The 287,221-nt window shown below is 40.8% G+C and overlaps 15 protein-coding genes across 23 annotated transcripts; 10 read left to right on the top strand and 5 right to left on the bottom strand.

Annotated features, from left to right (window-relative positions):
• Positions 1 to 33,194: 33,194 nt before the first annotated feature.
• Positions 33,195 to 35,767, bottom strand: LOC146683106 (uncharacterized). The gene is made up of 4 exons (XM_085446004.1): positions 35,631 to 35,767; positions 34,556 to 34,704; positions 33,696 to 33,860; positions 33,195 to 33,618 (listed from the first exon to the last, which is right to left on the bottom strand). The coding sequence occupies exons 2-4, from the start codon at positions 34,610 to 34,612 to the stop codon at positions 33,451 to 33,453; spliced, it is 390 nt and encodes a 129-aa protein (XP_085302130.1). The 5' UTR covers positions 34,613 to 34,704; positions 35,631 to 35,767; the 3' UTR covers positions 33,195 to 33,450.
• A 58,069-nt stretch (positions 35,768 to 93,836) lies between these two features.
• On the top strand, positions 93,837 to 128,425 carry pard6gb (par-6 family cell polarity regulator gamma b). Its single transcript, XM_085445631.1, has 3 exons — positions 93,837 to 94,172; positions 100,640 to 100,862; positions 126,844 to 128,425. The coding sequence occupies exons 1-3, from the start codon at positions 94,101 to 94,103 to the stop codon at positions 127,905 to 127,907; spliced, it is 1,359 nt and encodes a 452-aa protein (XP_085301757.1). The 5' UTR covers positions 93,837 to 94,100; the 3' UTR covers positions 127,908 to 128,425.
• A 3,950-nt stretch (positions 128,426 to 132,375) lies between these two features.
• Positions 132,376 to 138,355, top strand: bloc1s4 (biogenesis of lysosomal organelles complex-1, subunit 4, cappuccino). The gene is made up of 5 exons (XM_085446042.1): positions 132,376 to 132,813; positions 134,471 to 134,542; positions 134,639 to 134,740; positions 136,253 to 136,387; positions 137,325 to 138,355. The coding sequence occupies exons 1-5, from the start codon at positions 132,472 to 132,474 to the stop codon at positions 137,421 to 137,423; spliced, it is 750 nt and encodes a 249-aa protein (XP_085302168.1). The 5' UTR covers positions 132,376 to 132,471; the 3' UTR covers positions 137,424 to 138,355.
• A 127-nt stretch (positions 138,356 to 138,482) lies between these two features.
• On the top strand, positions 138,483 to 141,537 carry LOC146683103 (nuclear transport factor 2-like). The gene is made up of 5 exons (XM_085446043.1): positions 138,483 to 138,598; positions 139,927 to 140,047; positions 140,139 to 140,210; positions 140,380 to 140,478; positions 141,262 to 141,537. Exons 2-5 carry the CDS (start codon positions 139,943 to 139,945, stop codon positions 141,376 to 141,378), a joined length of 393 nt encoding a protein of 130 aa, XP_085302169.1. The 5' UTR covers positions 138,483 to 138,598; positions 139,927 to 139,942; the 3' UTR covers positions 141,379 to 141,537.
• A 199-nt stretch (positions 141,538 to 141,736) lies between these two features.
• Positions 141,737 to 147,109, top strand: rrm2b (ribonucleotide reductase M2 b). Its single transcript, XM_085446282.1, has 9 exons — positions 141,737 to 141,891; positions 142,446 to 142,610; positions 142,799 to 142,915; positions 143,215 to 143,348; positions 144,470 to 144,564; positions 144,687 to 144,820; positions 145,782 to 145,886; positions 146,315 to 146,428; positions 146,527 to 147,109. The coding sequence occupies exons 1-9, from the start codon at positions 141,859 to 141,861 to the stop codon at positions 146,677 to 146,679; spliced, it is 1,050 nt and encodes a 349-aa protein (XP_085302408.1). The 5' UTR covers positions 141,737 to 141,858; the 3' UTR covers positions 146,680 to 147,109.
• Positions 147,110 to 148,477: 1,368 nt separating this feature from the next.
• mtdha (metadherin a) lies at positions 148,478 to 157,073 on the top strand. 2 transcript variants are annotated; one of them, XM_085446202.1, is made up of 12 exons: positions 148,478 to 148,983; positions 149,864 to 149,962; positions 150,216 to 150,327; positions 150,554 to 150,715; positions 150,974 to 151,036; positions 151,262 to 151,435; positions 152,359 to 152,436; positions 152,822 to 152,893; positions 152,988 to 153,115; positions 153,218 to 153,328; positions 153,413 to 153,512; positions 154,406 to 157,073. In XM_085446202.1, the coding sequence occupies exons 1-12, from the start codon at positions 148,609 to 148,611 to the stop codon at positions 154,471 to 154,473; spliced, it is 1,542 nt and encodes a 513-aa protein (XP_085302328.1). In that variant the 5' UTR covers positions 148,478 to 148,608; the 3' UTR covers positions 154,474 to 157,073. The 2 variants fall into 2 exon arrangements, with proteins under 2 accessions (XP_085302328.1, XP_085302327.1); XM_085446201.1 differs by having other exon boundaries at positions 148,503 to 148,983; positions 152,353 to 152,436.
• A 3,980-nt stretch (positions 157,074 to 161,053) lies between these two features.
• laptm4b (lysosomal protein transmembrane 4 beta) lies at positions 161,054 to 175,692 on the top strand. Its single transcript, XM_085446124.1, has 7 exons — positions 161,054 to 161,346; positions 162,644 to 162,761; positions 167,430 to 167,503; positions 167,598 to 167,720; positions 167,964 to 168,062; positions 169,686 to 169,781; positions 172,897 to 175,692. Exons 1-7 carry the CDS (start codon positions 161,254 to 161,256, stop codon positions 172,969 to 172,971), a joined length of 678 nt encoding a protein of 225 aa, XP_085302250.1. The 5' UTR covers positions 161,054 to 161,253; the 3' UTR covers positions 172,972 to 175,692.
• A 4,487-nt stretch (positions 175,693 to 180,179) lies between these two features.
• On the bottom strand, positions 180,180 to 183,124 carry rpl30 (ribosomal protein L30). The gene is made up of 5 exons (XM_085445465.1): positions 183,107 to 183,124; positions 182,942 to 182,990; positions 182,339 to 182,484; positions 181,056 to 181,186; positions 180,180 to 180,271 (listed from the first exon to the last, which is right to left on the bottom strand). Exons 2-5 carry the CDS (start codon positions 182,960 to 182,962, stop codon positions 180,219 to 180,221), a joined length of 351 nt encoding a protein of 116 aa, XP_085301591.1. The 5' UTR covers positions 182,963 to 182,990; positions 183,107 to 183,124; the 3' UTR covers positions 180,180 to 180,218.
• On the top strand, positions 182,980 to 191,833 carry LOC146683098 (uncharacterized). 3 transcript variants are annotated; one of them, XM_085445464.1, is made up of 5 exons: positions 182,980 to 183,031; positions 184,661 to 184,757; positions 187,461 to 187,736; positions 191,092 to 191,145; positions 191,244 to 191,833. In XM_085445464.1, exons 2-5 carry the CDS (start codon positions 184,667 to 184,669, stop codon positions 191,255 to 191,257), a joined length of 435 nt encoding a protein of 144 aa, XP_085301590.1. In that variant the 5' UTR covers positions 182,980 to 183,031; positions 184,661 to 184,666; the 3' UTR covers positions 191,258 to 191,833. The 3 variants fall into 3 exon arrangements, with proteins under 3 accessions (XP_085301590.1, XP_085301589.1, XP_085301588.1); XM_085445463.1 differs by lacking the exon at positions 182,980 to 183,031 and adding an exon at positions 184,376 to 184,533; XM_085445462.1 differs by lacking the exon at positions 182,980 to 183,031 and having other exon boundaries at positions 184,376 to 184,757.
• A 565-nt stretch (positions 191,834 to 192,398) lies between these two features.
• On the bottom strand, positions 192,399 to 231,476 carry rida (reactive intermediate imine deaminase A). 5 transcript variants are annotated; one of them, XM_085445460.1, is made up of 6 exons: positions 231,282 to 231,476; positions 230,466 to 230,571; positions 230,310 to 230,364; positions 230,154 to 230,222; positions 193,494 to 193,549; positions 192,399 to 192,575 (listed from the first exon to the last, which is right to left on the bottom strand). In XM_085445460.1, the coding sequence occupies exons 1-6, from the start codon at positions 231,344 to 231,346 to the stop codon at positions 192,489 to 192,491; spliced, it is 438 nt and encodes a 145-aa protein (XP_085301586.1). In that variant the 5' UTR covers positions 231,347 to 231,476; the 3' UTR covers positions 192,399 to 192,488. The 5 variants fall into 5 exon arrangements, with proteins under 5 accessions (XP_085301586.1, XP_085301582.1, XP_085301585.1 ...); XM_085445456.1 differs by lacking the exon at positions 231,282 to 231,476 and adding an exon at positions 231,056 to 231,208; XM_085445459.1 differs by lacking the exons at positions 192,399 to 192,575; positions 193,494 to 193,549; positions 231,282 to 231,476 and adding exons at positions 204,225 to 204,630; positions 205,133 to 205,188; positions 231,056 to 231,208.
• On the top strand, positions 212,871 to 214,962 carry LOC146683097 (uncharacterized). The gene has a single exon (XM_085445454.1). It carries the CDS (start codon positions 213,042 to 213,044, stop codon positions 214,551 to 214,553), a length of 1,512 nt encoding a protein of 503 aa, XP_085301580.1. The 5' UTR covers positions 212,871 to 213,041; the 3' UTR covers positions 214,554 to 214,962.
• Positions 231,477 to 232,014: 538 nt separating the features above from the next.
• Positions 232,015 to 240,200, bottom strand: stk3 (serine/threonine kinase 3 (STE20 homolog, yeast)). Its single transcript, XM_085445455.1, has 11 exons — positions 239,877 to 240,200; positions 237,454 to 237,534; positions 237,200 to 237,328; positions 236,646 to 236,760; positions 236,163 to 236,327; positions 235,851 to 236,018; positions 235,618 to 235,755; positions 235,164 to 235,289; positions 234,869 to 235,070; positions 234,593 to 234,783; positions 232,015 to 234,464 (listed from the first exon to the last, which is right to left on the bottom strand). Exons 1-11 carry the CDS (start codon positions 239,897 to 239,899, stop codon positions 234,306 to 234,308), a joined length of 1,497 nt encoding a protein of 498 aa, XP_085301581.1. The 5' UTR covers positions 239,900 to 240,200; the 3' UTR covers positions 232,015 to 234,305.
• A 69-nt stretch (positions 240,201 to 240,269) lies between these two features.
• polr2k (RNA polymerase II, I and III subunit K) lies at positions 240,270 to 242,640 on the top strand. The gene is made up of 4 exons (XM_085445466.1): positions 240,270 to 240,353; positions 240,555 to 240,623; positions 241,875 to 241,967; positions 242,150 to 242,640. The coding sequence occupies exons 2-4, from the start codon at positions 240,563 to 240,565 to the stop codon at positions 242,170 to 242,172; spliced, it is 177 nt and encodes a 58-aa protein (XP_085301592.1). The 5' UTR covers positions 240,270 to 240,353; positions 240,555 to 240,562; the 3' UTR covers positions 242,173 to 242,640.
• Positions 242,641 to 244,969: 2,329 nt separating this feature from the next.
• spag1a (sperm associated antigen 1a) lies at positions 244,970 to 256,653 on the top strand. Of its 2 annotated transcripts, XM_085447036.1 has the most exons (8): positions 244,970 to 245,407; positions 246,506 to 246,605; positions 247,677 to 247,829; positions 248,017 to 248,174; positions 252,068 to 252,209; positions 252,978 to 253,104; positions 253,215 to 253,352; positions 254,487 to 256,653. In XM_085447036.1, the coding sequence occupies exons 1-8, from the start codon at positions 245,053 to 245,055 to the stop codon at positions 254,490 to 254,492; spliced, it is 1,179 nt and encodes a 392-aa protein (XP_085303162.1). In that variant the 5' UTR covers positions 244,970 to 245,052; the 3' UTR covers positions 254,493 to 256,653. The 2 variants fall into 2 exon arrangements, with proteins under 2 accessions (XP_085303162.1, XP_085303161.1); XM_085447035.1 differs by lacking the exon at positions 254,487 to 256,653 and having other exon boundaries at positions 253,215 to 254,480.
• A 59-nt stretch (positions 256,654 to 256,712) lies between these two features.
• On the bottom strand, positions 256,713 to 284,803 carry rnf19a (ring finger protein 19A, RBR E3 ubiquitin protein ligase). Its single transcript, XM_085447034.1, has 10 exons — positions 284,574 to 284,803; positions 266,430 to 267,306; positions 262,944 to 263,152; positions 262,645 to 262,789; positions 262,354 to 262,516; positions 261,950 to 262,064; positions 261,617 to 261,775; positions 260,634 to 260,853; positions 259,888 to 260,031; positions 256,713 to 259,763 (listed from the first exon to the last, which is right to left on the bottom strand). The coding sequence occupies exons 2-10, from the start codon at positions 267,035 to 267,037 to the stop codon at positions 258,977 to 258,979; spliced, it is 2,550 nt and encodes an 849-aa protein (XP_085303160.1). The 5' UTR covers positions 267,038 to 267,306; positions 284,574 to 284,803; the 3' UTR covers positions 256,713 to 258,976.
• Positions 284,804 to 287,221: the final 2,418 nt, after the last annotated feature.

Below are 287,221 nucleotides of genomic sequence, written 5' to 3'. Positions count from 1 at the left end.
TTAAGCTAGATTTTAAATGTCACTATGCATCAAATCTGTGAATTTAATCATGATTAGCTCTCTATTTGTCGAAAGTATTTAGCTATTTTATCAGCACCTTTTTATTCGTTTTCACCCTTTTAAGAAATGTGGACAGGAAATCTGCCTTTACTTTGTTTTGTATGAAAAAATTTAAGTTATATTTATGGGAAACAGGCCATCATTCCTTATTCTTAAGCTAAATAAATATCATAAAAATCCATACTATGTTAAGGATCATTAAAGAAACATGCCTCACATTCACAAATAATAAAATCACAGTTTCAGAGTACAAAAATAAAAGATAGTAATGTTCCTTACATCTTTAAGTAGTGATAAAACTTTTAAAAAGAGTGTTAAAAATGTAAATACCAACAACACAATTAAAAACGTTTGATTTTTATACTGTTGAGATACCACTAGCCCTACATATTTATTCATTATGCTTCCATTTTAAGATTAAAAGGAAAATTCAATTTTAAAATACATCATAACTGCAACCAACTCGACATCATATTAATACAAAGCTCAAAGCTCTTCAAAGGAACACAGAAGCCCAACATAAATGTAAAAATACAAATCACCCTTCCACTCCAGAGTTAGTTTGCTTTAGTTTAATAAAGATGTGGTAATATGATTGCTCTGCGTTTGCAGTAAGCAGGTAATTTCTTTCATGACTCTCTAAGAGAAAAGTATCAATAACAGAAAGTGAAAGATTAAGACACATAATTACATCTTCATAGTTGCTCGAGAAATCCAAAATGCAGATAAATGGTGTAACATGTCAAAGACCCCACACAGAGTTTACTAGTGGGAATTATAAGAAGTTCAAACAAACTCTTTCTGAGTCGCTCTTCTCCAGCAGACTGAAACAGGCCTGGTATATTAACACTGCACAGCAGCGGTGAGCCTAAGGAGTTGCTAATTACAGTGTTTCTCTTCACCGCAGACTAAATCGAGACTTGGTGGGTAACCTAACTCGATGCCACCGCTTAACCTTCATCTGACCTCCCCGCAGCCAGCGACAAAAGTTTCTCTGTATTTGAATGCAAATCTAAGGACCACCAGATTATCGTGTATCCAAAACACTCGTGCAAGCAGCAGCCTTCACTGAAATTAACTTCTAAGATTCCATCTTCTGTGCTAAAATAGCCAACCTTGGGTTTATATAGGAAATATAGTCAGAATACAACCAGTTGCCAAGTGAGTCAAGTCCTTTTGCACAGTGACATAGACGAGTTGCACTTACTAGACTAAAATACTCAGCAACGATGTGCCAATCTCTCTCAGAGGGACTGCTGTCAGTCTAAGCTGTAAGTCTAACAGGAAACAGAGATCGTTTGCTTCCAAAGTAAAAGCTGTGGCTTACTGCTGCAGCCGCCATGCTTGAAGGCAAGTATTCTCTGTTTTCAGTTGTATCAAACGTTTTACTGTTTCGCTACAACTGGGGAGTAGTTCATGTTTGCAGATCCTTTAGCGTGACGGCAAGTTAATTTCACTGACCAACAATTTTCATCATAGTTTCCTTTTTTCCCCTGATGAGAAGAAGACAATAACTAGATAAATGCTAATGCACTAGGACAAAAATTAGGATGAAATATACTGACACTTTTGTCAACAAATAAAAATGAGATGGAAATATTCTAATTGAGATCCAATTAGAAGAAATGAAAACACAACAAAATGTCCTTGGAAGAGAAGAGCAGACATTTGATGTCAAGGAAAATCAGAAGCTTGTAATATTTAGTCAACTAAAGCCTATAACTAAGAATTTAGATGCCCAAACTAAGACAAACTGAAACTAAAGATAATTTTAGTTAAGAGACTAAAACTAAATCCAACTAAGTCAAAAATCTGCAATTTCCTCGTACATGTACAATGACAATAAACGTCTGTTCTACTCTATTCTAAAATTAACACTGCTGCTAGCGAGCAAAGCAATCCCAAGGAGTGTTTCAGCACCGCACGCCTCTATGCAGCTGATTTCACCCAGCAACTTCATTGTGGGAATACATACTTTTCCCTAGCGACATGTGGTTACCAGGGAGTTATTGACCAGGCTCTAGGACCGTGTGAACGAGGGCCTGCTCGTCTGTCATTGGAGTGTGCTGTGAACCAAAACTACACAGAGAGGAGATTCCAGCTGGATTATCCGGAGAGTGTTTTAAAACATTTACTATAGTTACGTGTTCTTAAAAAGCTCCAAACTCAGCGTCTCGATTTGTCTTCATAATGTATGGCTGTCAACGCTTCACAGCCCTCTGAAAAAGACACCAGAGAGGCTTGCCCTTAACTCTGGGCTTTCTAAAAAAGAGGCATTAGTCCATGTTTGGGAATGAAGAATACGTGTGTTTGTTTGCACACAATGCCCCAGGGCTCCAGGTGTGCTCACCCATCTGCCATTTACATCCCTTCAGGTAGAACAGAGCAGAGTGAAGGCAGTCAAGATGTCCAAAGATCAAGTTACACTTCTCTCTCTCTGTTCCTCATCACTCACGCAAAAACACAGCACACACATAACAGAGCGTGCAGGAGGTCCATGATCCATGAAATGGGGAGTAAGGGCTTGAGGCCAGAGTGATGGCTGTGGAGAGGAAGGGAGTGGCATGATTGATGAGAGAGATCAGGAAGTTATGCAGTTAGTGTTACAGGTAACCGCGGGGATGTGGGCGGAGATACGGCTGCGGCGTACAATGAGTTTATTAAATGACACAGAGGGAAACAAAAAGAGACGCTCACGCGGTGGAGAAAGGGGAAATGAGAGTAGAATATCAAGCAGTTTATGGAGTTTGCAGGCAGACGCTGGTGAGAACTGAAGTGAAGAGTGAAGGGTGGAGTGACAGAAACAGAGGAAGCACATGACTGGATGAGACCCATCTGTGGCCGTGGTAACTGAAGCTTCTCACGGAGGCATAAAACTTGAACGGATGCTAAACAGGACGGCAAAGCTGAGCACTGGTTTTATCTTTTGCTGACGTTTGCATGAAAGTTTGATATTTTTACATCTCAAAGTGTAGATAACCAACTTGTAGTCTATTTAGAGACACAGATAGTGGAGATAATTGGATTTTGACTTTTCCCCTTGCATCAAAAGTTGATTTTTTCTAAAGTGGGTTTTGTAAAAAAAAAGAAAAAAACACTAAAAGAATCAAAAGAGAATATTAGAAAGGAGATGAAAACCAATTAACAAAAGGAAGGTCGAGGTAGTGGAGGGGTTCTTGTGTAAATTTGACCTTACTATAAACATTTAATTTTCCAAGACCACAATTTCCTGTTTTCCCAGGCGATTAGAGTGAAGTGTAAGCCTGAGGGAGTCAGGCCACGGTCGTGTTTCCTCCTGCTCTTTAAAGGGGCTGAAAGAAATAAGCTGATGAAGGCCAAACTGCTCTGAGCTGTGCTGAGCCAAAACTTAAATATGTCTGTGCTGATGAAATCATCAGGGCCACATTGTTTCACTTATCTCCCTCCGTGGGTTTCTCAGTGTGTGAGTGTGTTGCATAGCTGTTGTGTGCAAGTTGGCATCATGTCACATGAGTTATTTCCTGTATGCATCATTAAAGAATCTACAGCAGCAAATGTGTTATACCTGCTTGGAAATAATGGGGATGACCTGCAGGAGTAAATGTCCAGCTTTACTGAGGACGGAGGATTATACATGCTTTTCCATCTCATCATGTTGTCATGGTGATGTAACCTTTACTGAACCAACTCAAATCACTGCTGACATATATTTAGCAAATACCAAAAATGTTGATATTGAATGTATCGGTGTGACTTTTCCTTGCAGGAATTTATATTGTTCCAACAGAAATAAAACTGATCCTGTAGCACTGAGGTGCTCAAGTCACATTATTGAGTTAGGGTAAAGATTAGATTTGGTTTAATCTAGCAAATGTCCACTGCAAGTCGAAAAACAATATGTTCATTTAACTGAAACCATATTTCTTCTCTATTTAGCACATTTGTTGCAGATATCCAACCACTGGATTGAAATCCAGTCACACACACAGGCTTAAAGAAGGAGTCCATGCCAAATATTTACTAAAAAAAAGACAAAGAAAGCAAATGTCAAGAGAGCCTGTGACATGTAGGCCAGTTTATATAAGCTGGAAGACCCAGGTGATGACCCTCGCTAATGACCCTTTCATGTCAGCCAATTGTCAGTGAGAGCAGGTCAAGACCACCTACATAACAGTGGCAGAGGTGTCACAATAGTCATGCACCCAGCCTTCACCTCAACCATCTCCTGGGAAGAAGGATGCAGTTCATAAATGCGATGCCTCATTTATTCAGAATTATGAACATATCTTTGAGCATTACGCAGCCAGACATACTGCACCCAAACACTCCGGGCAGAGGGATTTAGTAGTATGGAAATGAAACTGTGGTGTGGCATAAAGGAAATAAGTCTTCTCTGTGTCATTTAGTTTGTGCTTGTTGCTGTCGCCCTTGCAAATGGCGCCTCATGCCAAAAGTAAATGCTCTGCACTCTTTTCAGCCAGGTTGAAAACATAAACACAAACACAAAGTGTTTGTTCTTTTTAGTTCAGATTACAAGCAGGGAGGTACAACAACATCTTGAAAAGATACGGCTTTCTGGAGAAAATTGAGAAAAAAATTTCCTTTTTAGACCTTGTCTATTCATATCCTGGCACTAAAGCTTGTCCACGAGAAGACTGCAGTAAGTCTGGTGCCCCTTAAGCACCAGTGGTTACAGGAATATGATGACTACACAGCTGGTGGGCACCATGACCAATCCAGTGATTATAAACTCAGCTTCATACACTCACTCATTTCAGTGCTGTTGCTCTCATAAATATTGCCAGTAGGTAGCCTCCAACGACTATTGTGCCTACACAGGGCTTAAAGTGGGCCAGACTGGCATTCTGGCACCTTCAGTTAACGAACATCTAAATCTGATTGGGAGATTTATGCACATTACTGTTGAATAAGTGATGCGTTCATGGTGCAAATGTAAATAAAGCATCTAGCTGGTGCCATAGCACATGGGCAGATTAAAACGTGCCAGGTAATTTCAAATGCAAAACATGTGTCTCACCCCTAACTGGTTACGGTAGATGGCTGCCCTTCCATGAGCCTGGTTCTGCTGGAGGTTTCTTCCTGTTAAAGGGGAGTTTTTCCTTCCCACTGTCGCCGAGCGCTTGCATTAAAATTGCTACTTACATTATACTTTCTGTGAGTTGGAAATGGCTCAAGCCCCCAATCACCACCACTTTAACCCCCAGTCATACAGCGTGCTGAACAGAAGTTATTGAAGAGTGTTTCCACTTTAAAAAATGCACTAAAAGAATTTTTTAAATAGCTTTGGGCTATGAGATGTGAGTTTGAGATCCATCTTTTAGGGGTTCATTTTCTTCTGTTTACTTTTGTCTTTAATCACAGTTTCCGTTTATGCTCTCAGGCTTGGGCATGAACTACTTGGCGAGGGTTAGGAAAAACTAATAGTTTGAGTGTTAAAAACACTCTTTGTCTTTCACTACTTTAAAAACAAAGCTAACCGAATGTTTTGAAGTTCACTTTTCTTAGTTGAGGTGAAGAAACACAGCTTCCAACAGCTGCTAGAAGCCTGCTCTACAATATGTGTGACTTTCTGATCAACTCTGATAAGAAATGATGATAACTGCTTACTGAGACTGCTAGTAGTTGCAGGAGGACTCTTGATGTATGCGGCAGTGATAACAACTGATAGGGACCACTCAGTGCAAATGATAACCTTTAAGAAAGGTGACCTGCCAGTGGACCAAGTCAGCACAAACTCCCAGTCTCACAGAGGCTTGATTTCAATTTTATGTCTGATTCAAGTGGCTCCAAAATGACCAATAATAATCTAAATGAAGGGGTTTGCATTAGACAGCTAGAATATAATGGGATAGTGTAGCTATAAAAGCACTAAGTATTTGAGCAACTGCATTTAGCTCAGCATTTATCTTTAATTAAAGAGAAAAAGTACATGTCAACAGGTTAATTTATTGACTCTAATATGCTACGAGAAAGTTTCAATAAACCAAAAGCGCTGAATGAGACATTACTCACCTTTTACTACAAGAAAACAAAGGGACTTGACAATAAACCGAGCTCTGAACCAGACATAATTGCCATTCTGACATAATGAATTTTCCCCTTTTCTTCTCCATTCACACAGAACTAAATTCATCTTCCACGTCTGTAGGCGACATCTGGCATCCAGAATAGGCTCACACCTGATACTGTGGGATCGCAAGCAAACCAACCCACAAGATGAGTCACCTCTGACTAAATCGTACAGTTCTTTTCTAGTTGTTTTAACCCGACGAATGTGTCACTCTTCTCCTCTCTGAGGCTTTTCAGCAGCTACAATATGCTGTCAGGACGACATAATGGGACGTCGGAAGAGGAAACTTTAGTCACCGTGTCTATCGGAGATGAGCCTCGATGAGTATTTTCTGATCCAATTTACAGTAATAACTCACCACTTGGTAAAGGCAGCAAATGATGGTACGCTATCTCTGTCTGGGTTTTAATATCAGCATTTCTTGCCTAGATAAAAGGACATTTGGAAGTCCTCAGAGACTCCCTTATCTGATCTGTGCCTTTATTGGAGTTTCTCTGCTACCTCCCTGCCTCGTTTTGCTCCTCTTTATCTCTGTCATTTCATCTGCCTCCCTCTTTTCTCTCTATCTCTGTCTTTTCTTCTGCAGGGCTTGTGCTTACTATCTCTGAAACAGCTTCTTTTATTTCTTCTCTCACTCTATTTGATCCGTTTGATCCATTTGTCTTTTGTGGACTGTGTTTTAGTTTGTTTCTGACTTTTGGGATCTGCGATTTCTCAGTCATGTTTTGTGGGCTCTACTCTAATTTCTACTTCTCCAAAGCAGAAATGAGAAAGAGAACAGAAAGGGAAAAGAGAAAAAAGGGGAGACAAAGTGAAAGCAGAACTGTGAGGTTGCCTCGAAAGAGTGTGCCATGTTGCCCCCTTCACCTCCCTCTTCTCCCCTTCTGTCTCTCCCTTCGAGCCTTATCCCTCCTCCCACTTTTTTTTTTTGCTTCCCTGGTGTTTATTGCCACTGGTGTGTATTTGTATGCCTGTGCACGTGCACTATAGTTCCTTTGTGTGTGTGTGTGAGCATGCGAATCCATGCACAAGGGAAAACCCTGAAAGTTGGCCCCCTGACAAGTGACCCCCTTCTCCTCCTAAACTCCCCGTGGCAGAAACCATCAAGAAAAGCAGACAGTGCTGCACACACACAAAAAAAGGAGAAAAAAGAACAGGAGATGAAGAACCGAGTGGAGAAAGAGAGCAGGGAAGGAGGACAAGGCCAGCTGTAAGCAGCACAATGCGAACGAGGGCTTGGCAGAGGCTCAAAGCTGCTCCGTACGAGTGCCTCTAACTAACCCCCTGCCTGCACTCCCCCACCCTTCCCTGACAAATTAAAAGCGTTTGGTGCTGTAAAGCACGGGGGTGAGAGGGAGGGAAGAAAGAGGAGGAGAAAAGAGAGGTGGAGGGAGACAAGGCAGAGGATGGGATAGGGAGAGGGGACATGGGAAGGATTAGGAATTAATGTGTTTCTGCACTGGCTTAATCCTAATGATTACACCAAAATAAATACAACTCGGGTCTACTTTTTTTTTTCTTAAGCTTTCTATTTGATGCTGGTGACAGATGCTGGGGGCAAAGGTGGTAAGAGCGAGCTTCCAATCAGAGTGGATCTGTTTTGTTTAGTTTTTTCTTTTTTCCAAATTCTTCCCAAAACGATGTAACTGAAGAAATACAATGGAATAAGGAGATTGGATCGGAAAGGAGTCGAAGAGCAAATAAAAAAATAGAAATGCGTGAGTGACATGAAGGATATAAAAACAGCGGGCATATTGAGAAATGGAGGCTTATGAGCCAAACCTATACAGACTTACACACTCACACCTGCAAGAGTCACGCCAAGCTGCTCGCACAGGAGGAAGCCTCGAGTTAAATGAGCCGCAGATGAACCCAACCCCAACCTAGCATTCAAGTTGAGAACACCCCGTCCATCTTCCAACTTCTAACCATAAAACATAAAAACACAGCATTTTCAGAGAGGAAGCCATTGGTCTTCTTAATGGCATTCCACATTTGGAGCTCGTCCTTCGCTGTCAATACTTACACATCCCTCAAAAAACACACGTGCTTCCATCTGCGGGACATCTTTCTGAATCTTCAGCTCCACTTTCACTGTCCCACAGCAGCAGCAGCAGCTGTGGCTGTGAAAACAGCGAGTATGTTTTAGAGAAACCGAAGCCACCGAGGTGCTGAATGTTATGTGTTACTGATAGTTAAACTTTGTCTGAAGACTTAACCAAACCGGGGTTTCATATGGTTGAATGAAAGTAATGTATTATTTGGTTATCTTTACTCTACATATAAGTGCAGTTCAATTCTCAATCTTATTCAAGATCGATTGCGAGATTTTTGATTTGATCGTAGCTGACTACATTTTAGCTGTCTGGGTTTGAGTGTTCGGATGAGATATGATCAATCAGGTATGACTCTGACAAGGGTGTGCACTGAGCACTATATCTGGTATACAAGTGCATCGGGCTGTCGTGGCATTAGCCGGGAGCTTGTTTATTAGCGATTTTTTACCTTGAGAATGCTGAGTGTGTCTGGGGTTTGTAAGAGCTGAAAATAGGTCACTGGAACACGACATCCAGTCCTCGCGCGTTCCAACTCCACCCATCCCTTCCCTACTCTCATGGCCTTCTCTTTGCCCGCGTGTGAAAGGGAATACCCTGTCCCAGCAACACAGCCTCGCATTCCTCTATAGCAGATGATGAGTTGGAGGGCCCCCGTCCCACCATCGGCACAAACCCTGCTGAGTCTGCAGCCTGTGGTTCAGCTGCCTCTGGTTTTACCTGAGGAAAATCCCACTTTCCCACTCGACAGCTACGGCTCCAAAGTCAACACACATTCCAGGCAACATCTCGTTGCCTAAATCTTCGTCTTTTAAGTTGCACTTGCTGAAATCCTTGCAAAAAAAACAACTAAGCTCCATCTCCACACATCGTCATGATCTATTAGTCAGCAGTGCTATGTTTAGACCGTGCTTGTCATTCACTGCAGGAAGGCTGTCTGCTACTGTTCTGGAAATGCACAGTCCTATAGAAGATAGTCAGAGATTAACAGCTGAGATTGCCTCAACTCAACACAGCAAGAGAGGAATAAAAGCTGCACCACTGCTCAGACCTAATACTTGACACACAGAGCAATCATTGACATATGCGCAGCACGTCTGTGGCTGTAACAGGAAATCTGAGGGAATTATCAGTTTTTTCCAATAACTCAGTTTACACAGCTTTAAACGTGTGTCTGTGCGCAGCTACTTTAGTAATAGATGTAGACCGATGTTACGCTTCATGTAAGCGAGCGTTTTCACATTTTCCAAAATGGTTGCGAAGCTGTAAAATCTCAGTTGTCGTTCCTTCTTCAGTTGGCAAACAAATGATTAGCGCACACTGACAACATGCATATTCGCTCGAATGGTTATATTATTATTGTGACTGTCGTAGCTTGATACTCCACAGCAGGTTAAAGCTTCAGTCTGCTGCTAGAGACAGTCTGTAATCATAATTATTTTGTTTTCTTTGGAAGCTGAACACACATTTAAAGCTGTTTTCAGTGATATCTTGCTTTAATTTTGTTGTCAGCGGGTAGCATTGTCAGCATGAATCATCGTAGCAGCGTCATGTAAGGACTTTCTATTATCTCTTTTCTTACTCAGACGACTCGAGATCTGGGCTTTTAAAAAATCATATGGATCTTTGATTAAATCGTGCTTATATAAACTATAAAAAATCTCTGTTATGTTGCAGTAAAGCATTAGTAGCAGTCAACACCAAACTGACAGTGTACCAATGTAATCTACATTGCAGATTATAGTGCTTTCTGTGCTGCTTGGTTGATTTTAAAATGTTTTAAAATACAGAAGATCTATATCTAATCGCACAGCAAGCGACTAAAGTAACCATCGCACTTAAACATTAACATTCCCATTAGCCATGTCCTCTCCTGCACTTACCTTTTAATTTCTTTACACTGGCTGGGTGCCAGATGAGGTACTGGGACTTGATGCGGTATCATTTTTCAATTTAAGCAACAGACTTAACCAAAAATACTGTAATAATTTCATTCAGTTTTATTTGTATAGAACCAAATCACAGCCATGATCACGTGAAGGAGCTTCATATTACAAGACCCAGCAGTGTAAGAGGGAAAACCCCAACAATCAGATAATCCACTTTGCATGTGGTGACAGTGGGAAGGAAAAACTCCCTTTTAACAGGAAGAAACCTCCAGCAGAACCAGGCTCAGGGAGGGACGGCCATCTGCCGTGACAGGACAAAAGACATGCTATGGAAGAGAGCCAGAGATTGATAACAAGTGATGATTCAATGCAGAGAGGTCTGTTAACACATGAATGTCTGTCTCCTGAACCCAATCTGGGAGCTGGGTCCACAGCAGAGGACTTCTGATAGCTCGAGGCTCGGCCTTCAGTTCTATTTTTGGAGGCAAAAGTAAGCCTGCAGGCTAAAAGCGATGTGCTCTATTGGGATAATATGAGGTCTGTAAGATCTGATATTTTTTACTGGGGGTATCAAAAATAAGTAAAATGAATAATAAATACGTATAGTATTAGTACAGTTACTTAAACCTTTACAATGATAGAAAGGGAAGTGTCAGGGGCCCGGCTCACTTAAGATCAAAGTTGGCTGCATGTGGCTCATGATGTAAATGAGTTTGACATTCCTGTCTTTTACCATGAGACTGTACAGCAGCTTGCAGTTAAGGTTAACATACCTTATTCAACTGTTTTAAAAAACAAAACAGTGAAAACGTTTTTGTTTTTTAAACTTTTTTAAAAAACTTTTTTGTTTTCATAGAAATTTGAGTCTTTGGACGTGTCAAAATCTGTTAATTCCAAAACATCCACCTTTCTTTGGGATCCTTGAAACATGACAGCAAATCCCTATCAGTTGACATTAAAATGATTGATCAAACAGCTGTCAGCTGTTTTGATGACACTTACTCTTGTCATAAAGTTAATAATTGCCCAGAAAGAAAAAAATGTTTTCTCCCAGTGTTCCACATTCAAACCTTGACCACGCGTCTTCCTCTTTATCTCCCAACATCCTCGTCCCTCTCTTCACTGTTCGCGATGTAATGAGTAAAAAAAAAAATGCCAGAAAATTCCTCATCCATCTTTTGTGCCACGAAGTGCGGAATTTGCAGGTTGCCCGAGGACACATCCATTCATTAAGTCCCCACACTCCAAAGGAGGAATTGGACCGTGGGTTCCCAAGTGCATCACCATGTCACCTTGAACAAATCCAGATGATTAAGTGACAAGCACTCCCACGTGAGCCCGTTTTATTTCCCAGGAAACCCCAGCACTTCCCCTCCCATCCAATTTTCAGGATGCAAATCTTGAAATGTTGCGCTATGAAAAAGAAAAGACAAGGAAAAAAACATGCTGTCTCCCTCTCACCATCTTCCTTTCCCCTGCCATGTAAGCAGTACTAATTGCCTTTCATAATTAGGCTGGTGACAATAATTGTTGAACTGATAAAACCGAGTGCTCTGTGTGTGTGTGTGCATGCTTGGTAAAATCACGTAACCCAGCTCTTCCACATTCTTTCCCTTATGCCTCCTGATAAAGTGGGTCATCAGTAAAACACCCCACATTGCACATGCATACATTTCTATGCATAGATCTTGGCAAGTTTTCACATTGCTGTTTCTGTCCTGCCCTACACCGTTTACTCTCTATGTGCTCTAGAAGAAGAGCGACGGGAAGTGCGGACTTTTACTTGAAAAAATACATCTCGAACAATGGCGCCTCTGCAACCTCAGACACAGAAGCCGGCATGTAAATTTGGGGAAAGCAAGACATGGAAGAGTTTTAATTAGCCCGGTTAAGTAGGGGCTCACGAAGCCGCCGGGGCTCACCAGGGGGATTACGACAGATTTATTTAGCCAAGGCTGCAGGAGACGCTGCGATATGATATACTCCAACAACAATAGCTCTGTAATCACACTCCTACCCCAGAACTCCTGCTAATCTATTCCCGTGTCTCGAAACGAGCTCTCATTTTATTCCCTCTCATCTAGAAGTCAAGAGTTTAGTTTTTTTTTCCTCCTTCCCCCCTTCCTCTCCTTCTTTCCTCCCTCCCCTCCTCTCTCCTGCGCTCAACCCTTGTGGGCAATTTAGTGAGGCACTCAGACATGCTAACACAATCAACAATCAGGTCGTTTGCTCTCTCTAATAGGCACTCTGGTTTTCAGTAAAAGAAGCCATATTGTTTATTTGATTGTGTTCACCAGGGGGAGAGACCGCTGGGGAAGTATTTGTTACACGTTGAAGGCGGAGGTGGGACTGTACCGGCAAAGCATTGTTGCCTTTGTTTTGGAAAGACTACTACAGGATGTCTGAACACTGAGGCACAATGCAATGCAAAGCATAAAAAAAGAAAAAAGGTTGGTCAGTTCAAAGCTCAGCATTCAGAGCTCGGTGTCATTTCGAGGTGCTTGTGGAGTAGTGTGGCTAAAGAGAAAGTAGCTTTTTTTAAACCTTCGGGCTGAATTACTGGCTTTTATTCAGATGTTAAGTTGTTAAAGGAAATTTTCAAAGGCCTGGCTACACTGTACTACCTTTGATGTGATGCTGTATTCCTTGCATGGAAACCAGCGTTTAAGTTTTGATGTGGTGACAAAAACTGTAATTTGCTTCCAGGCTACTAGGAAGTGGGAACTTCTTTACAACTTATTTTACTATATGTAAAGGTATAACAGCATTGAAAATACAAATGCATGAGTTTGTCCTTGCACATTGTGGCCTAGATGGAAGATCTTCTCACAAAAGCAGCCTGTGAGGGAATTTGACAAGCCTGTTGTTTTCTTTTCAGGTTTTTGACATGTTGTCACCTGTCCAAATACCCATCAAAACCATATGGGACCACACACACACATACACACAAACGGGAGAAGAAGATATATACACGTAACACCTGTTTCTATTCCGCATGGGTAGAGCACTCGCAAAAGCCAAACGAGACATGTTGTTTATCCTGAAAGGCTTTAGAAGACCAGGACATGCACATGCTTAATGCTCAGTGAAGAAAAACTCTTTTCAGTCATCAAAAGAAAATGATTATTCCATCTGAAATCATTTATATTCGTCTTTATTGATTATTTCTTTGACCTTCATGACTTTATATTTTGCTTCCAAGGAGCCAGACTTTCCTGTAATTTTTTTGAAAGTTGTCTTGAGCACTAGTGCTCAAGACTTTCTGAAATAAAATATCTACAGCAAACGAACAGTATCTGAAAATAATGTTCTTAAGGACTAGGAGCAAAGGCCTTACACAGGACCCCAGAGATGCACCTTAATTTGATCCATCTACTGGAAAGGAAACAAGAGGAAAAGGCTGAGGTTTGCCAAATTACACAAGAACTGGACTGAAAATCAGCTGCAATAACTCATGCGGAGTGATGAATCCAAATTTGAAATGTTTGGTTCATATTATTGTCAATATAATACATGAGGTCAGGAGAGAGCTACAACAGTGAGTGTCTGCAGCCATCTATAAAACACAGTGGTGCCTTGGCGTTTATCTATCAAAACTGATGAACACAGAAAAGTGCCATTGGGTTTTGAGCCAGGATGCAAAACCGATGCCAGTATGGTAGAAGGTTTTCTGGATAGAAATTGGCCTTGCCAGAACTGTACCTCAACAATACTGAAGCAGTGTGAGATAACCAAGAACAGAAAGACAGCCAACATCTTTGAATGTCCTTCAAGAAGCCTGGAGAACTATTCCTGAAGACTACTTAAAGAAATTACATGAAAGCTTGCCTAAGAGAGTTCAGGCTGTGTTAAAGAATAAAGGTGACCATACCAAATATTAACTTTCAAGCTTGTTCGAATTGTACACTCTATTTTCCTTAAATACTTTATTTCATATTTGGTCATGTTTCAAAAAGAATTGCTACACCAGTTTCCCATGTTCTGAGAAAATATCAAGAAATGAGTGATTTTTAAAGATTTTCAGTAAAAAGTTTTTTCACAGTACATGGAAAGCCAGTACTTAACAGAGTAAGAATCCATGACAATAGACATGGCACTCATCACATAAACAATGGTGAACAGTGGGTTGCAAATCAACCATCAGGAATGAACCTTGACTTCATGGTCTGCCAAAACTAATGCTATGCTCAACTTTTGCTCTGCCGAAACAGATTTATATGTAATGACCAGATTCAGGAAAGTAATGCATACTTTTTGGCATTTTTGTCATAGAGGAAATCTGAACTAAGAAGTAAATTGACACACATCTTGAAAAATTCTCCAATTAGTCACAGTTTAACACATATTTGAAAACCACCAAAAGCTGTGTAATTTATCAAGCAGAAGTCAGGTGTTGGTGGACGGGAAAAATACAAATCTGCTTGTGCTTCAAGCATGCAAGTTGGACGCGTTTTGACTGCTTGCAAAGTGAAACGCTTTGAAAAAAACAATGACTGACCAAATGTGTTTAGTTCAGCCTCGCTTGTCCAATACAGTCACGTCCATTAAGAATAAACATGAAGATCGAATGACATTCTTGCCCAGTGACTCTCCGTCCAAGTAACAGTGAAATTACTTGAAAAAAAAATCATTTGAGACAGTGTTTAAAACACTGTGTTCTTCCATGCAAACATATATGTGAATGGTAGGCCACAACACAGACTTGCTCCTGGGGCAGAATAGTGATGCTGTGACTGCAGCGGACCTCCCTGGGATCAAAACGAGTCAGGACCGGCTGCAAAGGGAAACATAAGCTCAAAGTAAACAGGAGACAGACAAGGGGTGGGGATGGCTACAATTTAACAATTACCAACTTCACAGTAATTGTGTGCTCTTTGTTCTTTTGTCTGTGTGTGTGTGTGTGTGTGTGTGTGTGTGTGTGTGTGTGTAGGCTGCCTACATGTGACTGTGTGTGATGATGATTCAGCTCGTGGTTACAACCTCTGCATCACCGTCCCACGTTAGTGATTAGAGCTCTTTTATTAGAGAAAATGCGTGCGCGCGTGTGTGACTGTTGTGTGGTAATCCAGTCAGCGAGTCTCAGAATCAATGAAATTCAGGAAAAGAGAGTGGGAAATAGGAAGTGATGACAGTAGGTGAGAAACGTGGTGGCCTCTCTGCCCTCATGACTCCTTCTGATTCAGGCAACGTTGGCAATGTCAGTAGGAAAAATGTGATCGTGGGCAGACTGGTCCTTAAAAAACACCCCTCCACATGCTCTCATGCCTCATTTCACACCTTGCCAAGAAAAAAAAAGGAAGAAAAAAAAAGCTTTTTTTCCTTTTAACATGATAAATTATGTGACAGCTGCATATACTGGAGCACTTTCTTGATCCAAACAACTCATTCTAGCCACAGCTGCGTATGCATACGCTGCATTTTTGTTCTTTCTTTGGCTTGAAAAGCATGCGCTGAGGTGATTCATCAAGATGATATACCTATGGGGGAAATGCGGGTTTTATTACTTAAAAACTTCACTCAAAAACATTACTTTTAAAGGTTGCATCTCATAAGAGCTTCCGTTTTCTTTAGTAAACATCATAGATCAAGGCTAGCTTTTGGCTATTTGCTGGGAACCGAGGAGGAAGCGAGGCGGGGGGTTATATTTGACATGTCAGGGAGGAAAAAAGTAAACCTTAACAGACTGAAGGTACTCAGAGGAAAACTTACAAATTAGCCTCCGCTGAGGATTCTGACGTGCCTTACCCGAAAATGAAAGGCCACAACAATTATCATGAACCTCCCCGTCCCAGCTCAGCCGTCTGCCAAGCCGAGCTTGAACTTGAGGGGGAGCGCGCGTTTGCTCACGGTGTTTGCCTTCTCCCTTTTCTTATTAATTAACACCTCAGTTACTCGGGTTGTCCTCAGAGGGAGTCTGCGTCTTTTTTTCTCTCACTCTCTCCTGGAAGATCGTCACACCTGTTCAGTCGGCAGGTGTTCAAGTCATCTCTGCTGAGATGGAAAAAAAAAATTAAAAAGGGGGGGAGGGGAGAAAATTCCAGAAACAGGACCCGCTGGAATGTGAGACTGGAGTGATTTGAGCAGAAATGTTGGGAATGCGTTAAATGCAAATACACACACATGCACAAGTGTGGCTTAATTTGCTGGGTTTCGCACACTCTGATCACTTTGATTTGGGCCTTAAATTCAGCCTCTCGCTATTATTATTTTTAACTTCTATTTATATATTTTTTTCCTCTTCGTCTAAATGAGGCAACAAAACAAGTCAGCGCTGTTGTCAGGTACATTAGCTATTCAGTTATTCTGTTTTTTCTCCCATCGCAGAATGCTTGAGTGTCTACATTTGAATATCGACCAGGGCTGTCACACAGCTTTCAGGTGAGCGCAGAAGCAGAAATATACAACCCAATAACAGTCCTTGGCAGCTGCCGTATTTTTTCTTTTGTTTTCTTTTTTTCCCCTCCAAACTGGATACGAATGCATATTTTGCACCGTTAACTCTCGCACTGTATCGTTTCCCGTCAAAGGACTTGTATTGTGTTCATTAATCTAACCCACCTGACAGTTATTTGGTCCAAATTGGATTTGCCGGTGTTGGTTTTGATCGCGCCCATATTGGGAATGATTTGAAAGCATTTCAGCTTCTCCTGAATCCATAATGAATTTATTGCACCTTTTACGGAAAGAATTTGGTTGCTTTAATAATCTGTCTACAGTCATATGCTGCCGAGAAGAGTGACACAGATGCCTTTCTCGATTATATTTCACATCAGATTTCTCTTTCTTTTCTTTTGTCTCCTCTCACTCTGTCCCCAAGTCTATCCCTCTCTATATCCTTAATCCTGTAAAACATCTTTCCCTCATCTCTCTTCTGGCATATCCTCCTCCCTCTCCCAATTAGACATATGAAATCATCCTTGGCGTATCAATTGGTGACTTTTACACCCATTAATTTGCCATAATTATTTCATTTCAGATTGATCTGACTGTGCTATCGCAGATGGCGTGCGCGGTGAAACTCTGTTCCCTCTGCAGATCAAAAGGAGTCATTTTAATTGGAGGCTTTTCAACGCTAATTGTTCTCTCTGTTGTAAATCAGTGTCTCTTAGTCTCCCCAGGTCTTTGTTAGCAAATTGTCTTGGCGGTTTCCTCGTTTCATCTCGGATCGAGTGTTACAGCCTCGACTGTGTGATTGACTGCAGTGATTGTGATGTGCAATCAGAGAATTTGGGGATTTGCTCCCATGGCATGCAAAGTCATTTGAGCAGCAGGTTTTTTCTTTATAGGAAATTATAAATGTATTAGAGACATATGGAGATGTTATAGACAGCTGTGATGACAGTTTTTGTTAGTTCAAAAAGCCTGAAACTGATTTTTTTCTTAGTAAACTGTGTTACTTGACACTTCTACATGCTGCTTTGTACTTTAAGTCACGGAGAAGCCTTTAGCTTTATTGTCCACAGCTCTGGCCAACAAAAAAAGCACCTGCCTTTGAATGTCCATCAGTGGTCCATTAACTCATGTCTGGGGGAAGCAGACTCTTTAAACTGACCAGTGCGTAGCTGGCTGAAAGCCTCCCTTCTACCAGCCCCGTTGACGTATGGAGATAAATGGACTCCAGCTTGCATTGTCCTGCTGACGCGCTCGCATTCAGTTTCATTGGTCTTCGTGACAGGCCCAATGGTGGGGAGATGCAAATGAGACAGAGCATTCAGAAGAGGGGGGCTCTGCTTATTTCCATTTTGATTATTCATCGCCTTTGCTCTGCCATACTTTGTAGCTGCTGTTTGCAAGTTCCTGTTTGCCGTTCACAAAAATATTCCCTTATGTCCTGAAGGTGTTTTTAAGCAAAAATTTGAGTGAAGCAAACTGTTCGTGTTTGTGTCTTGCATGAATGATTTCTGACCTGCGACCTTCCCTTGAGAAGGGAGTGGGAGAGCTTTTCTTGGGTTTGGGATTAGGTTGGGGTCGGGGTGGAGGGATGGGGTGGGGTTGGATGACCGCTAGGCTGAAGGCAGGAAATGTAAGCCGATACACATCAGGCCCTCATTTAGATCTGAAGCAGCAATTTCTCATGCATGACGGCAATAAGAACTCTACACTTCATATACACTTGGTAAGGCCACGCCGGCTAGATCATTAAAGCGGGAGTAATCCTCGAGTGTGAGACTTGATCCTGAAAAACACTTGTAAAAATCCATCACTTCAGTACAGCTGTTCAGGCGTACATTTGCTCTTTGGTCTGCGTTCACGCCAACTTTGCACCAATGCACGAATGTGTGAACAAGTACAGGTGTGTAACTGCATGTGCCTGTGTCTGGCAATGTAAAAGACTTCTCAGCTCTAATGTGTTATTAGGAGAGAGTGTAGTTTTGTTTTTTTTTTCTCTTGGAAATCCCAGTTGGCCGGCTGGTATTTTTGTTACAACAAGAGCTCAAATCAGTGAAATCTAATAGTTTCTCTCTCCCGGAGGAGTATTGAGCGGGACTCAACAGATTAAGACCTGTTGATGGATGGCAGCTTAAACTATAGAGCCATTACACCCCCAGCTCCTCAGAATAAGCGCCCCATAATGATACCAGTGAAATGAAGCAAGAAAAAAGATGAAGGAAGCAGTTGTAGCAGTGGGCTTGACAACTTGACTTTTGTCGTTGAGTTTTATCTCTTTTAGAGTCAAAATTTTAACCTATCTTACTTTTTACATTGTATTAAGGCTTTTTTTTTTTCTTTTAGGTGCTTGGCCACGTTCACAAACAGGTAGATGCCAAAACAAGCAGCTACATCTGCACTGGTTCACCTCACCTAATTGTGCGGTTGCTAGGGAAACATGCATGTTATTAGACCAGTTGGCAAGTGGGTGCTGGAGGTTACTGGTTTTCACAGGGGGAAATATTAGTTGCAAAGAGGGAGCTGCACAAATTCCCCCTTTGTGACTGCTTTAGTTGCTAGCAGATTGCCGCGGTTGCTTGTAGTTTGTATGGGAGATAGTGACTTGTCTGCAAACACTCACCAACTACTACCAGAGCGGTGGGAAAATTTGAAAAGTGTGATGTCGTCTGGAAGCAAACGTTTGTCTTAAAAGTAAAAGTTATCGCTTATTGAGGCAACAACATGCTTCGAAAGGTATAACCTTTACTTTGAAGTTTCTTTTCACAGTCTCACTGCTGCTTGGAAAGTAGTTGACGAGTATTTACAGCCTAGTTGGCATTTTCCATGCAACTAAGGGTAACCATGGCAATCTGCTAACAACCAAAGCATTCACAAGGGGGTTTTCAGCACAGCACCATATACCTACCACACCTAGTCTCAAGCAACCATCCACAAACTGTCCAGAATAAACATTTTTGCTTTGGACTGTTGGTCAGATAGTCTCTGACCAGTCTCTAGGTCTGTGTGACTGGGGCCTAACTCAATACCTCACTCTCTCATCCAAGTACAGTCACTTCTAAACTAAACAGAACTAAGTTTTAGCTGAACTCATTCTCAGAATCAGAATCGCATATACTTGGCCAATAAACGTGATTCTGAGACCTCAAACTGAGAATTCAAAGAACATCCAACCATCCTTCATCCATCTCGTATATACGGTATATGGATAAAAGCAGCTTCCAAGAACTACCCAGAGGATTATCCAGATATGCAGCTCTGGCTTTGAAAAGCGCTGTAGAAAGCAATCCACTTCCTTATCCCCACATCCTATTATCAAAAGATGCAATTTATTCATACTTGGACTAAATGAGGACAATACGTATAGGGTTAGCTTAGTAGAGAGTGGCACAGCGATCCAGTGGTTAACACTATTGCTTCACAGCAAGAGACAGTAGCTCCTGGTGTGCTGGGGCTTTTCGCCTGTGTAGGTTGCCTCCAGGCGCCCTGGTTTCCACAGACCTACAGTGGGGAAAAAAAGTATTTAGTCAGCCACCGATTGTGCAAGTTCCCCCACCTAAAATGATGACAGAGGTCAGTAATTTGCACCAGAGGTACACTTCAACTGTGAGAGACAGAATGTGAAAAAAAAAAAAAAAAAAAAATCCATGAATCCACATGGTAGGATTTGTAAAGAATTTATTCGTAAATCAGGGTGGAAAATAAGTATTTGGTCAATAACAAAAATACAACTCAATACTTTGTAACATAACCTTTGTTGGCAATAACAGAGGTCAAACGTTTACTATAGGTCTTTACCAGGTTTGCACACACAGTAGCTGGTATTTTGGCCCATTCCTCCATGCAGATCTTCTCGAGAGCAGTGATGTTTTGGGGCTGTCGCCGAGCAACACAGACTTTCAACTCCCGCCACAGATTTTCTATGGGGTTGAGGTCTGGAGACTGGCTAGGCCACTCCAGGACTTTCAAATGCTTCTTACGGAGCCACTCCTTTGTTGCCCGGGCGGTGTGTTTTGGATCATTGTCATGTTGGAAGACCCAGCCTCGTTTCATCTTCAAAGTTCTCACTGATGGAAGGAGGTTTTGGCTCAAAATCTCACGATACATGGCCCCATTCATTCTGTCCTTAACACGGATCAGTCGTCCTGTCCCCTTGGCAGAAAAACAGCCCCATAGCATGATGTTTCCACCCCCATGCTTCACAGTAGGTATGGTGTTCTTGGGATGCAACTCAGTATTCTTCTTCCTCCAAACACGACGAGTTGAGTTTATACCAAAAAGTTCTACTTTGGTTTCATCTGACCACATGACATTCTCCCAATCCTCTGCTCTATCATCCATGTGCTCTCTGGCAAACTTCAGACGGGCCTGGACATGCACTGGCTTCAGCAGCGGAACACGTCTGGCACTGCGGGATTTGATTCCCTGCCGTTGTAGTGTGTTACTGATGGTGACCTTTGTTACTTTGGTCCCAGCTCTCTGCAGGTCATTCACCAGGTCCCCCCGTGTGGTTCTGGGATCTTTGCTCACCGTTCTCATGATCATTTTGACCCCACGGGATGAGATCTTGCGTGGAGCCCCAGATCGAGGGAGATTATCAGTGGTCTTGTATGTCTTCCATTTTCTGATGATTGCTCCCACAGTTGATTTTTTCACACCAAGCTGCTTGCCTATTGTAGATTCACTCTTCCCAGTCTGGTGCAGGTCTACAATACTTTTCCTGGTGTCCTTCGAAAGCTCTTTGGTCTTGGCCATGGCGGAGTTTGGAGTCTGACTGTTTGAGGCTGTGGACAGGTGTCTTTTATACAGATGATGAGTTCAAACAGGTGCCATTCATACAGGTAACGAGTGGGGGACAGAAAAGCTTCTTACAGAAGACGTTACAGGTCTGTGAGAGCCAGAGATTTTCCATGTTTGAGGTGACCAAATACTTATTTTCCACCCTAATTTACGAATAAATTCTTTACAAATCCTACCATGTGAATTCATGGATTTTTTTTTCACATTCTGTTTCTCACAGTTGAAGTGTACCTCTGGTGCAAATTACTGACCTCTGTCATCATTTTAAGTGGGGGAACTTGCACAATCGGTGGCTGACTAAATACTTTTTTTCCCCACTGTAAAACATACAACTTAGGTGATTCTAGGTGTGGATGTGAGTGTGTGTGGTGTCTGTCTGTGTTAGCCCCTGTGACGGACCTGTCTAGGGTGTAAGTATCAGCCTGGCTCTAGCCCTCTCATTGAGAGAGAATCGGACACACGCAGACACACAAACTCCCCCTCAGCAGTTTTCTTACTTACCCCCTACGGTGGACACTACTTGTGCTTAGAAGGTATTCTCCCTATATGGGTGGACCTCTTTCACTTAAACAGCATTCATCAATCCAGGCCTGGTCTGTTGCTATAGAATGTGTAAGCACTCAAATATCGACCGACTGAAATGTAGAAACACTTGGTTCTGCCAGCAGAATGACAGAGCAAAGATGAAGTAGATGCGGTGTGTGTGTGTGTGTGTCAAAGCTCATGAGATATTCCCCAGCCCACAGTCATTATCCTGACACAGCATGGACTGTATTTTTTATCAGCCTGTGAATGGTGCAAGTTTCATGGAGGCACGTCACAGGAAAACACGAGTCAATGATAATGCCATACATGGAAGCCAATTGACCTTCTTTGACTCTACATCAAAGGCTACATTGACTCTTGTAAATTATTTCACATCTGGCCGAGCTTTCCTTCAACAGCCAGCTATAAAGACATCGATTTTCAACAGTCAGCAGTGGATAAAGGGAGACAGAGTAAAAGAGAGACAGATTTGTTAAAAAAGAACTGACTTCATATGAAATTTAATAGACCAGAATAAAAGGCACCAATTCTTAGGGGGAAACAAATGAAAGAGTACATTTTTAATGACTTTAATTTAATTTGCATATAAGCAAAAAAAATAAAAACCCAAAACTTCAGGGTTTCATTTGGAGACCAAAGATGGAGTTTCTGTTGCCACTTTTGTGGAGGAAAGCTCTGAAAAATCTCCTTAAATGGTTTGGAGTAGAAGCACCATCTTCAGAAGCCTGCTTCTATGTTTTGGCTTCAACCATCTGTAGCAAATGCCAAGATGTATAGATGAGAGGCCTTGTCCAAGTGCCATGCCAATGCCCTAAATGGTTAAGTGCCCCAAGTGCCATGCTGCCTGGCACTGGGACAACTGGCTCACTGAGGTGCCCCCCCCCCCCCCCCCCCCTCCCCGAATTACATTACTGTCAGTGAGAAATAGGACGAACGCTTTTCATTTAAATTAATGCTTTCTTTTTGACAGAATACACGGGAGAGCTTGTGTTATAGTGATCCTCATAAATCTGGGCAGGGCCTACTGTGCCAGAGTTAGGTTTCCCAAAATGTCAACAAAAAGGGAGAATATATGTTTTTTTTAACTACTAATCAAATATAGCTCTGAAATTTATATTCATATCACTGTTTTATCACCAGTTTATGAGGTAATGGTAGTGAAAGGAAGAGTCTAATGAGAAAATTATATCAAATTGTGTTGCAGCTGTTTTGAAACCTACTTTGATGTGATTTAAAATTAACAAACTGTGGTTCTTTTTATTATACTCTCTTATTTCTTCAGTCAGTATAGAATAACCCTTAGAGAAGGAAATGTCAGAAGGGGGAAGAAAAGGCTGAAAAATGGTGGGAAAATACAGTCTGAGGTAGTTTAATAAATGTCTTCTCAGTTTGTACATTATTATTGTCTTTCTGAGTTTATGCCACAGCACAGTGACAGTGGCAAACACAAAAACTAATAACAACAGCTTCAGTTTGAGTCACCAGTGTATTAAATTTATTCACTATAGTGTCATATAGACACATTTAGATGTAGGAAATACATTTTCAGTACAGCAAATGCAGTAAAGAGGAAAGTAGAGCTCCTGAGCGACCGACTTACAGAGTTGTTCAGACATCCATACCAGGCAGACTGGAAACTGAGCCTCCTTCAGGCTTTTTACCTCGCATGTGAAGTTACTCACTGACAGGTGGAGGGAAGGTAGTGACAACTCCATGTGTAGCAGAGGAGACAGGTGTCTATTTAAATTCTCTACATGCCAACAATGGGAGCTAACAATGACAGGAAAAGGTACCATGCAAAAGTCTTGAGCCAGGCCTCATTTCTTTGTATTTCCTTAAGAAAATGAGAAACAGGTACATCATTTATTGACATATATATTTACACAGATATGAATACAGTGTATAAGGCAAAAACAGAACCAATATCTAAAGCTCTTCTTTAGATGTTTGCTACCTTTTGTTCTGCCTTATGTTGATGATCCCACACTGTTTCAATAATGTTGAGGTCTGGGCTCTGGGGAGGCCAATACATGACTGGTGTTCCACTGTCTGTTTTTCTTTTCAAGTCTGCTATTACGGCACTGAGTGTTTGGGATCACTGTCATGCTGAAAAATGAGGTTGTTTACAATCAGATGCTTTCCAGATGGTGGATCAAAATCTGATGTCACTTTTCTGTCTTCATAATTCCATCAATTTTGACAAGATAGCCAACACCACTAACTTAAAGCCTTTTTGACCTCCTCAATACATGCTGATGACAATTTAGACCAAATATACAATTTATTATTGGTTCTTTGCCAAGTTGTCTGTTATGTGTAGACTGGTTCATCCCTTGAATGAGGTGCCTTTTTTATGCTTAAATCATTCATAGGTCAATGTTAGCTCCTGTTAACACAGACAACAAAACATTCCTCTAAAAATGGTCGGGTACAAGGAATGAAAAAGCCACCAATGTCCAAAGGAAAACCTTGAAAGATCTTCAGAAAGCCTGAAGAACTATTGCTTATATTATATTAGAAAAACCCACAAGAAAGCCTGGCACCTTGGAAGCAAAATATAAAGAAGATTAGTTTAAGACTTTTGCAGAGTAGTGTAAATATAAGCCAGTCTACGCTGGGTCAAAATTCTGACAAGATAGCAATAAAATTAATTTAGCAAAGATAGGTCTGTAACCACTACATTTTGATGCCCTCATTAGCAAGGCTACCTTACATGAGGTGGGATAGAAGTTGCTTTCCTCTATGTCCTCTCTACAGAGGCAGAGGCTCACAGATGGCCTGTCGCGCATCATTAGGCCTATGAAGCCTCGGCTGCTAGCTTAGCTAAATCAGTGCAGTCCACTCCAGCCCACAGCTGGACCCAGGAGTGTGTGCACGACTGTGCGTGTGCACGACTGTGTGTGCATGTGTGCGCATATGTGCGTGTGTATAATCCACAGGTGCAGAGGCCTCCTCCTGACGGAAAAGAGAGCATTAGCCCAAGGCTATGGAGGCAGGGAGAGAGGCAGAGAAAGGGGCAGGGCAAGGCTGTTTCAGATGCAAATGGCTTGCCCTGTTCCTCACAAAAAACTTTCTCCAGTGGCACAGCTTGTAAAATATAGCACCCTGTGGCTTCATTCAAAGAGATACACCCACTAACCAGGGGCTGCAGAACCACATGGCCCTCTGAAACCACTCAGCCATAACATAGAGAAAAGTAAGCTCTTTTTCAGCTATACCAAGAGTGAATACACTGAAGCCTATTAGGTGAGCAATTGAGATTCATGAAATGTTTTTAAAGACAAAAAATTAAACTCTCTTTGCTGGGAATTTTTAAAAAATGATTTTTTTTGAACACCTGTAAGCGTTGGTATCTGGGGGGATAAAAGTCGAAACAACTATGAACAAAAACTGAAGTGGGTGAAATGAAGTAGTTAAAAAACAAAAAGTAGTAAAGTGATGAGTGAAAAAAGTAACTAATCGTTTAATACCTAATGGGAGTCAGTGCAATGCAAATAGCTATAATGTATCATCTCCTGGCAAAGAGTAAGTGCTGGCAGGATTTTAAACACCTCCTGATAATTTAGGAGATGTTGACTGCAGCACATGTTTGATTAATAATGAGAGATTGGAGATCATTACGGATTTAAGCAACAGCACTTTATTTTCATAATAAGTGGGCAACAAACTACATAATCATGAAAAATAATTAGCAATTCAAGAAGATACATAATCTCAGTTGCAGTACTTCTCCCTTAGCTAATGTGCTATTTTTCATTGTGTGATCCGGGGGTCTAAGTGTTAAAGCATTTCCATTCAAACTTGTTTTGGTTGCTTGCATTGAAATCAGGACCGTGTTTTAATTACCGTTCAGAGAAAAATCGCAGTTTCCCTAATGATCATCTAATATATTCCTCACTTCCCAAGCTTGCAAACATGACTTTAACTGCATGCTTTGTATGTTCAGATCTTGTATCGTTACTCACCCACCAGTGCAACTTCTTCGTAACATTTAGCACTCAGTAGGACGCCCGAGGAGTGTTTATACATCTGCTATGGCTATCACAGCAGCCTGATTGCCAGCAGCCTTTTTTGGAAACTGCCTTTGTTTTTAAGACTCCCTCGACATGCCACTCACCGATACATAAACTAAAGGAAACTGTTATCCTAAGCGTGACTTTGATGCCGTTAACATGCACAAAGATGGCTTTGTGAGCATGCACTGAACAAATACCTTTTGTTTGATGCATCCTGTCAGTGATATCATGGCATGATATCATGTGATAATCTAACGAGAACTTTTACTTTTTAAAAATATATTTATCTTATGGACCTTTATTTTGATATCAAAGTGGAGAGAAGACAGGAAAGCTGGGGAAAAGACCAGTGGGGAGACATTTAGTAAATTGCCTCAAGGCAGATTCAAATTCTGGCCTTTGCATTAGCCTTACAGAAAATGGACTGTGTGTTCAGCCCTATGAGCAAATTTTTTGCTGCCCTCAAACTTTCTACACTGTTAACCTTAAAAAATAAATAATAAAGAACATCTTATTGCAATGCAATAATCTCTTTGTATGGGTGTGCATGGACCCATTCAAGGATACACATTTTATGCCAGCAGCAGCCTAAACACTTAGTTCAGTCAAATTATATTCATTTAATGTCAAATCACAATAACAGTTGCCTCAAGGTGCTTTAGGTAAAGACCCTACAATAATACAGAGAAAACCCCATCTTTTAGATGACTCCCTACGAGCAAGCACTTGGCAACAGTGGGAAGGAAAAACTCCCTTTTAACAAGAAGAGAGAGCAGCAACCTGCCCTGATTGGTTGGGGCTGAGGAGAGGGAGACAGGAAAAAAAAGACACACTGTGGAAGAGGGCCAGAGATTAATAATAACTAATGATTAAATCCAGAGTGGTGTATAAACACATAGAGAGTGAAAAGAGGTGAGTGAAGAAGAAACACCCAGTGCATCATCGGAAGCCTAAATCTATTCCAGCATAACTAAAGGTATACTCAGGGTCACCTGATCCAGCCACAACTATAAGCTTTATCAAAAAAGAAAGTTTTAAGCCCAATTTTAAAAGTAAACAAGGTGTCTGTCTTGTAAATCCAAAATGGGAATTTGTTTCACAGAAGAGAGGCTCAAAAGCTGAAGGTTCTGCCTCCCATTCTACTTTTAAATACCCTCAGGTCAGTGCTCCTCAGTAGTATGCATAAACTGCACAAAAACAGCTCAACTTACAGAACCAAGAGTTCAATGCGATGACCTGCCTCCAAATCATTCATCGAGCATCACTGAGGAGGTCCCATCAAGGAACCCGCAAGACCCAAAGGATCTGCTGCCATCATCCTGGTGCACTGATATATAAATATAAAAGTCTGATATGCCATACACAGATTAAAGAAATGTTTTTACTATTTGGGGAGATTTATGCAGAGGCACAGTGAATTGTCTGGAAGAGTAGTCTGAGGGCTGAAGGTCAGCGACTGGTGAGTTGTGCACTGAGGAGATGGCATTTTATTAAATGACAAATGAAGAAGGGGACTGGCTCTGCCATCTTACTGCAGAGCAAAGGGCTCTGCGTTTTATGAGTGCTTTTTTTAAAATGCAGCATACAGATAAGTCAGCAACACACTTAAATCTCAGAGCTCTTCAGGTTTGTTTTTGAAAAATCTATGTGTATGTAATCAATATTAAAACCATCTTTGTCAGGAGTTTGTTCACACTGTAAGTTGTCCAAACAATGCAGCCTGCTTACTCTGATTACCTGGATTCATATGTCTGGATCCAGGCATGCAGTCTGCTTACTGTAAACACCTTACCCACGCATAGTAGAAGAAAGGAGGGAAAGGTATAAAGAACAAATGTTTGTGAAACATTATTTTAATCAAACTGACATGGATTTAATTAGCAATGGCCAAGAGCTTGATCCCTCCAATTAGATACCTGCAGCAGGCTACATAGTGGGTATTTGTCTAACAACTCATGTCAACCATCTAAGTGTTTGACCTTTAAAGTGCACCTGTCTTTAATGAGCCTCTAATTAAGACTCCCGTTAGGATCAGAGAGCTTGCAATTAATAACTCCTTAAATACAGATACAAATACAGATAACGATTCAGGTCTCTGGTGGAAAATGGAGGCACTCCGCACGGAAAGTGGGAGGCAAAATGTCATCTAACAATTATATAAAACAGAAGCAGAACCATGTGAGCAATTTAGAAACTAGGTCTTACATGAACTGTCACTGCTGGAGAAATCATTAAAAAAAAAAAACATAAAAAATGGCTGAAATGACCCGACTTTTTTTATCTGCCATGGGGATTGTGATTAATATGTAAACCACTCCTTGAGGTTAATCGAATGCGTAAATGCTTAAACACAGGTATTTAAGTTAAATGCTACTTCTTTAAAAGTGCTATGTAACCCTTCTTTTTTAATTGACAATGTGTTAACTGATCGTACCATAACTAACAAAAAAAAAGAGTACCATACTTACTAGTCTCCCTTCACCAGCATGTGGACTGATTTATAAGGACACATATGAAATTTGGCAGCAAAATCCATAGGATGTTACATTTACGGTCTTTTCTGAGTACCCCACATCACTGCCTCTCTTTGGCTCTACAGTGATAGCAGTTAGCAAGATTAGCTAAAGTTAGCTTGCTAGTACCCTGTCACACAGGCCTAGAGACCAGTCAAAGACCATCTGGAGACAACCAGCTGCGAGGTAAAAATGTGTATTGTCTGATTGGTTGCCAAATAAATGAAGGTTGATTGCAGTCACTGTGAAATCAATTGCTAAAGCCCCAGTCAAGCATGTTGTTAAGGAAAAATATGTATTCACAAACTGAAGTCACCAGGTTAAATTGATTGCAAACAAGTATATTGTACTGAGCTGATAATTGTTTTGATTGATTACAGATTGCCACACTCACACACAGTTTGCATGGAAGGTGCTGACTTGTACGCAAACATTTGCTAAGTACTCTCCGAGTGATAGCAAAACAGTGAAAAGTGCAACGCAAACCATAGATGGAAATCTTTCACCTTCAAAGCAAAAGTTGTGATTTTAAAACACATTGTAGCGGTGAGGTCCAGCTTGTACTTTAAGGGTCAATAGTGTGTGCTACTAGCTAGTAATCTACAAGCAACTAAGGCAATCATAAGGAGGTTTTTTGCCACTGGGTCGTATACCCCTTTGTGACCATTTTCACCGCCTGACAGCAACCTCCATCAGCCACTCACTTTTTGGCGACTACACATTTTCTCTTGTGGCTGTTACCAGATGGTCGCCAACCTGCCTCTAGGTCTGTGTAGTTGAGGCTTGACCAAAAGAGTCCGCTAAACAACATTTAGAAGTATTTTCTTTAGTGCTAGGAAATAAACATCAGCAGTTTCATGCTTGATTAAGCCATGTCAGCAGGGATAGGCTGCCCTGGGAATTCCGGACATCCTGCATGAATGTCCATCCAACCAGTTTCTTAACTGCTTATAAGAAAGTGGTTGGATAGAAACTCATGCAGTGTAGTTACATCTGGTTGGCTAACTTACCTACCTAACCTGTGCTTTCCTGCCTAATCATATCTTAGTGGAAAGGTTGTTTCAATAAAGAGAGTTCATTTAAAGGAATTGAACATGATTTATTAGTTAAAAAAGGCGATTAGACTGATGAGGCTGCATAGCAGAGCTATGAGTCCAACAGTGGTAGGAAGTATTACAGGACCCCTGGAACCTAGATGTCAATGGTGGCAGGGACGAAGCAGGTGGAGATGTGGATGAGGATCTCTATCTGGCCAGGATGAGGCAGAGATGGGATGGAGATGGGCCGGACAAATGAGATTCTAAAAGGCACAATAACAGCTATGAGATTTAAAGCACAGAGAGAGAGAGAGAGAGTGGTTGGCTTTCAGAAGATGGACAACAGAATGATTGGGCTAACATGAGACATGTTCAATGTTGACACATCATGTAAGAGTCCAAACAAAGATGTACCAACAGCCAGCTACCTGTAACATCCGAGCAACACTGAACCTGAGATGATGGATAGTGATGCTGTTTCCACGTGGAATAGAAGTGTGGTCAGACTATTTCAAACACATCACTGCAGTGAAAGAATTAAAGACACGTCTTTGTTTTTTAACCCACACTTCACTGGTATCTTATTTGATTACCAAATGTTGTGAACACTGTCACACAACGTCTTCTCCACGTACACACCCTAGTTTTACTGAAGTCTGTTTTTTTTATTTAAGTCACGTAAATTTATGTACATCAAAACATCTCTTACATGTTGCATTTTACATGTGGTTAAGTGCAACATGACTCTTACAGCTGCTGGCCTCTCAGTCTCTGTATATCATGCATGAATTCATTATGCAGCATGACAGTGCAGGATTGTATATCTTGCTGTTTCGCCCAGTCCCAGCTTGTCCTGACAGCGCGTGCAAACATGAGAAAGATGACTGCAGTTTATTTAACATCAGGTCTGTAGTCAAGCATGAATTTCAGGCTGGGAGAACACACTTTTTTTCTTGGGGAGAAAATGCAGTCCTAACTTTTCTGTTCGTGTGCTCACTGAACTTCTTCTGGGCTTCTTCACCTGCACATCGCTTTAAGAACAGCAAAGAGATTATATAATGGTCAGATAGAGGAACAACTGATTCAGCAGCACAAATATATTAGTTAATCATTTAATGTGGACAATCATTCAATTTGACTTCTCTTTTCCTCACATTTAGAATCCATGTATGCTGGGCTTTTTGTCCCAGCAGTCTTATCCTTCTCAGTTCTTCCCAACAGGAATAAGCTATTTGTTAAGGAAAGCAGGTTATGTTAATGTGCACCAAGGTCAAGATTCAAAATGTCTTTAAGGATTGTTTGTTTGTTTTCTTACCTTCAACTCACTGTTGATGCAAATTAAGCAAATTAAAGGAAATATGACTATTACACTTACTTGGTCTCCTCTTGATAAAGTGTCCAAAATGAAATGACTGCAGCTAAACGATTTGGCTGAACTAATTTGAAGGATTTGGTAACATCTAGCTGATCTGTTGCCATCCAGAGGTGGTGGCGGTGTAGTCTACTTTTAGAGCAGATGGGGTTTTTTAAATGGCCACAGACTTGGACATGGGCAAAGCACTGCCACGTAAACAGGAGATGAGGAGGAATGGTGATCAGAATCATGTCTGGAGTACCATTTGATAGCATCATCAAGGGTGTCCACATTTTTATTACTGATGGTTAAATATCTTAAAGAGGGAGTGGGTGGCTGTGTATGCATATTTGTGTATATGTTTATAGTATTGTGTCTGGCCTAGCTTGTTTCTTTAAGCCTGAATGCCTGTATGCATCTTGCTATCTGATATTGACTGTTTGTGAGGCTCACTGACCTTTGCCTGGATAAGCCAAAGTCTCCATCCGTCCAAACACTGGGTCAAACATTGATATTTTCTTCCTATGCATGACTAGAAAAATCTGCACAACAAAGTCCTCTTCCCAGCCATACCAATCGAAAACAGAATAAGTTTTGTTCTCCCCCTAGTCATTAACAGATAAAGCCCCTCTTTCTTGCCCTTTAATCAAACGAGCAATGGCTTGACATGGCTGGTTAGCTCCTCGATAGAGTGCTCATTGTGCCCGCATTGAAAAGAGCTATAGAAGGCTTGTCTGCGAGCAAATCATGGGATCACTGGATGTGCATTCCTCCCTCCCTCCCCCATCCCGGCCTCCCTCGCTCCATCTCTCGTCTCCTTCTTTTTTTTTTTTTTCAAGTCATCGTGTAGAAGAGCGGTGTATTTATTGCTCATTTGCATTCAGGCATACACTGTGGGCGTAGATTGCCAAGGACAAATTGACTGCTAAAAACAAGTTAGCGAGAAGAACGAAAAGTTGTTTGTGGAGCTTTTTTCAGGCTAACACGGTTTGGTCACCCTCACACATGTAAAACAAGCCAAATTTGCCCGTCTTTTTTTAAAGGCATTCCTTTATAAGGCTTTGTGTTCAGTCACCCTCAGCTTTAGGTTGCATGGCTGCCCTGCTCTCCTCACACACTTCCCCCCCAACAGGATCGAGAACAATGGGTTGCAAGGCGAAGGCCCTTCGTGCTTGCTGTCTAGTTTGTGATGGACCCTCAGGGGCAGGGACTCCTGAGTATTGTACTTTGTCCTTTTTCTTTTTTTTCTCTCCTTTTTTAAAGCTTCTCCGGAGGCAGATGTGCTCAGTTCAATTCAGACACAGCTGCAGATGAAGAGGAGCAATATTGGTCGGGCAAAGCCCAGCAAGATGGAGCGAGTATGAGGACCTGGGGGGGGTGAAGACAGCTTGTGAAGGAAGTAAGAAAAAACAGATGAGAGAAACAATTGAAAACCAAGTGAGTTAGAGGCAAAAATAAGACAGATGTAAGACGCAGAACAAAGAAACTCAGGTGAGAGTGCATTAAGGTGAGCGAATAAAAGAGATGGAATATGTGAGAAGGAAAAAGAGAGACGTGGGGACTGAGGCAGAGAACGATGAAGAGCTGTGAGGTGGATCGGAGAGCACTTTTTTCCATGCTGCATGTAAGAAAAGAAGACGGTTGAGAAACAAGGTATTGTGGTTTCCCTGATCTAAATATAAGCATGTGGTCGAACCCACTAACTGCTGTGTGCCTCTATAAAGTTTTTTTTTTTTTTTGGTTTTTGTTTTTGGACCACACACAAACTATCGAAAACACTGCATTTAATTATAAACCAATAAAATTTAGTCAGGCTGTTTTTCCTACCTGCCTCTCTGTCTATTTTCACTTATGATGAAGTAACTCTGGCAAATTTATGCTGCACTACACTCAGAAAAATAAAGGTGCCAACTGGAACCAAAAGTGGTTCTTTAGACTGACGCCATAGAAGAACCTTTTTTGGTGCCACAAAGAACCTTTCAAACAATGGTTCTTTGAAGAACCATTTCTTTCAGTGGTTCATTGAAGAACCTTTAAAGGTGCCCCAAAGAACCATTTCTTGATGGTTCTTTGGGGCACCTTTAAAGGTTTTTCAAAGAACCTTTTTAAAAATGGTTCTTTAAAGAACCATTTTTAAAAAGGTCCTTCAAATGGTTCTTTAAAAGAACCATTTTAAAGAACCTTTTTTCAGTGGTTCTTTAAAAAACCATTTTAAATCTTTCAAAATAAAATGCATCATAAATTGAATTTGAGCAGGGTAAAATAAATACGAGCACAGCATAGACATATATTAATGGTTTATTGTCATTTTGTAGTATACCAAAAGACAAAAAGGCATTTTAACCCTCAGCACAACATCACTACTAATACATGTCACATATTAGTGTTTTAAACAGTAATAATTAAATATATTTGCTATACTATAAATAAATATATATAAATACTATAGCTACAGATAACACAACAAATAACACATGTATTGTTTAATTAATAAAACATCAGAAAGTGATAAAACACATTAGAAATAGCTTCATAACAGACCAATAAATCAACACATTTTCATCAGCAGATGTTTGCATGTTCAGTAAAAACATTTCAACAACAAGTTTATGATTAAAATGATCAATGAACTTCAGCCTTACGCTCTGTAATGTACGTTTCATGTTGTACTCATGGCCCTTTGTTAGTCCAGTTTAGGACAATGTCTCTGACGTATGTATCATATCAAATATATGTCATATCAAAACAAGCCCACACCTGCAGTTGTTTCAGTTTTTCACTGGTGTTTCCTGTCAGCTGGTCAACCTCACTCAGGCAGACATCCATATCAGCCAACCAAACAACAAGTTCCTCCCTTTGTGCTTCAAATCCCTCCCACTCTGAGACAAGGAGCTGAAAGAGAGAGAAAAGAGTCAATTATAAAGAAGAGAGAAAAGTGAAACCCTCCTCAGAAGGTCTGACTCACATACCTGCAGTTGACCTGTGATGGACTTCAGTTTGGCGTTCACGTCATCCCTCGTCGACGCCAACAGCCGAGTCTGCAGGGTGCCCTGGAAGAGCTGAGTTAATGTTCGACTCCTCCTGGTCAGGCTCTCCAGCTGGATGAGCCGAGGTCTCCCCTCTCGCTGCTGCCTCTGAACACACAAACACAAATTGCATCTGAAGCAGGAGGTGCAGATTTTTTTTGCTATTCTTTTCTAAATCCAGGCTAGATCACGTGGAGGTATTTGGAAAACTGTTTTGGCCAGTGGACGACTGTTGTCTTGCAGAAAGTCAAATCAAATGTATGCGATACACAATCAATTCACAAGAACACATAAAAAATAAGTCCAGTTCTTGCCTGATTTCAACTGAAATCTGCAAAACAGGGTGACAGAAGTAAAACGAGTGCACAAAGCCTCACTTTGTACAAGCCTGCTATTACAGTTCTCCTCTATGCAGACGACTTTCCTGTTTTCAAGGCACAACTTGGATCTGCTGTACGAATCTTATGGATACACACTAAATGAAACAATAGTGTGCATGACTCCAGATCTTGATCCCTCATCCTAATATGGTCCCAACATAGCAACAGCAATAAAGCAAATGTTGAGGCTTCAAAATACAAAGTCCATAAACTAATGGCTGACATGGGTTTTATCATAAGGGTGATAAATATACAGATTTCAGTCTGTCTTAGAGATTTGATGTTCATTTACCTGCAGATGCACTATACGTGCCTGCTCCATGGTTTTTCACAACATTTTGCACATCACTATTTAATACAGGAAGTAGGTGAACTAAAACAAGTCATCTTTCTTTGTGAGAGGACCATACTAATGAAACAAACCTCAATGACATCATAGGGATCCCTAAAGATGCTCCTGCTGCTTCTCTTCCTCCTCATCCTAAGCTTCCTTCTCCTTGTCCTCGCCTTCCATCCAATTGTAACTCAACCTAATTGTTTTTCTCCCCCTCCTCTTCCTCATTTTGTTGGAGCTGTGAACACAATTAATGTGAATCTGGATTAATTTGTGCAAACAAGAAAAATCTACAGCTTTTTGGTCAGAGGTGCTCTTGTGATTTAAGCCGGGTAGAGTAGATTTATGTGTTGATGCTACCTGCTTCAGCTCTGGCTGCTGAGTGATATTTACACCCTGGCTGGATTACAAACTTTAACCATGTGCTGAACTTTGGCCCAGCGCTGATACCTCTTGTTAGTATAACGACCTCTTCTTGGCTTGTATGTATGATTTATGATGGTGGATAAATGAAATATACAAAAAAATTAACTATATTACAAAAGAACATCTATCTTGGAAACATCAAATGACCGGAGCATAACTTGTCAACTAGTCCGAAACTAAGTTATGCAGGAACAGTCAAAGACACACCTTCTCATGTCACATTTCTATTCATTTCTATATAATTTGATTAGACAATAAAGAGTTACTGTATCTAATCTAATTATTCATTCAAAACACTCATGCATAGCTGTATTTTATACAGCTCTTACAGAATTCAAAGTACAGGTTCATGTGAGTATTTAATGTACAGCTCAGATCTACAGAATTTCAGAGTTTCTAGAGCAGACACAGAGCTCACGTCACAACAGGCTTCAGGCGCCATTTTAGTGACTTTAACAATATATTAAATTTTAATTTCGGTCTAGCTGACATTAGGTTATGTACGCAGCACGCAATTGAACCACATATTTTAGAAGCCAAAGGTTCAAATTAGCTGGGAGCAGCTTCACTTAATTATAACAGTGGTTTTGTTAGGAAAACAGTTGGATACTAAATTGCGCTGACCTCAACGGCTAACGTATCTAGCTAATCGCTACTGTTAGCACAACATTAACAGCAAGCTACAATGACGAGTAACAACAACAAAACAGTAATAAGGTTTTAATGAAAATGTTTTACCTTTTCTAACAGTCCCAGAATCCACAGCTTCAAAGTCTAGCAGGTACTGAAGACTGTTATCCGTTTCGCTGTCACCGTCCGTGAGTTTTTTTCCCGAAAGGTCAAGGCCCGCCGCTCGCACACTCTGTCTGCGCATGCGCATCCCAACGACTGACCCCCTCCGTACGCTCCCGGGAGGTTATAGTATGACGTGTTCTGACGTCACTCTCTCTCCCTGTCATTTATTTGGCTCGAAACACACATTAACAAATTGCTCAGTGATGAACAACTACTCAGATCATTTACCTAAGCAGTGCTTTGTCAAAACGAAGTGTGTGTTCATTACACTGACATTCTGTTCTGCAATTGTTATTCACTTGTATTTTATAATTTGACTTTACAATAATATTGTAACGTTTACAATAACTAGTATTATCATTATGCTATATTTTCAAAATTGTCGCATGCCGCTTTTCCCTGGGCTGGGGTGTAACAATATAATAATCTCAAAAGTAATGCCTTGGAGTAGAAAATAGTAATGCTTTATTAAAATTTAAAACTAAAGTACAGTATTTGAATGTGTGTATTGTGTCTACTGTTTGCAAATATTTCTAACTTTTATTTGAATATTCAGTTTCCTACCATCTTCTCTTAAAGGGTAATTGCCAGGTATCCCGCCCTCCCCCTTCGCACACACATGCACACAAAGAAAATACACAGTATAATTCACAGCCTCGTTATAGTGAATAAATATTTATGCCATTTACACCATCAAACTTAGATTGCTAAGGATGAAGAACCCTTTGCTCTTTAAAGAACCATTTGTAATAGCTGAAGAACCATCCACAAAATAAAAAGGTTCTTTGACGTATTATGGTTCTTTAAAGAACCATGAAGACATCTGAAGAACCATTTAAGAACCATAATTTTTCTGAGTGTATAATAATCAATGTATAAGTAAAGACTTGTTTGTAAAAGTTATATGTAGCCATACAACAACATTAAAATTAAAATGTAGCAAAACAGGACTGAGATGACTCCTAGTGAGGCCAGAGACATTTACATTACATTTCTCTGATTCCTTATTTAACATCATTTGTATGTTTTGTTCATTAAATGATCCCCCTCCTCATGAAGACTTTTGTTGTTGTTGTTGTTCCCTGTAAACAACAGCTAATGAAGTTTTTGGCTGATGTTCTGTCAGTGCTCTTGCCACTTGGGAGAAATCCTAGTATTTTTCCATAAACATGGAAATAAGATGCTGAACAAGTGTTGGAGTATAATTGTGAATATGTGGTCATGTGCATGTATATGTGTTTGTGTGTGTGTTTTGCTTTCTCTCCAACAGCCAAAAATAGAACAGGGAAGAAGCACAACTTCCCTGCTTGCTGGCTTTTTACCCGTTTGTAGAAAGGCCTCATCGGCCTGCAACATTCTGCAACAGTAAAACTAGTGTTTCCCCTCGTCTGCACCCCTGCCATTTCAGTTTGTGTGCGTCTATTTTCAGCATTGTTTTCTTGAAGATTTCTTCTTTTTTCTCTCTCTCTCTCTCTTCAGACCACGATGATGGAGCCTGCCGCGCTACAGGACAACTTGACTGAACTTTTCAGAAACGTCGCAAATCTCACACAAACCCCGCGACTTCAAAGTTGCATCTGAACAGTTTCAGATTGCTATCTGCCTCAGGCACAGAAAAACAAGTTTTGAAGTAAAAGTGGATATCCGGCTTTAACTGTCGGAGCCCACATGCCAGACAAACATAAGTATTTTAGACCATGTGCAGGCTTTATCATATTGGCATGAACATGGGGTTTATCATTTGATCACCCCCCCCCCCCCTTTTTTTTTTTTTAATCTTCCTGTAATAGTTCTTCTGTCTTGTGTGACCTTTCTACCTAAGTCACATAGGGAGAAAACATTCAAAATCTCACTCTGCGTATGAACATAAGGGTTAAAGGGGCAATCGTTGCCTTGTAGCAATACAGTTTCAGCGCAGCTGTCGACGGCTCGCCTTTCTGTGCACGAAGAAACTTGCACCTGGTCCATTAGATGTGGGGTTATTATAGCAGCACGCACATACATGATGCCGTTCACCTAAAAAGCCACAAGAGCTGGTAAGGAAGTTATTAACCAACATTCCTCACATGTATTTTGATAAAACCATGTAGCTGGGGAAGGGAAAGTGTTGAAGTGGCTATCCGAGCTTATTTAAGGGCTCCCCATTCTCTAACAGAAAACATCTGGAGCCGTTTCTGCACATCATCTGTGCAGCTTCGGCTGCGTGCGAAGTTCCGTTCAGTTCTGTGAAGTTTTGGAAAAGTCATCTCCAGCAGCGCAAAGTGTTTCTTTCTATAAATGTCAGCCAAACGGATTGACTTGCTTTGTTTAAGTACGATTTTTTTGTTTTTTCTTTCCTGTGTTTTAACTTTTGAGTGTCTGGTACTTGTCAGCAATTTCACACAAGCATGCAAACCACCTATCAGCGTGCTTTTTCCCCTTCCTTGCATTTGCACCTCTGATTGCAGCAGGATTCTCATGCACAGTTCAAGCTCCACTCACTTTACAAAAAAGCCACTGCACACCATATAAGTCTTATTAAAAGCGATTACATTCATTGTATACATACCAGCTGTGGCTGTCAAGCTGCTCTGATTATTTAATTGTTATGTACACTGCTGGAAAGATAACGCACCGGCAAGGTAATTGAAATGTTATCCCAATCTTATCTGCGATGATTACTTAAACACTACATTTCTAATGCATGTTGAATTAGGCAATTACATGCGTTTAACGAGAGCTGGTGAGTGAGAGTGAGTGAAGGGGTGGGGGGAGGGGGGGGGGGGAGAAGAATTACCAGACAATGAAATAGGAATATTAAGCATTTCAGCCAGTGAGTGTGGGGTCAAAGATCACAGGGTGCTTATAGGCATATTAGCCACTTGGTTATGATAAATTATGACTGTGTCGCTATGGCAACCAGTAGCCTGCATTCAGCCAAACGATAGTGCTTTAATAAAAGGCGGCCAATGAAACTAGTGCAGTGGTGTAAAGTCAGCTCTCGAGTTGGGTCAAAAAAATGAATAAACAATTTTTATTGTGTGTTTTTTTATGTGGAAGCGGGACGGCGTTCAGAGTTTGTTTTGGGGTTTTTGTTAACAAAAAATCATCTCATACCTTTATTTGAAGGGGAAAAGACGAAACCCATCAAGGTAACAGAGGCTAATGTTTTTTCTGCCGCTACTTTTTTTTTAAGAGCTGATTTCATTTATAGAGACTGTGACTGTTTGTGTGTTTCTGTGTGTGTGTGTGTGTGTGTGTGTGTGTGTGTGTTTCCCTGTAAAATTCCAGATTCCCCACTGTCTGCCATATTACAATGATTTGCCACTTACTTGACAATTAGACGCTAGCAGCTGGATGCTGATTTTTTGGGGGGGGTGAGAGCGGTGGGCGCTTGTCGCCGCAGTCATGTCACGTCCCCCGTGAGCTCATTAAGCATGTGTGGAGCGAATGGCTGATTGGCTTAAAATGCTGGAGATGGACAGACAGGTCTGTGTTGGAGGGAAATAAAAGAAGAGAGGAAAGAAAAAACAGATTTTTTTTAACCGCCTCCATGTCACTCACAAATAAACAGCTATCCTCCTGTTTATTTGTGAAAGCCAATACCGATATACTTACACTCCCAGACAGTATGTCATATGCTTTAAAATTAGCTGATTAGGCTTTGACTTCATTACCAATGGGAGAGTCTTCTGCACACTAATCAATTTCCAGCATCTAGTAATGGATTAATGCGCAGCACCGGCTGTCAATGGCAGAATTAGCCACAATGCTGTGGGGACGAAGCACGTGGCCGGCCTGTTGTGGGATTTGGGGAGAGAGAAGTCTGATTAGCAAGGATGATATCTCGACCCATTTGCATGCAATCTGCGTTTCCAGTGCGCACTAGTACATCTGTGCACGCGCTGCTTTGCATGTGTGTACCTGGCTGCTCTCATTTAATAGCACATCCTGCTGCTGCCTGTTAAGACTGGCATTTTTACAATCTCATTTGACTCTTACACTCCCCAATACAAGCAGGCCAACAAACGCAACCCGCCCCCCAGCTATTTCCTTTGTCTGGGCCCTCCCTCTATCCAATTTGCACTTAACAATTTCTTTCTATTTATTTCCTTTCAACAGCTTCTCTATTCAAATGTATTCAAAGACATCTATTCTTTTTTTTCTTTTAGATGTTTTTCTATTTCACTTTACTCAGTTACAGGGAATTCTTCTCGGCCAGTGATTTTTAAGGCTTTTACTCCTTTACGAATTTTAGGAGTGGCTTTATGCGAAAGCTAGAATTACATGGGGACCATGGAGAGTCTGATGAAAGAAACAGCTGAGTTGTGCTTTCTAAAGTTTCTAAAACTTGACCCATTCTGGAGAATAAGGTCATTTTCGCACATCAGCTTTGGATCCGTTACAGGAGATCCAGGTTGGCACATTTTCCACAGCTATTCTGTCTGACGTGTAGCGTCCATCGAGCAATATCTCAGCTCCAAAGTGGTCTCTGTGTGTGATTTAAGCAAGGGACCAGTGAGCTCAGCCAGTCACACATCACATGGGCTTAATATTCAGGAGCTGTGAGGTTCAATAATAGCTAATTTGTCTGGAAGTTTGTGCTCTCGCATGCACATTAGTTAGATGATGCTGAGAACAGATAAGGGCTGCAGTGTATGTGTGTAAAAGGCACGAGACCTTGTGCCTTTAAAAAACAAATTAGTTGTGGCTGTCTCAAAGCAACACTGGCAGTGAGATCTGCATTTATATTTCAGTCCATCTGAAACGCTTCTTGATTGCGTTCCCTTTGCTTTGTTGAGATCTCTATCAGATCTGCTGTAAATGCATAAAGTGACAAACTGTATAAATGGTTTAAATTTATCTCTAAGTCACCCGATGTCCATTTAGGATGCTGTTATTTATTTCTTAATGTAATGATACTTTCTATTTTAAAAAATAAATCCAGAACGGGTGGATTTCTTTTACAATGATATTTTGTTTCTGGAAACAAAAGTTTTCAGATATTTAAAAGCCTTCAGAGTGAAGTGTAGCAGTTTTTGCAGAATTAAACCTGGAAGAAGTGAACTTAGTGGCATCCAAAACCAGGTTACTTTTAGGAACCATTAAAGGTGAATGGGCCAGAATCAAACCAATGGTTCAGCATCCATTGTTGGTCTCTAACTGTGTGCGAGAGCCGCTCAGGAAGTGAATACTCGTACATAAACAAGAGAGAGAGGGAGTTAGATGAGGAGCAAGTAAAGCCCAAGGGAGGAAGGAAAATGCCACATTGGTTCATTAACAGATGTTGCAACTGGCAGCCCCCGTTTTTTCTTTTCTTTTCTTTTTTTTTTTAATGAAAAGGACATGTTGCTCAAGTGTTGAGTGAACATCTGAAGGAGGTGTAGGCTGCAGGAAACCTCTTCCAGCACAGAAATGCCCCGACACAGACCAGCCACAGGGCCCCAACAACACCAACTCCCCCTTCACTGATGAGCTCCTCTGCCACTGGACAAAAGCTGCTGCAAGTCAAGCATGAAAGAAGGGGAGGGGGCGCCAAAAAGAAATTAAGGGTGTGTGGGAGAGAAAATAGCAGGGGGCATGAACCGACAGCTGTTGTGTTCAGCGCTGAATTCACGGAGTAAAAAAATCTCAAAACATCCATCTCGGACAGGAGAAGCCCAGTTCTGGCTTCAGGTGAAGTCAGATCTGATGCGTCATTAACAGGCCTCTGACTATTTTCTTATTTGCATGCGTTGATCAAATTAACACAAATTCCCCTACAAGGTGTTTTTCTGTGACATTCACTTCATTGATACTAATGCCCCGCAGAAAAATTGGAGATCTGAGCTCGAATCCAGGAAGCAGAGAGCCCGGAGAAGCAACCCCGGAGCTTGCTGGGAGTTGTTGTCATGTTCAAGGACACGCGAGCAGGCTAGGGGCACGCTGTTGCTGCCGACTGAAGCTGGAGCCTTTGGAGCAAGTATTGTGTTCCCCAAAAGTCGCCTCAAGTAATACATCGAAAGCACGCAGCATTATGCTGGCAAGGGTTGCGCTTACTTGACAGGACAGTTTATGGAGCCAACACAAAGTGCTTGGTGTCATAAAAATGTTATCGCCATTCTGCTTTTAGAAGAGGTGGGTCTTAAAAAACTCATCTACTTCATTGTTTGGTCGTGTCCGCCTTTCTCACGCTCGTGGCTTTTGATTTATGTTGGTTGTGTTCTGTGCATGGAAATTACTCGCGGTGTGTAAACCTATCAGTCAGTTTCAGCTCCCCAGATAATCTTTGAAAAGCAGCTGTGGTGGCCAACACTTCCCAACCCCTTTTCCTCGAAAGTTTTGACTCTGTCATAATTATGTGGCGCTGTTTTGTTTGGGTTTTTTCTTTTTGTTTTATTTGTTTTAGACAATGTCTGCATCGCTGATTACATCATGGACGGGAGCAAGTAAAGGAACAAGCCAAATCAGCCCCCTGAAGTGACATGTATTGGCTCGGGAGATGTATTTTTCCCCGTGTTCTCTGCTGTAATCAAAGGGAGTGACTCTCTGACTGTGACTTCCATCACCACAGGCTAATGGCTAATCAAACAGGAGGGCTGACAACTCTCAATGGATTTCTCAAGTTGTCCTGCACGCTCTCATTTTCTCCTGTTTATATATTCAGAAGACCGAACCAGCATAATTGACGTGCGTGCCATTTTCTTAATGGGATCCTTTCTTTTAATGCATATATTTTGTGTGACACTTTAATGTCGTCAAAGTGTGAGTCCGACTTGAAGCTTTTTTCCTTCGTTCCCAAAATATCAGATTTCTTGCATGTCGTTATTTTCACACTCTGCTGTGGAAAACGTGCAACTTTCACTCGCTCCCTTTGTCTTTCAGCCTTTGTGAAGAGCCACAGTTCAAGGGTCAAAGTTCAAAGGCTCTGTGACCCACAGATCTTTTGAAACGTCACATCCCATCAGTTCTCTGGAGCATTCGGAGGAGGATTTGTATGATAAATCAAAAGGCTTTTCCCCCCTCCCACTGATCCAAACTCATTGCTATCCTACCGTGAGCCCTTCACAACACACAGTCAAGTCAGCAAGGGGAATTAACTTTACGACATAACACTTATTGGCTTATCTGGGCACTAATTTGATATTCCTGATTTTGAAAAGAAAGAGATCAAATTAGAGGAAAGACAGCCAATAATGTCGGTTCCACACAAACCCTTGTTTTAAATGATCCAATCAGAGGTTAGATTGGGCTGGAACGATCTGGAACGGCGTTCCGGCACCTTTAATTAATGAGCAATTCAATCTAATCCAAATTACTGTCGAATGAGTTAATTTTACGTGTGTTGCAGCCTGGCGTTGCTCCCGGTAACAGCATGGAGGTACTTGCTCGGTAATAAGAAAATAATGGCGTCTCATGAACCTGCTTACACCTTCAACATATCCCGTTTTTCATCTCATCCCTGTAACGCGTTCATGTTGCAAATGTCAATAACGTTACGGCTGCGCTGCTTCGGCGTCTAGTCAGCACTACAGAAGAGGAGTAAAGCTTTTCCGGGTGACACTTTACGAACAGGCCAGTGAATATGAAGAAAAACACAAACTGTTTCTGAGAGATGGGCAAAGAAAAAAGCTAAACAAACTGAACAATACTAGTTTTGTGTTATTCGAAGTCTCAGTGAAAACATCAGGCAGTTCAGTCAAGATTTAGTGAAGGCTTCACTCGTCCGTTTGCAGCATCAGGGTGACGTTTCTAGTGATGTATTATGCAGAGTGGGCTGCGGTGTTTGTGGTCAGCGTTAGGTTACATCAAGGCCAGAAAACATAAATTTATATTTCAGGTGATGATGCTTGTTTGACTCTTCATCATCTTTTAAGCTAGTTTCATAGTGCATAGGGGTTGGAAATCATACAGCTCATGCAACATCTGCTTATATCTTTTTGAATACAGCTGGCTGCATCCACAAAGAGCAGCGCATATTGAAGTAACAGAACCACATGTCAGCTGATCACAGCCTGCACACAAAGAAAAATGTGCTAGAGCTCACAATAGAAATTATTCATTTCCCCACACTGCACTACTACACCTGATCCAAGGTTACCTCACCCACTTTAACCCCTGGGTGTCATATTACAGCAAACCATATTATTTTATGTCCTGTTTATGCCTTTCACTGTACCACAGAGTGCTTCAGCATTTCAAGCTGATAGCGATCCTGCTGCTTTCCTGAAATCACCCAAAATCTGGATAAATCGTACTAACAAAAATTATGTTAAAAATGTAAAACTTCTGAGCAGGCTCAGTGTGGCACATTCTGGCATGTGTTGCTTATTTGGCATTCGCCAAAATGTTACCGCAGTGTTCACAGTCTGGCTAATCTCAGAATAACGTCTGAGTTATAGGTTAACAATTAGGGAATGTTCTGCTGCTGAAGACAGTCTGGATTCAAGATAAATTGGCTCTTTTACTGTCAAGTTGTTTTGTATTTAATGCCTTCCACCCAACAGATTCCTCTGTGGCAATAAATTTTAATGGTCTAGCCTTGCCTCAGGCCACGGAGGTTGAGTGAAATTGGAGAGCCTGGTGAAGACTAGAGTTACATTTATTAAGAGAAAACAGTCATTATATGGATAGAAAAACAGAGTTTAACCCATTACAAATCTGCAAAACCAAAGAAAGCTAAGAGATCAGGTGGGTAATGAAACACGTGTTTTTTATTCAGGTGTTTAACAGAGAGGTCCCTTTTCTTGTCTCTTTGTCCCGAACACACACGCTCAATGGCCACAGCCATGACATGTGGGGCACAGCAATGTGGTGAACAAGTTTCAAGACACTCCCCGCTGGTCTCAGTCTGTGGTGCCGACCGCCTGTCGGCCAACCTCTGGCCGCCATCTGTATCCCATTAGAGCCACGAGAGGGCTGCGGTGCAGAGCGCATGAAAAAAGAAAATCCACTGTGTTCCCCTCAAAGTCATCCTGTATTATTTAATTACAGAGCACAGTCCATAAACTTCATGTTATTAACACAGTGGGAGCACATAAAATTATATTGGATAAAGGGACACCGAGGCTCAATCAGTCACTGACTCGTGCAAACAGAGGATTCAGGCCAGCGATGGTCAGTTATTGTTTTAAACTCCTGTGTAGGAAACACGTATTGTCAAACTTTGTCATTCAGAGTGCGTTCGCAAACACTCGGAGATCTTTTCTTAATTAGGACAGCTAAAACAAATGCCGCGGAGCATCTTTATTCATTAAAGCAAAAGAAAAGCAGGTCATGCACACAGGTTTTCATTGTGAGCTGGCCGCTTGTCAAGTCTTTTCGTCTGTGCGTGGAAACTCTACGCCATCCGTCAGAAAGCTGCAGACGGGATTAGGGGTCACAGGTTTTTGAGGCCACACTTCATGACCTCAATCAGCGCTGTAGGGGACATTCCCAAAAACTAAAACTATCCAGATGACGACCTTTGACCTCAGCTCTGCACTCAACAACCTCTGATTAAGGTGGACGTTGCCTCTGGCCTTGGGAGACCAAACACCTCCATTATGTAGCCCAGGATCGGGCAGAGGATTAGACTCAGGACCCAAACGTACGCACACACAAGTGCTGGCTATTCTCCCCCTCCTCTCCTCTTTTCTCCAATGCAGCTTTTGTGCTTTGCCGGCTCAGGGGGAAGTTATTTGTCTCCGACACTTTATGTTGTTTAGATTTTGCAGAAAATTAAAACAGAACCTGTCAACTGCCTGTTCGTAACCGCAGAAGCTGGCCAAACACAACAATTAGCCAGCCTAAAACTTTTAAACAATGCCATGACGGCGTGTTTGTGTAACGGCTGAGCGGACGGAGAGAAAACACAACACACCTGAGCTTTGTTGGCTATACTGTGAAAGCACATTTCAACTTCAAATGATTTTGCGGCACGCAAGAAAAGACAATGGCCTGACCTGAATAAATATTGGACAGGCTGCGTACCCGACCCAAAAATGGAAATCAGCCGATTGATTTCAGGATAGCAGCGTGCATTTTCTGAAACGGCTTTTTATCGCTGCTCCTGAAAGTCATATAAGGAAATCTAACGTCTCTGTAATGTAAATATAATGCCGCTAATCCAAAGGTGCAAGCAAGCTTGAAATCTCCTAAAGCAGGCATGCAGCAGCTCCTAAATATGTAATACCGTTAAATCAAATTAGAATACCAGTGTCTGACCAGAACAGAAGCCGGCGTGCACCTAACATTGGAAGATAATTCAACAAGCGCGCTGAGAGGAAAGCAGATTAATTTGCACCAAATTTATCCAGCAGATTGTTCCAGCGAACATTTCCATTTTTCAGTCAATTATTCTCTTACTGTTAGATTGGCAGCAGAGCAGCACAGAGGATATCACACCTCTTTTGTCAGGCTAAACCCATTTTTGTCACTGGCTTTGGCAGAGAAGGACTTGTATGTGACATTTCAACCTCCATGCCAACCTCTGCGGCAGGCAATACAGTGGCTTCTCAGCGGCGTGGGCATGCTGCCTTTGATGGAGGCTGTCTGGTTCTGAGTGGCACAGTTGGCCCGGATTGGGTTTTAATACCCGGCATCAGCTTTTATGTGTGTGTTTTTGAGATTGTGTCGTAGACATAGAGGAGAGAAAAGGATTTACACAGAGAAATCACTGCATTCAGTGACAGAAGCAGCACATCACTCAGGTTTCTTCCAGACTAAACTGTGATCAGCTTTAGACGTTATATCTCTCAGCGTGTTTTTTCCATGAGACCGTGGCTGAGGTCAGCAGAAAGAAGCACATATGTGCTACTAAATTTGCCAAGTTAAAAATGCTTTCTTTCTACTCTTGGATCTTTATAACTGGTCAGGCTGTGAGTGTAGAAGCCACATCCACCTGCTGTTCTGTTGGCTGGGACAGCCAATAATAAGAAACCTGTCTTAAAGCGCGGCCTTAAAGGAGATGAGCTTCAAGGATGAAAATATGGAGGTGGAAATGAGTGCACAATTAATTCTTGCTTCTCAATAAATGAATGCTTTTCATGCTATATAGCACTGTGCAAAAGTCTTGAGCCACCCCTCATTTCATTATCGGTTGTTTCCAAGGAGCCAGATTTGTTTTGATTAAGTGTGTTTGAGCATTAGATTTTCAGGCTTTCTTTCAAAGGTCTTTAAAAAATTTTCTTTGGACATTCTTTTTTTAGGCACTTTGTTACAAGCAGCTTGTCACAGAAACACATAATTTGTTGCCACAACTAGCTATTAGCTGAAAACTTGGTTTATGGTTTGTATTTGATTTTCAACCTGTGTTGTTGGGAATCTTGCCAAAATTTTGGGAATTATGGACACAGACAAGCACATCATATTTTGATCCACCATGCAATACAATCTGGAAAGCATCTGATTGGCAACAGCTTCATTTTTCAGCATGAAAATAATAATAGTGGTCAAGCTAGTGTGAATTGTACAAACTCTGTTTTTGTCTTATATGCTGTATTTCTATGTATCTTTGCACATTTCTAATGAACCTATTATCCATTATTTTTCTAGCAAAATATAAAGAAATGTAACAAAATTCAAAGCTTTTTGCACAGCACTGTGTGTGCTGATACCGAAATAGCACACACAGTGTAGCACAGTTTGCAGTAAAGAAGTCTATCGTCTGCAATTATGGATCTTATTAATAACAAATACTTTGCAAAAAATGTCACATCCTGTCAGCTACTGAAATAATTCACAAGTGTTCTTTATTTGAGCTTCCACTGATTTGGTCTTACACATCTTGCAGCCACATGTGTTGAGTCAATTCAAATCAACTGAATTTGCCTCGTGATTTGAACATCACAAACATGTTTCTTCTTTGTTGGTTGGTTTCAAAGACTGAATAGTGTCACAGAAAAGTTTTGCACGAGTTACACACGCACGCATACAAACACACACACACACACACACACACACCATGCACATATAAACTCATAAAATTCTTCAGGGCCGGTCATGTGCTCGCGCTCTCCGTTCCACTGGAGGCCTTTTGTGGTTAAATGGTCGCCTGACCCCAAATGCCCATTCACACACAAGCAAGGCCCTCACACGCTGACACACACACGTATGCTCATAAAGCCGCACGCAGCACACACTTCTGCGCGCACAAAGAGGCACATTCACAAATACTCGTGTCTTGTGCATCTTTTTTCGGTGCTGATTTTTTTCCCCTGTGTAGAGCAGATGGGCGTTAATGGTGCTGCCAAGTTGAATATCATTGAGAGAAATTTGACAGATTAAAAAATTCACATCAAAGCATCTTTAGAAACCGCCAACGTGCAGCTGGGACAAATATTGCTCTCAGTTTCAACAGATGCATCAGAAACACAAACATGGATCTGAACTGCCCGCCTAATCTGGTGGACAGCGGCCGCCAGTTTCAGTTAGAATAACGCCTGCTATTGTGATGTGAAAGCAAAAAAAGTTTTCTTCATTTGTCAGCCCTGTGAATAATTCCAGTTCTCCATCACACAGTTTATTTTCTGATCATCTTACGATTGAGCACATGGATTTTATTTTACCGCACCAGTGAAAAACTCATTTTAAGGCTGCATTTGATTTATTTACTATTGTGTGGGCTTCATTGCTCCGCAGCTGTCAGATCTTTCGTCTATGCCGGCTGGTCACACAGCTGGCAGTCAGCTGAGGTGTCACTACAGTGTCCTCGTGTGTACTCGCGTGTGAGAGAGTGAGATGCTGTAAATTACTTTTAATGCATGTTTGACTTTGTGACATTGTTCTGTTAATGAGAATACACACCCCGCTGAAACTACTACGGCGGTACAGCTCAACATGAAACGTGAAAATCGTTCAGTCCAGGACGTGAATGCTTGTACCTAAAAAAACAATCTTTGGTGTACACATTTCAGTGTATGCTGTGCGCTTCCTCTCCACACGGGATTGTGCATAATGGGGCTTAGTCCTTTCTGTGGTTTTGCCTATGATGTTTGCTTTGCATACAGGGGTGTGGTGTGGTGTAGGATGGATCAGGGCGGGGGGATGTTTCTGGGGACTTGGCCTGGCTCCTTATTTTCAAAGCGTCGTGTTAAACCGCAGGAATGCTCAGGCAGATGCTTTGCTGCACTTGACAGTTTCACCAGGCGCTCGTCTCTGCGGAGGAAGCTCTCATCTGCATTCTGTGGCAGCTCTTCATCCCTGAACTACTGTCTGTGTATGAGTGCATGCGTGTGCATGAACAGAAAACAGTGGAAAATGCTCTCTATTTTGACGCTGGAGATTTTCTCTTCACTTTTTTCCCTCTTGCTAAGTAATTTTAGTGTCTGCTTTGCACCTTCCTGCACTTTATCTATTTTAGGGCAGTTTATTATTCGAAACTGAAGTTGCATTTTCACAGGACTATGAAAAACTAAGTACACCCCATGATTAACTAGCTTTTAGAACCACCTTTAGCAGAAATACCCTGAAGTAATCATTTTCTGTAAGACCTTATCAGTCTCTCAGATTGCTGCAGCACACTCTTCTTTACACTGTTGCTTCAGTTCATTGAGGTTTGCCGGCATTTGTTTAAACACAGCTTCCTCATTGCACAGTTTGAGGTCTGAACTTTGACTGAGATCTTGCAACACCTTCATTTATTTTTATTTTTCCGCCATTCTGTTGGAGATTTGGTGCAGCTGTATAACCCAATGTGTGCCAAGCTTCACATCTGACTCAGTTATACTTTGGCATACAGAGGACCTCAGATCCTGTGGGTGCAGGGCAAGCCCAAATTATCACCCTTCCACCACCACTCTTGACAGTTGGTATGAGGTGTTTGTGCTGATGTCCTGTGTTTGGTTTTCACTAAATATTTTTACTTTGGTCTCTTTTTCTGTCCAATAAACGCTGTTTTCAAGTTTTGTAACTCGTTCAAATGTATCTTTGCACATTTTTAGAACGACAGAAGGAATTCTCCTGCCAGGCAGTCTTTTTCCAGTTATACTGTTATGAACTTCAACATTTGACATGCTAATCTGAGTCTGGCGTGTAGTTCTTGGGATTTTTTCAGTTTATCTGAGCATTGCACAATGTGCCCCTTATTTGCTCTTCTACTCCTGGGAACATTTTAGCATTGTGTTAATACACACCTGACTTACAAAACTTCTGCTTCTGTAGATTTGCTCACACTTACACTTGATCAATTATTCAAGTCCATTTGATTTGCAGCACCTGGCTGCCTATGAAAGCAGTGAGGGAGTAGTCTCACTGTGTACTTTTCATCGGACTCTGTACGTCTTTAATCGTACTTTATTGTTTTTTTTATACTATCTTGTGTTTCTTTTTGTTATTCATTTCTCTTTTGTGTGTTTTTTTTCCTCCAAGAAATGGTCCAAAATCCATTTATCATTAATGAAGCAGTGACAACTTCAGTAACCATTCAGAGATTCAGCAACTAATTTTACCAACAAACTGATTAATAAAACCTTAATAAAATCTTTATTCCCTGTGAAGCGCTGCCTATATTTCTTCTCTCATACTGTAAGGGCAACCCTGAGATTTGCTTTAAAAATCATCTTCTGCTGTCAATAACTCTTTCACGCTTACAGAAAAACTATACTGTGTTTGGCACTGTGTAGTTTATTTGCCTACTAATAAAGATAAATGTAGCTGCAGCAGCAAATGATATGTCATGCAGGAAAACCTTGTGCAGTTTGAAATCACTTTACACAGTTCACACACACATACATGAAAAGCAGGAAACACGATTTACCCCCAACTTCCATGTTAGTGCATCATTAATACCAACATACGCGCTCATAATGACATGCAAACATGTTTTTATGGGCTCCCACCTGTGTCAATAGCGTGTCAGTTTATTTAGCTTTAGCTGTGGGCTAAAGGGTTAGCTGTTTCCTTGTCGGTACGCCTCAAGGGTGCAAGTTGAATAAAGATTACATGTGTCATTATATTAAGCAGCGGCAGCCCTTGTTCTGTGCACAGTAATATAGGGTGACATACATTTTACATGAGTTCCACTGACCGGCTACTGCTCCAAGGTTGCTCACTTCATTTAAAGCATGGATAGAATTAATTAGGTAAATGTCTCAGAGGTTAATCATTTCCTCACTTCGCTCTCTTCTTTTTTTTTCCCCAGGAAAGTGTTTTCTCTCTCTTTCCTGTGCTTATAGGCTTTTGTCTCAGCACATTTCTATACATCATGATTCAGCTCCTGTTTTAATTTTCATTGTTCCTTTTATTTAATCCCCTCTCGCGTCCTCTCTCGCTTAAATTACATCTATTTGCGTTTAAAAGTCAAACCAGGTGACCTTGTTTGATTTCTTACACTATTGCATGCACACACACACACACACACACACACACACACACACACACACACACACACACACACACACACACACACATTAAGAGCCATTTCTCTCTTTCGCTCTTTCTCTCTCTCTCTCTGTCTCACACACACACACATATAAGCACAGTGATTAGAGGGTGGTCTGTAAAGCCTGAGGTTAAGTTGATTAATTAAAACTGATATAGATTAATTAGCTGTGGCGACACTTTGATCTATGAAATCACCTCCATATGTGTAGCCAGCTATGTATTTAGCACCGAGGTGGCCCGCATATGTAGGCAGGAGGTTGTATGCGGTTCATTATGAGTCTCCCAAACTGTCATGACCCAGCATAATGACAGATGGTAAACAATAAATCTAAAGATATTTTGCATACCGTTACACCACTCTAATGTGTATTTAAGTGGATTCAGCTGACAGTGATTTTTAAGAGATTTCTTTCTGAGTAAACTAACTTTGGCAAAATAAAAGAGACTTGCTACTTGTGATACTAATCCTGATTTTATAGATTTCACAGAGATCTTTTTAAAACTTTAGTTTCAAAGTGCTTTAGCCGTGCAAAATCAAGTAAACTGAAAAGATAATCGTTTAAACCAGGGATGTCAAACATAAGGCCCAGGGGGCCAGAATCGGCCCAACAAAGACTCCAATCTGGCCCGCTTGATGGCTTTAGAAGCTTTTTCTAGCTTTTAAGATATCCAGCTGTCCTTTTTTTTAAATTTTACAGCCCTTTCTATTGATAAAGACCCACACAGCCCATTGCCATCCACACTACACCAAATAATTTGGACATTTTCTATAAATTAATGAAAAGTTTATTTCATTTGTATGATCTACCAGAACCTTTTATTTAACGCTTTATCGTTTAATTTCACTGGTCCGGCCCACTTCACGTCTAAGTGGTCTTGTGTTGCTTCGCTCTGTCAGATTTTTTTTCACTGGCATTTTTAAGTTGACAGTGTCAGGATTCAGTGGGTTCAAACTGTGAACGAGTGGTTCAGGGAGCAAGGATTAAGCACTACAGAGTCCAGTTAACTTTAACTCCAGTTAGAATCTTTGGGATGTGACTTCATGCAGTGGTCCAAAAATTAATACAACTCAGGATGGAAAAAAATGCTGTGACATTACTTAATCACTGTGAAAATGTGCCAAGGTGAAGGTGTACTGCCAAGGAAATATTAGAGTATTCCTTTGTTTTTTTGACCAGGCAGTTTTTAACAAGATAAATTTAAAAGGAGTCGATGACTCTTCAAAGCAAAAAACGTTCAGGTCACTTTATTTTTGAGTATTTGTCCAAAAGCATCACAGGAGCCGGTCTCTAAGCTTTGCATTTAAGACAGAATAGACTGAACTCCCAGCTGCTGCCACGCTTCCCCAGATAACATGAATATGTCAGGTAATATCGGCCCTTCATAAAGGACAAAGTTCAAGAGAATAACTACACCCCTCTGAAAACTAAACCTATTTAAAAGCAGTTATTAAAAAAATAATTTCAACAAGCACCAGTGAAAGAAAAGTGACTCAGCTCATCCACCCCGATCTCTTTTTCTTTCCATCCAGCTCACCCTTCATCCTCCTCAGCAGAGAGAGGGTCTACCACTGGCTTGGATCATTAAAAATCAATATGGCTGCTTATTTAGAGTTTGAACTGCGTGTGAATTGGTGAGAGAGGGGGACAACTCCCCGGTGCTAAGCCCTCCAAGTCACATGTGGTTTGTCAAGCTTTGTCAGAGGACAAAAAGGGAGAGCGAGGCAGCGACAGAGGAAGAGAGTGAAGGAGTGTGTACCTCCCTCCCTACCGTGCCACTGTGTGTGTGTGTGTGTGCTCAGTGTAAGGGTGAGAGTGCTGAGGATGAGTGGGGAGGCATAGCTGCTGGGGTCTCCATGGCGATGATGCTAGTTAGCTAGGTAGCACTCAGGGGCCCTGGAGAAAAGTGACAATACAAGGGACTTAGCAGCAGCCGCAGCCCAGCAGCCGCGCTGCATTAATGAGATTTTTCACACTTATTATATACACACACTCCCAGCTAGTGCCAGAGCCGGAGCGGCCCAGTGATGAGTGCTCATTGTGCACCCAGGCAGGCCCTATTTCTCCGAGCGTGTGTGTTTGACAACAAAATTAGGAGCAGCTTGCGATTGTTTACAATTAGATGCACAAAGAAACGTATACAAACACGCATAATCAGTGTTTTTTTTCTCCTGTAAATCAGTTTTCAAAGTCTGTTATCCTTACACAAACTACCAAAAAAGGTAAACAAACAAAAGAAGGCTAAATTATACAGCTGGAGTCCAGGCTGTTGTTACGAAAAATATTTTGCTCCCGTAACATGCAGTGTTGCTTTATCTCCGTGGTAAAGCTGCACGAGAGAGCAGCCCTGTCTTACTCTTCATCTCCTCGAGTTAGGTGCTAGAAAAGGAAACGTGTGGGAACAATGGTTCAGCAGCTGCAACCATCTCTCTTTTGTTTGAATACCGGAGCAGATCCGTGTTCAGCTATATTTTGAAGCCCTACAATCTGACCTCCAAAACATATTTGGCCCAGGATAACAATCCGGGTTAGGAGCTAATCAGTGATTCGAAAGAAACAGGAAGATAAGTCGTATAATGTGGAGTGTGAGGATCGTGTAGGAGCTACGGTGATAAATAAAAGGTGAGGTGTTTATTTTGTTCAAAAATTTAAAGATACACAAAAAAACAGCAACCTGAAGCCAAACAGACAGAGGAAAGGGGTTAGGGCAGGACTATTTATACACGTATGACCGAAACAACAATGCAGGAGGGTACACTCGGAAAAAAAAAACTCCCTAAATAAACTTTGAGCAGTGATTTGAAGTAAAAATCCAACTGAAATGTGTAAAATCACAGGTTTATTTATTCTAGTACAATACTAATAGGGTTGGTGGGGGTTAAAATGAAATGCAAGACACAGAAGATAAATTACTACCAAAATAAAACAGAAAGTAACAAACCATAACTGAAACAGGGAACCGCGCAAACATGAATGAACCTGACAAACGAGGAGACATACAAGGATGAGACGGAGGAGACACCGGGGGACCGTAAATACAAACTGGAAGTGAAAAACAAAACGGCCTAATGACTAAAAACTAAATCAAACAAGAACAAAAAAAAAGAGAGAGTGTGAGAGAAAAGCATCAATTAGTTTCCCAGTGATGTAACAAAGCCTTTGTTTTCCCTTCTGGCTGTTTGTTATTGCTTGTGTTTGCTTTTGATGTGTAATTTTATCAAGTCGTTCCGGGTTAATCAAATACTAAAGCAGTGTGTGAACTTTCATGAATTCTGGTGAAAATTGTGAGATAAAAATAATAATAAAAATATTGACATGCACTAAGTGAAATAGGGACAGCACAGGTTCAGTATAAACATGTCTAAATTTGAAGTGACACTTTCATTTTAAATTCAGTTCAGTTTTATTTATATGGCACTAATTCAGCACAACAGTCACCCCAAGGCGATTTATTTTATAAAGTAAAGACCCTGCAGTATTAAAAAGGCTCCTTGTCTGCACGATAATCCTTAGAAAACAAATGGGCACAGCATTAGGATTAAAATCAAATTTAAATAAGATGAACCATCTCGTATATAATCTGTTGTTTCTCTATAGCGTAGTCAGATTAAAAGGATTTCTATTCTGAAAGGTTTAATGGAGGCTCAGAAAGTCTTTCTTGTATATATTTGGTTTTTTTTACTTTGTAATTATGCATCATTTATGTAGTTTGATTCTTAGGCTTAATAAAAACTTACACAGGCTGAAATTGTTTAATTATACTCCGTGATTTAATATTGAAGGAATAAAAGGACGAACTCCCAACTTTCTATTTATTGCTGAATCTATGACAGATGACAGGATCCTTATTAACTCTGTCAAATCACTTATAAGCCAGAGTTTAAGATTAATCCTCAACATGCGGCTTTTTAGGAACAGTGCTATAAGTGGAGCAACAGAGTTTGTGTGACACCGAGCCCGAGAGCACACCAGGAGGAAAACCAACTGCGTGCAAAGGAAATGTGAATGCGACTGTACAAAGGGAGTGTTCCTCTGCTGCCAGGCTGCTGGCTTAGATTAAAGCAGCTGTCAATTGATCAAATATTTACATTTTCCTTCCCTTTTCCCCCTCCTTTCTCTTTCTCCCTTTTTATTTCCTACATTTGTGTTTCATGTGTGTTCATTCTAACGCTGGAGAGAGTGCACATGCAGACACATGCATTCGAAACATAAACATGTGCATTCTGTAGCATCCATTTTCATGAAGTCGGGGTGGGAGGGGGGCCTTTTTTCAGCACTGATGGCACATGCCCCCTAAAGAGTCGCAAAGGGCAGGGGTCGGAGTGCAAAGGGCATGGCCCTATCACGGTGCTAGTGTCGTTCTCAGGGGGAACATTCTCACCAGTGTGAGGTTACGAAATCACTTGTAAAGTTAGACGGGCCGAGCTAAATGCATTTAGACTGCTGAATTTCTGCCCTTCATCTTTCAACTGCCTATCTCACTTTTTTGTAATAACAGGTTGTTTCTTGTTGATGTTTAACTGGTTGTTTGATCTTTTTTGCTGTGTGATTCTAAAAAACTGAATGAAGCGTTTACAAGCGGCATTTCGTGGTTGTTAATTATTGATCAAACAGCCAAGTAATATTTAACTTGTGTGTAAACAGACTGAGAAGCTTAAATGAGAAAGACTTTGATCTGAATCCAACAGGAGTTTAGTGAGTTCAGATATTTGCGAGTACCAACTGTCACTGAGTTTCGATTATGTAAGCGAATAAAAAAAATGGGAAACAGATCCTGCAATCATCTCATGGCATTATCGGTTATGAATAAAAGTACTAGAGACCAACTGATACAGGATTTCTTAATACCGATACTAATATTTACCAATTTAATATATCAGCTGACATTTTTTTCTTTCAGACACACAAAACATAAACCGATTTCCTTATCATTTCCTACATGTCGTTATTTATGAGTTCTTATTATGACAACATGACAATGCGAGTTAAAAATAATTTCATTTTATTGTCACAACAAGAATGACTCATTTATCCTCTGTCCAACTCTGCTCGTATCAGCTGGTAGTTGCATTCCAAACACTTGTGTTGCAACCAGGGTGGTTACCTTCTGGTGGATAAACTATATCCACCAGAAGGTAACCACCCTGGTTAATTTTGTATAAACTATACAACATTAACAACATTAACACAACATTAACACTGCTGTGTCTTCTTTACTTTTAAAAATTTCATTTATCGACCATCATAAATCTCTACACAGATATATTGACAAATAGCCAATATTGGGCTCTATTTTAGCAATTTGCCAATATCAACCAATATATCAGTAAAGAGCCAGTATCGGCTGACATATCAGTAAAGAGCTAATATCAGCCAACATATCTGCAAAGATCCAGTATCGACTAACATATATTGGCAAAGACGCAATATCGGCCGATAAACTGACAAATAGTCAATATTGGGGGCTATTTCGGCAAATAGCCAATATCAGGCAATATATCAGTAAAGAGCCAATATAGGCAGAAATATCCGCTAGGTAAACATATTTGTTGGGCTCCAGAAAGTACAAAAAGCAATCCCTTCCTGTCAGTCTTTGTTGAAGGAGACAATTGGATTAAAGACCTGTTGAGTTTTAGGGGGAGGAGGCTAGATTGTCATTTAATAGCAGGAGGGGAATGCTGATTGCGTCCTCCTTGTGTGTGTGTGTGTGTGTGTGTGTGTGTGTGTGTGTGTGTGTGTGTGTGTGTGTGTGTGCGCGCGCGCGCGCACGTGTCAGTGGAGAGTACATGTTTACAGCCCATGTAAGTGTTTGTGTGCCTGTGTATCTATGTCTCACCTCCTCCTCACCCTGCTCTGCTGAGAGATGAACAGATGGACACAGTTGGGGGGGAGGACGGAGTCTAGCGAGGCACAGCGAAAACAAAGAGAAGCAGGTTGGAGTTTTCTATCTCGTCTTCCCTCCTTCCACCATAACACAAGACACCAAGCTGTGCCTCAGACGTGTCAGACTAACAGGTGCTACAAAGGTGTCTTTTGAGGGAGCACTTGGGTGACAGTCGGACGATGCACCTGGGTGACAAAGGTGACACCGTGTTAAAGAAATGACACCGGAAAGGTGCGCAGATGGCACAAATGTGATTTGCAAGGTGCTCACAGGTGAGGTTACAATGAGGCAGATGAGAGACATGCATGAGGAAAAATTAAGTTATTAAAAGTTACATTGTTATAAATGTGGCTGCTCTTTATTCTTAGATTAGCTGTCTGGAAAATAGAACTCTGGCTTTATTTTGGTCATTTGGAAAATTTTAGAACACACTATAAATAAAGACTGTTAAAAAAAAACTCTTTTAAGTACTCACATTTATACAGGGCTTTTCTAGTTTACTTGCCACTTCAGACTACAAGTCACATTTTAACCCTCTGTAGAACCTGGGACCATTTCGTGGCCTTTCCGTTTTTTAATTCCACGCCATTTCCACTGTGTTTAATGGAGTATAGCCAAATTTTCAAACATGTATTTTTTTCCCATTTTATTTTAAAATTTCAGTCTGAGTTTTTTAAATGAGCTTAAATGGCTGAATAAAAGGCATATATCCACTATCGAACCTCGTGGCCGATTTGTGCCCCATTGAAACCCTTTATAAACGCTATTTTTCACGCCAGAAAAATTAAGGTCAAATCGATCGTCAGGTTTCCGGCTTAGGTTTTGTTTTGGACTACAGGCCTTGGAGTTGTAATTTTTTTATTTGTCCACCGGGTGGCGCCCTTGCTCCACATGTGACGCCTGCTGGAACATACACATGTTCTCCAGCGGCCTGCTCGAGACAGATACCCGGAAAAGGCACACTAATTTCCCGCGTACCACAGCAGCCTGCCCCGCTGCTCGTTCCGGACCATTTTCTACCCTTAGGTTCGTTTGATTTTTTTTTTTTTTTTTTAAATCAACAGGAAATGACGTATTTGTTTTCACGTGGTAGCGGAAGTGTGTGCTGCAGACACGGGAACCGAACCATATGCTCCGGCGCTGCGCGAAACACACCCGCGGCAGAGGCACTCCTCCCCGGGGGAGCAGGAGCAGCAGCGCCGCCTGGGGACATTTTTGGCTTCTGGAAAAAAAATTAAAACCGGATCGAAATTAATGTTCGTGCCAATCTTTTGTCCATCTAAAGGCCTAATTATAATAACAATAAAATATTACTTCAAATGTTTTTTTTGGAAAATATTTTATGTTTTATGTTTTATGTTTTTGGGGCAAAAAAAGCAGTGCGCTCATGTGACGAAACCGGGATATAAAGGGTTAAAATCCGCGAAATGTAATTAAAACTTGACATGAATATTTCAGGGAGAAGTAGTTTTAAAAGACTGACCAATTTAAAGTGAAAAAAAAAATTAATATTTAATATTTTTATTGCACTTTTTGGGCGTGGTCGATAGTGTGCATTTTATGAAATGCGCTCCTGGAAAAAAAAATAAAAGGCGATCGAAATGACTGTTGGTGCCAATCTTTAGTCCATCTAAAGGCCTAATTATAATAACAAACAAATATTACTTCAAATGTTTTTTTTGGAAAATATTTAGTTTTTTTGTTTTTTGGGGCTAAAAAAACAGGGCGTTCATGTAATAAAACTGGGATTTAAAGGGTTAAAACAATGAAAATATAATTAAAACTTGACATGGATATTTTAAGCAGAAGTAGTTTTAAAAGATTGACTAATTTAAAGTAGAAAAAAATATTGATATATAACATTTTTAGAGCACTTTTGGGGCGGGACCATTTTTGGTCCCGAGGTTCACGAAAGGATGGGATTTTGAGGTTTTACCAAGGTTAACCATACAGGACTTTAGCTGCCTCACAACCATGGCCAATTTAGATGTGCAGTTACACAAACATGTACGTCTATGGACTGCGGGAGGAAACCCACACAGGCACAGGGACACATGCAAACTCCGCAGAGAAAGGCCTCAGCCGGGGCTCGAACCACAAACCGTCTTGCTGTGAGGCGACAGTGCTAACTGCTCCGCCCCGGTGCAGCCACAGCATGCAAAAGCACTGCAGCAATGACCAGAGAGCAAAGAATATCATCAGTCGCATAATGAACCGGTTTGTTTCTGTAATTCTTTATGTGCAGTTAATATCATAATGCACATTTTCAGCAAAAACATTAAGGGATTTGTTTGATTGGAGAAGACTGGCCTAAAGAAAAGCAGACTAATGACTCGTAGATATGATCAAAGATCATTTTGGTCGAATTTTTCCCTTTATTATTCGTGATCGCTGGCTAAATTACAGTAGTGTCATTTTGGTTTAGTGTGACTGGACCACATCAGTGCTTGTGAGCTCACTTACAGTGTCACATGACTTTACAAATGACATATGTTTTACTGGTTGACTGGGAATATGAAACTCAAAAGCCAAAGAAAAACTAGAGCGGAAAAAAGAAGCAACTTGATACAACACTGAAACCATGAATGTGCTCTGTTGAGTTGAGGTTTGGAAATGTAAAAAAAAAAATGTCAGGCAATTTTTCATATTGTACCGCTAGATTATACCGCTCAGCCAAAAAGTCACTCCTTCTACCACACGCCTTTCATTTCAGAGCACGCTCACGCCTTTGTTTTCATCATGCACTCTGTAAATACATGTGATTTCTTAACCATCGTAAGCTGGTGCAGCGATACAGTGGAACGTTTTGTTAGTTTACACTGTCTTTCACTGCAGTATATGTATATATGTGTGTATATATATATATATATATATATATATATATATATATATATATATATATATATATATATTTGGTTGAAAAGAATGAGTGAACATGTTACTAAAACTTTTTAAAACTGCAGTTCTTCAAATGGCCACTTGAGGGTTCCTGAAAAAGTGAGTCAGTACCATAGGCAGGATAATGCTCTGCTCCTCTGCCTCGGAAGTCGGATCTTGTAGCTGAGAGTGATGTCACTTCTGAGTTTGGCACATTCAGAATAATTAAATAATAAATAATATATAATAAAGTCGGGAAAGCAAAAACAAGAACATCCTAGTAGAGCCATTCATGCAGAGTTAGCAATACACCACAATGTTTGATTTGTGCTTTAAAAACAGCACTGCAGCACATTCATGGTTACAGTTTTTCTCAGTCGCTTTGGTGCGTTCCTCAGAACACCATTAACATTTGCACAGCAGTTAGTGCATTTCCCAAAACAATTAGTGCAAACTGCAAAACCTAGTGGATAGCCTGCAAAAGCACGTCACATGCACAGAATTGATTATCCATACCTCAAAAGCAAGTATCCATGTCAATGAAACTGTCAGTGCCATCAAAATGAAAAGTCTTGACACCATCTTTATGAACAAGATAGTCAAATGGCATTGTCATGTTTCCACTATGACAGTTTATAATTTCAGTGTTTCCCATTGCAAAAACAATTGGTGACACCTGAAAATGCTGACAACAGCACTATGGCCTACCTGTACAGCCATCTGAAATGTGCAGTAAAGTCACTGTAGATGTTATGGGAGTCTTGGGAGTAACTAAGACACTGAATACGTACGTTTCACATTTCCATTGTGTAGAAGTGTTTGTAATCCTACAGAATTGTGCAAAAGAAAAATATGCTACAGTCACTTGTTCACTGTAGAATACATGTAAACATAAAATCACCCATTTGGTAGAGCCTCCTCATGAGTGACAGCTGTAATTCACCTGAGATCAATTGTTCAATTTCGGAGACATTTCCAAGAACAATGATACAGAAAGGTATAGGATTTGCTTGACAGATGGCCAATATTTGGCATGTGATAACTAGTTCAACAATTTTGTGTGTGATGACTTAAGCAATGGATGTATGACTATTAGTTTTATTGGGAATGACTATTCAGCATCCATAGGTATGATTACTTTTGACTGACATGACATAAGCAAATGGAAATGTCAGAAAGCAGCAGGGAAATGTATGGAAGCAACTGATTCATGTCCAAAATCATTTGCAGTTTGTTCAGAGAGAGGAGAAATTGCTACTATGATGTGCACAAATGACTGAGTGTTGTGGAGGTTGAACTAATAGTTATGAGAATTTCAATTCTGATCTGAGAAACGCACCAAAGCGACTGAGAAAAACTGTAATAGTCTACATATAGCCAGTCCAAAATACCTAAACATATATACAGTTGAGGTTAGTTTTACAAATGTTTACCAACAGTAACGCCATCTTGGATTATTAGGTGAGGGAATTTTCTGGGTAAGAAATCTTCAAAACCCTGGAATTATGACTTCCGACTTTACATGGAATGTGCTATAAAACATGGATGTGTGAGGAAGTGTCTGAAAAGCTGCATTCAATCCGAAGGTCACCAGATGGCGATAGTTGTGGTTGGAGGAAGACTTCCAGGCTGATAGAGGTATATAGGGTATACAGCGTCTGACAGTGTTACATGTTTTCCTGATGAGTTTGAGCTCAGTCCTCAGTCATTTATTTTGATTATCGATAAAGATAGATAGATAGATAGATAGATAGATAGATAGATAGATAGATAGATAGATAGATAGAGAGAGGGAGAGATTGAGAGGGAGAGAGCATTAGTATTAGTTTGCTGATTAGCAGATGGCTCAATGAGCAAGCAGTGACACAGTCAGACCTGCACCTCCTCACCGCATCTGTTTGTTTAAAACCAAGAAGCCAAAATGAAAATGTTAATTGGAAGCTTCAAAATGAGACTTCAGAAACCAATAGGTGACTTTATATTCATTCTCCACACACTCATATGTTAAAATGACTAAATTTAAAGCAGAAATATCCACTGTTACATCCTGCTGCAAAAATAGTTTTAGTCTCTTTTGCTAATTTTACCCTCTGGAAAAAGGGAACTCACCAGTTTAAAGAGAAGTAACACTTAAATGTATTCACTGCTGAGGATGTGCAGGACTTGCAGTGTTTTAAGACTACAGATATTAATATATATAAAAAATAAAACCACAGGGACTGAGATGATGAGTGGATCTATTTTTTCCCCTTTATTATTAAAGCCATTGTGCAATAGAACAAGATTAACTGCTATCTAGTCCAGATATACAACAATAGCATGGAATAGATTTTTGTATGAATGCATTCAATTCAATTTTATTTATATAGCGCCAAATCACAACAACAGTCGCCTCACAGCGCTTTATATTATAAGGTAAAGATTGATTGATTGATTGATTGATTGATTGATTGATTGATTGAATCTTTATTTTGAACATGTTGAAAAAGTATATAAAAAAGACCCTTCAATAACAGATTGATTGATATATTTTATACTGGCTGCACACACACAAATCACAGTGTTGATGTCACTGGTGTCTCCATCCTTCACCCTCCTTCAAACACCACCCTCCACTCGCTCGCTCCTCTCTCCTTCTCTTTATTTCCATCGCTCTCTCTCTCAAGGACAGAGAAGTGGCAGATTCAGATTCAGCTGTGCTCTCCAGTCATCTGCAGACCAGGCAAATTGAATAATTGCACGGAGCATGTGCCATCAGGGCATGTAATATTTTCATGTAATTGACAGTGTGTGTATGTGCGTGCGTTTGTGCGTGAGTGCCTTCAATGCCACCTTCTGTGCATCATTAAATTTAAAACAACTTTATTGAGATATCTATAACGACGCACAAAAAAAATCCTGTATACATCCATCAAAGTGTGTAATGCAGAAGGCTGATGTTGTAGCTTTAAATGTGCTTTTATACATTTCCTAATACATACAAGGTCACGCAGCTTTCTGTTTGCTTGTTGCTCCGTGTGTCTCTGTCAGCTCTGTTAAATGGACGGACATATCCGCTGTGCTCTCTCTCTCTGCGCCTGGAAGTGAATCTGATGGGTTTTTCCTGCGACTGTGTCAGCTCTGCTTTGCTCTGACAGTCTCCTCAATTTGAGCGGGAATTAGATTTACTTCCCTCTGCCAGCTTTGGCCTTTCATCAACACATACAGGACAGTGAGATCATATTTGACAAGTGCAGCATAGGTAATCTGTGTCCGGACCCATCATTTTAAACTTTTTTATGTCCGGCATTGACGGGGCGTAAATCTGGAGGCAAATATTTATTGTTAGAAGGATGTCAGTGAGCTGAGAGCTGCCTGATGGTCAGTGAAGGCCAAGTGGTGCCCGAGAAATCAATTCAAAATCAGCTCACAGTGCATTGGTAAGAAGTGGATTTCTGGTGTGTGTTTTATACTCCTTTTTTTTTTTTTCAGACAGAAAGCTAAGTGAGTTTTCACTTCTCTTTGTTTGTATGAATTTCACAGCTGGATCATCACTTGTTTCACCCCCCCAAAAAAGACTACGCAGCTCTTACAGCCATGAAGCTAGCTGTCGAAACTGAGAGTGGGAGTCTGCCTTTGCGTTTCTGTTCGGCTTCTGACTGAACTCAGTACTTACTCACCAGAAACTCTTCCTGCTAATTCATCTCTTTTCTTCTCTGAACGTTTACGGAGCAGATTCTTTAAAAAAAAACCCTTCGTGGATTTTTCAATGAAACACTTTTTTCCCCCCTATGTTGACGGGGCTTTATCTTTGTCAGTCGCTGCTCCACATAGTCAATAACGCATGCCAGCATCCTAGCTCTGTATACGTATGCTTCTACTCTCTTAATTCACTAGAAGCATACGGTTCTAGCACAGCGATGATAAGTTGCATCTGTGTGCTAGAACTTCACTGTTTAAATATTTTATCTTCTCATATGTCTCTACTATCATTTTTATAAAAGTATTAAAGTTTTTCAGCTTTGTAATAATTAACTTTTAATATCACAATCCAGGAAAAACAAAGAGAAAGTCTTTGTTTTGATTAGGCTGATTTGATTTGCAAATAAATTTGATGCTTGCCTAAACAAACTACATGTAAAAGGACTGATGTAGAAACAAAGACGTACTATTTCATATTACGCAATGTCCCAGCAAGCTCTGCTCTTTGGAAATATTTCAAAGAGCAGATGGTATGAAACTGCATCATTTTAAGGTAAGTAGAGAGGGGTGGAGGTGGGGGGACTACACAAAGGTCAGAGTACTATTAGTATTAGTAAGGAGGATGTGCTTTTTCTCCTGTGGTGGAAAAGACATGTTTCTAACTTGAAAACTGTTCCCCGGGGTGCTAGCAGGTGGTTTTGCGTGACTCACAATTCCCTTGTTTTCGGCAAATTTGTGACACCTCACTTATGTTTGTTATTATGACCTGAGCCTGTTTTCCATGCATCCACCGTGGTATTTCCGCCCAACTGCAACGAACAAAACGTCAGGTCCACGCCATCCCCGTGCTGCTCCCTGCATCGGCTTCCACGAGGCCTTGTTTTTATCTCGTTTTCTACGGGGTGGGGGTTGTACGAGTGCCGAATTGCTTAGTTCAGCCTCTGCAGATAGCTATCACTTCTGAAGCTATTTGCTTGTAGCCCCTGCGAGGGAAGCCAAGATGGATGCGTTAGCGATTTGTTGATGAGCGAAAATAAAACTTTTACGCTTGACAGTTTGCTCCAAAGTGGATTCCTTTTGCTACCTGCAGGTATGTCTGGGGAACACTTATAATCCATCTGATGCTGTTCAAGCATGGGACAGCGGGCAGGTTTGCCTCTGGTGGTGAATTCCTTCTGCGAGTGTGAGAGAAGGAAAGATTTGTATGCTGCCTGCGTGAGTAAAGCGGTAATATAGAGGAAAACAAGATGCTCAGATTAGACGCTTTGATAATTGTGTGTTTAGATCTCCTTTTTACTCTGAAAACAACCACCCTGGCTCATTTACATTAAATATTTTGAAGAGCTAAAGCACCAAAGTGTACTATTGTCACACTAATCTAAATTAATGTACTGATAGGAACATAATTTAGTGGAAGGAGCCAGAGTGACACAGTGTGTGTAAAGTGCTGAGACGATCAGTAGCCCAAACCACCGAGCTGATTTACACACTCCACAGAATATGCAGTGATTATGCAGCAGTTTGACCTGGTGGAATAATCAGCCTATTTTCTTTCCTCTCTCGCAGCCCGACACTTGTTCTCCAAGTCCCGCTCTCCTCCGTGCATGTGCTTCAGAATATGCGTTAGAGCATTTCATTAACCTACGATGGAGATGTTAATAAACACAGCCTGCGGGCAAGCATCGATTGATCACAATTTCCTTACTGCTGTTTTGCCTGGTGTGTCACAGATACACACAGAGTGCGCACAGATCTACATGAAGGCTTGTATGTGCATGAATAATCACCAGCACAGACATGCACAAATGTACAATAAAGCGCCAGCACACAAGCCCACATCTTCACTCACCCTGAGAATGATGAATTGCAGTGGATTCTGGTTTTCAGACAGATAGGCATGAAGAATTACACTGATCATCGTTTTAGTAATGCAGTTTTTTTTCCCTTCTCTTTTCCTAAACATGGTTCTCGTTTGTTTTGGCTTCTAAGATCAGCACAGCGAGCGGGGAACAAACCAGAGTCGGTGTTTTGGCTTAAAGGAGAGCCACTCATTTTCTGTGTTTGCACGTCGCTGAACGCTGAGGCCTCATCGTGGTGCTGCTGGTAGTGAGGCTTGTTTTGCATGCTGCTTACATGGCTGCACGATCACTGTGTGTGTTTAAGTTGTGGGTGAGACACCGCAGCGGTTTGACATATATTCTCCTGGGTGATCGCACACACAAACACACATACACAGGAAGCAAGGTGCAGCCTGTGTGAGATGAAGGTGTTTACATGCATATTATAAAGCTGGCTTAAAAACATGTCTGAGACGTTCCCAGCATTTGTAACACATCACTGTCACACAGTTCAGAGAGGTATACATTGTGTGAACAAAGCGAAACTTCCATACTTGCACCCAGGTCACTGTGGAGTGGGTGTGCAAAGGCGATAAATACACTCTTTTTTTTCTTTTTTTTCACGCAGCTGCAGTTTTACAGTTGCTATTAACGAAGATCCAGAGGTACTCTGGCTGACACAGACTCTCACATTCGAGATTAAGATCTCTTTTTCAAAAGGAAACCGTGTTCAAGAATAACATGTATGCATTAAACATAGAGATAAAACAGAAACAGAAACACAGAAGAGAAATTCAACGTGACACGATTTGCATATACAGTTCACATAGTCTACAGTGTGGAAATTAGGTAATTCTGCAAAAGGCTTTGCACCAGTTTTCAAGCAACAGAGTCAAAATATCCTGTGAGCTGACATTATGTAATTTCTATATAAGCGTGGGAAGTGAGGATCATGTTTTGTCATAGTTATCACACGGGCAGAGTGTGTCTTTACATGCAGCCATGGGAAAAAGACACTACACCCTAGGAAAACGCAACCTTAGATGAAGAATAAAACATTACAAGTTACATTGTGTCATTCTTTATGTAACAAAAATTAAGTCAGCGTGTGAAAAGTTAAGTACACTCTTACTGCTTCTATAGGAATTAAGCGGGTAAGTAGCTGCTGGGTGTTGCTAATCAAATACACTTAACCGATAATCAGCACCTCTGTAAAAGCTGAAGTTTTGGCAGTTTGCTAGTCTGGAGTGTTCAGGTGTGTTAACACAATGCCAAGGAGGAAAGATCAGCAGGATCTTAGAGAAGCAATTGTTCCTGCTCTTCAGCCTATTAAGGGTTATATGGCCATTTTCCAAAGCACTTTAACGCTCTACAGTTCTACAGTGAGAAACATTTTGCACAGATGCACAAAAGATTTCAGACAGTCATCCCAGGAGGGGACATCCCAGCAAATTCAGCCTGAAGTCAGACCATGCACTACTCAAGACAGAATGCAAAAAATCCGAGAGCTTCATCTCAGACTCTACAGGCCTCGCAGAATGTGACATGTTAAAGTTCATGACTGTACAATTATTAAAAGGCTGAACAAGTATGACTTGCGTGGAAGGATTGCCAGGAGAAAGCCTCTCCTCTCTAATGGATATGGCAGCACAGTTTAGGTTTGCAAAATTGCATCTGGACAAAGTACAAGACTTCTGGAGCGATATCCTTTGGACAGAGGAGGCCAAAGTGGAGAAGTCTGGCACCACATCTAGAGAAAACCAAACAGTATATCAACTAGGGGTGGGGGAAAAAATCGATACTGCGTAGTATTGCGATATTTTGTTTGCTAATAATGTATCGATACAGGGACAGCAGACATCGATATTTTGTTCCAAAAACTTCCAGTCCACCAGATGGTGCGGTTGAGCTTTTTCTCTAGTGAGGTCAGCAGAGGTTAGGTCAGCACATGGGAAAATTGATCAAACAGCCGTACCCAATCTCTACATAGATGTGAAGCGTAAAGTTGAGGAAAGTTTGAGCACAGCAGAAAGGGTTGCATTAACTTGCGACGCATGGACCTCGCGGGCTGTGGATTCATATGTGACTATAACAGCTCATTATCTCACAGCGGACTGGCAACTGCTGTCTTACGTTCTCCAAACTCGAACATTACATGAAAGTCACACCGGAGCGAACATTGCAAATCTCCTGCAAAATGCAGCACAGGAATGGGGGATTGCCGACAAAAATCTGGTGGTTGTCACCGACAATGCTTCTAATATGACAATTGCCACTCAGCTAGCGGGATACCTGCATGTGAAGTGTTTCGCCCATACGTTCAATCTGGCATCACAACGAGCCTTAAACCTGCCTGCAGTAGCCAGGGTCTTGGGGAGAGTGCGGCGCATAACTGGGTTTTTCAATAGAAGCACAGTGGCAAACCACGCTCTGGAGCAAAAACAAAAAATGTTACAGCTCCCGACTCACAAGCTCAACGCGGACGTCTGCACGAGATGGAACAGTGCTTATGACATGCTCCAGCGTTTCCTTGAACAACAACCTGCGATTTGTGCAGCGCTGCTGTCTCCCGAAGTCAGAAAGAGTAGCACAGATATCTTTACTCTAAACGAGACGAATATTGGGAACATTGAAGAAATTGTCCGGGCCTTGAAGTCAATGCAAGTCGCGACTACTGTGATGTCTGAGGAAAAGAATCCTACTCTGTCTCTCGTAGCACCGCTGCTAGCACAGCTGTTGCACGACACCCAAGACAACATTGGTGACACAGCGCTGGTCAGAAACATCAAGCAAAGTATCAGTCAAGATCTTAAGAAGAGATATGCCAGCACAGTTGAGAGGAACACCCTCTACACAGCATCAGCTCTCAACCCACGCTTTAAAACCCTGCTGTTCCTGTCACTGGAGGAAAGACAGGAAACCTATGCCAGAGTGGTTGCTGAGGCTATAACCCTTCAGGTAAGCAAACATTCTGGTGTTATAATTTAAATAACTTACTTACAATATTAGTCGATCGGTGATATTTTTGTCATATTGGTAATATTCTATTTAACAATTAAATACATTAATTATAATTTGCTAACATATTACTGCATACTAAAAGATATGAAATATTTATTTTCTCCCTCTCTCTGTATGTGTGTGGGTTTTCTACAGGAAGAAAACAGGCAGCAGCCCATCTGTGAGCCAGAAGCCCATGAACATCATGAGAAACCTGACGAGACTGAACAAAATCCCAGACCCCCTCTCATACCAGCCAAGATGAGGAAGTCTTGTGGGTTAACAGACTTGCTTGGTCAGACTTATGGTGATGTTGGAGCCCCACCAAAATCATTATCTGCCACAGCTGAGGAGGAGGTGAAAAGATACCAGGAGGTCACGACACTGGCACTCACAGAAGACCCACTAAGCTGGTGGAAATCCCATGAGGAAGTCTATCCTTTCCTGGCCACGCTGGCAAAAAGATACCTTTGTATCTCAGGTACTAGTGTCTCGGCTGAAAGAGTCTTCTCAACCGCTGGAGACATCGTCACAGCAAAACGGAGCACTCTGACTTCAGAGCATGTTGATCAGCTCCTTTTTCTGAGCAAGAATGCTGACATTGCTTCACTGTCCAAATGTGTTTAACTTTTTAGGGCAGCAACAAACAGGACAGTTTACTTATTTATATTTATTTACCTTGGCTTTTAGCACAGCAGGACTTGTTTATGTCTCTTAATACGTTTCTTATTAATTATATTATTTTTAATTTTAAGATATTTTATATGTAATTTAAACTGTTTCCTCTCTGTTTTATATTTGTAGCACTTTGGTCAACATTGTTGGATGTAAAGTGCGTTATAAATAAAGATGCTATGCTATGCTATGCTATTTTAATTTAAGAAATGTTTTATTTTATTTAAATTTAAAACTTTTTTATTTAATGTAAAATTATATTTTGTTTTAAGCTATAATTGTACCAGATAGTTACGTTCAGTTAAGTTGATTACTAGACTGTTATACAAACCGTTCACTTTGTCAGCAATAAAACTGACTGACATGAGAGAAAGACTGAGTGTGAGACTTTATTATTAGATAAAATGAATATTGATAAAGTTTACCTTTAAGGACAAAATCTGCAGTAGAAAAAATATGTGATAAGTCACAAAATATCGTATTAAAATACCCAGAATATTGCAAAAATATATAAAAAAAAAATCGCAATAATATCGTATTGTGGAGGTAAGCATCAACGACACAGAGCTCTCAGTTCTCACTCCTTCTTTATTCGTCTCCAACATCAACTGCGCATATCGCGCCACAAAACACAGGAACACACTTCCTATACACTGGGTGTGAGTGGAGCCCTCTAGTGGTCCACCACACATGCCCCCCCCCCGAACACCCAGCAGAACTAGTCCAGGACCCGGGGCTTAAGCAAACAGCTGGAACGGCTGAACTGGGGGGGTGGGGAACTAACAGAAGGCAACCCAGCCTGGGAGCGAGGCTGGCACTGGCGGTCAGAAAAAGCTGCAGACGACTCGGACTCCGTTGATTTTGGGTCGCTCCTGGGGGAAAAAACAGCGAGGGGCCTGGGCCAGGACCACCTGATCCTCTTGCATAACATGTACAGGCTTAAGTCTGTCAACAGAGACAACTTCCTGCCGACCGCCAAAGTCCAACGAACTCGGAACAAAAGTGTCAGGCAGGCAGTGGTGCACAGGACCAAGAACAGGAAATGAGTCTCTTGGGGGGCGAAAAGGCAACAAAAAGGTATCGAAACATGGGGGAGGGCTCTCAGGTAAGAATTCCCCGGGGACCCGGAGAGGCTGGCCGAGGACCAGTTCAGCCGGGGAAACCCCGAGGTCTTCTTTAACTGCGCTACGCAATCCCAGGAAAAACCCACGTAAGACGGTCGACCCAGTCGCCACTTGTTAAGGAAGCCCGGAGCGCGGCCTTAAGTGACCGGTGAAACCGTTCGCACATCCCATTAGCTTGCGGGTGGTATGCTGTGGTGCGGTGGACCTTGACTCCCAGGCCGTCAGCCATAGCAGACCAAAGCTCAGAAACAAACTGGGGGCCCCTGTCCGAGGTAATGTCAGCAGGGGGGCCGAAACCCACGTTGACAAAAACGCCCTGGCCACCGTCGCCGCTGTCGTGGACGCCAGGGGTACCGCCTCCGGCCACCTGGTTGTGCGGTCCACCACAGTCAAAAGGTGCGTGAAACCCTGTGACTGCGGCAAGGGACCAACCAGGTCCACATGAACGTGATCGAAACGCCTACCCGGGACACGGAAAGGTTCGAGGGGTGCCTGTGTGTGCGCCGGTGGATTTTCAAGCCTTGGCATGGGATACAAACCGCCGCCCATTCTTCCACCGTCTTGCGAAAGCCCGGCCAAACAAATCTGGCGCTGACCAGCTTGACCGAGGCCCGGACGCCGGGATGAGAGAGGGCATGCACTGAGTCAAAAACACGGCCGGTGGAAACGTCGCAAAGAAGGTGTGGACCGCCGTCCCACACCGGGGTGTCCTCCAGCACGAGGCCCGTTTTTGTTGACTGAAGGGCAAGGACGTCCGGGTCAGCACGTTGCTCGGCGGCCATGGCAGCGTAGTCGATGCCGACATACACCGGAGAAACCAACACACGTGAGAGACAGTCAGCGACGTGATTGGACTTACCAGCCACATGCTGAATGTCTGTGGTAAACTCTGAAATGGCCGGCAACTGGCGCTGCTGACGTGCGCTCCATGGGTCAGAGACCTTGGACATCGCAAACGTCAAAGGTTTGTGGTCAACGTACGCAGTAAAGTTGCGACCCTCGAGGAAAAAACGAAAATGTCGCGTCGCGAAGTGCAGGGCCAGCAACTCCCTGTCAAAAACACTGTACTTGCGTTCAGCATCCCGGAGCGTACGACTGAAAAAGGCGAGCGGTTGCCAGAGACCTGAAACCCGCTGTTCCAACACCCCCCCGCCACGTCAGACGCGTCGGTGGTCAACGCGATCTCCGCCAATGGGCGGGCCAGCAGGGCGGCGTCAGCCAGCGCAGACTTGGCTGCGGAAAATGCACGGACGCGTTCCGGCAGCCAGTCAACCGGATCTTTGGCTGTTTTACCTTTTAAGGCAGCATAGAGCTGTAGCAGGTGGGCAGCTCTGGGGAGAAAGCGGTTGTAAAAATGTATCATCCCCAAGAACTCCTGCAACGCTTTAACCGACGTGGGACGCGGAAAAGCCGAAACGGCCTGGACTCTGTCGGGCAATGGAACCACACCTTCAGCGGAAATGCGGTGCCCGAGGAAATCCAAACTGGCACTTGGAAGGGTTGATGATCAGGCCGTGCGCTGCCAAACGCTGGAAAACCTGGCGCAGATGGGACTCGTGCTGGCTCGCTGAGCAGCTGGCCACCAATAAATCATCCAGATAAACAAAAACGAACGGCAGCCCATGCAAAACGGAGTCCATCAGCCGCTGAAAGGTCTGGGCGGCACCTTTCAGGCCAAACGGCATGCGCAAAAACTCGAACAAGCCGAAGGGGGTAATGACAGCGGTTTTCTTCGGCGCGTACAGGAACCTGGTGATACCCCCGCACCAAGTCAATTTTAGAAAAAATCGACGTTCCGGCGAGATTGGCAGAAAAATCCTGAATGTGGGGGATGGGGTAACGGTCATTCTCCGTGGCATTATTCAAACGGCGGAAATCTCCGCATGGCCGCCACCGTCCGTCCGATTTGGGCACCATGTGAAGCGGAGAGGCCCATGCACTGTTCGAACGCTGTACAATGCCAAGGCGCTCCATGGCTGCAAACTCTTCCCGAGCGACGGACAGTTTCGCGGGGTCGAGACGGCGCGCGCGCGAACACCGGGGGCCCGACTGTGGGAATATAATGCTCAACCCCATGCTTCGTTACCATGCTAGAGAAATTAGGGACAGACAGCGATGGAAATTCTAAAAGCAAACGCTGAAAAGCATCCCCGGAGGTCACTACATTAGCCCGAATCAGGGGCTCGGCGGCCCGAGTAAAACAGGATAGCGAAGAAAACGAGAGAGCTTCGATTAAACGTCTGTTAGCAACATCGACAAGCAGTCCATGAGCACACAGGAAATCAGCACCCAAAATAGGTACAGAGCTAGCGGCAACAACAAAGTTCCACTGGAAATCCCGGCCATGAAAACAAACAGTCACCAACCTTTCCCCAAACGTTTTGATGGGAGAGCCGTTAGCTGCAATGAGCTGCGGCCCACAGTTCGCTGCTAGTCCGTCGGCAGCGGTAGAGGGAAGGAGGCTCTTCTGGGAGCCAGAGTCCACGAGAAAACGTCTCCCGGAGCGCGAGTCCTCTATGAAGAGCAGCCTTTCTGTATTACCAGCGGTCGCGGCTGCTACGGCGCGCTGGCGGGTCCGTTTCCCCGGGCCGTGAAAGCGCAAGACGGCAGGCAGCGACGTGCTCTGTCGCCAAAACGCTGATGGTAGAAACAGATGTTCTTTCCGCGGTGCCGGCGTGTAGCAATCCCTGCCGTCAGCAAGGGGGCGGATGCTCCGGGGGAGGCAGGTGGAGGCGTGGAAGGTGCCGCCAACGATTCCGTAGCCAGGGCGTGAACGTCGAAAGTGCGGCTAGCCAGGAGAATGCGATCCGCTTCTTCAGCCAGGGAGCGATAATCCTTCGCAGGCAGAAGCGGAGAGTTTGCGAGGACAGCTCTCACGGCGGCCGGTAGTTGGCGGAGGAAGAGGTGGGCGAAGAGGAAACCACCGTCATCCGGCCCGAGCAACGATAGCATGTTCTCCATGAGCTCGAGGGCGATACCGCCACCCAAGCCTGACAGATTGAGGAGCTTTTCAGCTCGTTCAGCGTCGGAGAGGGCATAGAAGCAGCTCTTTGAGGGCGGCGTATTTCCCTTGGGCGGGTGGGTCACAGAGGAGCGCCATCGCGCGACGGGTGGCCAGCGGGTCGAGCGAGGCCACCACATGGTGATACTTCGTGTCGTCAGCCGAGATGCCGCGAAGGGCAAACTGAGCCTCCACGTGTACAAACTATGACGGGGGGTCATGGAGCCAAAAGTCCGGCAGTTTCATCGCCACAGTGAACGTAGCTGCAACAGGAGGCGGAGGTCCAGCGGCCGCTGATGCATCCATAGCGAAGTCTGCGTTATCTGCGGCCCGTTACATGCTCGAGTCAGGGGTCACCAATGTGGATGTAAGCATCAACGACACAGAGCTCTCAGTTCTCACTCCTTCTTTATTCGTCTCCAACATCAACTGCGCATATCGCGCCACAAAACACAGGAACACACTTCCTATACACTGGGTGTGAGTGGAGCCCTCTAGTGGTCCACCACAGTATTGTGAGTTAAGTATTGTGATAATATCGTATCGTGGGGTGTATGGTGATTCCCACCTCTAATATCAACATATAATAACTCATACTTACAGTCAAGCATGGTGGCGGAAGGGGGATGATTTGGGCACCTTGCGCTCATTGAGTCGACCATGAACTCCTCTGTATACCAAAATATTATAGAGTCAAATGTGAGGACAGCTGTCTGAAAGTACAAACAGGGTCAAAGCAACAGCAGCAAATCTACAACAGAATGAGTGAAAAAGTCAAGGTCCAGACCTCAACGTGAACGAAATGCTGTGAATAAACGAATACCTGCAAACGTCAATGAACTGAAGCAACACTGTAAAGAAGAGCGAGCCATTGTGAGAGAGTGATAAAGTCATACAGAAAATGACCTTTAACCTTTAGAAGTGACAGAGGGCACGCTTTGTTTTTAGCACGACTCTACAGGTTAACTAAAAAGTAACCTATGGCATCACTGAGTAAAAAGCAGGAAGTGGAAACTATTAAATAAGGCATGTTTGTGTGTGTGTGTGTGTGTGTGTGTGTGTGTGTGTGTGTGTGTGTGTGTGTGTGTGTGTGTGTGTGTGTGTGTGTTGCAGACAGTCAACCTTTGTCCTCTTGAGAAATTCTTACACATTTAAGACCAGCAAAAGACAAGTAGTGTCCTTGTTCTTTCCCCCAGCTTTTAATTTTTTCAAAAGATGTCCTTGGGATATTGCGGTAAAACCTGACCTTAAACTGAAACTCTTTCACCAGTCTGTTGAGGTGCCTCACAGTTTTCATGAGGCGAGTTCCAAAAACACTTTACTTGTTCAACATGCAATCTGTGGCGCTTCACAAGAGCTGCGCCATTGCTCATTTTTACCGCATGCAGTGCAGCCACCACAGCCCCCCGCTTACCGTATAGATTTACTGAAGACAGCCTATAAAATTCTATATCACTTTTCAAACTGTTATCATACAGCGGGTGAAATAGGAGTCTTTTAATGGGACGTATTTAAACGGCTAATTGAAGTGTAATGTGCCCAGATTTTATTTCCATTATAAGCGATAGTGACACGTGAGAGCATAAACGCACAGACCATTAAATGAGCTCAATGAATTAATTTTAATGCCAACACGTGTGTGTGTGTGTGTGTGTGTGTGTGTGTGTGTGTGTTAGCAGATGTGTGTGTTTCTAAATGGTTGACTCTTTTGAGTGTTTGTCTGTGCATATGTGTGCAAAAAGCGCTGCCTTGCTACACGTGTGCTTTTGCCCGTGTGCTTTTGTTCATGTAGGTGCCTCTTTTTCTTCTTCTTCTTCTTCTTCTTCTTCTTTTTGTGCGAGTCTGCTTTAGTTTGAAAGCAGCACCATCCCAGTGCCAGTCGCTGCCTCCACCTCATCAACCTGCTAATCACTGTGATTAGTGACTCATTTCATCATTACAGGTTTCATACCACACACTGCTTATTCTCAACACAACCGTTCCTAGAGAGAACTTCACACACACACACACATATACAAGTACACACACACAGAAACACACAAAGGCCTGGCTGTTGATCACACACTCCGCCACCTTCACCCCTGCAGTCTGCCATCCATCACCGTGCCACTGGGGAAGAGAGGGAGAAAGGAGAGAGGAAAAGACTGGAAAGGGAAGAGAGAGAGAGACGGAACGACCAAAAGACAAAGGAAAGAGTGGCCACGTCTGTCTTTGCCTTGAGCTGGGCCTCTCTTAATCCCCATCATGCACACACTCTCGCAGCACCGGACGAAACAAGATATGTGAAACCAGAAAGCCTAAAAGGTAACCACTTCCTCGAGGGGCAGCTCGCACATATGCGCGTATAAATGTATATGCGGCGAGGTGCAACAGAAGCTACACAGAACTGTGTGAGGTCAGGTACATGTGTGAAGGTGCTGCAGACTTTCAGGCTCAAAGACACAAAGAAGCGCACAAGCGTGCATATAGCATAAATGAAAGAGTCTAAATATAGTCTGTTGACAGATCTGTATATTTTAGAATTATGATTATTATTATACATAGACTTTGTGGGCTTTTAGAGAGGGAGGCTTTTCTTAGATGTCCCTTTTAAAGAATGTTACAACTGACAAGAAGACTCATATGGAAGCTTTAAAATGCTCAAATACTCGTATGTAGAGCAAAATATGTGATATTTATTTATACTGAAATGCAACACATCCTTTTAAGCTATGTTGTTAATTTTAATAGTAAATGAGCTGGTTCTGCGTGACCTCCTGAGCCACAGCCACCCCAATAGGAGCACATGAAACAGCAGAAAAAATGACCTAACTTTGTTTAAAGAGGCATGTCTTCTTTAATGCAACACCCCCCCCCCCCTCCCCCCAACTCAGTTTTATCGAGATTAACACTTTTTTTTCTATTTCAATCCCTTTTGTAACTTTAAATCTGCCACAGCTCCCATGACACCCACACACACATACACTATTGACTGGTTAAACTCAAATGACATCGGCAAACTTGCTTGTAGACAGTTGCTTATTAACACACCCAGCAGTTAAACAGAGACTTTTTTTTTTTTATTTGGAGTCATGTTTCCGTCCGCATGATGGATCAAAGTTTTGTATCTGCTCATTTTTAGCCCGTTTTGGTTTCTACACAGTCCTTGGGGAAATATCTCGGTTTTTAGCTGCTCCTGGAAATCCACCAGTTATTTCCTCACTCTGTCTGTCATGCATTTAGTGCAAAACTGTGGCTTTTTGCATATCTGCTGAAAACAGAGCAATGCTGTGTTTGATAATGGTGAAGTACTGCAGTAAAGCTGCAGGCCAGATACTTACACTATGTGACTATTTGTAGAGGGTGTTTAATTTTCTCTAGGCTCATCACTAGAATCAGTTTCACACTTCACATTAGGCTTTGGTGCATTGGCAAAACCTCCAAAGCTTACATTATGTGTGTGCTAAGACCCCCACCCTCCCTGAACTTCAGCCACTGCCTCCTACAAGCACGTTCAAAACAAAAGTGATATCAGTCGCAGAAGACCTGAGAGCTGCTTGTCTTCGTGGTTGTGAGCATGTATACATTCTGTATATAGCTTTGCATCTGCAAAGGCATAAGGCTGTCTTTGTACATATTTCCTCTGCTACATCTCGCCCATGTGGTGTGTGTCACAAGTCGAGCCAAAACACCTAGTTAGCTTTTTGTTTCTGATAGCTGTTCCCACATCTGTGTTTCGATGGCACCTTGTCCAGCCTGCTCTGAATGATCCAGCCAGGCAGACTGAGCCGAACCCTCCCCTCGTGCCAAGAGACCGCCAAAATAATAATCCCACCCCAGGTCAGAGTACATTAACAGTCTCTTTTATGAGGTAGCGTACCCCCAGAGGCATTCAGGGGTGGGGTTGAGGGGGGGTCACACCTTTAGAACAATGAAGACTGTTTCCTGAAGGCTCTGAAGCAAATAAATCCAGCCTGTGGGGACCTTTGGAGGGCGCATGGTAGTAGCTGTAACTTCTCAGCAGTAGATAAGTTTTAAATTCTAATGTTCCCGAGTCCCCCCACTGTGTGTGTCTGCGGCTACAAAAAGGTCCACACATGAAATAAAAATTAGCTTTCAAAGGAAATGTATTAGCTGAGTATTGAGAGGGCTACTGCACAAATCAGGGCAGGAACAGGTGGGGAAGAAAGATACTAAAGCAAAGAAAGCCAAGTCTAGACTGCAGGGGCAGGGCTATAGGGTTGTAGTGAGCTAATCCTAACCAGCACTGCCTCGTCTGTCTTCAACCAGCAACACCTTGTAATGGAGAAGTGTGTGTAGGAGGAGGTGGGGACTGGTCTGCATCATGTTCCAGTTTAGAAAAAAAGTGGATAGACTTTCCTGCAGAGTCTGTGTGTGTGTGTGTGTGTGTGTGTGTGTGTGTGGTGGGGGGGGGGGGCACATGTTGTCAAAACCTCCCACCATATGGGCTGTTTTACCAGGTGACCCAGTGGACTGCATTACTGGGTGACAGAGATGCATGGTAAAGGCTCATCCATCTCCACATCTGCAGAGAGGATGGAGTGGGGGGCATCATAGATGGATTGGATGCAAATTGGTGTGAAGCTCGTGCACAGAGTATTTTTCTTTTCTCTCACAGAAGTAGCAGCACACGTGACTACAGCAGCTCCCTGTTTCTCCATATGTGGCACCTCGCAAAGCTACCGAATATGTAAATGTGCCGCTCATAGACGAAAGTTCCCCGCTTTATCTTTTTTTCTTATATTGTAGTACAACTCATTAAACGAGCTCTTTTATTTGTCTCCTTTCTTGAACTGAGGATTAATTTCACTGAAGGATAAAAACAGCACATACTCTTTACCCCCCCCCCCCCCCCCCCCCCAACAGCAGTTTTCCTTCCTCTTTGCTGGTCTCTCCCACGCTTATCTTTCACTCCTACACAGTCTCTACTCTAACACCCCGTGACTGTACAGTAAACCTGTCAGGCTCTTTTTCTTTTTCTTCCTTTCTTTTTTTTTAAATCGCTGACATATTCTGACAACAGCAGTGAGAAAAACAAAAATGATCTAATGCCAGATATTATTTCAAAAAAATTAGATTAGGGTGATGTTTTAAAAAAAAAAAACCCTTAAAGCCTTAAAGCCGTGAAATAATTGCCAGACAGTTTTTTGAAAAATAAAGTGTTTATGAACCTTGTTTATGAACGTTCTGATTTTTATTTACTTTTTTGCAATTTATTGCTTAAAATGTATTGCACAATGTATTTAGATTTTTCAGAGAGGGGGGAAATCACACTGATAATGCTCAAAAACTCATAAAAGCTGTATGTATAAAATATAATGCATCAGGCATTAAGGGTTAACCGCATTTTTGCATTAAATGTATACATTGTGAATGGTATTGCAACTGATTACACAGCTTTGTCTGCACAAGGTTTTTTTTCATCAACTAAATGATTTCGGGTTGTAAATACATAAGAAGCATGTGCAGATGCTCCCTCATAGTCTCAGAAATTGATCTGTATCATTGCCACCTCTTTTTCTTTTTTCTACAGCATCTTCAAAGTGTGGCCTGAGTTTAAGGCCGTAACGGCAAACAAAAAAGTCCAAAAAGCAGCCCGTCGGCAAACAAACTGAGAAAGGGAAGAGGAGGAGGAGGAGGGCGAGGAGTGGGGGTGAGGAGAACGGAGGGGGGCCATGTTTACCTCACTTCTCTTGGGGCACTGCTTTAGGGTCGGAGGAGGGGGCTGGCTTCACCAGGGGGAAAGGGTGGTTCTTTCTAAAAGGGAATGGGGGGTGGAGTGCTGTGGGGAGTACTTTAGGAGAAAGGGAGAGGGGGGATATAAAGATTTATACTTGGGGGAGGCCAAGGTGCTGTAGACCTCCTTCCCTTCTTTTCAGCGAGACTTGTTTTCATTTGTCAGAAGGTCCAGTAAAATATGAGGAACAAACGCTCACCCTCGAACACTCAGATTATCGCACGTTCGACTCCCTTTTTGTAAACTGTTAAACTCTTCACACGACATTCGCACCTAGACACAGTTCACGCGGTGTTACTGCCACACATGTGGACCCAAGAAACTACAAGTCATTCGTGGCAGCCGAGCAGAAATGAAGATTTGAGCACGAGCTGCCTCCTCTCCTCGCAGCTTTACATTCAGGGTATTTCTCTTACATTCAAAGGGAGAGGTAAATGAGTAATTAAGAATTCAGCTCTACAAAGTGTTTTTTCATGGCCTGACTTTTTATCATTTTGATAAATCGTGTTCTCAAAACAGCGTGGATTTCAAACAATCTCACGGTTAAGGGAACGATACGTGACTAGACAGTGCCAAAATGAGCTGCCTGTTTGTTATTTAGCTCCACACAGACAAAATCAGTTTAACTCTGGCAAACACCTTCGACAAGCCTCCTCACCCCTTAAACTCTTTCTCTCTCACACACACACACACACACACACACACACACACACACACACACACACACACACACACACACACACACACCAAAGGCCTCTTCCCAACAAAGCAGCAGAGGAGCGCGAGAGGCAAAGAAATAGAGAAAAAGGAAAATACACGCTTGACTAATCCTTGTATTCAGAGTCGGTAGTGCCTTCCCCTCCCTCTCCTCTGACCATGTGTGTGTGTGTGTGTGTGTGTGTATGAGACAGAGAGACAGAGAGAGAAACTGGCACTCTCTAACCTTGACATTTTAGCATCATGGGGGCGATGAATGAAAATGACCACAATAAACGTCGAAAGGGAGGAGGGAGACGAGGGAGACGATCATAAGAGAGCAGAGAGGCTCAAATGGTGAAGGAGCAAAGATCTATCTATCTATGGACATAGATATAGAGGGCAAAAAGTGTGTGAGTGTTGTTTTTGTGTGTGTGTGTGTGCGCGCGAGTGTCACTGTGTGTGTCCTAAGTCAGCAGCAGCAGCAGCAGGGAAGGAATGGGATCTTTGCTCTAAACAGCCTGCTGGTTATTTAAAGGCCTCGGGGCCTGTGCTAGATTGATGTTGTTTTCTTTCAATCAAGGAGCCGTGTGGGACGCTCTCATGCTGCAGACTGCACGCATAAACACTCTTTACTGCTCTTGTAGGGAAGAGGACAGGCCGAGACGCTGTGTCTGCATCCGCCTGTCTCTGCATCCGCCTGTCTCTGTCCCCGTGTGTCTCCGTCGGTCTCACAGATTGATGGGACCTTTTCATAAACCCAACACAGCTTTAGGACAACCGACATATTTCTCAGGGGGTCCTGATGCTGACGCGGGATGCCATATTGGCAGGTTTTTTCCTTAAAATGCATCCATGTGCACATTGACTAAACGTTTTTTCACCCCATCCCGATTTCTCAGTTGTACCAACGTTATTCTTGTGCTCTCACAGTTTTTGCTTCTTGCTAACACGTCATTAGCATGTTGTTTTGGGGTTTTTTCTTCTGTTCTGTGTAAAGGAAATAGCGTTTCGAGGTTAAAGTCCTACACAATGACTATTTTTCACCCTAATAAGCCTTCATTACTCATCCTGTAGTCATCTGTATCACAGCCTCATGTCTGATTGATATCCTCTTACACTGAGTTCACCTATTAACACTCATCTCTGGTGGCCTATTACAAAAGTGCACATGTGTTAGCAAGGTTTATCCTTTCATTTGTTACAGAAAAACACTTTTTTTTTGGATCTCTGATTGTTTTTTTGAATAATATACTACACACACGCAGACACACACACATGCACACACGGACACTGACTCAGATTCATTTCCTGAATGCTTACTTAAACTTTAATCAGCTCTTAGATCGTGAGGTTTATGTTTACAGATAAGGAAGATGTGTCCTTATGTGACTTTGCAAATAGATTTAGAGCAGTATACACACTCTCAGCCACACCTTTCTAGTTGTAATGTACTCACAACTAGAAAGGACTAGAAGTTTCTCTAATGGCCGGTCTATCTCCTTAAGGCACAAGTATGAAACATAAGGCCCAGGGGGCATAATCAACCCGGCAATGACTCCAGTCTCGGCGACTAGGCAGCTTTGGAAAATGTAGAGGAGTGCATAAATTCTGATGTTTTAAGTGTATTTTCCTATTGATACCCCCTCACCCCCATACACACACACACACACACACACAAACACACACACACACCACCCACCACCACTCCATTAATTGAGATTTAAGACAAGATGTCTTTTGTTTTATAGTTGGTTCACAGGAAAAAAGGATATTTTCTGTGAATTAATGATTATATATTTTATAATTACAGTCTGCAAAATGAAGTTCCCGAACTGTTTCTGTAATTTTACACCTTTATCATGTAGTTTTTACTGGTCCAGCCAATTTAAGATCAAAGTGGCCTGCATGCGGTCCACGACATAAAATGAGTTTGACGTCTCTGCCTTAAGGCTTATACAGAGTAAGAAATAAAAAGTGAGGTTATAAAATGCCCAAAGGCCTATCAGAAAAGTATGTTTTATTTACCCACTGCAGACTTCACCTGCAGATGTTGAATGGATTCTGAATTACGTCTTCAATTTCCCCTGCTGCCCCAAGTATTTGCAATCTAAGACAAACTACACCTATCCAGCTGTCAAGGCAAGGGAGAATCTCAAAACTGTCCTCAGCTTTTCCCCACAAGCAAAAGATTCATGCTCACATTTTTAAAATATAAGTAATCGATGCGTCATACACCACACACACGCACACACACACACTAATGACTCGGCCAAGCAACTCTCCCTTCAGATATTTTATTCCAGAAAATACCAAAGAGGGGAAAAATATTAAACATTTGTTAGTTGAGCTCTCTCTGTATGGTGCGCTGACACGCCGCTGTTCAGGAGACAAACTGTTTCAACTCCTGTGGGCAGAGAGCTTCTATAAATCTATGACCTGAATTTCAACAGGAGATATTTTCACAGAGAATCTTAATAGAGAAAGACAAAAAAAAAATCACACAATGTTATGTGCGACACATTTGACTGTGTAAATGAGAAGCCAGTAGTTGTTTTCTATCAGGCAGCAATCACAGCTGAAAGTGCGAGTAAATCTGAGTGTTCCTGTTGTGACAAATAGATTCTGGCTTCGAGAAAACCTCTCTGTGTAAATACATAATCTATGATTTTAATATTGCTCCTCACTGTTTCTCTAAACTAGTCATCACTTCGAGACGATTCACTTCAATTCATTTTTTATAGCGCCGGATTACAACTGTTGACTGATGGCATTTATGCTGTAAGGTAGAGACCCTAAAGTAGGGTCAACGGGGGGTCAGCTAAGCAACAGTGGGGAAGAAAAACTCCCTCTTAACAGGAAGAAACCAGGGAGAACCAAGCTCAGGAAGGAGAAGCAATCTGCCATAATCTGCTGGGAATTGATGGAAAAGTGGTAATAAAGGGAGAGCATAAGAGCAAATGTGAGCAAGCTCCCGGTCACACTGCCGTCTGGTCGACAAAGAAGCCACACCGAGATCTCGTTGTGTTACACAGAAGCTGAGGTCTGCTTTCAGGACGATTAAGAAGTTGAAGATGGGCATGTGCAAAAGTTTTCAGAGGTGCTGCAGGAGACGACCTCAGGTAAACTTAAATCGAGTGTGATCTTTGCTTTTCATGAGCAGAGTTAGTGGATTTTTTGAGGGCAGTTTGTGTCTCTGATATGGATTTCACTGTGTAGTCTCTATTCATGAGATGAAGAATGATTCTGCACAGATTATTCTAATTCATCTACCAAAGCCACGTTCTTTTAGTTGAAGACAAGACCACATTTGACCGTTAAATATCCATGCACATCAACAAATAGCTGCAGTTCATTTTTATACTGTTGCATCAAAGCAAGAAGGTCCTAGGTTTGAACCACAAGCTGGCTGAGGCCTTTCTATGTGTGGTTTTCAAGTCCTCCCGATGTACTTAAGCTTCCTCCCACAGTCCAAACACATGCATGTCAGGTCCACTAGTGATTATAGTGTCCTAATGCGTCAATGTGAGCGTGAATGGTTGTCTGCTTCTCTTCAACATGTACCCTGCCTTTCGCCCATTGACAGCTAGGATGGGCTCTGGGCCCCTGAAGCAGAAGCAAGAGGATGGACAAATGGACTATTTGCATTCACATGTGATGATTATAGGAATAGCCTGCTGCTCTGCAGGTTGGGGACAGACTACAACACCTTTAAAGGTTACCGGTTAGTCAAAGAGGTGGTAGTCTACTCCTGAGGACTCTAAATATTCCATTATTCCCAACATCTTTTGGATCTCCATGGCAACTAACACACACACACATGGGCACATGCACAGACACACATAATAGTCTCTAAAGAGCATAAAAGGGGGGTATAACTCAGTTTACTTGTGAGCTCTCTGTACTTGACTGCACTGCTGAGTCTCGCCATTGTTTTTTCCAGCCAATTAGGCAGCACCGCTGCAAAGGCCAAATGAGACCTGTTACTATTATCTAACAGCTTACCTTTTTATAGACCTGCATGTTATAGATACTGCCAGCTGAAATGCAGGGGAAATTATTACAGTCATGGTGGAAAATAACTGGAACGGATTGTGGGACGTGTTGGATGAAATGGCTCAGGTGAAAGAAAAGGTTGGTGAACGCGCACACAGACACACACGCATATAGAGATGCGCACACGCCTTCGTCGCAGCAGTATCCCCTGCGCCTTTTTCTTTCTCATCGACCACAGCTATTGACGTACTGAATGTTGGAAGGCTGAGTCAATAAACAAGAGGAAAAGCTTTTTGAAGCGAGAGTGCCTGAAAGGAAGAGAGGATCCAGGATGCATTTGTACGCATGCGTGCGTGGGTGGGTGTGTGTTGAGTGCATGCATTCATGTGTCACCTGCACATTTCTTTCCTCTCTCTCCCTCTCTGAAGTGACTTCGTCCACACTGTCTCTCTCTCTTTCTCTACTCACGTCTCCTGTCCTCCCTCTAGACTCATAGAGCTGAGTCGTTAATGTTTAATGCTCACTCAGGAAGCAGACACGCTCATGAGAGAGGCTCCCTGGCACACACGTATGTACGCGTACACACACTCACACATCCTACATCCACCTAGCAACGCCATCCTCATTAACAGCCTGAGATTTGACCTTTCACCTCTAGACCAGATGGCTGATGTTTTCATTCTGGAGGGAGAAGAAATGAACCAGGAGTGGCTCCACATTTTACAGCGTCACAAGAATGATGGAGGTGTTGGTTTGTCACCAGGAGGAATCAGAGAGAGCTGCTGCTGAGACTGCTCCTCTAGTTGCATATCGTTTGGGATGATTTTTCTAAGGCCACACTTTATAACATCAAATTATACCTGTGAGATAAAAGTGTTCAAAATATTCTCTTCCTTTTATGGTTCAACTGTTCAAAGTTTGGTGTGAAACAGGCCTGAGTTTGGAGTAAAGTGTCTCTGACTCCCAGCACTGTGACGAAGTCCAGATCCAGCTCCAGGTCTTTGCCACTTTACACATCACAAGACTCCACAAATCACTCGGTTTGGACAAGAGGCAGCATTTGCACAAGGCTGAGAGTAAGCAGGCGTCAATGAGTGAGAGGTTTCATTGTTTAAAAGAAAAGAAAGTGTGTGTGTGTGTGTGTGTGTGTGTGTGTGTGTGTCTGTGTGTGCACACGTGTGTGCGTATGTGGTGTTAAAAAGCGACCGAGACAATGACTGAAAGCAGGCCTGTGTACGTGCCTGAGCGCATGTTCATGCATGGTTAATGGTAAGGCAATGGCACCCTCAGGTGGTGGCAGGACCGTGATGGAGTTATCTCCATGTTTGCGTGCTCACGATTGATAAACTTTATTTATAGAAGTCATTCAACATGTACAATGTTTCGACAAGCATCCTGTGACCAAGTAGTTATGACTCCCATTAAATAGAAACCGACAAAAAATCCTTCTCTCATACGAGAATAGTGACAGAAACAAAGATAATCATGAACCAAACTTCATAAAATTCAAATAAAAACAAACAAACATGTTTAACGAAAAATAATTACCCGTCATTAGTGTACAGCGACAAGTTGTTAGGGTGTAAAGTTTGTGAACATTTTATTGACCCTTAAAGGTACAGTACATAAAATCTCACCAATAGGTGTCAGTAAAGTAGACAGAACATGCATACGCTTTATTTATTTATGTATTTATATTTAAATACTTGGCAAAAATATTGAATTAAATAGCAGGTACCAATTAAATATTTTATTTTTTGTTAAACAATAGTGAGTGGTCCTAGATAGTTTTCCAGAATGTGTGTGTATGTGAGTCAAAGTTTTGCTTTGATGGATGTTTACCAGACTGGATTCGCTCCAGAGTGTTTCAATATATGGGTAGGCTGTCAGTCCACGTTTCACCTCAGTTGTCAATGCCGGGTGAGAAGTGTCCAGGTCAATAGAATGACTTTACAACTTAGTCTCTGTTAGCTACTGTTAATCAGTATAAGTGAAACTTTCTTTGAAGTCGGACTTGGACACTTGAATAAACTTGAATAAACTCCAAGGAACTCTAATAGAAGAGTGGGAATCCAATCAAACTATTTATCAGATGGAAAGTGAGATTTTTAGGAAGCTCAAGCCCAATAACTTAGTTGGCACAACATTAGTTTATAACCAGCTGTTGTTGTTTAGTTGACTCATTGTCAGCTGTCTGGAGGTGGGAGGGTTACATGTCTAATCTGCTGACAATAAGTAATTGTTACAATATTGGGAATACATTTTCATATTTTTGCACATTTTTGTGAATTATAGGCCTGATTTCAGTTCAGGAGGTGAGGCTTGAGGTGAGGACGATGGCATGGCCCCCCTGTTGTAGCCATACTGACCTGTCAGTTCCTGCCTTTCTTTCCACCTCATGCTCTCTGCCTTAATCCTCTGTCTTGTGTGTTTACGTGTGTGTGTAAACACACATGACAGTCCCATGGTTTATTGGGGATATGATATGAGATATTTGGAGACTTAATCAGAGCAAATATTTCAGTTGAAGACAAATAAACTACATCCCAAAAAAGAGACCAACCACCACACTTTAGAGACTATATTGAAAGACCTGCTTGGAGAAAATGTTGAGGGGTTGTCCAAGCAGTGACGTGCTGAGCGTAAAGGCTCCAGGATTTATAGAAGCACTCAGGGGAACTTTGTAAAAGGGCCTTAGAACTGGTCAGAAGTTCACAAATGGAATGAAGCTTGCAAGCAGCAACTACAGGCAGTCAACCAGAGCTGCATCGCATGCTAAAAATGTAACATGCCTCATTCCCCTTACGGCATGTACCAAAACATTCAGTGCTAATTTATTGGTCTATTTAAGCTTCAAAATATCCAGCTCTCTCTCAAATATAACATATTATTACTTCACAAATCAGTAAATACTAAAATTTGGCAGTATTTTAAAGGAAGCATTTTGTAGAATTGGCTAAGATAGAATGATAAACAAAGATACCCATTGCTGCTGATCTACACAGTTCAGAAAACTAAGAAAAAGATGGTTTTACATTGGAAATAATATTCCTCCGTACTAACATAAGATTATAAGGATATCTCATTTTAAATATTTTTATATGCAAAGAGCACCATTCTTATTTCAGCATCAAAGCGAATTAGTGAAATAGGACCTAAAGGTTTAGATGACATCATACAATGGATATTACAATGGAAATAGCTGGGAGACCCAAATTCTTCTACTTTAAGTATTTATTTAATCAAGACCAGTTTAAGCCATCTGTATAAAAAAAAAGTATATATTATTCAACAAAGGTTGAAGGGACGGGGGGAGTACTAGTAGAAAAACTAGAGGATCCGCAACAGGGCCTTGAGGGACACCATAACAGTCACATGGTTACTGGTGCAAAAAAGAAAAAGGACATAGGATGATGTAGTAAAAATATTTTTTATTAGTAGAGAAAAGTCAATGGCAGATAATCTCAGAACTGGTAGATAAACAAAAAAAATTAATGAAAATGTGTAATTCTATGGATGAAATCCCAAGATGAAGTCCTGAAAACAGCTCAGCACTAAGCTATGGGTTAGTGATAGTACCTGAGTGGAAATCTCACCAGCCTGAAGTGTACAAATATGTGTTTTTAATCAAATGGCAGCAGATGTGTAATCAGCACTACTTACCAAGTCGCCTCTGTAACAGTGAAAACCTTCCAAAGAGCTTCTCCCAGCATCGCTGCATGTGTTACTTCACTCTCTTTATACTTTTTGCTTCTCCTCCTTCTTTTCTGTCTTATGCACAGACATATACTCCAAGAGAATCACGCTGCAGGAAAAAAAGAGGCAGAGACGGAGAGATTAATTTTCCATTTGTCAACTTGGACCGCATTTAATTTTGCCATTTAAGTCAAAGGACATGGCTGGAGAGGCTGGTGGTGTGTCATGACGCAGTGTGATTCCAGAGACAGCTCTGCTTATGAGAAAACTCAACCACGATGTCTGTTCAGTATGACCTGAATCTTTAGATCTGGCTCTGTGTGTGTGTGTGTGTGTGTGTGTGTGTGTGTGTGTGTGTGTGTGTGTGTGTGTGTGTGTGGGTCCTCTTTTCTCTTTAATCAGAGAGTGAGTGAAGCAGAACAGCGTGGTGGGCTGAGTTGAGGAGCCTTTCTGTTGGTCTGGCTGGCATTCCTACCCTACTATAACCAGCTCCGGATGTTTTCCTGTCTCTAAACAAAGGATGGATTAATGTGTGTATCTCTTCATCTCACTGTAATCATCTCATCTCACATTACCAACAAAGGACCACCTGAATTCAGACATAGTTAGCTGGATAAAAACCACAAACTGCTATGAGCTCTGAGTGTAAAATGACTGTCTCCTCATTATGGAGACAAGCAATGATGCATCCAGCCTTCTTCATCTTTACCTGTTATTCCTCTTCTACTGTTTTCTTCTTGTTCCTCAATCTTTTATTCTTTAGTACCTGTAATTTGTTTATGTATTACTTGCACACCTTTCCACACCTTCTTTCTTTCTATATTATCTTTTGTTATTTTTTTCCCTTTATTGATTTCCTCATATATATCCCCTGACAGTTCAAAGCAAATAAGCAGCAGAACCATTAATACATACGGTAAGAAAGGTTGTAAATCGTAAGCCACTCTTAAGATTATAATATTTGGCTTTGGTCACTCTTACAGCAAGTATCTGAAGTAAAACCGCATTTTGCCTATATCAAACAACCATATAATTTGTTTGGGGGGCGAATAACATGCGTTGTAACTGTTGTGTCAGCTCTCTATGTGACTGATCCCATCCCCCAAGTGCTTGCTGTATGTATCTTATGTGGGTGTGGTCTGCCCTCTGGTGGCCATATGGGGAACTATCTCAGAGTAAAAAAAATCAATATCCCAACATTCCATTGGAAATCCACGTGCTGTCATATATCCATGTTGTTCTGTTCACTAAAAAGAAGAATATGCAATTAAATCAACCATAAACACAATGAAGATTCAATATTTCACTGTCACCATTACAGCCACTTGCTTATTGTATCAAAAATCTGGTTAACATACAGGACCTTACAAAAGCCTTGAGCCATTTTTCTTCCAAAATATTCCAAGCCACTTATCACTGACATGAATCAGTGGGATGAACTGCATTGTGTTCATCAGTGGCAACAGGTTTTATGGACTAATTAATCCAAATTTTATATTTTTGGTTCAAATCATTGTCATTATATATTAAGGATGTCAGGAGAGAGGTCTGCAACCATCTCTAAAACATGGTGGAGGCTCTGTCATCATTTGGTGCTGCATTTCAGCCAGTGGTGTTGGAGATCTTTTTTGGGGGGGGATTATGAACACAGAAAAGTCCAGTGAGATTTTAATCTGCGATGCAACCCATCTGGCAAGTGTCTGGTTGGTAAGGGCTTCATTTTTCAGCATGACAATGATCCAAAACACACTGCCAATGCCATAAAAGCACAACTGGACAGACAAGCACACAATATAACACTACCAACCATGAATTGGCCTCCCCAGAGCTCAACATTATTGAAGCAGTGTGGGATCATCTTGACAAGAAACATAACAGATGACACCCAAAATCCAAAGAAGAACTTTGAATGTCCTTCAAGAAGCCTGGATAACTATTCCTGGAGCTTTATTAAAGAAATTACTAGAAAGCCTGTCAAAAAAAGTTCAGGCTGACTTTCAAGCTTGTTAGAATGCAAACTCGGTTTTCCACTTATACACTATATTTCCATTTACACGAGTTTAAATAAATCACTGCACACATTTCCTATTTTCCCATCAAAATATAAAGAAATAAGGGATGGCTCGGGGCCTCTGCACACTGCTGTTTGTTGGTATATAGACTCATCTCACTGCCGATCAGCCCCAAAGCAGTAGCAGACCCCTTTGTCGTGTTTTGAGATAACTTTAATAGATTTAGACTCATTCTGAATAGAGTATTGGATGGCAACTAGCCAACATCCTAGTTGGTTTTGTCTGTATCGAGCTGATCGATTACTTGTGTGTAGTCAGCACCTTTGATGTGGTTTCATTGTATTTTTATTCACGTCCAGAGTAAATTTATATGTTTGCCTTGCAATCCTCATTGATCATGAAAGCCTTGTAACTTCCATTTCAAAGAACATACTAGTGATTGAAGCTTCTTTATGAGTTATGGCTTTGTTTTGTTTCCTTGATGACACATACAGAATTCTTTTTAAATCATCAAATATGTGAGATGAAAATCTATGTTTTAAAAAAAACTCATTCTGTTTGATGTTGCATAAAGTTTTATATTTAAAAGAAAGTCTGGATGTTGTCCCACCATCTGCAGAAAAAGCAAAATCATGTAAATGGCTTTGCTGCAAGATAGCTGATTAAAGTAAATGTATATCCCCCTTTGTCTCTTTCTCTCCTAATTGATTGCCTGGCTTTTGAGACAAGAAGAAAATAAATATCTTTAAGCCAAGATACTTTAGTTGCACAGAAAACTAAAACGGTTTCCCCCTGCCAACGCCAATACACTATACTGCAGTTTTAAAGAGGCAATGTGGGCCAACACTAAAATTTAGTGAGATCTTCCTTTGCACATGCTCCACTACTGCTCAATGAAGTTTCATGACATTTACTTTTTGTGTAATGTTGATGACAAACAGAAAGATTGAAAGCATACCTTCACTGACAGCATCCACAATAGTTCGTGGCAAGACAACATCCCTAAACCTTCAGACCGTGTCATTTTTACTTGTGTTAGATTGTTCTTCCAAGCGGCCTGCAGCAGATCAGCAACCTGACCAAGATGTGCTCTGCTTTTTTCCCTAGGACACCAGTGGTTGCATGCTGGAGCAGCAGGTTGAGTGTCGTGGATGACAACAGACAAGACCAGTAGCGTTGTAGGGATGGAGCTGGACTCAAGGTGGTTGTTGTCCAAGATAGAGACAATACTGGACAATAAACTCTCATCGAGTCCATGGTTTGTTGGTCAGACAGGAGCGCGTTGCCCAAATGCACCACTGAATGACACAGGAAGTCATTTCTTCCTATGGCCATCACTATGTATAACTCCTCCATCTACACAAGTGCACACTGCAATAGTTGCACGCACTTAAAATCACATCGTCTACAAAGAAAAGTTCCAATTACAGTTTTTTCTGAATGCTTAAACCCTAACTGTGATTCCTGTAGCACAATTTCTAAAACTATTCAGACTTATAGCAAAACCACTCACTGAGTTTGCAAAACTAAAAGCACAAAAACTGCTTTGCACTCAGTTTGCAATTTTGTAACACACACTTTGCAAAACTGTAGGCACAATTCACTGCACAACACTCAATTACCAAATTTCCAACACACTCCTAGCAAAAGTATACACATGTATGGCTATCATTAACACTAATTTGCCAACTGTCTGGCACACTTTCACATGTGAAAACTGTTTTAGATAATTAGTCCACTTTGCAATCAGCCTAAGCACTATGAACAGGCCACAGGTAAGCTGTCTATGTGGAGTACAATGGAAGGAGCAGTAAGAGTGAGAAGAGTGAGAATCAGAGGAGGCCGAGGGAGAGGACGTGGAGGTGAAGAAGTTGGAGGAAGAGGACGTGGAGGAGCAAGAAGAGGACGAGGAGAGGAAAGAGGAAGGGTAAGAAACAGAATAACTGATGACACCAGAGCTACAATAGTGGACCATGTCATCAACCATGGGATGACCCTGAGGGAAGCTGGCCAACGTGTTCAGCCTAAACTGAGCCGCTACACTGTGGCAAGCATCATTAGGACATTTCGAAATGAGAATCGGTAAGTACAGTCACTTTGCACTAAGATTTGTAGCACTGGATGGATCTATAACAGAAGTATGAGCTCAAACTGACATGGCCTACCTTGTGCACAGAGAAAGCAAAAGCCAGATGTGTTTTTCATTCATACCATCAGTGTGTAGTTGGTGAATTGTGTGCTTAGTAGATGATGGCTTGTGTGTACTGTTTGATACGGAAACACCATTTTTACAAAGGTGTGAAGAGTTAATCTAGCTGTGTTCGCTTTTGCAAGAGAACTACAATGTTTTGATGATTGGGTGACAGGTTTTCTTATTTGTGTGAAGAGTTTTGCAAAATTAGCCAATAGTTACAAAAAATGTGCTTAAGCAATCAGAAAAAACTGTAATATAACAAAGGGGGCACCTCAGTGTCACCCATATATATGTAATTTAGTGTAATATACAGGGATATTTATGATTAGAGCTATATGTATTTATTACAGCGATTTTGTTATATTTTGTAACTTTGTAATATATTGTATTCTATTTAGTTTAGTTAGTTAGTTCTTATTGGATCAACTGTGACCACATAATTTCCTCTGAGATTATTAAAGTATTCTGATTCAGATGCTAATTAAGGAAATGAATGGATGTTCTTCCAAGTTTTGGCAACCAGGGAACAGGGAAATTAATTCTTCTGATTGACACACAACAAAAACATATATCCATCTTTCCTTATGGTAGGTTTATGACAATCACCTGTGATGATTCAGGCCCAGATGGTTACAACTGCAAAAGATTTAACTTTATGTAGAGGAAGGTCTGTATTTTTCCACCATAATTCAGTTAAAACATATGCAGACCCTGTAACTGTTGCACTGTTAAAGTCATTAAAACAATACCACACATCGGCCGTTAGTGGGCGCAATACGCTTGACTACTCGTTTTCATAAAGCTAGTTATATAGAGCACCACCACATTTACCTCACAATATTTCATTAATTATTAACTAACAGCAAATATGACAGCATCAGATGTTGTAGAAACACATCAAAAATCACTGTCTCTTCTGCTAATAACCAAATGTCAATGTAACCATAGTCCTAACTTGATTGTGGGCACCCATCAGATGTAGTTCTGACTACAGTTGATAAACATTTACTCACTAAATCTACTACAGCGTAACTATCCCTGCATGCAGTCACATAGGGAGCATTGCAGAGTCTGTGCTGCAGGATCGCAGTGAAACCTGGGTTTGGGCTCTGTTTGTAAGCAGTCAACACATTCCTGAAGAGAGTAAACCAGCAGCACTTTGAGCTACTGAGAGGGTAGCAGCCTGCAGCTGTTGTGCACAGCCAGCTTCAGGGGCCCAGGAATGCTGTCAAGCAGGATTGCGGTCATGGATCCTAATTAACCCAGCTGAAAATGAATATTCCCGATCAGCTGGTTCTTACGCTGTGAGGTTTTTTGTTCAGGTTGAATGGCTCAGGATGCCTATACCTCACAAAGGAGGGGGTGTGAGATTATCACGTTCCAGGGGCAATTAGAGATGTTTACCTGGTGCACTTTGAAGCTCTCTGCTGACAGAAGAATAGCTTCCTCTTGGCCACCCAAGTTGGGTGGCAGGTTTTATTACAAATCCCGTGTAACCTGGATAAAAAGATGGTTTTGTGGTCTGTAAAAGATCACAAAAATAAGACTTAAAGGCATCATAGGCCATATTTAACTCCATATTATGAGGACAATGTAAAAATGCAAGTAAATCTTCACCTGTTATGTATCTGAAAAATTGAGAAAGCTACAGCAGATGGTTAAATATAAAGATATGTGGCTGTTTTCTTCACACTATGGTGTTTTTATGTGTTTGAGTTCCCAGTGGCTCACACTTCACCTTCACTTACAGAGGTAATGATTGCAAACTGAACTGGGGGGGTTATATTAAAAGATACTTGTTCCACACCACAGGGTTTGTGGGCTTACACCACCTTGTTTGGATCAATGAATTCAATCATTTAGCTACAGACCTTTTTAAAAAATGTTTAGAAAATCGCGTCCTCTGGTGTCTCGGAGGTCCAGCGTGCTCAGTGCTGCCTTCACAGATTCTGGAAATGCACGAACTAACCGGAAAGACCACTTTTTTTTACCCTGAATATATTAGGCTATAAATTGGAGAAGGCGGGGTTAGAGGAAGTCTGCTTACTTTTTACATCTATATTTTTAAATGCTTACTTTTAAATATATATATATTTTGGTTTCATTATTTTTTTTCTTCATATGCATCAAAAGACGACTAAACACGGCTGATTTAATATGATATTTTTATTAACAGGACATAATACATATCAAGTTGTTATTGTTATAAATATTTGTGTGTGTGTTTTGTTTGTTTGTTTTGCGATAGCATACATTTTTAAACCTTAATCCATTATCAGTAGTAGCTGTTATTTACTCAGCCTTTACTGACTACAGCAAGGATACAAATAGATCCCGACTGAGGGAGTTGGGGATTTCGTGCGGTACGTGAATGCATCCCAGAATCCCGTTTTTTTTAAAGAGGGCTGATGTCATTTTCAAAACTTAACTCACACTCCTCAAGTCAACGCGGCGAGTCGCACACCTCCTGCTCTCTCGTGAAGTCCTCCCTCATGTCTGTCGGAGCGCACTGAGAAAAGAAAAAAGAAGTCGGGGAGGTGAAAGAAACACGAAGTTCTGTGGAAGAAGCGAACAGGGAGAATTTTTTTAGAGCAGAAAGCCCGGGACCAGAGCCCCTCTCTCTGTGGGCAAAGGCGACTGAACTTTTTTTCTTTTTTTTTTTTTCCTTCAAACGGGAAAAAAATGAATCGGAGCTTTAATAAGTCGCAACCTCTGCGAAATCCTAACTGCAACGCTGTGGAAGTGAAAAGCAAGGTGAGTGGAAACTTGAAAGCCCTGCTTGGTGGTGGTGTGGGTGGATAGGATTTTGGGGGGATTAAAATAATAATAATCATGATAAATGTTCACATGGCTGTCCCGTCACGGAGCCGGAGCTGGTCGGACGGTGTGCAGCCTACGCCACATAACTATTTCCGCTTTTCCCCCGTGAGTTGTGCGGGGAAAGTTGCAGGTTCTGGATGTTTCTCTCATTTGCAGTGATTGTTTGCTTCTTACTTCCTATCCAGATTTTGCTTATTTGACTCTTTCTTTCCCGATGCTGCTGTGGGTGGTTGATGGAGGGGGGCTGGGTAGGTGGGTAATGGGGTTGTTTTTGAAGCACCTAGCTCTCCAGATTTCCTACAGCAACAAAGTTTCCACCTGTTAAAGTCAGACGTTGCATTAGTTGCACTGAGTTTTTGTGTTCTTGCTACACAGTATCAGCCTAGCTCTTTGTTTTGGATCATTTTTTTTAAACGCTGACAGACTAATGGACACACAAAAACATCAAGTGGATTGCCAAGATTTCAAGTGTTATGTCTCAATGGAGTGCCCTGATTTATGAAGCTTTTCATCTCAACACGTACACAATACATCCACATGAGTTATGCGGCTCTTATTTTAGTTTATACTGCAGAGGAAGAGTTTTATTTTTGTTTTGTTTTTTCGATACACAAGTGACTGTTTGTGTGGGCTCTGTGAAGAACTACCAGCTGACACTCATCACTTGTGAACCCCACAATGATTGCTGGTGACCTGCATTCTAATCCAGTGTTTCTGATTTATTTGTGAGATAATGCAGTATTCGCATGTGTTCACACCTGAGGGTTAGATTGAGAGATGGGCAAGTGGTGCAGAAGGTGACTCATTCACTCCTGAGTTGTTTCCACCTTTTGGCCGCCCAGTTTCAGTGGGGTGGTGGACAGATGGAGCACAGATGCTCTGATGGTGACAGGTGGGTGCGCATGTACTCACACAAAAACGGCCAAAAAGGCGAGTAGTGTTTGTGTGTGTAGGTGGGTTTTGTGTTCTTTTTGTTGTTTTGCCATTTCTTTTGCTGCAGGGTTTGTTCCACAGAGACAGGAGTGGTCACTCCGTGGCTGCCGCAGATTGTTTGTGGGTGGGACTGGCACGCCAGGAGCTCTGTGGCTAGAACAGACAGGTCCACCGGCGTCACCACGGCACACCGTCATGCCACCACGTCACACGTTTCCACTTTTGGATCAGATGTGACTCATCCCTCTCCGTCACGTCACTTTAAGTGGTTTCACATTTTGTTCTACTTCGTCAGGTTTTGTTTTGTTTTGATCCGTTTGGGGTGTGTTGGGAGCTCTAACCCCCGTCCCTCATGTTCCCTCATCTCCCTCAGTGAAGAAATCAAGCGTGTTAATGAAACAAAAGCTGATTATTTGGAGAGAAATAGCACACTGACAGTTGAGGACATTTGAATACCTGTAAAGGGAAATCTTATCTGTTACATAGCTCTGCCACAGTCTGGGCCTCTGAAGGCACAGAGGAGCAGGATCAGCTACACGTAATTCAGTTCATCATTTAGTAGTAAATAATATGATATCCTCACAATACTAAGGGCACATTACAATATTATTACAGTTTTAAAGTTTTGCAGTAATATGTAATGCAATCTATCACCATTTTCAAACTGCAGATTATGTCCTCAAAGTTAAACTTTGTCAGTGTTTGTTTTATCCAATAAGATAAAGTTATCATAAATGCAGCCCATTTACCATTTTATCTTGTTTTTGTTTTTTTTTCCTGTAAAATGAGATTTTCCAGACTGCCAACACTGGCACTAAAAGCGTGCTGTAAATGTAACCTAATACTTTACTTTAATGAGTAAAAATTGTTACATTTTTAAGAAATACACAGAAATAAACAAGACCCATCGATGAGGTTTGGGACTCATAAATTGTGTAACACTCATCAAGACTTACCTTCTTATGTAAACGCCAACAAAACAAAAAAATACACAATAAAATGTATACGGACTTCCTACCTTCTCATTAGATACAAATGTTTCCATAACAACAACTATGGTTCATGGTAATATCCAAAGCCAAACGGCTTATTTACCGACTCGAATCATCCTCGTATTCACTTTTGTTTTGTTTTTATATAGTTGTGCAAACTTGTGCCGTGACAAACAGGTTTTCATTCCTTCTGCGTAGTTAATGTAAAGTTGTAACAGTTACTGTTGGTTCCTACAGCCGCTTTATTAAACATGGAGTTCTCTCTCAGTACGTGGTTTTTGTGTGACTTGAAACAAACTCTGATAGGAGAAAGATGCCGCTTCGATTGCAGAAGGAGACGCTTCTTTGGTTGCAACCGAGGGACACAAAATCTCCCAAGTCAAACGCGTGCAACTGGTCGCTGTGGTGACCTTTTTGTGAATAAGGAAGCCCCCAAAAGTAGCTTTTGAGTGTCTTTGGGTGCAGTTGAACATTTGCGCATTCATTTTTGTTATGCGATTACTTTCTTTAAACCAAAAAAAGTCTAAATAATTCATTTGTTAAGCAGAAGCAAACATGGCCTTTAGGTGCACTCCCTTTTTAATAATCGTATGCCAAATAAGGCTCTAGAGAAAAATGTCTGTTATGAAGACGCTGCAGAAATGCTGAGGTACATTCAGATTTCCAGAAGTGTCAAGAGTGTTACATATGTGATTGATTGCTGTTGTGTGACTGGTTCTTACTGGTTCATGTGTTTTTTGTTTTTTGTTTTTTTTGTTTTGTTTTGTTTTTTCCTTCGAGAGGAATCTGTTTCTGTGATAAGCTTATCAGGGCTAACACTGGAGGTGTCTGGCTGCCTGTCACTGAGGCCTCAGCCAGGATTTGCTGGTTTCACTCACATCAAGCTCTTATCAGAGTGTTTTAGGAGATGTAGGGGGTTGAGTGGAGTGGGGTCCTGTGGTTCTCCTTTATTAAATACTTAGTCGTCTTTTAAAATCCTGGGAGCCTGTAGGCAGTTTCTGAGGTGAGTTTCCCCGACTTACCGAATATTAGGTAAGAAAAGAGCCAGCGTTGGCCAGAGACAAGAAGTCGGTTATCTTCCATTTTCTTCAGTGTGTCAGTTAAAAGGCTCCAGACATGTTTCAGCCTGTCGGACGTCACTCTGCAGCAGTAGGCCAGCGGAGCAAGTGATGTCATGTTTGTAGTGGTGTGCTCTAAGAGTCGAGGTTTAGCACTGAGGCCCGTGATTAATCGCGCCATGTTCAGACTTGCTCATACCTGAGGGCCGGGTTCTGCTGGTTCAAACAGATTTCTTTTTTCAGACTGATCACGTGCTGCACTAAGAGAGCAGTCGCGTTCAGAGGATAGTGATACGCACAAGTATAATTATGATGTGGAGCGTAGCGTATGTGTCTTTCAGAGTTGATTACAGTATATGCGCGCCTCGGATTCACTTTCCTCGACGCTAACAGCACCTACTTCACTCTGACGAACCTGCTTGTCTGCTTGTTGTGTCATTGTAATACGGGCTGAGGTTTATGAGCTGAAGGTGGGTGGCAGGTTTTCAAAATGCAGCCTCACACATTTGCCTTTCCCGCTGCCTTGAGTCAGCCTGGCAACAAATTACACCCGGTATCCCCCTAAGTCTCCTCACACACCGCCGCTTAAATTTATGTGTCATCTTCTAATTACAGAGCTGGTTAATGTATCCCCCCCCCAGCTCCTCTTCTTCTTTCCAGTCAGTATTCTGCTGCTCTCCTATGTCAGCAGTTTTCCTCTTCTCCCTCCTCCTCCTGCTCCCTGATCATCTCCCCACTCTTCTCCTCTGCTGTCAGCTTCCCTCAGCTGTGAGCTGATGATTACAGTAACAAACAGCGCCTTAGTCTACAAATTACTACTCTGATTCAGACCCCGGTGCTGCCACTGCTGCTGTCTGTTGTTGTAGATTATTGTACCGTGCTTCAGCGCCTCAGTCGCGCCTTTGTGTGCTTGTCTCAGTCACATGATGACCTTGTCGTGACCCTCAGGCACGCTCTCGTTGGCGATACAGTGGCCTACCCAGGAAAAGCTGAAGCCCAGTCGTTCAAGTCTGTGCTTTTGTGTATAAATAGTGGGTGGGAGGAGTGGCTGCCTGCTACTGTCATGCATAGCTACCTGAATTCTGCTATTGTATAGGGACCTGCTTTCCATTTCCTGGTGTTTTCAGGCAGTGCGCGGCTGAAATTTGTTTTCTCGGTGATACGATCTTGATGTGCAGAGTCGCACGTAAAGCTACAGCGTTTCCCCCAGGAAATGATTTAGCTGAGATGGAGAACCACCCAGACCCCGATGCATCTTATCCGGTTATAATTTTAGCCAGTGTAGGAAGATCCCAACAGCAGGCACAGATGTAAAGGGACTGGGTTTTAGGGAATGTGCTCATTCAGCTTCTTGCAGATAAGTAAACTAGAAGACTGGTGTGCTCAGTATATGAAGGCCATCTAGTAAATGTCAGCCTGGCTTTGTATAAAGACTGAGATGATGTCTCAGAATTGTGAACATCAACACGCGTGAAGTGAGGGGCTGCAAATGTACTTGTGGGTCCTTCCATGTTGGCGCTTCAGATGCTTCACAGCTGACCATCTCAGATGTGGCTGAAAATATTCTGGGGAAAAGAAAGACCTCTTATAGCAATTGTGCAAACTTTCATGACCCTAATGTTGTTAGTTTCTTCTTCTTCTTCTCTTTTTTTTTTTTTTTTCCCTCCAAGTATTTTGATGAAGTTGAGGTGGGTTTACTTTTGTCTTGTTTTCAAATCTGAAAAGCTACTTGAGCTAGGTCCTGCAAATGTTTTAGGGTAAGTATCTAGACCTCTGTGAATGTTGACTCTCCGGAGTGTAGTTTAGTTTTATATACAAGGCATAGAATAGTCATTAAAACGGTACAAATAAGGTGAATGGGATGGATTTTTTTTTTTTTTTTTTTTTTTTTTTTATACCAATGCTGCTGTTTGGTGATTTATTTTAATCAAATTCATTTCATCCAAATTCAGTGTGAAGTCTGGTGCTGACTTTTCTCCTTTTTTCCTAGTTTGTTTTGGAAATTATGCATAATTCCTTCTGAGGAGTGCATCTTTCCCCTGGAACTTTCTCTTAGTGACAAAAATTGGTTCTTCTCTTCCAATCCACTATGTATGCAAGATGGGGACCACTGAGAGTTAGAAGTTTGCAGCTTTTGTATTTATTTTTCTGTTGGCTACATCATCTGAGTCCTTTGAGATTATCTGGAGTCTTCATGTTGTAATGCGCTCAAAGTACTGCAAATTTAGAGACACAGAATGAATATTGCTTTATTCAGAGGTCTTAGGAGTGATTCCTAGGACATTATCCTTGAAGTGTAGTTGTTTAAGCCTAAAGAGTGAAATCAATTACAAAAGGCAACACAAATGACAACAGTTTAAAAGCATCTGCACCAATGAAAAAAGTTACAATAAACCCATCAACATTGGATCTTTGAAGAAAACAGTTGTTAAGTTTTGATATTCTTTCAAAGAGTAATTCACCGACCAATGAATCATCACTGTGAGGGTTCAATCCATAACAAAATATCATTGGGCAAGATACCGAACCCCAACACATGCAGCGGAGTGTCAATGTGTGTTAATTCAATTTGGTGTTATTTATACATTCCCTCAAGGCACTTATGTATGTTAGAAAGCACTTGGGTAGAAAAAGCATAGAAAAGACAGGAACCAGTTAATCTACTATTTACAAGACAGGCCTCTGATATTAAAAAGATAAATCAAAATTGCACAGCTGCCTGGTGACCCCTGGTTAATAAGAGAGAAGCTGAAAGTAACCTTATTCTCATGATTAAGAAGTTTTAAGTATCTGAGTTATTAATCACTGGATTGTTTATGCATTCTGGCAAATGCACTCATTCATTTCTTTGCCAGAAGCTTGATAACAAAACTTTGAGATTTGTCAGTTTCATACAAAGCTGCAGACACCATAGCTTAGCATAAAACCCGGAGAAAAGGGGAACAGGGAGAGCTTTATTAGCTTTTTGTACACGTTATATAAACAAGACTCGGGCTGAGATTTACAGGTGACTGTAGAGGGATTTTCACACCTTCAGATTGCTGATGTAAGCAGTTTTAGTTGTAGCTTTAGCACAGAGATATCAGTCGTCAGCTAACTCCTACTGAAAGTATTTTTGTCCTATATTTCCTGAAGGTTTCATGTTGTGTAATCCAGTTGTTTGGAAAGTTACGCTCCTCTTGCGGTATTTAAAGTTGCAGAGAATCACAGCTGTTCAGTTTGTTTACTGCTTCAGGAAAAAAAAACCTTCCTTTCTTGGTGCTTTATGTTACTTAAGGTCACAACCACATGCTCGGTGAACTTCCACCCTGTGACTTTTATGTGGAACAGTCAGAATCCCAGTTTCCTCATCCTGTTTGGTTGTCCCTCTCACAGCTCCTCTTTTGATTATTCCTTTTTTTTTTTTTTTTCTTCTCAGTATGGGGCAGAGTTTCGCCGGTTCTCGGTGGATCGGGTCAAGCCCGGCAAGTTTGAGGAGTTCTACAAACTCATCCTGCATATCCACCGCATCGCCAACATGGAAGTGATGATTGGTTACGCCGACGTTCACGGCGACCTGCTCCCGATCAACAACGACGACAACTTCGTCAAGGCGGTGTCAACCGCTCACCCGCTCCTCAGGATCTTCATACAGAGACAAGGTAAGCTGATCTACACTGTGCGATTTCCTTCGCCTCTTTATCCCCCGCAGATTACGTCTTTAATACTAGTTTAAATATTTCTTTCCAAATGTCTTCCAACTGGTAAACCTACCAAACTATCAACTGTTGCATTAACTGTGTCTTGGGCTGCAATTATGGTGCTGACTAGAATCAAGTTTCCCCCCCTGAATATTTCCTGGTCCAATTATGAGGGCTTTTTGTTTACTTCATGCCAGGCCTTCTGTGTGTGTCTGTATATGTGCTTTTGTGTTTCCGGCTCTCTTATTAGCTGGATAAGTTTCAGTCTGCCTCTGTCTGCCTTGGTAAGTCCTGTGCCTGATCCAGAGGAAGCCCTCGCAGGCATATGAAAACACACTCGCGCGCACACGAAAAATACACACACGCACACAGACCAGTGTCTCGGCAGTCCCATAGAAATCAGGTCATTGAGCAAAGGCCTGTATCCCGGCATACCAGACATTACTGAGAGACAAAAGATCTGCATGAAAAGAGAGACTCCTTACCGGGCTCTCTCAGTTTGTGTGTGTGCATGTGCTGATGTATTTGTTCAAACACAACACCACGGCACTCTGAATGGGAACCAACTCCTAGTCTCTCTCGCGCACTCTCTCGCTGATCCCAACTTTGGAGAGGGTCTCGACTGCTGCCAGCCAGTCATCGAGCATACAAATGAATCTATTACCATTCACTATTCATACCCACAATCCTCCTTGGAATGTCCCTCGCTCGGTTGTGTAATGAACGGGTTCACTCCAGGGTTTTGTTTTAATTGTCAACCAGTGGTTCAAAAAACAAAAAGATATCCACAGATTTCCAGCAAGAAACCAGGTTGAGATATTTGAGAGGCCCAATCGGAGTGTGAGTCACCGCCTCGAGAGATTAAATGGCCAGACCAAAACCAACTAACTGTAAGTTGGCTCATAAGTCATCCTGCAGTAATGTTTGACTTAAAAATAAAGGCTGATTCGACCAGTCAGGTCGCGTAAGTGTAACACCTGAAAGCCATAACTTGTGTCCTTGTGGTTTAGCTGACACGTCGTGCATTACTTCTCACTGTCCTGCTGCTTATCTCAGTGTCTATATTCCTCTGGTGATGCATTTGATTCTCATGAATATTCCCCCTTGCTGGCTTCTTCCAGAGCATTTAATACAAAGGGGAAATTCCCTCAAACACCAGAAGGACAGAGGAGTCTTTGCTGATAGAGATTTGGCTGCTCTTATTGTGGGAGGGGGCGTATTTAGTGCTATTGTGGTGGTGAACTGCTGATGTGGTTTAGAGGAATTTGCATTGTTGTGACTGATGTTGAAACAGTCAGAGCATCCTTATGGCTCATTTATGCTCGCTGCAGTGGTTGCTTTGGACACCAGTGATGACGCTTCATCCATTTATACTTGCTTTTAAGGCGCTTTTGTCTCAAAGTTGCAGAAATCTCCCTCCATGGGGAATCTGGGAGTGCCTGTGTAATAGAAATACCTGCACAGGTGGACATGCTGACAGTCTTGGCTTAAGCTCATCTGTTGGAAAAATTTAGAGATGCACAACTGGGCGAAAAAACGGCAAAGAGCAACTCGTGCCAACGGGTATGATGTCACTTTTGTCATCCGTTGCCGTTCACACGCAGGAGAATGGAAAGTGTAAATGGGCCCCGTCGCTGGGATTCTCTTGGCGATGTGGATGTCATGACCATGTAGTTGTTCTACTTTCTAAACTACCTGGAGTCTCCTATGAAGAAGTGCATTTGTGCTCATACCAGACTAGAACATACCTCTACCTTTGCACAGAGCCTTCCCCGCATTCAGTGTCTGATGTTGAAATTTACATCACTCGACTTTTCACAAATGAAATTGTAACACTGGTCTTTGTATAGTCTATTGTTAAGTGCTGGACAAAGAGTTGTGTGTTTATGATAGTGTGAGTACCTTGTGCCTGAGAGAAGATGCCCCTGTGACCAGTGTAGTGGCATGGGAAAGTGTGTGTGGACTGTATCAGTCAGTACCAGCCTGTTAGTGCGGGTCATCAGTGGTGTCGCCACATTACTTCTGTCTGCTCAGATGAAAGGAAAGGCTTCACACACTCATTAAAACAGTGTGACTCACCATCCAGTCACAGCAGGGGGATTGTGTTTAACCTCAACCAGCCGTGGCTTTCATATTGATCTAGACATGAAAATAAAATCTTAATTATAGAATTAAAAAAGTTACAGCACTGGATGGTATGTGTAGCTGTTTCATAGATGCAGTTTATAATGAAAAACTTTGAAAGCTTTAGGGAGGGGAAAAACATTAAATGGTGCCCTGACATACCAATGTTGTTTTGGTCTAAAGGGTTTATGATTAATAACTCAATCTTTGTACTTCATTGCTCAGACAGACCCTCCCTTCCAACACGTGACTGGTCATCTGTCTGTGCTTGTGTATGGGCATGTACCTTTTCAGTGTTGCTCCATTTAACAGTGGGTATTTTGAATGTGCCCATGTCTCTTTCATCTACCTGATACTCCCCTGCCAGGCTTACATTTCCATTGTTGGTAAAACTGCTTCAGCACGTGCCACAGTTTTGTGGTGATGCTGATGGTACCAGTTACCGCCCGTAGGTGCTGATGGCAGCTTTTTTTTTTTTTTTTTTTTTTAAAGTGGTAAAACTTCACCTGCAGAGTACAGGGTTACACTTTGTGGTTTTTGTCCAAGTAGCCTCTCATTACAGGGTGCTTGTATTTAATCATAGCAAAGAGAAGATAATTGTTAACATTGTGGAGTGAACTGAGATATCTTTGATGTCCGTTTTTGAGTTTACAGAAGGTGATTTTGATTGCTGTCGTTGTCTGGCAGGGTAGACTCTTAAATACTTGCCATGCGCAAAGAATAGAGGCAAACAAGTTGGGGGGGGGGGGAGAGAATAGGACACATGAGAAGATAAGAGTTGGAGGAGTTCTGTATGTGGAGTTGTTCTGCTTCTCTCCAGTGTGTGAGCAGTTTGTTGTGTTGCCAACTAATGACTCTAAATTGGGATCTCATTTTGGGGGCAATGCATACAGTGACTCCTGTACACTCTTGTTTTCTCAGCTTTTGCTTTCCAGTTTAATACGTCAGTAACTCCTACAGTGTTCCAGCACGTCTGACGTATTGTCAGATGTTTATGGTGCGCTTATCTAGGGAAACTGCAGAAGTACTAACTGCCCATTCATATTCTGTCTCAAAACAATGCAAATTAAGATATAGATAAGCCTAAGAGGGGAACACTCTTTACACTGATGTCAGCATTTCACCAGCTTCTATTTATTTTTCTTCTATTAAAGTGGATCTATTCATATGCTTTTCACTATTCTTTGTCATTAGTTGTATGGTTGCAATATAGCAAAAGTTTCAAATAATCTTGGCATATAGTTCCCAAGCTCAGGCTTCAGACTGCTCCAAATGCAAAAGAAAGGAGGTCGTCCTGCTATGATCATCTCAGCACACAGCTCTGTCTTCCTTCAGTGTTCCATTTGTGGTCAGCCAAACTCGTTTTACATTGTGGGCTACATACAGCCCACTTTATTCTTAAGTGAGCCAGTGAAACCTCCCTGTTCTGTCACTGTTTAGAAGTTTAACTGCACATTTAATCCCAGACACATCTTATATAAGAAAAAGAACTGCTTTTACAACAGTGTGTTGTAACCATCTGTTGCTGGTAGTAAATGAAAGAAATCTAGAAGCACAACTCTTTGCCCAGATTGGGCAATTTTTGTTAGTTAGCAGAAAATGACCTTTTTTATGTTTTTAAGAAATCTTTAGTAGATGGTGGGGGGGAAAAAAACTGGAACTTTTCTGTCATTTAACGGTTTATTTGGTCATGTATGAAAGGCAACGTGAGAAGTCCTTATCAGTAGGAAATGATGTAAAACTCCTGAAAATGCAAGTAATCGTTCAAAAGTTATGCCCTCCTTCACATTTTCCAAAGCTTTGGGGTCTTTGTTGGGCCAATTCTGGCCCCTGGGCCTCAAGTTTGACACCTCTGCTCTAAAAGAAGACAAAGGAGCTAAAACCGCCTGGGCTGCGCCGAAGAGCAGTGCGCTATGAATCACACAAAATTACTCTAACAGAGTCTAAGAATGTAAAATGTGGAGTTGAAAATGAGTGTAATAAGTTCCCCATAAATTAACAGAAATATTAACTGACCCCTGTTGGTCGACACAACATTGGACTGAATCTATCCAAGCTGTCTCTGGAGTATAACAGGAACTGCACATGAAGGCTTTTAATGTGCTGAAAAGCTTTGAGAGCTGACAGGCTTCAGCGCCGTCTTGCAGGTAGTGGTGCACAGCTACTAATTTCCCACACTACAGTAATGACTCTAATAATCGTGATGAAGGTCTTTAATGATTTGTGTACACTGGATTACAAGCGGGGCTCAAACGAGGACATGCATGTTGAATTATATTGAAACTGTACCTGCACTTACACCATGGCAGACACAATCTGCGTCTATCCAAGCAAAGCACATTCCTGTTTTTAAAGGGCTGTTTTTTGGGGAGGGTGGTGGTGGCGGGGGGGGGCTGCAGTTGTTTTTGTAGACTATGCCAGTGGCCTGCACACAGACTAAACTTTCAACAGTGACAAGAGACCCCTTTTTGGCAAAGGGCTGAAAGTTTAAATAAATAGATCCAAGGTTGTGTCTGAGCGTGCTGGGCGTTTACAGCTCCGGCAACCCAGCTGCTCTCCCCACCTGTGAAAACTGCGATCAGATACCAATATCGGCCAAACTAAAGAAAGATGTGGCACCACAGCACAAATAGAAAAAGCGGTGGACTGTATCAGCAGCTGTGCCAGTTTCAGCTGAGCTGTGCAGACATCCAGACCGAGGCTGTTACACAACAGCTTGGACTGCACAGTTGCTTGGAGAGCAAAGAAAAAAGGAAAATATATATTTCTGAATGTCTCCACTTTGCAGATTTCCCGCAGATGACCTTTTATTTACTTTTTTCTCCTAACACAACTACAGAGCTGTCATGCAGTAAAGTTACATAGTAACAGGAAGAACCAATGCCGCCTGCTGAAATTGCTTGAGTGGAAGGGTTATTAATTGTTTTAGCATAAGAGTCACTTTAATCAGGTGCTTCTGTTCATTGCAAACTGTTGACATCCAAATTGTGAGGATGGGGGAGGAACATATGGGAGGTTGAAAAATCGACTTTCTTTCATCCCAGAATAAGACTTTTGAAATGAATCACAGATGAATCAAAGGAGGAGTCTTTGTCACAACAATGTGTTTTGTGGTATCTGGTGCACACACCATGCAGTGTTTGCTACTAATTTCACTTCTATTTGAGGCAGATAGGGTTGCACACGTAAAAGAGGCACACATGTTCTGCAGATATTTTAATTGTGAAGTACTTAATGAATAACTGGGCGAGCTATTCGGCTGCTTTTTCAGTCTGCAGAACAAACAGACTACATTCGAGTCCACCTGTCACGACAGTTTGGGTGAGCGTCCACCAGGATGAGATCGTCTTTGGAGGAGTGGCTAAATGATATTGAGGACCATCACAACGGCAACCAGGCCAGCCAAGCCAAGCAGTGGAAAACATGTGATGGAAAGGTCCAGGGTGAGTTAGTTAGAAGGAAATGATCTTTCCAAACAAGACTGAAGGGATTCCCCCCTAGTAAATCAGGGATGATTTTGTTATTGCCTCCACATATACTTGCAGCCAAAGTAAGCCTGAGTGTGGGAATCATGGGGATGTTGGTGATATGGGTGAGGCCCACAGGTTTGACCTTAACCAAACCAGCCCTGACCTTTCCCACTCTGGAGTCACTGTGACAAAGAGCAGGAGCTCTGCTCAAACTAAAACCACACTCAGCAACCCGCATACACGTCCCCTCCTCACTTACCCTGCCTCAGTTTTTCATGTGATAGAAAATTATTAAATTTCCGTTGTGAAATTACAGAAACACTTATCAAAGAGAAGATATTAGGCAGAATTTACCGTAAGAAGGAAAAAATGTTGTTGTGCTAAAAGGTGGTTTATGCCTTCGTGTTGATGACATAAATGCTTAAATATTACCATGGAGACGAATTTCTTATCGTGATTTTTTTTTGTCTCAAGTCTCATTTATTATTACCGAACATTACATCAGTTTCAATTTTATTTCTGTAGCACATTTAAAAAGACCAAGGTACATCAAAGTGCTTCACACAAGTACAGCAGTACAGGATTACGACAATAGAAGAACAAAGTAAATACAGTAATCACCTTGATAGCCTTTTCTTCTTTCGTAAACCACCTGCCTAGTCTTGTGTGGGATCCCCTCATTGAGCCAAAACTGCTCTACCTCATTGAGGCATAGACGCAGGTCATTGCGGGTCCTGCTGTGGTGTCTGGCACTGGGATTATCCTGGTCCTGTGTGGTGCCAGGGACATGATGGAACTGTGGAGTGCGCTTATTTCGCTGCAATTGGTGGAGTTTGGCCATTGAGTCATCACTTTGGTCTCGTTCTTGTATTTGTTGAGACGTTTTTGCAGTTTGCATGAGGCATTGTCCTTCTGGGAAGGCTAGTCTTTCTGTAGCATGGCGTGCTTGGTCTGTAGCACCAGTTTGGTACATTTTCCCAGCAGAACATTGCATTTAAAAAAAAAAAAAAGGTCTATATGTTGGGCCTCATCTGCATATATTTTCTGAAATGAGGTTCTCAATTGCATCCCAAAAGTAAACTTGTTCCAAACCAGTTACTGTAAAGATTCCTCAATGCGGGTCTTTATAGTAGCTTTTCTACATTTTTAGAGCCACTGCCTGTGCAGTGATCCTTACAGGCTCTGTGCTGCTGTTTTGGTCAACTGCAGAGATCCTGTCAGCACATCTGGCCACAAATAATTTCCCCCAGGGATCAATAAAGTATTCTGATTCTGATTCTCACACCATGGCCAAAGGGCTTCTGAGAACACGTGCATGCACGTGTGTACTTTTGTCCACATGTCCCCGTTCACAGCCTTTGATCCATGTGGGCAAGAGAGGGAGAGAGTCCCCTCAGTAATTGGCGTTGGCTGTGTTTTCCAGGATGCCTCTTTAAGCTGATTTAGCCCTAAAGACACCAGATTAGAGTGGATGTTTTGATTAGTGTAGATAATTCAGCATTTATTCCTGCCAGTGCAGCTTTTCTTTCTTTTCTTTTTTTCAGTTTCATCTTCTGTGCTCAGTTGCATTTCAGATGCCGCTCGGTGGATTAATAACTCTCATTCCAGTGAACTCCCTCGATGGCCCGAAACCATCTTTTTCCTCATTCCAGCACATCTATTTTGGTCATGCAAAGGCACTGCCTCATTGCTCGGCCTTTAGTGTGCTTTTGTGACTCCATTTGTGGTGTCATTAAGAATGACTTTCAGTATCGTCTATTGTGCTGGAACCTTAAGTACCTCGTCCCTTTGTGTTTGGCACCACAGAGCAGCCTCTGGCTCTGCGATGAAGGTTCAGTGAAAGGGGCTGCTGTGAAATAACAACCCGACACACTGCATATGGCTCTAAAGAGGAAAGAGTGGTTGTCATTTAATCTGTTTTTTCTTTCTTCCCTTGTCTTGTTCTTTGTTACAATTCTCCTCTCTTTTGCTTGCTCTTGTCCTCAGAACAGATGTAAAAGTGCAGTTTCTGCACGTATGGCAGCAAAACTATAGTATCTGATCATCTTGGTATGTGTTCAAGTATTTTACTTAAGGTAGCTCCAGCCAGTCCTCATTCTTTTCATGTTGGCGCTTAAACATGACTCAGTCGTCAAGGGCAAAGAGGGGAGAAAACCACAGCAGACAGTGGGGAGTCGCCCTGACAGTAAGACACAAACATGCAGGAAAGGGGGAAGGAAGGAGAGACAGCCGGGCAGGTCGAGTCCACCTCTATCCTGTGGTCTGGCTCTTGTCCTCTTCTTCCAATCTGAACCAACAGAAATTAGCAATTTTTAGGAAAATGTGAAAAAGATTAAAAGCTTTTTAGCTTTAATTTTAACAACGGTACTGGACAAAAAGACTTTTTATTAGTGCTTTTTGAAAGCTTTAAACAGATACTTTGATGTCACATCTGTGTGACATTCAGAGGGCAGCAGTATGGGAAAAGGTTTCATGGATCAGTCACTGTCAGAAATATGAAGCCTTGCCTCTACTGGGGGGGGGGGGTCTGTGCCATAAAACCGTGTGTAGTTCTTGTGTATGTGTGGGCGTCACAAGAAAACCTGTGTGTGGCCTTTTTCTGTGTCTTCAGACAATGCTAGCTATAGTTAAAGTGTGATTAAGATCCCTGCTTCCTGCCAGGATCAGGACAGAGCGGCAATAGCCATTACTGATGGGTGGACAACAGAGCCACGGCAAACCAGCTTGCATGACGCTGTAAATCGTCTCAGCTGGCAGGAAAAAAGAGATGGATGTGCATGTGAGAATGCACTAAAGCGACAGCACAACAATGTTAACCATGCAGCCAGTCAGGAAGTGCATCATTTTATGATGACTGCACCAGAGGCCAGGCTTGCGCTTGACCCGTAACAAAAGCACTTCTTATTGTCGAATGCATACTTTCCTACGTGATCGACAGTCACCACGCAGCGCTTCGCTGTGTTCTCAAGACCTGGGAGGGAAAGTCCTGGTTTTTTTAATGAAACGTTCAAGGGTTGTTGCATTTGTCAAAGCTGTATTCGTGTTTGTGTTTGCTAAGTCTCTGTTTTCATTTTGGTTTACGACCTCACTTTGAACTGCACCTCCGCTCTCCCGCGATGAAGTTTCCAGACATTGTGGGAGAGCGTCTGTGTCAGGGCACCCATCCCGAACATCTGCTTGCCACTTACGACGGGCATTTTAATTGATTTTTTTATTTTGCCTTTGAAAAGTCTGGAGTCAGCATTGCTCTTTTTGTCAACTTGTCCGAAAAGGAAAATCGATCAGATGTTTTACTCTCTCTGACAGGCACATTTCCTCGAGGACACAGCTGATTTGCAGTTCTTCATATGGGTGAAAATGAACTCCATACACAGCTGGTCTCAATTTAAAAATCCCATCACACCTCAACAGAGTGTCTGTTATGTCTACTCAGTTTTTTTTGTTTTTTAAGAAAAACTCAGGGCCTCTGAAATTGAATTCATCCTGCATGCACTTAAAGCTCTAGAGAGCCGGGCTCTGGAAATGTGATGAATGTCATGAACATAGCCGGTCCTTCGGAGACAAACAAACAACTTCCCAAGTCACTACCAGCAGCATGAACCTTCAAAGAGCATAAACGAGCTTGTCCTTTCCCCTGGTTTATGGCCGGGAAGTGGAATGAGATCCTGTCACATGTGTGACTTTGAATATCCCAACTGTATGTGGGTTTCTGTTCTCCGTTTGTGTTTGTTTGGGAGCTGTTTTAAGAATCATTTCAACAGCTTTGTTTTTGTGCTTTCAGCCTGACTCTTATACAAATTCTTTCAGGCAATTGTGACTCATGCCAACCGAACAGATAGTATCTTGGTCTTTTTTGGGGGGGGGAGGGGAGCATATGGAAAAATACACTATGATACTACACTCGAATGAGTAAAAGTACTACATTTTATTTTATTTTCTGCTCCCCGCTGCTGCCAGTTGCCCTGTGCATTTGTTTTCATTCAACACCTTACAGAAGTGACTATGCATGGTTTGGCTCTGATACCTAAATTTAGCACAGATTGATTTTTGTGGGACTCTGTATTCAGAAATGCCAACGTAATTCAGTCGGTACCCTAAACGTGCTGCTTTCAGTACCCAACCTAATGATGTGTTTGGCGTTGACGAAGCGGACAGAGGTGAGTGATGGCAAATTTCACATTTAATACCAACAAATTAGGAGCAAAGGAAGTGTGTGTTTGGGAAACATTCATGACCGGTTTACAGTTGTCAACATGTCTGTCACAGTTGGCAAAGTAGCTTTAACTTGTGTTTCCCTACACATGCACGTACTCGTTTTTCCTTTTTTCCCCTCCATTCCTGACTGCTACACCTGGTTGAAGGGAGGTTCAGGTGTGCCATACAGACAGATAGTATATGTGGGTTTGAGTTTGATCTCTGAGCAGGATGGCAAACATCTGTAGTCTCCAAAATGTCAAACTAGTCCCTCTATAACAGTTACATCCGTCAGCCTTATCTCCAGCAATGGATCAGACCTAAATGATGGATGATGATGATGATGAGTTCCTTCAGCCAGGACAGAGACAGACCGAGAGTGGTCAAGTACAAGAATGCAGTGGAAAATTCCCAGGCAAAGTTTGGACCGAACCGTGAGGGAAGAGGGTGAAGATTTGGGGTTGGAGAGAGCGGGGAATATGGCCGCTGGGTGGGTGTTAGTGGGTTTTCAAGGGAGGAGTCGCTGGTTTGGTGCAGAGACAGCTCGCTGCAGTTCCTCCTTAATTACAGCTCTACTGAAGGACAAGGCCAGGCATGCTCTGAGAGTGCTGCTGTGTATGTGTGCAGCAGTGGAAAACGCACACTCATTCACACATGTGAATGTTATGAACACAGCTGCAAGCTTGAGCAAAGGATTTGTCCTTTTTGAGGAAATCCCATCATCAAAGCGTGCAAGATGGCTCTAAGTGTATGCGGCAGTCTGCGGTGCAATTATCAGCTCAAAACCCTGGACGTGGCTTCAGTGTAGTTTATATTTGTTCTGTTTTCTGCACCTGGTGAAAAGCTTTTGGATTCATTTCAAATTTGAACATTAAAGTTAAAGCTACTGCGCATTTCAAGGCTTCGTGACATCTTGAGCTATAAGAAGTGTTTGCTAGCTAGCACAACATCAACCTAGTTTAGCCTCTGCAAAGAGTTATTTTGGGAGTCCATAATTACAAAGGGAGGGACTGACTATGCTTCTCGAGAGCTCAGCCACAGAAACACACTCCCCACGGGCAGAGTCGCTCAGCTAACTCCAAGTTAGCTGTGTCCTGGCTACAGAAACGGTTCTGTGGTGACCAGTAGTAGCATGGCTAACATGAATGTGATAAACAAGTAGACTGCACTTAACACCTCGCTATAAAATTTATAGGTATCTTGCAGATGCACTAAACATGTAGACTCGTCTTTCAGATCCAACTGTGGAGCAAAGTAACTTTATTTTCCTAATTTGATGACCCTGGTGAGGTCCCCGAGGCCAAAATCATACAGCGCTAAATCCACCAAACATATGGGAGGACTGAGGGGTCCCTGTTTATTATTTTTGTAAGTTTCTGGTGTTTGGTTATTGAACCTCACTAACAGTGGTGTCAGTAAATGTGAAGCTAACAGAGCATGCACACACTTAACATGCACACAGTCACCAGTGTGTCTTATGCACACTGTAAAGATCACGCCTGTAGTCATTTTTGTGTCACAGCACATTTCATGTGTTGTGTAGTTTTGTTTTTCCTCTCTACGCTTACAGTGGTTGGAGCTGGTTCCGCTGAGAGGGAGTGCAGTGTTTCTTTAGGGTTGTGTACTTTTCTTGTATTCCCATGTGGCCACGCCACACTGATGAATTAAGAGGCCATTTCGTTGTTTGTTTTAAGTGGAAAAGGGGGGGCTGGATTTCTGAGTTTGAACCTTTTTTGTTGTCCCTGGTGAGGGAAAACACTCTTGTTTGTTGTTTAGCCCCAACAGATTCTATAATTGATATTTTTTTTGTATAATTTATTTCTATCTTATATCATATATTACTTATATTTTACTCACATCTGGTTGTTAAAGGGGTATGTGAGCGTGTGTGTGATTTTTAGGTAGTTAAAATACAGTACATTGTCTTATATAGGTCATGAGGCTATAACAATGAGACAAGCTGTCATGCCCCTGCGACTCTGGCTGTTATTCAGCCATAACATTCAAAGTCACGATTTGATTGGCTACAATTGTGCTTGAAGCCTTTTATGATTGGCCATCACAAATCACCAGAGCCTGACAGTGGCCCCTGCAACGTGCATCAAAGTAAACCCCAATTAACCTCTAATCAAGGTGTCTTAGCTAAGGCCTGTCCATGATTTAACAGAGGGAGCTTTAGCAATATTTAAGTTATAGTGGATGCAACACTTTTTTTAGCAGCTGTGTATTTGTCACACAGGATGTGAGAGGTTCTCAAATGGCACTTGTGCATCTTTTAATATAATCTTGCAAAGGACAAACTTGAAGTCTCATAAACGTGGTTTACTTTTTGAGCCCATTTGGGGATGCAGTCAGCACCCAAACACCAATAAATTCCCACAAAGGTTTTAGGAAAAAGCCCTCCTCTTCATTTGATCTTATGAGCAGAACAAAAACACACACCGTGAGAAGACGCTGCCCACTTCTCCCAACCACCATCCCCCGTTCTCTAAACATGTGGGCCACGAGTCGGTGGTTGAATCAGGCCAACTCAGCAGTTCAGGACGGGAGAGGAAGGAAAAGAATGGAGGAGGGGAGGAATGAGCCCTGACTCTTGTCCTGGTACGAGTTGTGTCCTAGAGACTCCCTGAAACAATGGTTACTGACAGCTCATGTGGAAATACTCCCACAGACAGTTTTGACATGGTGTGTGAGAGAGAGGGAAGAGAGCAGAGGAGAGTACTGACTGTTTTAGCTGTAGCTAGCTGCGAGATGAAGTAAACTGCAAATGAAATCAGTGGAGCAAAGCAGGGGCAGGAAAAACCAAGGATATGTGTCACTGTGCACAGGAAGTTTTCTGTTATGCTGTGTGGTTGTGTAAGAGTTGATGTTTCAGGTGCTATCTTTCAGGAAGATGGAAGAAGGGGGCCTGTCCAAGCTTGCAGAGCATTTTCCCAATCGCACTCCATAGCAATTGTGGTGGTGGTGGGGCACTCACTTGGAGGCTGACTGACCCCTTTTTTCATGACTCACTAGAGCTCAATGTGTTTGCTCACATTAAGGGAATGGTTGAGTACGTAGCAGTGCAAATCTCACGCTGAGGCTTAAGACTGAAGCCGTCCGGCTACATCGAATGTGGACAAGTAGTCAAAGTTCTGCTTCAGCTATCGCTTAATTTTAGACAAAATAAGCACAGTTGACTGGACGTGATTGCTGCATACTCGTCTGCTTGGATAAGAATGAAAAGATCTCATTTGCTGTCCAATGCAATATTTTCTTTGGCCTTCTTTCTTTCTTTCCCTTTTTAAAAAAATTTTTTTTTTTCTACCATGAAGTACGGGAGATGAACGTCTCCAGAGGCAACTTCAAAACAAAGGCTCCCTTTTCCTGTGAGTTGATGTAAGACCCTCTCAGCACGAAGTCTTATTTGAAGAGAGGCAGAATCGCCCTTCCTCGGTTTCTCTTTGTGTGTTTCCCCTGAGCCGTCCGTTTACAGAAACAAAACTGGTGCGCAGGCAATACGACGACTTGTCCTCAGCTGTTTACACAAGAGCTGTTCTAAATTTTTCACATGCCTGTTTGTGCACTTACTTCCTTACCTGCCCGCCTTGATTGTCACAACCTCCGGTGTGTCCTGGCCTGTCTGCAGAATGTTTGTGTATCTGCATGTGAGCTCCAGAGAGACCATAATCCTCCTAGTCTGCCTGTCGTCTGTCACCTGCAGCTGATAAAAGATTAGGTTTAAAAGGTTGGGAAGGATGAAGCAGAAGGTCATGAAAACGGCAGAAGAGGTCTTCAAGAGTTCATTCGTGGTGTTTGAGATCACACAGATTGTATCATGAAGTAGCCTCTGTAAAAGAGTTCTGTTAAACTGAAAGGGTTATAGCTTGGAATTTATGTTTATTATTTTGCTTATAGGTTGATTATTTGGATACAATTAAACAAACCATGTTGGTATCGTGCTAAGTCGCAAGCAGCGGTGCAAGTTGAGGGGAAATAAGAATACAGTTAAAGGGACAGGAAGTCTGTGTGTTGATACTTGATGCCAAAATTCTGACAGCGCAGTAGTACTTGTTCTGTTTTGGTACATTAGCCAGTGTACTGGTACGTTGGAGATTAAGTCAGATTTTGAAACTGAAATGCTCCTTCAACTCAGATTTCCAACTCGGAGAATCTGAGCAGTCTTACCAACTCAGAATTAACATCCAAGATGGCAGCAGTGAGTGTAATGGGTAAAAAAAATAGTGAAACTTCTAATCTGTGCTGTCACTGCTGTGGCTAAAGAAGCCATGCACAAAGCGCTAAGCAGCCTCTGTTCATGGAAAAAGCACAGGGGAAAAACTACAAGCAACTAGTGCGGCGTAGGGCTGTATGACCTCTAATCACAATGACGATTAATTCAACGTCCTCAATTACAAAAGGTGCCATCATACTTTTCAGACCAAGGGAGTAAATACCTCCAGTTTTTGCAAACCACATAAAAGACCATCATCCAGATCATTCATTCTATCACCATCCAAACTGTTTTCATCCTCATGTTATTCCAAAATAACATGATTTCGTTTGAAATTGCTGGAAAAGCCACATTTTTTTTTTTCCATAGGCTAAAATGTTTGCAGCTGGTAAACAAGAATAAATGCTTGAGCTAATATAATGCAACTAGCATTATAGCTTGTGGGGTGATTGGTAGGCTACTTGAAGCCATACTAATGTTAACATTTGAATAAACATTCTGCCATCATCAATATCTGCTTATGTCAGTACTACTGCTACCAAGTGCTACATTTCTGCTATCATGGATTTACTTATTTGGATTCCAATTCCATCTTTAGATCAGGCCTACCATTTTGGACCAGGGATGATCTCTGATCAGTAGTACTGATACATGGTTGAAGGGCACAGTGTAATGTTCCCGTGTTTGTTCAGTATAGAGAATGATGCATCCAACTGAACAGCAGCCACTGTTTTCCGTTTACGCGTTTTTAGTTTTTATTATTCTTATAATAAAATCTAAAACCTTTTTTTTTTTTTTTTTTTTTTTTTCCCTCTGGCAATTCATTCGACTTGTTTGCTCCTATTAAACTTCATGATCAATGCTTTCAGCATAAAGCATAAAACCATCTCAACAAGCTGCTGCAAATGGACCGTGTTCCCTTTTTCTCACTCCTGAAATGAGCGCACGTGAATAATATGCGCACAGGACTCGTAAACATTGTTCTCTCCATTAAACAATGTGAAGCTAATCCAGAGTCCCAATATTTTCAGCCTGGGGCTCATTAAATATTATTTGATGGTTGAAGAGGCCAATAAGCTCGTGTTCGAGGGTGGGAGTGGAATCAAAAGGTTAGACTGCAGCTATTTTCTTCGCCCTATGTCTTCCGAGTATTCCTTAAGAATGTCTTTTTGTATTGTCTTGAAGAGACGCACAAAGATGGCTCTATTAAGAAACAATATCTTCTGTTTCCTCATATTTGAAAGCTTTTGGAGGCATTCCTCTTAAGTCTTTCCCGTCCTTCCAAACACACCCACTTAATCACTCGCATGTCTCATACTAACAGAAGTCCAGACAGATGGCATGTACTCAAGTCCAGGTCTGCTGCTGTGACCCCGGACGCTGCCAGAATCTATTTCCCCGCATCCGTTCTTTGCCAGAATGCCTGTAAAATATATTACTTGTTGTATGGTTATGAGACGTGCGAGCGATCATGCGCCGGCGCTGAGTGTCGTCTCGTTGTCTTTTTAAATAAAAGCAGTCTGTACCTGGATTTTGTCTCAGTGCATCTCTGTGATGTAAAGAGTGTAAGATGTACATGAACTTTGGTGATGTATAAGGGTGTTTATATCTTCATGTGGTCAGTAAGCAGTGAAAGTAGAGCGTTTACCTGCGGCCATATGGCAGCGGAGGCTTTTGGGAGCTTAAATCAACAGCATGTGTTTTTTGGGGTTGGAAGCATGCATATGGTCAGCAGAGAGGCAGCAGGATTAAAAGCAGAAGCAGTAGTTGGTTATGTTCAAGAGAAAGATGAAGGGAAGGAAACTTGATGAATCCCACCCCCACCCCACCACCCACCCCCGAAGGCATTTTGTAAGTGGGAACACTTGATGGAGTGTACATTGTTCCTTTTTGAAAAGTTGAAGGAATGCAGGACCTGTCTACTTCGCCACACTCCTCCCTCTTTGATGTTTCACTCTCCCCTCCTCTGTGCCTTGTCAGCCACCACCCCCCCCCTCCTACACATAAACACAGATTAATCTCTTAAAGTACGCGTGCACACACTCCCTTTTCCATTAAATGCACTCCTATTTTCCCTTAACTTGCATCTTCCCTTCTGACTTGGCCCGACACCCACATACGTAAAGTTTCTGGTGGTTTGTGAGGTCAGAGGGGGCGTGATGGGGGTGGGCGATACCTGCAGCGAATCTCAAACCTGTGACTCTCTCCACACCCCACCACGCAGACGAGCCAAGCCAGAGTGGAGCAGACAAAGCAGCTCCATTTAACTTGTCCCAGATGTGCAGCCCGGCCTCTGTGTGCTGCAGAAACTGTTAGCTGAATGAGTGAAGCCGGTGTGAACGCGGTGCGTGCAGAGTGTGCACCCAAAATCTGTATTTGGCACAAGCTAAGACTGCTGTTTCCCTGAAGCTAACGGTTTATATTTCTAAACTGACTGTCCCTTGTTTTTATGTTATCCCATAATTTTTATTTTTTTTATTATCTACCTGAAGCATGCAGAGAATATGAATGCAGACTAAACAAAGGATTGTAGGTCTTTGAAGTGTTAAGCAATCTCCATGATAGTCGTGGCTCTAAGCTGTGGTTTGCTACCATCTTTGTGGAATTAGCAGGTTGAAGGAGTTCACATTGAAGTGTATTTATGTTTGGATATATCCGTATCCTCTCTGTCACTTGTGGATGAACTTGTTTGAGTGAAAGTAGGACTGCAAAAATTAAGAAATGCTTCACTGTCGAATTGCCTGTATGTGCATAAAAAGCACAGTGAGATTTTACAATGTTAAACAGTTTAACTAATAATTAAGTGACTAGTTGCAACTGCAGTTAGCTTTGATGTATTAAATTCCACCGATCCTGTAATCCATTTTCTTCTGCTGATCCATTTTGGGGTCACAGTTAGGGATGGATATCATTTAGGTTTTATGAAATACAAGTGCCAAACCGGTACTTTTGAAATGGTGCCGGTGCTTAAAGAATGGAGAACACTTTGTCCAAAAACCGCTTACGTTTTTATTTTTAGAAGTCTTTTTTTTTTTTTTTTTTTTTTTCTGCAAAATGATAACAAAGTTAGCCTTTTCTGTTGATACAACATACCTCCTTTGGTTGGAACCAGTGCTTAAACAATGGAAAACACAAACTTTGTCCTACAACCTCTCATGTTTAGCTGCTGTTGTGTTCTTTTTTTTTTTTTCTTTTTTTTTTTTTGCAGCTATAGGGCATATATGGTATCACTCTATCAAACAAGAAGACAGCCGCATGTAACTACGATGGTGTTTGCTAGTTCACCTCCTTATGTGCATTAATTTAATAATGTGGTTAGCCTACTCAACGTAAATTACACACGAACAACATTAAGCTACTCACTCAGAGAAGAATGGCTGCTGCTGCCATCATCATCATCATCATCCGTCATAATTTCTGCTACACTGGCAGGGCTAGGGGCCAGGACTCTACTCTTCGGGTTCTTTGGGGGGGGATGTTGCTAACTCCGGGTTCGATAACACACCCGCAGTAGATGTGCTCGGTGTGAGGTCTTGCAGCAAGCTATCAAATACGGTGCATTTCTCGGCTTTTGAAAAAAACGCTATGCGTCGCCAGGTGTTTCATCAGATTCGAGGTGTTACCTCCTTTGCACAGTATCACCTTAAAGCACTTGTTGCAGGCTGCTGAGTTTGCATCTTTTTCTGTGAAGTACAGCCAGACTTTTGACCGCTTCGCCGTGTGCGTTTTTAATCTGTAGCTCTGCTCTAAAAGAACGTACGTACCTGGGCCCGCCTACTATCCTTGGAAAGGTAAAATGATTGGCTACAATCCAAACTGTATGACAGCTCAAGGAAAAAAAAAAAAAAAAAAAAAGCACCGAAATAAAGCACTGAAATGTGCGCTGCTTTTCGGTCTGGTTACTACTGTTTATGTCAGAACCGGTACCCATCCCTAGTCACAGTGGGGCTGGAGCTTTTCCCAGATGTCATAGGGCAAGAGACACCTTGGACACGTCACTTCTCTGTCACAGGGACAACATAAAGACACCTATTCATGCTCTAGCTTCTTTCCCCCGCCTTTTATCAGTTGCAACAATGCCATTTGTTTTCTATCTCCACACTCTTATTTTGAAAGTTTCCCTAGCTGACAACCAGCTACCTTTTTTGGCCTTCCTGTCTCATGTTTCTTTACCACTTGCCGTGACCGACTTTGATGCCACTGTCTTGGATTGCATTTGGTGACTGTAGTCTTCATTCTGCTGTGGACATCTGAAGGTGTCATTAAACCAGAATCTGCAGCAGGTGAAGAACTGGTTCATGTGGGAGAATGTAGTACCACTGTTGCTAACTGCCATCCGAGACGGTGGAGCTGGTCGAACCTCAAGGCTCAGTGATAACTCTGATTTAGCTGCTTATTGCTCTAATATACAAATGTTACAGTGTGAGTCCACTTATAGATCCCCTCCCCTTTACTGCCGTAAATATAATCACATTCTGTTGGAAACACTGAATGTCATGGAAATACGGTAAACCTTAATATGGTCTGTGCATTCACAAAATCACTGAAACTTCCAGTTAGCTCCTACCCTAACCCTCAGTGCAGCTGTCTGTTATAACCACGCACATTTATCGAGCTTCTCCAAATTTCCACTCGGGCTCTGCCTCATCCACCCCTGCAAGAATGTGAAATATGTTTGCATGTTTAAAAATGTCTTTATTCAGTCTGGATTCCTTTTCCATGTTAGTGTTAGTTGGAAAAATCTTGGCAGTAGTCTGCTCCTAAACACAAAGAGGGACTTCTCAGCCATCTCCAAAAGGGAGGCCCGGACACGTCCAAGAAGACGGATTGTTTTGGTTCCTCCATTTGATACTGAGACAAAGATGAAAACCTAACCTCTCATTTAAAAGATACTGCACGCTGCATTCTGAGTTTTTCTTGCCTTTTTTTTTTTTTTCCTTTTTTTGACATGGGAAAGAGACGTAGAAATTTGCTGCTCAGCTCATTCTGCTGTATTTGGAAGCGTTGTGTGAAACCACAACGGATAGTCATGAAAACCAGCTATTTGCAATCCCACGCACAAGGAGAAAGCAACACAGAATGCTCTGCATTTCATTAAATCTCGTCTTTTCTAATGCAAACGGGACAAAAAAAATGTAAATACGGGTAAAGTGGGGAAATGTTTTCAGTAGGACGCATAGGCTTCACTGTCCTGCATTGTACTGAGCTGTCTGGTTTTGTCTTGCGAGGCTCTGCTCTGTCATGTGAGGTTTCATCCTTTCCTGCATCATGCCATGTTCCTGGTGGTTGTGAAAGTGAGGAGCTCCCAGCTGTATGTCTGTGTGTGTCTGTCTGTGGGGCTCAGGAATGGAGCCCACTGCCACAGCATCCAGTGACCTAATGCAAAAGGCAGCAGGGTCAAGCCCTATTCACTGTTCTCTCTATATGCCTCGTCTCTCCCTCTCCAGTGATTAGTCTCTGCTGTCACTAAGCACTTTGTCACGCTTGGACGAAGACCCTGGTGGGGCCTGGAAGGGTTGTTGGGGCACAGGAATGTCACATGCATAGCTGTACTGTAGCCGGATAGACCAGCAGACTGATGCTTATAGGCTGCTGCTGCAGTGAGCTGATAAAATGCCATGTCCTGTGAAAATTCTCCATATCCAACACTTTTTTCTTTCTTTTTTTTTTTTTCTTTTTTTTTTAAATGAGCTGGGAAGTCAGAACTTTTCAGCATTATGAGATAATGCTGAAATTATGAGATAAAGTTTTACGTTTTGGACGCAAGGACGTTTTGGCATCCTTGCAGAAGCTCTGATGAAAAGATTGCAATCATGTGTAGTAAATAAGAGGCAGCCAAATGCTGCCGACCAGAAATGGTGTGATCTTCTCCCGTAACTCCTCACAAGAAAGCATAGCTGTGAAAATATGAAAGTGGTCCGTTTATACCTGCAATAACTGCAGAAACACAAAGTTCAACTATTAATTACCCTTTTAGGTTGACATTTTTAAAATTTTTATTTATTTACCAATAGCAGTAGCCTGGGAGGTGTTGGATATGATGGCGAAGAGAAAACGAGTGCTTTACTTAAGTACCAAAACTGCAAACTAGTGCTTTTTGTTTAGATTGGCCTCGTGGTTGTTTTTGAAGTTCCTCAGCTTGGCTGTTTGTGTCTTGGTTGTATCTGGGCTCACACCACTGTGGAGACCACTGCTAAAGCTGTTAACCAGCTGTGTGTGCAGATGCCTCGACCCACTCCCACATTATGACAACTCTTTTTGCAGTGATAAAACCATAAAGCTTAATATCACTGATTGCATTTAATTCTTCCAAAAAACAGCTTTTAAATGGTGAGGAAATGAAGCTCAATCAAGACTAGCATGCACGTGAGATTAGCCAGTCAAATGCCTGGTATCATCTGGCATTGACATTAGCTTATCTTCTGGGGTTGCCCTTTGGCATACCTGAACTAACACTGTTTGATTAGTGTCTTACACCGTATTTGCAGCAGTGTTTAACTCCTATGTACACTCACATGATGGTACAAGACGCACTAATAACTGACCTTATCAGTTCAGGCTCTGGTTCCAGCAGGTACTTTGTTTTTCTCTGTGGTTGCACTCTTTTCCTGCACAGGTACAAGCAAAGCTTTTAACATACTGCTCACACATCTTGAAGGTGACCCCTAACACTTTGTATGTGACAGTGTGCTGGACTGATGATGTTAGACAGAGTAGCTTATACAAGCAAACACACCCAGGTCCAATTCCCTGCGATTTTATTTCCCTCCGTTAAATCATGCGTGTTAGCCATGTTGTATCAAACATGAAATTACCAAAGCTGACAGAGAGGGCTTAAAGCACAGCCTCAAAATGGAAGTGCACTCTTGCTGTGTTTCATTTCCATCTACTTTGCCCCTCTGAAGTTGTTTTGAGTCAGTGGGAATGTCAGAAGACCTGCCAGGAACAAGTGTGCAGTGAGGTCCTAATGGCTGGGTCGTAAAACTTTTTAGATTCCTGCTTTTTATGGGAAAGGCTGGAAAAGCAGTAGGACTTGAAAACGCCTTCTTTTCACAGTTTTGGTTAACTAGAGGTGGGCTTGAGTGGATCAGAGGCTATTTTTCCAGTTTTTCCCCCTTTGGCTTTGTAAGGTGTGAACAGTATGGGGCATTTAATAGCAGCTGAGAACCAGGCAGAAACTCATTTGCTAACCAGCCTTTCAAGGATTCATTAAAAACTGTGGGTAAAACAAACAGAAAAATATATATGTCAGCAAAGGCGCTCATTAGCCAAAAAAAATGATAGTCAGGTTTAAAATAGGCACTTGCTGTGTCTTGTCTTGACGTAATGCAGGAGTTCAACCTGATCGGAGATATCGCCGACTAACCACCACATTCTTGGAGTGGCAGGCACACACATCAACAGAGAGCAGAATGTAGACTCCTTTTCACCTCTGACCTCAAAGCAGTCGGAGCCACATAAGGTGGTGTTCTGGCATCGTGGTGCATTTGGAGCCAGTATTGCTAAATAAAACTCCCTTTCACATGTTGATTTAAGCATTGCAACACTGAATTCCTCTCAAAGGAATCAGAGCTCCCGTATTACCTTTGCTGATACTTCACACCTCAACTGTTAAACGTTATTTTTGTTTTTGTTTTCATTTGTTTTTTTTTCCATCTGTCAGCATTCAACCTCACTCCTCTGGTTTGGCTTGGCTTGAGTTCTCTAGTATTTCTGGGCAAAGTAACAGTACAAACAGCTGTTACTAGCGAGTGTGCATGCATATAAGTGTTCCTAAATTTGACTCATTTTCTATTCCATACTGTGATCAACATTTAGTCTTCTCACGGGCTTTTAATTATTAGGGCGAACCTGCAAACACTCAGCATTGACCCGGCATTCTTTGATCAGCGGGTTCACATCAGCTTACCCATCATGCTTCATCGTGCTGCAGGGATTAGGTTTGTCAGGAGTTGTTATGTTAACCATCGTGTTATCAGCTGGAACATGCTCACTTTGGGTTTGTATGCGTCTCCCACACTTGGCAGGGCTATGACACTGATGGTTCATCCTTACTCGGTTCTTTTCCAAGTAGTTGACCTTTTTAATAAGATTTAGTTTAGAAACATCTTCTTTTTCATGCAAACGTTCAAGTAAGAGAGAGTTTTCCTGCTTTATTAAACCCTAAAGAAACACATGTGAGTTTACCAAGAAGGCATACAGTGTCTGTGCTTATGTAGAGGGGTTTTCAACAGGCAGCAGACACTAGGTGTTGAGCTTTTGCAGTGGAAAGGTGCTTTTTAATTTGATTAATATATTACCCCAGTCCAGCAGACAGACATGAACTAAGTTTTGTGGCCACTGTTGTTTTCTTCTTCTACTCAACATCTCAATTTGATTGGCTACATATCACCTAACTAGCTAGATATGATCAATCATCAGTTTATCTACTGATTATTTTCTTGAGAAACAGGTTTTTATAAGGACTTTTTTTTTGTTTTCCTAAATATAATATGACTTCAGGCTTTCCCGTGAAGTGTGTTGCAACTCACAGCGTTGCCTCTGGCTGTTTGTCGTTGTTATTTAATACCTTTTGTCGTGGCTCTCTTGGCTCTCATTCTTTCATCAAACTATGTGGTATTACTTAGTGTTTGGTACTTGCCTGCTGAGGTGTATGGAGTTTGAGGCTTTCTTTTTAGAGAGGTAAACAGCCGTCTGCATACATTTTGATTGTGTCACAAGTCGTTTTTGTTGTTGTCATCGTTGTTGTCTTGGTTTTGTTTTTATAAATAAGATGGAGGGAAATCATAGTATTGGAAATAAAGAAGATAATTTGGGGCAGATTTTATACAGTGACCCCTTTTTTTTCCCTTAAATGCAAACACAACCCCAAACAGCTTAACTAGTCTTTCCTCTTCAGCTCTCCCCCTTTGGGTATATCAGCACACCACTGTAGTCTGTTGTAAATATGCAAGTCCCTTAAAGCAAATTACAGAAATATATGCTTCTTTGGGGTTTTGCAGAACAGCTGTGAGCCATTGCATACAAACTACAGACTTTTCATTTGGGGGGGGGGGGGGGGGAAATCATCTGTTGCCCCATATACCGCGATGATGTGGCGTGGCATTGCTTCAGACTGAGGTGAGGGTGTGGAAGGAGGGTGTTGCTCCGAAAACCTGTAATGACATTCTAGCTGCAATCCCACCCAACATGGTTCCCATCAGACAGACTTTCACTTGTGGTAGAAATTCCCGCGCTACAGCGAATGCCTCGTCTGGTTTCAATCAAATCAGCTTCTGCTGCAACATGCACAATACATTTTAGAATACCAAGCACCAAGTTTGATTATATTCAGACTGTCTCTGCTAAAAAATGCATTTTTACAAAGCAATTTATTCTTCCTTATCGGGCACTTCTGGCACAGCAGCTTGGCTTGAGTCTTTGAGGACTTGACAACATTATTTCATGCTGAGCCAGGAGATGTCAGTCTTATAGTTTGCACATTTATCATTTCTATTTTTGCCTTGTTTTCATTGTGTTTCCCCATGATTTCTACGGTCGACAGCACTGCCGATTTCATGGGAGCTGCTTCTGTTCACCTGACAGCATTAAGACCCTGAGCACACGTTGCGTTTCACAACAATTATATTCTTTTCTCTACTTTTCATGTCCATCATACAGACATTATCAGAAAGAGATATGACACTCAAAGTATTCTGAATAGAAATTGTAGAGCTATGTTAACCTGCCGATGTTTAACTTTTAAAGTTAATTCTCCCAAAAAAATTAATTCTCTAAAAACAAAAAATTGCAGTTGTCCCACCCTCTGACCCCACAGAGCCAATCAAAACTGATGCATGCACACAGTCGAGGTTCGCGACTTACCTGCCAGCTCTGTGGTGGCAGCTATTTTGTTGTTAAGGTTGGGCTGTAGGTAAGTGTATTCAAAACATGACTTACCCCGCCTGGAAAACTTCCCAGATTCGTTGCCAAGATGCATGCCAAGAGGATGGATTTTGGAAAAAATTGAATATATTGCTTAGTCATCAGTCTGCACACAGAAGTTGTAGAGGGAGAACATACAATGATGATGAGTCGGCACTCCATATGGAGGTGTATGGCAAAGGTCCTGAGGCTGGAGCTGGCTCAGAATTGAAATTTATTTCAGTGTTTGAATAAAGGCCCAACAAATACTGTGTGCTGAACCATCAGTGCACAGTCAAACACACAATTTCATTTTTTTTTTTTTCTTCGTAAAGTGTCCCTAACAGTCGGGCAAACATGAGTCATAGTAATGGAAGTGCTGGAGCTGATTCTCCTGTCTGGGGACCTTCGCTTCCTGTCACATCACGGTTTACTGTGTCCAGATTTCCTGCCTGCCTGAGAAGAGAAGATTAGAGAGCTATTTTTTTTTCCTCTCCTCCTCTTATTTGCATCTTTGTCAGAAATACAACTCAGTGAACATATGTGTAATCATATGTGAGTCAATGTGAAACTGTAAATACACATTCATCCCTTTTTTTTTTCTTTTTTTTTTTTAAAAAGGTTTGTTGCTGTTGTTTGTTTAATGCTCAGCAGTGATTACTTTTTTTTTTTTTTCTTTTTTTTAAATGTCAGTCATTCACTGACAGGGTGATCCAAGCCACTGATTTCCAACCAGGGAAAAAGTACCAGAGGAGGTGTTTTTTCTGTAGCACAATTTTAATTGAAAAGATGAGTGAACCTGAACAAATTTGGCCTGAGAAGTTAATTAAAAGTAATTAATAAATGCAGACAGAACAAAAGGTAAGGGATGACTGGGTAAAATTGCTATTTAAAATGATGTTCAGAGCAGTTATTAAATTACAAATGAAAATTGATCAAAGTTCAATAATGACTGAAATGGCTAAAAGTAATTCCTAGAGACTTTGTGTAGTTAAAACTGTAACTGCTCAAAGCTTTAACATATCTGATAAACTCTCTGACAGTTTGACATGATGACAAATGATTAACATTATAAACAATTAGGAGTTAAATAACAGTTGATTGGAATTGCTTCAGAGTTGGGGGGATGATGTTGTTCCTGTGGGGTTTGTCAGATTATAAAAAGGCTAGGGAGCACTAATCAAGTCCACCATGAAGGCCTCCATTGTTTCATCGATGGCTCTGAATCTGTGGTTGGAAACATCGAGCATTAACTGAGATTAGCAAACAAATCTTCCCTCAGCTCATTCTTTCCACATCGTGTTGTCTCATTGTCCTTTGAGGTCACTTGTGAACTGAGGTCGTGGAAGATGGTTCACTTTCTAATTAGCTATAAAGAGCACAATGAGGGGTTTTGTTTTTGTTTTTTTAACATTTGATACTGAGTTGTATGGGTTATGGTACATGTACCTCATGTGACTTTGTATCTGCGTGCAGAAATGCAACCCTGTTATCCATGTAGCTGCAGCCTGGTAGCAGAGGGGTGGGTCACAGCTTTCTGCACTGGAATGCTCAGCAAACTCAGCAGTTTATACACACACACACACACACACACACACACACACACACACACACACACACAGCTTCTCAGCATCTGAATCTAGTTGACCTGTTCAAGTTGCACTTTTGCATAGAAACCTTGTGAGTAAACCTCTGAGCACTCCGGTGTTGTTTATAACTTTCCTCTAATTAAAATATTGTGTCAAATCTGGAATAAAAGTTGTGTAAATGATTAGCAGGTGTTTCCCAGGACAGTTCGGGTCAGCTACATCTGTGCATCATTTGCACAAAGGTTTGTAACAGAGGTTTTGATAGTCCTTTTTATCTTGTTCTGTTCCAGATTTATATTTTTGTTCTTTGACTAGTTTTCCATGATTCATACTTGCAAATAGTTATTTTTCTATGGGGCCTTGGTTTAACACATGGAAGATAAACATTTTGAAATGGTTTTCTTGTCACTAAATCTTTTTCTTTCTCTGTCTCGTCTCTTTCTTTGCAGAAGAGATAGACTATACCAACTTTGCCTCCAACACCATAACACGTAAGAAGAAGCCTGTGGTCGCGCTGCGCAACGACGTCAACCGCAAGCGTCCTCACATCCGCATCGGCATGCCACAGGACTTCCGACCCGTTTCCTCAATCATTGATGTGGACATCTTGCCTGAATCTCACCGCCGTGTCCGCCTGTATCGCCACGGTTCAGACAAACCTTTGGGCTTTTACATTCGAGATGGAGTCAGCGTGCGCGTGACTTCTCACGGACTGGAGAAAGTACCTGGCATCTTCATATCTCGGCTGGTGCCTGGAGGTTTGGCGGAGAGCACCGGGCTGCTGGCGGTTAATGATGAGGTGCTGGAAGTGAACGGCATTGAAGTGACGGGGAAATCCTTGGATCAGGTAACAGATATGATGATCGCCAACAGCCACAACCTGATTGTTACCGTCAAACCAGTGAATCAGCGCAACAACGTTGTCCGCAGCAGCAGGATCTCCGGCAGCTCGGGCCAGTCGTCCGATAGCAACGGCTCAACCGGTCACATGTATGTAAACATAGGGGGGATGCCACCTTCTGGGGCGCATGGTTATCAGGATGACCTGGAGAGTGACGAGGATAATGACGTCGTCATAGAGAAAAACATCAAGAGGCCATCTCAGAGGTCCAATGCTTCGCTGGCATCCAGTGCGTCCCGCACACAACACCAGAATCCGACCACCACCTCAGGCTCGGCGGCCCCTCCGAGCCCTCCCACACGACCACTATCGGTGGTCTCCACTGCTTCATTCCACTCCCAGCAGAGTCTAAATGGAGGGTCCCACCACCACCAACACAGCAGTCTTAGCTACCAGTTCCACAAAGACCTTAACCTTCAGCATAACCCACACCAGCAGTCCCTTCACAGCCATCAACCCCACGCGCAGCTTCATCATACCAGCAACCCAGCCCTCCGCCACAGCAACGGCAGCCTGCACAAAATCCTCAGCTCACTGAAAACTGACCCACGAAACAGTCTCGCACTTCCCAGAGGAGGGGTGGAGGAGGACGGCACTGTCATTACCCTATAATACTTACAAACACAGACACACAAACATCCCGACTGCTCAGAGACTAAACTGGAACAGCTAAATAATGAGCATGTGCGTGTTTTGTCAGATACTAACTGTAACTTCTGTCTGGTTTTACAAAACCTTTGATGTTAGGAAGTTGCAAACAGGAAAGAGCATTGTGTACATATTTCTTGTGTTTGTTTTTTTTAAAGTCATCTTTATCATACATGAGAAAATTTGTATGTTTTGTAATAAGCATCAGAACAAATAACTGTTTTTAGGCGAGTCCACTATCGTAGTTCTGAATGTACCTACAGCCTCGTGTCTTTACTTAGTGACCACTTTTTATTAAGACCCTTTTCATTCTTCTTACTGGGACCAACTGGGGTTTGTTTATGTGGATGTTTTAAAGAGTAAATCTATATTTCTTATATTCTGATGAATGCTGTGTAGAGTGTTTTTGTTTTTTTTATAGGTCTTTTATGCTTTATGATCAAATCCGTGTATCTGTTTCAATAAATTATTCTGTCTCACAATTATGCAAACTATAAATGTGATGTTTGCTCCACTACTTATGCACTTAATGGCTTCTAAATTGAGACAATCATTTCTGCATTTATATAATTATCTTTTTAGCTTGTTAGAGCTTTCAAACTACAACTGGTCACTTCATTAGGCACACCTTATTGTTGTTTTAACTCCTTATTCATGGCACTGATTCACAGAGGTGCTCATTCCTCTGATATTTTGGTCAATATTGACCCGATAGCATCACATCATAGCTACAGATTTCTCGACTAATGTCATTATCCCATTCCACCACATTCTTAAGAATTGAGAGCTGATGACAATAGAGGCCATTTGAGTACAGTGAACTCACTGTCATGGTCAAGAAACCAGTTTGAGGTTTGATTTGAATTCTGACATGGTGTGTTATCCTGCATGAAGCAGCCGTGGGTACAGTGTGGTCATAAAGGGATGGAGATGGTTGGCAACAACACTTTGGCTGTGTGTCGCTCTGCACTAAAGACCCCAGAGCATGCCAGGAAAATATACCCCACACAGCTACATCACCAGCTTGAGCATCTCTGAAAACAACATCATCTACACACCGTGGTTCTAACAAGTGATTTGTTACTGCAACTTAGAGCAGTGTGACCATTCTCCTCTGACCTCTGACAACAACTCATTTTCACCCAGAGAACTGCCACTCACTGGATTGTTTTATTTATTTTTGGGGGGTGTTTTCTCTGTAAACTCTAGAGATGGCTGTCTGGGGAAAATCCCAACATATCAGCAGTTTCTGAAATACTTAGACCAGCCCATCTAAGTATTTCAGCTATGCCACTTAAAAGTTACTTAAATCAACTTTCTTCTACATCCTGATGCTCTGCATGAACTTCAGCTGGTTTACTGACCACATCTACATGCAAAAATGGATATGAGTTATGTTATATACAATTTATATAGATATTTGCGCTAATGAGCAATAGTACAGGTGTACCTAATGAAGTGGCCAGTGAGTGTATTTACTTTAAAATGTATTTTTGTACTGAACAGACACAAGATGCTGTTAAGCACAGATGACTGCATGAATTGTACTAAACAAAATGGAAAAATAAGTTTTGGTTTCAAACTAAAGGCCAGAAGATTTTCATTCAACTCAAAGCTGATGGTGAAGCAAAGAGGCTGACATTCCAGTTCAGAGTAACTAGGAACTCATAACCACACAGTGTGGCGTAAGTGGTGTGAATTTCTGGAGCACCATTTCTGAAGCTTAAGTAAAAGTAATCTTGACTCGTGTAAAACCACAAAGACTTGTGGCTATTTAAAGGTGATGAGTCTGTAGTGATGTCATCTGCACCTCATTCAAGTCATTAAAAGCTACAGTGAAAGCCACAAATCCTAGGCTTTTAGAAAGCAGTAGTCAGGCTGAAGGAGAAGATAAGAAATTAAGGTCTTGTTTCACAAAATAATTCACTTTAGACATCACAAAGTCAAGATGTAGACTATCTGAAGGTTGAATTCCTTGAGTCGGGTACAGCTTTATCATCATTTTGCTTTTGGCTACAGCCTCTGCTTCCAACCTAGATATGCAACTGGAATGCATGTCAGAGGCCCTCCGGCAGCAAACATCTTTCACTTCTCTGCTAATGAATATTTTCCTCCTGTGTTTGTTCAGGGTGCCACACTGCTCATACATCTAATAGATCCTTCACACCCAACTAGTCAGCACTGTCAGTCAGCAGACTGTGGGTTTAGCCGGAGACCTGAAATCCTAACTGTCACGCAATCAGTCTTCACTATCTGTGTCCTTTTATCAGAGTCAGCCGAGGAAGGGCAGTTACAGTTAGAAACAGTTATGTTATGTTCCCCACATGTGATACAGATGTTCAGCTGATAGAATATAGGATTCAAGCGCACACCGATTAAAGCCGACAAACTCAAAATAAACAGACGTGGCCGCCTTAATGCTTTCTTGGACATGAACACGTCCAACTGAAGATCTGAGGTTCAGAGGGAATTATTGGAAACGTCTGCACAAGCCTGACGGATTTGACAGGTAATCCTTTTCATTGGATACTTTGTATGCTAAAACGTGTTAAACCCCTTTGATCATAGGCAGGTTTTTTTTTCTGCATACAAAACATGTTGACCTGCGTCAGACATCTGAACTCCCCCAAGTCCCCATGCCGTATTTCACTCTGCCACATGCTGGTCGACACTGGAATAACACGTACTGAAATGTTAAAAGTTACTGTTGTATTTTATCAGACCAGACAATCTTTTTTTTTTCTTTCTATTGCAAGAGTCCTTAGTGCTTGTTGGAAAAAAAACCTACAGCACTTTCCACAACATAAATATTTAATCTTTTCCCAAAAGTAAACTACACTTGCCTCTTTTCAATGCTCTCGGTGTCAAATCATACAAGTTCATCCATGTAGAAATCGATTTTAGAAATGATTTGCTAACAGGGGTGCCACATCTGATTATGCTTATGCTTCTCACTGGCTACCCAACTGCCACCGATGCCCCTCCCAAAAATGGTGGCACATACAGGAGGTCGGTGGTCCGATCCCCAGCTCCTGCATCCGTATGTTAAAGTGTCCTTGGGAAAGATAAATACATACATACCATATGAGTTTGCATGTGTATGAAAGAGTTAAAGATGTGTCTGTGGATGTGCAGCTTCCAGTGTATGTTTATGTAGAGGGGAGAAGACTTGGATGGTAAGACAAAATTATAAGTTCTCACAGTGGATTAGTAGATAGTTGTGATCACTGCTGTGAAATTCAACTTAGGGTTCAGTATTGTGTGATTAATCTTACTAACTTGATAGCGGAGCACCACAGTGGTGCATCAGCACACAGGTTTAAACCTGTCCAAAGACCCCGTCAGGTTAATTGGGGATTCTAATTGGCTGTTGGTGTGATGATAAATGGTTATCTGCCTTTCTGTGTTAGCCTGTACCCAGCTTTTCACCCAATTTTAATGTTATGTCCAGTTTAGGCAGTTTAGATTAGGCTACCCAAACCAACTTGGCGACCTACAGAAAATACTCTAAGAGTAAAAGTATGAATTTTGCACTCTACCAGAAAAAGGTGAAAAAGCTTAATGCCCTCATCTCAAATCTGGCAGCAGGACAATGATCCAAAACACACCAGCAAGCCCCCCTCTGAATGGCTTACAAAGAAAACCAAAAAAACAAAACAAAATTAAGCTTTTGGAGTGGCCAAATCAAAGTCTGGACTTAAATCAGATTTTGATGCTATGGTATGACCTTAATAAGAGTGGGCCAAAATACTTTCACAGAGATGTGTAAGACTCGCTGCCACTTAGCACTAAGGCTTGATTGCAGTTCTTGCTGCCAAGAATAGCACAACCAGTTATTAGGTTTAGGGGAGATTCCTTTTTCACACAGGGTCAGGTAGCTTTTTTTCCTTAATAAATGTAATCATAATTTTAAAACTCCCTTATTTTATTCACTTTGGATATCTTTTTCTAATATTAACATTTATTTGATAATCTGAAATGTTTAAGGGTGACAAATATGCAATAACAAAAAACCCAACAACAACAACTAAGAAATCAGGAAAGGGGCAAATACTTTTTCATTGCACTATAACAAATCTCATTGCAGTTATCTCTTTTTACTTGAAGTGTTCAAGTTGTAAGTTTGCCTTATAGTTAAAAGCACTAAAATTTAAGAGTAAAACCTCTAAAATTGATCCAGTGGTTGGAATTCTGTTGTAAAACTGCCGTGTCCTAAGATGAAAATGATGGGAAATAAACTGAAAAACTTTGACATTTTTAAAACTCAAGTGGCAAATGGAATTTATTAATTTTGATGCATGAATCCAAAGGGGCAGACATGCAAATAAATGGCGCTTGTATCCACCATTGAGAATGTATTCCATTATATTCTATTTATTTATATTGTATTTTTCTTTATTTACATTTTCCGTTTTCTGCTGCACTAAAAACACCTTTGTCCCTTACGAGCTTCCGTCCATTGTGCGACACACGTGATCTAGTCATTTGACAAGGCAAAACACGGCAGTAGATCAGAAAGACAAGCGACATGGACCATCAACGGGTTGACAGGGTGGGCCTGCTGTCTCCCCTGGAGGAGTCCAGCGCTGAGATCAGCACAGACAGCGGAATCGTCTCTCAGAGTGCGAGCAGTTTGTCGATGGTGAGCGAAATCCTCAGCAGCGGGACGGTGTCGCAGAGCCCCAGCTTTGGAGCAGCGGCGGGGGCAGGAGTAGCAGGAGCAGCTAACGTTATTTCTCAAAGCCCGAGCCTCGATGAAGCTGCAGAGCCCGGGACAACCGACAAGCACGACCCAGAGCAGGACGACGAGGTGCTGAGGCACACCGCGCTCAGCTACTCCTCCTACATCAGGGCGACAGCAGGAGACGAGGTGCGTGCTGTTATATCAGCAGCTAAGCTATGTTTAGCTCTTTGTTTATGATTTGACTGTCAGTACCGCAGCAGCCCTACACAGTCTTCCTGTAAACGAAGTGTTCCACTTTCATTATGAGTACCAAATAAATTGGTTTACATCGTCTCCATTAAGGACTATATGTCTTATTCTACCTAGCATTTTCTTATACAACAAGAACGTTACGGTACAAGAAAGTTTCACGTTGCTTTTGTCAGTAACTAGGACGGTGTTGGCAATGACAGTTGCTAGGCGACACGAAAGTAGTGATAGGATTGGCTTTCCTCTTACATCAGCTGGCCTGTAAAGATGTATTGCAGAGGTTTATGTCGGAAGTCCCAAATTAGGCCAACTAATTTCAAAAACAGGTACAAAGTAGAAAGAATTGTGTTTTAAATGCTCTACGAGTGCACTGGCGTAGTGCAGTCCACCAGCACCACATACTAAGACAGTGGCCCACATTTTACTGGGTTTAATGAGTCTCACAAGAAATATGCAGCCCCAAAAAGACACGTACCTGCACGGACTCTACTCAAACCAAAAAATTATAGGCTGTCAGAACAGCAGCTGGAGTAACAATTTAGCCCCTGATGAACTTTGATAGAAAAAGGGGAAACACCAGTATAAGTAGACCTTCGCAAACATTGAAGCTTACTTTTTAAATTGCATTAACGTCGAATCTGGCCTTCACATGACTTATGCCTCACCATTAACCAACAGGAAGTATGCTCTGGGGAGAAAGGGGATGAAAGTCAATGAAATCAAGACAGAATACATGTGTGTGAATGAGAGAGAAAGTGTAAATGTGAAGCTGCAAGGAGCAGAGATCGTGAAGGTGGATGAGTTTAAATATCTGGAGTCAACCATCCAAAGCGATGGACAGGGCACAAGTGAGGTGAGGAAGAGAGTATGGGGGAAGTAGATAGAGACAAGTGTCAAGAGGATAGCAGCAAAAGTAAAAGAAGATTTGCGAGGTGCTGCTATGATTTATGGTTCGTTCAGTTTGCCTCTGACCCCAAAAAAAAGACAGATGACAGAGTTGAAGATGTTCAGATTTTCACTGGGATTGAGCAGAATGGACAAGTGTTTCAGAGGGACAGCGCAGGTTGAGGAATTTAGTAGTAAAGTTTGAAGGGCTAGAGTTTGAGATGTGTAGAGATGGGATAGAGGATATATTGGACAAAGGATGCTGAATATGGAGGTGCCAGGCAGGAGGAAAACCACAAAGATGATTCGCTGCTGCCAGAATGATTGCTAGAGCATCTGATGGCAGGAAAAGTTTCTGAAAAGTCATATATTTACAAGCTTTTAATTCTAACTCGAAGGGCTTGAATCTGGGTGACGGTGCGATTAACTGCTGTTAAGGTCAAAACTGGGTTGTGGGATTTTTCATGTCACTTCAAAAGTCATTAGAAGAATGGCCTGAGAACTGATTCAAGCCCAAGCCATGTGACTTGAGTCTTAAGTGGATATGCGTGATACAAGGCATGTTACAGAGAAGCTGAAGAAGGAGCACAAAGGCTGCTGTGTTTTGGCCATGCAGTCTAAACGTATTGAAGCTTGTGTGTGGGCAGCATACCTATGACATATTTCACACACTCTGGGACCCTTACTTTAAAATCATTGTCTTATATAGATCCTGTGCTTGGAGAAAAGCTTGGAAGAGATGCTGACAAGAGTGGATGAGTTTGTTGGAATGCTGGATATGGTAAGCTCAGTCAGAATATAAAAGTGTGTCTTACATCTCATGTTTTAGATTACGCGGATAATTTGCTTCTGATATTCTGTCTTGTTTTGTCTACAGATCCGTAACGATACCTCGCAGATAGTGAATGAAAACCTACCTCAAATCCAGCAGAAGTCTGATGAAATGAGACAGATATACAGAAGAATTGATAAGCTGGAGGTAAAGCGACTGTTTCATACGGTTCATTTTATTTTGTATAAAATATTCATTTGCCGCTTTTATAATGCACACGGATTCCTCAGAGAGGCATCCTGCCAAACTGCAAGCAACATTAACAACTCTAATATGAAATGCGTGATTGTGAGTTGATGTATATTGATTTGTGTGCAGTGTTTTTATTCATAATTAAATACGGAAAGTATCATCCTCACAAATGGAGACCCTGAGCCACTTGTTTGTTTTTCTATTTCCTCTATTTATTCATTCGTGTACCGAAAAGGTAGACGTATTAGTTCCTGTTCCTCATGTAAAAGCTTACCATGCATTCAAATGTCTGGTAATCTACCAGCAAAGGGGACCTTATTTGCAAAAATATGTTTATTTGAGTTCATACTCACGATTTCTTCAGCTGAATGTCATTAAATGTCTTCATCAGGTAACTTGTGATGAGACAAAAATAAAATTTACTTCATGATAAACAGTCATGTGAAATTTTTCAGAGGAACTTATGCAGTTCTGTGAAAAACTAGGTGCATCCCATAATTCAGCAACTTGTAGAACCACCTTTAGCAGAAATAACTTGAAGTAATAATTTTCTGTATGACTTTATCAGTTTGCAGCCATTCATTTATGCACAGCTCTCTAAGGTCCCGTCACAGCATTTCAATCGGTTTGATGTCTAGACTTTGTTTGGGCCATTGCAGCACCTTAATTCTTTTCTTTTTCAGCCTTTCTGTTGTAGATTTGCTGCTGTGCTTGGGATCATTGATCATTGTTGCATGACCCAGTTTCAGCCAAGCTTTAGCTGTCAAACAGGTGGCCTCACATTTGACTCTAGAGTACTTTCGAATATCCAACTTTGCAAACCTAAGGTGAACTTTCAGGGACGTCCACTCCTGAGAAGGTTGTGTTGACTCACACTTCGGTGTTACAGTCCAGCAAACTGCCAAACTGCTTTTACAGAGGTGCTCACACTTGCTGATGATCAGTTAATCAAGTGCATTTTATCACCTGACAGCTACTTGGGCTCATAATTCCTATTGAAGCGATAACGGTGTTCTTATGCTCATTGTTCAGCCCTTATCTCAGGTGGTGCACGCCAAGTTTAAGTTTGTAAGTTTTTCATAGAAGTGGATAGAGTGCTGTGTAAACTTCCTTTTTCACATGACTGTATATTAACTGCATAAACCTTTTTATATTAAGAAATTATCTATCACAATCTATAGTTAAAATTAAAGACACATTTGTTTTTGTTTTTCATTGCAAAATATGATTAATATTTCCTGATTTGTAATAAAGAGTCAGACTGGACTACAATTATTTGTGGAGCCAAGGTCGGCATCTGCATGTCTGCTTCATAACGTAACAGTCCATCATTGGTGTAACAGCACAGTCATTTTTGACTGGGGACAAAGCGTAGCTGTGTCAGCTGTCTTTTCTGTCTGCCAACCACAGGTAAATTGAATATTGTAACTTTTGTAGTGAATCTTAAATATGCTGTTGTGTCTGCAGGCCTTTGTAAAGATGGTGGGAGCCAATGTCAGCGCAATGGAGGAGCAGGTCACACAGGCAGAGGGAGAGCTAGGAACACTACCGGGTGCTTTCAAGAAGATCCTCCGCACAATGACTGTCCCAGGCTTCTTAAACGTAAGAGCCAATTTCTGCACTTGTGAATTATAAATTTTCTCCACTATCCACTGAGTTTGGTGTTTGCAGGATTAAACAAAAACTTATTATTTAGAAGGTTCCCAAACTAGTTCAGCTGTGGGCTGCCCACTCTTACTGTAGCAATGTACTGTAATAATCGGTTGCAGTCCAGAGCTTTTGCTGCTACTTGTAACAACCAGCACTTTTCACAATGTTTAAATTAATATCATACTTTATTTGGTTGTACTTTTCCACTGGAATGAAGCAAAGGGAGTGAGGTTTGTCTTCATAGCTTTTCTGTTACAAAGAAGAAGGAGGAGTCGAAAAATGCTTATGGATTAAAAAAAAAAATCTCCCAAAAGACCCATAGCTGTGCATCAAATGCATCTATCCCGAGATGCATTTGATGCATTTAGCCAGGATCCCAAATGCTGCTGATGGCTAAAATGCCCTGCCCACTTTCTCCACATTGGGTCTAAATGGGATAGAATGAAATAGATTTGGGGAAATATTAGGTGCTCTCCTTCTAGACAGTGAAATATCTGCTGAGCCATTTATTGCCTCTGAAAAAGAAAAAAATTGACTGCCTCCACCACGATCATGGAGGAAACTGGCGATCTGCCGTTAGTGACCTCAGTTGCATCCACACAGAATTTGATTTGCTCAACGTTTGTTGTTTGTCCAGAGATTGGGATCAAGGCCACCCAGGTCATTTGTAGTCACTATCCAGACTTCATTGAGATCATTATGAGTAAAGGTTCAGATTTCATAAAAACAAAAACACCCACAGTGTTTTTATTTATATGTCTGATTAAGATTGATGGTGTTCAAGAACAGCATCATGCTTGCGGAGTCAGTGTTCTTTTTAAGGTTTCCCCCAGCAGTTGTAACCACACTTCATTTATTAGGTTTTTAACTTTTGTCTCTTTGCTTTCAGAAACCAGCCAGTCCAAGACGACCAGCACCACATCAGCGTCAAGAAGTCCCCAGCGTGTTTCGGACAGATGATTATTTCACGTCACAGCCGGAACAGTGACGCGCTTGAACGTTCAAAACATAACTCGGTTCTAACCTCAGAGGCCCGTTGGGCCAAACTGCACAGATGACTTTTACTGCCACCTATTGCAAGGAGGATCTATTGGTGCAGTGGCTTCAACAAAGCAATAGCAGCCTTTCTGAACAAGTCACTGGAAGTCAAGTGGGTGCAGACAATCTGTGCTCCTGAAAGTCCTTTCCCTGGCAGCAACAAACACTGAACTGTAGCAAAATTATTTTTAAAGTGCCTGAATGGGTCTTTGGTTTTGTTTTCACTAATGGTGAAGAAAATGTAAGATGTTAAATTTGTGGCAAGTCAGGAGGACAAAGTCGTCCCACTCGCCTGTAGAGCACTGTATAGAAGGTACAATAAGATCTTCAAATAATACACAGAGAAATAACCCAGCTTTGTTTTTATGACTTACATTCCTGTTGATAGTGTTTGTAAAGACCTGCACGCTGTTATGAACTGAGCTGTATTTCTTTGTCTCTTCTACACCCCCACCCGCCGAGCAATACTGATCTTATCCTGTTAAGCATTTAACGTCTTCCATTTCAAAGTATTCACTTTATTTCGAGCCTTATCTTACTGCCTCTCTCTGACACGAGGCTACGTCTTTGATTGCACCTTTTAGGAAAAAAAGCACATTATAGATTAGTTGTCACTTGCTGATTATGTTTTGTGCCAGTGATGAAGCTGCAGTCTAAATAGGAAGAAGAGGAACTTTGGACCTCATCATGGAGAGGGGAGCAACAGTACCTAACAGATTAATGCAGTGCGGCCCCTTTCTTGCAAAGTTTAGCCAATAATGGTCACAGCTTCAGCTCTGGTTCTTTGATTACTTGCCAAATTAGATATTAAAAATGTTTAATTTTACATGTATGTATTTGGTTTACGATTTTGAGATAATCATTAAAAAATATTTGAGACAAGCTCGTTTCTGTTTCATGTATGCGATCCTGAGTTTTAGTGTTTTAGAGGGTGGGACTCGGTGAGCAGGAAAAGCTCCTGACGGAGAACTGCGAGGCTCTCTCATTGGGCGGCTTGTGCTGACGTCACGCGTTAGTCACAAGTCGGAGGAAGCGGGAACTCCGGTCGCCTCGTTTTGACTCGTTTCCCCACGCCGAAACGTCTGCTGCTGGAGAAAAAAAAAGCAAGCAAAAATAGCGGACAAGGTAAAGTACTTTTTGAGTCAAGTGTCTAATGAAGATGACGGGTTACTGAGGATTTGTTGACACGAGTTTAATGAGGTTAATGTGGAGACAAAGGTTTTAAAAACAGTTCTCGGTAAAGGCAGCAGAGGCTAGCCAAAACTTTGAGACCGCAGCTTGGGTTTCTGGTTAACAAACGGCAGGATTGCGACAGCTCCGATTTATATTCTGCTTAATCCCGACTGCGTTAACTAATCTCAACTAGTCTGAAAATACCTGGACAGCAACTTGGTTAACTCCCAATAGACTTGAATCTGCTTCTCTTGCTATAGTCGCTGCAGCTGGTTGAAACTTTAGCACGAAGAAACCACACCACTTAAAGAAGCAGGCCTCATTTTCCCCCCAGCTGTGCAGTCACATCTGTATCCTTCAGCACGAGAGGCAACCCATTGTTTTTTCATTTAAAATATGAGTGGGGCTCTTTTCTTTTTTCTTTTTTGTAAAAGCATGCCTCTTTTAAGCTGTCCTTCTGATGTACTCATCTGTAATCCTGCTCACTCCCACTGAAAATCTTAACATCTTCCGCTCAGACTCCTGTCTTTCTGTCAGCAGGTCTCACTATCATCTTGTAAACCTTCCCTTTCACTTTTTCTTCTATGTTTATGTCACAAGTCACCCCTGACACTCATCTACATCCTGCCTGCAGTCCTTCGCAGTGGTTGAAAATAAAGTTTATTTAAGATGATAATATTTTCTTTTTTTTTTTTTAAATCTCCAAAGTCGGGAAGTTGCTTTGTTACAGCAGCTTAAACTTAGGTTAAACACAACACACGTAACAAAATGGCATAAGAAATTGTGTGTAAATCAATAAAATATGAGTCCTATTCTGGAAATGTTGGGACACTGTGTAAAATGTGAACACAAACAAAATGCAAACAGTGATTTCCAAACCGCATAAGGCTGTATTTTATTCACAATTGCAATTTTATGTACCCTTTTCTTAACAATGGCACTTTTTTTCTGAGTTTAAACATTAAATATGTTTTATTGTGTTCCTTTTATGTATAAGTTTTTTGCGATTGAGGTTGTAAAATACAGTGACAAACATCTGAAGTAATCCTGTCTGTAATAATATAAATACATTAAATGCAGGGTTAAATTAGACAGTACCTTTGTTGGCAATTTCAAAAGGCTGTCCATTAAGATAGTCATTTAACTGGCCCTTCATTTTTACATACATATTTTGTTTAAGTCACATTAGACACCAGAAAAGTCTTATTTAAGTGTAAATAATAAACACAAGTTTCTTCTCATTTCTTGACTTATTTTACTTAGCTTGTCTTCTTTTACAGATCCAAAGCTGCAAACATGGCCTGTGAGAAAGAAATTTGGCAAAAGATTGGAGAGGGCTTTGTCCAGGAGTATTACAACCAGTTTGACAATACCAATAGGATGGGACTGGGTAACCTTTATGTAAGCTTTCCAGATGTCTATTCAGTTCCATCACGCTGGATGTTAAAAATATTTTGAGCCTATAGTTATGAAAGAAAAAATGTTTCTGCAGTCTCCTGATGCCTGTCTGACGTGGGAAGGATCACCTTTTCAGGGGAGAGAAGCTATAACTGGCAAACTAGTAGTAAGTATCTTGTTTTAGCAGGTTGTTGGTCCGGCATGCACAAAGAAACTCCATAAATGCTGCTTCTAATCCAGGTTATGTTGTGTCTGTGAATTTATTAATAATATTTTTATGCCTCTCCTTTCATCAGCACATCAGTCTAAACAATAATATTGTTCACAATTCACAGAACTTGCCTTTCAAGCGCATTAAGCACATCATCACAGAACAGGACTTCCAGCCCACAGTAGACAGCTGTATCCTCATCATGGTGTTTGGACAGCTACAGGTATTCTATGATTCTTCACATTTTATTTTATGTTTTTTATTCATCTGGCTGAAGGACTGATGAGCTTACACCATGTCAAAGCATCTGCAGTAAAATCACTTCTCCGACTACAGTTTTGGTCAGAATTTATTCAAATGTACACAAAATGTTCTCACTAATGGGTCTTTTTACCCAATTTGTGCTCAGTCAGAAAAGATGAGGAGGAACAAATATCAGTGGCATTGTGTATATCATGTGACCTTGTTCACCCCAAAAAACAAACAAAAAAAATAACATTTACATTTTATTCTAAAATCATCATTCAGACCTGCAGGTGTCATTGTTTTGAGTGTTGGGATCCAATACTACTCTCTCTGAGAAAGCAGCTTTTGTAGATTGCCCCCTTGTGGTTGGAAGAGTTACATTTTTAAATCCAGTGAAATGCAGGGTGGCAGGGAAGTTTTATGTTTATTTTCATGATAGTCTGGCTGTGGCAGGCTGCACTTTCCCAGTACAAATGACTGTTTCACTTTCTGAAGAGCATGTAGATAAATGATGTGTTGCAGTTCATTAAGTGTTTGATAGAGAACTTCTTACCAGTGTGTGTGGGTCTGCTGTTTTTACTCTGTATGTTAACTCTGAACAACATGTATGGCTTCTACATTACAATACAATGTGCTTTATTATCATTACTGCAGTGTTTTTAGAGTCCTAATGAGTTATGCTGATGTGATTTAAGTTTATATTCCTGCCAACATTACAGTTTTAGTTTTTCACGATTTTGCTGTTAATTATTTCCAACAGGTAGATGATGATCCACCGATGGCCTTCCATCAAGTGTTTATGCTGAAATCCCAAAACTGTGCGTGGGCATGCACGAATGATGTGTTTCGACTGGGGATACACAACATACCAGTGTAGTGATTTGGATTAGTGGGTTCACATTCACTTGTATCCAGTTCTGAATTCACACTGCGGTGTCATGCTGCCACTTCTAGAAAGATATTCCACATTTTTTTGGTGTTTACAATGCATGTATTAATAACATTTCTATTCAAATAAAGAATTTATTACTCTAAACTACAGTTTTGTCTTGCCTTCCTGTAACAAATAGCTTTTTTTTAGTTTAATCTCTTTACTCATAAGTGTTGCTTGATGTCTAATAGTGCAAGTGAGATGAGTAGGTAAAAATCACGGTATTAGTCATTTTCGGAAGTTTTATCGTGCTACCCGTACCACGTGTTGTTTTAAAGGTGAACTTCTTAGTATTTCCGCTAGGGGCGCTATACACCCGTATGTGGGGATTTAAAGTGTCAAATCAACAGAGCTACAACTACGTCCGCAGGGTTATGGCACCGAGTACAAGCTAGCTAAATAAAAAACCCAAATCCAGTCCTCAGAATGACTCCGACGGTGAAAAAGTCATCTTCTCAGGTACTGGAGCTCATTACTATCGGCCTGAAGCACAGCTAGCTTAAACGTTTATTGTTACTGTGTGTATCGAGGACGTCGGTTGTGTAACTGTAGGTTTGTAGCTGTGTAGTAACCTTACCCTTTATTGAAACATGGGGAGATAAAGCCTTTGTAGCTTCGGAAAAGCATATTTTTAGCTAAATGTGACAAATAATAGGGTTTACGGCAAGTTTTAGCTGTGAAAGTGCTTTCCTGCTCGTGTTAGCTGTCAGTCACGGTGTTTGAGGTTAAGGAAATAACGACTATAAATAAATAAATCAACTAAAGCGTTTAAAATGTGTATGGAAGGCGACCAAAAATATCTTGCTTTATTCATTTATGTTTTTCAAGTGGACACGTTAATGTTATGTCCTTTGTTTTGTAAAGAGTTAACGCGCAAGCGCAGTGCTCCGTGTTGTAAGTAAAGGGACAATCCGTAAAACGAGTTGTGTGGAGCGAGAGAAACAGCGACTAGGAGTAAAAAATGCAACAAAAACGAGACAGACACCAAACTAAATGTAAAGGATTGTTTGCAGAACGGCTTCAGAGAAGATGATACAGCCTGCCAGAATGGCTTGGAGACGGAGGAAGAACCTCTGCTCCGAGAGAACCCCAGGCGGTTTGTCATTTTTCCCATCCAGTACCGAGACATCTGGAAGATGTACAAACAGGCCCAGGCCTCTTTCTGGACCGTGGAGGAGGTGGGTACTGTACTTTGAGTGGTTTACTGAGTGATCTTAGGAAGAAAATATTGAATGCAACAATGTCTAACCATCAGGTTTTGACAATTGCTGCTGCTGCTACTTTCCACTGTGCACATATTGATATCCACACATGAAATGAAGGAACTGAAACAGGTGTGCTTTTGATGGGTTTTTTTTTTTTTTAGGTCGATCTATCCAAAGACTTGGCACACTGGGACCGTTTGAAGGCAGAGGAAAAACACTTCATCTCCCACATCTTAGCCTTCTTTGCTGCCAGCGACGGTATCGTCAATGAGAACCTGGTGAGACTAGTTTGCAGGCCTCTAAAGAAATTTCAAGAATATATATTTTGCATGTAGATTGAGAACAAGCTCATTTGATGCATTGGCAGCTGAACTGCAAAATTAATGAAACTGATATTACTAGAAGCCCTCAAAAATGAAGTCACACATCAAGAATGGCTATCAAAAGATAACCGTACTTGATGCGTTAACATAAATGCAGATGGCACTCTAAATTTTTTTTTTTTTTACTTGGTGTGGTTCAAGTGTTTTGTGGGACTTGCACGCTTCATCGCAAATGTTTTTAATCTACACAACAGGTGCAGAGGTTCAGCCAGGAGGTGCAGGTCCCTGAAGCGCGATCCTTCTACAGCTTTCAGATCCTCATAGAGACTGTCCACTCAGAGATGTACAGTATGCTCATCAACACTTACATTAGGGACCTGAAGGAGAGGTCAGTTACTCGTGGTGGCTCTGTTTTATTTATTTTTTATTTTAGCAAGTCGGAAAATAGTTTTTGTGTCGTGTTTATGTTGTAATGAAAGTATGAATCCTTAACCCGCTTCTGTATGAGTTGCTTTTGTAAACTTTCTGGAGATTTACAACAAACTGTAGCACCTGGGGTTTAAATACAGTAGACCTAAAATTTCAACGCAGAGTGTGTTGTTTACAGAACAAAAAGAGGAAGTTGAGGAAGTTAATACACAGCCTGTCAGATTTTATTCAGCAAAGTCCAGCAAATCATCATTTACCCAGCTTTATTTTTTCATAATGGATGATAAAACTTGAATCCTATCACATTCTGCTTATAAATATTATTCATGTAGCACCATGAAAGCATGCATTAAAGATGCCTTGTAATTAATCTTTGATTGTAAAGTCAGTCTCACCTAGTAAGAATGTTTTACATCTGTTTTAAAAAGTCTTGTTTGGCAGCATTTATTTATTATATTTCAAGACATGTAAGCAGTTCAACAGGAAATGCTTCCAGAATATATTCAGACTGCAGCCTTGTCTCACTGACAGATTAAAAGCTGATAAATAGTTCACTGCATGTTCAGAGAGTCTAAAGACGTAAACGTAGGCAAATGAGTGCTCTCCAGTTTGTGCTTTGAATGAGGAAACTAAATAGTTTGTCAGACAGCTGTGTCAGGCCCAGCAGGAGGGAAAGGGTCAGAGAAAGGCAACTACCTGGTGACTGATCCACTGTTTAAGTTACCTTTATTAGGTGTTCAGAGTTTTCACTGAGCCTGGTTTCTGGAACAGACTCCTGCACCTGTTTGTCACAGGTTAAGTCGAGACCGTTCTGCGGTAACTGCCGTTGTTTTCCCAGCTGCAGCAACTTTGATGTGCCTTCAAACAACAAACGTCACTCATCAACAGACTGTTTACAGATGCTTTTAAGTCTAAACACTCAGCAAACTCCATGAGTCTTGTTGCATTATTTTTACCCTGTTCCTGAGTGTCTTTGATTAAAGACAAACAAAATAAACTATTCCCTACATATTGTTACTACAGTATAATTACACATTAAAAAGTCTTTAGTTCATGTGTTTTCATGTTTGTGTGTTTTAGGGACTATTTGTTTAATGCCATTCAGACCATGCCTTGTGTGAAACGGAAGGCAGACTGGGCCCTCCAGTGGATAAACGACAGCAAATCCACATTTGGTAAGGGAGAAACAAAACTTGACAAAAACACGACAACTGAAAACTAAATATAACATCAAACTGTCCTAGAAGGAACCTCGTGTTTGATCACTTAACAGTCATTTTTGACGTTTGTGCCCCAGGGGAGCGGATTGTGGCTTTTGCAGCTGTGGAAGGCATCTTCTTCTCTGGTTCATTTGCTGCTATCTACTGGCTGAAGAAGAGGGGGTTAATGCCTGGCCTTAGCTACTCCAACGAGCTCATTAGCAGGGACGAGGTGAGACTAATTCACGCACAAAAATATGTGTTCTGATGTGTTGAAAGTATCCCTGAGTTGTGAGCGAATCAGACATACTTGTGGGTAAGAGAAGCAGCTCATATTTAAAATGGAGGTGTGGCATCTATGTAATTATTCCTTTCCAAATGACAGCGTAGCACAGAGTGTTTTCCATCTAGCTTTGTCTGCTGTGGAAAACCTTCAGAAATAGAAACAGTATGTCTGCCCTTACCTGCATTGTCATGCTTATAACTGGTATGACTCCTTAACTTTGTGCAGCAGCCTCAGCGGCCAAATTCATAAGAGCTGTATAATTCATATATGCTGTAAAGACAACATTGGTCTTTAAAAATAAGTCAAATGATAAGAATAAACATGAAAGATTAAACAGCAATCATAAACACCAATATACTGTCAAAGCTGGCAGCAGAGTCATGACTGCACATTCACCTCGCTCTTTGGAAAATGCCCTCAGACAGATATTTCCCTGTTATAGCAAACACTGTACAACAGCAGCTCTGCACTGGCTGTTTTGAGAGTCAGATTTTCAAAATATCTTATTGTTATAAAAAATCAAGAGCCTCATATCAACTAACTAGTTAATATAACAAGTTTTTGGTCATTTATGCTGACTGTATGGTGGCAGACTCTGAAAACACTGCTTTTACATCTTGCTGACACCCGGTTTTCTTTCACTCAGCATTCACTGTGTTGAAACTAATCATCACCCTATTAATTAACAATTACAAAATAGTAGTTGTTGGACATGCAGTTCTCTTACAATTCACCAGGGGGTGCTGTATCAACCATGACCATCATTGTTCTTCCTTGAGATCAAGCTGATGTAATAAATGCTGTTGTGTAAACACAAGTCTCCTAAAATAAACCTGGGACTAAGTACACCATGAATACACATTTTTTCAGATCAGCTGTTCTGACATGTTTTTTTGTTCTTTGCTAGGGTCTGCATTGCAACTTTGCCTGCCTGCTGTATAGCTACCTGGTGAAAAAGCCATCAGAGGAGAGAGTCAGAGACATCATCACCAAAGCTGTTAGCATCGAACAGGTCAGCTAATGCTACACATTACATACATTATATGCTTGCTTATTAAATGCTATTCACCTCATATTCCTGTTCATTTTGTCTGCACTAACTCACATTGCAGTGGATCAGTTGTAGCTTTACAGCAGGGGTGGGGGAACTCCAGGCCTCAAGGGCCGGTGTCCTGTAGGTTTTAAATGTGTCCAACACAGCTGATTTAAATGGCTAAATTACCTTCTTAGCATGTCTTGCAGTTCTCAGGAGGCCTGGTAATGAGCTAATCATTTGATTCAGGTGTGTTGATCCAGGGTGATATCTAAAACCTGCAGGACACCGGCCCTTGAGGCCTGGAGTTTCCCACCGCTGCTTTACAGCATGACATTCTGAAGCAATAAAATCTTAATAGGTCGTACCAGTGCTATAAGTCACTAATCGTTATTATTCATATACAGGAGTTTCTCACAGAGGCCCTGCCAGTAGATCTCATAGGAATCAACAGTTGCCTCATGAAGCAGTACATCGAGTTTGTGGCTGACCGGCTTCTCACTGATCTCGGACTGACCAAGGTAATGCTAATAATCATTCGTTCAAAACCCTCTGCACACCGGAATGGGTGAAATTAAACCTATTTTTGTCTTTTTTCCTCATTTTTTTTTAATCCAAGGTTTACCAAGCTGAAAATCCATTTGACTTCATGGAGTCTATCTCACTCGAGGGGAAAACCAACTTCTTTGAGAAACGGGTGGCAGAGTATCAAAGATTCGGAGTCATGTCGAGCATGATGGACGGTGAATTCACACTAGACGCAGACTTCTAAAAACTGACATGGCATGTTACTGTAAATTTGTTACATTCGGTCAACCTATTTATTTATTTTCATACAGTTATTATACAACAGAGGTTTTCAAGTCTTACTGTAATACTGATACAGTGCTACGAAGTGAAGGCTGTACTCTTTTTTTGTTGTTATTGTTTTTTGGGATGTTTTTTTTGTTTTGTATTAGAGATGGAGAATTATTTAGCAACCAGTACAGTTTATAAGTAGAATGGGTGAGCATCAACATTTTGCCATCATGATAAAATAATGAGGGAGGTGACATAAATAGTATTTCTTTCCTCACTGAGCATTGTGGATAATAAAAACACAGAATATATTTTTACTTTTCTGCTTCGTGTTGCTTGTTTCTATGGCAAATTGCTTTAATATTTTCTAACTTTTAAAATACAATAAAAAATGTTTTGCCAAATATGTGTAGGTGTTGTAAATGAATGCAAGAGGTAAATGTTTGTACAGCTGAGAACCAACAACAGCCTTATTCTCAAATGTAGGTGACAAGAAATAAATGTGATGTGGGTCATTTTATGATTGGTGGACAATGTGGGCTTCAAAAATTCAAAAAGGACTCTATTTTCTAAATTTCTTTTATGCATGTAAGAAGAACAAATAATAAACCATCCAAAAAAATTATTTCAGCTCAGGCATCAAAGCTACACTTTTTATGCAATACTTTGGTTGCTGTATGCTGTGACATGAAAAAGTGGACTTTATAAATATTGTTTTAGAAATTATTAACCTTTAAATTAAAGATAATCACCGTCATACTAAATATTCATACAGTTTCATTCATTTAAACAACTTTCAGAACCTACCTTTTTTTGTAATTTTAGTATTTATCTTTGAGTGTTTGTTGAATACATTTTTTTGTACACTTTTCAGAAAATAATTGAAACTATGCTACAAAGGCAATAGATTACTCCCTTGTGAGCTAAGAAAAACATTTATGGTTATTTTATTCAAATTATAAAGCACCAGGGTTAATATTAGAGTAACAGTGTTGCACAAGATAACATGGATGAATGGATTTTTTTTTAATTCACAGATTATGACATAAGTCTAACTCAAACAAAATACTCAGGACCACGGATGTATTGTTTAATAATATTCGGTATGTTGTTAACATGTTTGTACAGTAATGTTTTATATGTGCACTCACGGGATTTCGAGCAGCTGGGTTGCAAATCAGTGCTAATATTAGTGTTCTCTCAGAAATAAAACGTGAGCTGTGTAATGTAATAACGCATGAAAGTGAAGGGTAAATGCAGTTAAATGAAATAAAAGAAAGAAATTTCAAAAAATTAATTTGTTGTCTTTTTGTAATGTGGGTTAAACTGGTTAGAGTGACACAATCTAGACATAAAGATCGGATAAACACAAAATTTGTCAAAGATTTAGTGTTTTTGGAGTTAACACCTGACTGGATTGTGTCACTTCTTTTTCGTCTCACTGTTTTATCTCTTTCTTTTAAGGCTTAACAATTACAAGAGTCTATCAACACAAAGCAGAAAAAGTGGGTTGTAACTGATTTTAGTTGTTATATTTTTAAGTTGTTATTTTGTATTTTTAAATAATTGTTTGGAACCACTTTTTCAACAACTACGTGTACAATTAAGCTCAGGACAGGTGTCATTTATATAGCATATGTGTTTTAGTATTTTGTGCATGGGTAATTTTCAAATTCATGGGTAAGACAGAAAAGCTCCTGTTCTTACAGAGCGGCTCGTGTAAGTGCATGATGCTGTCCTGGACAAACCTGTGAGTGTGAGCTTTTTAATACTGAGCAGATGTAGTATTGATATGCTGCTGTTTGTAGCCTTGATGTTAACAGTCAGATTAGATTAGCCACTCCTCCGTTAGCACGGGCGCTGGAAATGATAGCTACAGCTAGTGTATGCGCAATTTTGAAAGATGGCTGGAGACTTGCGAGGTCTTGCGCTGGAGAAAGCCGAGCTGCTTTCCAGCCACTTGAAGGAGCTGCTGTCTTCGGGACAGGGATATGTTCGGGCTCGATTCGGGGTTGACTTGGGTCTGAAGCCCGAGCTGTACCCGACGTGGGTCATCCTGTCCACGGCCGCGGCGGGTCTTCTGCTGCTGATCAGTCTGTCGTGGGCCGCTGTTTGCGGCGGGCTGCTCGCCGGGAAAAAGCGAGGATCCCCGGTCACACACGGCAGCAGCAGGAGCAGCAGCAGCGGCGGCGGCGGTGAGCCCCTCAAGGCCGGTTTCGCTAAAACTGCCAAACCAGAAGAGCAGAAGAAGAAGAACAAAAAGAAAACGGTAGAAAAGGTACCGCAGGCAGCCTTTACTTTTTTTTTTTTAAACTAACTTTATTTAAAGTAAACAAGTTTACATATAAAATGCACATACACATACAATTACATATACAAAACCATGAGCACATACAAAAGGGAGAAACAAGGAGGAAAATCTAGCATCTGAGTCCACACAACGTTCAGCAGCCTTTACCGAGCCGTCTAATCACAGCGAGTCAGTCACAACACGCGCGGGTGTTCATTTAACTCCTTAACCTAAGTGCTCCCTCTGCAAAACAGTTCAGTTAGACACTTATTTTATTATTTTATTAACAAAAGCGGTTAAGTTTGGCGTTAGCTAGCCAGCTAGCTACCTGGCATGTATGAATTGACGGTCGTATAGCTCGTCGTATACTTTGTTTACACAGCACAAATTAGGCCATCTAGGGACAATTCCACGACCCACTTACAAGTGACAAAAATAAACCCGTAATCTAACTGCATATGGATGAAGGTAGGGTATTTTATTAAGAAAGGGAAGGTGTTATCGGTGTTTGCAACCACCTGATACTCCTGTTTAGCTAGCTAGTTTATACGTCATCGTTAGCCACCTGAAGCTTCAACTTTCGCTTTGATGAGTGAAAATGGTTTTAAAGACGTCCGCAACCCAGGCGCGCTTCTTTGAAGCTCGTATTTAGAAAGCGATAATCTGTTTAACCTGTTAAATATAACTTTTAAAACAAGCTAACAGACAATAAGTGTGTTATTAACCAGTCATATAAGGCTTAATAATTTAGTGTTGACGCAAAAACTGTCGTTTTTATTTTAAGTAAGTTGATATTTTCTTTAGCACTCCCTGTTTTTCTGGGTTGTCATGCTGTATGTTTCTTATCTGTGTCTTTTCACCCCTCCAGAAGTCTCAGTCCAATGGGCAGCCAGTGACTGTGGCTCAAGAGGAAGTTAAAGTGGCTGAGGCAGTTTCTAAGCTGCCAGCACAGATCAAAACTGAGAAGGTATGATCAAAATTAAGGAAATGTGAAACCAGTGGTGGGCAGAGTAGGCGCAGCATTTCCCTGAATTGCTCAGTTTTGTTGATGTTTTGCAAGATAGTTTTATTACTGGTGACATACTGCTAAAACTCCACTTCTGTGCAGTGAAAAAATACATTTGGAGACTACTGTTGGGATGATAAATAATAAAAGACATTAAGTGCAGTAAAGTTGTTATTATGAGGTAACTTGATTGTTCTTTTATTTCTGTCCACAGAAACCGGAGGTGCAAGCCCCGGTGCAGGTGAAGAAGAACAAGAAGAAGAACAAGACAGATGTGAAACCAGTTCAGCTTTTGTCTTCAAACGATGGGAAGGAACCTGATGACGGTACAGCTCAACCGTTGAGGCGGAAATGTCACAATAGCTTCTCATTTTCAAAAGGACATTTTAATATTATGCAGAATGTGCTTCTCATGCATGTCCTGTCATTCTGATTGCAGCCAGACTCTTTAAAATATAGTAATGAGCAAATATCCTTCATAGTCCGATATATACCACATTCCCTTAGAATGTCGTGTTATTTTTGGGGTGCATGTATGTGTGTGTCATCCAGGTGTGTGGGAGACAAAAGTCAGTAACCGAGAAAAGAGGCAGCAGCGCAGGAAGGAAAAGGGTCCTGAGGACTCTGGCGGTTCAGGAAGTGTGGAAGCATCAAAAACGCACGTGGAGGCAACTGTACCAGCAGCAGTTAACAAGAGGAACAGAGGAAACCATGGTATTCATGTAGAAGGAATTCACTATGTTTAAATATAGTCACCACCCACTCTTTTAGCTACACCTGTTGAGGTGCTCATTAACACAAGTATCTAATGAGCCAGTCACATTGCAGCAACTAAGTGCATTAAGGCAAATGTATTTTATTCTAAAATGACAGAAGAAGGTAGCATATTCAGTATGCAATTTTGATATATAGTCTACCCGCATTATCACACAGTATTATGTGGTAATAACCCTGTTTCCAACCCTGTTTCAGAGTCTTTTCATTCAAGAACCACTGGAAAGGGAGATACAGCCAGTGAAGCCGTTAAAGACAAAGGTAAACCATTTTTTTATGAGGCTCTCTTAAACGTGAACTTATTCAGAGTTTTAAGGTATCACAGAGGTGATTTTCAAGCTGCTCAGTCCAGTGAAATTTCAATATTGCTCGTAAGTGTTGTTTTCTTGTCAGTGAACTGGTCTGAACTCCCCTCCTGTGACATATTTTGAACAAAACTGTTACTGAGGGACTCTGATGGTCTTTCCTGTTTGCATGTTCCCTCAGTTTCCTCCAGCTGGAGGAAGGAACCTTCGGTCAATGGTGGAGGCTGGAATGATATGTCCTTGAAGATCCCAGGTCAGATGAGCACTATGGAGGGAAACAAGTGGAGTGCTATCTCAGCAGCTACACATTACAGGGGCCAGCCAGAACCCCAGCCGTGGGCTCAGGAGTCACAAGGTACCATCTAGATCTGAGTAAACCTTTTTACACCACAAATGTAGATATTAATAGTTTGTATGACATAAGAGATTCTAGACTGAACATACTGGAGGAGATTTCTCTCTACACGAAACAGAGCTGATAATGAAATGAAATGACCTTTGCCCCTTTTCCACTAGTGCAGATTCTGGTGGTCAATCTAGCATCAGTTTCAGCAGAAGAGAGAATAAAACCAGGTCGAAAAGCTGGCGCAGGCATAGCAGTTTAAACTCAGTGGCTGTGAGAGACCCTACTGCAAGAAACTCATCAATAATTGGCAGATGTAGCCCACAAATCCTCTAAATTCTATGTAAAGATCATTTCTTAATGCTTTCCAAGTGTGGGCTAGTTCTCAGAAGACACTGAGACAGAACTGGCTTTGTCACAGCACTGGCACCACTGACATAAGGTCAGGGTGTAGTGAAAATAAAGACAGTCTGTTAATGAAATTATAACCTGAGCTAACATTTAGTAAGCAGCTATGACAGCAGGTTAAATCTTTGAAAATTTAAACTTGAGTTAACTGCTGCCTCAACAAGGGCAGCCCAAGTAATAACCCGGCTTGTCCTGATGGATTATTGTCAGACAAACCTTGTGGATGTCAAGCTCACTGTAAGCCTGCCAAGGTAAACACAGTGCATTTATCATGAAACTGAGCAGGATGTTTGGTAAAACTAGAGTAGACCTTTCTTTGTGTATAATGTGATTTTGATTTATTTAGTTATTTTATCTCCAGGAGACTGGATTTCATGCTGTGAGGTGTTCAAGAAAACGTGCCAGTGGAAAAAAGACAAGATACTCCAGCCTCATATTAGAAACCATGCTGTTAACGTTTAATCTCCGCTGCAGTTTGTTTGCATTCCACCAGCATAACCTGTCTTTCTGTGTGCTGTCAGCAACAGCGTGGAGTGGCATTGATGGCCGGATAAAGCCTGACCTCAGCCCAGTGTCCTTCTCCATGCTGGGACTAAACACCACAGGTTTGTCACCCAGTCACACACCAGACCTTTCAGCTGTGTCCACACTGGAAGCGAGTCGGTGACACTCGGGAAAATAAGTGCTGCTGCCAGCACAGAGTGGGCGGGACCCAGGATAAGGCTTGCAAATGACGGAACTGAAGTGACTAACAATGAAAGCTCGTGATGCCGTTGATTGGCATGTGACCTGGCAGTAAATACATTACAGGGTTACCAAGGCAACTAGATACAGAAATGTCTGCAAGCAACCAGCCATCAGCTTCAAGGCGATTAATCGCTTCCAGTGTGGATGCTTATTGATTGATTGATAATTGTCATGGCTAGATTAATGAGTCTACATCCCTCATTAAAATAAATAAATTAACAAATAACCTTCTGTCTCATACAGATCCAATTTCAAATTCAGTGGATCTGCAGTGGGCAAGCCGCCCTAAGGTTAATGATGAATGGTCAGGATTCAGTAAGTAGCTATGCATCAAATCCTCCTAAAAAGATTCTTCAGGTTTTTACCATCTAACTATCTTCCATCTGTATTGTGTGATTTGTTTTTTTAGATGGGATGGCAGCAGCAGATCCCAGCTCTGACTGGAATGCCCCAGTGGAGCATTGGGGAAACTATGAAGAGCCCCCCGTGTTGGTGACACCAGCTCCTGTGCAGAAAGAACAGCCTGTCCCCAATAAGGTTTTTGTTTTGTTTTGTTTTGTTTTAATTCTGGCTTCTTACTGTATTGTTTCTATTATAGGCTTCACATAAATTGATCTGTATGTCTTATTGTTGCGTCAGGTGTTGGAGGATGAGAGGGACACAGAGGATCCGTCCGGCGGAGAAGCCAAATCGAAAAAGAAGAGGAAAAAGAAGAAGAAAACAGAAGAGGAGGCTGCATCTGACGCTCAGGTAATAAACCAAACCAAGCTGATAAAATCAGGTCTTCAAGTGAATATTTAACCTGTTGTAATATAATCATTTCTTGGGTTGTAGACGGTGAGCACGGCGCACGTAGTCAACACAATACCCAAACCCCAAGAGCTTCCTGCACTGCCCTCCAAAAGGCAGAATGCCAGCATAACCTCCACTCAGAGTAGGTTTCAACATCTCTGACTCCAAATCTGTGTTCACTGTGTTGTAATCATTTCTAAGAGCGGCTTGTTTAGGTTTCATTTAAACACAAGTCACTATCTGTGGGTATATACCCAAGGTCATTATTTCATAGTTATCACGTGACACGCCCACCTGGCGGGCAAAAGCAGTACTCCGGTCCTTTGCCCTCCAGCCATCCATTGAACATCTTTCAGTTTCACTTAGCTAAAATCCCAGAGAGTTGCTGTTCTATCGGATGCACTAATCAGTACTTCTTTACAGCTGCCAGAAGGGCGGCACCAACTTGTCAACACACCTCTCCTAACCCTGCCTTACAGGCCAACCCTGCTTTCCCACAGCAACCCAGACTGACAGTGGCAGCTCATTTAAACTTTAGGAGAGATTTAGCTTACATTGGAAAGACACTTGGTCAACTTTACTATAATGACACGTCGTTAATGTGACAAATTAATAATACTGAAATTTTTCTGGCCCAACACTGTAAAAGTCCCAAGTTAAGAAAATGTAAGATTTAACTTTGGTTGACTTTTTTTTGAAGAAAAAAATCTAAGACCGTTTCTGTTTTACTCTGTCCAGCTCTTCTTGTAATTACGGTAGGGTTATTTTAGCAGCCTGTGCAGCCTTTTCCTTTGTCTCTACATTAATGAATGTACTCACACAGGAAACATGCAGACCAGCTGAGTGTATTGTTAGTCATCCCACATGATGCTGTTCAGTCAATCAGATCATTTATTCAGAGCACGTGTGAAAACCGAATAATACACATTGTTGAAACACTGTTGAATTTACTTTTGTTTGAGGAAATGTTCTGTAACTGGATGCCCTTAAATTTCAATTGAAAAACTTTTTTTTTTTTCTTTCATCTCCGTGCAGAGAGGTCAGAGCAGATTGCGGAGCCTCTGAAGTTCTCCCAGAAGAAAAAGGTCCGAAGGGAGACATGAATTCACCTCACAGGTCCAGACAAAGCATATGCAAATGATTGTTAAACGTGTCACATGCAATAATTACCAGGTACACAGTTCAGAGATCAGTTTCACAAACAAAAAAGTAAACAGGTGGAAGGTATCACCTGCTTGGCGAAATTCAGAGATGAAATGTAGTCCTATGGACTGAAAACTTAACTAATTTGCACTATTTGCTATACTGCAAACAGAGTGGAGTTTGGGGTGAGGTGGGCTTTTAGTGGAGGTACATATTTAATGACAGCAAAGGTGTTTTGTTTTGAGACTTTATTTGCCCCCTCTGAGAGTGTATGTAATTGTTAACCCCAAAAAATAAAACGGGTTTTAAATTTTTATTTCTTTTGTGATTTTTTTTTTTTTCTTTTCTGTTTTTTACCAGAACACCACACTTTTTGGTTCCACACAGTGTTGCACTTTGTTTTGATTTCTGTGCAGCAGCCCCCTATGAGTTATTGAAAGGTTATGGAGCAGAGAAATATACCTATCTCACTCACATGCCCATATGTACACTGACAGATTAAGATACTCCTGCTCTTTATACTGGGTTTGATGTGACATCCGTCATTAAGAGCTGTAAGGGTGTTCAGGTGACTACTACCATTAGACACATTGATTGGTACTGATGGGTGCTACAGGACAGTGATGTAGCTGCAAAATGATATAGGCACTTGGCAACTTTGCTTTTATATAGGAATACAACCAGGTGAAAACCAGCCTAGTCAAGTCCTATACTGGAAAGAGTTGTGTCATCGCCATCAGTGCAGACTGACTTGGATTAATTGCAACATCATTCTAAAACCTTCAGCAATCTGTCTGAGAATAATGATGTTTGTTTGAAGACACATTTGCGAATGAAAGTGGTCGCCCAGAGGCTGAGGGTGTTCCATGCTCAACTTCTGGGCGACCAGTTGGTCACCACAACTACTTGCAGTCGTTACCAACATAAATATTAAATAAATCCAATCACCAGGCAACCCTAAAAAGAGGCTGCTGTCCTGTTTTTTACTCTTGCGTGACTGAACCACAACTCACGGCTCTGTCAGCATACATATGGCATGTGAGTATTGTTTTGAGATAGGTTTGTGTATTCTTTTGTCTAATATTTCTGTCATTTGAGTGAAAACACTCTGCTGTAGGGTGTGTAGTTTGTGCTTTTAATGACTGAATGAGTGGCAGCTGTGGTCAATGTCAGTTACACTGGTGTGAAAGGCATCTTAGCCATAGAAGCACAGCCATTACTGTCCAACTCCTAACTGTACACCTGTCTAACTGTATGCACAAAACCCAGCTTTGCTACAAATAAATGAAAACACTTCTGTCTGAGCTTCAGGGTGTCAGAAGGGAAATGTTGGGAGGCTGAAAGTTAGTAAATGATATGATATATAGTCTTTTTGAATGACAGATTGGATTTTTGATATTAAACAACTGATTCTGGATCCCCATTGGAGACTTAACTGTACATCTAGGCTGCAGTAACTGATATGAACCACCGGGAGGCACTGTATTGTGAAGTTACTAGTGGGATTAAACTATACTGCAGTAGGACTACAAATGTGTAATCCCTGTACTTTTATAAACAATATCGCCCTGAGTATGTCTGTCTTTTATCTGACTGGATTGTATTTAGATTTTTTTCCATACCTAATGATCACTTCTGAACTCTTGTGATTTTTTTTTTAAACATTTCTTCCACTTTTGTGCTAGAAAAAGCCGTGCCATATGTACAGATTGTAAGGGCTTTTTCCAGTTCTGTAATTGCACTGTGCAAAAGGCTGTATTTGGTTCCTTTTGATTTTGAAGAAATGTTTTTATCATCTTTTGCATATTGTGAACTATTTTAATCTTTTTAGTTTGGACCTTTGTTCCAAGATGTGTGATGGGCTAAATGTTTTTGACCTAAACTGAGAATGAGGATATACTTAGAGATATGACGTGGAGCAGCTTTAACTCCACATCTATTTGATTTTAAACAAGACACACACACACATACATACATACACTCACAGAATTACAGACATATATAAAAGGAATTTAATTCCATTGCCTTAACTTGTAGTTGTATAGAAAGTGCGTTGGAGTCCTTTTTATAGTTTCCATCCAGTTGCAAGTTTTGGTGTCAGAATTGATTTAATTTTGCATGACTTTGATAATAGAATGAGATAAAGTGATCAAACTTTTGCTTTAAATGTTAGTACTTGGTCCACTCATAGTACCACTCAGTATCTATACTGTAATAGCTTTCTGTATGGAGACGAATTGCAGCTTTCATGTGGGCATCCAGTTTAAGGGGACATTACCATGTTTTTGTGAGATGTAGTGCATCAAGGCGTCGATCAGCTGATGGTGGTAGTTGTTGGTAGACCTGGTAGATTGCAGAGGATAAAGTGATATGTCACTGTGGTTTCAGGTGCCCTTTTGTTAAATTTTTACTGATGAATATGATGATGACTCAATCAACGTATTTATATACTTGTCTCTAGGAAATGTTTTTTTGTGAAGGGTTTTGTTTAATGAGGAGATAAAAATGAAATTTCTATGTTTGTTTGGTAAAGATGAAAATTAAATGAGAAGTGCTTGTATCACATTGTCATGGAAATGTTTTTTTTCCCTTCCCTTCATATCGTGAAGAAGGTTTTTGGTGTTATTAACTCTTTTAAAAAGATTCTCCTAACATGAGATTCTCATGTGAAGTGTATTGTTGATTTGATCGATTACCTGTGCCTTAAACAGCTGCTTTGCCACTTTTCTTTAATATGTAAAAATTAACCAAATGCGAAAACATACCATCCCTGGCCACTTTATTAGGTACACCTGTTTAACTCCTCATTAACACTATCTGATCAACTAGTCACATGGCGGTAACTCATTTACACATGTTGGAATGGTCAAGATGAGATGTCAAAGTTCAAAATGAGTATCAGAATGGGGAAGAAAGGTGACTTTGAACGTGACATGGTTGGTGGTGCCAACCAACTATTCTAGGGTTTACAGAAGATGGTTCAAAAAAAGAGAAAATATTCAGTTAGCAGGCCAGAGAAAGACAGGCTCAAATAACCACATTATGACCAAGGTATGCAGAAGAGCTTCGCCTCAAATCTCACAGCAGATGAGCTACAGCAGCAGAAGACCATGCGAGGTGCCACTCCAGTCAGCTAACCAAAATAACCAGGGTCACCAAAATTGAACCAAAAAACACTGCCTGATTTAATAAGTCTCAATTTCTGCTACGGCTTTCAGATAGTGGTGTCAGAATTTCATGTAAACAACATGAAATAATGGATCCATCCTGCCTTGTATCAATTGTTGAGCTGGTGATGGTGTAGTGGTGTGGGATATGTTTTCTTGGTATACTTTGGGCGCTTTAGTACCAACTGAGCATAATTTAAATGCCACAATTACCTGAGTATTGTTGCTGACCATGTTGAGTCCTTATCTCAAACATATAGAGAGCACCTTTGAGGCATAGTGGAAAGATGGAGTCACATCATGGATGTGCAGCCACAAAATCTGCAGCCACTGCTATCATGTCAATAGGGAGCAAAATATCTGTGCAATGTTTCCAGCACCTTGTTGAATCTATGCAATAAAGAATTAAGACTGTACAGGAGACAAAAGAGGGTCGCACCCAGGACTACCAAGGTGCACCTATTGAAGTGACCAGTGAGTGTATGGCATCATGAAAGAAGTCTATTGTATGATTCCATAAAACAGTTTGCATGGTTACCAGGAGGCTTGCCTTAAATTTATCTTCCACATTTAGCCAGGATAGCTGTTTATGCTTCTTGTAAACATTTGTACAGCAAGAATAATGAAGAGCTGGCTGCTCTGTTCAATGCAATTTCAGGGTTTTATTTTGGAGGGGGTTTTAAGATGTTTTTTAAAAAGCACTTGATCAGATGATCAGCCAGTAGCATGCTCCAGATCTGATATATATATATATGAACTATATAGTATTATTAATTTGCAGCCTTTTAGTAATGCCTTGCAAGTCCAACACATAAATTTTCCTTACTACTAATTTAGGTGATGCATATGTTGCATCATCAACATGCATACTTTTTTGACATTATCTTCAAAATACTTTTCAAAAAATTGAAAATAAAAGTAGCCCTTAACTACTGCCTTGTGGAACACCGCAAGCTTTCTTTTATAAAAACTGCCTTTAAAAAGCACTCACTCTGCCAGAGAGCTAAACTTTTATCCAAGTGCAGACTTTGAGAAATGTCATATTTCATATTAGCAGTTAATAGTTTATATACTGCTATATGTAGCCTATACAGATGGTAGTCAGTGACACTGAAACATAGAAATAGTATTACTAATAGTGCCATGTTAACCATCAAGTATGGAATGGCTAAATCAATAAGTAATGTTCAATGGTACCATTACTCTGTTTACTGTTGTTAACAGTTGTTAACAGTTCCCTGTTGTTCGTATTTTCTTTCTAATGTAGTTTGTTTGCCGTCAAAGTAATCCCAATTCTGGCATGATTAAAGTGAGGACTCACTGCTTGCTACAGTACAAATCTGTGTCACTAGTCAGGACTCTGTCAGACCCTGGCTACAGTGACCCTCTTGCGGCCAAAACACTGCATCCGTCAATGTGGTTAGGCAGTCGCGTGGCACGCTCACAGAGCCTGACCTCCTTCGCTTCATCTCTCTCCATCCTTTATCTCTCAGTTCATTTAGGATTTGCCGGCTTTTAATCTCTCACAATCTCTGGCTCACTGTCCATTCGCATTCACTTCAGTGGACCATCATGGTTTTTCCCCATTCTTCCCTTTTTTGGGGGGATTGTTGTGGGGTTTTTTCTTCTTTTTTGTGTGTGTGTATGAGAGGCAGATGTATTAATAGAGAAGGTCACTCTGTAATGGATGGTACTGTGGTTGCTAAAAGCCTTGCTATGAAAAGCATTTGCTAATGCTGCTTTAAAAAAAATCTATCCCTGTGTCTGAAATGCAGAGGTCTGATTCAGCTACAAACTGAAACAAGAACATAGCAACTTGCTCATCTATTCTAAAAAAGAATAGACAGTTGGACCGTTCCTTTGTACAATAAAACTTCCGACACACTCACAATTAATATGGAAAATCTATTCAGCCTGGAAAATGGGACCATGACTTTGAGATTTTGTCTTATTCCAGCATGTCTGATCGGTGTTAAGTCATGGCAGCAGAAGAGGAAAATCCCCTAATGTGCCGATGATGCTGTCCACCCACTGGAGCTTAGCAGAGCTGTGGTCACTGGCCCATCTGTCAGGCTTGGTCTGTGATGTTTGCACAGACAGAGACAAAATGGCACAAGATTAACTGGAGTTTCATGCTCTTAACATTACAAAAAGCACATCAATCTATAGGTTTTTGAGGCTTTTGTTTAAGCAAGAAAAAAATGGTGCAATGAAATTATCTCTTTTGGTTTCAGTGTTAAGCATATGGTGTCAAAAAAGAGGGCCGTGACGGTCTCTCTTGACCTGTTGTTCCTTTTTCTGAACACAATGCTTTTTTGATTAAACAGATTTAGTTAGAAATTTATATATTGAAACCTGAAATAATGAAAAAATATAAAAAAAACAAAAAAAACCAAACAAATCAGTGATGAATCAGTAATGTTTTTGGCATAGCCACACTTTTTTTTTTTTTTTACTTTTTTTTTAAAATGGTCGTGAGCAATAGGCTTTCTGATGGTTTTTCAAAGTTTTTATTTGGACATTGGGTGCATTTTCTCTTTAAGTCCATTCCTTGTACCTGACCATGTTCAGAGGAATGTTCTTTGTTTGTTAATTTACTTAACACTGACCTATGAATCATTTAAACACAAAATGGCGCATAACTCAAGGGATGAACCTGAGCTGTCTACACATAACATCTTACCAAAGAAATAAATTTGAATTGTATCTGTTGATTGTACTCTTTTACTAGCAGTATTACTGTAATACTAGCAGTCTGTCGTAAAAAACATCATTTATCATCAATAAAAAAACAACTCAGTTTGACATTTAATAGTGAAGGGAAACGGGGACAAATGGCTGAGGTATGCCAAAAAAAAAAAAAAAAATCTGCAATCACAGATCCTGTGGTGAATCCATATTTGAAATATCTGATTTAAATCAGTCATGGATTGGCCTTCCCAAAGCTCAACATTATTGAAGCAGTGTGGGACAAAAAAAGGTAACAAAAGGTAAGAAAAGGTAGAAGAGCTTTAAAAGGCCTTCAGGAAGCCTGGAGAACTATTACTAAAGACTACTTAAAGACATGAAAAGAAGGTTTACCTAAGAGAGTTCATGGCTGTGTTGAAGAATATAGGTGGCTGTTCTAAATATTGACTTTTAAGGTCGTTGAACTGTTGAATTGTTTTGTTCTTATTTTTAATGCTGAGCTTTTTCTACTTTTTTTCTATTACTTAACGTTTTGGTTGTTTTAACAAAGGAAATAAAATTAAGCTATATGTGTCGTGGAAGATAAAACTGGACAAACAAAGAGCTGCTGAAACATTTCGTGATTATGAAGCGTTTGCATCCCGGCCAAAAAAAAAAAAATCCTCCCGTGGTCACGTGACTCCGGGTGAGCCAGATTAACGGCTCTCTGTTTCTGTGTTTCCCACTTGCTGAAACATCTCCTCAAACAGACGCTGGATGTGGCGGCGGTCCTAGCAACGAAGACGTTATCTTTCCCACCTTTTTTCGGTTATCGTAGCCTTGACTAGTCAGTTGTTTTCGACGGCATTCATGAAATAACCTGAAATTCAGTGTGTGGACAAAAAGATGATTTCGCCGTGGGACCGGTGGTACTCGACGAGCTGCTGCCTCTGCTGCCATGTACGAACAGGCACCATTATTTTGGGAATATGGTATATGGTAAGTCCTTTTTTTTCATCTCACGTCAGGTCCCAGACGTGAATGAATATGGCTGAATATGTGGGACAAATTCTAAAAATATTTAATAAATATCGAGTCATGTTAATTAGACAGCTAACTCCATCTGTTTTCCATGTTTTTCACTTATGTTAAAAACAGGGTGCCAGCGTATGAAATAATTAAAAAATGTTAGCAAAATAACCTTTAGCATCTGTTGGGGGTTTTTTTGTTGTTTTTTGGCTATATAAGCATATAAACAAAGTGTCTAACAAATTCGTTTCTTTTTTATTTTTGTGTTTCCTCCTAAAATAATCCTAAGCTTACAGTTTTAGGCTGTTGATGCCTCCTTTTCCATCTCTACACATGTTTACCCAGTTAAATATAGTTTGTCTCCGATATTTCCCACCCGAAAGGATAACTTAAAGTCGTAAACATAGTTCGGTAAGACTGGTGAAATCCCCGATCTTCATAAGCCTCCCTTATTTTGAGCTACTACCGATCAACAAGGCCATAAAAAGCAACAAAAACCTCCATGAGATGTGTTCACATGAGGTGAAAGTGGTGACATAAGACCGATGAGCTTGTTCTCCCAGTCCTATGGTTTTCTGTTGTATTGAATTCCAGTATGTTGTATTGAAGCTGCTCAGCAGTACATCAATACCACTTTCCTTAAATTACCCATAACATTAGAGCTCTAACAATCAGTGATGATTATGAGGAAAGAGGGGAGAAAGCAGTTTAGATATATTGCCTTGTTTTCTATTGTCTGGCAATTGTCAAACTGGTCACCAATCTTTTTGAACACCTGTCTCCTAAATATATCTGCACCTTGTCCTACCTCTAAATGATACCTCATTCAGGACAGATAAATAGATATTTAATTGATCCAAAAAGGGAAATTATTGTGTTACAGGAGCAGGATAAAGAATAATCAATAGTACAGTCTACAATAAATAAACAATAAATAAGTCCCATAGATCCGTAGGGAGGACTTTATAGTGTGAGGTAGAGGTAGTGCAAATATTTTTATATATACAAAGGTGATTACAAAATAAAAAATGAGGTTAAATTAAAGAAAAGATTTTTTAAAAACTGATATTGTGCAAGAGAGTAGTGCAAGTTGCATTAATAAATAATACAAGAAGGTGTAAGAGGAAAACAAGAGTTATTTTATAGTTGCCTGACTCGCTCAGTGCATCTTAACTTATCATTACTAATCAGCTGTCACATTATCTGAGTTATATTACTAACTGCACGTTTTTGTTCAACTGTAATATCGATTCTCCTGTCCTCACAGCTCATCAATGCGGTGGTCTTACTTATCCTGCTGTCAGCTCTTAATGACCCAGTTCAGTACCGCTACCACCTTACCAGCTCCGAGCTGGGAACTGACATCGACGTCATGGACGATGCGAGTAAGTTGCAGCTAATCCTCCCGTTATTAAAAGATAAATGTCCTCAACGAAGCATTCAGACTGTAGAAAGTCAACCCATGCCTTGTTTTAGCTCTTCCAGTTTAAGGATTTACTGTTGTGAAGTGATTGGCTTTGTGTTTGGGGCTGTTGATTATATAAAACAAGACAATTTTCTGATATTTTATCCACAAGGGAACTGATTGATTAATTTATTAGTGGATATATAGGAGATTTAAAAAAAAAAAAAGTTGGTTGCAACTTTAAATCAAACATTTCTGGTTGTTCTAGATGTACCACTGAATATTAGAAGTGAATGTTAGGGCCTGTTCTTGTGCTTCAGAGATTGGATTTCACTGATTGGATTTCTTGCTGTCAGCCATATCCAGAAAGGGTAGAACCAAAAACGCTTGTGTGGATTTTTACTTTTTCTCATTCAGAATGAGCCTGTAGAGAGTGATTATGCATGTATTGGTTTATGTGTAGAAAAGCTAATGTGTCTGTCTCTCATTATTTAACAGACTGGAAATAGCCAAACTAATGTGATGTATCAGCAAATAAAAAAGCAGGCACAGATGTTTATTTGTTGTGTAAATTTTGCGTTGACTAAATTTTGGAAAACAGTGTGATGAAGAGCTGAAAGACTTTGAAATTGTCTGTATTTGCTCCTGTTGAAAAATAAGAACAAGATAGAATAGAAATATCCTTTTTTGTCCCTCAATGGGGAAATTCACATATTCCAGCAGCAAAGTAACAGACAGATGGAGCATGCAGAGCCATACAAAAGTGAAGAATATAGCATTAAAAAAGAAGAAGACTGTACAGAGCAAATTTACAACATAAGAAAAAATGAATGCTATACATTTATTAAAAATAGCATACTCAGGTTCAAAGAAATATGCAGCTGAGAAGGATAATTTTTTACAAAGACGTATAAAAAGTGCTGTATATTTGTGCTTAAAAACAACAAGGATAGACTATATCAGTATTGACATTGACCCAGAATTTCATATTTTGTGTCTGTAGGAATTTCCTGTGATTTCTGACCAAGTAAAAGATGGTTGGTTAGTGGCTAACTAAGTTATACTATAAAGCAGAGGTGTGGACTCGAGTCACATGACTTGGACTCGAGTCAGACTCGAGTCATTAATTTTATGACTTTAGACTTGACTTGAAAAAATGTTCTAAGACTTGTGACTTGACTTGGACTTTTACACCAATGACTTGGGACTTGAATTGGACTTGAACCGGTTTACTTGAAAAGACTTGATATTTTACCCCAAATACAAAATTTAACATGCATATTATATAGAGATTGAAAATGTGACGTCATTCACGGGTAGAACCGCAAAGGATTCTGGGAACTCGTGGCAAGCGGTACTAGCGCACGCAGGCTTTCAATTAAAATCAGTTATACAGCGATAAAAAGAAACACAAGAAGCCGTTGTATTATTAACTGCAATAGCCGGTCGCATGACAGCCACGGGAAGCCGACGGGTAAAGAGATCGGTTGTTATCGGATTACCTCGTTGAAGAGAAATTGTTCGAGCCATGTTTCCGAAGTAACAAAGAGGCGACGGGTGGCCTGGATTGCAGCCATTCAAAGACCAAATATAACGTCCCAGAACACTCCAGCTCACAGGTTAGTCTGCTCCAAGCATTTACACAAAGGTCAGTGTTTTTTAGTAGTTAATACGTCACTTTCATAACATAACTGGTGATATAGGTTACAAGCAAGTCTGGCGCTGAACAGAAATTGTCGCGCTATGCTCCTTTATTTATTGTGCATAAATAGTGAATTGTCCTGACACAATATTGCGTTTCGCCTCTGTTATTATGGTACATTGACAAAAACATATACTTTTATTCACAGGATAAAACAGGTTTTTTGTATCACTAATTGCCCAGTACGATTACAGCATACAGTATTATTGTCACTGCTACATTTCTGTGATGCTACCAGAAATTATTTCCACTACTAATTAATTACCGTTGAGCTCAAAGGTCCTATTAATAAACGGTTAACGAATGTGTATTTATGAAGACGATTTGTGAGACTGGTAAACTTATGATACATACGATGGTCTTTCGTTCTACACGGTGCATTTCAAGGTCCTGCACCCATCCGTCGGTAAACTGTACCTGGGCTTGTTGCAGTGACCGGAAGTTACTAAACTTCATGAGTGTATGCACTCACTCCAAGAACCGTATGATTATAAATATGCATATAAATATGCTACGATGAGATAGCTGACTTCATCTAACTAGCAAATGTTTTCCAGGCTACGTTGGTGATACAGTTTTTTTTTTAATGTGTATGATATTTTTGTCATGCGATTTTAAAGCTGGTCCTACAACCGCATCCAAGAATGACATGCAGCTTATCTCAGAACTGTCGGTGAAAATTATTCTTGGAGCTAAGTTTAATTGAGCTGCATTTTAAAGAGGTGCAATTTCACAATTTGTGTATATTTTCTAAGTTCACTATTTTGTCATGTGTTGAGAAAAACACAGATTTTAAAATTACATGGTCTAACATTTACATTTAGCATAACTGCAACATGCTTTTTTTCGTTTTTTTTTTAAAGACTCGAAAGGACTTGAAATTCAAAGTTTCAGACTTGTGACTTGACTCGGACTTTTACACCAGTGACTTGAGACTCGACTCTGACTTGCCTGACATTACTTGAGACTTGACTTGAGACTTGAGGATAAAGACTTGAGACTTACTTGAGACTTGCAAAACAATGACTTGGTCCCACCTCTGGTATAAAGGAATAGAAAGGAAAACCCGTGTGGTGTTTACTTTACTCAATTCCTCTCCTTCCATGAGAGATTCAACTGAAAATGTTACCTGAGAAGCTAGATGGCAGCGCTAGAAGCAAGTCATTTTTCGGTAGTTTTACGCATATAATTAAACATTTATTTCTGCAAAGTTGAAGCCAAGAATGATTATGATCAGTCGATGCTGAAGATGTATCAGCAGCATCAGTTTCGTAGCTCATTAACAGTAGTATATGAATGTATGCTGGTGTTCGTTAAAAATCAACTGTCATGTCCATGCAACTCCACGTGTTTCTGCAGCTGTAGCATCATCTGTCCTTTCTGCCAACCACTTCGTTTCTGAGAACGCTGCTCTCAGCACAGACATAGCTGAGTAAGCTGGGCACCGTAGAGAACAAATCAGCGTGCATGTGTATTTTCAGTGCTTCCCCTCCAGCAGCTATCATCATCACAGTCGCCTCTGGAGCACCACAGATACTGTCAGCGGCTACTCTGATTAAAAATGACTGCTCTAATTCTCTTTCGGATTAAAACGGTCATCTTGACAGAGTCTCCTCTCACAAAGCTTATGTGGCACTGGTTAGAGTGGTAGTCTGTTTATGTATGCGTTTATTGTTTATATGCAGTATGTAAGAACCTCTGTGTCTGTGTTGCTTAAAAGCATGTCTTCTGTTCCTGGGTGTTACCAGGGTGAAGCTTGTGAAGTTATGGAATAATAACTAATATAGTTCACTGTCAGTACAAGCACTTATTAGTCAGTATAGCGTCTCCCAGTAGTGATCTGGGATCCTTCTTACACACCATCACATACACACAGATATCCTGGTTCGGCCACATGTTAGCGATGTTTGTTGAGAGCTACACTGATAGCGACTAGTGTTGCATCGGGATTCTCACAGCTGTAATGTGAACGTGAGAAGGACAACTCTTGCATAATGATACCCACATGTTGATCGTGTTGTGTGATGTAGATACTAGCATGTGATCTGTGGTGTTTGGAGTCATGCTTGGTATTGAAAGGTGTACTTGTTCTCTTGTTTGTTGAGTTGGCTTCAGGTAGCAGGAAAAGTGAACAGGAGTCTGGCTACGTTGATAGTGCACCGGAAGACTGATAATTAACATTGATCTGTATTATTGGATATCAGAAATATTTTCTTTTGTAAAACATTTACCGTGACAACATTTCATGACATGAATATATGTTAATCTAAAAAATTCCAGCACACCTCAGCAGAAAAGCCTTCACCCCAAATGGATTTCACGGAAACAACCTGGAAAAGGTGTAGGAGTCTATAAGAGTGTTAACACATAAATATTTCTTTTTAACCTGTAATATTACTCACAATTGAATTTATTCCTAGCAACCCAAATTAATATTAAATGCAGCGATGTTTTTAATTTTTTTTTTTAAGTCTCCCAGCTAAATTTTGGTGTGATGCCAGATATTCATTTATAATTTATAAATGTATAAATATGACTTTTTTACCTGTCACTGTTTTCTATGGTCAATTTTAAAGGATTGCAGTGTGGATAGTTTACTTTAATGAGGCCACAGGGTAATTAACGTTGCCTATTAATTGCAGGATTTATTGTGGGAGCAAAACAAGTCATCAAAAACTCCTACAGATAAAAACGAACTCTGATTAGCTGGTCTAATCTAGTCCTACAAAAATCAAACAAAGCTAATCTGCCCCTTTCAACACAGTGTGTATAGTTCAAACAGAAAATTTTCATATATTTTCTAACCATTATACCATCAGAGCTTAATTGTAAAGTAGATCAGTCACTGATCTGATCACCAATGAGTACAATGTCAATGTCTTTCAGAGAAAGCATTAAAGGTGACATGTTCTCATGCCATTGCTTTGTATGTTTATCTTTCCTCAGATATCTGCATAGCCACTGCAATATCCCTACTCATGATTCTTATATGTGGCATGGCGACATACGGTGCTTACAAGGTGAGCGAACAAAAGCAAATGACATTCAAGCACAAATCTGAACTTGGGAAAACTAACCGAGTGTTTTTATCTGATCTGAATCTCTCCTCTATAGCAACACGCTGCTTGGATCATTCCATTCTTCTGCTACCAAATATTTGACTTTGCCCTTAATACACTGGTAGCCATTAGTGTGGTGGTTTACCCCAACACGGTGCAGGACTATCTCCAGCAGCTGGTGAGGACTGTTTCATTCCAACTAAAATATCCACCTCAACAGCTGTCTTCATCTTAATGGGAATTTAAGATGCTTAGTTATTAGCTTAGGTGCTAATATACTGAGTAACTGAGATTTTTTATTTTATTTTATATTTCTTTATTTATGTTTTGAAGGGCCAGTTGTGTGTTTTAGGTCCAACATTTCTCTTTGCTTTTTACATTTGACTTATTTCATCTTCTCCTGTCTCACTTTCCCTTCTAGCCGGGGACATTTCCATACAAAGAGGATATCATGTCCACCAACAACATGTGCCTAGTCTTTGCAGTCCTCCTCTTCATCGGCTGCATCCTGTCCTTCAAGGTAAGGATAAATATTCTAGCATAGCTTGCTTTTGTATCTCGTATAAAACTGTACAAATACACAGAAAACAAATACTCCAGAACACTCACTGAGTATTTGTTCACTCTGGAAACATCCTTTTTTTTTTTTTTTTTTATCATTTGTTCCTCACATTGTAGTGTAATTAAGGCAATTAAGTCTCACACTGTGCTCATCTCATAGCTGAATCAACCATATGGCATGTTTAATGAATGTGCTATTGTAAATGCTCCTCTTGAGCTCATCACACAGTCAGAGAGCAGCGGGTCAGGGACAGCAGGAAACCAACTCCCATCAAACAAATTCTCCTTTAATGCTTGGATGATTTTCCAGGCGGAGCGATGCTCTGGGGCTCTTGGACGAGATGGGGCATGAAGTTGCAGTCATCTGTACAATCAAATCAAGTTGTTTCCCTTCTAAGCTGAGATTAGAAGTGTTCTCGGCAGATATCCAAAGCCGGAGCTGGAATTTTATGACAGGAAGCAGCCACTGGAAGACACACTAGTGGACTCGCAGGCAAAAGAGTTATAAATGTCATGTCTTAGAATCTTGAGCTTTCAGTGTGTGGGATAGCCTGGCTGCTTATTCCCTGAAAAAGTCTGCTTTAAAAAGAGCTTATAGATCTGTGCCGTTTGCCAAGAAAAATGGATTGAAGCTCATTTATATTAATGGGTTGAATGTGCAGTATGTATGAGCTGCTGCCTTCTATGTAGATCATATGTGAGTCTGCTGGAAAGACGCCAGATGTGAGTCCTCAAGGACACATTCAGCTGTCAGAACATAGCAAACACCTGCTAAAGTCCCTGCTAAAGCCAACATCCTCCACTTGACTGCATTTGGCATAAATGTCACAGGCAGGAAGAGGAAAAGCTGGAGGGAGAAAGGAGCTGAAGATGAAGCAGCAGAGGAAATGTGAATGGATGAATGTTTCTGTGACTAAAGAGAGAGAGAGAGAAGAGGCATACAAAGTAAAAGGACAAGATAGTTAACTGCAGATTTTGCCAGGCCACTGTGCAACTACTCATTATTTTCCTCATAAACAAACAAAAAAATATTGAATAGTGAGCAGAGAAAAAATGATAAACAAAAACCCAATAAACATCCTCGAGGAGTAGAGCTAGCTGTGCTGTCAGCATTTTAAATATATGTAGATTGCTGCTTTCTTTGAGGAGGTCAGCTCAGAAGATGCTAAAGTAATTGGCTATGCTCTGCTTGGCTTTCTTGTTAGTTGCTCTTACTGCTGGCAGAGGACTCAGCAGGCTGCTCACATACACACACACACACACACACACACACATACACACACAATGGAACTCCTTTTCCTTTGCCAAGCTGAACAAACCTCAGTGCAGGCAAAGGCTCAGAGAAGCTTTTGGTCAAATGTTAGAGGCACATCCAGGAAAATGTCCAAACATAAAACTGTCTTAATTTTTAACAGCTGAATTGAATCACCATGTGTCACCAGTCTGTAACAGCAATATGATGCATCTCTGCCATCGTCATGCCTAATGTTGATAAATGGATGAGATCACAGCAAGCAGCATCTGTAATGATGAAGAGTGTTTCTAAAGGTCATTGTGTGTTTGCTCTCACCTCCTGTGACAGGCCTACCTGATCGGCTGTGTGTGGAACTGCTACAGATATGTGAGCGGCAGGGGCACCACGGAGGTCCTGGTTTATGTCACCACAAACGACACCACGGTGAGTCCGCTTAGCCACCCACCAGCGTCTCACCTCAAGGACACACTAACAGTCCTTCTGCTGTCAGAACTTCATTTTATTGCATTTGCACAGCATTGATTTTTACACTTTGGTTTGAAAGCTCTCTGTTCATTATATTAGCAAAAATGTACACTTAGAAAAGTCACTTTCATCTCGTTGTATGACACATTAACTTCACTAAAATATATCAAATTCTAGTCTCGACAATAATCAGGGATTATTTAGCTGCAATAAAAATACAAACCCTTCACAGAAGAGCATTTTAGAAGTTTTTCATAAATTCAGAATGAAAAAAATCAAAGAACTCTAAGTCGCTTTGATTTAAATACATAAACAAAATAATAATATGGACAAAATAATGTTTATAGATTGGTTACTGGTCATAGATTTTAAAGTGTAACTGTTTAACCTCAGATTTAGATGTTTTCTTCAGTGTCTGTGTTATTTCAGTTAAATTATCTATTAAAAAGAATGCAGAAAGCAAAGTGATCCATTCATAAGTGAACTTATTGTCTCTTAAAATGTTTTTGCTGGCTGTACATGAAACCAACTTACAGTAGCACCAAAGTGAACGTTAAAAATGTTTCTTTAAATACGGCAGTAGTCATTTTTGTTGGATAAATTTGCCTTTTTCAAAGATGAAGCTGGTATGTGTTGAGCATAAAATCTTGTAGAGTCCAACTTTTTATATAAATACATAATTACTATATAGTAAGGTTTAACCAGTGAGGCGCTATGATATTGAGAAATGAAAGTGATTAAGAGCCTTCTGGTTAAAATGTATAAATTGTCTACATGTGTCACATTATGTACTTAAGTTGCATTGCAGGTTATACAGTGGCTAGTAATTGTACTTAAATTCTTTAATGTTAGTTTATGCTGTATATAGTCAGTGATGGGACACTGTATCGTAGACCCTGTAGGTTGTCCTGAGGTGTGATTGGCTAGCTTTTTAGAGTTGGGTATAGTCCACTCCACATGCTCCCCCTCAGCGATCACTCACAAGGTTTTTGAAAGGCTTTACCATAGTCACGGTTTCCATTTGTCCGTTTGTAATCCTCCAGGATGATACACAAGACATTAATCTGTCTCACAGCCGCTGTCGTCTCAGTACGCAGCACTTCATCTGTCACTTTGTCCTTGTGCCGCCATGGCCCTGCTGCACGCTGCTGACGTTTTTCACCTTGTGAAACAGACTGCACACCCGGCAGCTAATCCAGCAGGGGCTGAAGTCATATTGTGTATCATATGGCCTTTTAGCAACTATCAGATACGTGCCAGTCACTCTCTCCACTGTCAAGTGTGTTTATTTCAGTGTAATTAAATTAGAAGATTAAGAAAACAAGCAAATACTTAATCTAGAATTATACTGACTCTTAGATATAGTCGAAGAAAAAAGAAAATAATTTAGCAGGTAAATGTAGAGTCACTGCCTTGATATTAGACTTCTTTATGTCCCCAGAAACGCACATGCAAATGTGAAGTAGGTCAAGGTCAACACAGAGAGACACGTACAGAGATTCCTTCATTTATTATTTATAAAATCAGTGAAAATCCTGTGAAAATCACAGTGAATGTATGAATATACCTAAACATCTAATTAAATACAAGAAACAAATCTAAAAAGAAACACTCTAGTTGGCTAATGTAAACCAAAACATCTCTCTGTGTATATATAAATGTATTAATTTATCATTGTGTATATAGTTGAATAAATGTAAAAAAAAATCCAAAAAATTCAAATATTTATTCAGAATATTTATTTTTCTTTAAAAGAAAGACTTGAAAGCTGAAAAACCTGAAGGCTGCCGCATAAGCATTGTGAATTTCAATAAGAGAGCTATGTGACAACAAATGGTTTAAGTTCAACAAATATTTGTGTCACATAAAGAGGTTAAAATAGCTTTCGTTGGCCTTAATAATGATGTGGATTTATCGCTGTGTTTCCTGTGTCCACACACAGCTGAATGGAGCATTGCGTCTATTTTTACTGTTATGGAGCTGGAGGTGTGTCTAAATGGCTTTTTACAAGCACCAACATCAAGTACCCAGCTGTTTATCTGCAGTGCTTTTATATAAATGCCATTAAAATGCACAAGGGTCGTTTCTCTCTCTCTTTCTCTGGGATTTTTTTCTGTCCCTTCTCTTTATATGCCTCTGTCCTTCCCCTTCTCCTGGACATGTTACATAATTGTCTGCTTGTCTGCTTTATTTCAAACCCTCTCTGTGATATGTTTGCCGGCCATCCCTGGCTGTTTCACAGTTCCATCCCCCCGGAGCGTATTCTTTTTTTTCTCACACTTTCACTGAATTAGCAGCAGTACTGGTTTTATAACACCATTTACAGAGAAGGAGCTCTGATAGAGAGAGGAGTGCAGCCTGGCCTGTAAAGCAGGGCCCTGTGTGTGTGTTTGTGTGTTTTTCCTCTTTCCTCTACAAACTGTACAATATGAAATATTTACAGTACATTTTAAATGTAAACTGCTTTAATTGTTTGTAGCTTCATTTGACTACAATGAAGCTCTTTGTCTATTAACAACAGCATAAACACAGCATCCCATGGACCAGTTGTTCACATTTTTGGCCCCCTGCTGTCAGTAAATGGGTACAACATGTAGGCTCTGGACAGTACCAGCACATCGCTTTCAGGCTCTGGTCACACAGCCTTAGAGACCATTAGCAACCGCCTAACAATCACCAGTTGCCAGGGAAAAAATGAGTATTTGTCAACTGGTTGCTAGATGTTGCTGGCAGTCGCAGTGAAATCAGCTGCTAAAGCTCAACTGACACAGGCTCTAGACACTGGTCAGTGATCCCCTGGTGCCCACTGCTTGCTAGGGAAAAATATGTATTCCCCACTGGCTGGTGAGTGGTTTTGTGAGGCTTCATTCTGTATTTATTGTTCAGAGAGAAGTCTATACTGCCCTGAAAACTCTTTGCATGGGTCACCTAGCATTTAGGTGGTCGCTCACAGTTTGTATGGATGTTGCCAACTTGTGTGTAAGCACTTGCCAAGTGGAAGTGAAAGCAAAGAGTGCCAGCATGTTTTTAAGTGATTATTTGGAACTCAGCTACTTTTGTTTTCTTACTTCAGGTTCTGCTGCCACCATACGAGGAAGCTGTTGCCATCCCACCAAAGGAGCCTCCCCCACAGTATATGGAGGCATGAGATATACCCTCACTGCTGGATTATGTACCCCAATCCTCCGACCACATCTCCTTACAGCAGTAGGACTCCAATGCTGGCTGCATCGTGTTGGAAAAACAATGTCTTAGATGCTGGTCCAGCTTGGATTCCTGCCAACTTTAGAGTAAATTAGGCCGACCTGAGCCAGTATTGCCATAAACTCTACTCCCCTCCTCCACCACCACCCTCCCGGTTGTTGTGACATATGCCCCCTCTTCTCGTCCCCTTTGTCCTCTTCCAAGGACAGCATCACATCAGCTTTCAGACTACAACCCCACCGCCAACGCTAATTCAGCCAATCCTCTGGGTAGCTGCTGTTCCTTGGAAGTGACTCCTGCACGCCTTGATCACCTGACTTAATGTGCACTTTTCTTCACGTGAAAAGTGCAACGGTTTGGCCACCAACTGTTAACCCACATTACTGTGAACCTCCTTTGCAGTGTTTTGTCTAGAAACAAACTACCTGAATAGAGACAAAGCAACAAAAATAGCGAGAAGGAAACTTACATTATTAGTTATACAAAAGCACTTTTTTCAGAAATTGAAAAATTTCCTTAGTTGAATGTAAATTTTGTAAGATGTTTTTGTATCACAGTAAAAACTGAGAGAAATCACACGAATACTAAAAGGATCTCCTGTTCTTATAAAATATCTCCGGCGTGCTGATGTTGCTCATCCTGCTGGGAAAGTGTTTCAAGAAAGGTTTTGCGACCGCTAATTACTCGTCTTCCTTTTGTATCCACAGTATGTGAACCCATAACCCATCAACTGGCCGCGTAAACCCATTCGCACCGTTGATTTAAATCCCAGTATTCCATTTTGCCTTCCTCGCCGCCTCCTTCGTATGTTCAAAATTGAAAAGGTTTGTGATAATCCAGTGAAGACCTTAGCACAAACCTGACACACATTCAAAAACCCAATACACAGAAACGTGTGTGAGTAATGATAATGATAAATATGTGGAAATGTTCCCATCTGTCTCGTGTTGTGGTCGAGTTTTGGCTGCAACAGCATCGACTGCGTCTTTGTTTGTTTTTTGTACATGGATCATGGTGTGTGAGCTGATCTTTTTAGTTGAGCTAACTTAGCTGGGCTGAGGGCATTTCCTATAAATATTCTGTGACATGCTGCTGCACATGCAGATTCTATGTGTGTGTTTACATTTTTATGTGCGCTTGCCTGCGTGTGACATTATCATGTAACTCCTAGGTCATGTATGTGTCGTAACATGTAGTTTTCCCATGCGGCGATGAGATGTTTCCTGCGTTGGTGACTTTCTTGAAATGAAAACATTGGATGGGACTCTAAAGCAGTAGTTCAGCATAATAACACAAAATCAGTATACATTATATGACGCTAGTTAAACAGTGCAAATGCTTGTCCTTTGTCAAGAACCGTTTAGGAAAACAGTCAGTAGACAGTATATAATGTATTTAATCAGTTTACATGGATTACATTTTATTATTCAGTCTATGCAACAGTGCATTCACCAACTTGTTAGGCTTGGAAATACAGATGTGGTCAGAAGTTTGCATCTACTTAGAATGGCCTGGTACTTTTGGGCTTTTAATGATTTCTTTGAACTCTTCTTTATCTGGGGTGGAATGATTGCACAACATACATCTTTAGTTACTTTAAAAATACAAGAACTAGATGCACAATTTATCTTGAATTTTCTCATCGCCTCGGATGTATACATGCAGCATTAGTATTTGGTTAAATGTCTCTTAGCAAGTGGTACCTCAACTAGACGCTTTTGTTAGACAACAGTAAGCCTCTGGCATAATTCTGGCTGGATATTTGACCACTCTTCTTGGCAGGAAAATTAATTTAAATTGGTTGGTTTCCTGGTATGGAACCGACTTTTAAATGTAGTCCATAGATTTCCAATAGGGTTGGGGTCAGAGCTGTGGGAAGGCCATTCCATAAGCTTAAGGTTGTCCTGCTCTATCCATGTGTGTTTAGGGTCATTGCCCTGTTGGAACAACCCAACTGTGTGACAATTTTAACTTTGTTCTTGTTTCTAATGTCTCTGTAAAGCACTTTGAATCACCTTGTTGTTGAATTGTGCTATACAAATAAACTTGCCTTGCCTTGCCTTGCCTTGTGCAAATCTACAATTCTCCTTACAGCTTTACGGAGTTAAGCTGTATAATCATTCTTCCCTGGAAAAACAACAGCTCAAATATATCATTATAAAAGCCAAAACTTAACCTAACATTCATGTTCAAGATGAGTGTGTGTAAACGTCTGACCACAGCTGTATGTGCACCATGAAGTAGTTTTGTTCTATTTGATACTAATACTGTAGTCCACAGTGTAGCCATGTGTCAGCCCCTCTGTCCTCATCCTTGTTTGTGTGAATTATGGCCTCTGCTTCTGCAAATCCAACAAAGCTGAACATGAAATTGCACTTTAAACTCAGTGTGCGCTCACTGAAAACTGCTGTATCTGTGGTTGTTTTTGTGTTTTCCATCTTTGTTGTGTGATCTGTCTGCAAAGTTGCAGAGGTGAACATTTTCATGAGTCTGGAGAATTTCTGCTAAGTTTTGCAGGCTTTAATGCTTGGACAGTGTCTGGACCAGTGGATGGCTGATGGCTCTTTTTTATTAGTCACTATGAGACTGTTCTCCTCTGTTTTCTTGTTGGATCTGCATGAGCTCACGTCTTTAATTCTAAATAATAAAAAAGCTAAAACATCTAGTCCGTGCTGAATTTGAGTCTGTTTTCGAGGGGGAAATTATTTATAGAGGAGCTGTTATGCTTTAACTTAATTTCTTCTTTTTCCAGGAAGTGTTGATTGGTTTTCACCTAAAGTAAAAGCACCACAGAAAGCACTTTTACAACCAAAAATGTATAATAATAGAGATATCAGGCTCTAAATAGTTTAAACAGGGTCCCCAGCCTAAGTCAAATAGTACCCTATGCCATCCTCCAATACCCAGCTTATGCTCACTAACCTCTTGTAGTAAGATGCTCTTCCCTTCGGCAAACAGGCTCTTACTTGTTAGTACGTTATTGTTACTCATCTAGCAGGAAACCCTAGAATGAGAAACATTAGTCCATCTCTAGTTTCAAACCTAATATCTTCATTCTGATAATACATCAGACCAATACCTGTGCAGTTTATCATGTGACCTGATACAATGAGTATCATCATACCTACCGGTACATTCAGCCACGTTGGTGAGAGACAGGGATTGAAATTAAATTAAACATCTTAAGATTCTCCTTACTTTCATATTTTCTGTCAGACATACATTTGTAGAAGCTTTTTTCACAGTTGTGCATAATGAGCTCACCCTGTTTGAAAATAATCTCTGCATTGGGTTTTAAACTGTTTCTCTCTCCTCTTGGCTCTGATTGATGTCAGTGGCCATCTGTTTACAGAGAGCAGCCAATCAGAATAAAGTTGGCTTTAATGGGAGGAGCCGAATGGAAGGAGCTCAAACTAGTTTTATATACTGTGATGAATGGGAGCCCAGTGTAACGGGCTTCTTTTTTTTTTTTTTTTTTTGTGAGGTGGGAGTCCATTTAACATGCTGATACAGAAAATTATCAAACCGGTGCTTTTCCTAAGGCATTTTTTTTGGGAATCACTGCAGCAAGTAATAAACTGAATCATATATCCCAGCTGATTTCTAGCCTCGTGTTTCTATTATTGGATTCCAAAAATAAAAACATGGAGCTGAAACTGAACATAGCCAGCTAATTTAAAGAAATACTGTTATCTAAATAAAGTGTGGAATATGTCTTTTTATGTCTGTGTCTGAGCTTTTTTCAAACTTAGCCAGCATTTTTTCTCCTCATACTTCAGCAGCAGCTCTAAACCTTTAAGCAGCCTTGTTTTGAGACTACTGGGGGGAAAAAGGTCCTCAGAGCAACTGTGTACAAACAAGCTGGCAGATGAGAGCGGATTTAAAATGCTTCATAATGGTGGCCGGCATTACCTTGGGTCTGACGGTGCGATCCCAGACAGACAAGCTCACCTACTTTCTGCCACTGGGACGCTGACAGAAAATAAACTGGGTCACATTCTGTCCCTCTTCTTGCTGAACTGCTTGTCCAGGGCAGGGCTGCAGCACTGACATCTGATTCAAAAGGACTCTTTGAAAAGGGACACAATAGCCAGAAAGGGTTTGTTTGTTTTTTTGTGTGGGGGTTTTTTGTTGTTTTTTTTTTAAATATTTTTCTTCAACATCTGGCAGAAGGATTTGTACAGAATGACTATCCTGAAATTCTTCACCAAAATGTTTTTCAGGATTATTTTAACCAGATAAAACAAGTAAAGATAGATTTACTGAATTAGATACAAAAGAGAGATCTAAAATAGCTCTGTATGTGCAACCAGACAATGAGGGAAGTGTAATGGACAAAGATCCCAGTAAATGTCCACTCAGATTTAGAGTAAGTGATGCTTTTTACCACTGAAAAGTAATCAGTATAACATACAGGGCCTGCCAATGTGACGCAAAGAACTTTATTTCAGTTAAAAAGTGACATCCCAGAAAAACAAAAACTCATGTTGATGCCCCCAAAGTTACGCCGATGTCCTTTGATATCGTCCTCATTTCACACAAGGCACCTGCTTCATTAGAATGATATTACCAGAAATTATTTCATTCAGTTTAATTGGGAAATGAGAAAATGGCTTAGAGAAACAATGAGTGGAAGAAAACTGGGCCAAAGCACTCGATGGATGATGGACAGCTTGTATCTCTCTGGGTCATTGGGCAGGTGCAGCAAACTTACTGTTACAGCATCTAAGAGATTAATTTATTATATCATTGGTATCTTTCAGCAGGTTTTCAGGCACTGCACTCAGCCCACATGCTCAAAACATTCAAATTTGCACTAAATAGTACATCAAACACATTTTCCCAATGCACGTCCATTCTAAGTTCATGTATGCATTTATAACTGATGTCACCAGTTTGATTATAGCTTTAAATTGGTCTCATGGTATACACAGCAGTAAAAACAAATAGTTATTTCAGTAATTTGATTAAACATGTGAAAGATCACAGTCCCATATTTCCCACAGTAAGTAAATGTATTTTAAAGCACCTTTTAAAAGACAAACTGTGATGTGCTTTATATCAGATAAAACCAACAAAATAAAATGAATGAATGAACTAACCTTATGAATAAAATAAAGTTCACTATCAGTAACATCATAGCACCCACCCAGCTGAATAGAAACTCTGTCATGCTAGCTAGTACACAGTATGAGTTATTGTAACTAACTGTAAAAAGTTGGCACAATGAAAATAAACTACACCTAAACTTAGACTGCAGGTTATAACTTCTCACCTGAAGTTCAGTTCACCTGACACTCGGACCGGCGGCTGCCTCGGGTCTCTCCTCCTCCTGCCTCCCCTTTCCCTCATCTACCCGCTGGCATCTGTGGAAGCTCCACCATAGCCACCACCAAACAACGGAGTTATTTTTACACATCTGCCAGCATCTGGCCAATCCACCACCTTTCACTGTTTATACCCCCGCCCCCCCAAAAAAAACAAAACCCCAAAACAAGCAAACAACAAAAAAAAGACCATTGGCCATTAAAAATGAAAAATCGCCAGTCCAGCCATGCTGCTTTGTGAACGAGTCCACTAAGATTACAGGTCACAGATTGATCTCCACAACTGTAAAGGTTTTGTCTCCATTAGATGTAGGGATTGATAACAAACCGCGTGCCATTAGAGCCCTCTTGCTCGCTGATGCTCACCATTCAGAGTGCTAGAGGTCAAAACCAGACCTGTGAATTGAATTCTGATTTTAATGGGGAGCCTTGATCAGCAGAGGTGTGATGTCTCAGTCCTCAGTGAAACCCATGGATGTCTCACTTTGAAAGGCATCTTTACTAGTCTGCTGCATTCAAGGCTCGAACCAGAGCCAGTTTTTATTAAGCCCTGGCTGCTGGGGATGTAAGATATGTGTGGGGGTTACCAGCATTTTTAAAATTATTATGATCAATGCTAAACACATATGGTGATGTTAAAGTTTAAAATCACTAAGTTGGTCCATGCACATTCCCATTGTTTTAAGAAAGATTTGGATACTTTGTTAAAATCTCATTTTTAATGTGCCGTTTTCTAAAAATAGGTCTATGGGAGATAAACCCAGTGTGCTCAGAGCCTTAAGATCACATCACATGGTCATCCTCAGATTGTTTTCTCTGCTCCTCAGGCAAACTTTTCTTTATTCTGTCATATGTAAGGCCCCCTGTCTATCTGCCATTGCTCTGAATTGTTCATGTTTCCCTGAGTGGTTCTCTCTCAGATGAAATCCTGAGAGCAGGCTTCTCCTTTTTAATACAACTGATGCAACTGCTACAATTTAGGGCACCAAAAAAATAAAAAAGGCCCGAGTCAGCCTCAGTCTGACGTGCATCAGCAGTTAAACATGAAAGGATTAATCAGCTTTATCCACCCACGCTACCAAACTGCCCTTCAGCAAGGCATCCGCTACAGCAGAGGATTTTTGTGGCCACGCCGTGACCTCTGTAGAAGTAAAAAGCTACACAGAAACTCCACAGCCTCATGGATTGGTTAACACCAGTTATGCGTTTCAGTGACTGCCGGGAGCCCTGCTACATGTGAACTCACAGCATACAAGACTTGTCCAACACACTGACGTTACACAAGCGCTGAGAAATGATGCTGCTCATCACCTACACTTGTTCATGCCGGTTAAAATCTCCAGATGAGTTACATAAAAGATTACATCGACAATATTAATCTGAGGCTTTTAAAGAGTGACTGACAACCAGGAGGCTAAATTTATTAAGTCTGCATTTAGAGAAGGGGTTTATTTTAAAAATCAAGTCAGCTATGTTTACAAGAGACCTGCACCACTTTGTTTTTGGTTCTAGCATTGAAGATCCAGAGGACATCAACTTTATGTGTAACAAATGTAGCCAACACCTTTTAAAGCTTTTAATGCCTGTGACTGAAGTGTCCTTACTCAAATACAGTCACAGTGCAGCACACAGTCATCCCGAAGCTTTATGTAAGTGACGGGGAAACAAAATAAAATGGCATAATTTTGACTGTGTGATAAATGGTCAGATCCTGGTGGTTTATGAGGTGACAATCCTATGAAGAAAGACCTCTTTAAACAGCTTCCTGTAACTGTCTACACAGGAGAGAAAAGGTTACAGCAATCAGAAATGAAAAGACAGCAGCTTCTTTCTGTTAACACCAACTTTATTTATAACAACAGATCTACTGAGCAGGCTGCTGCTGTTCCGGCATGCTCCTGATGATGTCAGAATCGCCTGAAGAGGAAAAGAGGAGCAGAGTCACTGCCACATATACAAAGACGCACACTTATACCGCCTGAAGAAATGCTGCATGTCTTTAAATGCCCCACACAAATAAAACAATAATGACATTGTGAGGATAAATGTTGCCACTGGAAGATCTCTATATAAACTGACTGTAAAGTGCTGGCAGTTCAACTAAAAGCTCTGACTAGCATTCATCTAGCAAACCACTAGTCCTGGGTGGGACTAGTGACAGCATCTGCCTCTAACAGGCTCAAGAGAGGAGGAGGGGTGTCAATCTACTCCCCAGGGAAGTCCACCATATCAGTGTCAGATCTGTCACTTTTGAGATATTTACTGTCATTTTAAAGCTTGTTTTGAATGTTATGTTGATTCATGGATTATGGTCATTTGTCCCAGTGGCTTTTCAAACTAAGAACAGGGTGCTAAAACAAAGACCTAAAAACAATCATTCCCTCCTGGCTACTCTCCATATTATGTGTTAAATGCTGTCCCTCTAGTACTTGTTAACTAAGATAGTTACATCTGGAACGTTTAATATCTCCTAGGGAACTAAAATATTGTTTTGGCTGAAATTCTTTTAGATTTACGTTTGTGAACTCGCCGCCCACAAATCAATTTAACTTGCAGGCAGTGATGCACACCAGCTGGTGCCTCAAACATCCCACTGGGCTTTTTTAACACTTTCTCCCACAGCGTATATAACATCTAATTCCTGTGGAGGTTAAGAAGTGGTTCAGTGAAGATAGGTTTCACAACAAAAATGAGTACTCACCAGGGTCGATGATAGCCAGTGTGCACACCCTGTAGTATTTGCCGCAGGCTGTGCCCAACTCGATGTTGTTTCCACTGTAGTGGTGGACACCAGTCTTGGCCAGCATAGCATAGTATTCAATCTCAGATTTCCTGGACAGGTAATAAAGGTAAATGTGAGCCAAACGCACATGTGGTCAAATACTGCAACAAAGGGTAAAGCTGACACAAGACAATTTAAAATATAAAGAAACAAGTGCAGATAAGTACAGCCATAGATCCTTCTAACACTTGATTATACTGACTGTAGAGAAGTTTCTGCACATTGTTTTTTTGAGTTAACCACTTTATAATCAACATTTAGATGAAATTTGTTAAAATTGTAATGAATATCTCAGCATCTTCTGCAAATCAATATTGGAGACAATTAGTGTACAATAAATAGCAGAGATCCCAAACTTTTCTGAATTATGACTGGCATCTGCTAGCTGTATCACATGAGTATGATTACATCAAACATGTAGCTGTCCTTACCTACTGAAAATTAAGTTTACACATGTATACTTTTGTGCCTCTGCACTAAAAGACAGCGCAACAAGTACAACCTTCCAACCTGCACAGAAATTACAAGGATGGGACCAACTATCTGATAGACCACCTGCCTCACGCCTGCATCCAAGCAACGTACGTTAAACCAAACACACACAAACGGAAAACGTATCACCACCTTCACAGGAAGATAATAGATATGAAAATCCAAACAACTGGGGTGTATAATTTCTAAATAACCTCTCCATGTGTGACGATGTTTGTGTAAAATTTTGTTCAGAGTGGCAATGGAGGCAGGGTACATACAGACATATATACATACACTATGATCAATGCAGTAAGATTTAGAGAAAGTGTTGATAATTGGTCATTTACTTTGCAGGTACACAGATTCTTACTATTGAAAATTAGTTGAACTATTTATGTTTTTGCTCATTATTACGCCATTTTTGAACATTTAGCCTGAATAATACTGATGTGAAACAACAAACAATAGAAACATTCACTGGTGAATGTCGTCTTATTCACTAGCACATATGTAGCAGCTCAATAAGGTAATACCAATTTATGTTTGCATCAGTGCCCTCCCATTAATTAACCTCACTTCACTTAAAAAATTTTTTTTAAATAATAAAGAAATAAAGAATTCCTTTTATTGTTAAACTTGTCATAGTTCTTTGTAGCACACTGAATCCCTTTCAATTCCTTAGCTAAAATAGTGTATAGAAAAATATATTTAGGAAAGTCTTAATATACCTGAGAGCTGGGCAGTTGTTGGCCAGGATAACCAACTTGGCTTTTCCCTGACGGATCATCTTCTGGGACTGTTTGTAGCCCAGGACGTATTTTCCGCTTTTCATCACCAGCTGGAGACGGGAGTTGATGGACTCCATAGACTTTTTCTGAACACAGACACACACATATATCAAAATCTGAAGTCGGTGACAGTACAGGAGCAACACACCTCTCACACTCCACTACATATCGAATATAATAAATATGATAACTATAATAGGACACATAAAAAGCGCACACATTTAAACATGTTTTAACTTTATATTAAAGGGGGAAGGGTCCACGTTGCTGTCGTCATTTTCTATTAGATTTTATGAATTAGCATTAGCTCTACTGCCGGTACAGTTAAACATGAACTAAACGGGCGGCCACTAATAAACACTGTCATAACAATCAAGTATTTCATAAGATTTAAAGCAGCAAAAAATCAACACTAAGTGACACTGAGTAGAAATATCAAGTTTTAAGCGGAGTACTACAGCGCTAGCTAGCAGGCCCCGGCAGTTACACGTCTCCACGTGAAGCCTGGCCGTGCAGTAGCGCGTGCACTCCGGCCTCGCTCACCGTCTTCTTTGCGGCCACCATGTTTGCGGTTTAGTCCGGACCGGCCAACCTGCGGGCAGAAGGAGGATAGCAGAGGACTGTCGTTAAAGAGTGGGTCACAGCAAAATGTGAAAATGTGGCGAAAATCATATTTATTTTATAAATAAAACTCGGAGCTCGTCTTACTGTGAGTTAACTCCAATATGGCCTCGGAGAGAAAGGAAGTCCCATGGTGCACTGCGCTCGTATCACTTCGGCGAGCATGCGCAGAACAGGACTGGGCAGGCGGCTAAGGGTCGTTTTCAGATACTTCTGCAGTGAGATAGTGGACAAACGCGTCTATTTGAAACATTTTACTTAGCCTTTTACTAAAAAATTAATTAATTAAACAATATGTTATAGCTAAACTTAAGCAAATCTGTGGTGTTTTACATTAAAAAAATGTGTATTATGGTAGTCTTTAGTATGCCTAAATATTAAAAGCAATACATAAATGGATTCATGCAACTAAATGTCATTTGCATAATATAATAAATAATAACTCAGAAGATTAACTATTTTTAATCAGTGTTAAAAAGCGATGTGTTGTTTAAAGATTGTACTTTACCACTTCCGAACGGTTGTGCTTTTATTTTGAAATTCGCTGCAGCGATCTAACTGAGTCCTCTTCACCCAGTGTCCTACTTTTAATGTAATTAGGCTGCTTTAAGTCGATTTTTAGTATCAAATCAATCATCGATTATCAGTTTGGTTTGTTATGAATATTTTCTATACTTCTGACAATCAAATGGTGAATGGAATCTTTTTAACTCCGTAATTTGCCTCGAGTTCATTGAGTTCAGTGCCATCTTCATGTTTAAAAACTAAATGCTGACATTGCTCCCCCAACTCTGGAATAGCTTGCCACACCTCATAAGAACTTCAACAATTTAAAAAATTAAATCGGCTCTTAAGACCAACATATTTTCAGTTGCTTTTGGTCAAGTCTGAGGTCCCGCGTGGATTGGTCACACAAATGTTTTCTATTATTTTGACTGTTTTTATATATATATGTTTTTTGTTATTATTTTTTAATTATCCATTTTATTATGTTGTCTGTTTATGCAAATGTAATTATACAATTAGGCTCTTGAGACCTGAATTACAGATGTGTGCGCCTGTTAAGCATTTTGGGTCAAAGACCGTCTGCTATATAATTAAAATGATCATGACTTAAATTCTAATATTACAGTTAAGCAAGCTAATTAATATAAAAAATGACAAACTCAAGGCTAAATTAAATATTTTGTAAGCTATACCAGCATTAGGGCTATTTACTATTGATGTTTGCTCAGTGGCACGTCGGCAGTAGAGCTATTTGTTGGTGTGGCGAGAGCGTCGCGCTTCACTTTCCCCGCCCCAAGAGGTGGCCTTTGCGCTCTGACTGAATAATGTATTTTCGTCCCTGAGCCAGCCTCAGGGAAACAGCCTAAGTTACAGTACACAACAAAAGCCAACATTTCACCTGCGTGCCCAACTGGAGACCTGCAACCACAACACAACAACCTGAAGTTGTTTACTGCAGGAAATGTGCGTAATTACGCACAGAACTGAAGGAATTTAGCGACCAGACGGTGCGTTTAGGCTGTCCTCCGAGGGTTTCTCATTTTACAGAAGCGATATATATGCACGACGTCATCAGTGCAGGCACAGTCAGTCCTCACCTCTTAACTTTGAGCTCACAGTCCTCTGTGTGCACAGGGCAGGATGGGATGCTCCACCAGTACCCAAACTTCAGCGGTAGATACGACTCGACCAAGCGCTAAGCTCGAGGAGAGCAACGGAGCCAGCACTACAGGTGAGACAAAGAAAGAAAAAAAACAAAAAGAACAAAAAACATTTATACTTGTAAAGTATATGATATTAAATAAAGGTAGTGAGATTTCTGAAAACATAAACATCTGTCCAGTCGGGAGATATGTGCCATTCACTGCAAGTATCTTGCAAGTGGACAAATTTGATATTGTTTTATTTTGTCACAGTAAATATGTGAGAGTTTGACTGGAAACAAAGCTCTCATCCAAAAAAAACGACATCATATAGTTAAAAAATAACTTTGCATCTGTTTCTAAACTTACTTTCTATTGAATTCAGATTTGTTATTCAAAAAGGGTTTGATTAACAAATTTATATGGTTATTTTCATTCAGTCAACACAGTAAATAACTTTCTAACATGCTGGTAGGAATGTTGCATCATCCCTTTAATTATACTGAAGTGAGCACTGTTCTGATAAGGACTTGGTCTAAATGCAAATGTACAGCATCTGATGTCTTTATTTTTAATGAGGCAGAGCTCCACTGTGACAGGATGGGAAAGTTTATTGTCATTATTTAACGGTGGTTCCTGGCTCTGTCCTCTCTTCGAGAGAGACGGGGGCACGAAAGCAGATTTAGTGACAGTCTACAGTTTCATTAGGAAATGGAGAAGCCACTCTGGACGCTCCTTTGTTGTAGTAGGTCAGCGATGGCCCCGGCTGTGGTGCGTTTCAAGATTAAAAAAAATATGTTCAATTTTTTTTAAGTGTCATTTTTTACAAAACTTTTGATGCATTTGAATGGTGGAAATGTGAGTGTGCAGTTCTGCAGGCTTAAGCATTGTTTGACATAAGTGAAAGAAAAACTGGTAAAAGATTCACTAAGTGAGACCACCTCTGAGCAAGTGTCTCTTTGCACTCATTACAGGCTGCTTACTGCCCTGAAAGCATAGAGACACATACACAGAAGTCAGTACTTTCATGGACTTAGCTGATAAACCACTGACCCTGTTAAAGTGACAAGGAGAAATTTGCTTAATAAGTATGTGAGTAAATTTCCCAGCAGCATGGAATTAAACAGCTCATTCCTGTTTGTGACTCCCGCCTGTGCTCTGGAAATAGTGTCTTAGAGGTCACATGGAAATCCATCAGGATGTTTTCTTAAGTTTGCATGTGCCTGACTCGTTTCACTGAAAGTCACTTGTCACTCCCAACAGAGGAGGAGGAGGAAAAGTTTGTTGATTTAAAGACAAGTTATTTCAGTGCAGACAGACATGGCAAAAAATGAACAGAGGATCTAGTCTAGAATTAGGCTTGATCAGTTTATCCATCTACATCCAGGATATATTTGTATTGTTACTTGTTACAGTTATTTGATATCTCTCTTGCTGCATTGAGCATGTGTATGACAAAAGAATTTCCCTCGGGATAAATAAAGTTCTTTTTATCTTATCTTATCTTATCTTATCTTTTACATGCAGTCTATGTGGGCTTTATTGGTCCCCTTAAATCAGCAGCCTTCATTCAACTTTTCCAATTATGACCCAAAATCACAAAGACAGCATGTAGAATAATGTTTTCTGAAGTTTTATGTTGTCGTCACTGCTCCTTCGTGACACCTGTTTCAAGAAGTAATTTGCTTCTTCGCCAAGCTTCGAGGAGCTTTGAGAATATTAAAAGTTGAGAGTTAAGACTTTTGTGATCCATGCAAATACCTGCAATGCAAATTCTTCCGAAAAAAGTCAACAGGGAAGTGATGCACCCTGTCACGCAGCAACCTGTTTATAGAACTGTGCTGTTTGAGTATTTAAGTGTTTATTAACCTCAGTAATAGAAACATTAACTTCCTGTCAGGCTCCTTTTATGTGTGAGCATTGGTTCTTCGTGCTGTGTTTTGTTTTGTTTTTGCTTCTTATACTTTAGCCCTGTGTTTTAGAAGCAGTGCATGGATTCTCAGCTCTTCCTGCTTCCATGGTTTGCATTCAAACATTCACAGTCAAAAATAAATAGAATTAGTTATCCACTGTTGGATGATGTTAATAGAATATTTGTGGCCTAACATGGGCCGGTCACAGATGAACTCTTCCCTCTGGTTTTGGATAAGTGACCTGTGATGCCATCATGGAGGGAAAACAAGCAAAAAATAAACTGAGGCAAAGGAAACACAATATTGATCCTACCAGAGTATCACTCAGGAATGCTTGTTCTTAGCAGATATGCTTCGTTTTTTAGATCTCTATATTCCACCGTGTCCTCAAATGACTTCTTTTGAATTGGTAAATTAAACTTAACTCAAGGTCCACTGATTTCAACGATCTGTGAGGTGAAACAGAAAGCTTTATAGAAAAATACTATGAGTGTTTAAAATTAATTTCAGCTAAAGGAGCACTGAAAATTATCCGCAGAACCACATGATCACCATTGGTAACCAAAAGTGAAATGACCCTGGTGTCAAACTGTGCTATACGAGGCTGTGGCTCACAGTCACTGCTCGGGACTTTCACTCTTATTGTACATATATGATATAAACAGAGTTTTTTGTCAACATTGTATCATATTTTCACTAATATTGATAATATAAATACCTTATAATATGTCTGGCTTTAAGTGAAAGCCATTATTACTGTGTTTAAACTATATATCTACTGTAATCTATATTGCAGCTGTAATCTATAAAACTAGCTGTTCATATTATCCAAATAAACGGCCTGAATGAATGTTTGCTCATGCTTTTTTCTGCTAACAGGAGCGGCCAATGAAAATGGGAATGTAGCTGAGGACAGTGAAACTATTCCAGACCAGACACCTGCTGAGGGAAGCGATGCCAAGCCTGGAGATGAGCCTGCTGAAGAGCCTGCCGTGACAGCCGCGTCTGCAGACACCACAGCTGCAACTCCACCAGCAGCAGAAGAGTCTCAGGATGCAGCCAGCAGCCCGCCCGCTGAGACTTCAGCAGCAGGAGACAGCACCGCTGAGACAGCAGCAAGCTCCTCAGAGGCTGAAGCTCCTGCCCCAGAGCCAGGTAGGCGGGAGTCACAAACAGGAATGAGGTTAAATACTCACAAAAGGCCTTTTACTACATATATTCTTAGAATCTGTAATGTTTTAATGTTTTATTTTGAATTCTTCTGCACATGACAACACCACTGTATCTTCAGTCTGAGCTTATAAACATGCACATTATAAATGCTCGTTGTAATTCATGCAAAGGTGAACATTTATGGGAATCGCTGCTCACATCCTCGTGAAACGTATCAGGCAGACAAGGACAAGAACCTGTGTGTGCGTGCATAAGTTGGGTTACTTAAAATGACACTTCAGAACATTTGGAGTGGAAGATTTTCTCTCTTGACACCTCTTGAACAAGTTACCACAGTAGTCGCATAATTAATGTGTCCAAACAAGTGATGGATAAAATGTACAACAGTAACCTGAGTGGTGCTATTCCACCTCAACATGGGATGCCGCAGTACAAAGGTACGTAATGTCTCTTCCGCTTTTAGTTCCTCCGCAACTGTAGTAACTACGCAGTATCCAACAACACACTGGCATGACTTTGGCCTCTAATGAACACACCGGGGTGGCCACAAGAATGCGTTTCCAGGTCACACCTATGATCAGTACCTATTAAAGGATCTGTCTGCATATTGCACAAGCTTAACTGATCAGGTTAAATTTTCGTATGAATTCTTTTAATTACACGCTTTTGTGTAGTCGTGGATTAGACTACTTGTTGAAGTTTCACTGACTGAAACACACACAAAGCGTGATGTTGTTGAGGGTTTACCTTGTAAAATGTAACATTTATTAAAACCTGGCAGCTGTCATTAAGGGATTTGACATTTTGATAGAGGATAAAAATAGCTGATAGCTTTTGTTTGGCCAAAAGCATTGAGGATATTTGTGTGATTTAAACTTGGAAATAAAGCATTTGTTGTGTTTGCTTTGCCTCCCAGCCCTCTGCTGTGAGTAGGACTCTAAATTAGAAATTTCTGCTGTAACTTCCAAGACAGCACCTCAGCAGGCTCTTCAGACCTGCATTGTGATAATAGCTCTGCATGCCTGTCCGCCAGCGATCATCTATACATGGAAGCGCTCTGTAGGAAGCTGCATGACAAGAGCAGCATTGCACTCACTGCTATCACAAAGTTACTTAGTGATGCAAATGACGAGCAGGTAGCAAATGATGATGAGGTCAACTTCATTTTCCTCTTTGTCTGATGCAAAGTGTTCATTGCAGTAAAGCGGGCCGAGCAGGGTGGCAGGTTAAACATCAAACACCAAACTTTTTAGAGGTTTTAGCTTCTATGAGACTCGATGCTGCTGTAGTGGGCGAAATTAAGTGAATGTTGCTTATTTATAAAAATGTATTCTTGTGTCTTCAGTCTAAGATCTGTGATGATTCTTGGAGTAATTTTTAGCCACAAAATAGAAGCATGAATGCCCATGTCTCAGAGCAATGCTGAAAAACTGTTTTATGCATGTGCTACTTTCAGACTTGACTATTGGATTTCCTTTTCCTTATCAGGTTTTCCTAAAATTTCCCTGAAAAGCCTCCAGTTGATCCAAAACACTGCAGTGAGAGCGCTAACAGGGACTAGAAAGAGAGAGCATGTTTTTCCCATATTGGCTTTTTTTCACTGGCTCCCTTTTTAATCCAGACTTGAATTTAAAACCTGTCTCCTCACATGCAAAATCATGAATAATCAGGCCCCATCAAATGTTAAAGACCTCACTTTGTTCTCCGCCTGCTGGCTTACTTGTGTTTAATAGAGTTTCCTAGAGCTGTCAGGGTTTAGGAGACAGATAGTCGCTCTACTTTTAAAATTAATTTTAAAAATTTCCCTTGTGATAAAGTTTATTCTTAGACTTACATTCATAGTCCTAGACTATAGTGATATTTTTACAATTCAGATTGTCTAAACACTCTGACGGTAACTGGAAAGAGAGACAATATTAGCGTCTCCAGATCCAAAGCACTGATTGCTTAGTCCCCATCATGACTATAGACCTCATACAGCCATATTATCCCAACAGAGCACTTTGCTCTCAGACTGTAGGCTTCCTAGAGTTTCCAAAAGTGGAATAAAAATTGTACAAAAAATATTCATGAAGTAATGCTACCATAAAATCTTCATGGATGTGTCTCACAGATTAACTGTTCATCATTTAATCTTTATAGTTAGAAAATCATGATCTTCACCCCCTGCGCCATCCAACTTCACTCACTTTGAGTTCAAATATGGCCACAGCCCTGTGTAGAGATGCTGGATGGAGCATGTGTTTGTGTTGCCAACACTTTGTTGTCACTGTGGTATCATTAAGATGCAATCTGAGTCCACATAGAAACTAGAGCGTTCCAACACATATAGGGCTTCCACCAGCGACGAGCGATGTCGGGACGGCTGAGCCTCCACGCCTCCATTTCACAGCCAGTGGAGAGAGAGGATCGAGTGTCACATAAGCAGAGCTGACAGAGCGGCTCGTCCACCTCTGACGCAGCTACAGGTTGTTTTTAAGGAACGACTTGCTGGAAATCTGCTATTCCTAGTTCTGCAATATAAGTTTTAACACCTTCAGATTAAAGGTGTTTGCATGGAGATTAATTTCCTTTTCTGTTTGGGAGGGAGGCTTTAGTTCAAGTTCATGCAAAATCTGCACTTCAGACTACAACAATACTTTGGGAGTGTGCTGTAACACAGTCAGATGTTTTGTTTGTTTGCATGCAAACATGCTAACACTTCAACTCGGTTCTGGTTATTGTGTTCATTATGCTGCAAGCTGGAAATCTGACAGGATTAGAGTGCTAAAACATTTGAAAGGGGGTGATTTATGTTCACAGTTTTTCTAGCTCTATGTTTATATTTTTAACTCTAAACTACAATAGCTTAGCACGTCTTAGTCTGTCGCAAGGTCAGTTCTTCTTTCCACTGTCCAGTCAAAATATGGGCTTTAAATAAATATATTTTAAAAATGTAATCATAAGGCAACCGAGAATGCTGGCAGCAAGTATCCTAACAGTCCATCGAGCTGTTTCACATTTCTGACTTGGTGAAAGAGACAAAATACCTCAAACCTGGAAAAATACACTCATCTTTGTTCTTCTGCTTGAGCCCACCACACCTGGACAGGTGGCCAGTCTGTCATAGGGCTAATAAACCTCACATAACATAACCTGATACCTTAAACAAACTGATCTAAAATGTGTGTGTGTGGTGCAGTAACACTGGGGACAAGTGTTTTCAGGAGAGTTTGTACCAGCTGTGTGGACAGAGGAGGACAGTAGTGTTTGGTCAGCACCTAAAGGCCAAAATAAGAAGAACACAGCTTAAATATGACGGCTTGTTCGTGTCTTAATTTGCTGTCTTTCTAAACAGAAAAAGGGGATGCCGGAGCGACTGACTCAGAGCCCAAAACAGACGAGACACCTGGTGAGCATCCCGGCAGCTTCCTCTTTATGTCACATGATCCACAAATTGGTATTTGAACTCTTCCAATATGCGTCCTCCTCTCTGCGTTTCTTTTCCAGCTCCCAGTGAGTGACGTGCGACATGACCGACTGCACAGAGGAGTTTATCTGCACGCATGAGTGAAAGTATGTCCGTGTGTGTGTGTGTGTGTGTATGAGAAAGAAAGACATTGTCTTGTTGCCAAGATCCAGACCCCGTGGAAACCACTTTGAGTCCGGGTGCTCAGTCACCACTGTGCCTTCTTCCTCCTCCTGGATGTCTGCAGTCTCTCCTCTTTGACTGTGAATAGAGTTCAACAGCACTTAGGTTTCTTTATCTGTAACAGGTGGTAAACAGCTGAGAGAAGCTTAGATTACTATTTATTATCTGTAATGAAATAGCACCATAAACTGTATGTCCTTAACTTATTCTTGAAACCTAAGAGTTTGTTTCTGTGAAAACGAAAGCCAAAGTATATTAGATATTAGAAGATATTATATTTCTTTTTTGGGGGGTGAGGGGTAGCTAGCTTTGATTTTATTATCATATTTAAAGTAGGCGTAAATCTAAGAGGGTTTTTTCCTGATGTGTCATGATTTTTAGTATTCCCAAAAATCTGTAATTAGCAATAAGCTGTTGAAAAATTAAAAAGATCTTAAAATAAAACCGAGTACACATATTCTCTGTGTTTTAATTCGATGCAGGATGAAAGCAAACATGTCACACTGTGATACAGCATTTTTTTTTTTTTTTAATGAGTGAAATTATCAAACCAGAAGCCAAGAGGAGGTTCACATGATGTTGGGGCTTTTCCATCTGAGTGTCCAGTCCCACTGGATCCCTACTCTTTGTTTAATGAGCAGCCTCTGAGGTGTTAACAACTGAATGTGTGGACATCTATGAATGTCCACACAGTCTCCAACATTTCTGTGGACTTTGTTTACTTATAATTTTGGGTGTAATGAAAAAAACGCGTCAAATTTTTCCAGCAAAATTCCCTCCGCAACGGCGAATTCGTTGTACTGTGTTGTATTTCACACATACTAACCCATCCCTTCTCTGTTATGGTCAGTTCAGCTTCCCATTTCTTTTTAAGGTAAAAGGTTGTATCCTGTCTATCTTCTTCTAATGATCTGTAGAAGATGGAAATTGCTTTGAATTGTTCATAGCAATTGTTTACTAGTTACAACTCAATGTTGCTCTGTTGTAAATTTAAATATTGAAAGACTGAAAAAGACTTTGGTGAAATTCAGCGTGGCTCTTCAGGTGTTCTCTGGAAATACAATCAGGCTTCCACACTGAATCTATAATGACACTTGGTGGCGCTACAGCTTGTTAATGATGCGGCCGGCTAGTCTGGAGTCAGAGAGAGGACCGAGAACAACAATTGCCTCAATTTCCACCAGCCCACCCTGAGGAGAAAAGGAGGAGACGCAGATTGAGGCAAAATATGAAATGATAATATTGTCCAAAGATGAACACACACAGTCATTCAAAATCCCCCGCAAAAGGTTTTTGTACAAATCTCTGTAGTCCTATGAAAAACCAAGTGATCCCCATGACTCTGTAATTGTAGATCCACCTTTAGCAGCAATAACTTGAATTTGGCCTTGTTCTTTTTTCCAGCATTGCTTCAGTTCATTGAAGTTTGCAGGTATTTGTTTATATACAGCTCTCTTAAAGTCAGACTGATAGGCAGCATTATTTGCTTCTATAAGATCATTACAAATGTCCCTGCTTGGCATTTTGATAACACACAGCTGAATGATCCAAACCAGCAAACCGCCAAAACTTCTGCTTTTACAAAGGTGTTCACACTTGCTGATCATCAGATAATCCAGTGCATTTGATGATCAGCACCTGTCTGCTATTTACCCTCTGCATTCTCTGAATTCAGCTTCTCTGAAACTGTGAGGATGTGCTTTTTCCCCGCACAGCTGTTTCCCTGGCGTTTAATGTAAATTTAACCCAAACTGAACAAACAGTGGAAAAACAGGACTGAACATGAGGAAAATACGAGTTTAGCTTATACAATTTGACCGAATCCAAAAACGGCATTTGCAGTACATTTACTCATTTGTCCAAATAGCAGCAGAGTCTCCGCTGTGTGACAGTGTAAGCAAATTAAGTCCGGAAAACATGATTAATAGTTTAATTTGTGGTTTAAAATAAAATGCAAATCCCTCCTTTTTCAACCTTTCCGTTTCTGATCAGCATAAAAATGAAATTCATGACATCATCCATATGTGCACAGTAGCAGTGACTTTAAAGTGGGTGTGTCATAATGTAATACAGTGCTAAAGGTGTGTAAAGCTGTGGTTAACACTCACTCTGGGGAGAGCAGCGACTTGGTAGGCAGCTCTGGCAGGAAAGTTACTGCTGAAAACTGGGGAGGGAAAACATTTTCATTAGATTTGCATGCATTTGCAGAACCACGGTGAAGTTATTCACTTCCATCAGTGAACCCATCTATGAATCTCAATTTGAATGGTTCATTTCAGCTTCTAATAATATGAAAGGCTTTATTTATGAGTGGTTAGATTATTTACCCATGTATTATAGATAAGCAATAAAACAACAAGCACAGGTGCTTTGCAGCTGCTGGGAAGAAAGTTCCTTTGGCTGGTGTATAGCAGCGGCTGAGGATGGCTAACACACACACACACACACACACACACACACACACACACACACACAACCTGGAAAGGCACTTTTTTTTCTTAACTTAAGATTTATTACTCATTATTAAAGCTTAAATGCAATTTACAATAAGCAAAACCAGCATCTACGGCTTAAGACATTTTAAAACAAGGTAATAATGCGCTGCCAGTATTGCAGCTGCATTTAGTGGGGGGTCAGCCATTATTCATTTATACACCAGCTTTCACTTATAGAAGGAGTTATAGTTGTGTGAAGGTTCACTCTGTACACGTGCTCTTAACCGGATGTCCTTTAAACCAGTGTTTATAAAGCCTGACTTTAGAGGATCAAAGTTTTAGTGAAACGTCTCCTCACCAGGGTCAGGGAAAGTAACCTGCCTGTGGTTTAGGTGGCAGTGCGAGAGAGAAAGGTGGGAGTTAACATCCATTGCAGCAATGCCTGCTGGGAGAGGTTCGGTTACACTTGTGTGCCTGCACAGTGGTGTCTATTTACAGCTCTCTGGGTGCCGGAGCTTCCATTACACCTGACTGTTATGATCGGCGAGGAGGATGTCATCAGGAAGAATTACACACTTTTAAAATTTTATTTAAAATATGCACTCACTGGCCACTTTATTAGGCACATCTTTTCAACCGCTTGTTAATGCAAATATCAAAATCAGCCCATCAGCAACTGAACTTAGGGATGTAGACACGATCGAGACGACCTGCTGAAGTTCACACTGAGCTTTCACAAACTGCTTTTCCACCAAGGTATGCTGAAGAGGATCTCTGAACCTGGGCTACAGCAGCAGAAGACCACACTCTGGGTGTCAGTCAGTCAAAAACAGGAAACTAAAGCTAGGACTTGCACCAGCTCACGAACATCCTGCCTTATATGATTAAGGCTTCTGCTGCTAGTGTTGGTGTAATGGTTTGGGGGGAAATGTCTGTGAAGGTTCTCAGTCATCCGGGTCATCGTAGTCAAAGGAGCTTGCAAAGAAAAGCGTCTGGACTTCTTTAAGTTGCTTGAAGACGTTTCACCTCTCATCCAAGAAGCTTCTTCAGTTCGGTTTGGGGGGAATTTTCTTGGCTTGCTTTGGGCCTTTTTAGTGCAAAGTGGCCACAGGATATTGTTTTTTTCCTCCATTAGATCACTGATAGGCTCCAGATAATTTTATTATATGTATTAGGGACAGTAACAGCATATTAGTATTCCTGTAACACACGCCGGGCTTCATAAATAGGAATGTGTAAACATGTCCACAAATAAAAACAATTTGAGGTGAGTTTCAGTTTATTCCTCTGATCATTTTCACAATAAAAGTCCTCTGAAAGAATCATTCATCATCTGTTTTACTTCCTCATTCCACAAACTCTGGGAGACATTAACTGACTTCCTCAAAGGTCCTTAAGCAGGCCACACACACACAGAGGAGGGAATTCACTTCCTCACTTTTAAGAGCAGCCTCCTTAATCATAGCCTCATTACCAAAGTAACGCACCAGGACGCAGAACAACCCACCGATCTATCTAAAACACTCAGCACTCTGTAATTCAGCAGAAAGTCTCACACTGACCTGAAAATGGACCACAATGAGCTCTTATATAATTTAAATAGAATAACTGGCCACTGATTTGAGGAAAGCTCTGACCATCTTGGCTCAAAGCTGCCCCCTTGTGGCTACTTTCATGAAGAAGTGCATGCAGCGCAGTTTTTTAAGGCTTCATTAAGACTCCAAATTAATAAAGAGGCTTTTTTAACTACCACGTGACAGCATGAAATAAAGGGAAATCCTGCCATGTGTGTGAGACCTGTATGCAAGGCCAGCTGTCATAAGAAAGCAGACCACAAATCTACTACACATGTTCATTCATAAATTCCTATAACATCTCTATTTTTCTGGCTTGGATCCTCAACCCGTTGATAGGCAGCTCTGAACACCACATCCAGAACACCTTGGATTTTGTTGAGAAGGTGAGAGATGTCATTATGGAGGCAGATGAAACAATGGTCTTGTACAATGTTACATCTCTCTTCACTTGCATCCCAGTCATGGAGGCGTTGGAGGTAGTTCGTAAGAGATTACAGGATGATTCCAACCTCAACAACAGGAACACTCTCAGCATCGACCAAGTGTGTTTGCTTTTGGAACAATGGGTCAGTTCCACAGGCAGAAACATGGGTGTGCCATGGGTTCCCCAGTTTCACTCATTGTGGCCAATTTGTACATGGAAAAGGTGGAAAAGAGGGCTTTGTTTTCCTACCATGGAAACACCACCAAGTCATTGGTTCAGGTATGTGGATGACACCTGGGTGAAAATCAAATCTCAGGACGTACATCAATTCACGCCATCACATTAACTCGGGAGTCACACAGAAAATGTATGCTTGACGACTCACCGCCAGTCCCTGTAGAACTCCCGGTCTCCAAACTGCAGCAGCTCTGCCACAAAGTTCAGAGAGGAATGTCAAAACCAACAGAAGAATATATTAGATGGATAGAAACCTGGGAGGAGGCAGCCAGGGGGAGGATTAGAAAAGGAGAGAGGAAAAGGTGTCTAGGTTGGTAAGGTTGAACTACTGTTGCTTAACAAATGTAACTCTTGAGACAGTATAAATCTCACTTCAAAAATGTTAAAACAATACAAAAAACAACAGGCAACAACACCAGAATCAAGGGATTAAGTCAAGTATTTAATTTAGAACAAGTCTGACGTATAAATGAAAAAGTCTCTGATGTGCAGTCTTGATACTCACAGCTTTCAGCAGCTGCTCCACCATCCTAGAAAGATCAATTTCCTTTAAGAAGTAACAAATAAAAGGATACCTTTTCTTTATAAGCCAAATCTAAATATGTTTGAAGGCCGCTCCAGTTTCAGGCAAATATTTCTTGACTCTTGCTTTATTCCTGGAGCCACTGTGAGTGATGCAGTTAGTGTCTCTGTGTTTACACACCTGGAACAGTTTCATTGAGTTCTGAACACTTGGGATCCTCCACTGGAAGACACAGACTTAGGTCAATTTTTTTTGCTGAGTATATTTTTCACAATATACTCAAAGAAGTAAAATGTTCTAACTCGGCATATCACAATTTCAGATTTTCACTAAAGAATCTTAGAGAATGACAGATACACAATATTCAACTACAAAAAACAAACTATAAGTCAAATCTAAATATATTTATTGCAGGCAGCATTTTGAGGCTCAAAGGTTTCAGCATGTGGTAATGAAGCAGAATGGCAACGGCTATACGGGGCATATAGGAGACATTGGTGTTAACTGCTGACCCGTTGGACTGTGCCACAATTGCACCTCAAAAAACACAGGCAGAGGAATAAGGACAACAATTTAAATTTCAAGTATCATTTAATTTTAATTTGTTCATTATGGTGTATTAAAAGGAATCCACAGTGATATAACTACAGATCCAACTTTGATCCATGATCAATTGAAATAGCTCCAGCTTACAAACACAAGGAGTTGTACATGTTAGTATGCCACCACTAGATGGCAGTACAGTGAGTATTGAGGCAGAAGGAAAGACTAACAAGGACTGTCCAGACCTGTAAGATTTAGCTGAATGAGGGTCTTACTTTCTAAATCTTATGCAGTTTTGGAAGCCACGCTGGTGTACATTTTCATTTCTGCGTGGACATGTACTGAGGTTTAACTCACCAGCATGACAACACACCAGTTGAGGATCCCTATGTAGTTGCTGTAGCCGCTGGCTGAGCTCAAGAGAGACTCCTGTAGATCTTGACATCTGCAGAGAAGCACACAGTCGGAACGTTCACCGATGAATTTTAGAATATAATCAAACGATATCCACTATTTCCTGTCTCACTCTTTTACAGTATCCTATCTCTGGTTTTGCCTTCTTTCTGTTTCTGGTGTTTATTTTCCTTCTCCTGAGCCTGCAGCCGATCTCTTTCACCTGTTCATTCTTTTTATACATTCAAACACTAATACAGACACAGTCGGGGCTTTAAGTCCATGGTTTAAAACAGATGTGAAAGAAAAATCATGATTATTGCATAAATGTCTTTTTGCCTTTACAGAACATTAACAGAAAAGTTTGTATTTCTTTCTAACTTAAAGTCTTAGAAGACAGGAGCAGCCAGACAATTTTCACACGTTTGTATCTTGTTTAAACACCCTCAAAGTTCAAACCTTCCTAGAAAAATAGGTGCAGTATTATAGAATGAAAACAAAGATCAAACCCTGTTTTCAGGTCCAGAACATGGGAATAGAACAGCTGCGAGATAATTCAACATCAGTGGTAGCTTACGGAAGTAGAGGAAGCAAGAAGAATGAATTGAGTAAAGTTTGATTTGTCTGTTTTCTTTCACTTAGTGTGCCTTATAATGGTCCGAAAAATACGGTAACTTCTACCTTCTTTTAGTATGTCCAGAAGTCCAACTTTTTGTGCTATGGTTACCATCTTCCTCTGCCTTTTGGGTTGTTGTGTTTGCTGGGGAGAAAACTTACAAACATACAGTACAGCACTTCAGAGTCACACTGGTAACAATCAAAGATTTATGTAAATTTGACAAGCTGAACGTATTCTGTACTGTATCACAAAATCATGAGGATGTGTGCTAGTCTTCCAGCACCACACAGTATTGAGGAGCAAATATCAGTCAGTGTATACCCATGATAGAGCGCAGTCCTGTCTCGGCCACATTAAACCAGTCAAAATACCAAACGAGGCCAACAGTGGCTCAATAAAGCCATTCTCCACAAGGACTTTCCATGAAGTTCGTCTTGGATCGCCAAGCGAAGAAGAATCAAACCAGCCAAGAGCAGATGAAGTGGATGAAGGTGAAGCAGGGCAGCACGGAGGCGAAAAGAGCGAGGGCAGTGAGGCGAAAAGAGATGAGAACAAGGTTCTCAAAAAGTAGATGACTGATGAGGTTATGTTCTGGTTTTCTTTGTCAGGCAGGAAGGAGCCCAGCGGGCGATGGTAGGTCATCACAGTGAAGGCGATAGCCAAGGCCGAGCCGATGGCTTTTAGAACTGAGGGAGAACGAGAGGCAGAGTTAGAACAAGAAAAGAGAAATGTTGTGAAGTGTGACACTCCACATAAAGCCAAACCAGCAGACTTTTAATGTATCATAACTTTGGCATATTTACAGAAATTTTAGGTTCATGTTGTGAATATATTGACCATTGAAGTACAAAAAACATAAAGAGAAAATGATCTAAATAACCTAGCCTAATGGTTGTGTGATGTATCAGTGAATAAAAATATCAACTGTAAACATAATTAACTGGCACATAGGTGTGGAAACTGACTGAAATTGTCTGTGGAGATTAACAGTAATTTTAAAAAAGAGCTAAATTTGTGCTGGGCTAAGATATTTAGATCATTTTCTCCTTCTTTGTGTTGGTAAAATGATCAGGGGAGCTACTGGAATTTTGCTTGACCACGTTTTTAAGAGAAGCCATAGTTACCTGTTCTTTCATAATATAGTCTGTTTCAGTTTAAGCGTTGTTTTCAATAAATTGTATGCTCAAAAAAAGCTTTATCTCAATCCCATTGCTTCTTGTTGCATGTTGAAGCTCTACTTGGAATCTTGTTAAGATAAAACCATGTTAAATATATATTGGTTTGCCAAGTGATCTTAAACGTTTGATAGGGGCTGTACACTGGCATTCAATTCTCTGTATAGAGAACACCGGTTAGCTAATGGTGTCGTCCAGTAGCCTAGCACTAGCAAAAAAACAGGAAGCCAAAAGATAAATTCATGTATGAAATCCAAATAAAATATGTATAATGCTTACCGTCTATTAAAAAAATGTAATATAAGATTAGAATAGTGTTTATTTGTCTGCTTATTTATAAGGAACTCCATTAGCTTCCACAACAGTGGTTGCTAGTCTTCCTGGGGCCTAAGCCATCAAATACAATCAATTAAAATATTACACAATAAAGTGGATGCAAAATATCTACAATTTGGCTCTTACATCCACAGTGAGAGTTTACAGTTTTTAAAATAGAAGCATATAAATATCAATAACACTGAGGCAAAACACACCAATAATGTTGTTTAGATATTCTACTTTCCATGTTCCAGATCCCCAGAATTGATATTTTCACCGAATGGTCTTTTCTGTCTGCCAGTGTGTCATGCAGATTTCAAGATTAATAAGCTCTGACACTCAACCTGACAAAGTGTGAATTTGCCAAGGCCACTGTAACATACTTGAGCAGGGAAGTGGGACGTGGTCAGGTGCGGCCCCTTAGCGCCAAAGTGGTGGCGATTAATGAATATCCCACACCTAAATAAAGGACTTGAACTGTGCAGATTCCTGGTAGGTTATTACAGGAACTTCTGCAAAAACTTCTCCTCCATAGTCCAGCCATTAACTGATCTACTTAGTCCAAAAGTGGATTTTATATGAAAGTGCAAAATTCCTCCTCTGCCACACTCCTGGCTGTAATCTAAAGCACAGCGTTAACATAACTTTATGGCAGTTCAGGTACTACCATAAACAAGGTATAGCGTCACATCAGCAGTGACAACATCAGTGACATCGCTTCACGTCCTTTATATTCCCCAAAATCCGTAATTAGTAATAAGCTGTTGAAAAATAAAAAGATCACCTTAAAAAAAAACCTAGTACACATATTCTCTGTGTTTTAATTTGATGCAGGATGAAAGCAAACATGTCACACTGATGTGTTACAGCATTTTTCTTTTTTTAAATGAGTGAAGTTATCAAACCAGAAGCCAAGAGGCTTGATGTTGTGTCCACTCCTACTGGATCCCTACTGTCTGTTTAACGAGCAGGCTGTGAAGTGTTAACAACTCAATGTTGCTCTTTTTTTTGGCACCTGTTAGATGTTTAGTAATGATGCTGGATTCGTGATTCCTTGCAAGCTTTGTTTACTATGTAACTGAGAGACATTAGATGCAAGCAGCTTGACTCCCGGGGGCGGGTCTAGCGTTAGACGTTTTCTCACTGGCTGCGTGCGCAGAGTATTACTTTGAACAGGAATAGGAAACAAGCATTAATGAACAATACTAATCAGATGTTCTACAGCACCTGAAACATTTGAACAAGCTAAACAAACACTGGATGACTGAATAAAATTAGCACTAAATCTGGTACTTGAACACAGTGAAAGCTCTTCATTTCTAACATATTTATGGCTGTGATGAACACGCAGCGCTCTGAAAATGGGCTTAGGTTAAATTTAGAAGAGGGATGAATTAAAAAAAAACAAAAAACAAAAACATATTTCAAATTAATGTATGAATTTAACTGAAAAATTCTGAGAGCCTGTGGGCGGGACCTATTTTCAATGGGCGGGACCTATTTTCAAACATCAAAGCAAAGAGAATCAGGCCATGACATCACAGTCACCAAAATTCTATAAATAGGGGTGAAACAGCACACTGGTCAAGCACGTTTCTTACTTACAGTCACGAGCGATTCACCAGACGAACTTTTGTTCTGCTACAGCCAACTTCAAACCCTGATTGACATCTGAATATCGAATTCACATCTGAATATCGAATTCACATTTGAATATCTTATTTAGTGTAACACGCTAAATTTGTTTCAAAGTTAAATATCAAAAATGAGCAATCAGGAAGGAAAACCAGAATTTGTCTTCACTCTGCCAAAGAGTGCACTCGACAACCTCATGCGGGTTAGGAAAGCCTTGCAAAACTCTCTGACTGAAAACAAACTTTTAAAAGAGGGTGAAAGTAGAGCCAGACAGCAAATCAAACAGATGATGACTCAAATTTCAAACATGCGCACCAAGCTGGAGCTGTATGAGAACCAAGCTGCAGGAGTCACTGACGAATCAGTGTCGCGCAAACCGCAGGTGAGCAGCGCCACCAAAGAAAAAGAGCAACAGACGTGTTCAGATCAGGAAAAGGTCAGCAACCTTGACCTTGAGATGAACCGTCTGAAAGAGCAGCTTCAGCAGAGGGACAACGAAATCCTGATGCTGAAACAGGAGAAGGACACTCTGTCTGCCAAGTTCACGCAGCTCCAGAAACATGAAAGAAATCTGAAAGAAACTATGTGGAAAGAACAAACACTGAGAGAGAATCTGGAGCAGGAGAAAAAAGTCCTGGAGGAACAAATTAAGAAACTCCTGGAAGAACAGAAAGTGGTGAATGACACAAAAGAAGAAGTCAAAGAGGCCATCACAAAATGTCAGGATGCAGAGAAAGAACAGAAAGAACTGGAGGAGGACAAGAAAGCTCTGCAGCCACAGAGTGAGGACTCCAGCGAGATTAAAGAAAGTCAGGCAGAGACAAACATACCAGAAATGCAGACAGAACTGGACACGCAGAGAATAGAATTAGTAGAGTCTCAGACTGAAACACAGGAGACGGCAACCCCACAGTCGTCCTCATCTGATTGTCTGAGTGGGGAAAAGTTGTGTGTCAACAAAGTGATTGAGTTGGTGGTTTCACAGGCCATAGAACAAGTCTCCACTAAATACAAGCTCTTCACAGAGCGCCTCACTGCTGACTGCATCAGCGATCGCCTGATTGAAAAAATTTGGCCTGAAATTGAGCTGAAACATTTGGATCTATCCCCCAAATGTCTGAAAAACATAGACAAGGCCATTCTCAAGGATCTTTGCAAAAGACACAACTGCAAGGAAAAATATCTGATTTTCAATCTGAGGGAACAGCTTGATAGTATTACTGTCCCAACCTTCACCAAACACCTGTTGGCATTACCAACAAGAGTACTTAGTGTCTCTAAAAACAGGGAAGAGTACCAGGAGGCTGTGAAAAATGTCACCAAAGATCTGGTAATGCACGCTATGAAGGGAGAAAATGAGGCAGCTACATGGAATGCAGGAACATCAGAGTTTATTGTACAGAGGCTTTCCCACAAGATCTGGAACAAAATTTTGTCCAAAAGCTACAAAATGTCCATGGAAAACATTGAACAACTCGGCCTGAAAGTATCCAATGATCTCCGTGAAAAGTGGCCTTCTCCAATACTGTTAATGAGGTCAAGCAACCCAGTGGTTGACGAAGCGGTCGTCAGCATATTCAAAAAACATGCCAAGCTGAGGAGCCAAAATGTCATCTTGAGGGTTTTCTCATGTGCACGTTAAAATTGAACTGAAACGTGCACGTGATTATGTTACAAAACTCTTAAACTGGCGTCAAATATTCTTTTAATTCAGCAACCTAAATTACATTTTAAAACCCCAACTTCCTTCCCTCATCACTAACTGGCCGAGGCAGATGGCCACCCCCATCTCAGAGCCTGGTTCTGCCGGAGGTTTCTCTCTTTTAAAAGTGAGTTTTTCCTTCCCACTGTCGCCAATGTGCTTGCTCTAGGGGGTTAGTTTTTGTGAATTATTGTAGGGTCTTCACCTTACAATAAAAAGCACCATGAGGGAAGTGTTGTTGGGGCTTGGCGCTGTTTCTTATCTCAAAATGTCCAATTACAACAGGACATTTTACGTTAAGAAACAGCGTCAAACCACAAATTAAAATAAAAAAATAAAATAAAAAAAACAACTGTGACTTTGTGCTTTGTTTCATTTGCTGTAAATTTGCTAAGAATGTAATATAAGATTAGAATAGTGTTTATCTGTCTGCTTATTTATAAGGAACTCCATTAGCTTCCACAACAGTGGTTGCTAGTCTTCCTGGGGCCTAAGCCATCAAATACAATCAATTAAAATATTACACAATAAAGTGGATGCAAAATATCCACAATTTGGCTCTTACATCCACAGTGAGAGTTTACAGTTTTTAAAATAGAAGCATATAAATATCAATAACACTGAGGCAAAACACACCAATAATGTTGTTTAGATATTCTACTTTCCATGTTCCAGATCCCCAGAATTGATATTTTCACCGAATGGTCTTTTCTGTCTGCCAGTGTGTCATGCAGATTTCAAGATTAATAAGCGCTGACACTCAACCTGACAAAGTGTGAATTTGCCAAGGCCACTGTAACATACTTGAGCAGGGAAGTGGGACGTGGTCAGGTGCGGCCCCTTAGCGCCAAAGTGGTGGCGATTAATGAATATCCCACACCTAAATAAAGGACTTGAACTGTGCAGATTCCTGGTAGGTTATTACAGGAACTTCTGCAAAAACTTCTCCTCCATAGTCCAGCCATTAACTGATCTACTTAGTCCAAAAGTGGATTTTATATGAAAGTGCAAAATTCCTCCTCTGCCACACTCCTGGCTGTAATCTAAAGCACAGCGTTAACATAACTTTATGGCAGTTCAGGTACTACCATAAACAAGGTATAGCGTCACATCAGCAGTGACAACATCAGTGACATCGCTTCACGTCCTTTATAAGATTTTTTTTTCCTGATGTGTCATGATTTTTAGTATTCCCCAAAATCCGTAATTAGTAATAAGCTGTTGAAAAATAAAAAGATCACCTTAAAAAAAAACCTAGTACACATATTCTCTGTGTTTTAATTTGATGCAGGATGAAAGCAAACATGTCACACTGATGTGTTACAGCATTTTTCTTTTTTTAAATGAGTGAAGTTATCAAACCAGAAGCCAAGAGGCTTGATGTTGTGTCCACTCCTACTGGATCCCTACTGTCTGTTTAACGAGCAGGCTGTGAAGTGTTAACAACTCAATGTTGCTCTGAATTTAAATCTTGAAAGACTGAAAAAGACTTTGGTGAAATTCGTGGCTCTTCAGGTGTTCTCTGGAAATACAATCAAGCTTCCACAGTGAATCTATAATGATAATAATTGGTGGCACTACAGCTTGTTAGTAATGCAGCCGGGTAGTCAGGAGTCGGAGAGAGGACCGAGAACAGCGATCGCCTCAATTTCCACCAGCCCACCCTGAGGAGAAAAGGAGGAGACGCAGGTTGAAGAAATGACTGCAGAGGCGAAATATTAAATTATAATAGTGTCCAAAAATGAACACACGCACACAGTCATTCAAAAAACCCCTGCAAAAAGCTTTTATACACATCTCTGCAGTCCCATGAAAAACCAAGTGATCCCCATAATTCTGTAGCTTGTAGATCCAACTTTAGCAGCAATAACTTGAATTTGGCCAAAAGCAGCATTTACACTACATTTACTCATTTGTCCAAATATCAGCAGAGTCTCCGCTGTGTGACAGTGTAAGCAAATTAAGTCCGGAAAACATGATTAATAGTTTAATTTGTGGTTTAAAATAAAATGCAAATCCCTCCTTTTTCAACCTTTCTGTTTCCGATCAGCATAAAAATGAAATTCATGACATCATCCATATGTGCACAGTAGCAGTGACTTTAAAGTGGGTGTGACATAATGTAATACAATGCTAAAGGTGTGTAAAGCTGTGGTTAACACTCACTCTGGGGAGAGCAGCGACTTGGTAGGCAGCTCTGGCAGGAAAGTTACTGCTGAAAACTGGGGAGGGAAAACATTTTCATTAGATTTGCATGCATTTGCAGAACCACGGTGAAGTTATTCACTTCCATCAGTGAACCCATCTATGAATCTCAATTTGAATGGTTCATTTCAGCTTCTAATAATATGAAAGGCTTTATTTATGAGTGGTTAGATTATTTACCCATGTATTATAGATAAGCAATAAAACAACAAGCACAGGTGCTTTGCAGCTGCTGGGAAGAAAGTTCCTTTGGCTGGTGTATAGCAGCAGCTGAGGATGGCTAACACACACACACACACACACACACACACACACACACACACACACACACACACACACACAACCTGGAAAGGCACTTTTTTTTTCTTAACTTAAGATTTATTACTCATTATTAAAGCTTAAATGCAATTTACAATAAGCAAAACCAGCATCTACGGCTTAAGACATTTTAAAATAAGGTAATAATGCGCTGCCAGTATTGCAGCTGCATTTAGTGGGGGGTCAGCCATTATTCATTTATACACCAGCTTTCACTTATAGAAGGAGTTATAGTTGTGTGAAGGTTCACTCTGTACACGTGCTCTTAACCGGATGTCCTTTAAACCAGTGTTTATAAAGCCTGACTTTAGAGGATCAAAGTTTTAGTGAAACGTCTCCTCACCAGGGTCAGGGAAAGTAACCTGCCTGTGGTTTAGGTGGCAGTGCGAGAGAGAAAGGTGGGAGTTAACATCCATTGCAGCAATGCCTGCTGGGAGAGGTTCGGTTACACTTGTGTGCCTGCACAGTGGTGTCTATTTACAGCTCTCTGGGTGCCGGAGCTTCCATTACACCTGACTGTTATGATCGGCGAGGAGGATGTCATCAGGAAGAATTACACACTTTTAAAATTTTATTTAAAATATGCACTCACTGGCCACTTTATTAGGCACATCTTTTCAACCGCTTGTTAATGCAAATATCAAAATCAGCCCATCAGCAACTGAACTTAGGGATGTAGACACGATCGAGACGACCTGCTGAAGTTCACACTGAGCTTTCACAAACTGCTTTTCCACCAAGGTATGCTGAAGAGGATCTCTGAACCTGGGCTACAGCAGCAGAAGACCACACTCTGGGTGTCAGTCAGTCAAAAACAGGAAACTAAAGCTAGGACTTGCACCAGCTCACGAACATCCTGCCTTATATGATTAAGGCTTCTGCTGCTAGTGTTGGTGTAATGGTTTGGGGGGAAATGTCTGTGAAGGTTCTCAGTCATCCGGGTCATCGTAGTCAAAGGAGCTTGCAAAGAAAAGCGTCTGGACTTCTTTAAGTTGCTTGAAGACGTTTCACCTCTCATCCAAGAAGCTTCTTCAGTTCGGTTTGGGGGGAATTTTCTTGGCTTGCTTTGGGCCTTTTTAGTGCAAAGTGGCCACAGGATATTGTTTTTTTCCTCCATTAGATCACTGATAGGCTCCAGATAATTTTATTATATGTATTAGGGACAGTAACAGCATATTAGTATTCCTGTAACACACGCCGGGCTTCATAAATAGGAATGTGTAAACATGTCCACAAATAAAAACAATTTGAGGTGAGTTTCAGTTTATTCCTCTGATCATTTAAAAGTCCTCTGAAAGAATCATTCATCATCTGTTTTACTTCCTCATTCCACAAACTCTGGGAGACATTAACTGACTTCCTCAAAGGTCCTTAAGCAGGCCACACACACACAGAGGAGGGAATTCACTTCCTCACTTTTAAGAGCAGCCTCCTTAATCATAGCCTCATTACCATAGTAACGCACCAGGACGCAGAACAACCCACCGATCTATCTAAAACACTCAGCACTCTGTAATTCAGCAGAAAGTCTCACACTGACCTGAAAATGGACCACAATGAGCTCTTATATAATTTAAATAGAATAACTGGCCACTGATTTGAGGAAAGCTCTGACCATCTTGGCTCAAAGCTGCCCCCTTGTGGCTACTTTCATGAAGAAGTGCATGCAGCGCAGTTTTTTAAGGCTTCATTAAGACTCCAAATTAATAAAGAGGCTTTTTTAACTACCACGTGACAGCATGAAATAAAGGGAAATCCTGCCATGTGTGTGAGACCTGTATGCAAGGCCAGCTGTCATAAGAAAGCAGACCACAAATCTACTACACATGTTCATTCATAAATTCCTATAACATCTCTATTTTTCTGGCTTGGATCCTCAACCCGTTGATAGGCAGCTCTGAACACCACATCCAGAACACCTTGGATTTTGTTGAGAAGGTGAGAGATGTCATTATGGAGGCAGATGAAACAATGGTCTTGTACAATGTTACATCTCTCTTCACTTGCATCCCAGTCATGGAGGCGTTGGAGGTAGTTCGTAAGAGATTACAGGATGATTCCAACCTCAACAACAGGAACACTCTCAGCATCGACCAAGTGTGTTTGCTTTTGGAACAATGGGTCAGTTCCACAGGCAGAAACATGGGTGTGCCATGGGTTCCCCAGTTTCACTCATTGTGGCCAATTTGTACATGGAAAAGGTGGAAAAGAGGGCTTTGTTTTCCTACCATGGAAACACCACCAAGTCATTGGTTCAGGTATGTGGATGACACCTGGGTGAAAATCAAATCTCAGGACGTACATCAATTCACGCCATCACATTAACTCGGGAGTCACACAGAAAATGTATGCTTGACGACTCACCGCCAGTCCCTGTAGAACTCCCGGTCTCCAAACTGCAGCAGCTCTGCCACAAAGTTCAGAGAGGAATGTCAAAACCAACAGAAGAATATATTAGATGGATAGAAACCTGGGAGGAGGCAGCCAGGGGGAGGATTAGAAAAGGAGAGAGGAAAAGGTGTCTAGGTTGGTAAGGTTGAACTACTGTTGCTTAACAAATGTAACTCTTGAGACAGTATAAATCTCACTTCAAAAATGTTAAAACAATACAAAAAACAACAGGCAACAACACCAGAATCAAGGGATTAAGTCAAGTATTTAATTTAGAACAAGTCTGACGTATAAATGAAAAAGTCTCTGATGTGCAGTCTTGATACTCACAGCTTTCAGCAGCTGCTCCACCATCCTAGAAAGATCAATTTCCTTTAAGAAGTAACAAATAAAAGGATACCTTTTCTTTATAAGCCAAATCTAAATATGTTTGAAGGCCGCTCCAGTTTCAGGCAAATATTTCTTGACTCTTGCTTTATTCCTGGAGCCACTGTGAGTGATGCAGTTAGTGTCTCTGTGTTTACACACCTGGAACAGTTTCATTGAGTTCTGAACACTTGGGATCCTCCACTGGAAGACACAGACTTAGGTCAATTTTTTTTGCTGAGTATATTTTTCACAATATACTCAAAGAAGTAAAATGTTCTAACTCGGCATATCACAATTTCAGATTTTCACTAAAGAATCTTAGAGAATGACAGATACACAATATTCAACTACAAAAAACAAACTATAAGTCAAATCTAAATATATTTATTGCAGGCAGCATTTTGAGGCTCAAAGGTTTCAGCATGTGGTAATGAAGCAGAATGGCAACGGCTATACGGGGCATATAGGAGACATTGGTGTTAACTGCTGACCCGTTGGACTGTGCCACAATTGCACCTCAAAAAACACAGGCAGAGGAATAAGGACAACAATTTAAATTTCAAGTATCATTTAATTTTAATTTGTTCATTATGGTGTATTAAAATGAATCCACAGTGATATAACTACAGATCCAACTTTGATCCATGATCAATTGAAATAGCTCCAGCTTACAAACACAAGGAGTTGTACATGTTAGTATGCCACCACTAGATGGCAGTACAGTGAGTATTGAGGCAGAAGGAAAGACTAACAAGGACTGTCCAGACCTGTAAGATTTAGCTGAATGAGGGTCTTACTTTCTAAATCTTATGCAGTTTTGGAAGCCACGCTGGTGTACATTTTCATTTCTGCGTGGACATGTACTGAGGTTTAACTCACCAGCATGACAACACACCAGTTGAGGATCCCTATGTAGTTGCTGTAGCCGCTGGCTGAGCTCAAGAGAGACTCCTGTAGATCTTGACATCTGCAGAGAAGCACACAGTCGGAACGTTCACCGATGAATTTTAGAATATAATCAAACGATATCCACTATTTCCTGTCTCACTCTTTTACAGTATCCTATCTCTGGTTTTGCCTTCTTTCTGTTTCTGGTGTTTATTTTCCTTCTCCTGAGCCTGCAGCCGATCTCTTTCACCTGTTCATTCTTTTTATACATTCAAACACTAATACAGACACAGTCGGGGCTTTAAGTCCATGGTTTAAAACAGATGTGAAAGAAAAATCATGATTATTGCATAAATGTCTTTTTGCCTTTACAGAACATTAACAGAAAAGTTTGTATTTCTTTCTAACTTAAAGTCTTAGAAGACAGGAGCAGCCAGACAATTTTCACACGTTTGTATCTTGTTTAAACACCCTCAAAGTTCAAACCTTCCTAGAAAAATAGGTGCAGTATTATAGAATGAAAACAAAGATCAAACCCTGTTTTCAGGTCCAGAACATGGGAATAGAACAGCTGCGAGATAATTCAACATCAGTGGTAGCTTACGGAAGTAGAGGAAGCAAGAAGAATGAATTGAGTAAAGTTTGATTTGTCTGTTTTCTTTCACTTAGTGTGCCTTATAATGGTCCGAAAAATACGGTAACTTCTACCTTCTTTTAGTATGTCCAGAAGTCCAACTTTTTGTGCTATGGTTACCATCTTCCTCTGCCTTTTGGGTTGTTGTGTTTGCTGGGGAGAAAACTTACAAACATACAGTACAGCACTTCAGAGTCACACTGGTAACAATCAAAGATTTATGTAAATTTGACAAGCTGAACGTATTCTGTACTGTATCACAAAATCATGAGGATGTGTGCTAGTCTTCCAGCACCACACAGTATTGAGGAGCAAATATCAGTCAGTGTATACCCATGATAGAGCGCAGTCCTGTCTCGGCCACATTAAACCAGTCAAAATACCAAACGAGGCCAACAGTGGCTCAATAAAGCCATTCTCCACAAGGACTTTCCATGAAGTTCGTCTTGGATCGCCAAGCGAAGAAGAATCAAACCAGCCAAGAGCAGATGAAGTGGATGAAGGTGAAGCAGGGCAGCACGGAGGCGAAAAGAGCGAGGGCAGTGAGGCGAAAAGAGATGAGAACAAGGTTCTCAAAAAGTAGATGACTGATGAGGTTATGTTCTGGTTTTCTTTGTCAGGCAGGAAGGAGCCCAGCGGGCGATGGTAGGTCATCACAGTGAAGGCGATAGCCAAGGCCGAGCCGATGGCTTTTAGAACTGAGGGAGAACGAGAGGCAGAGTTAGAACAAGAAAAGAGAAATGTTGTGAAGTGTGACACTCCACATAAAGCCAAACCAGCAGACTTTTAATGTATCATAACTTTGGCATATTTACAGAAATTTTAGGTTCATGTTGTGAATATATTGACCATTGAAGTACAAAAAACATAAAGAGAAAATGATCTAAATAACCTAGCCTAATGGTTGTGTGATGTATCAGTGAATAAAAATATCAACTGTAAACATAATTAACTGGCACATAGGTGTGGAAACTGACTGAAATTGTCTGTGGAGATTAACAGTAATTTTAAAAAAGAGCTAAATTTGTGCTGGGCTAAGATATTTAGATCATTTTCTCCTTCTTTGTGTTGGTAAAATGATCAGGGGAGCTACTGGAATTTTGCTTGACCACGTTTTTAAGAGAAGCCATAGTTACCTGTTCTTTCATAATATAGTCTGTTTCAGTTTAAGCGTTGTTTTCAATAAATTGTATGCTCAAAAAAAGCTTTATCTCAATCCCATTGCTTCTTGTTGCATGTTGAAGCTCTACTTGGAATCTTGTTAAGATAAAACCATGTTAAATATATATTGGTTTGCCAAGTGATCTTAAACGTTTGATAGGGGCTGTACACTGGCATTCAATTCTCTGTATAGAGAACACCGGTTAGCTAATGGTGTCGTCCAGTAGCCTAGCACTAGCAAAAAAACAGGAAGCCAAAAGATAAATTCATGTATGAAATCCAAATAAAATATGTATAATGCTTACCGTCTATTAAAAAAATGTAATATAAGATTAGAATAGTGTTTATTTGTCTGCTTATTTATAAGGAACTCCATTAGCTTCCACAACAGTGGTTGCTAGTCTTCCTGGGGCCTAAGCCATCAAATACAATCAATTAAAATATTACACAATAAAGTGGATGCAAAATATCTACAATTTGGCTCTTACATCCACAGTGAGAGTTTACAGTTTTTAAAATAGAAGCATATAAATATCAATAACACTGAGGCAAAACACACCAATAATGTTGTTTAGATATTCTACTTTCCATGTTCCAGATCCCCAGAATTGATATTTTCACCGAATGGTCTTTTCTGTCTGCCAGTGTGTCATGCAGATTTCAAGATTAATAAGCTCTGACACTCAACCTGACAAAGTGTGAATTTGCCAAGGCCACTGTAACATACTTGAGCAGGGAAGTGGGACGTGGTCAGGTGCGGCCCCTTAGCGCCAAAGTGGTGGCGATTAATGAATATCCCACACCTAAATAAAGGACTTGAACTGTGCAGATTCCTGGTAGGTTATTACAGGAACTTCTGCAAAAACTTCTCCTCCATAGTCCAGCCATTAACTGATCTACTTAGTCCAAAAGTGGATTTTATATGAAAGTGCAAAATTCCTCCTCTGCCACACTCCTGGCTGTAATCTAAAGCACAGCGTTAACATAACTTTATGGCAGTTCAGGTACTACCATAAACAAGGTATAGCGTCACATCAGCAGTGACAACATCAGTGACATCGCTTCACGTCCTTTATATTCCCCAAAATCCGTAATTAGTAATAAGCTGTTGAAAAATAAAAAGATCACCTTAAAAAAAAACCTAGTACACATATTCTCTGTGTTTTAATTTGATGCAGGATGAAAGCAAACATGTCACACTGATGTGTTACAGCATTTTTCTTTTTTTAAATGAGTGAAGTTATCAAACCAGAAGCCAAGAGGCTTGATGTTGTGTCCACTCCTACTGGATCCCTACTGTCTGTTTAACGAGCAGGCTGTGAAGTGTTAACAACTCAATGTTGCTCTTTTTTTTGGCACCTGTTAGATGTTTAGTAATGATGCTGGATTCGTGATTCCTTGCAAGCTTTGTTTACTATGTAACTGAGAGACATTAGATGCAAGCAGCTTGACTCCCGGGGGCGGGTCTAGCGTTAGACGTTTTCTCACTGGCTGCGTGCGCAGAGTATTACTTTGAACAGGAATAGGAAACAAGCATTAATGAACAATACTAATCAGATGTTCTACAGCACCTGAAACATTTGAACAAGCTAAACAAACACTGGATGACTGAATAAAATTAGCACTAAATCTGGTACTTGAACACAGTGAAAGCTCTTCATTTCTAACATATTTATGGCTGTGATGAACACGCAGCGCTCTGAAAATGGGCTTAGGTTAAATTTAGAAGAGGGATGAATTAAAAAAAAACAAAAAACAAAAACATATTTCAAATTAATGTATGAATTTAACTGAAAAATTCTGAGAGCCTGTGGGCGGGACCTATTTTCAATGGGCGGGACCTATTTTCAAACATCAAAGCAAAGAGAATCAGGCCATGACATCACAGTCACCAAAATTCTATAAATAGGGGTGAAACAGCACACTGGTCAAGCACGTTTCTTACTTACAGTCACGAGCGATTCACCAGACGAACTTTTGTTCTGCTACAGCCAACTTCAAACCCTGATTGACATCTGAATATCGAATTCACATCTGAATATCGAATTCACATTTGAATATCTTATTTAGTGTAACACGCTAAATTTGTTTCAAAGTTAAATATCAAAAATGAGCAATCAGGAAGGAAAACCAGAATTTGTCTTCACTCTGCCAAAGAGTGCACTCGACAACCTCATGCGGGTTAGGAAAGCCTTGCAAAACTCTCTGACTGAAAACAAACTTTTAAAAGAGGGTGAAAGTAGAGCCAGACAGCAAATCAAACAGATGATGACTCAAATTTCAAACATGCGCACCAAGCTGGAGCTGTATGAGAACCAAGCTGCAGGAGTCACTGACGAATCAGTGTCGCGCAAACCGCAGGTGAGCAGCGCCACCAAAGAAAAAGAGCAACAGACGTGTTCAGATCAGGAAAAGGTCAGCAACCTTGACCTTGAGATGAACCGTCTGAAAGAGCAGCTTCAGCAGAGGGACAACGAAATCCTGATGCTGAAACAGGAGAAGGACACTCTGTCTGCCAAGTTCACGCAGCTCCAGAAACATGAAAGAAATCTGAAAGAAACTATGTGGAAAGAACAAACACTGAGAGAGAATCTGGAGCAGGAGAAAAAAGTCCTGGAGGAACAAATTAAGAAACTCCTGGAAGAACAGAAAGTGGTGAATGACACAAAAGAAGAAGTCAAAGAGGCCATCACAAAATGTCAGGATGCAGAGAAAGAACAGAAAGAACTGGAGGAGGACAAGAAAGCTCTGCAGCCACAGAGTGAGGACTCCAGCGAGATTAAAGAAAGTCAGGCAGAGACAAACATACCAGAAATGCAGACAGAACTGGACACGCAGAGAATAGAATTAGTAGAGTCTCAGACTGAAACACAGGAGACGGCAACCCCACAGTCGTCCTCATCTGATTGTCTGAGTGGGGAAAAGTTGTGTGTCAACAAAGTGATTGAGTTGGTGGTTTCACAGGCCATAGAACAAGTCTCCACTAAATACAAGCTCTTCACAGAGCGCCTCACTGCTGACTGCATCAGCGATCGCCTGATTGAAAAAATTTGGCCTGAAATTGAGCTGAAACATTTGGATCTATCCCCCAAATGTCTGAAAAACATAGACAAGGCCATTCTCAAGGATCTTTGCAAAAGACACAACTGCAAGGAAAAATATCTGATTTTCAATCTGAGGGAACAGCTTGATAGTATTACTGTCCCAACCTTCACCAAACACCTGTTGGCATTACCAACAAGAGTACTTAGTGTCTCTAAAAACAGGGAAGAGTACCAGGAGGCTGTGAAAAATGTCACCAAAGATCTGGTAATGCACGCTATGAAGGGAGAAAATGAGGCAGCTACATGGAATGCAGGAACATCAGAGTTTATTGTACAGAGGCTTTCCCACAAGATCTGGAACAAAATTTTGTCCAAAAGCTACAAAATGTCCATGGAAAACATTGAACAACTCGGCCTGAAAGTATCCAATGATCTCCGTGAAAAGTGGCCTTCTCCAATACTGTTAATGAGGTCAAGCAACCCAGTGGTTGACGAAGCGGTCGTCAGCATATTCAAAAAACATGCCAAGCTGAGGAGCCAAAATGTCATCTTGAGGGTTTTCTCATGTGCACGTTAAAATTGACCTGAAACGTGCACGTGATTATGTTACAAAACTCTTAAACTGGCGTCAAATATTCTTTTAATTCAGCAACCTAAATTACATTTTAAAACCCCAACTTCCTTCCCTCATCACTAACTGGCCGAGGCAGATGGCCACCCCCATCTCAGAGCCTGGTTCTGCCGGAGGTTTCTCTCTTTTAAAAGTGAGTTTTTCCTTCCCACTGTCGCCAATGTGCTTGCTCTAGGGGGTTAGTTTTTGTGAATTATTGTAGGGTCTTCACCTTACAATAAAAAGCACCATGAGGGAAGTGTTGTTGGGGCTTGGCGCTGTTTCTTATCTCAAAATGTCCAATTACAACAGGACATTTTACGTTAAGAAACAGCGTCAAACCACAAATTAAAATAAAAAAATAAAATAAAAAAAACAACTGTGACTTTGTGCTTTGTTTCATTTGCTGTAAATTTGCTAAGAATGTAATATAAGATTAGAATAGTGTTTATCTGTCTGCTTATTTATAAGGAACTCCATTAGCTTCCACAACAGTGGTTGCTAGTCTTCCTGGGGCCTAAGCCATCAAATACAATCAATTAAAATATTACACAATAAAGTGGATGCAAAATATCCACAATTTGGCTCTTACATCCACAGTGAGAGTTTACAGTTTTTAAAATAGAAGCATATAAATATCAATAACACTGAGGCAAAACACACCAATAATGTTGTTTAGATATTCTACTTTCCATGTTCCAGATCCCCAGAATTGATATTTTCACCGAATGGTCTTTTCTGTCTGCCAGTGTGTCATGCAGATTTCAAGATTAATAAGCGCTGACACTCAACCTGACAAAGTGTGAATTTGCCAAGGCCACTGTAACATACTTGAGCAGGGAAGTGGGACGTGGTCAGGTGCGGCCCCTTAGCGCCAAAGTGGTGGCGATTAATGAATATCCCACACCTAAATAAAGGACTTGAACTGTGCAGATTCCTGGTAGGTTATTACAGGAACTTCTGCAAAAACTTCTCCTCCATAGTCCAGCCATTAACTGATCTACTTAGTCCAAAAGTGGATTTTATATGAAAGTGCAAAATTCCTCCTCTGCCACACTCCTGGCTGTAATCTAAAGCACAGCGTTAACATAACTTTATGGCAGTTCAGGTACTACCATAAACAAGGTATAGCGTCACATCAGCAGTGACAACATCAGTGACATCGCTTCACGTCCTTTATAAGATTTTTTTTTCCTGATGTGTCATGATTTTTAGTATTCCCCAAAATCCGTAATTAGTAATAAGCTGTTGAAAAATAAAAAGATCACCTTAAAAAAAAACCTAGTACACATATTCTCTGTGTTTTAATTTGATGCAGGATGAAAGCAAACATGTCACACTGATGTGTTACAGCATTTTTCTTTTTTTAAATGAGTGAAGTTATCAAACCAGAAGCCAAGAGGCTTGATGTTGTGTCCACTCCTACTGGATCCCTACTGTCTGTTTAACGAGCAGGCTGTGAAGTGTTAACAACTCAATGTTGCTCTGAATTTAAATCTTGAAAGACTGAAAAAGACTTTGGTGAAATTCGTGGCTCTTCAGGTGTTCTCTGGAAATACAATCAAGCTTCCACAGTGAATCTATAATGATAATAATTGGTGGCACTACAGCTTGTTAGTAATGCAGCCGGGTAGTCAGGAGTCGGAGAGAGGACCGAGAACAGCGATCGCCTCAATTTCCACCAGCCCACCCTGAGGAGAAAAGGAGGAGACGCAGGTTGAAGAAATGACTGCAGAGGCGAAATATTAAATTATAATAGTGTCCAAAAATGAACACACGCACACAGTCATTCAAAAAACCCCTGCAAAAAGCTTTTATACACATCTCTGCAGTCCCATGAAAAACCAAGTGATCCCCATAATTCTGTAGCTTGTAGATCCAACTTTAGCAGCAATAACTTGAATTTGGCCAAAAGCAGCATTTACACTACATTTACTCATTTGTCCAAATATCAGCAGAGTCTCCGCTGTGTGACAGTGTAAGCAAATTAAGTCCGGAAAACATGATTAATAGTTTAATTTGTGGTTTAAAATAAAATGCAAATCCCTCCTTTTTCAACCTTTCTGTTTCCGATCAGCATAAAAATGAAATTCATGACATCATCCATATGTGCACAGTAGCAGTGACTTTAAAGTGGGTGTGACATAATGTAATACAATGCTAAAGGTGTGTAAAGCTGTGGTTAACACTCACTCTGGGGAGAGCAGCGACTTGGTAGGCAGCTCTGGCAGGAAAGTTACTGCTGAAAACTGGGGAGGGAAAACATTTTCATTAGATTTGCATGCATTTGCAGAACCACGGTGAAGTTATTCACTTCCATCAGTGAACCCATCTATGAATCTCAATTTGAATGGTTCATTTCAGCTTCTAATAATATGAAAGGCTTTATTTATGAGTGGTTAGATTATTTACCCATGTATTATAGATAAGCAATAAAACAACAAGCACAGGTGCTTTGCAGCTGCTGGGAAGAAAGTTCCTTTGGCTGGTGTATAGCAGCAGCTGAGGATGGCTAACACACACACACACACACACACACACACACACACACACACACACACACACACACACAACCTGGAAAGGCACTTTTTTTTTCTTAACTTAAGATTTATTACTCATTATTAAAGCTTAAATGCAATTTACAATAAGCAAAACCAGCATCTACGGCTTAAGACATTTTAAAATAAGGTAATAATGCGCTGCCAGTATTGCAGCTGCATTTAGTGGGGGGTCAGCCATTATTCATTTATACACCAGCTTTCACTTATAGAAGGAGTTATAGTTGTGTGAAGGTTCACTCTGTACACGTGCTCTTAACCGGATGTCCTTTAAACCAGTGTTTATAAAGCCTGACTTTAGAGGATCAAAGTTTTAGTGAAACGTCTCCTCACCAGGGTCAGGGAAAGTAACCTGCCTGTGGTTTAGGTGGCAGTGCGAGAGAGAAAGGTGGGAGTTAACATCCATTGCAGCAATGCCTGCTGGGAGAGGTTCGGTTACACTTGTGTGCCTGCACAGTGGTGTCTATTTACAGCTCTCTGGGTGCCGGAGCTTCCATTACACCTGACTGTTATGATCGGCGAGGAGGATGTCATCAGGAAGAATTACACACTTTTAAAATTTTATTTAAAATATGCACTCACTGGCCACTTTATTAGGCACATCTTTTCAACCGCTTGTTAATGCAAATATCAAAATCAGCCCATCAGCAACTGAACTTAGGGATGTAGACACGATCGAGACGACCTGCTGAAGTTCACACTGAGCTTTCACAAACTGCTTTTCCACCAAGGTATGCTGAAGAGGATCTCTGAACCTGGGCTACAGCAGCAGAAGACCACACTCTGGGTGTCAGTCAGTCAAAAACAGGAAACTAAAGCTAGGACTTGCACCAGCTCACGAACATCCTGCCTTATATGATTAAGGCTTCTGCTGCTAGTGTTGGTGTAATGGTTTGGGGGGAAATGTCTGTGAAGGTTCTCAGTCATCCGGGTCATCGTAGTCAAAGGAGCTTGCAAAGAAAAGCGTCTGGACTTCTTTAAGTTGCTTGAAGACGTTTCACCTCTCATCCAAGAAGCTTCTTCAGTTCGGTTTGGGGGGAATTTTCTTGGCTTGCTTTGGGCCTTTTTAGTGCAAAGTGGCCACAGGATATTGTTTTTTTCCTCCATTAGATCACTGATAGGCTCCAGATAATTTTATTATATGTATTAGGGACAGTAACAGCATATTAGTATTCCTGTAACACACGCCGGGCTTCATAAATAGGAATGTGTAAACATGTCCACAAATAAAAACAATTTGAGGTGAGTTTCAGTTTATTCCTCTGATCATTTAAAAGTCCTCTGAAAGAATCATTCATCATCTGTTTTACTTCCTCATTCCACAAACTCTGGGAGACATTAACTGACTTCCTCAAAGGTCCTTAAGCAGGCCACACACACACAGAGGAGGGAATTCACTTCCTCACTTTTAAGAGCAGCCTCCTTAATCATAGCCTCATTACCATAGTAACGCACCAGGACGCAGAACAACCCACCGATCTATCTAAAACACTCAGCACTCTGTAATTCAGCAGAAAGTCTCACACTGACCTGAAAATGGACCACAATGAGCTCTTATATAATTTAAATAGAATAACTGGCCACTGATTTGAGGAAAGCTCTGACCATCTTGGCTCAAAGCTGCCCCCTTGTGGCTACTTTCATGAAGAAGTGCATGCAGCGCAGTTTTTTAAGGCTTCATTAAGACTCCAAATTAATAAAGAGGCTTTTTTAACTACCACGTGACAGCATGAAATAAAGGGAAATCCTGCCATGTGTGTGAGACCTGTATGCAAGGCCAGCTGTCATAAGAAAGCAGACCACAAATCTACTACACATGTTCATTCATAAATTCCTATAACATCTCTATTTTTCTGGCTTGGATCCTCAACCCGTTGATAGGCAGCTCTGAACACCACATCCAGAACACCTTGGATTTTGTTGAGAAGGTGAGAGATGTCATTATGGAGGCAGATGAAACAATGGTCTTGTACAATGTTACATCTCTCTTCACTTGCATCCCAGTCATGGAGGCGTTGGAGGTAGTTCGTAAGAGATTACAGGATGATTCCAACCTCAACAACAGGAACACTCTCAGCATCGACCAAGTGTGTTTGCTTTTGGAACAATGGGTCAGTTCCACAGGCAGAAACATGGGTGTGCCATGGGTTCCCCAGTTTCACTCATTGTGGCCAATTTGTACATGGAAAAGGTGGAAAAGAGGGCTTTGTTTTCCTACCATGGAAACACCACCAAGTCATTGGTTCAGGTATGTGGATGACACCTGGGTGAAAATCAAATCTCAGGACGTACATCAATTCACGCCATCACATTAACTCGGGAGTCACACAGAAAATGTATGCTTGACGACTCACCGCCAGTCCCTGTAGAACTCCCGGTCTCCAAACTGCAGCAGCTCTGCCACAAAGTTCAGAGAGGAATGTCAAAACCAACAGAAGAATATATTAGATGGATAGAAACCTGGGAGGAGGCAGCCAGGGGGAGGATTAGAAAAGGAGAGAGGAAAAGGTGTCTAGGTTGGTAAGGTTGAACTACTGTTGCTTAACAAATGTAACTCTTGAGACAGTATAAATCTCACTTCAAAAATGTTAAAACAATACAAAAAACAACAGGCAACAACACCAGAATCAAGGGATTAAGTCAAGTATTTAATTTAGAACAAGTCTGACGTATAAATGAAAAAGTCTCTGATGTGCAGTCTTGATACTCACAGCTTTCAGCAGCTGCTCCACCATCCTAGAAAGATCAATTTCCTTTAAGAAGTAACAAATAAAAGGATACCTTTTCTTTATAAGCCAAATCTAAATATGTTTGAAGGCCGCTCCAGTTTCAGGCAAATATTTCTTGACTCTTGCTTTATTCCTGGAGCCACTGTGAGTGATGCAGTTAGTGTCTCTGTGTTTACACACCTGGAACAGTTTCATTGAGTTCTGAACACTTGGGATCCTCCACTGGAAGACACAGACTTAGGTCAATTTTTTTTGCTGAGTATATTTTTCACAATATACTCAAAGAAGTAAAATGTTCTAACTCGGCATATCACAATTTCAGATTTTCACTAAAGAATCTTAGAGAATGACAGATACACAATATTCAACTACAAAAAACAAACTATAAGTCAAATCTAAATATATTTATTGCAGGCAGCATTTTGAGGCTCAAAGGTTTCAGCATGTGGTAATGAAGCAGAATGGCAACGGCTATACGGGGCATATAGGAGACATTGGTGTTAACTGCTGACCCGTTGGACTGTGCCACAATTGCACCTCAAAAAACACAGGCAGAGGAATAAGGACAACAATTTAAATTTCAAGTATCATTTAATTTTAATTTGTTCATTATGGTGTATTAAAATGAATCCACAGTGATATAACTACAGATCCAACTTTGATCCATGATCAATTGAAATAGCTCCAGCTTACAAACACAAGGAGTTGTACATGTTAGTATGCCACCACTAGATGGCAGTACAGTGAGTATTGAGGCAGAAGGAAAGACTAACAAGGACTGTCCAGACCTGTAAGATTTAGCTGAATGAGGGTCTTACTTTCTAAATCTTATGCAGTTTTGGAAGCCACGCTGGTGTACATTTTCATTTCTGCGTGGACATGTACTGAGGTTTAACTCACCAGCATGACAACACACCAGTTGAGGATCCCTATGTAGTTGCTGTAGCCGCTGGCTGAGCTCAAGAGAGACTCCTGTAGATCTTGACATCTGCAGAGAAGCACACAGTCGGAACGTTCACCGATGAATTTTAGAATATAATCAAACGATATCCACTATTTCCTGTCTCACTCTTTTACAGTATCCTATCTCTGTGTAACAAGTGTCACCTGGCAGTTTGTTGCTCTCTGCCAGGTGATTGGCTGAAGAGCTGTGAAAAGGTAGTGGGTGTGTGGGGTGAAGTGAGCGCTCTTCTGTGGAAAAAACCAGAGGCAATTAATTCACTCAGGTGCGAGTGGGTATACTGTCGGTAAGAGACTTTTGCCATTTTTTGTTTGGATCTTTTGCTATTGCATGTGCCTATTTTTTAATGTGTCATTGGACTTTTTTAGTGTGACCACGAATTTTAATAGAAGAATTGATCAAGCCCTAGATCGACTGCGCGCAGGGAAACTGATCAATATTGTAGGTATATTGAGTGTTTGTTTTAGTTTCATGATTTTGAATGGTTTTATAAAATTGCTATTTTATTGGGTAATATTTTAATTGATAATGTTGTTTGTTTTTCAGCTGTGCTGTCTCTGCTGTCCTTTTTTTGTTCTTTTGATTGATTTGTAATTTTGTTTTGGTTAGTCCGTCCAGCCGTAGAGGCGGTTATTGATTGAGAGTAAGTTTTGTAAGGGCGGACTAACCTCTCTTTTGTTTTTTTATTTTAATTGTTTGTGCCACTTCCCTTTATCTCTCAGATCACAGGCCATACATAGCACTGATGCCCAGCTGCGCTGAGACCCGAATTGTTTGCAGTGTGTGCCACGATTGCAGTGTCACTAAGCGGGGTGTGACGGGTTGTAGTGTTATTTCGCACAGTTTGTGTGGTAAGTCTCATGTGCAGCTGGGATATCAGCAGGATGTGTTGTAAGTCCTGTCTGGAAACGACTGGGAATTTGTATGTTTAACTTATGTAATAAATAAATGATCAATTATTTCTTTGCCCCGTTTACTCATCCCTTGTCCTCGGTTACATCTGGTTTTGCCTTCTTTCTGTTTCTGGTGTTTATTTTCCTTCTCCTGAGCCTGCAGCCGATCTCTTTCACCTGTTCATTCTTTTTATACATTCAAACACTAATACAGACACAGTCGGGGCTTTAAGTCCATGGTTTAAAACAGATGTGAAAGAAAAATCATGATTATTGCATAAATGTCTTTTTGCCTTTACAGAACATTAACAGAAAAGTTTGTATTTCTTTCTAACTTAAAGTCTTAGAAGACAGGAGCAGCCAGACAATTTTCACACGTTTGTATCTTGTTTAAACACCCTCAAAGTTCAAACCTTCCTAGAAAAATAGGTGCAGTATTATAGAATGAAAACAAAGATCAAACCCTGTTTTCAGGTCCAGAACATGGGAATAGAACAGCTGCGAGATAATTCAACATCAATGGTAGCTTACGGAAGTAGAGGAAGCAAGAAGAATGAATTGAGTAAAGTTTGATTTGTCTGACTGTTTTCTTTCACTTAGTGTGCCTTATAATGGTCCGAAAAATACGGTAACTTCTACCTTCTTTTAGTATGTCCAGAAGTCCAACTTTTTGTGCTATGGTTACCATCTTCCTCTGCCTTTTGGGTTGTTGTGTTTGCTGGGGAGAAAACTTACAAACATACAGTACAGCACTTCAGAGTCACACTGGTAACAATCAAAGATTTATGTAAATTTGACAAGCTGAACGTATTCTGTACTGTATCACAAAATCATGAGGATGTGTGCTAGTCTTCCAGCACCACACAGTATTGAGGAGCAAATATCAGTCAGTGTATACCCATGATAGAGCGCAGTCCTGTCTCGGCCACATTAAACCAGTCAAAATACCAAACGAGGCCAACAGTGGCTCAATAAAGCCATTCTCCACAAGGACTTTCCATGAAGTTCGTCTTGGATCGCCAAGCGAAGAAGAATCAAACCAGCCAAGAGCAGATGAAGTGGATGAAGGTGAAGCAGGGCAGCACGGAGGCGAAAAGAGCGAGGGCAGTGAGGCGAAAAGAGATGAGAACAAGGTTCTCAAAAAGTAGATGACTGATGAGGTTATGTTCTGGTTTTCTTTGTCAGGCAGGAAGGAGCCCAGCGGGCGATGGTAGGTCATCACAGTGAAGGCGATAGCCAAGGCCGAGCCGATGGCTTTTAGAACTGAGGGAGAACGAGAGGCAGAGTTAGAACAAGAAAAGAGAAATGTTGTGAAGTGTGACACTCCACATAAAGCCAAACCAGCAGACTTTTAATGTATCATAACTTTGGCATATTTACAGAAATTTTAGGTTCATGTTGTGAATATATTGACCATTGAAGTACAAAAAACATAAAGAGAAAATGATCTAAATAACCTAGCCTAATGGTTGTGTGATGTATCAGTGAATAAAAATATCAACTGTAAACATAATTAACTGGCACATAGGTGTGGAAACTGACTGAAATTGTCTGTGGAGATTAACAGTAATTTTAAAAAAGAGCTAAATTTGTGCTGGGCTAAGATATTTAGATCATTTTCTCCTTCTTTGTGTTGGTAAAATGATCAGGGGAGCTACTGGAATTTTGCTTGACCACGTTTTTAAGAGAAGCCATAGTTACCTGTTCTTTCATAATATAGTCTGTTTCAGTTTAAGCGTTGTTTTCAATAAATTGTATGCTCAAAAAAAGCTTTATCTCAATCCCATTGCTTCTTGTTGCATGTTGAAGCTCTACTTGGAATCTTGTTAAGATAAAACCATGTTAAATATATATTGGTTTGCCAAGTGATCTTAAACGTTTGATAGGGGCTGTACACTGGCATTCAATTCTCTGTATAGAGAACACCGGTTAGCTAATGGTGTCGTCCAGTAGCCTAGCACTAGCAAAAAAACAGGAAGCCAAAAGATAAATTCATGTATGAAATCCAAATAAAATATGTATAATGCTTACCGTCTATTAAAAAAATGTAATATAAGATTAGAATAGTGTTTATTTGTCTGCTTATTTATAAGGAACTCCATTAGCTTCCACAACAGTGGTTGCTAGTCTTCCTCGGGACTAAACCATCAAATACAATCAATTAAAATATTACACAATAAAGTGGATGCAAAATATCCACAATTTGGCTCTTACATCCACAGTGAGAGTTTACAGTTTTTAAAATAGAAGCATATAAATATCAATAACACTGAGGCAAAACACACCAATAATGTTGTTTAGATATTCTACTTTCCATGTTCCAGATCCCCAGAATTGATATTTTCACCGAATGGTCTTTTCTGTCTGCCAGTGTGTCATGCAGATTTCAAGATTAATAAGCTCTGACACTCAACCTGACAAAGTGTGAATTTGCCAAGGCCACTGTAACATACTTGAGCAGGGAAGTGGGACGTGGTCAGGTGCGGCCCCTTAGCGCCAAAGTGGTGGCGATTAATGAATATCCCACACCTAAATAAAGGACTTGAACTGTGCAGATTCCTGGTAGGTTATTACAGGAACTTCTGCAAAAACTTCTCCTCCATAGTCCAGCCATTAACTGATCTACTTAGTCCAAAAGTGGATTTTATATGAAAGTGCAAAATTCCTCCTCTGCCACACTCCTGGCTGTAATCTAAAGCACAGCGTTAACATAACTTTATGGCAGTTCAGGTACTACCATAAACAAGGTATAGCGTCACATCAGCAGTGACAACATCAGTGACACCGCTTCACGTCCTTTATAAGATTTTTTTTTCCTGATGTGTCATGATTTTTAGTATTCCCCAAAATCCGTAATTAGTAATAAGCTGTTGAAAAATAAAAAGATCACCTTAAAAAAAACCTAGTACACATATTCTCTGTGTTTTAATTTGATGCAGGATGAAAGCAAACATGTCACACTGATGTGTTACAGCATTTTTCTTTTTTTAAATGAGTGAAGTTATCAAACCAGAAGCCAAGAGGCTTGATGTTGTGTCCAGTCCTACTGGATCCCTACTGTCTGTTTAACGAGCAGGCTGTGAAGTGTTAACAACTCAATGTTGCTCTTTTTTTTGGCACCTGTTAGATGTTTAGTAATGATGCTGGATTCGTGATTCCTTGCAAGCTTTGTTTACTATGTAACTGAGAGACATTAGATGCAAGCAGCTTGACTCCCGGGGGCGGGTCTAGCGTTAGACGTTTTCTCACTGGCTGCGTGCGCAGAGTATTACTTTGAACAGGAATAGGAAACAAGCATTAATGAACAATACTAATCAGATGTTCTACAGCACCTGAAACATTTGAACAAGCTAAACAAACACTGGATGACTGAATAAAATTAGCACTAAATCTGGTACTTGAACACAGTGAAATCTCTTCATTTCTAACATATTTATGGCTGTGATGAACACGCAGCGCTCTGAAAATGGGCTTAGGTTAAATTTAGAAGAGGGATGAATTAAAATTTAAAAATAAACAAAAACACATTTCAAATTAATGTATGAATTTAACTGACAAATTCTGAGAGCCTGTGGGCGGGACCTATTTTCAATGGGCGGGACCTATTTTCAAACATCAAAGCAAAGAGAATCAGGCCATGACATCACAGTCACCAAAATTCTATAAATAGGGGTGAAACAGCACACTGGTCAAGCACGTTTCTTACTTACAGTCACGAGCGATTCACCAGACGAACTTTTGTTCTGCTACAGCCAACTTCAAACCCTGATTGACATCTGAATATCGAATTCACATCTGAATATCGAATTCACATCTGAATATCGAATTCACATTTGAATATCTTATTTAGTGTAACACGCTAAATTTGTTTCAAAGTTAAATATCAAAAATGAGCAATCAGGAAGGAAAACCAGAATTTGTCTTCACTCTGCCAAAGAGTGCACTCGACAACCTCATGCGGGTTAGGAAAGCCTTGCAAAACTCTCTGACTGAAAACAAACTTTTAAAAGAGGGTGAAAGTAGAGCCAGACAGCAAATCAAACAGATGATGACTCAAATTTCAAACATGCGCACCAAGCTGGAGCTGTATGAGAACCAAGCTGCAGGAGTCACTGACGAATCAGTGTCGCGCAAACCGCAGGTGAGCAGCGCCACCAAAGAAAAAGAGCAACAGACGTGTTCAGATCAGGAAAAGGTCAGCAACCTTGACCTTGAGATGAACCGTCTGAAAGAGCAGCTTCAGCAGAGGGACAACGAAATCCTGATGCTGAAACAGGAGAAGGACACTCTGTCTGCCAAGTTCACGCAGCTCCAGAAACATGAAAGAAATCTGAAAGAAACTATGGGGAATGCTCTGTGGAAAGAACAAACACTGAGAGAGAATCTGGAGCAGGAGAAAAAAGTCCTGGAGGAACAAATTAAGAAACTCCTGGAAGAACAGAAAGTGGTGAATGACACAAAAGAAGAAGTCAAAGAGGCCATCACAAAATGTCAGGATGCAGAGAAAGAACAGAAAGAACTGGAGGAGGACAAGAAAGCTCTGCAGCCACAGAGTGAGGACTCCAGCGAGATTAAAGAAAGTCAGGCAGAGACAAACATACCAGAAATGCAGACAGAACTGGACACGCAGAGAATAGAATTAGTAGAGTCTCAGACTGAAACACAGGAGACGGCAACCCCACAGTCGTCCTCATCTGATTGTCTGAGTGGGGAAAAGTTGTGTGTCAACAAAGTGATTGAGTTGGTGGTTTCACAGGCCATAGAACAAGTCTCCACTAAATACAAGCTCTTCACAGAGCGCCTCACTGCTGACTGCATCAGCGATCGCCTGATTGAAAAAATTTGGCCTGAAATTGAGCTGAAACATTTGGATCTATCCCCCAAATGTCTGAAAAACATAGACAAGGCCATTCTCAAGGATCTTTGCAAAAGACACAACTGCAAGGAAAAATATCTGATTTTCAATCTGAGGGAACAGCTTGATAGTATTACTGTCCCAACCTTCACCAAACACCTGTTGGCATTACCAACAAGAGTACTTAGTGTCTCTAAAAACAGGGAAGAGTACCAGGAGGCTGTGAAAAATGTCACCAAAGATCTGGTAATGCACGCTATGAAGGGAGAAAATGAGGCAGCTACATGGAATGCAGGAACATCAGAGTTTATTGTACAGAGGCTTTCCCACAAGATCTGGAACAAAATTTTGTCCAAAAGCTACAAAATGTCCATGGAAAACATTGAACAACTCGGCCTGAAAGTATCCAATGATCTCCGTGAAAAGTGGCCTTCTCCAATACTGTTAATGAGGTCAAGCAACCCAGTGGTTGACGAAGCGGTCGTCAGCATATTCAAAAAACATGCCAAGCTGAGGAGCCAAAATGTCATCTTGAGGGTTTTCTCATGTGCACGTTAAAATTGACCTGAAACGTGCACGTGATTATGTTACAAAACTCTTAAACTGGCGTCAAATATTCTTTTAATTCAGCAACCTAAATTACATTTTAAAACCCCAACTTCCTTCCCTCATCACTAACTGGCCGAGGCAGATGGCCACCCCCATCTCAGAGCCTGGTTCTGCCGGAGGTTTCTCTCTTTTAAAAGTGAGTTTTTCCTTCCCACTGTCGCCAATGTGCTTGCTCTAGGGGGTTAGTTTTTGTGAATTATTGTAGGGTCTTCACCTTACAATATAAAGCACCATGAGGGAAGTGTTGTTGGGGCTTGGCGCTGTTTCTTATCTCAAAATGTCCAATTACAACAGGACATTTTACGTTAAGAAACAGCGTCAAACCACAAATTAAAATAAAAAAATAAAATAAAAAAAACAACTGTGACTTTGTGCTTTGTTTCATTTGCTGTAAATTTGCTAAGAATGTAATATAAGATTAGAATAGTGTTTATCTGTCTGCTTATTTATAAGGAACTCCATTAGCTTCCACAACAGTGGTTGCTAGTCTTCCTGGGGCCTAAGCCATCAAATACAATCAATTAAAATATTACACAATAAAGTGGATGCAAAATATCCACAATTTGGCTCTTACATCCACAGTGAGAGTTTACAGTTTTTAAAATAGAAGCATATAAATATCAATAACACTGAGGCAAAACACACCAATAATGTTGTTTAGATATTCTACTTTCCATGTTCCAGATCCCCAGAATTGATATTTTCACCGAATGGTCTTTTCTGTCTGCCAGTGTGTCATGCAGATTTCAAGATTAATAAGCGCTGACACTCAACCTGACAAAGTGTGAATTTGCCAAGGCCACTGTAACATACTTGAGCAGGGAAGTGGGACGTGGTCAGGTGCGGCCCCTTAGCGCCAAAGTGGTGGCGATTAATGAATATCCCACACCTAAATAAAGGACTTGAACTGTGCAGATTCCTGGTAGGTTATTACAGGAACTTCTGCAAAAACTTCTCCTCCATAGTCCAGCCATTAACTGATCTACTTAGTCCAAAAGTGGATTTTATATGAAAGTGCAAAATTCCTCCTCTGCCACACTCCTGGCTGTAATCTAAAGCACAGCGTTAACATAACTTTATGGCAGTTCAGGTACTACCATAAACAAGGTATAGCGTCACATCAGCAGTGACAACATCAGTGACATCGCTTCACGTCCTTTATAAGATTTTTTTTCCTGATGTGTCATGATTTTTAGTATTCCCCAAAATCCGTAATTAGTAATAAGCTGTTGAAAAATAAAAAGATCACCTTAAAAAAAACCTAGTACACATATTCTCTGTGTTTTAATTTGATGCAGGATGAAAGCAAACATGTCACACTGATGTGTTACAGCATTTTTCTTTTTTTAAATGAGTGAAGTTATCAAACCAGAAGCCAAGAGGCTTGATGTTGTGTCCAGTCCTACTGGATCCCTACTGTCTGTTTAACGAGCAGGCTGTGAAGTGTTAACAACTCAATGTTGCTCTGAATTTAAATCTTGAAAGACTGAAAAAGACTTTGGTGAAATTCGTGGCTCTTCAGGTGTTCTCTGGAAATACAATCAAGCTTCCACAGTGAATCTATAATGATAATAATTGGTGGCGCTACAGCTTGTTAGTAATGCAGCCGGGTAGTCAGGAGTCGGAGAGAGGACCGAGAACAGCGATCGCCTCAATTTCCACCAGCCCACCCTGAGGAGAAAAGGAGGAGACGCAGGTTGAAGAAATGACTGCAGAGGCGAAATATTAAATTATAATAGTGTCCAAAAATGAACACACGCACACAGTCATTCAAAAAACCCCTGCAAAAAGCTTTTATACACATCTCTGCAGTCCCATGAAAAACCAAGTGATCCCCATAATTCTGTAGCTTGTAGATCCAACTTTAGCAGCAATAACTTGAATTTGGCCAAAAGCAGCATTTACACTACATTTACTCATTTGTCCAAATATCAGCAGAGTCTCCGCTGTGTGACAGTGTAAGCAAATTAAGTCCGGAAAACATGATTAATAGTTTAATTTGTGGTTTAAAATAAAATGCAAATCCCTCCTTTTTCAACCTTTCTGTTTCCAATCAGCATAAAAATGAAATTCATGACATCATCCATATGTGCACAGTAGCAGTGACTTTAAAGTGGGTGTGACATAATGTAATACAATGCTAAAGGTGTGTAAAGCTGTGGTTAACACTCACTCTGGGGAGAGCAGCGACTTGGTAGGCAGCTCTGGCAGGAAAGTTACTGCTGAAAACTGGGGAGGGAAAACATTTTCATTAGATTTGCATGCATTTGCAGAACCACGGTGAAGTTATTCACTTCCATCAGTGAACCCATCTATGAATCTCAATTTGAATGGTTCATTTCAGCTTCTAATAATATGAAAGGCTTTATTTATGAGTGGTTAGATTATTTACCCATGTATTATAGATAAGCAATAAAACAACAAGCACAGGTGCTTTGCAGCTGCTGGGTAGAAAGTTCCTTTGTCTGGTGTATAGCAGCGGCTGAGGATGGTAACACACACAGACAACCTGGAAAGGCACATTTTTGCCTTAACTTAAGTTTTAAACCAATTTTTATAAACCAGTAAAGGCTGAGTTTAAAGGATCAAAACAGAGTTTTAATGAAACATCTTCCTTCCTTCCTTTCACCACGGTCAGGGAAAGTAACCTGCCTGTGGTTTCGGTGGCAGTGCGAGGGAGAAAGATGGGAGTAAATGCCTAGTGCAGCACTGCCTGCTGGGAAAGGTTGGGTTACAGTTGTGTGCCTGCACTGTGGTGTCTATTTACAACTCTCTGGGTGCTGGAGCTTCCATTACACCTGACTGTTATGATCAGCGAGGAGGATGTGAGTAGAAGGCTGCTGTCGAGCAGCAGAGAAAAAGCTAAGTGAGCGCATCGGTCAGGTGACTCCTAAACTTGTCACACTGTCATTTTCCCTGCTAGTGTGGTCAAAATGAAAGGAACAATATAGTGCTGGCTTACATGTCTTGTAGACCTCATTGACGTTGTTGAAGTCATTTATATCTGCGAGTAACACAGTAGTCTTCACCACTGAAATGAAAGGGTTTATGTGCTCTGAAAGCTCGTGTTTAAATTTCAGAACATGTGAAACATACGAGGAGAAGCTCAGTTTCTCACCGTTGCTGTAGTCGCAGCCGGCAGCTTTAAGGATCTCCCCAATATTGATGAGTGCCTGAAGGACACGATGGGAAAGATTTGTTCGTATTTTAGGAATCTGTTGTGGATGCAACTTCTGCTGTAGCTGATCTAAACACTGGCAGAAGTGAGTTTCACCTGTTTGGCCTGAGCCTGCACTCCTCCATCTACCAGCTTCCCGGAGGCGACGTCCATCCCCAGCTGACCGGAGATGTACATGGTTCTGTCCACGATCACCGCCTGGCTGAGGACGACACACACACACGTTTCTTTCTCAGGATGATGTTTCAGCAGGAGAAAGTGAAACAAAAGGCCAACAGTTCCAAGAAAATATTTCCTCACACCATTGCACCACCAGGCTGAATCACCGATACAAGGCACTTCCACTTTCCACACTTTCATGTTGTTTTTGCCGAATTTTTTTTCTTTCTTTATTCAAATCAGGCAACAAAGTATATATCTCATTTACATTGACATAGTTTTTTTTTTTCTCTTTTCCCCCTTCCCTTTTGCCGAATTTTGATCGAATGTTAAAGCATAAATCAAGACCAGGATACATTTTTCCAATCTTCTGTCCGGTTTGGTGAGCCTGTGTAAACTAGAGCCTCAGTTTCCTGTTGCTGGTTGACAGGAGTGACATCCACCAAATAAATGATAAACCACGTGAACTTCGATCGAGTTATGATGGATTTAGAACAAGTCCCAGCACTTTCTTCGGGACACCTTACCTGTATATTCCCTGCCTCACAGGAGCTTTTGGTGTGTAGATGATTTGGCGACGAATTGAAGCCATTATAAGCCAGCTGCTTGTCGACCTTACTCGGTTTCCTGCTATGCTGGGGCCCCTTTGCCCCACTGAGAAACTTTTAACTTTGGTTCTCTCTGTGAGTTCACTGAACTGTAAGACCAGGCCCTGATCAAACATCGGACTGTCCTTGTGCTCCCACGTCTCACCTGTATGGGCCGATGGCAGCCGGGGCCGACGCAGTGTTAACGATCCTTCTGTTGAGCGCAGACATGCTTCCCAGATTTCTTCAACTTGCTGCCAACCTTTCCGAAGAGCTGTGATTAATGCAACTGTGCAAGAAAAGCTGCAGAAAAAGAAGGAACACTGTTTCCGTAAAGTCTACCGTACCGCACTGAATAGAGGAGCAGCAGGCGCGCTTATAGCTATAAAAAGGCGTTAAATATAAAATGAAATGCGCCCTTGGCAGAAGAGTTACGGTGAAGGGCGTCAAAGCTGCCTTTATGAAGGCAAAGATCAGCGGTACTGCCCGAAGTTTTGATATCGATCCGAAACCAAGTAAATACAGGGTCGATAACGAGAGCCAGTGGGTCATGATTTATGCAATTAATCAGATTTAATTCACCACTAAATCACAGCGATTTTTATTTTCCACATTAGTTAACACAAAACATACTATTCAGCTTTTCATGGGAATTTTTTTCATATTTTTTGGCATCCAGGAATGTAAATGTACCTGTCTCTCTGTGCTAGAGGCTAAGAATAAAGCAGATGTGACAGTCAACACAAAAACTTTCATGCACTTTTCATAGTGTGTGTTTGTTGTATTTTTTTTTTCAATTCCAAAAAAAGTAACACAAGTCTACATAATGAAATCAGAGTATCTAATCATGTCATGTTGGTATTAATCCATCCACATCTAAAGATTAGACCAAAGCCAGCTCTGGTTAACTATAAGTGACTTTTATTACTTTTTCAACATTTTTGAAACTTTATTAAAGTATTACAAACAGAACATAATAAATTAAATGCTTACATTCCACTCTACACCCTTCAATCTTTACATAAACCGAATAAGTGAAGTAAATGAAGACAAAAATCATAATGATATAGCAAAAGGTGGCTTTAGGTAACTGTACATATTACAGCCAGTTCTAAAGAAACAAAACAAAATCATAAAAAACCCCAAAACAAACTATTGGACTCTTCAGTGTTCAATAGTTTTTAATTAAAGCAAAATTAAAGGAAGCCCACATTTTCTTCTTAAACATTACTCTTTCCTTATACAACAGCATTCTACTACAGAGCAAAATTAAGTATAAACATGCATAGTCCAACCACATTTACATGACCAAGGGCCAAAATATTAACAGCCAAATCAGCCACAATATTTAAACCAGTGTCACGAAAAGAAAAGAAAGCAGAGCGGTTAATAAATAAAGTGAATGCTTGTGTGAACTGCAGGCTTAATTCATGAAGGGTTTCCATCTGCTTCACCTACAAAACACATTCATACGTAACAGCAACCAGCAGATTCACTGCACGTTTTTAACATTAAGACAGGATGAATTCATTCATTCACAGGGTCATTATTAGCGCTTAAAAAGTAACACATACTTTAGCAGAAGAGCTGAATTAGAGCCAGAAGCCAGATACATAGACAAAAACAAAAAATGTAGTAACCATTCAACAAGCTTAATGATTTTTGGGAGTAAAAACCTACAAATTCTTTCCTTCTTTTCATTTTTTGATTAAATTCCTTTGAATTTGGTTATTAAAGTGGTCCAACAAGCATATGCAGCGTGTGGGAAATTTTACAGCTGACTTCATTTATGATAAGAAAGGAAAACATTCCTCACTTATTAAAAATACAGGGGAAAAAGCCTTCATGTTTACATAAAAGAAGCCAAAGCTTGTGTCCCAAAACCCACAAAGCACATTTTTTGTCTTTTTCTCCCCTTCAAATATCAGGAAACAGAAAGCACTCTCACTGATAGCTGAAAAAAGCTGCAGGGTAAAAAAAAGAAAAAAAAGAAAAAGAAAACTTGAACCAATGGAGGAAAAATTATCATCTAAAAATAAAAAGAACAAGTAGAAATCACGTGTGTGGCTGATGTAGCGGCTCTGGTTTTAAGTACAACCGTTACGTCTTTCGAGTCTTTTTTTCTCAACCTGATGTGTTTTTCCTAAATTGGAAAACAGCAATTAAACCATTTATGCAATAATTCAGGGTCTGGCCTCGTCACTCAGCTCTCTTAATGCTGCCTCAAGTCAATCAGTCAAAGTGGAACAATCAAAAGAAATCAAAGTTATCTAAACGTAAACATTTAAAGAATGCTGTGCAGTGTTTAGGAATGACTTTCACCTTTTCCCCCTATTTGGAAATTACGTTTGTTTAACGTTTCAGGGTGTTGAGGATGAAGAGCAGTGAGGGAGTGTCGTGTGTGTTTACGAGGCACTAAAAGATGCTTCAGATCTGCCACTATAGACTGTGCACTGGGTGTATAAGGAAACCCAGAACGTCATACCTGAAAAACACCTAATTTAAATAAAAGATAATGCAGACTAAAGAGAAGCTGGTCCACAAAATAGCTGAAAACATGCGCAATCTGTTCTTTGACATTCACTGGATTTTTCTAAGCTTTCAATAGTCTCTCGTCCAACTCTTCTCCAGCTGAGGAAACAAACGTGACCATCCAAAGACTCGGTCGTTTTACTACATTGCTTATGTTGAAAAATCAGGTTTCAAATATTTTAAGGCAACTTCATCATCAACATCACCTCGATTGTCTTTGGTCATGGATGAACCTCCACAGCTTTTGTCGCAGGTATTTCCAAACTAGGCTCTATGTTTTATTTACAGTGAAGGTAAAAAGTCTCGGGGAGGTGGGGGGTGGGGGTAATGCCATTGACCTCGCTCGCTGCTCCTGCTGAAGAAAAGGCTTTTTGCTGATTAAAGAGGAAATTCTTTGTGTGACTCTCAGATGTGTTACAGCCACAGCTTGGTTCTCCTTTTTCTTTTTTTGGAAGGGTGTGGATTCCCAGAACCAAACAGACATCATCCAGTAAAGGAAACATCTTACTTCACTTAGAGGTCAGCTAACAGGCGGCCAGAACAGCAGAGGGCATCCAATGAGATTGTTTTGGTTCCCCCGAAATCACTGGACAGAATTTGTTGTTTACCGTGGCTTAGGGAAATCCAGATTAGAGGAGGACAGGGTCAGAAGGGGCATTTAGAAGTTCTGTTGTCGTCTCTTCTTGGCATCCATTGCATCCAGGATGGGCTGCCTTTTGGCAGTGTAGCGCTGCCTGAGCTCCTCAATCTCCCGCTCCATCATGGGATCCAAGGCAGTCAGGCGTAACTGCAGCTCCTCAAAGTCCAGGTTCTTCAACTGAGAGGCAACACAGACAAACAACAGACGGAAAAAATGAGTCACAACACTCAGAGCTGCTTCTGTTTTGCTGCTGTAAACATTTCCACAATGAATAACACTACAACAGAGTCACGGATGACACTCACAAAGTCAAAGTCTCCGTCCTGAGGCACCTTCCAGTTGTCAGGGAAGACGTTTTTGGACTGGATATGGTAGCCTTGCTGCTCCTGTGCCTGGTTGTGGTTGTAGCTCTCCTGCTGCTGGGCCGCCTTGTTGTCCTGCTTGTCGAAGTAATCCATGAAGGAAGGACGAATCGGCTGCTGGGGGGTGGCATGTCCTGTGGAGGAGGAAATGGGTTAAACTCGAAGGTAACAAAATAAACTTTCTGGACAGAATATTTTGGAGACATCATATCCGCTCACTTCTCATCGATCCCTGGTCTTCCTCCTCGTCTTCATCGTCACTGTTGATGACCATAGTGCCAAGGTCTGACTCAAGCATAGTGCTGCCGTGCTCAATCATTGTCTGCGCCCCGTCGCTCATAGTGCTGGTGGCGCGCATGGTTCCGGCGCCCTCTGAGCCCGACTTAACCATAGTGTGAGAATCCACCTCAGTCTCTTCCTCCTGGATGGAATAAAGAACAGAGTTAAGACATGCAGCATTACATCTGAGGTTTCTTCACCCCAGACCTTTCTGTGAATAAATCACCACACGCACCGAGTTGTCATCCTCCTCTTCCAGCTCTCTCTGCTGCTCCTGCTGCCTCTTGGCTTTCATCTCCATGGCTTCAGTTATCAGGTCTCTCAGGATCGTAACTGGCTTGGCCTGGCTGATGAATGGATGCTGGAGATTCACAAGACCAAAAAGATAAAAGTTATATGAACTATATTTTACATGCAAATGTATTTCCATACGAGTATATCCACCCAGCATCATGTGTTACACCCTCTGATGTTTCTATGTGCCTGAGGCGGCATTAAATTTTCCATATTTACAAATCTCCAGGGTATCTGGGGAAGACTATTTGCTCTCTATTTTATACGTTTGCTTTCATCTTGTATCAGTTATTTGAACAGGGAAGGACACTAAGAGCAACTTAGTGTCCTTCCCTGTTCAAATAACATAATAATAGTAGTAATCCATGTATGTGGTGGCGAGGTCATCTTCTTACCTGTAGCAGCTGTGTGGCCGTCGCTCTCTGCTCCGGGTTCTTCACTAAACACTTCTTGACAAAGTCTGTAAACTCGTCTGACCAGAGCTCCGGCTTCCTGAATGTTGGAGGAGGGTTGGTCGGGATCATAAAGATTGCCTGCAGAAACACGATAACAGGATTAGGGTGGATTAAAAAAGAGGATAAAAGTTTTTCACAACACATTTAAAACAAGAACAAATGTTTCCACTCACTCTCATTGGATGAATGTCTGCATAAGGAGGTTTACCCTCTGCCATCTCTATGGATGTGATGCCCAGGGACCAGATGTCAGCTACACAGTTGTAGCCGATCTCCTGAATTACCTCGGGTGCCATCCAGAATGGAGTACCGATCACAGTGTTTCTCTTTGCCATGGTGTCCTACAGAGTGGGAATATATATTACCCCCAGACTTTTAGAGCATGACAGGACCAAGCGAGAACTCCTCAGAAGCAAATTACAAACAGTATCATGCTGGCAAACATTACTTCATCTTATCACTACTGACATATGCTGCAATTTTACCGTCAGCTGTCCAGCAACTCCAAAGTCTGCCAGTTTGGCGTGTCCCTCTGTGTTAAGAAGGATGTTTCCTGCTTTGATGTCCCGATGGATCTTCCTCATGAAGTGAAGATACTCGAGTCCCTTCAGCGTCGACTTAAGGATGGTTGCAATTTCATCTTCTGTCAGCTGAGAGATTGAAGATTAAAAACCAAACATGAACAAACAGACCATTAACTGCTGCACTTGTCTGTAGTTTCTTTTTTTAATCATTAGTTCGCTGAGTTCAGTTAAAGACAAGGTCAACCTGGAGATCTTTTCACTTTTAAGTCGTAATAAATACTGCACTTTGAATTGAAACTTTATCAAAAAATATTTTCTTCCTGACACAAAAACTAGTGAATTAAAGCCACCATTGTAGTCGTTACTGACAACAGGTCAAAGGCACTTTTAAATAAAGTTTTAGCGCAGTTGCACACGTCGCTGCGGCTCAGCGTAGACACCCACCGTCTTGTTGCGCAGTCTGATGATGTCAGAGACAGAGCCAGCGCCGCAGTACTCCATCACAATCCACAGGTCTGTGTTCTTGAAGTAGCTGCCATAGTATTTCACCACATAGGGGCTGGGGAGGAAACGCAACATGGAGTGGTTATCAAAGGAGAAGATATAGAGCAGAAGTGAGAAAAAAAATCTCATGGATCCAGACACGAGAGAGCTACATGGGCTATGATGATGATGTCATACTTCCTCCTTTATTATCTCTGTAAAATGTCTTTTGAGGCTTTTCCTGGCTCAGAATGGACCTTTGAGAGAAGGCTGGCTAAGTGCAACTGGTCTGCGTACAGTTAACACTAACAGGCTCTTATCTAATTAAACAGAACAACTGTGCAATTCCCTGTTATTTAGGGCAGATGATAAGCAAAAATGTATTCTGAGTCTGCAAATAAACAATGATTTTCTCTCAAACCACTTTACTGGATGCCACATTTTTTATATTGAGGAAAAACCTTGCTTTCAAGGGCAAAAATGGGCGTATGGTATGAGACATACTGCTGTCCCACCTGTCACACTGCTGCATGATGGAGATCTCTTTGATGATTTCCTGCAGATCTGACTCCACAGGCACCTGCTTGATTGCCACGACCTGGCCGGACTCCTTATGAATGGCTTTAAACACGCTGCCATAGGAACTAAAAACACACACAAAGCTTAAAGTCACATGTATGGCTGCAGTACTTTATTACAATTGACAGCGCTTAAAAAACGATTTATTATGCAATGGTCAGCTGTAAAAATGGAAGTTAAGACTTCTTACCCTTCACCGAGTTTCTCGAGAACATCAAACACTTCCTCTGGCTGTTTCGTCAAACTATCTTCACTCAGCTTTTTCAGCTTACTGTAAAAAGGGAATAAGACAGCAATATAAAAGTGAAAGCAATGATAAGTGGAAAAGGCAAATCTAAACATTACAAAACAGGAGACACGGCATCGTTTCAGCATCTGTAAATAAATGAACGGCTGTGGGTGATTTTTAGTCTGGACATAAATGTCAAACACACTGAGACTGCAACCTGTTATTATTTCTGTTTGCTGTCATTTAAAGATATTTTTAGGCTTGTGTATCGGTGCTTTCAAACACCAGAATATGAGGTAATACTTCTTCACAGATAAAAAAAAAAAAAAAAAAAACAGCACCGCAGCCAAACAGGAATAAGTCATTATTAGTTAAGTTCAAAGTGATCGACAAAAAAAGTTATTGTGAAAGTGAAAACACAACCCAGCATGCACTGTTCACTATTTTCTGACTTGATCAAAAATATTATCACGTGCAATACGAGACTAAAGGAGGTTGTTTCCCCCTGAGCAACGCAAGCTTCAATAAGGTTCCTCAGTCTGGCTCTAGTGAATAAATCAAACACAATGAATCAATGATTCAGTCATTTAAAAATGATCCTACATGAGCTCTGACTAAGACAACAAACAGATTGTGTGTGTTTTTCCTTTAAAAGGGTATTTCTATACTACCCCTTAGAAAAGTTTGCACTATATGAAGCTGGAAAGGCCCTCACATCCTGCTGTTCCTGTTAATTTCCACTAAGCAGAACAGAAACGTTCAAGTATGGTGTCCTCAAAGTCTTTCAGAGAAGCTTTTTACTGAAGGTGAGAGGAGCTGAAAACATTGCCGTTTTTTCTTGAATCCAAAATAAAAAAAACTTATTCAGTCTGAATTTCACATAGTGTTTTATAACTATTTCAATACCTATTATTATATTTATTATAATAATTATTAATATTATCATCATCATCACTTATTTTGCTCAAATATTTATTTTTGTAGACTCATTCTTTAATTTCATTGTACATTTATGAATGTTATAGTAAACTTTTAAGCACTATTTACTTTATATTTGTATTGTCTTTATATTACGCACACTTAATTTTATTTTTGTCAATGATTTCCAAAGCAGTTCTAATTTCTTTTGATTTTGTTATCATTCATTTAAAAAATTTTACTATTCTATTATAATCATGTTATTTAAGATAAAATGTTTTTATTGCTAGTTAGTATCTCTGATTATGTTAACTACACACACATAGCTTAAATAGGAAATCTTTCCTACCAAACTCTGTCAACCTAAATGTTTAATAATATTACTTTATTATTATTATTATTATTGTTATTATTCATCCTTTATAGTGTTGTAACAAAAGGGTTGCTCATGGAATGGAATAAATAAATATTTCTCATCTGCACATCTGAACATGTGTGATCTCATAATTTAAAAATAGTACAGCAATCATACAAAGACTTCAGATCTGTCGCCTTGTGGTTAAAAAGCTATTCAGTAAAATTAACTTGCATTGTCTTTTTTTGAGCCTGTGAACTCATGAACCACCACAGAACAGAAACCAACTAAGTAATCAGTAACGTGTAATACTGGTTTGTCTTCAGGAATCGTGCCAAAAAATACCGTGTTCGACATTTAAACAGTTCTAAATGATGGCCTGTGATCTATCAAGCATATATCTCTTATAAAGGATTTCAAGTCACTCTGAGCAAGCAGTAGAAGCTGCAATCAGTATTTGGCAAAGTGGCTTTTATATATCTTTTATTTATTTGGATAAAATTTTTTACTGACATTCAAAATGTATTTTTTTTTAATAGAGATCACGCAAAGAGGCAAGCCAAAACATGGAGGACCTTTAACTTTTACAAGGACATTTTACGTGTCCAAGAAAGTCAATAACAATAACGCAGACTCATAAAGAGAGATCACGTCTTTACTATATATATATGTCTAACCCCTTCATAAAGCCTAATAACTAAAGCCTGTTTACAAATACAGGCAACAATATTAGACATAAAAAGACACAGTAATTCAATTTTTGCAGGACACTCGGGAAGCTAGAGACTGATTCAGTGCGATCATTCATGCGATTGAATGATATTTCAAGTGCAAATCTAACCACTGAACAAAACACTCTTACAGAGACTTGGGAACATAAAACGACCACATCATTAGCCAAATCTATTAGACACTCAATTGAGGGCTCAGGAAAGAGCGCCTCTGTGTGAGGAACGGTCTGTACATTCGTGAACAGAACTGAAAGTTTGAGAGAAGACTGGCAACGATAAGTTAGCTTAGCATCAGCTAGCTCGGCGACATCCACCGAGCGTTAGCTGTTCGGCTAGCTCGTTAATAATAGCATTTTTAGCGTAGTCAAATTAACACAAACCTTTTGGGCGCAGACGTCTCCATGATGTACGACTTCAAAACTAAAAAGAAAACACACTAATAGGGACTCGTGGCACTTTTGGGACCAGCAGTCAGGACGAGAACATTGTCGACTGAATCGTTGTTGTCAAAAACTAAAGCAGCGCCAGCTGAGGGATCGTCAGATGACGGTGTTACGGCCTCAACGCAGCGCCCCCTGCTGGAGCGGAGTACAAACAAAACGGCTTAAAATACTCTCCTTAGAAACATTGAATAATTTGTATCAATTAAACAACTGAAACTTGTGAATAAAATGTTACTGATAATAGAGCTGTTCACAAAAATACAATTGCTTTCTCTGGTCTCTTTCAAAGACATCGTCCGACCAATCACAAGCGACTTTGCTGTGAGGTGCACGACTGTTCTACGCATGTGCAGGCAGGAGCCTTGTGGAGTATGAAAAGAGAGGTAAACAGCTAACAGCTAACGTGTTTAAACGGTGAGAAACCTTGTTATTATCTTTCCATCCTGTGTACTCCGTATCTGTTAGGTTTATGCAGCGTTTTTAGATACTTTAAAGATATTTGTTGTTTGCTCTAAATACCGGTTGGGTTGTTTTAGTCTGTTTCGGGCAGTACCATGCTGTTTCTGGTAGCATGTTGTTAACAGTTATCTCTCTGTCTCTATTTTTTTTGTTAAGAATCAGAAATGGATACGCAGAAAGATCTACAGCCGCCCAAGCAGCAGCCTATGATCTACATATGTGGAGGTATGTTACAACGTTTACTTTAGTAATACCACCGCTGGTAATGCAAACAGTACGATTTTACCTGCTCTAATGCAAACCTTTCATCACTGCCATCACGGCTGCTTCTCCTCTGGATGTTTTTCTTACATTACACCGCATAGACCTTACATATTGTTCATAATGTGTTCCTTCATAGTAACAATTCTCTCATAATAAGTTGACAAATAATAAATTACAGCTCAATTTAGAGTGTATAACTAGCCTCTCCGACATTAATAAATTAAGGATTAATCCGTAGTTAATGCTTCAGAGATCGCTAAGAGTGTATTTTTCCAGGTATTACAACACTAGTTTTTAGAGAAAACCGTCTAGCACACTATATCATGTCCTGTTTTACCTAATACATGAAAATTCGCATAACTACCGTCTGTAATTATAAATATGAGTTCAGTATTGGTACTAATTAACACTTGGAGCCCAAAACTTGCCTATTGTAAACCGGTCTGTGCATTCAAAGCTGTGATACCTGGCATGTGTGGAATTTCCGTTCACTGAAATGACATCTCAGGTGCCTTTATAGCCTCATGACCCCTACTCCTTTTCTAATCTCTGTTTTAATCATAGTTAGCTTGGGATAAGTTGATTGTATTGTTCTGTATGTATGTATGATGATTTTCTTTTTCTTTTTTTTACCTTGTGGGTATTTGTGCTTCCAGGTGCAAAACACAAGTACTAACTGAGAGTTACATGATGTTCTTGTGTTTGAATAGTGTCTTTACTACTTAATCCACTGTGGTGGAGACATCTGGAGGACATAACATACACATTAGGCTCACTAGATGTTTACAGTGGGAAATATTAAACCTCCTTTACAGTCTGATACAATGTTACTATTTTGGAACCAATAATAATTATTTCACCATGATTACGTAATGTTGGTCATCTTGCATCTGGAAAAAGAACCACCCTGATTTTAGTTCTAATAAGTTTTTTGGCAAGGTGTAAAAACTCAGTAACAATCTGAATGAACTGAAATGAATACATCTTACACATTATGGACTAAATGTTGGGCCACACCTCTTTGAATTCAGAGGCGTGCGCTAAGTGAATAAAAGTTACCAACACTCTGCTGACTCAGTAGCTGCATAGGTCCAAACTTTCTCTGTCATTAACATCAGCAGAAAAACTATGTGAGGGGGTGTTGCCCGCTGCTCTGCTCTGCTCAAACTGAACTTGACCACATAACACCATGTTTTCTCTCGTCACTTGCAGAATGTCACACCGAGAACGAAATCAAAGCCCGCGATCCGATCAGATGCAGAGAGTGTGGCTACAGGATCATGTACAAGAAGAGAACAAAGAGATGTATCCTTTTGACTTTGTGTGCATGAAGACAACTTGTGAAAACATTAAAAATGACCAGTTGACTTGTTTATTTCAGATGTGAGTCTTTTTGCTAAAGAGTGTTCAGATATTTTGATTTTGATTGATATTTTATGAATTGGTTGCTACGTTTGCTGTGGATTTCCTTGACTCTCTGATTTCAGTGGTTGTATTCGATGCCCGATGAAGAAGAGGAGAGGAGCAGTTTTGACTCTGTTTACTGTTTGTAGTGTGGGATCATGTAAATAAATAGACCTGGCTTCAGATTTGTGAACTACTCATTTTATTCTCGGTCTAAACAATACATTTGCTTGTCAAAAATGTATGAAAGTTTGTTTTGGTTTATTAAATAATAACTATTTTAACTGGTCAAGACTGTTTTTTCCCAGTTTTTCTAACTGATGAGCTGATTTAATTACCGGTAGTAGCATCTCCATGACGACAGGAAAATTTGTGTTTCAGCTCTTGTAGACTTTTCTATATTCATGTAGTCACGTGTAATTGGTCTGTTGCTATGAGATGTTTGCAGCTTTTCGACCCCTGAAATGGACTCTGCCTTTCAGAATAACAAAATGCAGCAGGGGGAAGTAACCTGATTTTGTGTAATGCAAACTGTTTTTTTGGCCTTTTTCATAGTAATAAAGATTAAATGAGACTGCGATGTTTTCTTCCCCTCACCCCCAAAGGTTTTTTTTTTATTGACTTTGACTGTAGGATGGTTATTGGTACCAGACAGGCTGATCTACCAGGATTTTCCCACAGCCATCTCCCAAAGAGAAAAAATATCCAGTGAGTGGCAGTTCTCTAGGTGAAATTGCATCATTGACGCCAGAGAGGATTGGACAGAGTTTTGAGACGATTAAAAAAACAAAAGAAAGAAAAAAGCAACAGTAACTCAAATGACAACTGCTTACAAGCGACTTATTCGGAAGAGCGTATCTGAATGCACAACGTAAAACCCTGAAGGAGACCGGCTACAGCTACAGAAGACCGCATTGGGTCCCTCAGTTTCCTGTCCACAAAGAACAGGAAACATACTGGCTCACCAAAATTGCACAATAGAAGAAGAATTAAAGAGTTAAGGTAACTGATTGCAAAAGGGGGACCAACCTGTCACGATCCTGGGTCTTATGACCCAGTGTTTTGAGTTTTAGTTCATTTTGACTTTTATAGTATGTTTAAGCTCATTAGGTCTCCTATGTTCATTTGCTTATTAGTTCCCCCATGTGTTTCCAACCCATGTTAAGTCTCCCCTGCTCTTCATGTGTTTCATGTCTGTGTCTTACGTTGTCAAGTTCTGGTTGTCATGTCTGCGTCTCATTATGTTTCCTATTTTCTTTTGAAGAGATCTTGTGTTTTTATATTATGGTTTATGTTTTGAGTCCTTTGTTGTACTGTTTCTTGTTTCCATAGGTCTGTTATGGTTATCATAGGTTTAGTTCTTTGGCTTTGTCATATGGCTTCCCTGTGTTCCATGTTATGTCCACTGTGATGTTTTGTACCATGTTTCAGGTTCCTATGTTCTGTCTCCCCAGTTGCTGTTAAGTTTGCATGTTTAGAATTCAGTCAGTGTGTTTCCTGTTTTACTTTGAAGGTCCATGTCTCATGTGAGTATTTCTAGTTTTGCTTCCCTTGTCTCGTCCAGCCTGATTACTCTCAGCTGTGCTCTCCTTCTGTCTCATTCCCTCGTTATCCCTCTGTGTATTTAAGCCCTGTGTTTCTCTTTGTCAGTGTCGTAGTCTCCCTCATGCTGTGTGTGATTCTCCCCGAGTCTCCTGGTATACTTTATGATTAGCTTTCCCAGTTTAGTTTTGTATTGCCTGTGTTCTATTTTTCCAGCAATTAAAGCTGTGCTTTTGAGTTCAAGTTCTGTCCCCGTGAGTTTGCGTTTGGGTCCTCTCCTGCCTGCCACACAGCCGAAACATGACACAACCCAGTACAAGCAAGGTGTACTTAAGTGTCCATTGAGTGTATTTTTGATCTAAAGCAGCACTATGATAGCTTTAACTTCTTTAAATTACACTGTTTCCCCAAGTTTAGCTTTTAAGTTGATTTAAATCTAAATCTGTTTTTTTTGTTCATTTAGTCCCTTAATATCTGCATGGCAACTTTTTAGTTTGGCTTACCACAAAGATTTCAAACTGTTGCGCTCTCTCTACTCAAAGGTGCAAAAAGGTGCATATTACACAAATAAGACACAACAAATAATAGATAATAACAAAAAACTAAAATGATGTGTTTCATTAAGATGAGATACCAAATCAAATAGCAAACAAAGCCTTCACTGGGATCATTACTTGCACTTGGGTTTAGCAGCTATTTCATTTCAAACTTCCATCTTTAAAAGATTCTAATAAAACATTTGTGTGAACCTGTGATTTGATGTAATTACATGCCAAAATGTTGACCAATAGAAAATAAGCCTGATTTAATTTCCCGGTGCTGGACAGAGAGCTGCTTCCAGCTAAGATGCTGCTGAGAGAGTTATGAACAACGTGTTCTCATCAACAAAGTAATTACTTTGCTGAACTACCCTTTAGGTGACAAACAGGACTGGATTCAATGATTGTTTTCATTACTGGACTGGGTTTTCCATCAACAAAATGTAATTTTACATGATTAATATTCTGTTTGTTTGCTGTTGATCAGATTTGCAGCTCACTCCAATTATCCTAAGAGTAATTAAACATTTATATCTTTCCACTGTGTCAAAATGTTGCCTGTCAGTTACTTCTTCTCCAGTAATACAGCGTAAATCATGTATAATCGAAATTATAATGGTTTTTTTTCTTACAATTTGATGAATTAAAGCATCAAAGTGTCTCGCATGTGTGTGTCTGGTCCAGGTTTCCTCTGCTCTGAAGTCTAAACTGAGGCTCTCCCTTCAGAGCTGTCCTACTGCAGCACTGCATCGCTGTGGCACTCCCCCCTCCCCCTCGCTGACATCACATCTGACGCCTCATGTCGGGGGTGTGTCCAGCAGAAATCCCCATCCAGGCTCAGATGTAGCTGCGGCTCTGAGAGAGGTAGAGGCAGAGTTTGAACACACTGCAGAGGGATTGCAGCTATGGGGAACGCGCAGGAGAAACCTCCGGGCGGCGGAGGAGGGGCAGCGAGCGCGGATCAGGCCACAGCAGGGAGTGGGACACGAAGCGGGGGTGGAAGCAGCGGGGGAAAGCCTCACATGGCTCCACAGAAGGGGGCGGTCAATGGCACTCAGAGAGAAAACAGCCCTGCTGGTGGGCAAGAGAAGAAGGAGGACAGCCCTGCAGTGGACACAAGTTACCTGGATGCTCCCGCCGGGGCCCTACCTCCTCACCTGGCCCGGCTCAAGAATGAAGGGAACCATCTCTTCAAACACGGACAGTTTGGAGACGCCTTGGAGAAGTACACCCAGGCCATTGAGGGATGTGCTGAAGCAGGTGGGGGGTGACATGAGCGGTTTCTTTTCTCTTACACAGCATGTGATCCTGGGATAAACAAATCTGATTATAGCCACGATACTATAGCATAGTTAGAGGAGCTTTATCTAACTGCTAATTTCTTGATTCATTGATTAAACCATGTATAGTTTTAGAAAATAACAGTAATTTTGCTACCAGAAAGTTATTTCTTGTTTATTTTCATCCTTGGATTCCTTGGAGTAGCTTTTCCACCTCTGTGACTCAGTGTAGAGTCGCCAAAAACAGCAGATGGGTGTCACAGAGCCTGAGAGACACCCTCTCGTAGCATCTGTGACTTAGCCCTGGTAAGGGTATCACAAACAAGTTGACTCAGTGTCACCTGGTTCCACAATCCAACGTATCCCGTGTCAGTTTTGAATGCATTATACCACTGTTTTTCCAGTCAGCCTGCAGGATGACTTCAGGTCACTTCACTTTTTAGCATGAAGCAGAGACACAAGGCGTCTCTGCACCAGTGATTTGTGATTGCAGTGGAGTGTTGGCACAAGACAAGTTGCTGTCGATGGAAGTCGTGTGCTGATGCATGGGGCTTTTACGTGAGGCTCAATGCCACGCTGCACAGAGAGCACTCAGCTGACTTTTACTCTTGTAGCTGGCAAGTGTGAAGGCTTTTTCTGCACTTGCACTGTAGCCAGATTCCAAACGTTTAGACTTGATTAATCATAGACTTCAATCAGAAAGCTGGTGAGAACAGTGTATGATAATGATGATGCGCTGTGGGTTGTGGAAGCTGTACATAAGACTGATGCTCTCCCAGCGGTTATGAAACTGCACTAGAGTGGAAAGGACAGTGGAGAAAATGACTCTACCGAGGGATCTCTTAACACAGCCTTTTATCTGTCTGCCTTTCACCCCTTCAGCGTTTCTGGACACTTGCAATTGAACTGCTTCACTTCTCTTGATTTCGCTTCTCTCTCGAGCACTTTAGGCCACAAAGTCTAAAGAACTGCTGGTAATATGGATGTGTAGCATGGCCTTACACCTGCTTTTCAGATCACAAGATGACGTAAATGAATCTGGTCATTCAGAAATGTGATTATGGTTGTCCCCTTGCAGGCATTGATAGTCCAGAGGACCTGTGTATTCTCTACTCCAACAGAGCAGCCTGTTACCTGAAGGAGGGAAACAGCACAGACTGCATACAGGACTGCAACAAGTACGTGACTAGTGTCGGTTTTATTACTGGTTATAACTTCCAGGTTTGAGAGATGAATCCACAGATCTGACATCACACCCCAAAACACTGTCAGATCACAGACTGTATTTAAAAGATGGCCAGAACCAGAACCGTTCTGGTGTCATGGTCGTAACCATCTTGTGGAGTGCTAAGTTTATGTGTGATTTTATTTGAGAGATAGCTGGTTTGAAAAGGCTCTGAATGCCACAAACAATTGTTGCCACTTTAATTTTCCCAAAGTGGCAACAATTACAGCCTGATTGGAACATCTACTCTTACCAGTACCAGCTTATAAAGAGAGAAACGCATAGATAGAGATTGGGCTAAAGAGATCAGCCAAGAAAACTTATGAATAACTTATTAAAGGGGGACTTTTTGTGCTTTTTTGTCTTATACTCACTATTTTAACAGAGTCAAAAGTGGGAGACACAGCAGGAACAAATCAGGGATAATGAGACAAGAGAATATGAATTAGATACAAAGCACAAAAGACAAAAGACCACCAAAACGAAGCAGGAAATAAGATACCGACAAAGGCTCGAACATGTGAAGTTAACAGTGAAAGACAAGAGACGGAGACAAGACTGGAGGGACACAGTGGGATTAACAAAAGGGAACCAATAAACCTTAAGCAAGCAAAGAACTATAGGGACAAATAAAAAAGCTCATATTAAATAAACCATTAACAGAAGACCGTGAAGAATACTGAACTAGAACAAAATCATTTCTCAAAACTAGAGGAAGTCATGAACCTGCAAAACTCAAAAGCTGACATTACCCAGTTGGGGACACGTGGGCTGTGTTTTATTTAATTCAATATTATTTACATGAAAACTGAATGACAAGCTGCTTTTCCACACCCTGATTGTAACTGTTTTCTCTGTAACTGTGGAACACAGCATGTAGATCATCCACAGTGATGCAGTTTTGGATCCAGCAGCTTCCTGCTTTTTGTTTCTTTGCTCTAAAGGCTGCGACAGCCTGTCGGTCAAATATTCATTCACATGTTCAGATCCCTCGGTCTCCGCCTCTCCTCTCTGATCCTCTTAGGGCTTTGGAGCTGCAGCCCTATTCCTTGAAGCCTCTGTTGCGTCGAGCCATGGCCTATGAGTCACTGGAGCGCTACAGAAAGGCCTACGTGGATTATAAGACCGTCCTGCAGTTAGACACAGGGATACAAGCGGCTCACGACAGCATCCACAGGTCAGCTGAACACAAAAATCCAAACACGGGAAACTTCAGCCGCTTCATGTGCTGGTGCATGTTTAGTCAGATTTTACGTAACACCAAGTCATCTCAGTCATTTCAGTTTCCCTTTGGGTCCCTGCGCGAGTCTTGCTAATGCGAAACACTTTGCGATACTAGTTTCAGTCTCTTTGTTCTCTGACAGGCTCACAAAGATGCTGATTGAGCAGGATGGGCCCGAGTGGAGACAGAAGCTTCCAGAGATTCCCGTCGTCCCCCTGTCTGTGCAGTTGCAACACCGAGAGAAACCAATCAGCATCGAGCAGGCCCAGGCCAGGGCCGCCAGAGCAGCCCAGGAGGAAGGTGAGGAACAACCATTCCTGTGGGTTTAAGTGGTTAAATGTGATGAGCACATCTGATGCAAACAAAGAAGCCTTTTAAAGAAATCCAGATTTTCTTGACTAAAGACAGTTCTTTGGGTGATTTCATTCACGTAGCATTTTTAAAAGAAACAGTAAATAATTGAACAATAAAGCAGCAGCAGAAGTCAGTGAGCAGAATCAGCGTGCAAATGCTGAGTAGTGGTGAAGGTGCTCCAGCTGAGAGACTCTGTGTGTGTGTGTGTGTGTGTTTGTCTGGGTGTACTATCAATAATGCAAAGTAAAGACGATCCACACAGACTATAGTGCTGCTGTAATGGAACAATCCAGGTCAAGTTTCCTCTGCGCTCGAACTGCTCACAAGAACCAGGAGACTCCAAATGTGCCATAAATGCAAATATATGTAAATAGTTTTGGAGCAGTATAAGGCTGTAAAACTCACAACAACACTAACAGATAAATCTGTTTACTTGTACTTGTCTAATGAAAAACTCCAAACACACGATCTAACACATACAAAGCTGAATGAATATGAAGCCAGAAACAGAAGGAGACAGGAAGTGATCGAAGTTGTAAGTGTTAAAAGCAACATGTGTGCTGCTTAAATTTGTCACAGCAAATACGCAGCACTGTTAATCACTACCTCCTACAGTAATGCATTTTGTTCCATCATACTGAGGAGGAATGACGCCATGCCAACAATAAGAAATGTAAGACAGCATCTTAAGTTATTATAAACTGTGGTAAAATAAAGTTGTGGCCAGAAGTTCACATCTGCTCATTATGAGCAAGAATGTGGTGGTAACTTTGAGGTTTTAATGAGTTCATTGAACGTTTCTTTTTCCAGGGTGGAATGATTGTACTGCACATATCATAATGTCTTTAAAAGATAAGGATTGGGTGATTGGATTGGTTTGAATTTATTTTGAATTTTCTCTGATCCAAACAAGGTCAGCAGTATATATACATACAGCCCCATTAATATGTGGTTACATGTCCTTTAGCAAGTTGCACCTTGACAAGATGTCTTTGGTAGCCATCAGCAAGCTTCTGGAATAATTCTGGGTAGATATTTGAGTGATTGTAATGGCAGAAAACTTAATTTAAATTAGTTGGTTTTCTGGCTCAGAACCAGCTTTGACGTGTATTACACAAAGTTTCAGCGGGGTTGAAGTTTAATGTTAGCCTGCTTTATCCATTCATAATGGGAACGGGATCATTGTCCTGTTGGAACATGCAAATGTGTTCAGGTTTCAAACATCCAACTGTTGTGGTGAAGTTGAAGAATTTGGAGGTAGTCCTCCTTCTTCATTTTTCCATCCAACAATACCATTGGCAGCAAAACAGCCTCATAGCATGATGCTACCACCACCATGCTTGACAGCTAGTGCAGTCTTCTTAGGCTTGAAAGCCTCACCTTTACTCCTCCAAACATACTTCTTACCATTGAGGCCAAATAGTTTAATATTTGTCTCATCTGACCATTAAACTTTTCTCCAGAAGGAGTTTGCAAATTTGAAGGTGTCGATTTTGGAGCAGAGGCTTCTTTTGTGATCAGCACCATCTCAGTGTGTGGTGTAAAACTGACTTCACTGGACAGTGATGCTGGTGTCCCACTAGCCTCCAGTTCATGGCTTGAGCCTTGTTGGTTCCTGAACATTCAAATCAATTTCCTCTCATATGAGGGTGACAGTTTGGGTCTTCTTCCGGACATTAGCAAAGTTGTGACACATCTGAATAACTTGTACTTATGTAAAATTGGACTGATGATCTTAGAATCTGCAGTTGTTTGTGTACATCTACAATTCTCTAATACAACAAGTCAATCTGAGTGTCTCAAATGTTCAATTCATTCATTCATAAACTCACGTTTGTGTTGTTTCTGTCTTCATGTTGATTTCCCCAAAACAGGAAATAAAACCGCAAACACGCAACACAAAACAACACCAAACTGTGCTCCTTAATAAAAGAGTTAAAATGAATTAAAATTCTGACAATTATAATTTTATCCGTTAAAACAATTAGACTTAATGAAGCCTCGAGTTCATTAATATGTTAATATGCCTTTAATTGCAACAACACAAGTTAAATGAGCATTGCATTTATTAGTTGAGCTAGCGTTAGTGGCGATGATTAAAGCTATTGCTCTCTCGGCATTTGCAAACACAGCTGTGTTATCCGCCAGAGGAAATTACATATCTATTGATGCTTGGATTGAAAAGAATTAAACACAACCTCTACAGCAAGCTAGCATCAAAATAACCCTGTAATCAAAGATTGCACAAGCTTGTGTTATTATTCTCCCACAGCCCCGAAACCTCCTAACCTGCCACTACGCTTCAGCGCCGGTGCCAGCGCGTCTGTTTTGACTGTGTTATTGGTAATGTTATTAGATTGTATCTGTTAAATTATCTCCTTACAGCTTGACTCCCAGCTTGTATCAGCTTCAGAGGTGATTGATCTCAAATACTCATGCTCCACATATCAATTTAGTTTCCCAGCAACAGAGCACTGAGTGGTTTGTGGTATCGACGGACGTCTCAGCTAAAGGAAAAAAATAAGCTTTCAGCACCGAGCTGCTTCAGAAAGCATGCAGGCCTTTTCACTTTGTGCTTTGGTTCAATTGTAAATGGATGAAAGTAGAATTTTCTTGGTAGAGAAAAATTAAAAAGAGTTTCAAAAGCTGGTTCAGGCTTTTTAATTCAGTAGTTTTATAGTGCTTTGGGCCTGAATGCTTTCTAAAGTAACTCTGTCTGAACACTTTATTAGTTATACTTTGTTATTACTGGGTTGGACCTCCTGAACTGTTGATATAAGGTGGGATTGATTCAATGCTTTCATGTATTTTTGCCAAATTCTGACCCTGACATGTGAATGTTGCAGCAATAATCATTACTCATCAGACCAGACAGCATTTCTCCAGTCTGTCGTCCAATTTAGGTGAGCCAGTATGAACTGTAGCTTCAGTTTCCTGTTTTTAGCTGACAGGAGGTGTGCTCTTCTGTTTCTGAGGCCCGTCTGCTTCAGGTTCCTCATTTGTTGTGCATTTAGAGATGCTCGTCTGCATGACTTGGTTGAGACAAGTGGTTATCTGAGTTACTGTTCCCTTCCTTTCAGCCTGAAGCATTCTCCTCTGACTTCTGACATCAACAGGCATTTTCTCCAGAGAACTTTGGCTCAGTAGATGTTTTCTCTGTTTTCTTTGACCATTGTCCAAAAACTCTAGAGATGTTTGTGGGGGGAAATCCCAGCTGGCCAACAGTTTCAGAAATACTCAGACAGAAAATCACTCACATCACCTTTGTTTTCTGTATCGAATCTTAATTTGAATTTCAGCAGGCCGTCTTGACCACATCTAAATACCTAAATGCACTGAGTTGCTGCCATGTGATTGGCTGATTAGATAATTTTGTTAAAGAGAAGTTGAACAGGTGTACCTAATCCAGAGGCTAGTGAGTGTATATTACTTTTAATGCCTGCTGAGCTCGTTTTTTCGAGAGTTGGCAGTAGTAGCTGTGTCATTTGATTAATGTTATCTTTTTGTGTACCTGTGAGTCTGTGTTTATGTTTAAGTACCGCTGCGTGTGTCTTTTCCACAACTCATTAGCCGCATTGGCTTTTTCAGCACAGCCGATCGCTAACTAAGGAGGAGTTGACTCATCTCCGCTGGTCCACAGAGACTGCTGCCGACAGGCTGGATTTATTAAGGCCTGAAACGGTGTGAAGAAATTGTAGAAGAGGCTTGTTGAAAGACAAACCATTCAGTACAGTCTGCCCCAGATCTGTCTAACCAATCAATAACTTGCACTGAAGAAAATGAACTCTTTATGAAGTTATCTTTTTCAGTTGGAAAAAAAAACATTTTTCTGCCAACAGCCAGAAGAAAAGAAGCCCACTTCACTTTGCTTAAACAGGAAGGCAACAGTCTGGTCAAGAAAGGCCACTTCCAGGAGGCCCTGGAGAAGTACAGTGAATGTCTCGCCATAAAACCTGACGAATGTGCGCTCCACACAAACAGGTATAAAAAAACAACCCAAACAGACGCTAGAATTGACTGGTCTTTGCAACAAGAGCGCCTGAATTACTTTGCAAAAGAAACAATGTTTGAAAGGTGGGTAGTTTGATCGCCACCCCCCAAAAAATAACAGAATAGCTGCCTACATCAAGTAAGAAGCTTCAGCTCAAATATTGTGTAAAAATCCGCTGAAATAATGCCAGTTTCTCTACTCTTGCAGCAAAGGCTTAAATGAGAGTCGTTCTTCACCTTCACATTCCCCCAGTTGCTCGTCAGTGTCACAAGTTTTCAATGAAATTGCATGTTTTGATCTTACTTTGTCAGCACAGAAAAATGGCCTCTCGCGGTAGGGAGCTAATTCTCCATTTACAGGTAGACAGGGGGAACAGTAGAGGGCACCATATGACCACCTGGCATGTCAAATCTGATGCACTGCCAGTTGTTGCTCTGGATAAAGCCCCATGAAGGTGTATCGGTATATTTGAAAGGAATTTCAGATGAAATATTGTGTTGCAAACATGAAAGCCTAAACTGCTGGACACATGTGGATTCCCTGTAAATATTACATCCTGCAAAAATCTCTATATTAACAAGATATTGTGCGAAATGTTGGGGAAAATGCATCTGTCCCTACTCTTCTACAGTGCATATTTTGAAGATTTTTCATTTGTATTTGAAACAGTGTGGAGTAATCTAACCATGCGTAGCCTGATCCTCATACTGATCATCACTGACAGAGACCGTCTGACAAATCCTTTACTTCTCCTCCAGAGCCATCTGTCTCCTGAAACTGAATCGGTTCGAAGAGGCCCGGCAGGACTGCGATTCGGCGCTGCAGCTGGAGCCGAACAACAAGAAAGCCTTCTACAGACGAGCCCTGGCTTTTAAAGGTTTACAGGTGCCGGCACGCCCCCTCATAAACCTCTTCCTTGTCATTTTAAGATAATGCGTTGGATTTTTCTTCCCCCTCCCATTCCTGATTTCTCTGTATGAATGACTATCCTCTAGGACTACCTTTCAGCTAGCAGTGACCTCCAGGAAGTCCTCCGACTGGACCCAAACGTCCGGGAGGCGGAGCAGGAGCTCGAGGTGGTGACGGGCTTGCTGAGACAGAGCCTGATGGACAACACCGTGCACACACCAAGGGTAAAACAAGTTCATCATGTCGCCTTAAGCCCCTCAATTACTAGATTTAATTTTCATTGTAGTTGTCATTATGCAACACAAGGTTATAAAACTATACTGGAAGTTCAGTCCCTTTATGCAAGGAGGAGAGGTAGTGAAGGTGGGTGAGATTAAATACCTGGGGTGAACTGTCCAAAGCAAGGCTGCAGGCAGAGTGGAGCGGGTGGAGATGAGTGTCAGAGGAGGGTGTTTTGGGAGATTTAACCTTTTTAACTTGCTTTCTTATGCTTCTTTTCCTTTAAAGGTGATAGCGGCATATTTGCCTCTTTCATTTTACTTGTTAATAAAAACCTTTGCTTTATTCGTTTGCCTACTTGTCTCAGTTTTTCAATCTGGACATGCTTCGTTATTTTCCTCACATCCCTCGGACTGTTAGGGAACGTGACAAGGAGCAACAGCAAAAGGGAGGTTTAGATGATTTGGAGACAGTGGCAATGGCAGGAAGTGGAGCTCGAGGTGATGATAAGCTATTCATTGCGAGTGACCACAATGAACAGGATTAGAAAGAGTAGAGTGCATCAGAGGGACAGCTCAGGCTGAGCGGGTTGGAGACAAAGTTTGAATGGTGAGGCTGAGATGTTTTGGACATCTCCAGAGGAGGGATAGTGGATATATTGGATAAAAGATGTTGAATATGGAGCTTTCAGGCAGGATGAAAAGAGAAAGACCACAAAGGAGGTTCAAGGATGTAGCGAAGCAGGACGTCCAGAGGGCTGGTAGGACAGAGGAGGATGCTAGAGACAGGGTGAGATGGAGGCAGGTGATCTGCTGTGGTGAACCCTGAAGGAAACAAACTAAAGAAGAAGAAGAGTGTGGAGGATTAATTTGACGGTTTTGAAACCTGAAGAAAGAAACTGTTCTGCTGGTACGGCAGCTGATACTTGGTAAACAAGTATGGGATGCTTTAATCACTGTAGTTGACAAGCCTCCAGGTCTGGATCCAGACATATCCCATATGTGTTTGTAACGTCTCCAATTAGTTAGGAACATGGCTTTACCACTTTATTATCTCCAGATAAGGCTTCAAGTATGTTACAAACTATTAAGACAAACAAAACCTCATAGAAAAGGCTAACCTTTGATGATTTCCTGCAGGTTTGATGTCTCCTGCTGGTTCACATGTGGAGACAGGTGTGGACACTTACCATACTGCTGCAGGACTTTTAAAGCAATCGGCTACAGCAAATAAGCAGCGTAGAAATGCAAATGACTATTTTTGAACTCCTGGGACGAGAACCGTGGACGACCAGCTTTTCAGCTCTGCTTCATCTGCAATGTGTGCGAACCACACGTAACTCCTGAGTACACAAGCTTACATAACGGTAAGCTTTATTTAAAGAGGCTAATGTCAAGGTACTTGTGACCCGCTCGCACTATAAATCATTCACGTTATGATGTAATGTCCAGTTTCATGTAACAGGCTCCAGAGCACTCTTACTTGTTAAAGAATGTTGAGAGAGGGGAAAGAGAGTGCGTATCAAGCGTGCCTTACTGAGATTTTTACCACAGTTAGGATGAAATGCGCCAAGATTAAATGTTTAATTTTGATTGCGTTTTTTTTAATCTGCTTTGAAAGGAATGGATCAGTGCAGTGCAGGCAGTGTGTGTTTGTGTGTTGCACAGCAAGATATGAAAGCTTCAGCTATTTTATTCCAAAGCGTTTGTTATTGTTTACATGTAGTGTGATAAGAGCTGCTATTAATTTAAATAAGAAGCCAACAACATCACATAAACTATCATCACTATTAGTGTTGGGAAGTGCCCTAAAAGGCACTAACGTGAATTTAAGCTTCACCGGTTAGATTAGCTAAAAAAAAAGTCTGAGGTCAGCACTTTAGAGTGGACCCATGATGCTTTTCTTTATTTCATGCCTGATAAATGCTGCTGGAATTTCATATTACCACTGTTTCAAAAAATTACATCATCTTTTATAAAGTAATCATTGTGTTGTGTTTAACACTAGCGCTGAGCTGATGTCAGCTCGGAATACCCTTCCTTATATGGTCAATCAGCTCTAGCTATGTCTGAATAAGGAGGCGGAGCTAACAAGCACTGGGTTCTGTTTAGAAGCAAGTCGAAGGGCAGCCAATCAGAATTTGGGCTTATAGTGAGGGGGAGGGGGGGCCTTAAAGAAACAGAAACTAAAAAGACTTGTTTCAGACAGACGATAAAAGACCAATAAGATACATAACGGTCACTTAACTGCAAATCAAATAATGTTGAATAAAAATTTTGAGTGAGTGGGACATGAACTAAAAGTCCCTTTTAAGCGACTTTTAGTTCACGTACCTCTCTGGGTTTAAATATCGCTCTGCTTAGGTTAGTGTTACAGTTTACAGAACAATGCACTGTACTGTAGCTCAGTAATTAATGTAATTAATGACTGTTTTGTTTTTGTGTAGGTATATAGTAGTTAAATTAAAGCTAATGTCCGCATGTCTGTGCCCTTATTGCTGCAACAAGACCCCCGATAAGGCTCTGATTAAACACCCAGATATATTTATCAAAAACTGTCATATTACAAGAAAATTATTTATTACAGTGATACAAATGTACTTTAAATAAAAACATCAATAACTCGTTTGTTTGAGTTGGGAGCCTAGCCTATAAGAGAAAGCAGCAATGCTTGCAAATTGAAAGCTTGTTTCCACCAATTTTGGGGGGGGGCGAGAAGCTCTGAATAAAAACAAAAAAAAAACTTCATATATCTCAATTATTTACCTGTTATCTCACCCCCCCCCCCTCCCCAGTTTCAAGTAATTAATTGAGTTAATAGGACTTAAACGAAAATTTTGACTAATGTACCGTAAATTTTCTTTGGCAGAAAAGGCTTCCATGGAAAGTCATTTTTCAGCTTCCACCCTCAGGCTTGTCATTCTCCCACATTTCAGCCTGCGTTTGTGTGCAGGCTGAAATGTACTTTTACACACGTTTGAAAAGGACAAATTAGATGCTTACCAAGCTTTGCAAACATAATTTATCACCTCTGTCAACTCTCCACAGGAGCAGAAGCTTTTGAAATCACCCACATCCGCTATGTATTTCTTTAAAATGTAGCAAACTGTGCCACAGTTTATTTTGCAAGTATAAAAATATTAGGTTAGTTTTTTCCAGTCTTGTTTTCCTTTGTGTTGTAAAAATAAAAGGCTTATCTTAAAAAAAAAAAAAAATCTTGATGTAAAGCTTCATTCATGAATGTGAAAGCATGTACTGTATGTAAATAGACTGAATGCAAATGTAAATAAACTGCTACAAGAATGCATTAATGTGCCTGTGTTTTTTCAAATTGAAACACGAATAAATGAACACAAAACGATCACAGCAAGCTTGATTGTGAAGTTTATTAAACGATATGCATTTGCATGCACATTATAAAGCAAATAATTAGGTAATACATACTTTTTAAAATATCATAAGCTTATCTGACCCAATTAGAAAACACACCTGCCACTCGTCTCCAAATAATAAAACCTCGGAGGATCTATTTGACTCTGAAGTTGTATCATTTTCAGCAGCAGGTAGGTTACAAAACGGAGGGAATAACCTGCAGCTAGAGGCTTGTAAGGTTTACCAAAACATTTTATTTATTTATTTATTTTTAGCAGATAGCCAGCTCACCACGAGCTGCCTGACGTCACAGAGGAGCAATCTGTGGTCGGGCTGAAAATGTGCTCCAGCTGCTGAAAGCTACCGTAGCCTGTAGTGTCACTGTGCTCACGATACTCATGATGCCGACTGCTTTGGATTAAAGGGATCTTATTGCCAACTTGTGCATGACATAAACTTTAAAAACTTTGGCTACTTCAGGGGAATATTAAAAACAAATAATCCTAACAACGATTTAAATTCAGATAAACATTTTGGTTGTGAGTACTGGGTTTAATCCAATATTTTATTGCTCTGATTTTCAATTTCTACGCACTAAAGTAGATTGCTTAAAAAATTATTCTGTCACTGTTGACGTGTCCACTGCAGCGGCCTGAGAGCGGCTCTTTGGTAGTTAACACCAGCTACTGCGACAGTCCGCATTAGCATTCTGGGAATGGTGTTTATCAAGTTTTGGTGCATTTTATGTGGCAAATATAATAACTATCAAATTGTTTTTACATTTATCATTTGATGAAACACACAGAGAACAAAAACAAAACACAATAAAACCCCTCCCCCTCCCCCGAAAGGCACTGTAGGTTCAATAATTATAAAATTATCTGCATTAATCATTTGCAAGGTCTTCAGAAACATCACAAGAACATGTTGTAGTTAAAATACACCCAAAGCTCTGAATAAAAAATAGCTTTTTGATTTATATGAGGGGAAAACAATTTAACATTACTACTGTACATTCGCTACTGAATACTGATTAAGATTTATGTGCTCGGATAAACTTCTGACTGCAACTTGCTGCGGTGTGCCTGACACGCTTGTTCTTACTGCGTGGGTACTTCTAGTAGTTCTAGTTTTAAAACAAGTCTGAAATGCTTGTTGAAATGTTGGGATCTGCTTTGTTTTGTTTACAAGGAACAGCTTAAAAATCCCTTTTCTTAAATACGCCGCACGATTCAATTCAAAGCTTGCAGTGAAGGTTTTTATATCTGCACAGGTGCAACCAAAACAACAACAAATAAAAAAGGAGAGCTCAAGGGATGAGTATTTGAGTATTTCTGATATCACAGTTCCCACCCGCTTATAATAAACAGTTGGACCCAACACAGGGCTTCAACATTAAAACCAACTTTCCCAAAATGGAAAATAAAATAAGCAAACACATGACAGGAATCACGTTTTAAACAAAAAGCAAAGATAATATTTTTCTTATATATGATTGCAGACCATAAAATCTGCGGGTGAATAGCTGGTCCCTCTAAAGTGTAAATGCTTGGCAGACGCCTCCACGCTCCTCTCCGACTCCTCTCCGGCGTTTCTCGCTGCCATTTAAAGAATTCACAGAAAGAGCTGGTGGTGGACCACAGCGGGGACACATCCCTCTGGTTTTTGCTCGTTTTTTTTTTTTTCTTTTTTGCTAATGTGCTCAAGGAGAAGTTGGTGTGGATTTTTTTTCTTTATAGCAGCTCAGTTTTGTCAAGACATTTTATTTGCTCTTATCCGGCTTTTTCAGTTCTGCTTCTTTTCTTATTTGGGGAGGGAAAGGGTCAAATCTGGTTTGTGGGATTTGGAAAACCCACCAGGACTGAAAAGAGTTTGCAAATCATCATGAAAGCTGGACCTTCTGCACCACCTGATAACTTGCTTTACACACCTGTCCCCGTACATGCAACTCTACTTACTATAGGCCTTGAAGCACTGCTGGGTGCTTTAACATCTCGCTTAGATGTCACACATCTGGTCATGTTCTTGTTGCTCCTGAAATCCATCCCTCTCTCTCCATCTCTGACTTAAACCTCAACCCTGACATTCAGATATTTCTAAAAATATATATATATAATTAATTTATAGCCTTAATCCTGATCACCAGCTTCCCAAGATGCATGGAGGGTAGGGACGGTGCCTGCGTTTAACAGTGGCACTGGGTGATAAGGCTAACTGAGCTTGCTGTGTTTGTGCAGTATCATGCCTGAAGAGCTCCTTTAGATGTCCGTTTGTATACAGCGTTTTCTCGTTTGGTTTACAGGCTGCACAGCGCTGCAAATGGTCTCCTTCAAGCTCTCATCCTTCTCTGGCTCTGTGTCACCAACACTCTCCTCGCTGATGTACAGAAACGTCCCGCTACTTCCCTCTTTTGGCGAAGCAGGTGGAGATGAAGACAGCAGGCGGCAGGTGAAGGCTGAGTGGCTAATCTGAGGCGGGAAGTGCTCCAGGCGGTCGTGTTCCACCTCTGGCATGGACGTGATGGTGACGTCACTGAAGGCGCTGATGGGATTATGAGGGTGGGCGTCCATCGGGGGAGAGCAGGGTGCAGGAGCCGGTCTCGAGGTCTCGGGGTCTGAGCAGCTGAGCTCAGATGAGAAGTGGCTACAGTGCGACTCAGCCACAGAAGGAAGGCTGCCGCTCAGGGACGGAGAATCGAACTCTGAGGAATTAGTGCTGCGCTGCTCCAGAAGCTGAGTGTCCATGTCTGTTTGGATCTCGTTAACTTTTGCCTCTCCTTTGCTGATGCTGCTGGCTTTTTTCCAACGCTTGCCCTTGCTCGTTTTGACCCCAGAGGTGGAGGCATCCTTTGACCACGGCGGGCAGGGGCAGGAGTGGTTGGCTTGCTGAGCACAGCGACAGGTGGAGGGACACGAGCACGTAGCTCCTTTCAGGCCAGCAGAGCTGCTACTACAGCTGGCTTCATCCAGGCTGCTGCTGGCGCTTCCGTGTCTCACCTTCTCCTGCTTAGACTCCACGTCTGCCTGCACCTCCAGACTGTTGTCTCTGCAAAATCAAATCACCTACATTTAACTTATTGGATCATAGGGCAGCTGCCTACAAGTCTAACAAATCTAGGTCACCAAATTCCTACTAGAACAAGGAGGATGTGTATAATCTGAGTGCTGACCTTTCCAGAGACATGTAGGCGTTGAGGATGGACCCCGCCATGGCTTTTGTGCTTGCGTTGTCGCTCATTGTCCCCAGACTGACTGTGGCAGACTCCCCACTAAGGCTGCAGCGTTCCTTCTGGACGTCGGCCTGGACTTCCATCCTGGAAAAGTAAAAGCAGTCAAAACAACTAGAAAGTCCAGTTGACAAGTGAACAACAAGCCCATCGATGTAGTTTCAGTCCTAAAACATTTAACACTGATAAAATGGTCTAAGGAGCTTGGAAAGCTCTAAGCTACACAGACACTGATAACATTGTGCGACTGCACCATTTGCCACTCACATAGAAGTGCAAAATTTCTACGATGAAGAGAAAATAATACAAAGAAAAAGAAAAAAAAAGACTAACATGCTTTTTTCTTTTAAGTGATGAAAGTAAAGAATGACGTCTCATAGCTTTTATTTTGAGTGCACTGCTGAGTTAAAGAAAGGAGTTAAGGAAATTTAGGAAGTTAAGGGTTAATTTTAATTCATCTGTCTGTTTTCTTAACCCCTTATATTCAATTTAGGGTCACGAGAAGGGGAGCTGAACCCTATCACAGCTTTTATCAGCTGTCAGCGAGAAGTGGAGTCCATTAACAGGGCCAACAGACACCCATTCACAAGTACGACCAATTTAGAATAGCTATTGGATTTTCCCTCAGACAGTGTTCTGTTTGGGCTCATCTGGGCGTGCTTATCACACAATCAGTCCAGTCCATTTACCGGTTGTAGCAGCTGCCCGAGAGGCTTCCGGTGATGCTGGTCCCAGCGAGGGCTGTGGTGCTGGCATTGTCACTCATGTTATCCCGCTGGGTGGAACTTACGCCGCAGCGCTCCATGTTGCTTCCGCTCACACTGAGGCTCAGGCCCGTCAGACCACCAACACTCGCACCATCGCCGAGGCTGGCGTTGTTGAGGCGAGTCTCCGCTACTGAGGTTGTGTCTGACCAGAGAAAAGGGGGACACAGTGTGAGCTTTTATTAGGCTACAGAATAGTTTGATGGACAAAACTAAAGCAACAATGTGGCTTTCTGATATAGTATTACTGTATCCTGTGACTATAAATGCCCAAAGAAGTGAAACTAATACAAATGGAGCATGGTCAGTAATGTCAAAGTGGACACACATAAGTAATAAACTCAGGAGTGAACTTGGTATGACTTTACCATGCATCCTGGAACAACACATCATTAAATTCTCATTGGAATCAAAAGGACATCATCACGTCTCACACCTTATGTTTCTGAAAAGGTCAAAGTCTTCGCTGTCATCTGTACTAATAATTATGACTTTCATTGATGACAGAAGCTGCAAGAAAACAACACGTCTCGCCGTCACGCAGAGCCCCTAGTTCATCACAATTGCTGATATCGTGCCAGTCATTTCACACAGTCACACGCCCTGAATACTTTTCTGCATCTTCCATCAACAGCCCTTTGAGTAATGAATGTCATGCGCATAAAAACAAAGGCATGGCCAGATGTAAGAGTAATGACTGGTATGCATTCCTAACCGTGAGAACAAACTCATACAGTAATCTTTTCTATCAACCCTGTTAAATATTTAACCTGAAAATTGACCTAAGCTAAATGCAGAGCACCATGGTGCTTAAAACAACATTTTTAATTATTCATTAACGGATCATTATTGTCTGAACTGTGACTTTAAGTTCTTCCCATAGCCTGTGTACAGTATAAGACTCTCACCTGTGGCTGCAGCACCGTTGCCTATGTTGTCATTTTCATCGTCAAACTCAATTCGCACTCCTTTCCCATTGCCGGCAGAGACTCCACAACCTCCGCTCCGGCACAGGGAGATCGGGACAACACCGTAGACGTACGCAAGCATGATGGGAACGCCAATTCCTAAATAACACAACATGAACAAAAATTATTATGACTGACACTTAGGTAAGGTAAGCAGATTAACTAAGAAAATACTGGTGGGCGAAACATGTTTAAACTCAGTGTGTTGGTACAAGCAAGGCACAATATGAAGGCACAGATGGTGAAACAAAACAAAAAGACATTTTTCCTCACCAACAGTGACCGCGGCAACCACAGGAGACACGATCACAGACAACGTCACGCCGCCAGCTATCACCAGGTTCCTCTTGTGTTTGGAGATGTCTTTGCCTTCATAGCGAGTATGAATCTGATGGGAATAATTGTTCAGTATGATTTAACTTCACACGCTTTGCAGTAAAGCCACAAATGATGAACACACACCTCCTTTTGTCCCCACATCTCAAGGCTGACATTTGACAAACTTGTTACATGCAAGATACTGTACTAGGAACACAAAACTGGTACAAAAAAAAAAAACAAAACAAAAAAAACAGGCATAACACAACCTCTCTGTACTAATCTGCAAGATCTTCACCACTTCTCACTTCTCTGAATACACACATTTTGTACCCCTGTTGCCTGCTGGGAGCTCTCACCTTTCTGCCCACATAGACAGGGATGCCAATGATCATTGCAGGGATGGCGATGCCAGCAATAAGGGCGATACCCACAGGAGCACCCACCAATGTGCCAAGCTGCCACAGGATCTTCTTCTTTCTGCTCCACGGCTTCTTCCCCCAGAAGGTGCAGCCCGATGGACTGGGAGGAGACAAGAGAGATAAAATAGTTTCACAGGGCTAAGACAAAAAGAGAGCTGTAAATATTAAGCTGTAAATATTAAAGGAAACCTAAAAAATAAGAAAAGCATAGGGCGGAGGAAGTCTTACCTTAAATAGTGCAGATCAGAGATCTCCTTCATGCAAAGCCAACAGAACTCACAGCCGCAGACGGCGCAGGTCATGTGATTGCAGCTTCCATCGTTCATCTTGATGATGTAGGCTGCACAGCGAGGGCATGGTTTGATGTCATCACCTGGTGCAGAATAAAACAGACTGAATATTGTGCTTAAAATGATAAAGCTTCTGTGCACTGTGAATTTATCACAAGTGTCCTTTAATGTGTAATGCCAAAGAACAGGTCAGGTTAATCTGAGAGCTTTTTATGGTAGCACCTATCTGTGGGCTACCTGCAGCGCCGCTCTCCTGGCTGTAGCTGAGTGAGGACGACCTGAAACTCCTCAGCCGGAAGTGTTGGGCCCTTTGCTGCCGTGCGGTGTCGCACGTCTGGTTGGGATGCCACAGCTGTTTGCAGTGGTAGCAGAACTCTGTCCCGCAGCCCTCACGCCCGCAGGTGATCTTTGGGCAGCTGGCACATCCAAATGCAATGACTGCATAACTAAAAAGAGAAATGATGGTAAATAAAATTTGGTGAGACAGAATGGACTTGCCGCTACAGGTATAATCAAATCTGGAGGATGGCATATCACCATAGCAACCTACATCAGTCATCACAGTGGCTTATTAGAGGGCTTTTTTTGTGGCAGGAATGTTTCTTTTTATAAATGAGCACATAAAACTTGACAAAGTGACACCATAAAAGCCCGTTGCTGCAGCAGTCATTTATATCCCATCACAACTGCTGCTTTAAATAACCTGCTTTTATATCAGTGACAAGAATATTATGAATGGTAGTGACTGTTTCCCCCGAGCTTGCTGACTCAAAGCCCCCCTCGTGTCCCTCCAGGGGTGAGACATGGGGGATGGTTTCTGTGTTAGATACCGCAGCAGATATGACAGCTTCATTTAAACTCAGAGGCATTCAGGATCCTGCATGATGGTTATCACGGGGACGTGAGGAAAAGCAAAAACAGTGCGACAGCAAGCAGCTTGTAAGGAACTCTTAGTTGCTCCACTCAAACCCTGATCATCTTCCACATTTCTAAATGTGATTGTGTGAGGAGAACATGGAGGACGAGCCTCTTGCTCAGTTTAGGATGAATTCCCAAGAAAAAAAGACAAAAAAAACCAAACTCAAATTAAACAGACGCTGCAGCACCGTCTGACGTACACAGCTGTGAGTCAAGATCTTTGTTAACATGAGATGAGCATTTAATCTAATATAGCCGTTAACATCAGCTGACAGCAAGGGAGCAACAGCAACTGCAGCTGGAAACTTAAAGAGGCACGCTATTTGGTGGGAATCAATGGGATTTATAAGTTAGCGAATGAAGCAAAATGATAAGTTTGGAAGACAAGTTAGTCATACTAAACCCTTAAGGCTAACCTTACAAAAGGTAGATTAGAGTTATCTTAAATGCAAAGTTATATAATTACATCTAACATTTCTTCAAGGTCAGTGGAGGAAGGAGGAAGTTAAAAAAGAAATACAAAAAAATAGAAGCAGTAGAGTAAATATATAAAACTATTCATCACATGTCAAGTTTCTGATGAAAGAAATGAAAGTGAATGTAAGCATTAACAGATAAACTCTGTTATCCTCTTATTGACACATTTGACAAGCAGCAGTAGAGGCTGAATGTGAACATGTACTTAAACAAAACAGCCAGTCTGCACAGTTTCTAGACAGTCTACACTAACACCTTGGTGAGGTGAACCGATGGCACGTTGTAAAAAGTGGTAAAATATTGCCAAATGGCCTTTTGGTATTATCCCCATCTTGTTTTCCTCACATACATTTTACTGTCAGACCATAATTCAACCAGTTTTAACTGGTAGTGTAACACCTACAGTGATATACTTGGGCTCAACTTTTAAAAGAAACCCCAAGCTTGCCCAAAATAGAAAAACTGTTTCGGTTATGCTTGCATGTAACTAAATAGGACACCATCCGAAACTGAGCAAAACTTCACTGCATAAAGATGATTCAGCTGTTTATTTAAGGAATAATGAGGACTCAAATTTGACAAACTTCACAGTTGAGCTGACCAACAGAGCCCAGTAATTTGCACAATTATACAACAATAAAGACTGAGAGCATTAACCAGCGAGGAGAGTGGCAGCAAGCCAGAGTCGAGCTGTTTGTAGCTGAGTTGCAACAAACTCATGAAAGAGCCATTATTCCAGCAGACAAGGGTCAGCACTGTTGATGCAAGACGATCATGAGAGTGAGTGAAGGGTGAAACCATTTCTGAAGCAGACAACAACAGAGCTGAACTGATCATGGCTGACTGGAGCAAAAATATAAAAAAACAAAGCAAAAAACAACAAAATAGTGCAGCCAGCACCTGGAGCAAAACCAAATACACACTGATGTAAGGGTACATTAGCAGTACACGTATGCTGTGTGCATGGAGGCAGTCACGGCCTAATGGTGCAATGAGAAGCAAGAGACGTATGGAGGTCAGTTCAGGACCCTGTGAGCAAACTATTGAGTCCCTCCCGGCTCGAAACATACAAGACCCTGAACTGACCTTAACCCAGTACTGCCTCTGACATATAAGAGAGAGAGAGAAAAAGAAAGATTTCCAACTGCAAGAAACAGCAGTTTATTAACATTTTTAGGAGGTTTGCAGAGCTCGTTTTTACCCCAAACCAGCAACTTGCAATACTTGCAAATTTTTTCCAACTTTAATAATTGAAATAGGGTTTTTGTTTTGTCTTTTTTCATTCAGCTTATAACTTGTTATTTTAGGTTAAATAACTTTTCGCCTTATTTTAAGATTATTATCACTGAAGGGTGTGTTATGCTTTCCTTTATTTTCTGTCACATGATGCTGAATGTTTATACTAAAACACTGCCATAATTTCAGATAATCTGGTCCGCGTATATAAAAACCTTTATACTACTCAAAATGCTTGTTGTGTGGTGGGTCTTCTAGTCTGATGTCAGCTGATCATGAATTTCCTTATATGGTCATTTAAGGCACAGCTACACTGATGGGAGGCGGTGCTTAGAAGCACAAGGTTACAAGCTAGCCAAGTACAGCCAATCAGGAGAAAGAAGGACTTAATTGTACAGAAGCTAAAACGGCGTGTTATTGGCCAGTAGAGGACATACAGTGCACAGGCCAGTGAAGAACAAGTAAAATACACCTGATCCAACCATAAATTAGTTCATGTATTGTTCAGACTGTTATACATGCTCCTTCATTTGTGGCTATATACTGAATATTTGCTCATTTACAACCTATTTGCAGTCTGAACACAGCGGGCATCATCATAAACTGACTGCTCGCTGCTTTTGACTGACAGAATAAATGCGGCTATTATTGCTACGAGTTATTTTTAGCCGAGACATCAATGCAGAAGCTGGAGTAAACTTCACAGGGTCAGATTACAGTCTTGAAATTTCCTTGATCTTCTGCCTTAGTGTGTTATTTTAGGAGTTGGGCACTGGTTTAATCAAAGTTACAGAAGATCAGGCACATCTCAGGTAATTAAAACTAAGATTTTGGCCCATATGAATTTGCAGGTTTTTCAGGATAATATCACAGGCTTAAAATTTTGGAAGCTGTCTGAAATTTACACGTGCCTTGTTGTAATTAGTGCTGCAAATCTCAACTTTCCTTCCTACTCTTCAGTTACATTTGAATGTAAATCTAAAAGCCTTCATTTCCCAAGTTTTTGCCTTGTGTATTATGTTTGAACTACACCAACTAGTCCTGTGTGTTATTCACTCAGGGGCCATCTAATCCCTCAGCTGTGGTTCTTACCCGCAGTCAGGGGCTGGGCACCAGCGGCAGTCAGGTTCAGCCACCAGCCACCTCCTCAGCATGAACTCCTCGTACTTGTCCATGAGGGCTCGGTCTCCCAGGATCATCCTGATGTCGTGGGGGTTGAAGCGCTCAGCACACTCGGGGCAGCTGATGTTGACTCGTGACTCTGAGATCTCGATGCGCAGATACTGTCGCAAGCAGTCTGCGCAGGAGCGGTGGTGGCAGGTCATGATGTCTGGGAAGTGATCGCGTGCGTGGCGCAGTAGGCACAAAGGGCACTCCAGCAGCTCTGACGAAGACCCTGGCACTGAAGAAGTTGACGCTACATCTAATGGAGAGTTGGTTGCAGTTTTATCCTGCAAAGTCTCTACCTGTGCAGTTTCGAGGCTGACGACACCATCCACCCCAACTTCAGCTTGCAGAGCCTTCGCCTTGCGCTTGGGGTCACGTTCGGGCCGGCGTCGGCGCCCAAAGATTGCATGGAGAGAAAGACGGCGCTTCTTGGGAGTCTTTCTAACTGTGGGGAGGCTAACAGAGGAGCCAGCAGAGTGAAGATCTCGCTCTGAGCCTGTGCTGCCATGATGCTGCTGGTGCAGGCTGCTCATCACGCCAAACTGGGCGCCACTGGTGCTGTGACCAGCAATTACCACATTGGGATCGGGGATTAGAGATGGTACGGAGAAGGAAGACGGAAAGAGGGACTAGGGTTTAAGGAAGATGCTCAGGAAATAGACTGCTATCTAGGACATGGTGGCAGGAACCTGATTTAGGAGGTGTGCAGGTGTGTGAGATGATCTACCCTTGTTTTAAGTCACACCAGTTTAAGGGGTTCCTTTATGGCCAAGATGAACAAGTTCAGATGTAGGCCACAAACCTGAGGAAAAAAGAGAGAGAGGAAAATATCAGGTGCTGTGCTGAAGTCAAATGCATTAATTTTTAATTATCTGCTGCAAAAACAGAACCACTTGGCTGCAAAACGAGGCAACACTATTTCAAGATGCAAAACAACCATCCAACTAAAGAGAATCTTAAAAGCAAGACAGCCATCCGTGAGGCTGTTCACTGGCCTCTGTGTTAAAGCGTAACCACTTCTTTGACGTTTAAGAGTTTTCTGGCAGACTGCAGGCATTTTCTCAGGCGTGTCTTCTGTGCCTCTGAGTGTGTGCATGCTATTATTCTCACATAGCTGCATGCTTTCCCTCGAGTGTGTATTAGTCAAGTGTAGGCAAAACAAGACAAATCCTGCGTTTCCACCATAGATCTCAAAAGCAGCCACAGCTGTGCCTGTAGTTCTCTGCAGCCTCACCTAGCCTTAAGTACTTTCACTGCTTGTTTGCACAACTTAAGCATAAGCTCTTCACCTGTAAAAGCAGAGTGAAAACGCACTTGTGGTGGATGTGAAGGGTTTAAGGGTCAAAATAACAGGCATAACAGAGGCGAGTCTTAAATTTCATTGACTAATCCAATCTAGCAAATGAGATCAAAAATGCATCATGAAGTTCTTTTAATCCTAACCACCTTCCACCTGACCTGGCCTATTTTTATCCAATCCATCCAACACAAAATTTACCAGGATTGTTTTGCTTTCAGCAAAATATGCACGCTCTTCTAAACACAATTTTGTTTCCACACCTTTATCTTCTCGCAGTATTTTTAAAAAAAAAACATGAATAAATAAATAAATAAACAAACAGAATTACAGAAATCAACGCTTTCCAAGTTTGCCCTCACTTGACATGTCCTATATAACTGTGCTCATGTTTGTATAACTGTGCTCATGTTTGTATCATGAATTGCAAAGTATTTTAAAAACCCTAAAGCAATATAAAGGACAAAAGGGATTTCTACTGGCTGCTGCAGGCTGCAAACTTGTGTTTGCCATTAGGGACTAATTTCAGGAAAATTCCAGCGGGAGCCAAAAGGTGACTAATTAACAAGCCTGTTGCAAATCTAAACTGGGACAAAGCAACCATATGCACTCTCGTAACCTACAAACCTCAGTCTGACTGGCTGCTGTTTTTCCACCTTTAAGTACCATGGCATGTAGGCCGAAGTCAGCATCAACTACTTTAATGTTGGGGAAGGCTAAAAAGAAAAAAGTCTTTAGTTGCAGAGCCTGAAACCAGATTCAGTTCGGCACCTAATAATAACATACACTCAACTAAATTAATGTAACATTTTAACACTTTCAGTGAATCTGGTTAGTGGTTTGATCACAAGCTTGAAGCATTTTAAAAAGGCCATTAAAAGATTATAAATGCAATAAAATTCAGAAATGCGGTCTTTCAGGTGCTCACACTCAGCTCTGACTGACAACACCCAATAAAATCTGCAAACATCCAAAAAAAAAAAAAAAAAAAAAGATGCTTGGATCAAATGACTCTTGATCCCAAACTGCCATTTTTATCTCCCAGTTTAGCAGCAGGCAGGTTCAAAAAGAAAAACAAAAAACAAAAAAACAACTCAAATGCATCCCAGTAGCCTTTTGATGCTGACTGAAACTAAATTCGGCTGACTTTTTGCACATCTACAAGCTCTAAATACAGCCAGTAGTCTGCAGACAGTGTCACGGCATAAGAGTCCCATCTCTTCAGAGACAAATATCCTGAAACGCACGTATGAACATGACAGATGTATGCAATACACTGGCAAACGCACATCTGACAACACATAATGTATTAAACCAGATGCAGGACTGTATCTGTATTACTGTTGGGACAAAACTGATAAGTACCTACCATTAGCATATGCCCTCATACCTAATGGCTACAATGCAAATGTTATTATAATATAAAAGACTTTAATTATGGTTAATAGCTGCCAGTTTTATTTACACAGCCCTTCACCTGCAGTTAGATGCTCCTTGCACATTCCCAGTTGTGTCATTAACATAATGAATAATGTAAATAAGGATAACCCTTAGTGCATAAACGTTCATATATATTAATGATAAGCTGCTCCTTCTCACACACACAGCAAGGGGGAAGTTACTTTGATGTTTCCGTTGTTGGGAAGCTTTTACTGCATTACTGTAATATAAAGTGTTGCCATCAACTCAATGAATAGTATTTTATTTCACTTATCTCTTGGCAGCTCTACATATGTGTGTGTGCGCGCGCGTGTGTGTGTGTGTGCATGCGTGTGTGTTGAAGAGGAGAAACTATGACCGTAAATGACAGCAGTATGCCGCAGTCTAAAGACATAAAAATCTAACAGATAAACACCAATAAATATTTAACTGTTCATTGTTTTTATCTGAAGTCTGTTGCCATTTGTTAGTTTAATAAGTAGAGTTATATATGTTTATCTGATGTACAAGTTTATTACACCAATCAAGAGACTGGCTGGCAACCCTTTGGCAACCTCCGGTCATTAGGGAAAAATGTGTAGTGGTTGCTGGAGCTTGCTGGGTGAAATTGGCTGCAAAGAGGGTGCTGCCTCTGGTTATTGCTTTGGTTGCTCGCACATTGCTGTGGTCACCTGCAGTTTGCATGAAAGATGTCAACTTATCTGCAGACACCCACAAGCTAAACAAGGTGTGGTAGTGAGACAAAACGTTTACTTTCAAAGTAAAAGTTGTGCCCTCCCACTGAAACCAACATGTATCAAAAACAGTGCAACTTTTACTTTATGTTTAACTGTAGCCTTTACTGGTTTGCAATGCACTCTTCAGAGTTTCACTATTGCTTGGTGAATATTTCCCAGATGGGACTGCTCTCCAGGCCTACATAAATGGGGCTTTAGTAACTTAGTATTTACTTACTAATAATTACTAACTTTTGACTCATGACTGGTGGTTGCCAACTGGTCTCTAGACCTGTGTGACTGAAGCCTTCAGTTTACGTGCACATCAGCTGTACTGATGTGTGAAATCCCCCACAAACGATAGTTTTCTCAGCACTAAAATCCACACAACAATATTTGTGTAATGGTGGGCTCAATCTTTTCACTGAAATCCATGTGGAATCATCAAGATTTGGTATAAAATAACCGGTCTCAACAAATTCATCACTGGAGCCTTTAGAAATAGAAATGTTGAATTGGTCCAGCCTTAAATGTTAACAACTGTTGTCATCATATGACACAAAATATAGAAGTATTTCTTTCTGTTTTAACCACTTGGTTGAGGTCAATAATTAAACTTTATATTTGTTAAGTACAGCACTTCAGGTTGCTAGGAAGAAATTACAACAAACAGACAGTGTGCAGAAGACTAGACGTTTCCAGCAGACATTTTTTCTTGACTTTACCTCATAAGTATTTTTAATGTTACGTTAAGCTGTGCATTTAACTGTCACATAAAGATAAAGGAGAAAAAGCGTGCCAACCATAATTGCATCTCATTAGGCTGTAGCATTGCAGCCAAAGAATGAAAGTTGTAAAGAAGAATACACCTTAACTGGTGACTCCATTTTTTTTTTAACTTTCTTTAAATAAGAGATTCTGCATTTGAAATTTAAACTATGAAAAGCTGCTGTGTGCAAGGTGACACATGCACAGTGTGTCACTGACTAACAAAAGCAGTAAATCTTCCATATATAGGGCTTTGGAGCGTGATGTCACGGGGGTGGGCGTGGAAAGGATTTTGGCCCGATCCGCCATTTTGGGGGTCTAGCGCAAGTGAAAAGGGAGCGAAGGCACACACAACAGCCATGGTTCGTATTTGCTGTGTGGTCGGCTGCAATGTTCGATCGCACGACCAGCAAGAAAATAAGCTTGAAAAGGGTTTATCTTTTCATTCTTTCCCAACCTGGAAGCAACATGAGGCAGCTCGTGTATCGATGTTAGCAAACGAAGGCGTCCAGCCTGGATAGCAGCTGTGAGACGAGCTCCAGTTCTCTTCCATCTCCAAATATCTGTTGGTGCTCCAGACAGTTTCATTCCGGTAAGTTCTAAATATGTTCATATCACTCTTTATAGCCTATTAGTTTCATTTTCAATGCACTCTGAGCTCATAGCAAATTAGAACAAACATCCTACTGAGTGATTTTGCAGAACTACCGTCTATTTATAGAGTTGCTAATTATTTGGCATTATTGCAGCAAACCAGCCTATGAAATGGATGAAACATCGTGACTGGGTCCCAGCGCTACACGAGGGACCTGCTTCAAACAAACCACCATGCCAATCAGATTACTTCTTCCATGTGAGGGTGAAGAGGTGACCCTCCTGGATAAGATGGTGAAGGTTTGCTGCGTTTGGTGAACAGTGTGATAATAAAACCAGGGAAGAATGAAACCTGCTCCTGTTAAATGTTCTTAAGTCTTGTGCTGTTATTTTTTCAAAAGATACAGTAAATAAAGTAATGTTAGTAGTGGGTGATATCATGTAAACACTCATGATTTTGTGTAAACATTTTGTCATTTGTAAACTATAAATGACATGGATTCTACACTGTTACTGATGTGATGCTCTATAAGGTGGTTTTAATAAAATAAAATAAAAAGAGGCAAAAATTAGTTTGTTTCTTTATTCAACTTTTGAACAGTGGGACTCAGTCAGTACATATTCAGTAAATGCAAATTATTTACACGGCAGTGCACTACAGGCATACATCTAGACTCCTCCACAGTAGCAGGTGGGATTTTCCTTTTTTGAGGACAGCTTCTTTTACCTGTCACTACGGATGGTCTGTTTATGTTTTGATCAAGAGCCTTTTTTTGGGCAGCTGAAGAGGAGAAGTCTATCTTATGGCCAACCTCTGGCTGTATCTTGGTCACATTACCCAGCAAAACCCAGTAAGCAGGTTCATCTGTAACAGTCCTTGTGCCACGATCAAGACTGTTGCTTCTACTTTAAACAGAAGAGCAGCGACATGGCTGCAGTTCTCTGCGACTCCGGCCATACAGCTGCAGTGGGCGACTTCAACCTTCCCTGTGATGCTCACAGTGACCCATGGCTGCAATGCTGGTTCATTCAGTCTTTGAGAGTGCAGCACCTGAAACACACACAGACAAAGTTCATTTAAAGACAAGAACTAATGAGCCATGGCCGACATAAATGTGTTTTATCTACTTTATCATAAATGTAACAAAGTGTTTAGAAAGTTAGCACATACATGTGATTTTTCATTTCTTTATGTGTCCATCGCTGCATGTTAGTGTAAATCTGTCTGTTCTCTGTCAGAAACCTGCCTGCAGAGAATGAACCTAAAGTATGTAATGCAAGGATGTCATCACTTTAGAGATGGGGAAAGCATAAAGTGACAATTATGAATCACTTAATATGATAAGGAGATTCTGCAGGTCATTAATCAATGTATAAAACTAAAATAAAATGTATTTTTAGTGACACAGGATACAAACATGGAAGCAAGATGTATAATTAGGATTATTTATAATAAATATGAATAAATTAGTGCAATTTCTTTAACCATAAAGAATAACTAAATCCTTCAGGACAATGTCACATCAATGCACTGAACTCACTGTTATCCCTCTAACAGCCTCCACATGTTCTCACTGTAATTTCCCCTCATGAATGAATTTATGCTGCACTAATGTGAATGTTTGCAGGGAAATCAAACGCATTTCACACGCAGTACTCGAGCTGACTTACCTTTGTTTGAATGACGACTTGTACGCGCTGACTCCACAGACAAGGTACGAAAATATGTCAGGCTACGTCAGTAGCGCTAGGTGTTCGGGGTTTCTACTCCACGGCTGTATTTCATACGGGTCCACATTTCCAATGCACGCTATTTTCTGCAAGTACCGCTGCTTCGCCTCTGGACGCAATCGGTCTCTATACAGTTCACTCTCTTTTGAGCTGCTTTTAAGCATCTTTCTTGTAGTCGTCGTTCCAACACAGTGTGTTTTTTTTGATTCGTAGACCCCGAAAATGGCGCTGCGCTCCCACAATGCATTGCGGCGTGACGTCAACTCCAAAGCCCTATTAGACTAGGGACCCTGAAGGCAAGTTATCATACAGCAGGCGAACCGCAACATGGGAAGCACAAGTGTAGGTGATGCCTGAATCCTGCAGTCCTACATTATAACACAATGTAATGACACACCAGGCGAAGTAACCAAGACATGGAGCAAGAGGAAATTTTTACCAAGACAGAAGAGCAATTTCAAGCAAACCACAAGTCAACGTGAAATTACACCCTCAGGCATAATTAAACTGGAAAATCCTTCCTCTTCTATGTGCCAAGCCTGAGCGGGACTTTCCATGTGACTTAGGTCAGTATGCACGATTGTGCGAGCACACGCACATGCATGTATTCAGGTTTTGTGGCTCAGGGGCAATCACATGCAAGCGAGGCTTACACACTGGGATGGTGTCCCAGTTCTTGAGACAACCTCAGGGTAAAAATCCTATTGAGATAGAATAAATGCTTTCAGTCTTCAGTCAACTCTTAAAGGAAATCGCCAAGTTCGCATCAGCTCATGCAGTGTTATGACTACCATCGTGAGATGATTTAATCCCATGGTTTTCAAATGAAGATGCAGGTCAGTGTAAGGCCACATAGTTGCCTTTCATTTGGAGCCACACTATAATTTGTGTGTCAAAATGAAGAAGGGGAAATAGGAGTAAAAAGTGTCACTTGGCGTTACCGCGGTAATGGTTTTAACACGTAAAGCTCTTGAGACCAGAGCAATAACATGTTGGCTGCTGAGCTGCAATAAAGGAAATAAATCCAGGTTTCTCTTGCCTGTAATTTTGCAAAGAGACAATTAGGTGCACAGCCAAACTGCAATGGAACATTTTACGCTGTTGCCCTGTGAGTGCATGCTGGCACATCAAGCCTCAATTTCATAAATACTTTTGGTCATTTTTGAACTATTGATAAGTTATAAACAGAACCCCTGGCCCTCGCCCAAACAAACATCCTTTTCCAACCATTTCCAGTACCATCATTACAAAGTGTTTCTTCCACTTCCAAAGGTAAACAAGTCCATCAGCTTAAAAAAAAAGCATCTAACAGTCAACATGTCGCTGATGATGATTCCATTCATTTAATACCATGTGCTGACCCGAAAAATCACCCTGATCTATTCAGCGGTAAGGTCACACCAGTGGAACGCTTCATCCCCTCGAATCCAATCAAAATGTCACCACTGGTTTTACAGACATGTGGACAAGCTCTAATCTAATGTACATATTAACTGATATTAAATGTTTTCCATATGATATAATATTTTTATTCCAAAAGTAGCTCTTAAACTCAGATAAAGTGAAAACAACAGGACACATATCAACCTCACCAGAGACCCAATGATACAATATTATCACATTTAACACACAGCAGAATATGAATTTTAGACTGAATTTTGATATTAGCATTGGAATAATATTTTCATGTATTGCAAGTTATCACCTTTTATCAACTTCAATTTATGTCCTTGGAGTTAAAGTTTGTCATTATCTGTGTTATGTAATAAGAAAGTCCAGCGTCTCTTGTGTCTCTTTCTTCAGTAGCTCTTATTGCTGTAATATTGCTTTGTGAAAAAGACAGAATGACAAACGGCTTCACTAATAACAGTCATAAGCATTGCCTGCGCCTGACAAACCGAAGTGTTTGTATTACAGTCTGGACTACTGTAGTACTGCAGGTATTTTGAATGTGACACACTTGACTTATAGATTTTGGGTCATAAGCTGCTTATACAGACTTGGACTGCACTGATTCAATATTTGAATCCAATATCAGACTCACGAAACTAGATCAGATATCAGTGACAATGAAACAATCCACAGGACAACCCTTTCTAGGTAGTTAGTACGACACTTTCTCTGCATTTCAGTATAAGCCTTGCTCAGAACCCATATGGAAAAGATATATATAAATCTTATAAAGTTTGTATCTGTCTTGTATGAAATTTGTATGAAAAGCATACAAGAGTGAAAACACATATAAGATCCCTTGAAAAATTATATAATGAAACTTGTATGTTTTGTATACTTACTAAAAAAATATATGAAAGTAATGAGAAAGTGCCACTTTCATGAGTAATCACATATAAGTTTTTACTATTTCTTTTCCATATGGGAAGTTTTTACTGCACTTACAGTAACATAACTTATTGCTGTCAACTTGATTTATTTATTATTCCACTTGGTCACATGAGTGCCGCTCAACAAGCTGTATACTACATACAAGAAGAGCCATAATGCTTTATTTATGACACCATGATCTGTTTGTGTAGATAACAAAAGAAAAGGGAAAAAAAAAAACATGAGATGTGGACTGGTACATATATAGCACGGTTCTACTCAATTTGGGCACTCAAAGAGCTTTCTGCTACAAGCCTCATTCACCAAATCTCACACACATTCATACTATACTAGGGCTGCTCAATTAATCGAATTTTAATCACGATTACGATCTGGGCTTTCAACGATCATTAAAAATGACTGAGCCGATTATTAGCCCCTCCCTCATTTATCCGCGACACCTTAAAGGCCGGTCCGTGAAAATATTGTCGGGCATAAACCGGTCCGTGGCGCAAAAAAGGTTGGAGACCGCTGATTAAGAGGACCCGAGGGAAGCTCGGAAAGCTAAGCAGAAGTTATTTGGAGAGGAGAGTGACTGCCGTTGGTTGAAAAGAGAGGTAAAAAAAAAAAAAAAAAAAAAAAAAAAAACTTCAGTGGTGTTGCACACTATTTTATATTATTTTTTAAAGTCATTGTTAACCCTTTAAATCCGGTCAGAGCAGCACACTCCGTTTTGTGTAACTACTTTTAAATCCCTGTAGAATCTGAACCACGTAAGCTAGCGCAATAATTTGTTTTGCATATGAAACCGGAGGAGTTGTACTTACAACTTATGCCATCAGCTTGTCCTCGGTCACGGTTTCCTTCCACATATAGCTTTGCAAAAATTGCATAAAAAGCGCTTGCAGGAACAAAAACATAATATTCCAGAAACACGCTTTGCCAATCCGATCAGCTGTTCATAACACTTCCCACAGTGAAACAGATGTCAGCGCGAACTGTCTCATGTCCGCCATTTCCTGGCCGAAACCGGAAGTGACGTCATTTTCGCGGAAATGTAGTTTTTTACTTGTAGACCTTAAAAACCTCTACTGGTCATGTTTGACTTTTCTGAATAGTTTCTGGGATGCTTAGAACTCGAATTGCACTGCTGGAAATAGTTTATTTTGATGCACCTGCTGTTTTCTTTGCAAATTTGCATCATAGGATTGTTTTTTTTGTTTTACCTGCAGTGTATATAAAAATTGGTGTATCTCCAAAATAAAACTATGAAGACACTCAAAATAAATTTCCTGTTGTTGTAAACTATTTTTTGCAACTTTTTTGTATTTAAAGTTTTGAAGGATAAGCCTCTTAAATTTCTCCAAGTAGAAATATATGTAAAAAAACAAAACAAAAACGATTTTCAATTTTTTTGTAGTTTATTGCACTTTTTTGCAATTAATGTAGTTACTATGGACTTAATGCATACATATTATTAAAACATGGGCTATAACAGTTATTTAGCAACTTGAAATGCTCCCACAAATGGCACTACAACATGTAAAAAAATAATATAAGCTCTGGCGGACTTGGTTCTATAGTAGGTCTTAAAGGGTTAAATAAATATCGTCAAATAATCGCGATCTCAATTTCAGTGAAAATAATCGTGATTATCATTTTTGCCATAATCGAGCAGCCCTATACTATACTACACTATACTCTACTGTATCTAAGCACTTATACCCAACATTCGGATACACTCACACACCAACATTTTGCTCAAGGGTAAATGGGCAGGATGTGCCAGGGATCGATGCACCGATCTTCCAATTGGTAGAGGACGCGCTCTACGACCTGCGTAACAGCCCCCACCTCAAAGATTTAAAAATAAATAAATACATACAGCATGAAAAGCGCAGACAGTGGACAATGCTGATGGACCAACAACTGGACAAGCGACAGACCGGTTGTACCACATAGTTTTGACACACTGCAGGTGAATGGGCAGTTCAAAGCTGCCCACAAACTGCCTGCTCACTGCCATCGTTGAACCATAATTACCCCAAACGAGGTGCACTCAGACTCAGAGAGGAATTTTGTCACTTATTTTACTAATAAATAACAATTTAGCTAATATTTGGGGCACATAAATCTGTAATGTTTGCTGATGGACAGCACACTAGACACTCTAATAGAAATACTGTGTTGATTAAACTGGCATTTATATATCTGTTTCACTGAGTGCCTAGCTGAATTCTCTCACCTCCCAACCCAGAGTCACACACCCTTCATAATGAACCAGAAAACTTTTGTTTTGTGCCTTGGGAATCTAGGCTAACATAATTACGGTCCTGTACTTTAAACAGCTAAGCTGTCAACCCAGATGTGGCATTTCCTGTATCATGAATTGGCCAGTTTTTGTTTTTATAATCTACTTTTTCTATTTTTGAACCGAACCCAGTCCGTCACATTTCGGCTCTCATCATCTGACGCCCGTCTCATGTTGATTTAAAATAGTTTGCACTTGACTATGGGTGCTTTTTTGGTAATGTGATAGCATTATGAGGAAAACCTTTGGCGGTGAGTTTGGTGAGTCTATATTTAGGTAAAGATGATGCAAGCTCCCTGGGATATTGATAAAAATACTTTTACCATCCCAGACTGGAAATAAGTGGCTCTGAATGTTCCTCAGAAAAGTGTTTATCACGTACGCCAACTTCTGGTTACATTCCAGCTTGAGGACAGATTTCCTGATCATGACAATGCATTCAAAGTTCATGGCGTGGGGCCAGGGGACAGCCCAGAGACTAGATGACAAACGCTATAGAAAATCTATTTTTTGTTTTACATAGCTGTGTTTACATATCACACCAAGAAGAAATAATTTAACTTTTGTACAGCTGTCACTGCTTCTATCCACGGGATCAGACGCATGGAAGCAAATTCAAACTGGTTATTGTTCAATTTCCCCGCACTCATAAGGTGTAGGCCAACTTTCTCTCAGCTGGACATCGAAATAAACCTGAAGGGTAATGACTCTATTGAGCCCATTATTTGCCAGACAAATATAATAATAATAATGTCTGACATTAAACAGAGAGTGGGGACAGGCTGTACATGAGCGAATGCCTCTGATGCTGCACTATTTACTAAACAGAGTCACAGGCAACAGGGCGAGGTACTTTTCCACTGTATCTGCTACACAGTGATGAGACAACAGCTTCTTTTGAAGTGCAATGATTGCGTAGCAAAACTCTATCATGTCATTATGACATTCATCTTCATGTATCACCATGGAGACAGCAGGGAAATATGACTTTCTACCACCTAGGACAGGAAGTGCTGATATCATTTTCCTATTTCACAAAGGGATATCTATTCATCTCTGTGAGCTTCAAACAAAGATAAACGAGAAAAATGAACCATTTAAATTTCACAAGTCAAGACACAAAACAAAAGACATAACTATTTGCAAAGCTACATTATAAACAAACTTTTCTTTAAGCTCTACATGCCAACACATTGTAATATAAACACAGTAAATAATAAGGCTGTGTTATAAAGAATGGACATTAGACACTCTGAGTGAGCTCTGCTTCATCCAACCATAAACGGGAAATAATGAACCCAACCACGGAGCTGTTGTGCATCGAGCTTTGCGTCAGCACGGTTAATGCCATATACCGACTGAAATCTTAAGCATTTCCAAACAGAGCTGAGAGCAAATTTCTCTCTGCAGCACAGCAGGGTTGTGAACTCTGCCATCATAACCACAGGGTTGTTGAAGAACTTTCCAGGCCTAAACTCCCCTCTGATCAGGCTTATGGTTAATTTACAGTGCTATGGTTGTGTCTCTTTGTGGAGGTATTGGTCTACAGAGGGCCTCTGGAGAGGGGTTTTCACCCTTAGCAAGCATGCCCTCGTCCAGTCCTCCATTAAGCATCAGGGAAATATGTATTTTAAAGACGTTAAAAGGTTTGTGTTAAAAGCCTGAACGAACAGAACCAAATAAAGTTTTAAAAGTAATAAAATAAAGAAATAACCAAGTAAATCTTGTAACCTAACAACATTTACTTTAGTTGACAATGCCCATCTTTGGCTTTATGCCGCTGCTTTTCATTTCACACAAACAAAACTGAAATTATGCCTGCCAGAGCCTGCCATGTAGCCAACGCCGCTGTCAGCATTTATACTTATGCATGGTTTGCCCGCACTGCCACCAAAACACTGGTTAGCAGTGGGATATCTCTACTCGAGGTGATCCTTTCTCTTCCAGTCAATTAGAAAAATGGCAGAAGAAGAAACAATGCAATCAATCAAAAGGATATAAATACCATCACGAATGCCAAGTTGCTTGGTGATTTCTATCCAGATGCTCTGAAAATTCAAGTGTTAACTTCCAATAACGTTTGTGAAATTTGTGGTTACTTTCACAACTGACTGGCTATGGCAATGCACGTCTGTGTCACTGGATGCTGTGTACACTTCAGTTTCCAACATGACATATACTCCAAAGTAGGGCTGCCACGATTAGTCAACTAGTTCCGATTACGTCGACTATTAAAATCGTCGACGACTAATTTAATAGTCGACGCGTCGTTTGAAGCTTTGTAAGATCCCAAAAGACGCAGGAATAAGTAGTAGAATTTAAGAGTGTAATAACGGACTGAAACAGAAGATGGCAGCACTGCATGTACAAGGATGCAAGCTGCCGTTAAACCCCGAAGAAGAAGAAGCTGTGTCCCAGAATTCATAGCGCGGCCCAACGCATTTGTCAACAATGGCGGCAGCTAGTTAGTTTTAATATTACTCTTATTATTCTTTCTGGGTCACAAAATAAACATTTAACATGTTTTCAGGCGAGAATGTAGCTGTGTAAACCTCAAATATCTGCTCAGTTTATCAGGACACCACATATTTTCAAAAGCGCTCCGACGTTTTCTGAGACGTCTGTTACCCACCAGCTCGATAGCTATCCGGGGTTCAAGGCTCACTCGAGCCTGTGAGAACACCGGACTCCCGGCAAATCATTTTCAAACCCACCGCCGTCTTTCGCTACTCAGGTTAAACATTTAATATAAGTCACTTAGATAACTTAAAAATGTTATTGTTTGGCTTTTTTTTAATATATTTTATTTGTTCCTGAGTAAATCGGTTTGGCTGAGAAATAAAGTTATAGTTTTTACACAGCTGAATAAACGTCAAGCAGACAACTGATTATCAGAAGTATGAGATACTCGAGAGTATACTCCGGTGTCCTGTTATATTTTAGATAGCAAGGAGCAGACGGCTGAGTTTATTAAACTCCACCGAAACAATCTGGAGATGTCATTAAAATTTAATAAACTATCATCTTGTCTTTATTTTTAGTTAGCGCATACCTTAAACACTTCAAGCTGTAAGCTAATGATAGTTATATAAGAGCAGATGCATACTGGTGCAATAAACTGTATGTTTTACGTCCAATGGATGCATGATCTGATTATTCGACTAATCGTAGAAATAATCGGTGACTAGTCGACTGTCAAAATAATCGTTTGTGGCAGCCCTACTCCAAAGTAACCACATTATCAGATAGATACAGACACATATGAGCTACGACAGACGCGAAATGTTCAGCGAGCAGATTTTTCAAGAGATCACTGTAACAAACGTGATACTTGCATTCAGTTTTAGTCTCCAGTTAACAAAGAAACCAATTCGCGTTTTGTACCTCACTCCTTAGCTGGTGTTTGAGGGCTAGTGGACATTTGATGCTCTGACTGCCTAAGTAACTCTCTAATCTATCAGCCTGTCACATGTCAATCAATTATATCCATACCATCTCTTAGTTTGGACGGGGACACACCACCTTTACGTGGCCAGCTGTTATTTCACTGGTTGTCACCTGAAATCGCTGAATATCATTATCCGCGTCATTTCTGGTTGCTGCTAGTCACATCCTGTGTCGCCGCCCCTTTAATTCTCAAATATGAAACCGCAGTTAAATATCACCCAGGTCTTTATTTTAGAAAGTACCTAAAATATTTTACAGTGCTCAAAACTGACACAGTGGTGTTTGACTTATGCAAATATTTAACAAGAAAACAGCTGTTATACTTAGCAACCAGAGAGGAAAAAGAAATACAAACTTTAAAATAAGCCTACTTCAAATGAATGGCAGTGTTCTTCTATAGTTGAGTCACACTCTCTTAGGAAATACAGCATATTTACTAGATGCAAGTCATGTTCTTCCCTTTCTTTGCTGATGCATTACCATCATTACGGGTCAGTGGATTTGTATAAAGCCATTGGCAGGACATGTATTGTGCCACAATGTGACCATGATTGGAAGCAGAAAGGAAACTTTTCAAGGGAAAAATAATAACTATATAAATAAGAGAAAAAAAAACCTCCTTGTGCTGAATTCACTAGACCGGTGATGCTTTCCTAAAGTGTTTGGCATACGTAGGTCGATATTTAGGATTCCAATTTTTGGTCCACTGTTAGTTACTAATTTATAGTTCAATAATGACTTGTTGTCTGAAATCGAGTTATTCATTCAGTCTTAACTGTCCTGCTCTTCTTCCTCCAAGAATACCACAGAAGCTCATGTACCCTCTAAATCATCTGAGTTAACAGCAAAGTTGGTGATGAAGACATAATGCCAGCCTGATGTAAACATTACAAAGCCAAAGTCTTACAGCAAGTGAAAGGGCAAACACAGATGTCATGAATGATGTCAAGAGATTCCCAGGAACGAAAGTCATATTTTTTGGGGGCCAACACTCATTACTTTAGGGCAGAACAGGAGACATTAGGGGAATCCACTCCTTCAGTTCTCCACATTGTGCATCTCATCATCAATACATAACATAACAGTCCCTCCACTGTCCGCTAAAGACTTTTCACTATAAACAGCAGGAAGCAGATTGGTGAATTTATGGGGGACGGGGGACAGCACTAGCTATTTCTGTTCTACAATGAAGGAGGAAAGAAACCCCCATAAACAACGACTCACAATTCACCAGCAGAGATGAGGCTCACTGTGCAATATATGCCATGGACACACTGATTTCACAGCCTCTAAATTTATTTGGCTGAAATTCTACTGCCAAAGTCTACTAAAGCTACAGTAGAAGGGATATAACAGAACTAAGCTGAAGATTAAAATATGTCCTGCTTTAAGACCAGGATGAGTTTTATGCACATTTACTACGATATTCTTCAGAAGTCTATTTTATGTTATCTGGATTCCTGGTTACATAATCATAAACACAAAGATAAAGCTGTAATATAACCTATTACTGTTCCCACATAACAAAAGACTCACATTTTAATCATTTGTCACAAGCAGAAAACCCTAAAAACCCTATTAACCCTATTTGACAGTAAAAAAAAAAAAAAAGATGTTTAAATATTCTCTGTCAGTTCCCAGCACATACTTATTTGCTAGTTCATTCAACAAGCCACAGAAAAAGTCAACATACGTGTATCATTCTAATAAGATAAGAGGGAATACTGCAATAGAGCAAATGTTGCTTCAGCTCAAGGGTCTTCTGTGGCTCGGCCACAGGTTACTAATAAAATAAAATAAAACCAAGAAGCTTTGAAGGAGTTTCATTTCAGCAGATTTGACAATTTGAGACTAGTCATCAGCTGAAACCAGTTCTTGTTTTCTGTCCCCAAACTTGGTTAGCTGCAAATAAAAGTTAAATGTATTATATCATAAAAGTACAAGAAGAACATTTTAACCTACTTTTTAGAAACCACCAATACACCTGTCAAGGGTTTTACCTAGCTAAGAATGTACTTTTTATTAAAGGCAAGGCAGGCGAGGACACAATGAGTCGGTGTTACCTTACCTGACAGAAACCTAAGGTGTTCTGATCATGTAATAAGGAAAAATGCAAATCATGCTTGAGTAAATAAAGTTCTCTGATGAATTTCCACGAGGGGCTGACCTCTATTAGTCATCTCTTTATTTATTTATACATTTTTTAAAAACAGATTTTCTCATCCGAAAATAGCAGGTGCATAAGATATGTGTAATATTTCTTTTAAAACAAATTCCTAGTTTCAAGAGATGTAAACAATAACATATATTTATGTGTAACATGGCAGTAGTACTACAGCAACAAAAAAGCTGACTAACCAAGTCACTTGTGCCGCTGAAAGAATAGTAAAGTTTGAGTTTCTACATTAAAACACCGAACTGCCCAAGTTTTCCTAAAGCTACAGCACAAATGGTTTGGTTCTGTGTACAAATCCCAAATCTGGAATTAATTCTGTTCAAGTGAAATGCTACAGGGGATCAAGAGCAAGCAAAAGCACCGTGACTCACTGACGGAAAGCCCCAGTGAAGATGCCCTGAATTTATTTAACATGCATGCTTTAAAAGTCAGCACCGCCATCGAGGAAGGACTGAGCAACTGATATGCTACTACTAATTAAAACAGTGATACAAAGCGACAGCAGTAAACAATGTACAGAAGTATCTGTATTGAGATCATAATGTAATAGTTAAATTGATTTTACATGCAGGTTACTTAGTGTAAAATCATTAACCTTCCCCCACAACCCCCAAAACAGAGAAGTAAACCGTCTTCACTTATAGATATATATACATACATACACACATACATACATGTATACTATATATGTATACATATATATTAGCCTAAATGTCTAACAAAACACAAAAGCAGAAGAACTTTGGCTAAAGTTGCATATTTTCCGAAAGTTCAACTGTGGCCACGGCTTTTAGAGCCCTAAACTAAAAGCTGGAAAGACCCAGCTCTGTCAACTTATTTTAAAAGTAGTAAAAACGTTCATGCATGAGATACCTTACTCGTCGTGTGGAGCTCAGCGCAGAAACGATCTAATATTGTTTACAATTTCCACTTGGCTAACCAGGGTTAGCCTGCTAGCTACGGGTGGCTAGTGACTTAACTTTAATCGCCCAAAGAGTTGCTGAGCAGCTGAGCCGAAGCCAAATGCTCACTCACTAACAAATACTTCAAGTGGGTGGTTTATATAAGCACCCCTTCGCGCTCGTAAACCTTTATTTGGTGTCGGATAAAGGTTTCTGTCGACCACCACTTTAACAAGGAAATTTTACAAGCTAACAAAGCTAAAAAAAAGAAAAAAAAAATTGCTAGCATCCCAGCAGCCTCGAAGAGAAGGAAGTTCTGATCTTACAAAAGCTCAGCTGGTTCGAGCTACGAGGTGAAAACTTACCGTCGTACAACCTCCCCCTGATTTTCCTTTACTTCACAGCTGAAGTGTACACCGTTGTCTCCATTTCGCAGGAAGCAGTACCTGAAAATGTGTAGCAGCAGAAAAAACCTGGCAGGACAGCCGAGGTACATTCCCCGAGTCTGATTACCGCGGTCAAGTTAAACACCAAAATAAAACAACATTCAAACTTCCGATATGTAATATGATAATTTCACAATAAATGCTTTTCACGATAAAGGCTTTTCTAATAAGCGGTGGAAGAACCGATGTAAAGCAATATATATATATATATATATATATATATATATATATATATATATATATACACATGCAGCTGCTCCTCTGCACATGTCCAAACTATCTCAGTCTACCGTAAGTGTCCACACCTGTCTCTATATGTGATCCAGCGGGGGATATCAAACCTACAGGGAATGATCAAACGTTAGCCTTTTCTTTGGGGTTTTGTTTGTCTCAATAATTCACTACCTTTACTCCTTGCAGCTTCACTGTCTCACTCTCATTCACACACATAAATGGAAGTGAGAACACTTACATCCTCGTTCAAATCTTTAGCAATTCAGTTTCTTCTTGTTTTCTAAAGTCTACAATTTCTAATAGCTTTTTAATAGGTTGCAGCAGAGTAGGACAAACTGCATTCTGCATTATGTTCGACACACAATACAAAAAAGTGCATGACATAAACATTTGTGGCACTATATGTCATACAAAATTATTGATGATTATCTTTCAAATGAAAGTGTTATTTAATTTGGATGAATATTGTATTTGTTTGTTTGGGGTTGTTTTGTTTGTTTGTTTTTGCAGTGTCTGTCTACCATTTAATGTGTGTATCTTATCTCTCCCAAATTGTCTAAAGTTTCTTTAATTTGTAAAACTTACAAATGGCAGAAGATGACACTTTTATCTTGTCAGATGCTTTTTAAATAAGCTGCCATCTAAAAATAAAGAATTTTGTTTAAAAAGGCTAAACATATTAAGAATTTGGATTAATTTGTGCTAAAATGTTATTTTCTGATAAGCTCTTATGAGTAAAATAACATATTATTTGCAAATCCAAATAAAATCACCTGGACAATTTTACCACCTTTAACATTTTACTCTTACTTTTTTTACCTACTTTTACTTTTCCCGGACGAAGCTTTTATTTGTGAAATAACTCACTGAGTTAGAAAACTTCTTCCTTGTTGCAGCTGATGACTTGACACGTTGACCATGCCTGTGTTTACGTAGCAGAGGAAACACTGTCCCCCTGCGGACATTGCTGAGTAGTTTTGTAACACACCCACAACTCCAGCATTCAACTTCTTTTTATGAGTCATCCTAATCGAAAAATAACACTGACTGTATTTTTGCCATGACCACTAACAAGTCTTAACCCAAATATTTAGTGGTCGACTACACGGAGAACACTTTTATGTGTCTGGTCTCAACACCAGGACTTTCCTTTACATCTGCTGTACTGTGGGGAAAAAAGAAAGAAAGAAGGGAACGTCACTGTAATAGTAGTTTTTTAAAAATGTTGTCTTAAGAACAACTTTCTTCTTCTCAAAGCAAGCTGATATTTGTTAGTTGTTGATAAGTAACATGTCTTAACATGACCATGACTGCCCAACTTTAAAAAGTTCACTAAAGTTTGTGACGGTGTGCAGACGGTGTACATCACAGTAACTATATAAATTGAAATTCTGTGGTCCTCTATCTGATCCTTCATTCCCTCAGAAACAAACAAACAAAAAGCCAGTTGAACCATTAGCTTTGACAAACCTGCTACAGGTGAAAAGGGAAATGTGAACCTCTGTAACATTAGAAATGCTTCATTTGACCCCTTTGCTTACTTTGACTAACAAGAATCAGGTTACCCAAGTGTACTTTGTCCTCCTGGGAGTTTTGTTTTATTTAACAGAAACTTGTAATTGTTGTGTTGTTTTTGTTTTCTGTCATTGGTGTAATATATGAAGAAAAATAACTCTGCTGTAATAACTCATTGCTAAAACGCCATTCATTAGTACTCCTTTTGCCTTCAAAGTTACCTTCATTTTCTTTGGCCTAGATCCAACAAGGTGCTGAAAACATTCCTCAGAGTGTTTGATCCATATTGACAAAATATTATATTATTAATTCTCCCATTCCAACACTTCCCAAAGGTGCTCTATTGGATTGGGATCTGGTGACTGTGGAGGCCATTTGAGTACAGTGAACTCACTGTGATGTTCAACAAACCAGTTTGAGCTTTGTGACATGGTATGCTATCATGTTGGAAGCAGCAATCAAATGATGGGTACCCTGTGCTCATACAGGGATCATTAGCAAAAACATTCAGATAGGCTGTGGTCTTTAAGCAGTACTTAGTTAGTAGTAAAGGGTCCATAGTGTGCAAAACAATATCCCCACCCCATTACACTATGACCAGTTATAGTCTAAATGCACTAAGTTGCTGCCATGTAATTGTATTATTAGATATTTTCTTTAATTAGCAGTTCAGCCGACATATTTGCTTAAATGAAAATGACTTTATGCTGAAACTTTAAAAATGTATTGCTTTCTAAAAGTGTGAACACTGTTATTTTCCAATTACATAATGTAATAACAATGTATCTATGTCAAAGATACATTTGCTTTTTGAATCA

This window comes from Copadichromis virginalis, linkage group LG22, assembly GCF_057382275.1.
Source record: "Copadichromis virginalis isolate Kocher_CV1m ecotype Utaka linkage group LG22, C_Virginalis_male_GT1.1, whole genome shotgun sequence".
NCBI lineage: Eukaryota > Metazoa > Chordata > Actinopteri > Cichliformes > Cichlidae > Copadichromis > Copadichromis virginalis.
This window is presented reverse-complemented; position numbering and strand designations above follow the sequence as displayed.

Coding starts and splice junctions, on each gene's coding strand:
- rnf19a (XM_085447034.1), bottom strand. CDS start 267,037: ATGAGCAGCCTGCACCAGCAGCATCATGGCAGCACAGGCTCAGAGCGA. Junction 262,065..262,353: donor CTGTCTATGTGGGCAGAAAG/GTGAGAGCTCCC, acceptor TATTCCCATCAG/ATTCATACTCGCTATGAAGG. Junction 260,854..261,616: donor CAACGGTGCTGCAGCCACAG/GTGAGAGTCTTA, acceptor TTCTCTGGTCAG/ACACAACCTCAGTAGCGGAG.
- bloc1s4 (XM_085446042.1), top strand. CDS start 132,472: ATGGACCATCAACGGGTTGACAGGGTGGGCCTGCTGTCTCCCCTGGAG. Junction 132,814..134,470: donor GGGCGACAGCAGGAGACGAG/GTGCGTGCTGTT, acceptor TGTCTTATATAG/ATCCTGTGCTTGGAGAAAAG. Junction 136,388..137,324: donor CTGTCCCAGGCTTCTTAAAC/GTAAGAGCCAAT, acceptor CTTTGCTTTCAG/AAACCAGCCAGTCCAAGACG.
- spag1a (XM_085447035.1), top strand. CDS start 245,053: ATGGGGAACGCGCAGGAGAAACCTCCGGGCGGCGGAGGAGGGGCAGCG. Junction 248,175..252,067: donor CAGAGCAGCCCAGGAGGAAG/GTGAGGAACAAC, acceptor TTCTGCCAACAG/CCAGAAGAAAAGAAGCCCAC. Junction 253,105..253,214: donor TGGCTTTTAAAGGTTTACAG/GTGCCGGCACGC, acceptor ACTATCCTCTAG/GACTACCTTTCAGCTAGCAG.
- LOC146683098 (XM_085445464.1), top strand. CDS start 184,667: ATGGGATGCTCCACCAGTACCCAAACTTCAGCGGTAGATACGACTCGA. Junction 184,758..187,460: donor CAACGGAGCCAGCACTACAG/GTGAGACAAAGA, acceptor TTCTGCTAACAG/GAGCGGCCAATGAAAATGGG. Junction 187,737..191,091: donor AGCTCCTGCCCCAGAGCCAG/GTAGGCGGGAGT, acceptor CTTTCTAAACAG/AAAAAGGGGATGCCGGAGCG.
- stk3 (XM_085445455.1), bottom strand. CDS start 239,899: ATGGAGACGTCTGCGCCCAAAAG. Junction 237,535..239,876: donor GAGACGTCTGCGCCCAAAAG/GTTTGTGTTAAT, acceptor CCCTTTTTACAG/TAAGCTGAAAAAGCTGAGTG. Junction 235,290..235,617: donor CGGCCACACAGCTGCTACAG/GTAAGAAGATGA, acceptor GTGAATCTCCAG/CATCCATTCATCAGCCAGGC.
- LOC146683106 (XM_085446004.1), bottom strand. CDS start 34,612: ATGAGGAGGAAGAGAAGCAGCAGGAGCATCTTTAGGGATCCCTATGAT. Junction 33,861..34,555: donor ATCCCTATGATGTCATTGAG/GTTTGTTTCATT, acceptor TTGTGTGTTCAG/AGGCAGCAGCGAGAGGGGAG. Junction 33,619..33,695: donor CCATCACAGGTCAACTGCAG/GTATGTGAGTCA, acceptor TCTCTCTTTCAG/CTCCTTGTCTCAGAGTGGGA.
- mtdha (XM_085446201.1), top strand. CDS start 148,609: ATGGCTGGAGACTTGCGAGGTCTTGCGCTGGAGAAAGCCGAGCTGCTT. Junction 149,963..150,215: donor CACAGATCAAAACTGAGAAG/GTATGATCAAAA, acceptor TTCTGTCCACAG/AAACCGGAGGTGCAAGCCCC. Junction 152,894..152,987: donor TGATGAATGGTCAGGATTCA/GTAAGTAGCTAT, acceptor TTGTTTTTTTAG/ATGGGATGGCAGCAGCAGAT.
- laptm4b (XM_085446124.1), top strand. CDS start 161,254: ATGATTTCGCCGTGGGACCGGTGGTACTCGACGAGCTGCTGCCTCTGC. Junction 162,762..167,429: donor CGACGTCATGGACGATGCGA/GTAAGTTGCAGC, acceptor ATCTTTCCTCAG/ATATCTGCATAGCCACTGCA. Junction 168,063..169,685: donor GCTGCATCCTGTCCTTCAAG/GTAAGGATAAAT, acceptor CTCCTGTGACAG/GCCTACCTGATCGGCTGTGT.
- rida (XM_085445460.1), bottom strand. CDS start 231,346: ATGTCTGCGCTCAACAGAAGGATCGTTAACACTGCGTCGGCCCCGGCT. Junction 230,572..231,281: donor GCTGCCATCGGCCCATACAG/GTGAGACGTGGG, acceptor TGTCGTCCTCAG/CCAGGCGGTGATCGTGGACA. Junction 230,365..230,465: donor TGCAGGCTCAGGCCAAACAG/GTGAAACTCACT, acceptor CGTGTCCTTCAG/GCACTCATCAATATTGGGGA.
- LOC146683103 (XM_085446043.1), top strand. CDS start 139,943: ATGGCCTGTGAGAAAGAAATTTGGCAAAAGATTGGAGAGGGCTTTGTC. Junction 140,211..140,379: donor CTATAACTGGCAAACTAGTA/GTAAGTATCTTG, acceptor CACAATTCACAG/AACTTGCCTTTCAAGCGCAT. Junction 140,479..141,261: donor TGGTGTTTGGACAGCTACAG/GTATTCTATGAT, acceptor TATTTCCAACAG/GTAGATGATGATCCACCGAT.
- rpl30 (XM_085445465.1), bottom strand. CDS start 182,962: ATGGTGGCCGCAAAGAAGACG. Junction 181,187..182,338: donor AACAACTGCCCAGCTCTCAG/GTATATTAAGAC, acceptor TTACCTGTCCAG/GAAATCTGAGATTGAATACT. Junction 180,272..181,055: donor ACTGGCTATCATCGACCCTG/GTGAGTACTCAT, acceptor TTTCCTCTTCAG/GCGATTCTGACATCATCAGG.
- rrm2b (XM_085446282.1), top strand. CDS start 141,859: ATGACTCCGACGGTGAAAAAGTCATCTTCTCAG. Junction 142,611..142,798: donor CTTTCTGGACCGTGGAGGAG/GTGGGTACTGTA, acceptor TTTTTTTTTTAG/GTCGATCTATCCAAAGACTT. Junction 144,821..145,781: donor AGCTCATTAGCAGGGACGAG/GTGAGACTAATT, acceptor GTTCTTTGCTAG/GGTCTGCATTGCAACTTTGC.
- pard6gb (XM_085445631.1), top strand. CDS start 94,101: ATGAATCGGAGCTTTAATAAGTCGCAACCTCTGCGAAATCCTAACTGC. Junction 94,173..100,639: donor CTGTGGAAGTGAAAAGCAAG/GTGAGTGGAAAC, acceptor TTTTCTTCTCAG/TATGGGGCAGAGTTTCGCCG. Junction 100,863..126,843: donor GATCTTCATACAGAGACAAG/GTAAGCTGATCT, acceptor CTTTCTTTGCAG/AAGAGATAGACTATACCAAC.
- LOC146683097 (XM_085445454.1), top strand. CDS start 213,042: ATGAGCAATCAGGAAGGAAAACCAGAATTTGTCTTCACTCTGCCAAAG.
- polr2k (XM_085445466.1), top strand. CDS start 240,563: ATGGATACGCAGAAAGATCTACAGCCGCCCAAGCAGCAGCCTATGATC. Junction 240,624..241,874: donor TATGATCTACATATGTGGAG/GTATGTTACAAC, acceptor CGTCACTTGCAG/AATGTCACACCGAGAACGAA. Junction 241,968..242,149: donor CAAGAAGAGAACAAAGAGAT/GTATCCTTTTGA, acceptor CTCTGATTTCAG/TGGTTGTATTCGATGCCCGA.